Source organism: Phyllobates terribilis, unplaced genomic scaffold (genome assembly GCF_046119375.1).
Source record: "Phyllobates terribilis strain yellow unplaced genomic scaffold, ASM4611937v1 Scaffold_260__1_contigs__length_2691941, whole genome shotgun sequence".
NCBI lineage: Eukaryota > Metazoa > Chordata > Amphibia > Anura > Dendrobatidae > Phyllobates > Phyllobates terribilis.
In genome coordinates this window covers 1335082-1623439 of record NW_027363020.1, presented here as the reverse complement: position 1 = coordinate 1623439, position 288358 = coordinate 1335082, and the positions used below count along the sequence as shown (strand labels likewise).

The following is a 288358-nucleotide window of genomic DNA, read 5'->3' as shown; positions in this document are numbered from 1 at the left end:
ACTGGGGAAAGTGTGGCGTCATTTATTGTGATAGAAATATCAGGTGGGGAAGATACGCAAGATGGGGGAAAGATGAGTTCAGTTTTGTCCACATTGAGCTTTAGGAAGCAAGAGGAGAAAAGGAGGATATGGCTGATAGACATGCTGGAATTCTGGACAGCAGAGCGGTGACATCTGTGCCAGAGAGGTAGATCTGGGTGTCATCAGCGTACAAATGGTATTGGAAGCAGTGAGATTTTGAGCTGTCCCAGGCCAAGGGTATAGATTGAGAAGCGTAGTGGTCCTAGGACAGAGCCTTGAGAGACTCCCAGAGTGGGGGCGGGATGAGGAGGTAGCGTGGGAGATGCTAAATGTGCGGTTAAAAAGGTATGAGGAGATCCAAGATAGGGCAAGTTTTTGATGCCAAAGGAAGAGAGGATCTGTAGTAGGACTGGCAGTGGTCTACTGTGTCAAAGGCTGAGGACAGGTCAAGAAGGAGAACAGAATTGTCAGCTTTGGCTGTAAGTAATTAGTAATTTTGGTAAGGGCAGTTTCGGTGGAATGGTGTGGGTGGAAGCCAGATTGTTAGTTGTCGAAGAGGGTTAGATGAGAAGTGAGAGGAAAGTTCAGCGTGAACGTGTTGCACAAGGCTTTTGGAGGCAAATGGGAGCAACGATATAGGGCGGTAGCTAGACAAGGCGGTTGGGTCGAGGGATGGCTTTTTGAGGATGGGCATGATTGTGGAATGCATGAAGGCAGCGGGGAAGGTACCAGAAGTTAGTGATTGGCTGAAGAGATGGGTAAGGGATGGGATGAGTGTGGGGAATGAGTGTCGAGGGCGACCGAGTCAATAGCTGATGTGAGAATGGCATTGTAGAAAGCAGTGGCGTTGACGGTGTCGTGGAGTGAGGATATGGATATCAGTGGTAGAATAGAGTCAGAGAGTGTACGAGTGTCTAGATGTGCAAGGTTTCTGCGGGGGTGTGCTAGTTGCTGGGCATGGGTGGCAGGTGAGGAGAACTGGGATGAGAGAGTATATGGTGGTCAGATAAGGGTAAGGGGGAGGTTTTGAGGTTAGATCGGGAGCACAGTCGGATGAAGGTGAGGTCTAGTGTGTGTCCGTCTGTGTGGGTAGCTCAGGAGGACGAAGTCCAAAGGATGAAGTAAGCGACAGGAGTTTAGATGCTGTTGACTGGCGAATGTCAGTGGGGATGTTGAAATCACCCATGTTGATTGTGGGAATGTCAGCAGAGAGTAAGTAAAGAAGCCAAGAGGAGAATTGGTCAATAAAGGCATTGACCGAGCTCTCAGGTCGGTATGACAGCCACTTGGAGGGAGAGTAGATGCGGACAGAGTGGACTTCAAAAGAAGGGAGGGTAGAGGTGGGATAGGGATAAAGGTGTAGTTGGTAGAAAGGAAAAGACCTACTCCTCCACCATGTCTGTTACCAGGGCGAGGAGTGTGGGTGAAGTGGAGCCCACTATAACACAGCGCAGCAGGGGAGACAGTGTTGGCGTGTGTCAACCATGTCTCTGTGATGCCCAGGAAGGAGAGATGGGCCTCTCTGAGAGGTAAAGAGGTCGTGGACAAAATAGAGCTTGTTGCAGACAGAGTGGGCGTTCCAAAGTGCTCCAGAGAGAGGGAGCAGGGGGGTGGGCGTTAGGGGCACGGGTTTTATTTGGGAGAGGTTGCGGTAGTTTGCAGTTGGTTGGAAGCGATAGGAGGAGGAATTGGTGGGAGTTGTGAATTATGGGGCTCCAGGATTGGGAGAAGGAGAGTGTCCGGCTTGTTTTATGTTTATAGATAGATCTGAGGTTGAGGAGCAGGTGTGCAGATGAGGTCAGGTGAGGGGGTAAGCGGGAAGGAGAGATTATTATTTGGTTAGAGAGTGCTGGGGTTTGGGGGATAGCGAAGGAGAGTAAGGATTAGTGGTGCAAAGACAGCAAGGGCGTATGTAAGCATAATGAAGGTTTAAGTGTGAATGAGAGAGAGAAACTAAGCACAATTAGTAAATAGTTACTCCTACCTTCTGGCCTATTTCCGGCTTATTTCAGATTAAGACCCTTAAGCACGACCCTTCAGAGCCAGACCCATCTTTATCTAGAAGTTTCATCTCTACCCAATGTGGGTTTGCGTTTTTTTTTTTATTTATTGGGATTCGCCCTTTTATGATTCAGAATAAGATGTTTAGATTTTTTCCAACCGCTTCAATTAAGTGCTTATGACCTGCTATTAAAGGGAATCTGACATCTGATACTTGCTGCCCAATCTGAGGGTGGCATGATTCAGGCAGTGGCTGAGATCAGTTAGTGGATTGGGCATGAAGTGTCAGATGTCAGGTTCACTGTAAAGCGCTTGCACGTACTGTGTGTGTTCGGCTACTGCTGCTAGACTGCATTTGTGGCCGGTTCCTTTGGCAATAAGCTGTAAACAATAAAAAAAGAAAATTTTTAAGTAACCTGTCGCCATGAAAATGCAGTCCTATCTGCAGGCATCATGTTATTGAGGAGGAGGAGGAGGAACAGATTAGATTGATATATAGTTTTGTGGAAAAAAAAAAATTCAGTATAAGCTGTTTTCATCACCTAAATCTGTTCTTTCTGAGACTTTCAGTCCAGTGGGCAGTCCTGTCAATGATTGACATCTATCACTGTAAGTACACTTGTACAGAGAAAGTTGTCAATCACTGATAGGACCGCCAACTGGACAGAAAATCTCAAAAGGCAGAGGTTTGTGATGAAAATACGGGTTAAACGGACCTTTTTTTCAGTAAACTATAGATCAATCTAATTTGATTTTCCTTCTCAATAACATGATGCCTGCAGATAGGACTGCATTTTCATGGTGACAGGTTCCCTTTAATATCAGGAGAACAGATGCAAATTTTAATGAAAAGTAACTGCAACAGTGATTATGTATTTTATCAAATGCAACATATGTAATATTTTATGTAAGATTCACTTCTACGTCATTAAAAACACATGCAATAGAACATCTAAATAAGTTTTGTGATACTAACACACAAGGTTTCCAATCCAGTTAAAATGTATTACTTTTATACTGCAGTTAAAAGGATTGTTCACCACTCGGGGAAACCCCCTCCTCAATCCCTATGTTTTCCCCTTGTAAAATAATACATATACTCACCTCTGTTGCCGGTGCTGTTCCCGAGGTGTCGACTCGGGGTCTCCCAGGGCTCGCATAACATTGTCATACGATCCTTGCGGCCAATCAGCGCTTGCTTCACTCTGCCCTATGGGTGTTATTTTACTGGGCCAAACAAGGATTGAGATGGGGTTGTCCAAGTAGTGGACAACCCATTTAAAGACGGTGTCTGTCTGAAAATGCAGTACTTTATATGCATGTACTTTGTGGAGTTTTAAAATCTTCTAATAAAAATTGTGACCTGCAGGTTAAAACTTATTTCAAGATTTGTCAATGAAATGGAAAGCCCTCTAGGGTATTATTATAGACTGCAAATAATGTTTTTGTACATATTTCTAGCAATATGATTTCTTTTCAGTTACATCGCCTGATACCAGCGTGTCAATATTTAGCTGGCAAGTTAATACGTATGGACAAAATAAGCCTTCAATTTACATGGGAGTGTTTGATATAAATCGTTGGTCTCAAGCACAGATGCCGGATTCGTTAAGGTAAGATTTTTTTTTTGTGGGAGAGGAGAGTAATGGCATTCCTTTCATTGTATACTCCAATTATTTTCTTTCTCTCACAGGCCTGGTCAGTTTCTTAGAAACTGTTCATATGTTGCATTTTGGTCTCTTGAAGCCTTGACAAACATGACTGATGACACCATCTTTGATGTTCTTGTACATGAACGTAGTTTGAGTAGAGGTGTTCCGCCTGCATATCCACCACCAGAACAGTTCTACTTTCCAAGCACCTATAATTTTGGTAATGATTATTTTTAATTATTATTGATGGCCTTGAATAGTAAATTAATTTATATATATTTTTTCCTATATAAATTAGACCTATTTTAATATAATAATGTTTATGTACCCCTCCTGCTACAGTTTGACCCTGTGATAGTACTTGCTCTGGCATTATTACGGCACCCTGATTTTGTGCCATTATTAGTCATTGTTCGCTTCTGGGATTTGAACTGAAAGCTGTCTAGAAGCCAGTGCAGTAGCCATTGAGCTATACACTGAATAAATCTAGGCGTTCTATTTGGTTATATGATTTTCAGTGCAAACCAGTCTGCAACTCATTGGGACTTTCACACATACCTCCTCCAAGCCAAATATAAATGATGTGTGACTTTGATATGTGATTCTGATATCTGACTTTCTTCAAACATCAGAATCACAGTGACTTTTAGACACCTCGGGTATTTTCATGGTTGATCTTATAAGCCAAGAAAAACTTCTTTCATCAATTGAGTGAATAGCTCAATGGTAAGTGCACTGGCTTCTGGACAAAGTTTTGGGTTCAAGTCCCAGCGAATAGTGACTTTTTTTTTATCACATGTCAGTCAGTTCTCAGACAAGGTATTTAGCCTCAAACTGGCATAATTCTGATGTTTGACTTTGATGTCTGATCATGTCCTAAAATGGACACTGTAAGTTGATTCCCTGTCATAAACAGGTACAGTGTTCCACCTCACCCATCTCCTCCTCACCCTTTCAGCAGCAATAATGTGCCATCTGTCCATTCCACATCTCATCCCTATAGATCACCAAGAAAAAATGCCACTTCTCCATCCCACCTGTCATCAGGAATGATGCACCCCTTGTCTGTCCCTCTCCCATCCTCACCTGTGATCAGTAGGAATGATGTGCCATCTCTCCATCCCACGCCTTATTAGCAGGACACACAGTGCATTGTGAAAGTATTTGGCCCCCTTGAACTTTTCTACCTTTTGCCACATTTCTGGCTTCAAACATGAAGATATAAAATTCTAATTTTTTGGGGAAGAACCAACAACCAGTGGAACACAATCATGAAGTGGAACGAAATTTCTTGGATATTTTAAACTTTTTAAAAAAATTAAAAACTAATTTAGGTTTAATGAGTTTTCTGACTATATTTTTTTTGTTTTCTGTCATATTGAAGATGCTACTTGCTTGTTGAATTCCGGAGTTATCCACATCACATGCACTGGCTTTCATAAAGAGGTAAAAGAACAATGAAATCTTTCCTATCTAAAATTGACAAATTTGCTTGAGATTTTTATTTATTGAAAATTATAATTTTTTTCTTTAAAAGGAATCTGTCAGCATGTTTTTGCTATGTAAATTAAGGACAGCATGACGGGGATAAAGCACTAAACTCAATGGTGTCATATGTCCACGCTGTGTGGTGGTGTTACACTTTAATCACCTTGATTAACATTGCTGTGAGGATCCGGCAGGCCGGCAATCGTCCAACTCAGCCCCCTTCTGTGATAAGCACCTCACTGTCTGTAGAGAGCCTGGTGTGGGCAGGGGCAGCTTTCTCATCTCTGCTGCATTGCTAAACCTAAAAATTGTGTCCCTACTACTGCGCCCAGTAATCAAAGTGGTACATCGTTGGATTCAGGGTCTCTTTGCCTACATCAGGCTGCTTAGAGGAGGTAGCAATAATCTGCTGAGAGATTCCCTTTGATCATTAAATCTTCTTAGAACAGTTTATATACAGTAGATGCACTTTGTTTTTGCAACACTTTTCACCTACTCAAATGAATGGGAAAAATAACGTTTTACATACATACATACATACATACACCATACATACGTACATACATGCATACATACATACAACAAAATGCACGTTTGTACGCAGTGTTTTTTTTTCCAACGCTTTGTTTTGGGGCAGAAGCATTTGCAGCAAAAATGCAATGTCTGAACATTTATGTTTCTGCTTGTCAATGGAAATCATTAAAGTGAACCTGTCACAAGGTTTGTCCCATATAAGATATGGCCACCACCGTTCAGCCCTGATATACAGCATTCTATAATGCAGGGTATATGCCCCCAAGCCGGCCTGCAAGACAATAAAAAGATGTTTTATTATACTTCCCTGCGTGGCGGTCGAGTCTGGTCCGAGGGGTGTCGCCCGTCCTTGTCCAGTGTCGTTGTCCTCCTTGCTTTGTGTGGATGACTCGTCCTGTACGTCATCCACAGATTCTCCCGGCATCGTGCTCCTACACAGGCATACTTCTCTGTCCTGATGAGGGCAGAGTACAGTAGTGCAGTGCGCATGCGCCTGGGCTCTTTGACCTGTTCTGGCACATGCACTGCAGTACTTTGCTCTGCCCTCGACAGGGCAGAGAAGTAGGCGTGCACAGGAGCGCAATGGCAGGGGACTGTATAGATGACATACGGGACGCGTCATCCACGCAAAGCAAGGAGGAGGATGACATCGCAAGAAGGGAGGCACCGAACCAAGACGAGCGACACCCCTCCACAAATTTTCCAGTGATCAGGACCTCCTGATGTCAGGCTCGAGAGGATCGGGATTCTTCGCATTCCTCTTTCCTTTTGCCGTGGTCCGGAGGCCGACATCTTGCTGATCAAGGGGTCCCTCAGCCTGTCCGGTTGAGCCAATGCTCCCGAGGAAAACTGCTTCCCCCTCGGGGGGCTCTCAGTTCACGCTGCTCAAGCCCTGCGTGCAACTCCTATGCGTCCTGAAGATTGAATTTGCAGCACTTCCGGTTATAAAGGTAGCGACATGCAGACCTCTAGTGCCCGGTGAGCGTTCCACCGTGGAACGCACTGCTTCTTTTTTTTTTTTTTTTTTTTAAATGGTGCCAAATCCTAAATTTAAGGTGAAATGCCTTTTTGATGATTCTGATGGAAAACGGGTGTGATAATACTATTTAAGTATTGTTAGAGGGGAGCTGAGGTTACCAGTGCATCCAGAATGACCGCTATGGAAGGACAAACCACTGGTCGCTCTGATACACCTGCTGAACCACCAGTACAAGTCAGTTATCTGGGGATTACTCCCTTTCTGTTTCACTTACTGATTCCATCTGTCTTCTTTAGTATTTTTATTCTATGATCCCTTGTTCTTATAGGACAAGGTGATCCCTGAAAGATCTGTGATGCCTTTGGCCACTAAGAAAAGAGGGAAATGATTTTCCATCTGTAACACAAAGCTACCGGATACATATGGGAAACAATTATGCACTGACTGTATTGCCAAGGTGGTTAAGGAGGAACATTCCTCTTTTATGACTGATATAAGCACCATAATGTGGGAAGAATCTAGTTCTGAGGAGGAAGAATTGTCAGGTTACTCTGATCCTGAACAAGAGGAAAGAGAAGGATCTATCTCCGTTTCCCCAAAGGATAAAAATAAATCTTTTTTCCTGGGAAGATACTGATGTACTTCTATCAGCCGTGAGAAACACCATGAAAGTCGAGGACACTCACCAGCCCTCCCCGGTACAGGATAAAACGATCGAGGTTTGAGAAGCCGTATGAACAGAGTATTCCCCGTTAATAATCATATTAAAGCCATGATACTAGAGGAGTGGAAAGACATGAAAAATACACTAATTTATTCCCAGAAGTTTCAAATCACGTCTACCGTTTGAACCAGAGGCAATTAAAATTATGGAAACAAATCACTAAAATTGATATCCCGATAGCCAGAGTAGAGAAGAAAGCATCCACCCTATTTGAGAACTCCTCATGTTTGAAAGACCCTATGGACAGGAAAGCAGACTGTCTTCTCAAAAAGACCTGGGAGACCTCTGCTACAATAATAAAAGCTTAAATAGCAGCTACCTCGGTAGCAAGGTACATGAATATATAGTTAAAGCAATCAGAAGGTCATCTGAGGAAGAAGACTTCCAGAGATGAGGTCCTAGAATCCATTTCATTACTAAAAATGGCAATGGGATTTATGGCTGACTCCTCAGCCGAGTCAATTAGATTTGCCGCAAGGAATGGGGCACTTTCCACCATGGCTAGGCGAGCAATATGGCTAAAAACTTGGTCAGGTGATAGCCACTCCAAGAACAAACTGTGTTCCATCCCCTTTTCTGGCCTTTGAGTATTCGGTCCAGTTCTGGGCGATATGGTATAAAAAGCCTCAGAGGAAAAAAAGGGGTTTCCAGAAGAAAAACCTAAAGTATCATCCTTTCTGAGGCCTCGTTCCTATCAAAGACCAGAATATACTGGGAAGATGGAGCTACCCGAAGGGAGGTAATAGAAGGAATATCTTTGCCAGTGCAGGAAATGGCACGTGTAGACAATGATGCGAAGAGAGTAGTTGGGAGACTCCAATACTTAAAGCATGGACAGAAGTATCCAACAATCCATGGATACTCCAATCAATTGCAGAGGGATGCAGAAGAGCTTTCGTAGGGAAGATTCCACCTATCTACGCAGTCCCCACAGGTCTCCAGAAAGCTAATGACGGATGTGGAAAAATTGGTGGATTCAGAGTAGTAATACCAGTGCCAGAAGCAGAATGGCTTGTGGAATACTATTCAAACCTATTTTCAATAAAAAAAAAAAAACGGGGGGGGCGATTTATAAATATAAATTCTCTAAACATGTCAGTGGCATACAATAAATTCAAGATGGAGTCGATAAGATCATCTATTCCACTAATAAAACATGATAATGTGTACGATAGATCTATTATCATGTACCCATTCACCCTCACAGTCAAAAATATCTAAGATTTGCACTGAAAAAGGGGGAGAACATTCTGCATTATCAGTTCAGATGCCTCCTATTTGGTCTATCCTCAGCCCCACGTATCTTCACCAAACTAGTGGCAGAAGTTATGGCTTTCCTGAGAGAGCAGGGAGTATTAATTGTCCAGTATTTGGACGATTTCCTATTAATTGCAGAGTCACCCCAGCGACTAAAAGCCAGTATAAGGGTATGTGCACACGATGCAGAAATGCTCAGGATTTTTTCCTGAGCGTTTCTGCATCTCTCTGGCAGGAAAAAACGCATGCGGATTGTACATGCGGTTTCCTGCCAGGGACATGCGGAAATGAAGCGGTCTTCACTTTCATTTCCGCATGCGGGTTGACAAGCGCTTCCCAAGCGATTTTAGCATCACTTGGAAAGTGCTTGTCAACTTTCCACTATATAAATCCATGCAACCGGCATGGATTTATATAGTGTGTGAATGTCAAAAAATAAAAAATAAATCTATACTTTACCCTCTGATGGCCCCCGGTGTCCTGCTTCATCGGTCCCGGCTGCCGGCAGTGAAGACTTTAGGACCTTCCGACGTCAGCGTCACGTGACCCGTCACATGACGCTGACGTCAGCGAAGGTCCTTCATTCAACCGCGAAGTGCCCGGGAAGCCAGCAGGACGCAGCGCGGGCCGTCAGAAGGTGAGAATATATGTATTTTTTATTTTATTCTTTTTTTTTTTTTAATGGTACCTGGGTCTGGATGAGAGTCCTCTCATCCACACCCGGGTACCATCCGCACATTAGACCGCATGAAAAGCGCATCAACATATACAGTGATGCGGATTCCATGCGGTCTAATGCAAGTCAATGGCAGCAAAAGAGCAGCGTTTCCGCAAAATTAATTGACATGCTGCGGATTTTTGACCGCAGCGTTTACGCTGCGGAAAAATCCGCATCATGGGCACAGCACATGCGGATTTCCATTGGGGAACATTGCTGCCCTTCTACCATGCGTTTTTCATGCGTTTCCGCAACTGCAAAAACGCCGCGGAAACGCATGAAAAACGCATCGTGTGAACTCAGCCTAACTTCAACCGTCTTGATTATAAAAAAAAAATCTGGGATGGATTGTAAACTGGAAGAAATCAGATCTTATACCAGGAAGAAGAAGAAACATCTTCCTAGGAATCCTCCTAGACTCAAAACTAAAAATATCCCTTTTACCAGTCATAAAAACAAACTTAGAGACAGAGTCCTCGCTTTCGGAAGGAAATCACAAATCTCCATCTGGGAAAGCATGAAAATTTTAGGATTAATGACAGCTTCTATACCCAGAGTTCAGTGGAGCCAATTCCACTCGAGACAACTACCGTATATTCCGGCGTATAAGACGACCTGGTGTATAAGACGACCCCCCTACTTTCCTGTTAAAATATAGAGTTTAGGATATATTCACCGTATAAGACTACCCCTTTTCCAACGCATACCAAACACCGGTAAAAATTTAAAAAAAAACAGATTTTAATTTAACATGGTCCTTTTTTAATTTAAATTCTTATGACATGCAGGTATATAGCAGGAAAACTGTCACTCATAAACATATTAAAATAGGGGGGACCCCACGTCATTTTTTGGGGGGGTCCCCCATTCTAATAGCTAGTAAAGGCTAGGTATTCAGCTGGGGGCTGATATTAGTAGCCTGGGAAGCTCCGTGGGTATTACCCCCTTCCCAGACTTCAAACATCTGCCCCAGCCGTCTGCTTAACCTCCGCTAGAGACTATAATGATGGTGGATCCCACGCCAATTTTCTTTTTAAAAAATCCTTTATTTTAACACTAAATGACAATTGAGGGGTTAATAAAGATGCAGTCCCTAAATTATTATTAATTTTGTAATTAATTTTTCCCAAAAATGTTGACGTGGGCTTCGCCATATTTTTGTGTCCAGCCAGGTACAGCAGGCAGGAACGGGCTGCCCCCAACCACCAGCTGCCTATTTGTACCTGGCCGGACACAACAATATAGGGAAGCCCTTTTTTTTTTTAATTATTTCATGAAATAATTAAAAAAAAAAGACGTGGGGCTTCGCCCTATTTTTGTGTCCAGCCAGGTACAACTAGGTAGCTGGGGGCTGGAATCTGCAGCGCAGGGAGACCCAAGCTTTCTGGGCCCCCCCCGCTGCAAATTGCAGTCCGCAGCCACCCCGGAAAATGGCGCGTTCATAGAAGCGCCATCTTCTGGCGCTGTACCCAACTCATCCAGGGCCCTGGTGCGGTGGCTCACTGGGTAATAAAGGGGTTAGGGCCAGCTTGGCATTATCAGCTGGCCCTAAGCCCGAAATTCATGGGGTCACGCCAATATTAGACATGACCACCATGAATTTCTAGTAAAGTAATTAAAAAAAACACAACACCCAGAATAAAGTCCTTTAATTGAAATAAAGACACAATTTTTTAATGTTCTAAATTAAACCATACTTACCGTCACGCCCATTCCAGCTGAAGCCAACGATCTCCTGCAATAAAAGTAAAATAATAAAGCAACCTCATCCTTACCTTTCCATGGTTCCCAGGACCGGTCCAGCTCTGCTACATTCACATGACAGGCTGCACCGCAGCAGAACGCTGCCGTTCAGCTTGCCATGCGGCAGACACTGAGAAGCGTAGGCATGCTTGTGCTCCTCAGTGTCTGACTGTGACGGCATCCAGATGAGCCGAGATCATGTCCAATGAACTCGGCTCACCTCATGCACGTCACTGACAGCGTGGGAAAATTCTCCTGCTCCCCGCATGCGCAGTAGAAGTTTCCCACGCTGTCAGTGACGGACGTCCAGGAGGTGAGCTGAGTTCATTGTCGGCTCATCTGGATGCCGTCACAGCCAGACACTGCAGAGCGCAAGCATGCCTGCGCTTCTCAGTGTCTGCGGGATGACAGGCTGGATGGCGGCGTTCTGCTGCGGTCCAGCCTGTCATCTCGATGTAGCAGAGCTGAAGCTGTCGTGGGAACCATGGAAAGGTAAGGATGAGGTTGCTTTATTATTTTTCTTTTATTGCAGGAGATCGTTGGCTTCAGCTGGAATGGGCGTGATGGTAAGTATGGTTTAATTTAGAACAATAAAGAATTGTGTCTTTATTTCAATTAAAGGACTTTATTCTGGGTATTTGTGTTTTTTTTAACTTTTACTATGGGGTTAGTAATGGGGGTGTCTTATAGACGCCTCTCCATTACTAACCTGGGCTTGATGTCAGCTGGCATTATAAGCTGACATCAACCCCAACCCTATTACCCCCTGCCACCGCACCAGGGCAGCGTGGAAGAGCGAGGCTAAGTGCCAGAATTGGCGCATCCTTTGGATGCGCCATTTCTGGGGCGGCCGACGGCTGGTGTTTCTAGCCTGGGAGGGGGCCAATATTCATGGCTCCCTTCCTGGGCTATTAATATCAGCCCCCAGCTGTCTGCCTAGCCTTTGCTAGCTATTAAATTAGGGGGGACCCCACGTCATTTTTTTTGGGGGGTCCCCCATTTTAATAGCTAGTAAAGGCTAGGTATTCAGCTGGGGGCTGATATTAGTAGCCTGGGAAGCTCCGTGGGTATTACCCCCTTCCCAGGCTTCAAACATCTGCCCCAGCTGTCTGCTTAACCTCCGCTAGAGCCTAAAATTAAGGGGAACCCCACGCCAATTTTTTTTTAAATAAATCCTTTATTTTAACACTAGATGACAAGTACAGTAACCAACACTATCACTGTACTTCATATATATGTGACTGACATGTTTCTATCTATCTAATCTATGTGTGAAGCTCTATTCTGTCTGTTATAAATTGTCGGGTACCGCCGCTGCTGAATTGCCGGCCGGCTTTTTTAAAGAGACGGTGCATGAAAACACTATTATTTGTTTTAATAAATCCTTTACACTAAATGACAAGTACAGTAAGCAATACTGTCACTGTACTTCATATATATGTGACTGACATGTTTCTATCTATCTAATCTATGTGTGAAGCTCTATTCTTTCTATTCTAAATTGTCGGGTGCCGGCTTATGCCGCTGCTGAATTGCCGGCTTTTCATATATTGTCACAGAAGCGATGCGAACTTCCCTGCTCCGGACACAGCGCAGCGCTTCTGTGACAAGTGAAAGCTGTCGGCACAGAAGCCCTGCGCTGTGTCCGGAGCTGGGAATACGCAGCGATGTGTCAGTTTCAGCACAGAAGCGCTGACTGTCTGGACCTACCGCCGCCGTATTTTAACTCCCTCCACCTTATATTAACTCCGACATGGCAGGGATACGGCCACGGCAGCTTATTAACACCCCCAGAGTATCCCCGCATGTCAATTTCTGAAAGTTCAAAAGCATTACCGGCGTATAAGACGACCCCAGACTAGACAGAAGATTTTTCAGTCTTCAAAAGTCGTCTTATACGCCGGAATATACGGTACATCAGATTCTAACAACCTGAAACAGGAAGATGGACGGTCTAGACAAGAAAATAAGCTTGTCTGTGATAACCAGGAAGTCATTAACATGGTGGACTTCCAGGGCCAACCTACAGAAGGGGATTATGTGGAAGTTGTCTCCATTTGTAACAGTCACCACCGACGCAAGCAACAGTGGCTGGTGGGGTCCATATAAACGATCAGTACCTACAAGGTACCTGGTAGGGGCGAAACCTTCCCAGATCATCAAACCTCAACTCCAGGCAGTCTGGGAAACATTAAAAAGATGTCGGGCAGACCTAAAGAACCAATACATCAGAATCCTGTCAGACAATATCACAACAGTGGCCTTCCTCAGACATTAAGGGGGATCAAGACATCACCATCTGCAAGATTTAGCAGGAAAGATTTTTTAGTGGGTAGAAGAAACAGTACTATCAGTAAGTGCAATACACCTGAAGGGGTCTCAGAACTCCGTGACAGATTTCCTCAGTCGGGAAACAGTGCAACAGTCAGAATGGGAACTAAAGTGGGAAGAATTCCATCGCATAATACATCGATGGGATACTCAGTGGTATCTGTTCATCACAAGGAAAAACGCACAAACAGCCAAATTCTTCTTCCTCGATCCAAAAGACAGGCCAACAGGGGTAGATGCTTTGTCCCAGAAATGGGACATGGACTTGGCATATGCCTTTCCTCACTTGCTCTTAATTCCAGCAGTGCTAAGGAAGATACTGGAAGACCAAGCCAAGGTAATAGTAATATTACCCTTTTTGGCCCAGGAGAAGCTGGTTTCCTTTACTGAAAAAATGTCCCTAAAAGATCCAATCGTTCTTCCAGAGAGACTGGATCTGCTGATCCAGGGGCTGATATACCATCCCAACGTAAAGTTCCTCCAACCTGCATCCTGAGAGGCAGATCTTGAGATCTAAAGATCGTTCAGATTCCGTCAAATCAACTATGCAAAATAGTAGAAAGCCAGTAACATCAGCAATATACACGAAAATCTGTGGAAAAAATTGTGCACAGTATCAAGAAACTGACAGATTTCTAGTCCTAACATTCTAAATATACTAGAGATTCTACAGACTGGATTTCATAAAGGCCTAAGAGCTAGCACCCTAAAAGTGCAAATTGCAGCCTGTGGAGACACTGGGTCTTTCATGGGCATAATACTACTCAGACAACACAGGGTGAGAGTAAAACAGTGTGGCAATACTTTATTAAACCACCAATAACACCAAGGCGGATGGGAGAAATACAAGCATCGTCAACGATCCATACCTAAGGCTCTAGACGACTGCATTACTGTCAGGCTAGATCCAGCTTTTTTTTACCAAAAGTAGTAACTTTTCATATGAGCAAGGAAATAGTCTTACCCTCTTTTTGCCAAGGCCATAAAAATAATCAAGAACTGACTTCACTCCCTGGATGTCAGGAGAGTAGTCCTCCATTACTTGGAGACCACAAAGGACTGGCGAGTAGACCCTAACCTGTTCGTACAGTTTGCAGGCAAAAACCAGGGGAAAAAGACCTCAAAAACAGTGCTGGCAAGGTGGGTTAGGTCAGTGAGAAGTCTGACCTGTTCGTCTGAAGGAAGATCCTCTCCGGATAACATCAGGGCCCATTTGGCTAAAGCAGTAGCCACATCACGGGCAGAACGAGCAGGGGCCTCGGTGGACCAGATTTGCAGAGCTGCAACATGGACAAGCCTGAACATCTTTTGCAGACACTATAAACTGGACATTCTATCAGGCCAAAAAATGGCCTTCAGAAGAAAGTCCTCAAAGTAGTTGTCCCACCCTGAATGTATACTCTGGTATTCTCCTGATGGTGATGTCAGGAGGGACATTCTGGAAAGTAGGCATTAGTCCACCGGTAATAGGTTTTCCAGGAGTCCATCATGACAGCACCTATTACATTCCCTCCCTAACATTCCAGTCTGCGTCTGTGAAGGTAACATAGATAGAAGGAAACTAAATAAAATAGAGTGCGTCCGTCATGGTGTGGTACTTGGAAAATTACTGGGGTTTGGGTGGAGGGAGAGCCTTTTATCCTCTTGTGTGTTCCTGTCCCTATCAAGGATACGAAGGACGACCTCCTGATAGGTTTTCCAGGAGTCCATCATGACAACACTATTACCGGTAGGACTAATGCCTACTTGTCTTGCAGGCTGAGTTAGGGGCATGTATACAGCATTGTTATACTGCTGTATATCAGGGCTGGAAGGTGGTGGTCTTACCTCATATGGTAAAAACCTGTTGACAGGTTCCCTATAATGAGTAACTAAACCTTCACTCTAAGTCTGGTGTAAAAAGCTTTGAAAAGTCGCAACATTTTTGTACAACACGAGGCTGCTCAAAAATTTAGCAACTTTTGTCATTTTCACACCCAAATCTACCAGCTACAAAAGGTTGGAGAGACGGAGTTTGGCAACCCCCCCCCCCTGTTTGTAAAATTTATGATGAGCTTATGGTGTTCCATCAAGACAAGCGTGAAAAACGCCAGTCTTGATGAATTAGTGCTTTTAATGCTTCATGTAGATTCATTTCCAATATAAAGTGATGGTGAACTCTAGGTATATACTTAGTTACAATGTTGGTTGTCCTAGCGGTGAAGATATCATACTGCATTATTTGTTTTAAGACTCTGCACTACTTAAAGAATATTGGATCATCTTTGAATGAAGAGATTGCAGATGGTTATACCAGATGCTTAGTAGCTGGTCTCCTGTCTCCAAGCCTTGCTGATGTTCAGCCTTCCAGCCTGACTCGGGTAAGCTCCCCTTACTGCCATGTTGTATTTCACTTCCTATAAAATTCAGCCTTTACAGCTTTTATCTGATATCTAGGAAGAACAGCTACAAGCTGTGTTATCAGCTGCCATTGAAACTAGCTCCATCAGTCTTATAACTCGTTGTATCAAGCAATGGATTGTAGAAGGTAAGTGTAAACAGCAAAAAATGTATTCACATTTCTATTTGTGCAAAATACACTATTTTGACTTTTCTCACCTGGTTCTGACTTGTGTAATTCACTTTGAAGAGAAACCCAGGTCAGCTCCAAACCTTCGCTTTGTGCTTGAATGGACGTGGGATAAAGTGGTCCTTACGAAAACCAATTTTGACAGAATTGGTAAGTTTTTGTATTGTTTTTTTGTAAGTATATACTGTACATGAGGTAATGGCTCTTATATATATGTCAATGGTAGTGTCCCTGCCTTTAATGTGAGATCGCATGCTGAGCTCTCATCTTTCCCTGCACTTGATGGCTGATTTAATCAGCCATCAAGTGCCTCCGCAGATGCAGCGGTTCTCCACCCACGGCTGTTAACCTGTTAAGTCCCGCCGACAATCGCTGATAGTGGGATTTAACACTTGCCCACCACAAGCATGTCATGTGATCGCGAGGTGCCAATGGGTTGCCATGACAGCCGGGGGTCTGCTGACCCACGTGCCTGACAGTGTGAATATCCTGTGACCATTGTCTCGTGGCCATCACTCATAGGAGAATCATCATTTCCGCAATACATGCTGGAGCACTGCAAAAATATGCAATAAGAGGCAATCAAAGCATCGCGTCTAACCCAAAATGGTATCAATGAAAACATCAGCCCAGAGCGCAAAAATAAGCCAACACCCAGCCCCAGATCCCGAAAAATGAAGAAAACATTACAAGTCTCTGAAAATGGCGACAAGTGATATTATTTTTGTTTTTTTTTTTAAAAAATTTCCAGTTTAGGAAAAAAAAAAACCTGCATGTTTGGTAGCTGCGTACTTGTATTGATCTGGGGAATCATATTGCTAGGTCAGTTTTACAATATATAGGGAACATGGTAAATAAAAAAAACAATTGTGGAATTGTACTTTTTTTTTGCAGTTTCTCCGTATTTGCAATTTTTGACTAGTTTTCCAGTACACTATGTGGTAGAATGGTGTCATTAAAAAGTACAAGGATGCATGATGGGATTAGATACACCAGTCTGGGGCGTATTGCGCATGATTGAATTGGATACACAGGTCTGGGGTGTACTGTGCATGATAGGATTAGATACACCGGAGTGGGATGTATTGTGCATGATGGGATTGGATGCATCACTGTGGGGCGTATTGCGCGTGATGGGATTGGATACACCGGTCTGGGGTGTATTGTGCATGATTAGATTAGATACACCGGTCTGGAGCGTATCTCACATTTTGTTGCTCACTGTCAGTGATACTGACAAGTAGACTGTCACCGAGGATGGCCGGCAGCTCCGATTCTGTTAGTTGGTGCTGCTCGCTGTATCATAAGCTGGAGATAGATATGTGACCCTTTTGCCATAGAAGTGGACGGAGCGGGGTCACGCTTGCCACCACTGCTGCCATAGAAGTGGACGGAGCGGGGTCTTGTATTACACCACTGCTCCCTTAGAAATGTGTGAACCTGCTCCATCCACTTCTATATGAGCAATGGTGTAATGTGTGACCCTGCTCTATTTACTTGTATGGGAGCAGTAATATAGTGAATGGAGCAGGGTCACACATTAAACCACTGCTCCTATAGAAGCGGACGGAGCACGGTCACACATTACACCTCTACTCCCGTAGAAATGTGTACCCCTGCTCTGTCCACATCTATGGGAGCAGTGGTGTAATAGAATGGATAAATGTCCTGTAAATATATAATTTCACAAGCTCTCTACATATAATAAACTTACACCCTTTAGTGCCTTTCGTTTGGCACTAAAGGGTGTTTACCCTAATAAATGAAGAAAACGACGTGGGGTTCCTCTTATTATTGGTAACCAGCCAAGGTAAAGCAGGCAGCTGCGTGCTGATATTATCAGCCTGGGAAGGTTCCTGGTTATTGGGCCCTTCCCAGCCTAAAAATACCAGCCCACAGCCGCCCTAAAAGTGTTGCATCACATTAGATGCGCCAATTATAGTGGTTTGCCCAGCTCTTCCCGACTGCCCTGGTGCGGTGGCAATCAGGGTTATGGTAGTTGAGTTTGACAGCTGTGATTTGTCAAAAATCACATCTGGCATCAAGCCCTGGTGTTAGTAATGGAGACGTGTCTATCAGACACCCCCACTACTAACCCAGAAAGACAAAAACACAGACAGAGAAGTACATTTAAATTGAAAAAAACATTCCCCGGCACTTTCTCTGGTTCACCAATCTATTTTGGGGTGGTGGGGGGGGACTCCATGCTGGTCCGCTGTAGTCCAGGGAATCCTCCGTAGTCCACAAATGGAAACCTGAAGAAAATAAAGAGAGAAATAGATAAGACATTGGCCCTCGTTCACCAATTTATTTAAAAAAAAAAGTTCCCATGCAGGTCCGACGTAGTCCATGGCAACGCTCCATAGGCTGTAGCAGCAGCCACTCCAGGTCCCCATGTGCTCCACGAGACCCGGCGGCTGTGATGAGCGGTGATGTAACTACACCGCTCATCAGTCACATAGTGCTCCATACAGTATAATGGCCCCATATAATAATAATAAGCTTTATATAGCGCCAACATATTCCGCAGCGCTTTACAATTCAGAGGGACATATACAACAGTCATAAGTAACATGGTTAAAGATAATACAATAATTAAAGCAAAAATAATGACGACCCTGCTCGTAAGAGCTTACAATCTACAATGAGGTGTGGGTAACACAAAGTACAGGGGCTTATTTACAATAATGGTCCATTTAGTGCTCCATACAGTATAATGGCCCCACATAGTGCCCCTCCCTACGGGGTGATGTCCCCACATAGTGCCCCTCCATCCTGGTGTAAATGGCCCCCATCTATACAATGCATATAGAAAAAAAACACTTGTGTTTCCCTTCCCTGTGCGCCCATGCAGCACGGCTTCCTGTTCTGTGTGTTTTGATCAGAGCACAACAGCTTGATGATCTCCCTGCTGTGCTCTGAGCAGGTTGATGGGGAGCACAGCATGTGTATGTGTGTATGTACACACATACACACACACTCTCACTCTCACACACACACGCGCACACACACACACACACACACACACACACACTTCTCAAAAAAATAAAGGGAACACTTAAAGAACAGAATATAACGCCAAGTAAATCAAACTTCTGTGAAATCAAACTGTCCACTTATGAAGCCACACTGATTGACAATCAATTTCACATGCTGTTGTGCAAATGGAATAGACAATAGATGGAAATTATTGCCAATTATCAAGACACACTCAATAAAGGAGTGGTTCTGCAGGTGGGGACCACAGACCACATCTCAGTACCAATGCTTTCTGGCTGATGTTTTGGTCACTTTTGAATGTTGGTTGTGCTTTCACACTCATTGTAGCATGAGACGTACTCTATAACCCACAGAAGTTGCTCAGGTAGTGCAGCTCATCCAGGATGGCACATCAATACGAGCTGTGGCAAGAAGGTTTGCTGTGTCTGTCAGCGTAGTGGCCAGAGGCTGGAGGCGCTACCAGGAGACAGGCCAGTACACCAGGAGACGTGGAGGGAGCCGTAGGAGGGCAACAACCCAGCAGCAAGACCGCTACCTCCGCCTTTGTGCAAGAAGGAACAGGAGGAGCACTGCCAGAGCCCTGCAAAATGACCTCCAGCAGGCCACAAATGTGCATGTGTCTGCACAAACGGTCAGAAACCAACTCCATGAGGGTGGTATGAGGGCCCGACATGCACAGATGGGGGTTGTGCTCACAGCCCAACACCGTGCAGGACGCTTGGCATTTGCCACAGAACACCAGGATTAGCAAAGTGGCCACTGGCGCCCTGTGCTCTTCACAGATGAAAGCAGGTTCACACTGAGCACATATGACAAAGCTGTGATATTTCTATTGTATCAAACTAAGCCCGTGTGTGATCGTAGTGCAGAACTGGAATAAGCCTTCTATGGTAAACATTCATAAGGCCGATCATCAGCTAACGTGTTCTCTCTCCCGCAGGTGCACAGCTTTTTGATGGTTCATGCCATTTCATTGATTCTCAGACACTCCAGTCTCTACACCACTGTCAGCTCCGCCTCAGTAACCTTACAATTGTCTTGAACTGTTTTAGGAAAGAGGCCAAAGAGCTTACAAAACAAGGTACACAAAGGTCTACCTAACGCATCTGTGTTTTGTTTTTCTTTGTTTTTTCATAACAACTCTAATTATAATAATATAAACAAGCTAGAATTTTAAGTTTGCCTATCATTACGAAATCTAAAACTTATAAAAACTATCGACGGATGAAACAAATGGGAATTTGTTCAGTTTTGAGAGCAGTGACCACTCAGCAGTGAGTGTCTGTTGCTGGATTTGCAAGTGGAGTCAGAGGCCGGGCAGTCACAGCTGAAGTGCTACAAGTGCTGAGCTGCCACCATCCTTTCAGATCCAAACTTCTTACATGTCAGCAGGTTTCTCAATCAGTATCAACATTTGAATTAGTTTGTGATTAGGACAAAATGCTAAGAACCCTACAAAAACGTAACTTTTTCTACATAGACCCTTTCCCTCACCATGGGGTGCATTTCATTGAGTTTTTCTAGTACCCAGAAGTTAAGGAAATCAAGTTGACAATTATTCTTCTTGGCTTCTACCCAGTCTAATGCAGTTTTCATTTGTCAGCGGATTTTTGCCCTAGGCAGTATCATCAAATAAGTAATGTGTATCAAATACAGCAAAATATTTTAACGTATTTCCTACATTATTTGACTTGAACATTTCCTATTTTCCTTCATTAGGATTAGTTAACTTAACCAATAAGCTTTCAGTGACCAAGCTCTTAAGTCACTATGCCTCTGTAGTCCTTTGGTTTTGTCGTTGTGGTCTTCTGCCAGATAACCCAGGTAAGGGCTTGCTCCCACTTGCTGTTCAATTCAATAAAAAAATCAGATTGCACTCACCCCAATGTTACCCTATGGTGTAGCTCACATCTGCGATTATTTTCTCATGCGAAAACGATTGTACCCGAGAATTGGATTGTACGCGCCCATATAAGTCTATGGGTGCGTGTGAAACATCACACTGCACTTGGATATCACCCGAGTGCAGTGCGATTCCCGCCGGCAACAGGAGATGGAGAAATGACTTTCTCCGTCCCCTCTCCAGCTGTGCTGCGATCCCCTCATGCGAGAGAATCCGGGCACTGACACTCAGCTAACGCTCCCAGCAGAGCAGGAGCCCACACTCATTAGCATTTCTGATGCCATAAGCTAGTGGGACCCCGGCATAAACCTTCAGGGCAGAAAACATCTCCAATGCACAGCCTTTTTGGGTCCGAGAACAACATGGTCTGATCGAACCAACTCCATGGCCTGCAATAGTACTAAAGACTTACCTTCTGAGACATTTACTTTATATTGAAAGTATGTGCCATAAATAACAACTAGTTGCTGGTTCAATTTATAGAGCTCCCACTCGTGAGGAAAATAGAGGTACCATTCTAATTGGTTTGCTGACCAGAAAGTAAGAGACCATGCATTCAGCTCTATACATTGTAGTATACAGTACAGACCAAAAGTTTGGACACACCTTCTCATTTAAAGATTTTTCTGTATTTTCAGGACTATGAAAATTGTACATTCACACTGAAGGCATCAAAACTATGAATTAACACATGTGGAATTATATACTTAACAAAAAAGTGTGAAACAACTGAAAATATGTCTTATATTCTAGGTTCTTCAAAGTAGCCACCTTTTGCTTTGATGACTGCTTTGCACACTCTTGACATTCTCTTGATGAGCTTCAAGAGGTAGTCACCGGAAATGGTCTTCCAACAATCTTGAAGGAGTTCCCAGAGATGCTTAGCACTTGTTGGTCCTTTTGCCTTCACTCTGCAGTCCAGCTCACCCCAAACCATCTCGATTGGGTTCAGGTCTGGTGAATGTGGAGGCCAGGTCATCTGGCGTAGCACCCCATCACTCTCCTTCTTGGTCAAATAGCCCTTACACAGCCTGGAGATGTGTTTGGGGTCATTGTCCTGTTGATGCCTTCAGTGTGAATGGACAATTTTCATAGTCATGAAAATACAGAAAAATCTTTCAATGAGAAGGTGTGTCCAAACTTTTTGTCTGTACTGTGTGTAGGACACTGAAACAGTCGAGTGTTTCCCTTCTCCCATCATCTACAATGCATATAAGGGCCATTCACGCATGTGACATTTCTTCATCTGATCTACTCCTTTCTGTGCTACAGGAATCAGGATTCGCACATTCTGCCACAATACGGCTCCCCCAGAAATGACCCCACAGCACACCATAATTACCTTCCCTTTCAGTGCTATGCCTCGCTGGTCTTCTCCATGACATATAAAATACATATGACCAAGCACATGGTTGAGGGCACACTGAAGGGTATCCTGGGCCACAGATTATGCACTTTTGATCTAGAGCAAGAATTTTTTTTTTTAATTAGCCAATGGCCTTGTTGGATAGGTCATCAAATTTGTTGTGACCGAACAACCCCCTTAACTAATAAATGTTTTGCTGCAATTGTCACGATTTTCTTGACCAAAACAAAATGAATGTACTTTTTGTTTTTCATTTTGCTATATACTTGTGTTTATTCTCCCTTTTTTTTCCTTGTTCATTCGGTCAGATGGAGCCGTGCAGTTGACCAGGCCATACTACAATTATCAACTGGTTCAGCACTACTATGCTGAGCGTCGGAAAAAGCTGGAGCATTTGTCTAGGTAGTGAAAATGTTGCTCTGTTTTCTGTAATACGGACTTCAGTTCCCTACCACTTTTTCTAGTCAGTTTGTCAGAAATCCCTATTGGAGCTCATTCAGACGTCCATAAAAACTGTCTGAGATGGAACTGCAATGCACATTCTGGCCAATGCTCTCCAGACTCGAGAGTGACCGGCTCATAGAAATACATGAAGCTGTCACGCTTGGGTCTGGAGACCCGCAGCCAGTCTGTGCATTAGCGTCTGTGCTTAGACGTCTGAATAAGCCCTTTGCTGATGGTGGTTTTTTTTTTTTTTCCCTTGACACAAAATTGAAAAATCTAAAGGAAAGAGTCTTGCTCCTTTTATTGGATTTATTCCCCAAAAATTGCATGCTAGGTAACACATTCATCCTTCTCCATCACCCCATTTCTGCCGCATGAAAGTGCACACGTTTTAGTTGGAGCAGAGAGCTTTTGGTGTAAATGCCATCATTGGGACCGGATTGGATTAGGTTCTTCTGTATAGATCAGAGGCTGTTAATTGCTGTCCGACCTACATGTTACTTTGTGCTGCTGGAAAGCCACAATTACAAGGTTCTAGAAGCGCTGGAGTGTCCAGGTCTGACCGTATATAAATGACTCTGGGCTGAATACTTATTGACAACATCCAAATCTGAGACTGTTAAGGGGGAGAAAAAAAGTAACATTTAATTAAATATAAGAAAACATTTTAAATTTGTAAATGTATATGGCCATGATAACAGATGAATAAAACTTCTCAGACATTTTCGGAAGGCAAAGATTACAAAATTAAAAAATTGTTCTGAAGGCCAAACGTGACCCTTGCCTTTAAGGAGTTATACAAACTGATTAATAATATTGCGCAACATTTTTTTTATTGCTTTTAGGGGTATAAAGGTAACACTTTTTATGTTTCCTATGTTACAGAGGTAAATGGAATTCTACCTTGATGATCGATAACCTGATTTCTCGGCTTGGAGAAAGAGTTGAGCATTTATGGAAGAGAGACGGTGGCTCAGGCAAATATCCACCTGCTACCTTGCATGTAAGAAAAACCAATAAGGCATTCTTATGTTTATGCCATAACTGTTTAGTACTGTTCCAATCACTTCAAACCCATTTAACTATACATCACAGGCCAAGTTCTTTCTCTTCCAAAGTGTTAATGCTAATTGGGTGCTGAAGTGGAACTTACAACTGAACCTCATTGAAATGCATGTTCAGTGTAAAACAGCATGGAAAGTATCTGATCTGTTTCTGCTGTGGACTCTTCATTATGATCAGTAAAGGTTCTGGTGTGTGGTCCTCTTTAAGCGTTTGAAAACATTTTCATACCATCTTTTTATCGATTACTTCAATAAATTCTTGGATGTTAGAAGCTGGAACATTTTTCCCTCCTTTTTTCCATTGCAGTTTTAGACCTTTATACTTTATCCGGTAGCTTTAACAAAAGTTATTGGATATATCGCTACTATTTCAAATGTCTGCCTCTGAAGTTGATGTAAAGTTCCTAATGCTTAGCGGGCAACAGAAGGTTGTCCAGCAACTCAATGAAATAACTTTTATTCCTCATCCATCTCCGCCGGTCATCGATCCACCAAGGCTGATGCTGCAGTGGAGTGCTATTGAGCCCCTAATCCGTAGAGGTTCCTGAAGGGTTTAGCCTGTGGACTTCCAAAAAAAATTGGAAGGATGAGTATTATAACCCACCCTCCCCCAAATCGCACTGTTGCCTACTGAATTGCTCCTCCAAACCTCTGCCTTAGGGGCTTCCTCCTGGGTTTGTTTGGGGATTGTCTCCTTTTTATTTCCTAATTTTCAAAATGTAATTTGTAGTGCTATATCATAAAACTATTTTATCTCGCTCTCCCTGCTCGGGATAATCTGAGGCTTGACTTTTTGTTGTCAATGGGCACTTTTCACGCTGTTTGTGGGACGGTCACTTTTTTTTTTTACTGGCTTTCAGTCCTGGGCTTCTCCTTTGCCTCCATCTGATCTTCCTGTTCGTCTACACCTCCTTTCTACAGCTCCAGCCACCTTTCTGCTGCCAACATAATTTTGGGACGCAGTTCTGTGATTTTACAGCTCTTGAACCTTTCCCTGGTACTTTTAGGCGTCGTCCTGGTCCTATTTAATTTTTTTCTATGTGCCATGTCCTTTTCCAAGGGAGAACTTATTTTAGGAAGCTTTCCCCCTGTTGCACTGGTCACCTATTTTGTTTGTTTGCTCTGTGACAAATGTTTATCATGTGGTCAGTGAGGCTGCCTTAACGCTTCGCCTACTCACAACCCCTTAGATTCCCCTAAAGAACTGAGCAGCATGTGCCAGGTCTTTGACTTTGGCTCAAAGTAACCTGGCCACCCTCTCCCAGTCCACAGTTGATTTCTCTAGATCGCTTGCTAGCCCAACTTGCGTGTCAATGTTTTCTTTCCTAAGTCGAGTAATTCTGCCCTGTCTCACATAGAAATTGAGGCGCATACTTCCCTATGCACAGATGCTTTCACAAGACATAGGATTTCTTCCCACACATCCTCTGGCATTCCTCGGACAGTGCCACCGCGGATGAGATTGCGTCTGCCCCTGCCCAGTCTGATTCTCCAGGGGTTACCTCTGAGTGATTCTGAGTCTGAGCAGAATACTAAGCTAGCCTCTGCATTGCATGACCTTTGCTGGGCAATGAGGGCCACCCTCGAAGGCAAGTAAGTAGTGTCCTCCTCTCCTTCCCAAAAAGTAGTTTCCTTCCGTCAAGTCCGGCAACCATTCTCTTTTCCAACCATGAAGACTTGGTGATGCTCTTACCAAAGAATGGCAGTACGGACTAACTCGTGCCTTCCTCTAGGAGGTTTGAGGTAATTTTCTCCTTGCAGAGTAATTAGTTGTCAAATTTTCTATACCTCCCTCTGTTGAAGCCCAGGTAGCTAGTGTCTAGAGCCACTACCTTGCTCTTCTCTCATTCAGTATCCCTCAGATAAAAGTTCAGGACTCTAAAAAGTGGCAGCAAGTTGATGTCATGCTTCTGTGGCGTGTCTCGTATTTCTTTACAAAAGGTGTGATTTCTTGTGGCAATAACCTCCATTGATAGCGTGCCTGAGCACACTTCCCTTTCCTGCGGGGCTCTCTTATTTTGTTCCCTATCAGGACAAGCTGTTCTTGTTCTCTGTGCTACATTGTTTTCCAAAAGTTGATCAAGTCATTCCCCATTAATGATAACATTGTTCTCCCCTCCTTGTGCCTATCCTCCTGCTGGTCCCTGTGAGTGTTTTCTCTCTGTCTAGGTATGGTCAGAGCCATTAGGGCCTATCTTTCTTATGGAAATCTTCCAGAGATCCAATTCTCTTTTTGTGATCCCTGATGGGTCACACTAGGCTGGTCAACCTCCAAGACAACCATTCCCATATTGATCAGTTTCACTATTATGCAAGCTAACAAGACCAAGGGTAAATCTCCACTGTTCAAGATTACTGCTGATTCCACAAGGTTGGTCGGAGCCTCCTGGGCAGTCTGGTTGGCTGCTATCTGGCCTCTGTCCACACTTTTTGTAAAATTTTACAAGATTTACACTATGGCTTCTGCCAACTTGTGATATATGGTGCTGCAGTCTGGTATGCGGTTTGTTATTTGTTGTTTTTCCCCAACCATTGGGCGTTCTCTGGGATGCTCACGGTCCTGTAACTCGCAATTATAGAATTGTGAAAATTGCATTTTTCTTACTGTAAAATCCCTTTCTCATTGAATATACTGGGTCACATTGCTGTTGTCTTCCCATTTTTCAGTACTTTATATGGTATGTTGAACATCTTTTTTGATTTTTTTTCTTATTCTTTCAATATAGTAGTATGAAAAATTTAAAAAAAAAGTAAAGCTGAAACTTACAAATGTTCAATTTCTTCATAATAGTCCTATGCTACTTTTTATCTCCCTAAAGCATCTCTCTCAACTAGTTTTAACCGGACAGCCCCTTTATCACTTATTTGCAGTATGGGTGATGACTTGCTAATCGGTTGGTGTTTGGGTGTTGGGACCCACACCAACGTGGAACTTTCATTCCCAAAGAGGAACATTTATCCCCGATTAGAAATGGAGCATCATATCGGATGGCTGCCCCTATAATCATGCACAGAAAATATGATAGTCATACAACTTAACTCGGAAGAAGAATGATATACGATATGGTATTATTTACCCCTTCACAACATCTGCCATATATGTACGGCACTTAGGGTAGTGCATTCCCGCAAACTGCTGTTCATGTACACCGCTGCGAGGTCCTGTCACTGCGCTGAATCACGATGGCTGCTGTCTCTTACAGCTGACCATCCCTGCACCTTGTCAGTTGTCATTCCAGTAACTTGGGTATCTATGGTTATGATAAATCATATAGTGAGTTAGTTGCTAGTGGTATTATCCATGGATGCACATGAGGTAAGCGACATAGTGAATCTGAAGAACTATACTTAATTTTTAATTGGAGGTATTTGCTAATATTATAACTACTGCTTGATCTTTGAGATGGGAATACCCCTTTTTAACTTTTTTCGTTCTTGCTAACTGATCTTTAACACTGTGTGTTGCAGGCACTTCTAGACGTGTATCTACTAGAAGATACAGATGAAATAAACAAACACACAATTGTATCCTTTTTCCGTTTACCAGATGACCTAAAACAAAAAGGTCTCATGATTTCCACCATATTTGTGATTTATGCCAGACAAAGGCGTATGGTTTAGTGGGAAAAGGCCTGGCTTAAAGTGCAACTCTGTGGGCCAAAAGTTCACCAATTTCACAAATTAAGCTAGAGTTCTCTTGTCTAAACCAAAACATATAGTTTTGTGCAAAATATAATTATTTACAAGACTATGTATTGCAAATAACCTTAACCACTTGTATACCAGATGGTCTATTTTTTGTTGGATGTCATGTACTCGTTCTCAGATAAGCCGGATTCTTCCATAGAATCATTTCCCGCAGCTTTTTCCATCCCTTGTGGTCTAATAAAACTTACTCAAGGCTTTTGGCTTCTGGATCACAATGATTATCAGGTATTGTTTTTACTGTTTACTTGTATTTTTAATTATTATAGTACCCTTAAGGTTGTGTAGATATCTGGGCTGGTAATATCATCCTGGTAATTCTACTGAACTCAACCGGTTCAGTAAAAATACCTTTTCACTTTGCTTTATAAAGAAGAAACCCCTTCAGAAATGCTGACATGTAGCTGATCTGGCTCTAATAGAAAACGGGGAATTTAGAGTTTTGTCCTTCCACACAATCCATACCATTTTACTTCAGATACACACTTCATTTACAGGGGTTGTCCACTACCGACAAACCCTTAACTCCATTCCCCCTAGAAATGAAAAGTAATGTATATTAGTCTTCCGCAACGGTTGGCAGTCAAGCGAGATAGGCGCTGCTATTCCTGGCAGGTGACATTGTTGTTTCACATGACTGCCGCAGCAAATCCGCAGCGTATTGACTGCAGCCTTTACTATTTTGTCAGAGCAGACGTCTGCGATTCTTGTCTTGTGTCCACATCAACCTGTCACCCGCTGGGAACTACAGCATCGTCATTGCTCAAGGTGCTGCGGCAATTGAATATACAGTGTGTGTCTATGTATATATAGTCTATAATTGATGTTATGTATGTTAAAGGGTTTGGGACTTTAATATTGATTCACAATCTTTAGGATAGGTCACCAGTTTCCAATCATTGGGGGTGAGACTCTCCACACCCCCACTTATCAGCTCTTCCAGTTGCCAGTGGCAGCCAGACGTACTCAGTTGTGAAGCGGAATTACACAGTCCGACAACTGCACAGTAGTCTCTTCCGTGTACTGTACAGGCGGCAAATGTGTAGTACCAGGTTGTGGCCACTTTACAGTTGATGGCGCTGTGCAGCTCCACAGCTGACACTTAAAGCATCTGATTGGTGGGGGGGAGTTAAATGTCACACCCCCAGCATTCAGATATTGATGACCTATCGTAACGATAATCCGTCACTAGCAAAGTCCCAGACAACTGCTTTTAAGGATTTTATTACTCATTTCTCTGAGCTGCCGGCTTCTGCACATCTTTAAGGTAACCTGTCACCTCCAAAAAAATATGCTATTTATCTGCATATATAGTGGTAATCTGCAGGTAAGTGGCTATGGAATCATGTCTGGAAAGCTTACTGGAGAAAGGGATGAAAAAAAAGTTAATTTTCCAGAATTGGGACATGAATTCACATCCTAGGAAGGGGTCCGCATGTGTGGAGGGGACTTAGGAGCTGAGCGTCTTCCACACTTGGCTAATGCTGGCTGTAAGACATAGCTGACATCAGTCTCTAACAGCCGCTGCCGGAGCGAAGTTTCCGTTGCGATGGTTACCAATTTAAACACTGCTGCCAATCTGGTGGGGACCAATTAGTTACTATGACAGCCGGTGGTATGCTGAAGATTCTGTCATTGTCCTCTTAATACCACGATCTCAACTACAGTGGGGAAAAAAAGTATTTAGTCAGCCACCAATTGTGCAAGTTCTCCCACTTAAAAAGATGCGAGAGGCCTGTAATTGTCATCATAGGTAGACCTCAACTATGAGAGACAAAATGAGAAAACAAATCCTGAAAATCACATTCTGATTTGGAAAGAATTTTTTTTAAAATATTGGTGGAAAATAAATATTTGGTCAATAACAAAAGTTCATCTCAATACTTTGTTATATATCCTTTGTTGGCAATGACAGAGGTCAAACGTTTTCTGTAAGTCTTCACAAGGTTGGCACACACTGTTGCTGGTATCTTGGCCCATTCCTCCATGCAGATCTCCTCTAGAGCAGTGATGTTTTGGGGATGTCGCTGGGCAACACGGACATTCAACTCCCTCCAAAGCTTTTCTATAGGGTTTAGATCTGGAGACTGGCTAGGCCACTCCAGGACCTTGAAATGCTTCTTACGAAGAAACTTCTTCGTTGCCCTGGCGGTGTGCTTAGTATCATTGTCATGCTGAAAGACCCAGCCACGTTTCATCTTCAATGCCTTTGCTGATGGAAAAGGTTTGCACTCAAAATCTCATGATACTTGGCCCCATTCATTCTTTCATGTACACGGAACAGTCGTCCTGGTCCCTTGGCAGAGAAACAGCCCCAAAGCATGACTTTGCCACCCCCATGCTTCACAGTAGGTATGGTGTTCTTTGGATGCAACTCCACATTCTTTTTCCTCCAAACACGCTGAGTTGTGCTTCTACCAAACAGTTCTACTTTGGTTTCATATGACCATATGACATTCTCCCAATACTCTTCTGGATCATCCAAATGCTCTCTAGCAAACTTCAGACGGGCCCGGACATGTAATGGCTTATGCAGGGGGACACGTCTGGCACTTCAGGATCTGAGTCCCTGGTGGCGTAGTGTGTTACTGATGGTAGCCTGTAAAGTTGGTCCCAGCTATCTGCAGGTCATTCACTAGGTCCCCCCGTGTGGTTCTGGGATTTTTGCTCACCATTCTGGAGATAATTTTAACCCCACGGGGTGAGATCTTGTGTGGAGCCCCAGATGGAGGGAGAATATCCGTGGTCTTTGTATGTGTTCCATTTTCTGATTATTGCTCCCACAGTTGATTTCTTCACACCAAGCTGCTTGCCTATTGCAGATTCAGTCTTCCCAGCCTGATGCAGGGCTACAATTTTGTTTCTGGTGTCCTTCGCCAGCTCTTTCGTCTTCACCGTAGTGAAGTTTGGAGTGTGACTGTTTGAGGTTGTGGACAGGTGTCTTTTATAATGATAACAAGTTCAAACAGGAGCCAGTACTACAGGTAATGAGTGGAGGACAGAGGAGCCTCTTAAAGAAGAAGTTACAGGTCTGTGAGAGCCAGAAATCTTGCTTGTTTGTAATTGACAAATACTTATTTTCCACCAAAATTTTTTAAAAAACTTCTTTCCGAATCAGACAATGTGATTTTCAGGATTTGTTTTGTCATGTTGTCTCTCATAGTTGAGGTCGACCTATGATGTCAGTTACAGGCCTCTCATCTTATTAAGTGGGAGAACTTGCACAATTGGTGACTAAATACTTTTTCCCCACTGTATATACTGCATTACTGTATGTGCTATAAACGATCACCGGTTTCACAAAAATGTGAATAAAAAGTTTTTAGAAGTTGAATAAATTAAAATCGCCCCCTTTTCCTCAGTTTAAAAATAAAGGAACAAAAACATTTGTTGTTGCTGCATTCATAAAAGTACAGTCCATTAAAATACGTAACGAATTAACCCATTAGTGAACTCCATAAAAAAAAAAAAAGCTAGAATTTCATTTTTTTGGGTCACCTCACCAACCTGGAAAAAAGTAATTAATAATAAGCAAACCGTGCATTATATGTACACAAAATTGGTTTCAATAAAAATGTCAGGATAGCACACAAGAGTCTAGGAAAATGGCAACACAAAATAATGTTTTGCTTTCTAAGACCACTTAGAGGACCGGTCACCAAATTTTCCATGTTCAACTGGATATAATAATGGTTGCAGAGCAGTATAAAATGTTTGTTTTGTGTTTTTTTCCTCTTTTTTTTTTTTTCTTAAATTTTACCCCTAATGAGTTATCACAGAGATGTCACTGGTGATGTATGGTTCTTACACCTGTATGATGCTGACCAATCCATAAGCCGGCAGCAACATGGCAAACACGCCCCACCATAGCGTAGAGCAGGTTTGTCAGTGAGTAGGATGTAATCCCGTTTATGTCTGCAGTGCGATCAGTGATTAGAAAAGAGCTGACAGAAGGGTTTATGGGACACATTTAAAGGGAACCGGTCACCCCCCCCCGGTGATATCAGACCTCTACTATGGGCATGCAGGTGATAGAAAAGTAACTCTATACTACCTGTATGGCCCATAGTAGAGGTCTGATGGGAATCTGTCCCCCCCTGGGAGATATCTGACCTCTACTATGGGCATGCAGGGTATAGAAAAGTAACTCTATACTACCTGTATGGCCCATAGTAGAGGTCTGATGGGAATCTGTCCCCCCTGGGAGATATCAGACCTCTACTATGGGCATGCAGGTTATAGAAAAGTAACTCTATACTACCTGTATGGCCCATAGTAGAGGTCTGATGGGAATCTGTCACCCCCGCGGTGATATCAGACCTCTACTATGGGCATGCAGGTGATAGAAAAGTAACTCTATACTACCTGTATGGCCCATAGTAGAGGTCTGATGGGAATCTGTCACCCCCGCGGTGATATCAGACCTCTACTATGGGCATGCAGGGTATAGAAAAGTAACTCTATACTACCTGTATGGCCCATAGTAGAGGTCTGATGGGAATCTGTCCCCCCTGTGAGATATCAGACCTCTACTATGGGCATGCAGGTTATAGAAAAGTAACTCTATACTACCTGTATGGCCCATAGTAGAGGTCTGATGGGAATCTGTCACCCCCGCGGTGATATCAGACCTCTACTATGGGCATGCAGGTTATAGAAAAGTAACTCCATACTACCTGTATGGCCCATAGTAGAGGTCTGATGGGAATCTGTCACCCCCCCGGTGATATCAGACCTCTACTATGGGCATGCAGGTTATAGAAAAGTAACTCTATACTACCTGTATGGCCCATAGTAGAGGTCTGATTGCAGAGATATGTGTTTTTATAAAAGCACGTTTTCTATCCCCTGTATGGCCATATTAGAGGTCTGCTATCTCCCAGGGGGTGGCAGATTCCCTTTAAACTCCGCTGTTCTGCTCCTCCCTGCACACTGCCACTCATGCAGGAGGTTAGGCTAGAAGAGGTACATCGCACACTGAGAAACCTGCTCTCAGCTATGGTGGGGGGTGTTCTTTATATGCTTTGTTGCTGCCTGCTTATGATTGGAGGAAAAGTGCACAACCCCCTGTGGAAACAAGAACACCCCCTTGCACTTAACAATTGTTAACTTGTTAGGTGCAAAATACATTGCTAATATCATCGCAACAGAGCCAAAATGAGAAAAAAACCATATTTATTCCTCACTGCAACCATTGTGTCCAGTTACACATGAAACATGTTCTCAAAGTCTCTAGTTAAATATAGAGAAATTGCTGCATGTTTGGTATCACTGTAATCGGACTGCCGTCAACCGCCAAATGAACACCCTAAAAAAAAATAAAATCCAATAATGGAGGATTGGGATGCATTTTTTTTCCTCCATTTGAACCCACTTGAAGCTTGTTTTACCATTATTCAGTATATTGTGTGGTAAAATGATTGGCACTATTCAAAATTAAAATTTGTCCTGTAAAAAATAAGCCCTCATACATTTTTTGATGGCGAAATGTAAAAAAAATGACTGCAAAAATAAAAAAATCACCATGTCCTGAAAGGGTTAAGTTTTATTCTAGCTTTTTTTCCTTTGCTCTCTTCCATAGGATGGTGCAGTGAGCTGCTAGTCCATACAGTGAGCGTGACTGGAATCACTGTCCCTGCAGTTGACGCTCTGCAGAGCAGCCAGTCAGTCTGCAGAGGGCCATTATTACCACTCATTTTGCAGAGAAATAGGTTTTTTGGAGGTGATAGGTTCCCTTTAAGAAAGAATAACAGATCTTTTTTCCACTTCTAGAATTCAGTGGACTGTCTGCTCCATCCTGCCACAAGTAAGGTAATGCCATGGCAGCACAATCTGATTATAGAGACCTTAATGTGCCATGGAGACCACAGACTGGCCCTACGCTATATTCTAGCTATGAAGCCTCCAATATTCAACAGTGCAGAGGTCAAACGTCACATGACTGTATTTTTAGAAAACAGGTAAGTTTTGTTGCCTTTGTCACATGTTAATTTCTAGTTGTCTTTAGACAATTAAAGAATCATGATGAATTGGGGCACAGCGATAGGTTTATGGTATCCACTGGCTGTATATTTAATGACCTATCACAATTTGTAGGCACATTTTTGAGGCCTGGAATCTGCAAAAGCTCCACTCCAGCCGATTGAATGTTGAAGAGCTGCTGAAACATATGTATGAAACATGTCAAGAAATGGGGCTTGTGGAAGATTTGCTGAAGCTTGCCTTCACAGATTCTGAACAAGTAAGAGGCCATAAAGCCAGCATAACCATGACTGTAGAAAGTTTCTTTACTCTGTCTGTCTCGTTCTCGCTATCGCAGCTTTTAGAAGCCCTCTCCCACCCAATCAGCACCCCTGCGACACAAACACGGGCTCCTGATGGCAGTCATGGCAATCTGAGGTCAAATAATGACCTCCGTCTGCCAGCTACAGTGGCCTGTTAGACCATGCAAGAAGGATGGCCTAAAAGTCTTTTGTTTGTGTAACACTGACAGGTGTAATGCATTATCCCAGTGATCAGAGTAATAAAAGGTAAAATCCCATAAAGGAATGAAGTAAAGTAAAAAAAAAAAAAAAAAAATTGAAAAAATATTTTAAATAAGAACAAAAAATTAAAAATAATTCAATAAATATGTATATGTCTGTAAAGAGAAACGAAAAAGTGCTCATTTTGTATTACCACATCCAAAACGACCCGAACTATAAAACTCACTATTTAACCCCTTCAGTGAACACCATAAAATGGCAAACTATGCTTTTTCATCATACCATTGAAAAAAGTGGAACAAAATGCAATAAAAAAGACGTATTTAAATAGCTGGTAACGTCGTCATCTTCTCCCTCAAAAAAAAGACGCCATACAGCTTCATCAGTGGAGAAATAAAAAAAAAAAAAAGCTATAGTCCTCACATGACTGTCAGCAGAAATATACAAACATTATAGTTCTCAAAATATGGGGATGCAAAAACTGTTGTGTTTTTTTTAATAAAAGGGGGGGGGTTTAGGGCGCAAAAGTGGCCAAACACAAAAAAAGTAATAAACCTGGTGTCTCTGTAATCATGCTGACCCACAGTGAAGGCGTTAAAAATAAAACCAATTCTGTTGATTTGTTCACTTTGCCTCCTAAAGATTTAAGTAAGGCTCAGCTCACATTTATCCTGCTCTCTATGATGAGAGACCAGACCGAGTACAGAGGAACTCTGTTGCATCATCATAGAGGAGAATGGATCCCTCAGGGGTTTCATCTGAATCACATCATTCGGAGATTTAGATGGAAACCCCAATGTAAGTGCTCAACGTAGAGCACAGTATAGATGTGATCCCAAATGTTATGTAAAATGTTCCCAATAAAAGCTTTGATTTAATTCACAAAAAAACAAGTCCCCACTCAGGTCCGTCACCTGTCAGTGGAAATATAGAGGGTTTCCACCTTACTGGTTGCACAAAGGCTCTGGAAAAGTGAAATTGCTCACCGCAAAAGAAATCCAGCAAATTCTGCACTCCCAGATCCAAATGCCCCCCTCCGTCTAAGCTGCACAATGTGCCTAAACCACGTTTAGCGTCCACAAATTTGGCACTTCTGTAGCGTTGAGGGCCCGCTTAAATTACGGGGTACATGTTTCCGGAAGCACAGGTTGGGCATAATGTATGGGCACTACAATGGCAGGTTTGCATTTTTAACTCTGCATCATCCATTAAAATTGTCACTACACCTGTAAATAAATTCCCAATTGGGTGTAATTTCCAAAATAGGGTTACTCGAGGGGGAGGTTCTGCCCTTCTGGTACGTTGGGCTCTGTATGTGGAGTCCACAAACTATTCTACAATAATTTATTCTCAAAGAGTCCTAGCGCTTCCTCCCCCCGAGTCTCACCATGTGGGTAAGCAGTACTGTATAGCCACATATGAGGTATTGCTTGGTCAGCAGAAATTGTGTGATAAACTTTGGTACCATTTCTACCCATTTTCCCTCGTAAAACAACATTTTTGTGGTATGAATACAGGATAAAAAATATCTTTTTACTGTGTTAGACAGTAGATAGAAAAATATTCAAATTTAAGAGTCCTCAGTGGTTGATGCCTTTTAATTGCTAACTGAAAAGATGGTAACAAATAGCAATCTTTTGAGACTGCTCGGGTGTCTTCGTCAGGTATTATTCTGTGACACATTCTACTATAACTTGTTCACAGAGAGACAAATAATGCTCCTTCCATCCTGAGTCTCGCTGTATGGCTAAGCAGTGCTGTATTGCCACATTCAGAAGAAATTGTGTGGCAAATTTTGGTACCATTTTTACCCATTTTCCTGTGTGAAAATGGAAAATTAAATTATTTTTCTTCACTGCTCAATGGTATAAAATTCTGTGACACACCCGTGGTGTAGGGTGAATTCACTGAAGTGTAGTTTGTAAAATGTGGGTCACTATTGGTAAGGTTCTGCTGTTCTGGCACCTCAGGGGCTCTTCCAGTGGGTCATGGCACCCGTAAATCATAACAGTAAAATCTGTACTACAATATGGTGCTCTTTCCCTTCTGAGCTTTCCACTGTGCCTGAAATGTAGTTCCTGCTACATGTTGGGTATTGGTGCTCTGGGGGAAAAATGGACCTCACAGGTAGTTGTGCAATTTTTCCTATTAATTCTTATAAAAATGGAAAATTTAAGGCTAAAACAACATTATAGTGTTAAAAATGTGATAATTGTTTCTTCACCACCCAATGGTATAAAATGCTGTGAGACACATGTGATGTCCACATGTTAACTGCACCCTTGCATGAATTTATTGAGGGGTGTAGTTTGTAATGTGTGGAAATTTATTGGTGGTGTCTGTTTAACTGGCAATGTAAGGGACACTGCCAATGAAACATGGCACCCTCAAACCATTCCAGCAAATCTGCACTCCTATGGTGCTCCTTCCCTTCTGAGCCTTGCACTCTGCCTTAAAACTAGCTTTCAACCACATATGGGGTATTGGCAAACTCGAAAAATTTATCCAATTTGTTAATCAATTTCTTCAATTTACTCAGTCCAATATTATACAATTCTGTGAGTCACCTGAGGGTTAAAAATGCTCATTTCACCCCTAGATGAATTTCTCAAGTGGTGTAGTTTCCAAAATGGGGTCACTTGTGGGGGGTTTCTCCAATAAATTCCAGTCAAAATGGCACACCAAAATTCAAATATGTCTCCTTTACTTCCGAGCACTGCCTGTAGTTTTCCCCTAAATATGGGTTATCGACGTACTCGGGAGAAATTGCACAACAAATTTTGTTGCCCAATTACTCCTGCTTCTCTTGTGAAAATGAAAAGTTTGGGGCAAAACCAACATATTTGATGGAAAAATGTGATCTTTCATTTTCACGGGTTAGCGTTATAAAATTCTGTGAAGCACTTCTGGGTTCAAGGTGCTCACCAAACCTCTAGAAATATTCATTGAGGTGTGTAATTTCCAAACTTGGGTCACTTGTCAGGGGGATTCCACTGTTTAGGCACATAGGGGCTCTGCAAACACGACATGGAGTTAACTATCTATTGAAGGCAATTTTGTAGTCAAATGGTGCTCTATCCCTTCCAAGCCCTGCCGTGCGCCCAAATAGTAGTTTTCCTCCACATATGGAGTATCTGTGTACTTGGGAGAAATTGCAACAAATTTTGGGGTACATTCTTTCCTTTTTCTCGATTTAAATGAAACATTTGGGACCACAGCAACATTTTTGTGGGAAAAATGTAAAATTGTATTTATTCTTTCTTCCATATTGCTTTAATTCCGGCGAAGCACCTAAAGAGTTAATAAACTTCTTGAATGTGGCTTTGAAGACTTTGAGGGGTGCAGTTTTTAAAAGGTGTTACTTTTGGGTATTTTCTGTCACATAGGCACCTCAAAGTCACTTAATTTACAAAACCAACATTTTTTATTTTGTTGGAAAAATGAAAAATTGCTGATAAACTTTTAACAATTGTAACGTAACAAAAAAATTGTTTTAAAAAAAAGTTGCTTATGTAAAGTAGACATGTGGCAAATATTAGTTTATTTATTTTTAGTGGTATGACCATCTTTTTTTAAAGGCATAAAAATGAAAAGTTTGACTTTTTTTTTAATTTGTCAAATTTCCAATCTTTTCATAAACACAAAGCATATTGACCTAAATTTACCACTAATATGTGTCATAATTACTGAGATATGATGTCGCATTCCAGAATTATTGCCACACATCGGTCAGAATTGAAAAATGTTGCCTGGTCAGGAAGGGGACACCATGACTTTTTGAGGGTTTCCAATATAAATGCCCCTCAGTCACTTCAAAAATAGATTTAGTAAATGTCTATAAAAAATTGCTGCTTAACTTTTAAGCCTTCTAACAGCCAAGCAAAATAAAGAAATGTTGGAAAAATTATGTTAACGTCTTAAGTGCGTAACTATTTTTTTGTGACCTAGCTATCTGGCTCCATGGCAGTAAATTCTGAGTTTCAAAATTTCTAATTTTCCAAATTCTAAATCGTGCTGCTCTCAGATTACATAGCAAAAATTTGGTGACAGATTCTTTAACCCCCCGAGGGTGGTCGGCTCATTAATGACCAGGCCAGTTTTTACAATTCTGGCCACTGGCACTTTTATGAGGTAATAACTCTGGAACGCTTCAACGGATCCCCCTGATTCTGAGAATGTTTTTTCATGACATATTGTACTTCATGATTGTGGTAAAAATTTCTTCACTATGACTTGCATTTATTTGTAAAAAAAAAAAAGACATTTTCAAACTTTGAATTTTCATGCCCTTAAATCAGAGAGATATGTAGCACAATATAGTTAATAAATAACATTTCCCACGTTTCTACTTTTACATTTCCCACGTGTCTACTTTTACATTTCCCACGTGTCTACTTTTACATTTCCCACGTGTCTACTTTTACATTTCCCACGTTTCTACTTTTACATCAGCACAATTTTAGAACAAATTTTTTTTTTTTGTTAGGAAGTTATAAGGGTTAAAAGTTGACCAGCGATTTCTCGTTTTTCCAACAAAAATTACAGAACCATTTTTTTAGGGACCACATCACATTGAAGTGACTTTGAGGGGCCCTTATGACCGAAAATACCCCAAAGGGAACCATTCTAAAAACTGCACCCCTCAACGTGCTCAAAACCACATTCAAGAAGTTTATTAACCCTTCAGGTGCTTCACACGAATTTTTGGAATGTGGAAGAAAAAAATGAACATTTTAATTTTTTTTCACAAAAATTTTACTTTAGACCACAATTTTTATTTTCACAAGGGTAACAGGAAAAAATAAACCCCAAAATTTGTTGTGCAATTTTCTCCTCAGCACGCCGATACCCAATATGTGGGGGGAAAATCACTGTTTGGGCGCACGGCAGGATTCAGAAAGAAAGGAGCGCCATTTGAGTTTTTGAATGTAAAATTTGCTTGAATAATTAGCAGACGCCATGTCGTGTTTGGAGAGCCCCTGATGTGCCTAAACAGTGGAAACTTCCCACAAGTGACACAATTTTGGAAACTAGACCCCTCAGGGAACTTATCTAGATGTGTGGTGAGCACCCTGAACCCCAAGGTGCTTCACAGTAGTTTAGAACATGGAGCCGTAAAAATAAAAAAATCTAACTTTTTCCACAAAAATTATCTTTTAGCCCCAAATTTTTCATTTTCACAAAGGTAAGAGGTGAAAATTGACCCCAGAAAGTGTTGTGCAATTTCTCCTGAGTGCACCGATACCCCATATGTGGGGAAAATAGACTGTTTTGGCGCACGGCATGGTTCAGAAAGGAAGGAACACAAAATTGGCTGGAATTGAGAGTGGAAGCCATGTCGCGTTTGGAGAGCCCCTGATGTGCCTAAATAGTGGAAACCCCCCACAAGTGACCCCATTTTAAAAACTAGACCCCTCAAGGATTTTATCAAGGGGTATAGTGAACATTTTGAACTTAGAGGTACGACACAGAATTTGATAACATTAGGTCATCAAATTGTCATTAGTCTTGAGTGCAAGTGCTCGCTACTTGAGTACTCGGGTATGCACCATGTATCGCGGGTGCTCGAGTGACATGTTCGAGTCTCCACTCGCATGTTTCATGGTTGTTAGACACCCAAAAAAAAAAAAACATGCTTGGACCACTCGTGCATGGCAGGCAATCCACGCAACTTTTTTTTTTTGGCAACGAATCATATGGGGCGGAGACTTGAGCATGTCACTCGAGCATCCGCGATACTCAGCGCATACCTGAGCACCCGATGCAGACTCAAGTATTGAGCACTAGCGCTCAACACTAGTCACCATATCATCTTTTTTTTTTTTTTTCACTTTTAAAAAAATCCCAACCCTAACCCTAGCGTTTATTTTTTACACCGTTCCTCGTGCGGTATAAGTGATTAGACGACCTTATTCTTCGGGTCGGTGCGATTTCAGCGATACCAGATCCATATCAGATTTTTATGATTGACAGCTGTCACACACGAAAAGGTGCTTTTTTTTTTTTTGCATAGACTAGTTTTAGCATCGCCATATTTTGAGAGCTATTATTTTTCCATATTTTGGCCGACAGTCATGTGATGGCTTGTTTTTTATGGGACAAGTGAATGTTTTTATTGGTACCATTTTTGGGCACGTGACATTTTGTGATCGCTTTTTTCTTCCGATTTTTAGGAGGCAGAATAAACAAAAACCAACAATTCAGGAATTGGTTTTTTTTGTTGTTGTTTGTTTGTTTTTTTTAATGCATTTCCGCATGTGGTAAAATTGATAAGGCAGCGTTATTCTTTGGGTCAGTACGTTTACATCAGTGCCACATTTATATATTTTTTTTATGTTTTGGCGCTTTTACACAATAAAGAGTGTTTTATTGAAAAAAAAATTTTGTATCGCTTTTTTCTGTGACCTATAACTTTTTTTATTTTTTGGCTGATGGAGTCTTCTACATCTCCCTTCTCCACTGGTAGAATCTCCTAGCTGGTTATCCAGTATGCATTCAATCAGACAACGCCACAGCCGTGGCATACATACACCGACAGGGCTTAACAAGCCGCAAATCCGTTATCACGGCGGTCTCATGGATTCTGGTCTGGGCCGAGTGACACGTGCCAGCAATATCGTCAGTACACATTCTGGGGGTGGACAATTGGGCCGCCGACTTCCTTAGTCATCAGACTCTCCTCGGGCGAGTGGACACTCAACCCCATCGTGTTCGATAAGATCTGTCACAGATGGGGCACCACCGACGTCGATCTAATGGTGCCTCACTTCGTAGCCAGGTCTCGCTACCCCTCTGGCAGTCGGTTATGACACCCTCCTCATTCCATGATTTCATTTTCATCTTCCTTACCTCTTTCCGCCTCTGCCACTGATCCCGAGAGTCATCAAGAAGACCAAGGCAGAGGGAGTCCCAGTAATCATGGTGGCTGTAGACTGGCCCAGAAGGGACCTACTCTCTCTCTCTCTCAGGGTCCCCTCTTCCACCAGAATTCTCTGTCTCTGAATTTAATGGCATTGGTTTTGAGAGAAGCATGTTTTTCATCCCAGGTCATACAGACCATGGTCAGAGCAAGAAAGCCCGCGTCCTCACGCATTTAACATCGGACTTGGAAGGCCTTTTTTTTTTCTTTTTTTTTTTTTGATGGTGTGAAAACAACCTTTTCTGCTCACATGTCTTTTTCTCTTCCATCCATCTTGGCTTTTCTCCAGTTGGGACTCGACTCCGGGCTTTCTATCAGTACTCTCAAGGTTCAGATCTCTGCACTCTCAATTCTTTTTAAACGGAATTTGGCTTCTCGTCCCAAGCTCAAGACCTTCCTTCATGGAGTTGCTCGCCTGGCTTTGCCATATTCCCCTCCTGTAGGCCTTTGGGACCTAAAATAAGCAAGCCCCCTTCGAACCTATCCATGACATCTTGTCGTCATTCCTTTCCTGGAAGGTTGCCTTTTTGGTAGCCATCACGTCCTTCAGAAGAGTTTGAGCTGGCAGCTCTCTAGTCGCTCTCCTTTTCTCATTCTCCATCAGGACAAGGTAGTTTTCAGACCAGTTCCTCCTTTCTTAAAGTAGTCTCCTCATTCCACATCAACGAGGACATTGTTCTGCCTTCTTTCTGGTCATCTCTGGTTCATCCCCTTGAAAGATCCCTTCACAAGCTGGACCTGAGCAGAGCTCTGTGTCTACCTATCAAGGACCGCTTCATTCAGATGTTCTGACACCTTGTTTGTCATCTGAGGGTCATCGCAAGGATCTCCCTGCTACAAAATCTAACCATCGCTGAATTCGCTCGGCTATACTGGAGGCATATCGCGCTACACACAGGCTACCCCTTCCGGGAGTAAGAGCGCTCTCCACCCAAGCGTTGGGGGCTTCTTGGACTGTTTGCCAACAGGCCTCTGCAACCCAGATTTGCAAAGCTGATACCTGGTCATCTCGTTACACTTTCACAAGGTTCTACAGAGTAGATATCTACGCCTCGGTCTATGCTGGCCTAGGTATGAAGATTCTGCAAGCGGTGGTTGCCTGCCGTCCAAGCTGATTTGGCAGTTATTCTATTCCCTCCTTGGGACTGATTTAGGACATCCCATGGTTACCTGTGTCCCCCAATGAAGCAATAACGAAAGAAGGATTTTTTGTACTCACTGTAAAATCTTTCTTAGAGCCTTCACTGGGGGACACAGCATCCTCCCTGGTTTATGCCTATGTTGGGCCTATGTGCCTCTGTTGGGCCTGTATATAGTTCGGTTGTTTGTTGCTTCTCTTACTGCTTGTTCACTAACTGACGAGCTTTGTGCCAGTCGATGGGTGTATACTGCTGAGGAGGAGCTAATTCTTTTTTTGCCTAGCGGCCTCCCAGCGACAGATGCATACACTCATGGCTACCTGTGTCCACCAATAAAGGCTCAAAGAAAGAGCTTTTACGGTGAGTACCAAAAATCCCTCTTTTGCGGGACGAGTTACAGATTTTTTTATTGCCATTTTGGGGCACATAATGTTTTATGATTGCTTTTTATTCAGATATTCAGACACAATGAACAAAAAACAGTAATTTAGTTATTTATGTTTTTTATTTTTTGCGCCGTTCACTGTGTGGTAAGTGATAAGACTGATTTGTCCATTGGGTCGGTATGATTACAGAGATACCAGATTTATATTGTTTTTTTTATGCTTTGCTATTTTTACACACTAAAAACAATGTTTTACAAAAATGAATTAGTTTTTACATTGCCATATTCTGAGAACTGTAACTTTTTTTTTTTTGCTGAATGAGCCATATTGCAGTTTTTGTTTTGCGGGACGGTTTGGCGATTTTAATTTATACCATTCTTTTTTTCTTCATATGACTTTTTGAAAGCTTTTTATTAAAAATTTTTGTGAGTCAGTCTGATGAAAAAGTGACATTTTTGGTGTTTTTTTTATTTTCTTAACGCCGTTAGCCGTAAGGAATAAATAACGGACCAGTTTTATAAAGTGGGTCGTTCTGGATACGGTGTTAACAATTGTGGGGGTTTTTGGGTTGTTTTTTTTCACAAACACTGCTTTTTGAGTGGCAAAATGACTTTTTGTGATTTGGGTGTGCTTTTTTGGGTGTGTTTTACATATTTTATTTTACTTTTTCACTTTTCTTTGTACTTCGTCCCACTGTGGGACATTTTTCGTGTACTGCAGTGCATGAGACGGTCAGTGAGTCACGGAGTGTGCTTGTGAGACCAGGCTTATAGCTAGATCTTACGGACCATCGTACCCTGGGGTCATCAGATGACCTCTAGGTACCATGATAACCATCGGTACCCGCAGTTTTCATTTTGTGGGTCCCATGGTTACAAAGGGGATCTTGCAACCCCCTTACAACCAGTTAAATAGCTCTGTTGCGATTGACAGCAGTATTTGAGGGGTTAATTTGCCCGATCAGTTACAAAAGCGGCCAGGGCCGATTATAGCAGGGTGTCAGCTGTCGCATACAGCCGACGGGCAGCGCTACAATCTTATTCCCAATTGCCGTTTTAAAACAAATCAGGAATAAGGCCCCTTTACAACTGCCGTTCTAATACGTATCGGCAGTCGTTAAGGGGTTAAAGTTTCAGCTGTTTTCAAGACATATCCACCTAAATTTACCCCTGAAATAAAGCACAGTGTCACGAAAAACCCTTTATATGGCCTATTCAGAAATGCTAAAACTGGCAGTGACAGGAAAAGGTTAACTGCCACAAATTGTAGAACATTTTCCTGTGCGATTATACGACGTTTCTTTTAGAATTGTCACTTTTGTTCCGGTAGGAACAGTGATTCAGACAGAACGTGAAGGTTTCCTTTTGCCTTATGCTTTAATAAATCTTTATTTTTATTATAGGATTACTTGCATACATATTTGCGCACAAACGGAGGTATTCAAAATCAAGAGATCTTGTTGGTACATCATTTACAGAGAGCAAATTACATACCAGCTTTGCGGCTAAACCAGTCACTGAACAATTATCACCTAGTAAGTCCTCTGTTTCATTTTAAAGAGTATCATGAATATATATGTAAGTAATAACAATAAGTGAAAGTGATTCCATAGTTCTGTCTTTTAAGGACTGGAAGGGCTATCTCTCCTTTTCAAAAATAGTTTCTCTGACTGTTCTGTCTGAACACTGAGATGGTGAGGTGCCAGCGCCGAATACATGCCTTATAATGCCCCTTTTAAATACAGTATATAGATGCTTGCAGCTTCACCCCCAGTTGGAGGTGTCTGTTTTCAGGAAACATAGGAAAGGGTTCTTTACAGTCAGAGCAGTCAGACTGTGGAATGCCCGACCACAAGAGGTAGTAATGGCAGACACTATAACAGCTTTTATACAAGGCTGGATGATTTCCTTGATACACGTAACTTTGTGGGTTATAGTTAATTTAGTGACAAAATGTACAATTGGTGGAAGAAGGTTGATGGACCTAGGTCTTTTTTGCAACCTATGTAATTATGTAAAATATCTTTTTATTTTGTGTTTCACACATTTTTTTAACATCATTAAAAAAAATTTTCTTTTTTTAATTGTTGGCTTGGCATATTATCCCCCATTACAGAGCAAATCTATCGCATCAATGCATTGTAAAGCTCATCTCGATCTGGTCTGGCTCCTTCCTGACACTAATTGGTCATATAATCGCTGGGATCAAAGTGTAATGGGATATTACGGCTTCCTAAATGGCATACATCCCTGACTTGAGTAAGAAATCAGTCCAATGTTGAAACATGTAGCCTTGTATTCCTTTAATAATTTCTGTTGATGACTTTACCTGCCTGTCATACTCTGCAACGCTCGTATCACCCCTTTTTTTCATTTAATTTATAAACTTTTTGTTTGATCTGTATACATTGCTTTTTTCAGCAATGTATACAGCGATCGTGTAATTTCTGCCTTCTTTACGGGCAGTTCTCCATTCCTGCTGCTGCACATCTCCATGCAGCTGCTGATTCTGCAAGGATGTTCCAAAACTAAATTGCAGAGTCATATGCAGACCTCACAGACAATTTTGGCAATCAGCAGGTTATTAATTATGTAATAATTGTTGGCTAAAGCAATCCCCCATAGTCATTTTGCTATGTAAAGATTACGTTGCATTTGGTGAGGAGAGTATCTGAAAAATGTGTTCAGCTATGGATGTATTTTTATACTTTTTCTTTTCTGTGCAGAATGATTTTGACAGATGCCAGCTGGAAAGAGGAGCTGCCAGAAACTCTATAGTGGATCACTATGTCAAAATACTCCCAAGTGTGCAGCAAACTCTGGCCAGATCCTATCCTTCTATTGTTTGGAAGAAAGGTAACTGAAAGTTGTAGCTTTCGGCTGTATGTAATATCTTATTAACTTCACCTTCATTAATTTTGAGGGGACAGATATTGGAATTGCTTTGGCATTTGCTGGAAATTCATAGTTTTCAAGTCAGATGAACTTGAGGTTACTTTGCTTACTTTCTATTACAGCTGTTTAAAAAACATTTAAAGGGATACTGTCACGTTTAATAATGGTACAAACCTGGCAATATAGCGTTAATCTGCAAGTTAGGCTGGGCAGGACTTAAAGGAGTTGCCCACTGCTTTAACATTGATGCCCTATCCATAGGATAGGGCATGAATGTATGATCGGCCAGGGTCCCGCCCGCGGCATCCCCACCGACCAGCTGTTATCGGTGCAGCGGCCGCCGGCCGGAAGTCCTTGCCTGCGGTGCTTGGCTGTCTGTCTGTAGTGGCCGCCGCTTGTAACTGCACATCCTCCTCCCATTCATCGGGAGGCCGATGTTCAGTTACAAGCGGCGGGCACTGCAGGTAGAGACTTCCGGCTGGCGACACCTGACACCGATAACAGCCGATCGGCAGGGGTGCCGCGTGCGGGACCCCAGCCAATCATACATTGATGCTCTATCCTACGGATAGGGCATCAATGTAAAGTAGTGGATAACCCCTTTAAAGCTACTTTGTTCTGAAAGTGCAGCTTCTTAGAGAAAATGAACTATATTACTCCAGGGAGTCGCTGACTTTAAGCCATACAGACAGGTGTGCCCGGCCAGTCACCGCTCACAGCACTTTGACTGACATCTGGCTCTGCACTGATGCACATAAGTAATATAAAGCCTCAAATGTTCCACCCCTCGCTCCAGGTCTGATCTGAGCTCTGTAAGAAATGACCGATCAATACACCACATGGGTCTGTTAGGGGCACCGACGTGTGACGTACAAATAAAAACAATATGCATGTGTCAGAGATGACTAATGGAAGTACCAAATGTAAATGTATAATGTACAGGTAAGAGCAATGCGTATTCAGTGAAAAGAAAGCGATATATAGTGGGACTGCGCATATGACCTTGATCTCCAGCTTGATAAATAGTGTTCAATTCTTATGTGCAAAAGTTCTGCCCATAGACCAATGTGTAAATGCCAAGACAGGAACATTATGGATTGTCGTCTGCCTATTAATACTAAAATGAATGCATAAAATAAACAGAAATGTAGTATCAACATATACTAGCGCCAAAGGAGATGGTAAGGAAGAAATACTAGGCTGCAGCCAGAAGCACGGGTCCTGTGTGACGGCCCGTAAATAGTCATAAATAGATGGTACTGTCGCACTGATTGGAGGTAGCAGAGAATAGAAAAGAGGAGCACGCAAAACAGAAAGTAATATCTAGAATTTATATTAAACAAATTTCACAATGGAAATTAACTTGGACAATAAAATAATATTCCTAAGGAGACCAGCTATATATGATATTTAGGCAAAGCGTTAATAAATATAATGTTTCTCTGTTTAACGTCCATTTGCATGGTAAGAAATGCTGCTGCTATTGGAAACGTGCCTGCTATGCCGCTAAATAGCTCATAGTCTGTAAGAATGAATACACGGTGCTTAGTAAAAGCATACAGTTAGTGGGGCTGGTCCCTTGATTAGAGGCGTGAATTCCTGGTGAGTAAAGAGTGCGGGGTGTCTACTCCCCTGTACGTACTCCGAAGCCCACAGTTACCTGCTGTCAGGTCCTGGGCCATACAGTAAAGCAGGGAGCTGTAATCTCCTAAGTGGTATGTAGAGCCAGGGCACTCCGTCCGGTAGCATCCCTGGTAACCACACGGGCGGAAGGAGCTGGTGACGTCATAGCTGCTGACTATGGTGTCCTATGAAGGCCAGAAAAGAGGCTTCATTATTCATCATTCTTCAGATGATTTGTCAGTGTAGATGAAATAGTATTAAAGGAGTTTTCCAGGCTAAAAAGAATTCTGCAGTCTGTGACTGCACACTGCCGAATTGTGATAAGTTTACAATGCGCACACTGCCACAATTTCCCTTTCAATTGGGTATTTATACAATTTGCATAGTTGCAGCCAGTTTGACTCTCTCGGCCACTACTCTCAATGAAGTTGGCACATGACCACCCACTCTTGTTTAGAATATAGGAGAATTGTTAATTTGTGCTGATTGCACTCAGTCATGATTCGGCAGTCTTCAGTTACATGGTGACGGCAGACAGTTCTAGCGGGCAGCAGAGTTGTCACCGGATAACGGCCTGTAATGTCTGTAGGTTTGACTACTCTACCATTGTTAAAATACAAATACATATCCAAAATATTCAACACTAAGCAACAGTTTCTTGTTTATTCTAGTGACAAGACCCAAACCTTTATCTACTGTTGCAAAACCGGCTCCCTCAGGGAGTGTGATTACCGAAGCTGACTTTATCCGTAACGTGCTGCTGAAAATAAAGGAAGTGTCTGCAGCTAGTGAGAGTAGAGACTTCTCTCCTTATAAAAGGTAAGAAATGTGCCTGGGCTTTCATCTGAGAATCCATTTATGGTACTCCCATTCCTACACAGTACTTAAGCTCTTCTATGTTTGAACCAATGTATCTTTTGTGGCACAGTGACATTAAAATGCTTTTGGTAGGAGACCATTTCTGTAGAGTTCTGTAGCTGTAGTCAAGAGACTTGTCTTGTTCTGCTTAGTCATGTAAAACTCAAATGGTATAAATTAATAGAATAGTGAGACATTAAAGGGTTGTCTGATATAGAAATATCATTTAAGTATGTTTCTCTTATGAAGTGCTCTTGGTCCCCTGACTGCAGCAGTCAGCCTGGACTGGACATGTAATGTGCTGGAAAGTGAGTATGCCTTTTTTTTTTAAATACATATTTTAAGTGCATACATGCATTGCAAATATATATTTTTCCAATACCGGACAACCCCTTTAACTGACTTGTTTAAAACAAAAGTTTTTTTTTGTTTTTTTTTTTAAAGTGGTTGCCCATTAAAAGACTCCTTTATTGCTGGCCCCATAAATTAAAAAATTCTCTACTTCCTGGATCTGCATGGCTCATAGATTGTGTACTCCGCCAGTGTCTTGATGAACAATGTCTCATGACTCATGTAAGCCACTGATTGACTACAATCTTCATAATTACATCTTTGCAAAAAGTTTATTCGCCTCAGGATAGAAATGTGAAGGCTGCTGTCAGTCTGCAGCCACCGATTGACTGCCGCAGTCATGTGACCTCAGGAGACATGAAGATGAGTGTCCGTCCTGCTTCGTGTGTGCTCAAGTAGGATTCTACCCTAAATATTTATATAGCAACATTGATTCCATGGTGCTGTACATGAGAAGGGGTTACATGCAAAATACATATCACTTACAGTAAAGAAGCTAACAATGATAGACTGATACAGGAGGAAGAGGGCCCTGCCGTTGCGGCTTACATTCTACAGGATGATGGGGAAGGAGACAGTAGGTTGAGGGGTTGCAGTAGCTCTGGTGTTGGTGAGGTGGCAGCAAGGTCATGGCAGCCTGTAAGCTTTCTTGAAAAGATGGGTTTTCAGGTTCTGTCTGAAGGATCCGAATGTGATGGCTAATCAAACGTGTTGGGGCCAGATTTCCAGAGGATGGGGAATATTGGGGACAAGTCTTTTAGGCGATTGGGTGAAAAACTAATGAGTGTGGAGGAGAGAAGGTGGTCTTGGGAGGACTGGAGTTTACGTGAGGGAAGATATCGGGATATTAGTTTGGAGATGTACGGAGGAGAAAGGTTATGGATGCCTTTGTAGGTCAGTGTTAGTAGAAGTTTGAACTGGATATGCTGGGGAATTGGGAGCCAGTAAAGGGACTTGCAAAGAGGGGAAGCAGAAGAGTAGCGAGGAGAGAGATAAACTAGTCAGGCAGCAGAGTTAAGGATGGACTGGAGAGGTACAAGAGTGTTAGCAGGTAGGCCACAGAGGAGGATGTTGCAGTAGTTGAGACGGGCGATGATGGGGTATGCACAAGCATGTAGTAGATTGAGGGTTTAGGAAAGGACGGATTCTGGAAATATTTTTAAGCTGGAGGCGACAGGAGGTGGCGAGAGCTTGGATGTGCTGTTTGAAGGATAGGGCAGATTCAAGGGTTACTCTCAGGCAGCGGATTTCCGGTACGGGGGGAAGCTTGATGTAGTTTATTACTACAGATAGATCAGGTGGGGAAGATATGTGAGATGGAGGAAAGATAATGAGTTCAGATTTATCCACATTAAGCTTGAAGCGAGAGGAGGAGGATATGGCAAATAGATACTCAGGGATTCTGGACAGCAGAGGTGGATCTGAGTGTCGTCAGCATGCAGATGCTACTGGAAGCCATGGGAATTTGAGTGGTCTCCAGCCAAGGGTATAGATGGAGAAGAGTAGGGGTCCTAGGACAGAGCCTTGAGGGACTTCAACAGAGTGAGGGCCGGATGAGGAGGTAGAGTGGGAGATTCTAAATGTGTGGTTGGAAAGGTATGAGGTGAGGGCAAGGTCTTTGATGCCAAAGGAAGAGAGGATTTGTAGTAGATGGCAGTGGTCAACTGTGTCGAAGGCAGATGACAAATCAAGGAGGAGTATTGATAATTGTCTGTTAGCTTTGGCTATAAGTAAGTTAGTGATTTTGGTCAGGGCCGTTTCAGTAGAAAGGTGAGGACAGAAGCCAGATTGTAGGTCGTCGAAGAGAGTTAGATGAGAGGAAAGTTCAGCGTGAACTGCTGTTCAAGGAGTTTGGAGGCGAATGGGAGCAGCAATATGGAGCGATAGCTGGACTTAGCAGTTGGGTCGAGCAATGTTTATTTGAGGATAGACGTGATTGTGGCATGTTTGAAAGCAGAGGGGAAGGTAGCAGATGTTAGTGATAGGTTGAAGAGATGGGTTAGGGATGGAATAAGTGTGGTGGTGAGGTTGGGGAGGAGGTGGAATGCGATGGGGTAAAGTGCACAAGTAGTGAGGTGTGATTTGGAGAGGAGATGAGGAAGTTCACCTTCATTGATGATCGAGAGGGTGGTTATGGCATAAGGGCATTAGTCTGGTATGCAAAGGAGTTTGTGGTGGTCGAACAATAAAGACTTGCCTTGTTTGGTCAATCTTATTTTTGCAGTGTGTGGCAAAGTCCTCAGCAGCGATTAGGGAGGTCGGAGGGGACAGTGCTGGACGGAGGAGGGGAGTTAAGTGTTGAATAACTGTTTGGGTTTGTAGAATAAGGAAGATACAAGGGATGTAAAGTGGGCCTGTTTAGCAGAGGTGAGGGCTGATTTGAGTGCGAGTGTTGCGTGTTTGAATGCAGTGAAGTCCTCTTTCGAATGTGTTTTCCTCCAACACCGCTCCGCAACCCTGGACACTTGCCGAATCTTTTTAGTGAGGTTATTGTGTCAGGGTTTTCTTTTGATTTGTCGCACTCTGCCATGCACGAGTAGGGCGACCGCGACAATAGCTGATGTGAGAGTGGCATTGTAGAAAGCAGTGGCGCTGACTGTGTCGTGGAGTGAAGATATGGATGCTAGTGGTAGAATAGAGTCAGAGTGTGTGTGTCTAGATGTGCGAGGTTTTTGCGGGGGTGTTATGGTTGCTGGACATGGCTGACAGGTGAAGAGGACAGGGATGAGAACGTGAGTAGATGGTGGCCAGATAAGGGGAGAGGGGAGGTTGTGAGGTTAGATAGGGAGCAGAGTCGAGTGAAGATGAGGTCTAGTGTGTGTCCGTCTGTGTGGGTGGCTCAGGAGGACCAAGTCCAAAAGATGAAGTAAGCGACAGGAGTTTGGAGACTGCTGACTGGCGGGTGTCGGTGGGGATGTTGAAGTTACCCATGATGATGGTGGGAATGTCAGCAGAGAAAAAGTGAAGAAGCCAGGTGGAGAATTGTTCAATAAAGGCAGTGGCAGGGCCGGGAGGTCGGTATATGACGGCCACTTGGAGGTTGGAAAGAGAGTAGATGCGGACAGTGTGGACTTTAAAAGAAGGGAGGTTTAGGGACTGTAGAGGTGATATTGGGTTGAAGGTCCAGTTGGTAGAAAGAAGACCCACTCCTCAACCATGCCTGTTACCAGGGTGAGGAGTATGGGTGAAGTGGAGGCTGCTGTAGCACAGCGCAGCAGGGGAGGCAGTGTCGGAGGGTGTCAGCCCAGGAAGGATAGATTGCGAGAGTTAAAGAGGTCATGAATCACATGGAGCTTATTGTAGACAGAGCAGGCATTCCAGAGTGCTCCAGAGAGGGGGAGCAGGGGGGTGGACGTCGAGACATGTTTAATGTAGGAGAGATTGCGGAAGTTCATATTAGGTAGGCAGCGATATGAGGGGGCATAAGAGGGAGGTAGCAGCTGTGTGGGGGTCCAGGATTGGGAGATATGTCGCCAGCAGTGAGGACAAGCAGAGTGCAAGAAAGCAGGTGAAAGGAAAGAGGCCGGCTTGTTTTATGTTTTAGTAGGCGAGATCTGAGGTTGAGGAGCAGGTCTGCAGATGAGGTCAGGTGGGAGGTAAGAGGGATTGAGAGATTATTATTTGGATAGAGGATGCTGGGGTTTGGGGATAGCAAAGGAGTGAGGATTAGTGGAACAAAAACTGTAAGGGTATATACAAGCATGGTGGTAGAGTAAGTGTGGGGGAAAAAGAAAAGCGAAGTACATTTAGTGAACAGTGTTACAAAGAACTTGGCACTCCAGGGTAAATGCTGATGGAACAATACTTTTTATTTAGAAAAGCTATCCACTGTAAAAAAAAATAAAATTGACACTTCAGTCTAAAATTAGACATTTATCAATACTGAAAGATACAAAAGAAAACAAAATAATCAAAAATTTAACAATTTAGGCATAACAAGTATAAGTATAAACCTGGTATGCATGAGATACAAAGGAATGTAAGAACATAATTCCCAATTGGCTTTGGGATGCGGTAGAATAATAATTAAAAAGTACATTACTATTACATACTATCGCCCAGTGGTAGCTCAGTAGACTATTAAATAGGGAGGCAGAGTATTTTAATAGCATGGTAGGGTATAAATCCCATAAATTATAGTGTATCATGTACAGTGGGTACGGAAAGTATTCAGACCCCTTTAAATTTTTCACTTTGTTTCATTGCAGCCATTTGGTAAATTCTAAAAAGTAAATTTTTTTTCTCATTAAAGTACTCTGCACAACATCTTGACTGAAAAAAATAGAAATGTAGAATTTTTTGCAAATTTATTAAAGAAAAATTGAAATATCACATGGTGATAAGTATTCAGACCCTTTGCTCATTTAAGTCGCATGCTGTCCATTTCCTTGTGATCCTCCTTGAGATGGTTCTACTCCTTAATTGGAGTCCAGCTGTGTTTAATTAAACTGATAGGACTTGATTTGGAAAGGCACACGCCTGTCTATATAAGACCTCACAGCTCACAGTGCATGTCAGACCAAATGAGAATCATGAGCTCAAAGGAACTACCCAAGGAGCTCAAAAACAGAATTGTGGCAAGTCACAGATCTGGCCAAGGTTACAAAAGAATTTCTGCATTACTCAAGGTTCCTTAGAGTACAGTGGTTTCCATAATCCTTAAGTGGAAGAAGTTTGGGACCACCAGAAGTCTTCCTAGACCTGGCCGTCCAGCCATACTGAGCAATCATGGGAGAAGAGCCATGGTGAGAGAGGTAAAGAATAACCCCAAGATCACTGTGGCTGAGCTCCAGAGATGCAGTAGGAAGATGGGAGAAAGTTCCACAAAGTCAACTATCACTGCAGCCCTCCACCAGTCGGACCTTTATGGCAGAGTGGCCCGACGGAAGCCTCTCCTCAGTGCAAGACATAGGAAAGCCTGCATAGAGTTTGCTCGAAAACCCATGAAAGACTCCCAGGCTATGAGAAATAAGATTCTCTGGTCTGATGAGATGAAGATAGCACTTTTTGGTGATAATTCTAAGCGGTACGTGTGGAGAAAACCAGACATTGCTCATCACCTGCCCAATACAATCCCAACAGTGAAACATGGTGGTGGCAGCATCATGCTTTGGGGGTGTTTTTCAGCTGCAGGGACAGGACGACTGGTTGCAATTAAAGGAAACATGAATGCGGCCAAGTACAGAGAGATCCTGGATGAAAACCTCTTCCATAGTGCTCTGGACCTCAGACTTGGCCGAAGGTTCACCTTCCAACAAGACAATGACCGTAAGAACACAGCTAAAATAACAAAGGAGTGGCTTCAGAACAACTCTGTGACCATTCTTGACTGGCCCAGCCAGAGCCCTGACCTAAACCCAATTGAGCATCTCTGGGGAGACCTGAAAATGGTTGTCCACCAACGTTCACCATCCAAGCTGACGGAACTGGAGAGGATCTGCAAGGAAGATGGGGTGCAGAGAGTACTTTTAACCCCTTAATAACATCTGACGTACTAATACGCGTCTGTGCCCTGGGACTTAAGAGCCAGACCCGTATTAGTACGTCATGGCGATCGCGCGCGCACACAGGTTGTGCGGGCGCGATCGCCGCCGGGTGTCAGCTGATTGTCACAGCTGACACCCGATACTATGTGCAGGGAGCGGTCCTGCACCGCTCCCAGCACATTAACCCCCGCGATGCTGCGATCGAAGTCGATCGCGGCATTGCGGGGGCAAGGGGAGGTGATCGGCGATACTCACCTCCTCTTCCGGCTTCCAGCGCAGTCTGCAAAGGCTTCCCGGGTGTTGCCATGACGACCCAATGTCGTCATGACAACATCCGGGTTACCAGAGAGCAGGAAGATTGCTTGGGCATGCGCAGTGCATCTCCAAGCAATCTTCACACTGTGCACTTCTGACAGCCTTCATGGCATAGGGATGGTGCTTCATTCCTGTGCCATGCAGGCGATCAGAAAAAAAAAAGTGAAAGTCCCAGAGTGGGACAAAGTAATAAAGTGTATAAACTGTGTGAAAGTGGAAAAAAAAAAAAAAAAAAAAATGTGCAAAAATATTATAAAAAAAATAATACACCAAAAATAAAAATATAATGTACCCATCAATAAATATTATTATGAAAAATAAAAAAAAAAAAAATAAATAAAAGTACACATATTTGGTATCGCCACGTCCGGAACAACCTGACCTATAAAACTGTCCCACTAGTTAACCCCTTCAGTGAACACGGTAAAAAAAAAAAACGAAGCAAAAAACAATGCTTTATCACCATACCGCCAAACAAAAAGTGGAATAACACGCGATCAAAAAGACGCATATAAATAAAAATGATACCGCTGAAAACGTCATCTCGTCCCGCAAAAAACAAGCCGCCATACAGCTCCATCAGCCAAAAAATAAAAAAGTTATAGCTCTCAGAATAAAGCTATGCTAAAAAATATTTTTTTCTCTAAAATAGCTTTTATTGTGTATAAGCGCCAAAACATAGAAAAATGATACAAATGTGGTACCGCTGTAAACGTACTGACCCGAAGAATAAAGCTACCTCATCAATTTTACCACACGCGGAACAGAATAAAAAAAAAAAAAAAACAATTCCTGAATTGTTGGTTTTTGTTTATTCTGCCTCCCAAAAATCGGAATAGAAAGCGATCAAAAAATGTCACGTGCCTGAAAATGGCACCAGTAACAACGTCAAGTCATCCCGCAAAAAACGAGCCGTCACATGACTGTCTGCCAAAATCTGGAAAAATTATAGCTCTCAAAATATGGCGATGCAAAAACTAGATTTTACAAAAAATGCGTCTTTTAGTGTGTGACAGCTGTCAGTCATAAAAACCCCATATGATTCTGGCATTGCTGTAATCACACCGACCCGAAGAATAAAGTCGTCTAATCACTTATACCGCACAAGGAACGGCGTCAAAAATAAACTCTTGGGTTAGGATTGGGCTAGGGTTGTGCTGGGGCTAGGGTTGTGCTGGGGCTAGGGTTGTGCTGGGGCTAGGGTTGTGCTGGGGCTAGGGTTGTGCTGGGGCTAGGGTTGTGCTGGGGCTGGGATTTTTTTCAAAAGTAAGAAAAAAAGATGACGATATGGCGACTAGTGTGGAGAGCAAGTGCTCGCTACTTGAGTTTGCATCGGGTGCTCTGGTATGCATTGAGTATCGTGGGTATTTGAGTGACATGCTCGAGTCTCTGCCCCATATGCTTCGCTGCCAAAAAACTTTACGGGGATTGCCTGCCATGCACGAGCGATCCCCGCATGTTTTTTTTGGGTGTCTAATAACCGTGAAACATGCGGAGCAGGGACTCGAGCATGTCACTCGAGCACACGCTGTACATGGTGCATACCTGAGTACCCGATGCAAACTCAAGTAGCGAGCACTTGCGCTCAAGAATAATGATAACTTATTCGATATGATGACCTAATGTAAACAAATTCTGTGCCGTACCTCTGGGTTCAAAATGTTCACTATACACCTTAATAAAATCCTTGAGGGGTATAGTTTCCAAAATGGGGACACTTGTGGGGGAGCTCCAAAGTTTGGGCACACAGGGGCTCTCCAAACACAATATGGCGTCCGCTAATTATTCAAGCAAATTTTACAATCAAAAAGTCAAATGGCGCTCCTTCCCTTCCGAGCCCTGCCGTGCGCCCAAACAGTGTTTTTTCCCCAAATATTGGGTATCTGCGTGCCCAGGGGAAATTGCACAACAAATTTTGGGGTCCATTTTTTCTTGTTACCCCTGTGAAAATAAAAAAAATTGGGTCTAAAGTAACATTTTTGTGAAAAAAGTTAAATGTTCATTTTTTTCTTCCACATTCAAAAAATTCCTGTGAAGCACCTGAAGGGTTAATAAAGTTCTTGAATGTGGTTTTGAGCACCTTGAGGGGTGCAGTTTTTAGAATGGTGTCACTTTTGGGTATTTTCTGTCATAAAGACCTCTCCAAGTGACTTCAAATGTGATGTGGTCCCTAAAAAAATGGTTTTGTAAATTTTGTTGGAAAAATGAGAAATCGCTGGTCAACTTTTAACCCTTATAGCCCCCTAACAAAAAAAAATTTTGGTTCCAAAATTGTGCTGATGTAAAGTAGACATGTGGGAAATGTTATTTATTAACTCTTTTGTGTGACATATCGCTCTGATTTCAGGGCTTAAAAATTCAAATTTTGAAAATTGCAAAATTTTCAAAATTTTCGCCAAATTTCTGTTTTTTTCACAAATAAACGCAAGTGATGTCGAAGAAATTTTTCCACAATCATGAAGTACAATATGTCACAAAAAAACAATCTCAGAATCAGGGGGATCCGTTGAAGCGTTCCAGAGTAATTACCTCATAAAGTGACAGTGGTCAGAATTGTAAAAATTGGCCCGGTCATTAACGTGCAAACCACCCGCGGGGCTTAAGGGGTTAATGAGAGAAAATTTTTTTTACTTTTTAGAATTTACCAAATGGCTGCAATGAAACAGAGTGAAAAATGTAAAGGGGTCTGAATACTTTCCGTACCCACTGTAGATTAATGTTTTTGTAGCTTGCTATGAGCTATGCCAGTCACATCATCCAGAAACAGAGCATATATAGAACAACCAGAATTGCCAGAAACACATGAATCAAAGAATAAGTTGGAATCGCATCTGAATATCATCCTCTGAGAAACAAAACAACGGAAACTCCCTTGATCTGGTCTTTGTACGGCTTTGTTCAATCCCCTACCTAGATAACTCCCCTCTTCCCCTCTCTGATCATAACAGTCTCTCCTTCACGCTCACAAATCCTTGCCCACCCCAGCACACTCCTACCTATCACACATTCAGAAATTTACAAGCCATTAACCCTCATAGACTCCCTTCACTCATCACTGTCCCCAATCTCCTCTTTTTCCTGTCCTTATCTGGCTGTAAATCACTACAATGACACTCTCAGAAGCACCCTGGACCAACAAGCGCCCCTCACCCTCAGAACCTCTAAACACAAAGTAAAACAGCCCTGGCTGACACCGCAAACCCGATTTCTCCAGCGATGCTCTAGGAATGCTGAACGCCTATGGAGGAAAACTCGCACACTAGAAAACTTTATCCACTATGAATTTGTTAAAAACCTATAACTCTTCATGTTGCCAAACAGACATACTTCACCACCCTGATCTCTTCACTATCCAACAACCCAAAAAAAATCTTCGACACCTATCACTCCCTCCTCAGTCCTAAAGTGCTGGCCCCTATCACAGACATTTGTGCTGACGACCTGGCCTCCTACTTCGCAGAGAACATTTATCAGGAAATCCGCTCCCAGCCACCATGTTCCGTGACTCCCATCCCTCCCCACATCTCCTCTGGATCACTCTCCACATTTGACCCAGTCACAGAAGAAGTAGTCTCCAGGCTCCTCTCTTCTTCTCATGCCAGTCCATGCACCCTATTCTCTCTCGCCTACTCCAGTCTCTCTCTTCAGTCATCACTACTCGCCTAACTAAAATCTTCAACCTCTCCCTCTCATCTGGTAACTTCCCCTTCTCCTTCAAACATGTCATCATTACTCCATTATTAAAAGAGCCCTCTCTTGACCCTTCCTGCACAAACTACTACAGACCAGTCTCCAATCTCCCCTTTATCTCTAAACTCTTGGAGCGCCTGGTCTACTCCCGCCTTACCCTTTACCTCTCCATTCACTCTCTTCTAGACCCATCACAGACCGGCTTCTGCCCTCTACATTCTACAGAAACTGCACTCCTCAAAGTAACCAATGAACCTTCTGACAGCAAAACGTAACGGTGACTACTCTCTGCTCATTCTTCTTGACTTTTCTGCAGCTTTCGACACCGTTGACCACCACCTCCTCTCTATGCTCCACTGAATTGGCTTAAAAAAACACTGCTTTCTCCTGGTTCTCCTCTTATCTATCTGACCGCTCTTTGTGTATCATTCGCTGGCTCCACTTCTTCCCCCCCTTCCTCTTGCTTTTTGGGTTCCTCAGGGTTCAGTCCTTGGCCCACTTCTCTTCTCTCTCTACACTGCCCCAATTGGAAAGACCTTCAGCAAATTTGGCTTTCAGTAACATCTTTATCCTGATGACACACAACTATACACCTCATCCTGTCTGTCCACAGTTTCCAACATCATGTTCGCTCTTTATCTGAAACTCAACCTTTCTAAAACTGAACAACTTCTGCTCCCACTTTTTACTCACCTCCCTAAATCTGACATATCCCTCTCCGTGTGTGGCACCACAATGACGCTGAGCCAGCAGACGCGCTGTCTGGGCGTTGTGTTTGACACCAATCTTTCCTTCACCTTCCATATACAATTTCTTGCCCGGTCTTGTCGCTTGCACCTGAAGAACATCTTTAGAATCCGCCCCTTTCTCTCCTTGGAAACCACAAAAACCCTCACTTTTGCCCTGATCCACTCCCGCCTTGACTTCTGTAATTCTCTATTAATTGGCCCCCCCCTCACTCAACTTTCCCCTCTCCAGTCCATCCTTAATGCTGCAGCCAGGGTCATCTATCTGGCTAATCGTTACTCAGATTCTTCCGCTCTATGCCAGTCATTGCACTGGCTGCCTATACATTATAGGATCCAATTTAAATTGCTTATTCTCACCCGCAAAGCTCTACACAGTGCAGCACCCCCCTACATCTCCTCCCTCATTTCTGTTTATCAGCTTACTCGTTCTCTACGCTCCGCAAGCGACCATCGACTAACATCCGCACTAATCCATACGTCCCACTCCCGGCTCCAAGACTTCTCCCAAGCTGCACCTATTCTTTGGAATGCTCTACCCCAAGAAATTAGGACGAGCCACAACTTACACGGTTTTAGGTGCTTCCTAAAAACACACCTGTTTAGGGTGGCCTATCTCGTTCCCTTATCGAAGTGTTTTTATATTTTTATAGCCCATTCATTATTTCTCCAAACATAAGTCTCCACCGAACCCAAAAGCTCTACAGATTCTGGCTGGTGATGAGCTCAAGCAGCCTTTATCTATCGCTCATCCCCTCAAGATGGCTGGACGATTATTGTGAATAGGCCCCTGCACTTTGTGTCACCCCCCACCTCATTGTAGATTGTAAGCTCTTACGAGCAGGGTCATTATTATTTTTGCTTTAATTATTGTATTATGTTTAGCTATGTTACTTATGACTGTTGTGTGTGAACCTCTGAATTGTAAAGCGCTGCAGAATAGGTTGGCGCTATATAAGTAAAGATTATTATTATTTACTAGATTGCAGGACTGAGAGAAAAGACATAGCACAAGGTCTGTGGCAACAGCGCTGAGGAATGGCATAACTTTCAGTGCGTAGAGCGCAAAGTGTTATCTGCTGCTTTATCTAGAAAGCTGATAATGTGGGCCGCGCCATGTTTAAGGCGTGTGACCTCTAATGACATGTGACGTTGCTCCAGCACAACACGTGTCGCCTTAATGGAGCATTAGGTGGAGATCATGTGACCAGAGGTGACATATCACTATGTCTCAAGTGGTCACTTAAGAAGATGCCCCCTGCAGTGAGATCCTCCCACAGGAGAGAATGGAGAATATTTTCCTGGCATGTGTATGTGGATATGGATATGTGGAATGAGTTGTGTAGGGGAAGCAATGAAAAGATAGAATGCCAAGGTAAAATAAAGCCGAGAAAATACCAGAAGGTAAAAGAAAGGGAGTAGAAAAATAAGCGGAAATAATAATAAAATAGAAATAGAAAAAAAAGATTTTTTCCTTTTGTGCAGCACCATTCTGGGACCATTTAATAGTGGGTTGTCCATTCATGAAAAAACTCTTTAATTACTTTTCCATTCCATAACCCTATTAGAGATGGAAATAGCTGAATGTGATTTTTCTGCTCTTCAGTTTGACAGATGAAAGCCCAAGTCCAGTTTCTCAAGATGCCAAAATGGAAATATCTGATGCTTTTGTTGGTAAACCAATATTGAAAACTAGAAGAGACTCCAGGTTAGTGGTACATTTTTTTTCCATGCTGCTGCCTACTGTGCTTTTGGATTAGTTTGTACACACAGAAGGGCTCCCCGTCCGTAATCAGTTATGTCCTGTGTGGACCAACCTTGTTAATTGTTATAGCATTTTTTTTATCATGTGTAATTGTGATGCCTTTTATAAACCTAGTTGTTTGTATGTTACAGGCTGTTGGACTCTCCCGTCCACCGTGTCCTGGCAGAACCCTCCTTTGGCACAGATTTTGCAAATGTCCGTTACAAAACACCTTGCAGATCTTTCCTGCTGACTTCCAGCCCTGTCCAATCAAGTCTTCTCAAATCTACACCGATAAAAAACCTTTCCAAAGCATCGGAGTTTAGCTTGCTGCAGACACCTCTGGTGGTAAAGGTAAGGGTTCAGCATCATACATTTTTACTTTGTTTAGCAAAGGATTGAGATGCATCGCACAATAGCTTTATGCTCTACTCCATTAATTACTCGGGCTTTGAGTCCTAACATTTGTTCTACGGTCTGTTCATTTGTTGATGCTGCTCATCAAATCTTATTGTAGTAACGTTTTTTTTGTGCGTTTCTCTCTAGAAGGCAAAAGCCTTGATGGCAAGCACAAGGGCTTCTGACTATATTGCACGCACTCGCCAATCTGTTCTGAGGTCCAGTACACACACAACTCCTTTGGCCTCTCCTTCAGTTTCCCCTGGAAGATCAATTGCACCTCCTTTACGGTCCAGACAACTAAAAATCTCTTTTATGGAGCAAATTAGCAAGAAATTTAGTAAAGGGGTAAGTCTCGCATTATGCATAGTGGTCTGATTTGATGTGGGCATGCTTAACGTAAGTATATTACACTGTTTTTAACATTTATGAATTGAGCACCTTTTTATGTCATGTTAAAAAAAAAATTGTGTTCGTTAACACCTTAAATAGTTTTCCTCTAGTTCTTTTTTTGTCGCATCATTTTTTTTTAATACTAAGCAATATTTTACTAACAGATTTTGTCAACTGAGCAAGAAGAGCCCAGAATTTCTCCTGTTCTGAAGTCTGGTCGAGACACTATGTGGGCAGAAAGAGTGGCTATGCTTACCGAAAATGATGCCAATACAGACAATGATGAAATGGATGAATCTTCATCTGGAATTCAAGATGGAAGCCCAAGCAAAATGGAGGCTAGCAAAGACGCAAGCCATGTGTCTGCAAGGTCTAACCAGACAACACTAGAGTATCATGATGCTCCAACACCTGAGGACAAGGTGGTTTCAACAACTGTGAATTCTTCAGGTAGTGAACAGCAGCCACATGCTGAGCTGGACCGTGTGCTAGTAACTGGAGATGTCCACCACCCAATTGTGGAAGCCCTGGAGACACCAGAGAAAGGTATGTCACATCCATGATGTCCTGTGTGTGCTCATGTTTGATTGCAGGTAGAGCAGCGCATAAAATACTCACACACCATTGTATAGAGGCGGCAGAGATTGACATGTGGCTTTGGAGGAAATCTTTACCATAATTAGCAATGTAATTATATCTCCTCTGCTACATTTATGCCTATGAGGTTGTTCATATCAAGGTGTGAGACCCGCAGATAACTTGTGCATTATGGTCTGCGCTCAGACCAAGTTTCAAGAACCTCTGCATGAGCATTAAATAAGACTAAGAATTAATTTAGAGTCCCCCTCTTTTTTTTTTGTGCACAAAAAAAGCCAGACTACATCAGTTTGTTTCAATTCTCATCCATTTAGAGCACATGGATCCGAGGGTTCGCTTTTATTTTGTATGGATCCATTTAGGGGACGAATTTGATGTACAAATTAGATCAGAAGCAGACATGTTTCTATTCGTATATTTGTCTTCAATTTTTTTTTGCAGGCAATCGGTCCACAAAAAAATTGATGTCAGCATGCTCATCGACTACAATGGGTGTTATGCTTACTCACGGTCAGAGCGGCTGCATCACTAGATGAGGCGCGGCCTCGCTGCATACAAGTGTATGAAGCAAGGCTGCGCCCACTGGACAGCTGCGTCACTAGACGAGGCGCGGCTTCGCTCCATACAAGTGTATGAAGCAAGGCTGCACCCACTGGACAGCTGCGTCACTAGACGAGGAGCGGCTTCGCTCCATACAAGTGTATGAAGCAAGGCTGCACCCACTGGAAGACTGCGTCACTAGACGAGGCGCGGCTTCGCTCCATACAAGTGTATGAAGCAAGGCTGCGCCCACTGGACAGCTGCGTCACTAGACGAGGAGCGGCTTCGCTCCATACAAGTGTATGAAACAAGGCTGCGCCCACTGGACAGCTGCGTCACTAGACGAGGCACAGCCTCACTCCATATAAGTGTATGAAACAAGGCTGCGCCCACTGGACGGCTGCGTCACTACACGAGGCGCAGCTTCGCTCCATACAAGTGTATGAAGCAAGGCTGCGTCCACTGGACAGCTGCGTCACTAGATGAGGCGCGGCCTCGCTGCATACAAGTGTATGAAGCAAGGCTGCGCCCACTGGACTGCTGCGTCACGAGATGAGGCGCGGCCTCGCTCCATACAAGTGTATGAAGCAAGGCTGCGCCCACTGGACGGCTGCGTCACTACACGAGGCGCGGCCTCGCTCCATACAAGTGTATGAAGCAAGGCTGCGTCCACTGGACAGCTGCGTCACTAGATGAGGCGCGGCCTCGCTGCATACAAGTGTATGAAGCAAGGCTGCGCCCACTGGACGGCTGCGTCACTACACGAGGCGCGGCCTCGCTCCATACAAGTGTATGAAGCAAGGCTGCGCCCACTGGACGGCTGCGTCACTACACGAGGCGCGGCCTCGCTCCATACAAGTGTATGAAGCAAGGCTGCGCCCACTGGACAGCTGCGTCACTACACGAGGCGCAGCTTCGCTCCATACAAGTGTATGAAGCAAGGCTGCGCTCACTGGACGGCTGCGTCACTAGATGTATGGAGCTGAATAAATATGGAGTATGGAGTAAGTATGGAGCTGAAGAATAAAGCTGCCTTATCAATTTTACCACACCCGGAGTAGAATAAAAAAAAATTAAAAAAAAAACAATTCCTGAATTGTTGGTTTTTGTTTATTCTGCCTCCCAAAAGCTGGAATAGAAAGCGATCAAAAAATGGCACGTGCCTGAAAATGGTACCAATAAAAAACGTCAACTCATCCCGCAAAAAGCAAGCAGTCACATGACTGCCGACCAAAATATGGAAAAATTATAGCTCTCAAAATATGGCGATGCAAAAACTAGATTTTACAAAATGTGTCTTTTAGTGTGTGACAGCTGTCAATCATAAAAACCCGATATGATTCTGGTATCTCTGTAGTCGCACCGACCCAAAGAATAAAGTCGTCTAATCACTTATACCGCACTAGGAACGGCGTGAAAAATAAACGCTGGGGTTGGGGTTGAGGTTAGGGTTGTGCTAATGTTAGGGTTGTTTTTTTTTTTTTCAAAAGAAAAAAAAAATGACGATATGGCAACTAGTGTTGAACGCAAGTGGTCGCTACTTGAGTTTGCATTGGGTGCTCGGGTATGCATTGAGTATCGCGGGTGCTCGAGTCTCCGCCCCACATACTTCGTGGCCAAAAAAACCTTGTGGGGATTGCCTGCCATGCACGAGCGATCCCAGCATGTTTTTTTGGGGGTGTCTAATAACCGTGAAACATGCGGGCAGGGACTCGAGCATTTCACTTGAGCACCCGTGATACATGGTGCATACCCGAGTACCCGATGCAAACTCAAGCAGCGAGCCCTTGCGCTCAAGACTAATGACAACTTATTCAATATGATGACCTAATGTCATCAAATTCTGTCTCGTACCTCTGGGTTCAAAATGTTCACTATACCCCTTGATAAAATCCTTGAGGAGTGTAGTTTCCCAAATGGTGTCACTTGTGGGGGTTTCCACTATTTAGGCACATCAGGGGCTCTCCAAACGCGACATGGGGTCCGCTCTCGATTCCAGCCGATTTTGCGTTCAAAAAGTCACACAGTGCTCCTTCCCTTCTGAACTCTGCCGTGCGCCCAAACACTGTATTTTCCCCACATATGGGGTATTGATGTACTCAGGAGAAATTGCACAAAAGTTTTTGGGGTCCATTTTCTCCTCCTACCCTTGTGAAAATAAAAAAATTGGGGCTAAAACATCCTTTTTGTGGAAAAAGTTTGATTTTTTTATTTTCATGGCTCCATGTTATAAACTTCTGTAAAGGACTTGGGGATTCAAGGTGCTCACCACACATCTAGATAAGTTCCCTGAGGGGTCTAGTTTCCAAAATGGTGTCACTTGTGGGGGGTTTCCACTATTTAGGCACATCAGGGGCACATCCGCTAATTATTCAAGCTAATTTTACAATCAAAAAGTCAAATGGCGCTCCTTCCCTTCCGAACCCTGCCGCGCGCCCAAACGGTGGTTTTCCCCCACATATGGGGTATCTGCTAACTCAGGAGAAATTGCACAACAAACTGCATAGTGCAATTTCTTCTGTTACCCTTATGAAAATGCAAAAATTGGGGCTGAAAAACATTTTTGTGGGAAAAATGTGAAAATTTTATTTTTACGGCTCAATGTTATAAACTTCTGTGAAGCACCTGGGGGTTCAAGGTGCTCACCACACATCTAGATAAGTTCCCTGAGGGGTCTAGTTTCCAAAATGGTGTCACTTGTGGGGGGTTTCCACTGTTTAGGCACATCAGGGGCTCTCCAAGTGCAACATGGCATCCACTAATTATTCAAGCAAATTTTACATTCAAAAAGTCAAATGGCGCTCCTTCCCTTCCGAACCCTGCCGTGCGCCCAAACAGTGGTTTTCCCCCACATATGGGGTATCTGCTTACTCAGGAGAAACTGCACAACAAATTTTGGGGTCCATTTTTTCCTGTTACCCCTGCGAAAATAAAAAAAAAATTGGGTCTAAAGTAACATTTTTGTGAAAAAAGTTAAATGTTAATTTTTTTTCAACCACATTCCAAAAATTCCTGTGAAGCACCTGAAGGGTTAATAAAGTTCTTGAATGTGGTTTTGAGCACCTTGAGGGGTGCAGTTTTTAGAATGGTGTCACTTTTGGGTATTTTCTGTCATAAAGACCCCTCAAAGTGACTTTAAATATGATGTGGTCCCTAAAAAAATGATTTTGTTGGAAAAATGAGAAATCGCTGGTCAACTTTTAACCCTTATAGCTCCCCAATAAAAAAAATTTTGGTTCCAAAATTGTGCTGATGTAAAGTAGACATGTGGGAAATGTTATTTATTAACTATTTTGTGTGACATATCGCTCTGATTTAAGGGCATAAAAATTCAAATTTTGAAAACTGCTAAATTTTCAAAATTTTTGCCAAATTTCCATTTTTTTCACAAATAAACGCAAGTGATATCGAAGAATTTTTACCACTATCATGAAGTACAATATGTCACGAAAAAACAATCTCAGAATCAGTGGGATCCGTTGAAGCGTTCCAGAGTAATTACCTCATAAAGTGACAGTGGTCAGAATTGTAAAAATTGGCCTCGTGATTAATGTGCAAACCACCTTGGGTTGTAAAGGGGTTAAAGCCCTATTCACACTTTGCAGAGGAATGGTGTTGATTTGAGGACAGTCTTTGAGTAATGAAATGCACAGCATGTCCATTTTGTTGCCGATACTAAGCAGATATGCTGGGTCCTCTGTAAAATCAGCCTGTCAATACAATGTGCAAAGTGTGGCTGTGCATGATAAGACCATGTCATTTCCCCTTACACTTGCCATTTCTTGAATGCATGTGATCATATGCGAGCTGACCCTCAAAGAACACTAAAGCAAACCATTAGGGATATCCTGAATGGCTCGTCTGTCATGGTTGCACTGTAAAGATGGTCGTTTTAGAAGATTGATCAGCAATTTGTATTTATAAAATATGATGCGGTCTCTGCTGTTATCTGTGGCCTAGTGTCAGCATAAATTTATGCGATGCAGATCTGCCATCGAAACACTATTCAACTACAGCCAGCACCCAACAACATCCCCTCAAAAAATCCAAAACTTACTTGCATTTTTCTTAAGATATCTGCATTCAATCTTCAGCTGTCATAAAAAGGCATCAAAATGGAGTTTAATCTTAATGGGCTTTTCCAGCCATCTAGAACCTGAAGCGTATGGCCTATTTTATCTACAACTATCTATGCAGTGCAAACTCGATTCAGGGTTTATGTTCTACAACAGTCTTCCCCAAACTGAAGTGCTCAAGGCCCACCAACAGGTCACGTTTTCAGGATTTCATTAGTATTGCTCAGGTGATAATTACATTACCTGCACAGGCAGTAATTCCATCACCTGTGTAAGGGTATTTGCGCACGATGCGGATTTGAAGCTGAAATTTCCTGAGCGTTTTTGTCTCTCCTTGGCAGATAAATCGCATGCGGATTTTACATGCAGATTTTACATGCGTTTTTTCCCCTCACCCATGACAGCACACCTTGAGAGGGATCCGCCCCACCAAGGACAGGAAACTGTCTGAAATAAAAGGGCGGTACCTCTCCATCGCTTCAGTTGGTCTCCTGTCCTTGAAGGGAACCTGTCTGTGGAAGAAAAGAATGCTGTACCTGGGTCTGTTCCAGTGTGAAAGAGCGGGCACCGGCCTGTGCATCGGGTTCCAGGCTCCAGAAGCGCCGTCCATGGTTCCCTGGGGCCGTGTCCGAGCGTGCGCAGGCGGTGAGCAGGGCTCCGGTTCCCCGCAGACCACTGCGCCTTGGACGGCGCTTCTGAAGCCTGGAACCCGGTGCACAGGCCGGTGCCCACTCTTTTACACCGGAACAGATCCAGGTACAGCATTCTTTTCTTCCACAGACTGGTTCCCATCAAGAACAGGAAACCAACTGAAGCGAGAGAGAGGTACCTCCCTTTTATTTCAGACAGTTTCCTGTCCTTGGTGGGGCGGAACCCTCTCAAGGTGTGCTGTCATGGGTTCAGGAAAAACCGGCTACCGATAAGTAACCTTGGTGTTTTACATGCGTTTTTTACAACGTTTTTGTACTTCAAAAGCTAGTCACATTCACCCAGTCTTAATTAGCATTTCTATTCATGTAAATTATGCGGCTGCTGTGAGCTGGTATTTTTAGCCTGGGAAGGTGCCTAGTCCCTGGCCATTAAATAACAGCTCACTGCTGGTTCATTAGCCGCTACGTCCCTCCGATCAGCACTCAGCAGCACTTTGAATGCAGCATATTTTTGTTGCGTCCAAAACGCTGTGTTCTAATACCGCATTTTTGTTGTCTGTACATGTGAAACCACCGCATATAATGACACTACAATCGGTCAAAATAATAGTAAGGAAATCCTGAAAACATGATCTGCTGGTGGGCCTTAAGGACTGGAGTTGGGGAACCCTGTTCTACCAGATTGGAAATGAAAATGGTAAAATGGACAGGGGTATCTGCACTTCTCAGTATTAACAGCTTGTATGTATTTGAATGGCGGCCCTTTTTTTGAAAAAAAAAAATAAAAATTATATATATTTCTTTTCTTCAGCTGTGATTAGTATTCATGATAGTGAAGAAATTGAGAGTACCCATTCTGAAAATCTTGGTCAAGAAAAGAAAGCGCATGAATCTGAGCTGCAAATTATGGAGGAGAATGTTCTAATTGTTAAGGAAATTCCTTCTATCGCACCCCTATTTTCTCACTTTGCGGAGATTCAGGTAATGATAATGGTTACCACAGTTTGCTTCTAAGCTTACTGTAGAAGTGTGAGAAAAAGTTAGGCTTCGATGCATTGTCTATCTTTTTTGTTGTTGTTTTTTTTTTATGTAAAATTTGTTTCTAACAGGGTTTTTTTGTTCTTTTTTTATTAAACAAAACCATTTTACCTAGAGCTTTCCGTTTGTATTACAGCCAGGTATGTCATTCTTTTAAACACAATGGTGTTTGAGAGAACAATTAGTTTGAAGAGCCAGTCAGGGACCATAAGGAGAGACCTGACTAGTACGACGCCATGCCCCAGCCGACTTCTCCTTGCGCTGCTCTCGTCGATTGAACTTTCCCATCTGTGTGCCTTTCAATCAACTAAACCAGTAGGAGGAGAAGCCGGCTCTGAAATGTCAGAGCAGTTACTGGAAGAACATACCTGACTGCAATCATAGAGCCCGATTCACTGGTGACCGCTTCCCTTTAAACACTATAATATTTAAATAAAATCAAACCTTACCGCTGTGGTTTAACCTACAACGACCTTGTATTCATATAATGCTAGCTTTCTGGTGTGCAGTGCTGGTTGTCATAAGTGTATCTACAAGAGTTTCCATTATTATAGTGTTCTTATGTTGTATTGTGTTACTGATATTAGCTGCTATTTTCTGTTACCTAGCACCACACCTTTATTCCTTTACTCTGATTGCAGACCATTATTTTTTCTCTTGCTTGCCTCTGTTCTTCTGCTGCAGCCCCATTTGTTTGCAGATCTAATGACATAATTTTGATTGAATTGGCAACAGGACAGTTTTCACCCGTCAGTATGGGGACTGTCCAACTGGCCTCAGTAGTGTCATCCCGTGAAATCGTTATCGTAAGATTATTTTATCTGTACCTGGAGCTTTTGATTCTCCTTGGTGGCATCCAAATCTTCTATGTCTTCTGCTAAATTGCTTTGTTCTGATGTCCTAAGAGGACACAAAATAGTCTAAATGTCAAAATATTACTCTGCTGGCGCTGCTATGATGATTGTCAGCGTCTTTTTCATGCTTCTTTGACACTCTGCACTACATTCATCAGACAAATGAATGAGTAATGTTAACAGAGGTGCAAACAAAAAAATGCTTTGCAATCAGGGGACATAAAGGGATGGTTTTACTTTTTTTGTGGCCAAGACCAATATTCTGTTACGCCTCTGTATTGCATGAATAATTTCATATACTTGTTGACTTTGAATTATATTTCCACTTATAAGGAAGAGCAAGTAGTCATCTAGACCAGGGTTCCCCAACTCCAGTCCTCAAGGCCCACCAACAGGTCATGTTTTCAGGATTTCCTTAGTATTGTACAGGTGATGGAATTATTGCCTATGCAGGTGATGCAATTATCACCTGTGTAATACTAAGGAAATCCTGAAAACATGACCTGTTGGTGGGCCTTGAGGACTGGAGTTGGGGAACCCTGATCTAGACAACCGGATGACACCAAGTTCCTCTCCTGCAGACAGCAAAGCAAAATGACTGCTAACTTGTCTTTTCTTTTACTTCTCAACTGTCACTATGTGTTATAAACACTATAAGTTGTTTTTTTCTCAGGATTTGGATTACACCGTGAATATTAAAGACCCTGAACCAGAGGTGACATATCAACAAATAAGTTCAGCCGTTGAGGACCTTAATGGGGAGAATAATGCTGACCGTTATTATTGCAACAATTATGAATCTGCCTTAAAAACCTTAAAAGCACCGTCAATGGATCCATGTGATCTCAGTGATGAAAAGGTCAATTTGACAGCTACAGTTAGCAGTGATGAAACTTGTGATAATGCCTTGGCTCTTGGCACTGAGGAAGGGACTAAGGTTACTGAAACACTGCCTTTTATGCCTGAACCTATCAATGCAGCCATTGCAGAAAACGTGCTCGATGCTCTTAAAGAAAATAGGGATAAGGATTTTACGGAAGAAGTTAATAGTGATTCAGTTTCTGAAAATGAAACTGAAAGGAAACTCAGAAATGCACACGATATCGCTAGGACACCTGTAAACAAGGTTAAGCAAACAAACTCTAACACAGTTCTAAGGATAACACCCCCTGAAAAAGTAGATGAGCAGAAGCTTAATCTGGATGAATTTCAGACTTCTCCAACTGAAGGCAAATCTACTATACTAATAAAGCCTCCAACCTCTCGCAGAAGTATCAGGAGAACTACTAAGGTATCTGACAATACCAACAATACCCTTCCACTTCCTACAACCCCTAAAAGAGGCAGTAGAAAAACCAAGGATAATCCTGAAAACTTAAGTACAACATTATCAATCCAACAAGAGGACCAACCATCCATTACTACCACAAGAATTTCTAGAAGAACTAAAAATTCTGCTTCTGATCAAACTCAGTCCACAGAAAGGGAAACCACTGTTACAGAAGAAATTGTAACAAAGATGCCAGCCTCTCCTGCTAGAACCCGCAGAGGAAAAGCTGCAGCATTGGATAGCCACATAAATACAGGAGATATTGTGGATGTAAAAACTGTAATGCCGACAACACCTACTAGAATTACTAGATCGTCCAAAGTACTACAAGAGAGGGAAAGTGAATCAAACATTGAGAATGTTGAGACTGAACCACTTGTTTCTACACGTACAAGGGGACTAAGGAACAAACAAGTTGTGAATGAGTTGGTCAAACACTTTGAGCTTGGTGCCTCACAGGCTTCCAACAAACCTGACTCCAGCCCTCCTCATTCTCCTAAAAGGCTACTCTTAAGATGGTCTAGAGTCAAATCAGAAAATCAGATTGATAAAAAAGATACAGATGACAATATTGTCACAGCACAAGAGGTGATCACAGTCAATTCTAGAAAAACTGCAAAAAAGTCTATTGGTAAAACAGATATAGAGGCTTCTGCTGATGTCGATGAAGAGCAGAAGAGAACAACCCGTTCAACAAGGACTAAAGCTAACATTGTTACAATGCCAGATGCCACTCCTGTTGAATTTGCATTCTCATCACTTACACCAAGACGTGGAAGAAAACCAAAAGGTTTGTTTAGACCTCCGTTTCCTGTTAAAATAATGGTTCCATGCTAAGAAACTTTAATGTTGACGCAACATGTGGATCATGGTACTACTGGGTAAAACTCTGATCCCCATAGAAACATCATGGTTTAGTAGACTCATACTATGTATAGGTGCTGAACCTGTGACATAGTCCCTAACGTGCAGGAGTATTTCAGCCATCTGATATTCTCCATGATATCCGGCTTCTAGACAAATACATTTTTTCTTTAAAATTCTTTTTATTAGGAAATTTTTACAGTATAGCGAACAAGGGGTCTGGAAAGGGATGAAGGGAAAGGAAAGGCAACCAAATAAAGGGAAAGAGAAAATGGGGTAGGGAGGAAGAGTAAAGAAAAAGAGAGGGGGAAAAAAAGGAAATGAGGAAGATCGTCTTAACATAATTGCACCACAGTGTTCACATAGCAAGTGCAAAAACAACATAGAATGAGGTATAGATTAAAAGAATTCTGGCAAAGTAATAAAACATCATATAAAGAGTCTTCTCTTGCTTGGAGGAAAAATTGCGTTCCAAAAGGACCATTTGGAAAATACATTGATTTTTAAAACCACTTATTTGTTTCATGAATCAAAAGTAAAAATGGAGATCAGAAACTTTTTGTAATATATCTTATTAGAGAAAAATGATTCTTTCTCCACTTATCAGCCACTTTGTTTCCCAGCACTGATGTATTCTCAATACTGATCTGTCTGTGGTGAGATAACAAATTACACTTGCTGTTATAAAAGGGCAGGCAAGGGAAACTGTAGGGAAATAAAAGCCGAAAAGCACATGGGAAATTGCTGCATCTTCTAGTTCAGAGGTAAAAACTGCTGAAAATGCCTGTGCAAGTCATAATGGCTAGAAATAGTGTTCCTAATGTACTGTACCCTCATCAGTTTGTTCTGAAAGGTCACCTGAAAATGCAGTGAAACCATTAGTGTTTCACTTCTTTCTTTTGGGTGTCTGAAACATGTATGGTTTACAAAGCATTGGATGTAAAGTTTACTGTTAATTTGTAGGGGAAAGCTTGTCTACTTGTATATATACTAAAGTATGGCCTGTTAAATTGTATCCTTCAGTTGAGGTTTTAAAACTGTGTATTTGCAGCTAATAGCAATTCCTAACTGTTACAGCAGTTCTGTGCATGTGGGAACTACCTGTAGTACAACACATGGGTGCAGAAATCCCACACATATATTGTTTCATAGACACGCTGCATTCATTTAATCATTTAAAGCTTTGCTAGAGGAACATTTGCGATATTGGTGGGCTCCTACTCTTCATCCATGGCTGTAGTTACGAAACGAGACACAAGATGCAACTTGACCACAGAAGATGTATTGCGTTTTAGAGTTGCTAGAGAAGTATAAGGCCTTAAAGGGAACCTGTCACCCCCTGGGCGATATCAGACCTCTACTATGGGCATACAGGTTATAGAAAAGTGAATCTATAAATACCTGTATGGCCCATAGCAGAGGTCTGATTGCAGAGAAAAGCACTTTAATAAATTCTTTTTTCCACAGGCTTGGTGTCCGGGGGACACCAAGCAATCCCCGCCTATCTGCTTATTATTCCCCCAAATCCCCACCTCTCTGCTTAATTATCATATCCCCCCTCCCCTGCACGTCACAGGGCCCTGTGACAGACCCTGTGACGTGCACTGTGCTCCCTGACTTCCGGGCACGCGCAGAGGGCCGCTCACATAGAGCGCGCTTTGCTTCATCCCGGCCCCGTCTACCTGTGCTCTGCGCCGCAGGTTTATATTGCGCAGGTGTCGGAAAGTGACAGTGACCCCCGGCGCCTGCGCAATAGAACCCTGCAGCACAGTGCACGGAGAGTCGAGGCCGGGATGAAGCAAAGCGCGCTCTATGTGAGCGGCCCTCTGCGCGTGCCCGGAAGTCAGGGAGCACAGTGCACCACACAGAGTCCTGTGACATGCAGGGGAGTGGGGGGATATGATAATTAAGCAGAGAGGCGGGGATTTTGGGGAATAATAAGCAGATCGGTGGGGATTGCTTGGCGTTCCCCGGACACCAAGCCTGTACAAAATAGAATTGATTAAAGTGGTTTTCTTTGCAATCAGACCTCTGCTATGGGCCATACAGGTATGCATAGATTTATTTTTCTATACCCTGTATGCCCATAGTTGAGGTCTGATATCGCCCAGGGGGTGACAGGTTCCCATCAGACCTCTACTATGGGCCATACAGGTAGTATAGAGTTACTTTTCTATCACCTGCATGCCCATAGTAGAGGTCTGATATCACCGGGGGGGGGGGGGGGGGTGACAGATTCCCATCAGACCTCTACTATGGCCATACAGGTAGTATAGAGTTACTTTTCTATACCCTGCATGCCCATAGTAGAGGTCTGATATCACCGGGGGGGGTGAGAGGTTCCCATCAGACCTCTACTATGGGCCATACAGGTAGTATAGAATTACTTTTCTATCACCTGCATGCCCATAGTAGAGGTCTGATATCTCCCAGGGGGGACAGATTCCCATCAGACCTCTACTATGGCCATACAGGTATGTATAGAGTTACTTTTCTATCACCTGCATGCCCATAGTAGAGGTCTGATATCACCGGGGGGGGGGTGACAGATTCCCATCAGACCTCTGCTATGGGCCATACAGGTAGTATAGAGTTACTTTTCTATCACCTGCATGCCCATAGTAGAGGTCTGATATCACCGGGGGGGTGACAGATTCCCATCAGACCTCTACTATGGGCCATACAGGTAGTATGGAGTTACTTTTCTATAACCTGCATGCCCATAGTAGAGGTCTGATATCACCGGGGGGGTGACAGATTCCCATCAGACCTCTGCTATGGGCCATACAGGTAGTATAGAGTTACTTTTCTATCACCTGCATGCCCATAGTAGAGGTCTGATATCACCGGGGGGGGGGGGGGTATTTTTCTATACCCGGTATGCCCATAGTTGAGGGCTGATATCGCCCAGGGGGTGACAGGTTCCCTTTAAATGTCTGTTTTATTTCATCAGCATTTTGAATCTGACATTCCTCAGTTTTTGGTCATTATGTCCCTTTTTACAGTCAGTGTTTCAGCAGTAATTTTCTTGTATGCATTAAAAAAATCACAGCCTTTTCTACCTTCCAAATGTTAAAAACTGCATATTGATAGCATTTTCAGATCCATATATTTGTATTGATTGGATTTTATCCGTGATTTTAAACTAAATCAGACACACAAAAACGTGATCCTCACCATAGACTATTAGGCTATGTGCATATGTTGCCATTTTTGCTGCGTTTTTCAGTGCAGATTTGTCACAACCTGAAGGATTTCCTGAAGCCAGCAAAGTGAATGAGAATCCTGAAGTCTCATGCAGACATTGCTTATTTGTGACTTGCAGATTTGGTGCAGCTTTAAATCTGCAGCATGTCAATTATTTCAGTGTAAGGGTACGTGCGCACAATCAGTAATCGCTGCGGATTGGAAGCAGCGCACTAGCGCTGCGTGCAATCCGGAGTGGCCAGATGTTACAGTATAGTGGATGGGATTTCAAGATATCCCATTCCCACTATGCGTCTCTGTGCACCTGCGGATCACCCTCGGACATGCGGTGCGTCTTTCCAGACCACAGCATGTTAATTTCTCTTGCAGAGCAGGCTAGTCTCCGCAACAGAAATTAGATCACTACAATTTATTGATTGCGGTGAATCCGCATGGTTCAATTTACACATGCGGATTCACCTGCGTACAGCGATTTGGACGCAGCATAAAGTATGCTGCTTTCAAAGTGTTGCCAGTCCCAACCGTGTGCACATACCCCTAGGCTGTGTGCACATGTTGCAGATTTAGTGCTTTTTTTTTGTTGCGGGTTTTTTTGTGCGCAAATTTGTGATAAAACCTGGTGCTAGCAAAGTGAATGAGAAACCTGAACTGTCATGCACATGTTGAGTATAGAAAATAATCTGCAGCATGTCAATTCTCTGTGCTTTTTTGCCTGCGTTTTTCAACCATTGAATGCACTGAAAAAACTAGGCAAAATCGCAACATTTTTGATGCTGCGTTTTCCTGCCAAGAGATACAGAATTTTCTGCACCAAATACCCTTAGGCTGTGTGCACACTGTTCGTTTTAGCAACATTTTGTCCGCTAAGAATTGGGCAAAAAACGCTAGTCAGGATTTGCAATGCGTTTAAAACTGCTGCATGTCAACTTTGTGTGGTTTTGCCTAATTCCCTTTGCCCATGTCACTTGTAAACAATAATAAACCACTATATACTCACATATCTGCCATAATCCCGAGTGTCCCACGGCAATCAGATCATCCAGCAGCCAGCGATACACTGACAGGAGTGTGATCGCTCCCGGCAGTGTATAGCGCTGATCTGCCGGGAGAGAGGTCACCAGAGTTCAATCAGCTGATGAGCTCCAGTGACCTCACTTACTGCACCGTTGCTGTGTCAGAAAATTCTCATGCAGCAGTGGTGCCGTGAGGTCACCAGAGCTTATCAGCTGATTGAACTCCGGTGACTTCTCTCCCTGCAGCTCAGTGCTGTGCACTGTCACAGGAGCGATTTTATACTCCTGTGTCCATGTATAGCCTGCTGTGACTGCTCTAGAACTGACCCAATTCTTCGTGGGACACTGGATAATGTCATCACCTCGAACAGATGAGGGATATGGTTGTGGTTTTATTTTATTTTTTTCAGGTGACTGGCTTCAGCGGATTGGACGTTAGGTGAGTTTTTATTTTCTGTTTCTTTTACAGATGACAATGGCTTCAGGGGATTAGGCGTTAGGTAAATATAACTGTTTATTTTTAAATAAATGATTAAAACCGTGTGGACTTTTATTTCAAATAAAGGATTTTTTTCAGTCTGTGTGTTTTTCAAAACCATACTATGTGGTTAGTAATGGGGGTGTCTTATAGACGCCCGGTATTACTAACCTGGGCTTCATGCCAACTGCTAATGCAAGGCTGACATGAACCCCAACATTATTACCCCACTTGCCACCGCCACAGGGCAAGTGGGAAGAGCGGAGACTAAGCACCAGATTTGGCGCATCTTACGGATGCGCAATTTCTAGGGCCGCTGAGGGCTGATACTATTAGCCTCGGAGGGAGCCAGTATCCATGGCCCCTTCCTTGGCTATTAATATCTGCTCACAGCTGTCGGTTTAGCCTTTGCTGGTCAGATTTTATATGGGGACCCTACGTCAATTTTTTTCATTGGTCCCTCTTGTATCTAGCCAGTAAACGCGAAGGTAACAGCTGTGGGCTGTTAATAGGCAGGGAACATTTTTGGCTAATTGCCCCTTCCCTGGCTAGTAATATCAGCCCCCAGGTTTCCCTCTGCTGGATATGAAAATGACGCGGGTGCCCACACCATTTATTTTACTTAATTCATTTTATTTCATAAGAAATCCCATGCCCACTGCTTGTTTTTGACGCTGTGTAAACTCACCCGCAGCATGTCAATTTGCAGATTTTGACCTATTGAAATGTCATTACATGCAGTGGATCCACATGTACTGACAAAACAAGTGCAGCATTAGAATGCAGCATTTTGGGCGTAGTCCAAGCGCGCTGCTGTTTCCTGATCGTGGGGACGTGCCCTAAAGGCTTAACCAAACAGCTGTGAGCTGTTAATAGCCAGGGGACATATTGGCCTAATAGCTCTTTCTAAGCTAAAAAATACCAGCCCTCCGCTGCCCCAGAAATGACACTTCATATTTAATGTTCCAATTCTGGCACTTAGCCCAGATTCTTCCTGATGCATCAGGGTAATGGGATTAGGTGTCGCTGACATAAAGCCCAAGGTTTAGTAATGAAGAGGTGTCAGCCAGACACCCTTATTACTAAACTTGTAAGTAAACAGTGAAATAAACACACACGCCAAGAATAAAACACTTTCTTTAACCCCTTCACGACATGCTCCGTACATGTACAGCGCATGTCGTGTCTCCCCTTTTGGTGCGGGCTCCGGTGCTGAGCCTGCACCTTTCCGGGCAAATGACCGCTGATCTGGACATGCCCCTAACAGCCGCAGGTGGAATCGCGATCTACCCGCAGCTGTTAACATGATAAATGCTGCTGTCAAATTCTGACAAAAGCATTTAACATGATCATGCCGGAAGCGTGTCACATGATCGGGGGTCTCCGATGGGTTGTCATGACAACCCGGAGTCTACAGGCGACCTCTGTGGTTGTCATAGCCAATCTGCTATGAGCGGCGGTCGGCGTTCACAGCCGATGAGCAGTTTTGTTACACATAGCGGGACTAATGCCCTGCTATGTGTAACACAGGTGATCGGAAGATGGAGACTATTGAAGCAAGTAAAAAGTAGAAAAAAAATGTTTTTAAAAGTTTAAATCACTCCCACCCCCACTTTTGCCCTATTCAAAATAAAACCATAAAAAAATCAAATATACACATATTTGGTATCCCGCTTTCAGAAGCGCCCGATCTATCAATATAAAAAAAGTGTTCATCAGATCGGTAAATGGCGTAACGAGAACAAAAATCCAAATGCCACAATGAAATTTTTTTTAGTCGCCGCAACATTGCAATAAAATGCAATAACAGGTTATCAAAAGATCGTATCTACACCAAAGTGGTATCAATAAAAACATCAGCTCGATGCACAAAAAATAAGCCCTCACCCAGTCCACGAAAAATAGTCTCGACTGGTCTCGGAAAATGGCGCCTTTTTTTTTTTTTTTATATAACAAAGTTTGGATTTTTTTTTCCACTCAAATAAGAGAACATATACATATTTGGTATCTACGAACTCGTATTGACCTGTAGAATCATAATGGCAAGTGAGTTTTAGCTTTGAGTGAACATGGTAAAAAAAAAAGGCGGAATTGCACTTTTTTGCAATTTCGCCGCACTTGGAATTTTTTTCCTGTTTTTCAGTACACAATATGGTAAAACCAATGGTGTCGTTCAAAAGTGCAACTCGTCTTGCAAAACACAAGCCCTCACATGGACATGTTGAAAAAAAATAAGTTATGGCTCATGGAATAAGGTGCGCAAAACCAGAGAAGGGTTAAAGCGATGTCCCACGTATCTTTTTTCAAATATCTTTAGCTCCAAAAGGCATTCCTTGCTGTAAAAAAAAGCGCATGCAAAAACCGTGCTTTTTTTCTGCCAAGAGATGCAGAAATATCTGCACCCAAATACTGAACGTGTGCACATACACTTATGGCTGCATGATCTATTTGTGATTATGGAGACCATGTTAAACAGATGTCTGAATGAGACTTTACTGGTTCATCTAAGGCACCAAGTTTTAGGTTTCGCATAGTTTTGTTTAAACATTATCTTACAGTTAGAATGATAAATGTTACATTTGTGTGCTGATTCCCAGTTACTCTGCATCATCACCCAGAGCCGCACTAACGGCTCAGCTAGTTCTGTGCTGTCATTTTTTCACTGAATTTTATGTACATGCATAAGAGACAAAAGGACAGTGAAAAAAGCGCACCAAAAAACAAGCAAAAAAGCAAGAAAATCCTGAACAAACCTCCTGGCAAGAGATCAGGTTTTGCTGCAGAAAAAAAAAACACGCAGCAAAAAACGCAATGTGTGAACATAGCCTCATCTAAATTGTGTGTAAAACTCCATGTTCACACTGGAGAAGCCGCCCCAGGAAGCTTTATGGAGCAGATTTGATGCCTCCGACACCTACTACATATCTGCTGCATGTGAGCAGAACTCTAGCTATATGAGTGCCGCTCATTTATGTAGAATGTAACTCTGGATCAATAATCGGGATAATTAAGTGGCATTTACAAACCAAACTTTTCTTATGTTATCAATAATGGGTGAACCTGCACTTCTGGCTACATTAATTTGTGAAACCTGATGTGGAAGAAACCAGTTTGTTCCAATCTTGTGTCTTCAGGTCCAACAAATAAACTAGAAAAAAAGCCGCTGTGTTGCTGTTTTCATAAATTTCAATCTTTGTGCTCCATGGGCACATTTTTAGCTTTCCAGTACTTTAAAAAACATGGACATACTTGTAACAATAACTGAACAGCTATTTCTCACGTAATGAACTTGTTTGTTCCCTCTGCAGCTCAGCAAACAGCTCTCCTTATTTCTCCCACTAAGACGCCAGCACCAATAGCTTCAGAGTACCTGTTTTCTCCACCATCTCGAAGTACAAGGAGGACAACAAGGACAAAACTCTCTACCAGTGTAATGCTGGAAGAAAAGGTCGGACATCATTGTTTTATGTTGCTGGGCTTTCCTTTCCTTTTACATTGCAGAAAATCTTAAGCCCTAATTATGCGTTTCCCTAATTTTTAGGATGTAACTGTTAAGGAGTCGCATGAAATAGCTCATGTTCCTGACACACCAGAACTAAAGCGACCAAGAGGCAGACCTTCAAAATGCCGAGTAAAGGAAGACGACCAGTAAGTATTTGTTGTAGTGTTTTCCTTCCTTCTTAATTTCGGTAAAATCATCTAACCTGTTACATATATACACACTTTTGGGCCTGATTCATCAATGTGTAACCACCAGAATTCAGCCTTAAAATACCTTAGATGTTGCAGTTTTCACAGCAGTTTTGGCCGCTACACCAAATTACTTGGAACTGGGGCGAGACAGAATATTGTAACACCTGCTTGACAAATTTATTACAAATTGCTCATACCTTACAGCAGAAATGTTACTTCAGTTTGTCTGGATTCGCGATCTAATCCAATTGGAGTCATATTATTAAAATCTAACTATTATTAGTTCTATTAAGAAATAAGGTGATTCTGAATCACAAATATCTAGAAATGTTGTACCAAATGTAGTCTGTGAATGCTGTATTAAATATTAGTCTCAATTATGAAAGTCTTCTCCCATGAGCGACTAACATTAACTCCCTTTTTTAAAAGTTTGTTCCCATTAATAGTTAGTGGGTCCTATATTATTTGATTCTATACGTTATCTAATCAACCAGTCTCAGTTGTGAGACCATCTATTCCCATATCGCACTCTCATCAGTGGATCATTATTGGTTGGCTAGTAAATATGTAGCATTGAGAGTGATCCAGTTATGAACTCCCTGATCACTTCCTATGTAAGAACAGACTAGCACATTCAAACATTGGCACTGGAGATAAAGCCCTACGCTTTTCTTCAATGATTGATTACTGCTTTGAGTATATAAACAGTATAAAATGCACAGTAATCCATGAGAACGTATTGGCATGATTGCTGGCTGGAGTAGCATATTTGGCAAGATGCATGTCCGTGATGAGGTGTACCGAATTCATAAGGGGTTTGCACATTTTAATTCTGCACACCCATCATTAAGACTGGTGTACAAAATTCCAGTTTTAATGAATCTGGCCCTTTATTCTGACAGGGTAAGTATGCTTAACAGCAGATGCTAAAATATATTTGTGCCACCTCCATGGGATGGCTTCAATAAGGCACATTGGTGATTGACAGCAGTCTTGCGTGTTGGTCTACTTTTCCACTCCTCATCTTTTTTTATAGTCAGTGGCTTTAGGAGCAATGTCCATTACCTTATACTGTTGGGCGCCGTCAGTGTTCATGTCTGGCATTTCAAACATCACCCTTCACCAAGTTATATAGAGAAGTCTATAGAAAGCTATAATAAAATTATTAAACTGATTATGGACTTAAAGCAACTAAACCACTGCTAAGAAAAAAGGACTATTAGGATATCACCTAGGGATCTGCTTTACCAGTAGAATCTGGCATTACTGATTGACGTCTATTTAATAGGAGCAAAATATCTAGATGGTCTGACCTGATTGCTGAAAATTTACGGATTATAGAATAAAGGGGAAGAGGGAAAAAATACAAGGAATAGGTTTGCAGAAAATAAATGTTTCAATTTTGACAGTTTTTTATGAACACCTATTTATTAATTCCATTAAAGGGATTGTCTGGTTTAAAATGAAAAGTGTGCAGTCACTCTGTGCGACTGCAGACTTGTGAATCCTCCCAGGGCACGCACTGTGTGTTGTGAGGATTCGTCGTTTCCTGCCCCGGAAACGGCGGTAAGGTACTCTACATGCATTCTCCATGGCAAAACCCATCTAGTGGGCGCGACCTCGCTCAATACAGTTGTATTGAGCGAGGTCGCGCCCACTAGACTGGTTCAGCCTGGAAGCATGCATATTACATACCTGACCGCTGTTCCCGGAGCAGAGAACGGCGAATCTTCGCAGCACACAGTGCGTGCCCTGGGAGGATTCACAAGTCTGCAGTCTCAGTCATACCTGACCACTTCGGCACCCACCATCCGATTCACTTTTCTGCATCGCTGCGTGCTGTTTCTCCGGTCTCTTCACCATAGACCAGTAATTCCATACAAGACCTTATGACATGCAGTGACCTGCGGTCTGGATGTGTCATGAAGTCCTAATCCATAGTGAATAGGCCTTAGAAGCAACGCGCAATGGCAAAAAGAGGAGGATCAGACAATAGCCGGAGAGGTCAGCTTTAATCATGTGTGTTTTTGTTTAACAGGCATACGTAATTAGGGGTCATACGTAAGTTGGATGTTTGGAAGTCGGGGACTTCCTCTATACTACTTAAACTTATTTTGTTGTTCAAAGTCTGGATATAGTATATCATTAATACTGTAATATATTCACTCATGCTTCTTATACAGATTTCTCCATATAATACACTGTATCAAAGTTCCTGAACATTTCAATTTGTAGGAAATAAAGTGCAACATTGTTCTCTATTGGGTGGCACTTCAATAACTGTCTCAATCATATTGCTATCCTTTAAAGGATCAATACACACTAGCTATTGAACCCGTTCTACGCCCTGGTGGCGAGCATTTTTATTGGTATATGGTCTCCCATGCTGGTATGTCCTGCCCCCTCCTGTCCCCACCATCCTATCCTGGTATGCATGGCACTCCTCACCCCCAATCCTGGTATGCATGGCACCCCTCACCCCCCCAATCCTGGTATGCATGGCACCCCTCACTCCTATCCTGGTATGTATGTATGGTACCCCTCACCCCCCCCCCCCCAATCTTTGTATGCATGGCACCCCTCATCCCCCAGTCCTGGTATGCATGGCACCTCTCATCCCCCAGTCCTGGTATGCATGGCACCCCTCATCCCCCAGTCCTGGTATGCATGGCACCCCTCATCCCCCAGTCCTGGTTTGCATGGCACCCCTCATCCCCCAGTCCTGGTATGCATGGCACCCCTCATCCCCCAGTCCTGGTATGCATGGCACCCCTCATCCCCCAGTCCTGGTATGCATGGCACCCCTCATCCCCCAGTCCTGGTATGCATGGCACCCCTCATCCCCCAGTCCTGGTATGCATGACACCCCTCATCCCCCAGTCCTGGTATCCATGACACCCCTCATCCCCCAGTCCTGGTATGCATGGCACCCCTCATCCCCCAGTCCTGGTATGCATGGCACCCCTCATCCCCCAGTCCTGGTATGCATGGCACCCCTCATCCCCCAGTCCTGGTATGCATGGCACCCCTCATCCCCCAGTCCTGGTATGCATGGCACCCCTCATCCCCCAGTCCTGGTATGCATGGCACCCCTCACCCCCCCAATCCTGGTATGCATGGCACCCCTCACTCCTATCCTGGTATGTATGTATGGTACCCCTCACCCCCCCCCCAATCTTTGTATGCATGGCACCCCTCATCCCCCAGTCCTGGTATGCATGGCACCTCTCATCCCCCAGTCCTGGTATGCATGGCACCTCTCATCCCCCAGTCCTGGTATGCATGGCACCCCTCATCCCCCAGTCCTGGTATGCATGGCACCCCTCATCCCCCAGTCCTGGTATGCATGGCACCCCTCATCCCCCAGTCCTGGTATGCATGGCACCCCTCATCCCCCAGTCCTGGTATGCATGGCACCCCTCATCCCCCAGTCCTGGTATGCATGGCACCCCTCATCCCCCAGTCCTGGTATGCATGGCACCCCTCATCCCCCAGTCCTGGTATGCATGGCACCCCTCATCCCCCAGTCCTGGTATGCATGGCACCCCTCATCCCCCAGTCCTGGTATGCATGACACCCCTCATCCCCCAGTCCTGGTATCCATGACACCCCTCATCCCCCAGTCCTGGTATGCATGGCACCCCTCATCCCCCAGTCCTGGTATGCATGGCACCCCTCATCCCCCAGTCCTGGTATGCATGGCACCCCTCATCCCCCAGTCCTGGTATGCATGGCACCCCTCATCCCCCAGTCCTGGTATGCATGGCACCCCTCATCCCCCAGTCCTGGTATGCATGGCACCCCTCATCCCCCAATCCTGGTATGCATGGCACCCCTCATCCCCCAATCCTGGTATATATGTATGGTACCCCTCACCCCCCCAATCCTGGTATGCATGGTCCCCTCGCCCCCAATCCTGGTATGCATGGTCCCCTCGCCCCCCAATCCTGGTATGCATGGTCCCCTCGCCCCCCAATCCTGGTATGCATGGTCCCCTCGCCCCCCAATCCTGGTATGCATGGTCCCCTCGCCCCCCAATCCTGGTATGCATGGTCCCCTCGCCCCCCAATCCTGGTATGCATGGTCCCCTCGCCCCCCAGTCCTGGTATGCATGGCACCCCTCGCCCCCCAGTCCCGTTATGCATGGCACCCCTCACCCCCCCAATCCTGGTATGCATGGTCCCCTCGCCCCCCAATCCTGGTATGCATGGTCCCTTCGCCCCCCAATCCTGGTATGCATGGTCCCCTCGCCCCCCAATCCTGGTATGCATGGTCCCCTCGCCCCCCAATCCTGGTATGCATGGTCCCCTCGCCCCCCAATCCTGGTATGCATGGTCCCCTCACCCCCCCCCCAATCTTTGTATGCATGGTACCCCTCACCCCCCCAATCTTTGTATGCATGGTACCCCTCACCCCCCCCCCCCCCAATCTTTGTATTCGTGTTACCCCTCATCAGTTTCACGCTGTACGCATACAAAAAAATAAACACTTATACTCGCCTTTCTTCCTTGTGCTCCAGCGCTGCTGTGTCCTGTTCTGCCGGAGGCCGGTGGAGGAGTGCGGCGCGTGCCCATACCGCGCTGTCCGGCGCCATTTTGCTGTAGACACACTGTAAATGTGTCTTCAGTAAAATGCCGCCGGATAGCTCTATGCGCATGTGCCGATTCCGATGCCTCACTCCTGCCCCGATCTCTGGGTCAAGAGAGGCGCCGCAGCAGCGCTCCTCCCGGTCAGGTAAATATGGCGCTGAAGATCGTGGTATGTGCTCAGTGTCTACGCATACCGTGATCTCCGGTGCCATACCCTCCTCTTACCTGTAACGGCTGGATGCGTTCTTCTGTCTGGAGCCAGACTGCACAGGCGTGTCGCGCTTGCACAGTCTATCGAGGCTTCAGACAGAGGGACACTTGTAGTGTTATATTATAGATATCAAGTGATGCTTAAAATCGCTTGGAAAAGTGCATGTAAAAACGCTTAAACGCTTCTCCCTGGCAGAAAAACCGCATGTAAAATCTGTATGCCTTTTTCTGCCAGGGAGAGGAAAAAACGCTCAGGAAATTTCTGCTTAAAGTCTGCATCATGGGCACATACCCTTATAGTCCGAAAAATACCGTATTTTAATATTTTATTTAATTAACAAAATAACTTTCATTTTATTCACTTTCTTTACTCCCAGACCCTTTTCTCCCCCTTTTTTTCTCATTTATTCTATATTTATTCTAAGTGGTATATGCTAATGTGAATAGTTTAATAACAAAGGTGGGATTTCTGCTCTGAGACTCTCACGGTATGCATACACTAACATTTTACAGTTTTGGGAACACTTATGTACTAAGTGAACTAACATCTGGATGTAAATTTGGTAGTTTGACGCAGTATTGAGAGATGGTGCTCACCAATATGACAAAGGGGATACGGGATTCGAAAAAAAAAAAGTGCCTAACCACAGACAGGCAGGTAGTTGCGATGTACCTTTCTGTTGTGCCCAAAGCAGTCACAGGCTTCTACTGAGGTCACCGCAGCAGAGCAGCAGTTTCTCCTCCTGTTGACAGGACGGGACCACTGGTGTCATGCTGATTGACAGCTGGCGCTCTGCTGCCTATTTGGGGGAAGCCGGCCGTCAATCAGCATGACACCAGTGGTCCCGTCCTGTCAACAGGAGGAGAAACTGCTGCTCTGCTGACAGGGGGAAGCAGACTCTCCAGCAGGAGCGGTCAATGACCGGCGCCGGGTACAACAGGCAGGTAGTAGCCTGATTCAGCAACTTCATTCCTATTTTTAATGTCCCAGATATCCCCTTTAATGAACTTAATGAAATGGTTTGCTCTCTGTCCTCCACACTACTTTCTCCAAATGTATGAGCTATATGGACCTACTCTGCTGTCTTTACCAGAAACGTCAAAGGGCTCGTTTGATATGATTCTGTATATATTTGCATTTTAGACACCTTGAACATAGTACGTTTTGGCTAATAAGTTTTAGAAGGGGCACAGTAAAGGATATTCAGATGTGACTTTTTTCACATCTGTGGTGCAGTTTCCATAAGTAACTGCAACCACTACCCAGTGTCAGATTATTTATTTGACCTCAATAGCACCCCCCACTGGCCTTGTTGATTTCTAATGGGCACTGTTGTGGTGTTCCTCACTTTTGATAGTGTTGCATGCAGAGTTATTCGTCCTGCGTCTACTATGTGTCTGCTATGGCAATCCGTGATGCAGAGCCATACCTGTATACATAGAAAATGTTAACACATCGTTGTTCACTATAGGCATGTAATGTACTTACTACTCCTGTGCACTTCAACTTGTTACTTCTGGAATATTATAGGGCAGAAGATCACCCTCCTATAAAGATTCAGCTGCTGTCACCCCCAGAAAAGGCAACTGGTGATTCAGAAAGTACAAAGCCTTCATCTTTAAAATCTAAAGCTTCTGATCGAAAGCAGTCCAGGAAAACCAGGAGAAGGAAAATTATATCAAAACCAGTCAATCGCAGGAACATCAGATGATTGATGAACGTTGTTGATTTTAATGTGCTGTGTAAAATAAAATAAACTGTGTAAAATATTAAAATCGGCTCACTGGGAAGAATAATTTATATAAATTATTGTAAATGGTCTTAAAAGCTTGAAGTTTAATATTTCATTAGAATTTTCTTCCCAGACATTTTTTCTATTTTGTATCGTTTTGTAAAAAATGTATCTATAGCTTCTTAATATGTTAAATAAATGAGAGAATTAACAATATTTTACTTTTATTATAAAACTCAGTTTCATTTTCTTAACTTAATCATTGTTTTCCATAATGACTCTCTGAAATTTACTGCATCCTTGACCTTTTTAAGGCAAAGGCCATAAATCCACTTAATGTAAATGTTGCATTTTTTCTGATGTGTTATTTTGTGCACAGAAAGTCTGCTACATTTTAAAGGAACATTCACACGGTTTTTGAAAGTTGGTCCATTAAAAAAAACCTGCAATATCACTTAAATGCTTGAGACTCTTCCTATTCATTTCTATTGTAGAACCTGTTTACTGTTTCTATATGCAGTTTTTTTCCGCTTCAGGTTTTAAAAAATGTTTGGTGGAATAAAAGTGCATGACACTACTTTTGAAGTGGCTTCTGATGACATCCGATCCAAACTACTAGACACTGTGAATCAAATAGCTGCAACAAAGTAAAAGTTTTCAAAACACTTCAATAACTCTTCAAAAATACTTACAAGATTGTCCCATAAACAAAGTGTATTTTAATCAATGTCTATTGGTATAATAATAAGTTCCACAATTTGATTTGTTAAAATGTTCCTGTGCTGAGATAATCTTATAAATGTGCACCTGCTACATGCTATTAAATGGCTGTGTCTGATCATACCACAGCACCTTGCTAGGGAAGGATACAAAAAGTATACGGACAGGACAGCATGGGATTGCAGCGGATTCTTTTTGTGAGGCAAAACATTTCCTTACCTGTTTTATTACAGGAATCAGTTCTTTTGCTGCATCTCTAGCACTCTGCTCATATTGGAAATCAAGTCAGTGACACCTAATGTCAGCTTACTTGATTTATGATGAACTCCACACCCACGCACAAAGACGGCCACACACTGGACCTCATCTTCACCCGCCTTTGTTCCCTATCTAACCTCTCTAGCTCACCTCTCCCTCTTTCTGACCACAACCTACTCACATTCTCTTCTCTCTCCTCTCCAGGGCAACAATCCCCACTCCACAAAGTTGCATACCCTCGCAGACATCTCAAACACCTTGACCTACACTCACTCTCTGAATCCCTCCTCCCTCTTACAGACATTAGTTCCTTACATGATGCAGATGTTGCTGCCACTTTATACAACACCACAACCGCTGCAGCTCTCGATTCGGTCGCCCCCCCTCACACATACCAAGGCTCGCACAATCAACAGACAACCGTGGCACACCAGCCTAACTGAAGAACTGTGACGGGCCTCCAGGGTTGCTGAACGTAGATGGAAAAGGTCCCAGTCCAATGAGCACTTCATCGCATTCAAACAGTCCCTCACTACCTTCAAGTCCACATTCACTGCAGCAAAACAAACATACTTCTCATATCTTCCCTGTCTCACAACCCTAAACAACTATTCAACACCTTCAACTCTCTCCTCCCCCAGTGCCTCCTCCCTCTCCTCTTATTTCAGCCAAAGACTTTGCCTCATTCTTTAAGTAGAAGATTGACACCATCAGACAAAGCTCTTGCCTAAAGCCCCGACAGCCCCTCCCCACACCTACTCAACCCTCTTCCTCCAAAACCACCTTCTCCACCATTTCTGAAGATAAACTTTCCTCTTTACTCTCCAAATCACACCTCACCACCTGTGAACTTGACCCAATCCCATCCCACCTCATCCCAAACCTTACCACTATCTTCATCCCAACCCTAGCCCACCTCTTCAACCTGTCACTAACAACTGGTGTCTTCCCCTCATGCTTCAAACATGCCTCAATCTCACCCATCCTCAAAAAACCCTCCCTTGACCCATCCTCTGTGTCTAGCTATCGCCCCATATCACTTCTCCCCTATGCCTCAAAACTACTGGAACAACATGTCCACTCTGAGCTGTCCTCCCACCTCTCCTCCTGCTCCCTGTTCGACCGCCTACAATCTGGTTTCCGACCGCACCATTCTACTGAAACTGCACTGACTAAAGTCACCAATGACCTACTAACCGCCAAAGCTAAGCGACACTACTCTGTCCTCCTCCTCCTAGACCTGTCATCTGCCTTTGACACAGTGGACCATTCCATATTACTACACTCTCTCATCTCTCGGCATCACAGACTTGGCCCTATCCTGGATCTCCTCATACCTAACAGACAGGACATTCAGTGTCTCCCACTCACACACCACCTCCTTATCTCGCCCCCTATCTGTCGGTGTCCCCCAAGGTTCAGTTCTAGGACCGCTGCTCTTCTCCATCTACACCTTAGGCCTGGGACAGCTCATAGAATCTCATGGCTTTCATTATCACCTCTATGCTGATGACACACAGATCTACCTCTCTGGACCCGATATCACCTCCTTACTAACCAAAATCCCACAATGTCTGTCTGCTATCTCATCCTTCTTCTCTGCCAGATTTCTAAAACTTAACATGGACAAAATGGAATTCATCATCTTTCCGCCATCTCATTCAACCCCCCCAACTGACCTATCTATCAATGTCAATGGCTGCCCACTCTCCCCAGTCCCTCAAGCTCACTGCCTTGGGGTAACCCTGGACTCAACTCTCCTTCAAACCACATATCCAAGCCCTTTCCACTTCCTGCCGATTCCAACTCCAAAATATCTCCCGGATCCGCACATTGATAAACCATGCATCTGCAAAAAAACTAGTGCACGCCCTCCTCATCTCCCGCCTTGACTACTGCAACCTCTTACTCTGTGACCTCCCCTCTAACACTCTCGCACCCCTCCAATCTATCCTAAGCTCTGCTGCCCGACTAATCCACCTGTCGTCTCCCCCCCCACCGCGCTATTCCCCGGCCTTTCCTCTCTGTCAATCTCTCCACTGGCTCCCCATTGCTCAGAGACTCCAGTTCAAAACCATAACCATGACATACAAAGCCATTCACAACCTGTCTCCTCCATATATCTCTGACCTAGTCTCCCGATACATACCCGCACGCAACCTCCGATCCTCACAAGATGTCCTTCTCTACTCCCCTCTGATCTCCTCCTCCCACAACCGTATACAAGATTTCTCCTGTGCATCCCCCCCTACTCTGGAACTCTCTACCCCAACGTATCAGACTCTCGCCTACCGTGGAAACCTTCAAAAGGAACCTGAAGACCCACCTCTTCCGACAAGCCTACAACCTGCAGTAACCACCGCTGCACGACCAGCTCTACCGTCACCTACTGTATACTCGCCCATCCCTTGTAGATTGTGAGCCCTTGCGGGCAGGGTCCTCGCTCCACCATACCGCTGCACGACCAGCTCTACCCTCACCTACTGTATCCTCACCCATCCCTTGTAGATTGTGAGTCCTCGCTCCACCATACCGCTGCACGACCAGCTCTACCCTCACCTACTGTATACTCACCCATCCCTTGTAGATTGTGAGCCCTTGCGGGCAGGGTCCTCGCTTCTCCTGTACCAGTCGCTGTCACATTGTGTTCAAGTTTATTGTAATTGTTCTTGTATTATACTGCTTTTTCACATGTAAAGCGCCATGGAATAAATGGCGCTATAATAATAAATAACTCTGGAGACTAGTGATTTGGGCAAAAACACTCACTTCTATGATAAAACATAGGGGCAATGTTTTACCTCGCAGAAAGCAGCAGCTGCAAACCATAGTTATGTCATCTGTATAATCGCTTATTCTTCCTTCCTTGGCCAGGAATTGTAATATGTGCTGACCATCTTCCTACTTGGTCAGACACATCAAATGCTGCTACGTACTATATAATGGCTGTAAGTTTACGTCATGGTCTGGAAGGGGTTCTTGACTTGAGCTATGCCTGCACGATCGCCGCCGCAAGTTCAGCTTAATGGGGTTGTCCACTACTAGGACAACCCCTTCTTAATGTTCAGCCCCGATAAAATAAACCTTTACTCGCCTCCCATGCTGGCTCTGTTCCAGTGGTATCTGTACTCTGTCCCAGTGCTGTGATGTGGTGGAATGACACGTGATGCCTGGTGTCACTGTCCCCACCTCCTGTCGAAATGAACATGAAGAGGAAGTCCAGGATCAGCTGCAGCCGGACTTCCGCTTCATGTTCAGTTTGTACGAAGGCGGGGACAGAGATACCAGCGCTGATTGGGCGTCACGTGTCATTACACCGCATCATAGCCCTGGGACTGCGAGGTTTGTTTGTTTATCTGGGCCATACATTTAGTTTAAGAAGGGGTTGTCCTAGTAGCGGATAACCCCTTTGAAGAAGTGCTCCCATCAACTTTTATCCTCTTAATATATTGGAATCATATTGTATAGCACTGTGTACTTACAATTGCTCATTTTACCCAGCTAATTATTCTCTTTTCCATTAGTTCTTCGACATCACGTGATTAAAAACTGACTTAGTGAATCGTTAAAAGTAGTGATGAGCACAAGAGCTCATTAATCAAGTTTGGCCAGGGTGCTCGGGTATGCTCCGAGTATCGTGGGTGCTCGATTGACACGTTTGTGTCCCCACGGCCGCATGTTTGGTGATTGTCCAACAGCCGCGAAACATGCAGCTGCGAGGACTCAAACATGTAACTCGAGCACCCGCGATACTCTGTGCATACCCGAACACCCTAGGCAAACTCAAGTAACGCTCAGTGGCGCTCATCGTTGCTTAAAAGGATTTAGTAAGTCAGTTTTTAAGTCCTGTGTGTAATGCTGTGGTTGAAATATAGAAATTTACATGCAGCAAAATGGCCCCGCTGTATACGCAGTAGCATTTCTTGTTTGCCGATAGATGCTACTGCGCAAGCGCGGCCGGCGGAGCCATATTGATACAAGCAAAAAAAAATTTCCTCCAGCAAAATGGCTCCCATGTGTGTGCAGTAGCATCTATCGCTTGCCGGCGCCATTTTGTTGGAGGAAAAAAAAGTTGCAGCATTATGGTGCTGCACTTGCGCAGTAGCATCTATCGGCAAGCGAGATATGCTACTGCACATGCGCGGGCAGCAGGGCCATCTTGCTTCATGTCAATTTATACATTTCAACCACAGAATTACACATGCAGTATTAAAAATAGGAGGCAGGTTACTGAGGGCATAATGACCTGTCAGAAGGCATACAGTGGAATACATAAGCAGAGCACCAGATAAAGCCCCTCCCCAAAGGCTGCCCCAAAGCCCGAGAATATAATTTTACCAGGTCCTCTAGGGACAGGAAACACATGAGAGGTTAAAAGCCCCCCTTCACCTCACCCTCAGTGTTTTTCCAGTCCCTAGCAGGACAGGACGGTAGAAGACCATTGAAAAGGGTACCTGTGAGCTAGGGAGTTTGGGGGGGATCCATTTCTCCCCTTCCCCCTGTCAAGATGCTCCATGCTGATACCCCACTGGGCGGGGGTCTCTCAGCCAAGTTAGTGGAAGCAGGGGGGCTCCCAACTGCGCCTTTCCCTCTCATAGAGGGCTCTCGGCTGTACGCCAGCAGACTTCTAGGTCTTGCCTGATTGTATTCCAGGGGTGGAGCGCATGCCATGCCTGCTGGCAGTCTTCCGGCCTGCGCGTGCGTTCCGGTAAGGAGGTCATGCGATATCCACCAGACGAACTTCTCGATTCCGGCATGCGCTCCGGGGGCGTAACGCGCTTCCGGGACGCACTTTCATGAGTCGTGGGTTCCAGACTGGAACGCACTCTGGATTTACACAAATGTCGCTTGATTCTGGACAGCAGGGCATACATCCCTGCAAGGTATTGTGGGGGATAACGAGTTGGAATGTGCCACAACCACCTTGACCAGGTAATACTCTATAAAAGGGTATTCTTACAAGTGTGCACATTCTGATACGATGGATTCCAATCCTGCACGTTCAGAAACCAGCAGAGTCCCCGGGTAGTGTGAGTATAGGCCCTGTTTATTGTGCCTCAATCTACTGAAACACACAGAACAAATTTTAAATAAAGTTCCCGTGTCTCCTTCTAAAAAAAACAAGATAGAGGAACCCAGAGGTCCGGATCATCCTCACGGAAGAAACCCCGAAAATGCTTATGTGGCTCTAAGCGCCAAGATTGCTACAAAAATCAGCTGTGTAAAGAATGCATTGCCAAGATTCTCAAGGAAGAGAAAGCAAACGTTCCTAACTGACATGCGTCCTATAATTAGAGAGGAGGTCCAGAATACAGTCTCCAGCCCCAGACGCCTCAATTGCCCCAGGCAGTGCAGCCCCTCTCCCGCCACAAGAGACCTAGGTGGGAGACGGAGGAGTCATCTGGGGAAGAAGAATATCCAGATTCGGTCTCAGACCAGGATCTAGAGAGGGGGGCGGAGGAACCTTTTTACCATCAGAAGAAATGATAAAATGTATCTGTTCCCGGCTGAGCATACTGATGATTTGCTTAAATCAGTGAGGCATACTATGAAATTAGAGGACGCTCATATAACCCATTCCATACAGGATGAAATGTTTGAGGACACGGAGAAATAGGGTGTTTCCTGTTAATGAGTACATCAGGGCCATTTTGGAAAATTGGGCAGACACAGAAAAAAGGCTGATTATTCCGAGAGATTTTAAAGCCCGCCTTCCATTCGATCCGGAGGAAATTAAATTATGGGAGGAAATTCCCAAAGTAGACATTCCCATTGCAAAGGTTGCAAAGTAAACGTCCATTCCCTTTGAAGACTCCTGCATTAAAGATGCAATGAACAGGAAAGCCAAGAGTCTGCTAAAAAGGTGCTGGGAATCCTCCACAGCAACCATTAAAAAAAAAACTAAGGCTGCGTGCACACGATGCGTTTTTCATGCGTTTATGCTGCGGAATTTCCGCAGCGGAAACGCATCAAAAACGCATGGTAATCCGCACCCCATGGTCCCCAATGGCATTCCGCAATGTCAATGCACATGCTGCGGATTCTTCCGCAGCGTTTCTGCAGGGCTCATAAATCCGCAGCATGTTCATTAATTTTGCGGAAGCGCCGCCATTGACTTGCATTGAGACGCATAGAATGCGCGTCTGTACATTTGTACAAGCGGATTCTATGCATCTCTATGGTACCCAGTTCTGGAGGAGAGAAGACTCTCATCCAGACCTGGGTACCATTGTACCTGTGAAAAAATGAATAAAATAAAAAATAAAGTTTATATTCACCTGTCCAACGGCTTCTCTCGGCATGCCAGCAGCGCTGAAGGACCTTCGGTGACGTCACAGTCATGTGACCGCAGGCCCTTCACCTCTGTGTCTCGCGATATGCCGGCAGCCGGGAACCAGACAGTAACGAGCGCTGCAGCACACGCCGGGGAATCGGGGGTGAGCATAGCTTTATTTTAAGCATTGTTTTACGGTCACACTATATAAATCCATGCTGGATTTATATAGTGTGACCTAGTTGTCAAGCACTTTCCAAGTGATGCTAATCGCCTGGAAAGCGCTTGTCAATCTGCATGCGGAAACGCATGTGAATCCGCATGTATTCCGCATGTATTCTGCAGGAAAAACGCATGCACAATCTTTTGTAAATCCCATCGTTCCCCTAGGCGAGAGTATACGGGTAAGGGTAAGTTGGTTAGATGGTCTTACCAAAAGGGGGGAAAGGGTAGAGCAGCCCAATTTTCGTCTGGTCCATCAGGCAGACCCTGCTGCCATAAAGATTGAGGTGCTGCTCCGTTTTTTTTCTAGAAAGTTGGCAGTCCATAACGGACAACTGTGACAATACAACTTAAAATCTTAATTAGCCAGACGATTCGATTTGTTAATCCAAGAGAAATACCTTATTGTGTTTGATTAGAGATTGCTGGCTGTGTTTTATTAATGTTCTGCTTGCTCGTCAGTTTATGTACACTAATTTATCTTATAAAGTGTCCAGCATTCCACTAATCTCATTAGTATCTCAGGAGCCTCTAACCATTGTTCAAAAATCATCTAGGCAACTGGTTGAGTTAGTCGGCCCTGGAAGTCTCCAAAGTCGCAGCAGTTCTATCCCAGGCGGGAGGAGAAGGAAGGGTGAGACTGTGTAATGTTGTACCATCTTGGGTGTTTGCTGCGACTCTTCTGTGTGTTTATTGTCTGCTTTGTGGTTCAATAAAGTATTGCCACGCTGTTTTACTCTCACCCTGTGTTGTCTGAGTAGCGTTACGCCCATGGAAGACCCCGGGTCTTCACAACAACCAATGGATTTCATGGACAATAAAGGAAGGGAACAAAATAGACTTTTCCCATCCTCCCCCGCACCATTTTCAGCTTACCCGACAATATTCCGTTCTGGCCTCAGAAAGCCTCTGGCAAGACATAATAAACCTGGAGACACTAGGCGCAGTCAAACCAGTGCATCCCTCAGAACTAGGCCTGGGACACTATTCTTCCCTCTTTTCGTTAATAAAGCCCTCAGGCAAACGCCGTACAGTCATAAACTCAAACCCCTAAATCAATGGGTGGAATACATGAGATTCAAAATGGAGACAATAGGATCCAGCATCCCATTAATAGAGAAGAACTCTGTAATGTGCCCCCTGGACCTAAAAGATGCATATTACCATGTTCCTGTCCATCCAAATCATCAACAATTTCTAAAGTTCACTCTCTAACAGGAAAACAGTGTACCATTTCCAGTTCACCTCTCTACCATTTGCCTATCATCCGCTCCTCCAATTTTTACAAAAGTAATGACAGAGGTAGCAGCCTTTCTAAGGAAACAAGGTACGATCATAATTCCTTACCCGGATGATCAGCTTCTAGTGGCCGAATCAAGGTCTCTTCTAGTCCAACAGCCAAAACAGGTGATCGAGACCTTAAAATCCCTAGAGTGGTGCATCAATTGGGAAAAATTGGACCTCCAGCCATACACCAAAAAGTGTTCCTAGTATTGCTCTTAAATTCTCATCTTCAAAATTCCTCCCTGCCTCTAACAAAAGAGGAGGAGATCAGTCTAAAAATACGGAATTTCCAGGAAAGGAATTCCACCTCAGTCAGGTATTCCATGAGAATCCTAGGCCTAATGACTAGAGCCGGCGTCAGCACCTGGCGTGTCGGGGCCCTGAGCAGGCGGGGGGGGCCCACTCGTGGTCGGGCACCCAGCCGGCCTATGGCCGGAGGAGAGCGGTGCCAGCGCCCGCCATTCTCCCCTGCTTGCTCAGGGCCCCGGCAGCCGGATGCTTACCTCTCCCCGTGCTTCCGCAGGTCCACTGTCTTCCTGCTGTGCGCTCCTTGTGACGTCTCGGGTCAGAGGGTGCGGTGACGTCTTTCCACCATGCCCTCCCCTGAGCCGTCACAGGCAGCATAGAGCAGGATGACGCCGGCGACGATGGAGTCCAGACCTGAGCAGCGGCAGCAGGTGAGGAGGAGTGAGGTGAGTATTTGATTTTTTTTTTTAATGTATGGAGGCATGGGGCATTATATTGGGGGGTGACATCCTGCATGGGGCATTATATGGGGGGTGACATCTTGCATGGGGCATTATAAAGAGGGGGGTGACATCCTGCATGGGGCTTTTAAAGAGAGGGGGGTGATAACCTGCATGGAGCATTATAAAGAGGGGGGGTGACATCCTGCATGGGGCATTATATGGTGGGGGAAAGGGACATCCTGAATGGGGCATTATATGGTGGGGTAAAGGGACATCCTACATGGGGCATTATATGGCAGGGGGAGGTGATATCCTGCATGGGGCATTATATGGGGTGTGACATCCTGCATGGGGCATTATATGGGGGGGAGTGACATCCTGCATGGGGCATTATATGGGGGGCAGTGACATCCTGCATGGGGCATTATATGGTGGGGACAAGTGATATCCTGCATGGGCCATTATATGGGGGGAAAGGGACATCCTGCATAGGGCATTATATGGGAGGGAGAAGTGATATCCTGCATGGGGCATTATATGGGGGGGAGTGACATCCTGCATGGGGCATTATATGGGGGGGAAGAGACATCCTGCATGGGGCATTATATGGGGGGGAGGTGATATCCTGCATGGGGCATAATATGGGGGGTGACATCCTGCATGGGGCACTATAGGGGGGGAAGTGACATCCTGCATGGGGCATTATATGGGGGGGAGTGACATCCTGCCTGGGGCATTATATGGGGGGAAAGGGACATCCTGCATAGGGCATTATATGGGAGGGAGAAGTGATATCCTGCATGGGGCATTATATGGGGGGGAGTGACATCCTGCATGGGGCATTATATGGGGGGAAGAGACATCCTGCATGGGGCATTATATGGGGGGCAGGTGATATCCTGCATGGGGCATAATATGGGGGGTGACATCCTGCATGGGGCACTATATGGGGGGGAAGTGACATCCTGCATATGGGGCATTATATGGGGGGAGTGACATCCTGCATGGGGCATTATATGGGGGGGACAAGTGATATCCTGCATGATCCTGCATGGGCCATTATATGGGGGGAAAGGGACATCCTGCATAGAGCATTATATGGGGGGGAGAAGTGATATCCTGCATGGGGCATTATATGGGGGGGAGTGACATCCTGCATGGGGCATTATATGGGGGGGGAGAGACATCCTGCATGGGGAATTATATGGGGGGAGGGACATCCTGCATAGGGCATTATATGGGGGGAGAAGTGACATCCTGCATGGAGCACTATATGGGGGGAGTGACATCCTGCATGGGGCATTATATGGGGGGTGACATCCTGCATAGGGCATAATATGGGGAGGTGACATCCTGCATGGGGCATTATAAGGGGGGAACAGTCTGCATAGGGCATTATGTGGGGGGAACAGCCTGCATGGAGCATTATATGGGGGCCAGTATCCTGTATGGAGCGTTATAAGGGGACCAGTATCCTGTACAGGGCATTATTTGGGGGCCAGTATCCTGTACAGAGCATTTTATGGGGGCCAGTATTCTGTATGGAGCGTTATATGGGGGCCAGTATTCTGTATGTAGCGTTATATGGGGGCCAGTATTCCGTATGGAGTGTTATATGGGGGCCAGTATTCTGTATGAAGCATTTTATGGGGGCCAGTATACTGTGTGGAGCGATTTGCTGGTTTCTGAGCTATTGTGGAATTTACAATAGATATCGGTCATGTAATGTAAGAAGTGAAATCTTTGCATTGTACTATACCTATATTTCTCTGCGTTATCTGTGCATCATGAATCGTGGTATGTGGGGCCCACTGAGACTCTTTCGCCCGGGGCCCAGAAAAACCTGGAGCCGGCCCTGCTAATGACGTCCTGTATCCCAAGTGTAAGATGGGCCCAGGCTCTCTCAAGGCCCTTGCAAAAGGCAATCCTGTCGACGTCTGGCCTGGACAAAGGGATGAGACTGTCGGCAGAACTAAGATCTTCCCTTTCTTGGTGGACATCCCTGTCGAACCTAAAAAAGGGCGTAGATTGGATCCTTTTACCCTCCAATCGGATCACTACAGATGCCATTCAGAAGGGCTGGGGCGCTGATGTAGAGGGCCGTTATCTTCAGGGCACATGGTCTCCCGTGGTGCAAAGAAGATCATCCAATTTCAGAGAGTTACATGCAGTCTGGGAAACAATCCAGCAATGCCAGGATTTGGTTAAGGGATGTCACATAAAGATCTTCTCAGGCAACAGTATACCGTCTCCTTCCTAAGCCGGCAGGGAGGCCCAAAAGGAAAGTTGTTATTAGCGGAACACATCTTCCGGTGGGCAGAGAAAAATGTTCTTTCAGTGTCAGCGGTCCATCTCAGGGATCCAAAAACAGAATAGCAGATTTTCTCAGCAGAGAGAGAATATGGTCCTCCAAGTGGGAACTGAACCCAGAGATCTTCCAGCAAATAGTCCAGAGATGGGGCATACCCTGCATAGAATTATTCGCAACCAGGAAGAACAGTAAACTTCAGCAATTTTTTTCTATGAACCCAAAGGACAATCCGGAGGGAGTGGACATTCTATCTCAGCCCTGGGTAATAGGCCTTCTGTACGCCTTCCCTCCGATTCCGCTTATCTCAAGAGTATTGACAAAAGTCCGAGAAGAACGGGCGACTTTAATTCTGATAACTCCCTACTGGCCCAAGAAGAACTGGCTCCCGATCTTACACCACATGTCTCTGGATTATCTATTCAGACTTCTGGACAGAGAGGATCTACTGTCTCAGGGAACCCTATTGCATCAGGACGTTCACTTCCTTGAATTGACTGCATGCATCCTAAGTTCCAAAAGCCTCTCAGATCGGGTAATAACAACTCTGCAGGCTAATAGGAAACTGATAACGTCAACAATTTGTACTTTCACAGGACAGTCAGTTCTGGACATTTCTTGTCCGCATCTCCCTAAAATCCTGGAATTCCTCAAGCAAGGATTTGACAAAGGATTGAGACTAAGCACATTAAAGGTACAGATCTCTGCCCTAAGTGCCTTCCTGGACTACTCCCTGGTAGACCACCCGTGGATATCAAGATATACTAGAGCTGTTACTCCCCTAAAGCCTGCCTACAATTAGTAACCATGTCCCATCATGGGATCTAATTCAAGTGCTAGGAGCCCTATGCAAACCTCCTTTTGAGCCCCCCCGAACAGGTGGGTATCGATCTACTCTCCATTAAGTCCGCTTTCTTGGTGGCAGTCACGGCAAAGCGATTGGGTGAGATTCAGGCGCTTTCAGTATTAGACCCTTATCTGAAAGTTTTAGAGGACAGATTAATTTTCAGACTAGATCCCTCCTTTCTTCCCAGAGTGGTATCCAATACGAACCTAAATCAGGAAATAATTTTACCATCTTTTTGCCAGTTTCCAAAAAATGACAAAGACAAATTATTCCATACCCTGGATGTAAAAAGGTCGGTGGTCAGCTATGTGGAAGTAACAGCTCCCTGGAGGCAGGACTCAAATTTGTTCCTACAGTACTCAGGAAGAAACCAAGGAAAAAGGCCCCCAAACCAACTTTGGCGAGATGGATAACTAGAACTACCGCCCTCACATACGAGTCAGAGGGAAAAGAACCACCAATTAGCATTAGAGTCCATTCAACTAGGGCAATTTCCGTATCCTGGGCGGGGAAGGCAGGAGCATCGGTGGACCAGATCTGTCAAGCAGCAATTTGGTCCAATATATCTACATTTAGTAAACACTATAAGTTAAATGTACTGTCCAGCCAACAGCTAGTTTATGGACATAAAGTCCTTCAATCAGTAGTCTCCTGTCGTGCTGTCATGATGGACGGCCTGGTAAAATAGGAATTATTCCTACCGTTAATTACATTTCCAGGAGTCTGTGGCACCCCAGGGGTCTGGTTGCCACAGTAATAGAAATATTATGTCTGAGAGCAAGTGGGAGGTTTCTCTGGTCAGGAGCCCTAAGCATGCAACACTGCCCGCCCAGACCTGGGAGGGGAGGAATCTGCCCTTATAAACTGAGTCTGGGGCAGGATTAGGAGAGTCAGAGCTTGGAGAGGGAAAGATACAGCAGGAGCTCTGTAGGAACAGTAGCTGAAGACCAGGGGCTGGAGCTGAGCAGAGCTCGCCCTGGCTGAGGACACTACAACCGGACACCGGAGTCCGAAGCTGTGGGGACTGATATACACCCAGCAGCAGAAACCAGCCGGCAGGGGATTCCAGGTCCTCTGGCCATAGAAGCCCGGAGGCTCAGTCACAAGAAAGGGACCAGCGCCGCCATCCAGGAGCGGAGGCTAACAGAAGGCCCCAAGTCACCAGCCGTACGGGTGAGCACCACATGGTATACTCAGGGACGTGGGCTACTAGTAACCGCTTACAGCAAGGTAGCCAGGAAAGAGTGCAGATAGACGGGGAGGCCTACAACTCCGCCTGGCCAGGGGAGATCCTGCTTGCTCACAGACTGACCAGGCCTCTACTGCTAACCAGTACTCCCGGGAGGGTCTGCTTTATACCATCAGTAAAGACCCTGAACTGCACCACACGTCTCTGTGTTTCATCGCCGCACCAGCACCATTAGTACTGGGACGCTCACACCATCACTCCCATCATCCACACTAGCTGCCCTGAGGCAATACTTCTCCCGTGGGGAGTTATCCCATTTTTGGCTGCGCATACAACATCAGCCTCAGCGGTCTGCAGCGCAGCGGCGGTCCCCACTGACCGCAATCCACGGGTGGCGTAGTCGGACACTTGTTACAACATTAAGACTGCCACTGGTTTGACCGCCCTGGGCACGGACCGGGTCACTGCCACGGAAGACTACAACCCCCAGCGATCCGGCTCCGGGTACTCCCGCACCGTGCATCCACAACACAGGCCCAGGGGGCGCTTCAAGTCCATCATGACAGCACCGTTATATTCCCTCCCCTGCTCTTAATACTAATGTGAGTGTAACATTGGTGTAAGTTTAAAACCTACTCAATAAATAATGAATAACCATAAAAATCATTTAAAATATGTATTTAATAATTTTTATTCATAAACATGAATAAAAACAACAAAAAAATAAGATACAAGGAAAGGACTCAGGGATACCCAATATACCCAGAATAGTTAAATGTGGGGCATAGCATATAGGAATTAATAAATAATAGAAGGCAAATCCTGACTATATGTTAAAAGTGCATATGTGCAATAAATACGTGTAGCAACAACTAAAAAGTACAAATAAATTAATCACAGTGGATATATTAATAGAAGCGCTAAACTAAATACTTAATATGCCAAAATAAATACATAGACCGGAATAAATACCATATGATTAGGCCCCACAACCTCCAACGCCGTTTCGCCGGATGGCTTTCTCAAGAAGTAGAAGGTAAGTGAAAAAAAGGGTGGTATTATATATATCCCCCTGGCCACTGGTGGAATATAACAAATCCCTTCAAGAAAGAGCCCACTCATAGGTGGATGCTCTGTACTCATTTTGTATTGATCAATTTCATTGGTGGACAGTGGAGTATAATTAAACCCCTATATCTTTAAATAGTATGCTTTCCAGCATGGAGCGCATGCCCAGAACATGCCATCCGGAAATTACATGATCCGGGTGTGCGGTCCATAAAGCATAGAGAGTGCGTTCCACCGCTGGAACGCACAACCAGGGCGCACACCGCCGGAAGAGGAAGTAATGTACATAGAGGTGCGCAGACCACTGAATATGGAATGTGTGCTCCAGCGATGGAACGCAAGTAAAGGCTCCACCCCCAAGGCTAGATGACGGGCCGTCCATCATGACAGCACCATTATATTCCCTCCCCTGCTCTTAATATTAATGTGGGTGTAACACTGGTGTAAGTTTAATAAAATAGAGTTGCATCTATCCTGGTGTGGTGATTGGTACAAACACTGAGGGTGAGGTGAAGGTTGGGTGGGCTTTTAACCTCTCATGTGTTTTCTGTCCCTAGAGGATAAGTAGGACTGCCTCCTGTCGTGCTGTCATGATGGACTCCTGGAAATGTAATTAACGGTAGGAATAATTCCTAACTCATATAATTCATAACTCAGCATGTAATAAACTCTCTTACATCCATGACTTTTTCCTCTCTAATTCCCTTAACCTTCTGGCTCTCACCGAAACCTGGATCCAGCAGTCAGACACCACCGCCGCTGCAGCTCTCTCCTATGGTGGCCTACACTTCTCTCATACCCCAAGACCTGACAACAGATCAGATGGAGGTGTTGATCTGCTTCTTTCAACAAAATGTACTTTTCAGGTTACCACCCCAGTACCCTCCCTTATCTTCCCTTCTTTCGAGGCCCACACAGTCAGACTCTACCGGCCCTTCTCCCTGTGAGTGGCAGTTGTCTATCGCCCTCCAGGTCCCTCCCATCAGTTCCTGGATCACTTTGCTGCCTGGCTTCCAAATTTTCTATCCTGTGACATCCCCACTCTATTCATGGAAGATTTTAATATCCCAATTGGCGATTTTCTTTCCTAATCTGCCGCTCATCTTTTATCTCTAACCTCCTCCTTCATCCTTTCACAGCTTGCTAATTCTCATACACATGAAGACGGGAACACATTGGACCTGATCTTCTCCCGGCTTTGCTCAGTACATGACTTTACTAACTCTCCCCTACCACTCTCTGACCATAATCTTCTTTCATTCTCTGTCAAGAACTGTGAGGCTACTCAAGAAACCCCCACTTTCCACACCTATAGAAATATACGCGCCATTAACACCCAGAAATTTATGAAAAAGTTGCCATCATCATTGGCCCCAATCTCCTCCCTCTCATGTCCCGATTCTGCATTGAAGCATTATAACGAAATATTGCTATGCGCCCTGGATGAAGCCGCACCTCCTACACAGAGAACAATTCGGCATAGACGGCGACAACCCTGGCACACGCCTCAAACATGTCTACTCCAGAGGTGCTCCAGGTGCGCTGAACGGCTGTGGAGAAAATCTAATCTGCTGAAAATTTCCTCCATTATAAATGTATGCTGAAAACATATAACTCAGCCCTTCACCTCTCCAAACAAACCTACTTTAACAATCTCATCATCTTACTTTCCAATAATCCTAAACGCCTCTTTGACACGTTTCATTCTCTCCTCAATCAAACAGCACAGACCCCGACCACCGACCTCAGCGCTGACGATCTGGCCAATTATTTCAAAGAAAAAATTGACCATATCCGACAGGAAATTTTCTCCCAATCCCCAAACATTATGCATGCTCTCCCTTGCTCACTTTCTGACTTCGAACCAGTCACGGAAGATGAAATGATCAGGCTCCTTGCATCTTCTCGCCCTACTACCTGCACCAGTGACCCTATTCCCTCACATCTCCTTCAGTCCCTTTCTCCAGCTGTCACCACTCACCTAACTAAAATTTTCAACCTCTCCCTCTCATCTGGTATATTTTCCTCTTCTTTTAAACACGCCAGCATACATACATTACTTAAAAAAACATCCCTTGACCAGAACTGCACAGCCAACTACAGACCTGTTTCCATTTATCTCTAAACTCCTGGAACACCTGGTCCATTCCCGTCTAATCCGCTAACTCTCAGACAACTCTCTTCTTGACCCTCTACAATCTGGTTTACGCTCTTTACATTCTACTGAAACTGCCCTCACTAAAGTCTCTAATGATCTGCTAACAGCTAAATCTAATGGTCACTACTCCCTGCTGATTCTCCTGGATCTCTCTGCAGCATTCGACACTGTGGATCACCAGCTACTACTCACTATGCTCCGCACTAATGGCCTCAAGGACACTGTTCTCTCCTGGTTCTCCTCCTATCTCTCTGACCGCTCCTCCTCTGTGTCTTTTGCCGGCTCGTCCTTCTCTCTCCTTCCCCTTACTGTCGGGGTTCCTCAAGGATCAGTCCTAGGCCCCCTTCTTTTCTCCTTATACACCCCTCCTATTGGACAAACAATCAACAGATTCGGTTTTCAGTACCATTTCTATGCTGATGACACCCAATTATACACCTCTGCTCCGGACATCACCCCTCCATTACTACAAAAGACCAGTGATTGTCTTTCTGCTGTGTCTAACATTATGTCCTCCCTCTGTCTAAAACTGAGTCTGTCAAAAACTGAACTACTCGTATTTCCTCCCTCCACTAACCTACCTGTGCCCGATATTGCCATTTCCGTTTGTGGCTTAACCATTACTCCCCAGCAACAAGCCCGCTGTCTTGGGGTCATTTTTGATTCAGATCTTTCCTTCACTCCTCACATCAAATCACTCGCTCGTTCATGTCATCTACACCTCAAAAACATCTCAAGAATCAGGACATTTCTCACCTTTGACTCAGCAAAAACTCTTACTGTAGCTGTTATTCATTCTCGTCTCGACTATTGCAACTCTCTACTAATCGGTCTCCCTCTTACTAAACTCTCCCCTCTCCTATCCGTCCTTAACGCAGCAGCAAGGATCATATTCCTCGCCAACCGCTACACCGATGCCTCTTCCCTGTGCCAGTCTTTGCATTGGTTACCCATCCAATATAGAGTTCAATTTAAACTTATCATGCTTACCCACAAAGCACTCCATGCTTCAGTACCCCCCTACATCTCCTCCCTTGTCTCAGTCTACCACCCTACACGTGCCCTCCGTTCTGCCAATGACTTAAAACTAAAATCCTCCATAATCCGAACTTCCCACTCCCGTCTCCAAGATTTCTCGCGTGCACTACCCAGGACATTTTGATTAATTCCCAATACCCACAGTTTCAAGCGGACCCTAAAAACCCATTTCTTTAGACTGGCGTATCGCCTAAACACACTATCTGTCCGTCCCAGTTTTCACCCATATTAAAATCTTCAATTTCAGGTTCATACCATCCATGTACTTAATAGCCTCGGTCAGGACTCTAGTCATACTGGCTGGCGACCAGTCCATGTATTATTATTTATCCTATTTAGTATATCAAGGCTGCATTATACAATATATGTACACTTTACCTTTTGTGTCTCCCCCATTTCCTCATAGACTCTAAGCTTGCAAGCAGGGCCCACACTCCTTTTGATTTGAGAAATGCTTATTCTGTATTGTTTGTATAAGTCCCCCCTAAAATTGTAAAGTGCTGCGGAATATGTTGGCGCTATAAAAATAAAAATTATTATTATTATTCCTATTATCTCAAAACTGAAAATAAAGATTAAAAAAGAACCACAGGATGGATTTCATCAACCCAGGTATCATTTTAAACAGTGTAACGGCGCCAACCTGACAGTGTATGTGGTTTACTGAACACAATCCTGCTAACAGGTGCGCTTTAAAGCAAGACTTAATCATCATCATAGAAAGTAGGACACACAGAAAAGGACCTTAAATTCTGTATTATTGATCATGTCTCTGTACTTAGGAGAGGAGGCGATAGGGAAAAATTACTGAAGAAAAAAGGATTAGAGTGGATTTATAAATTGGATTCCCTAAAACCAAATGGACTCAATGTAGATTTTAAATTACATACTTTGGTTTAATCTCCCTACGTAGAGCTCTCTTCTATTCTGTGCTATAATAAGAATTATTGCTCATTTTTTTCTTAACTTTTTTGCAGATCACATGCACGAGAATTATGACTCAATCCCACCTTTTGATTTGCGCTATAAAAGGAAATGAACTGTTCATACAAATTGTTGCTCCACTGTGTATAATAATGGTTTTGATTGCTGTTTGAGGTTATTTGAATAGGATTGATTAAAAATGTGTACTGTCCCTTTAAAACATAAGCTACATATGTCAGAGCATGAATTGATATATAAATATCTATACATTGCTGTTATCAATCATTTCTAAACATTAATCAATAAAAGACATTGGATTAGGCACATAAATATGGAGTCACATTTGGTTATAATGGTACAAAAACAGATTTGATTGAAAATTGAGCGCATAGATATGCACAGTAAACAGGGCTATGACAAAATGGCCGGACGCGTGCGTACTAAAATGTTAAACGCTACCCCTAAGGTGAAAGCGTTGGTGACACGCGCAGTAGCATTTCTGGGACACCGATATGTGACGGGTATGGTCTTTGTACAATGCGGTGGGCTGAGTCATAATTAAAGATTGATATTTTGCACCTGTGTCGCTTTACACATAATTAAGCATTTTACAATATGGCATTTATTTTATGTACTATTATGAAACATTGATGGCACGTTTGATTCTGTACTATCATGATTATATGAATTGCACTAAAATGCACTTTATTATGAAATTGTATTAAGAAAGTGGATGTATTTATTAATTGGCATTATTATTGATATGATTATATGTCACATGTCACTGCTTGATAAAGTTCCACATTTGGAAAGAAACATCGCCATCTGAATGGGTTAATAAAATCTGCACATTTTTTGGACCATGGAGTGCTGCCTCTTTTCACTTGGACTTTTAAAGGTTTGGTTTTGCCTGGGAGGCTCTGCAACCATTTTCTATTGCTGGTGCTGCACTTTTTTCTTATTTATCCATAAATACGTATATTTACCGTATGTAAAATACACATTTGGTATCGCTGTGTCCGAAATGACCTATAAAACTCTCACATGGCAAAGAACTATGTTTTTTCATCATACCTCCAAAAAAAATGGAATAAAATCTGATCAAAAAGTCGAATGTAAATAAATGTTTTATCGCTGAAGAAATCAATCTTTTCCCACTAAAAAACAAGCCACCATACAGCTCCGTCAGCAGAGAAATAAGTTATATCTCTCAGAACATAGCGATACAAAAACAATTCTTTTTTTTTCTATAAAATAGTTTTTAATGTGTAAAGGCGGCAAAACTTTAAAAAAAAATGCTGGAGTTGGTTATGGGTTTTCAGGGTTTCCATGTAAATCTCTGAAATACGTGATTCAGACTGAACCTCCAGCGGAAGATTCCCTATAATGAGGCAAATGGAGACACTGGCCTGCGATTTAACGGTGTCCGTCTTTTTACGGCTATGTTCACAATTTGCATTTTTGCTGCATTTTTTTATGCAAATTAAAAGCTGCGTTTTACAGTACGAGCAAAAGCTGTAAGATTTCAGAAATCTCATGCACACGCATTGGTTTGTTTTCTTGATTAATTGGAAAGCTGCAGTGTGTCACTTCGTTCAGCTTTTTGCTGTGTTTTTTCACCCATAGAAAACAGTTATCAGGTTTTGGTGCAGAAATCTCAGGAACAACAGGCACTAAACTGTATCAGCATGAAAATGCAGGGCAAAAAAACGCAGCAAAACCAGCTTTTTTAAGCAGGAAAAAAACGCAGCAAAAACACAACGTGTGAACCTAGCCTAAGTGTGCATAAAAGCATGGTTGGCCACAGTTTTGTGCACCTCTTTAAAGGATGCCACTTGAATAGAAGCCAGACTGAGAACAGAATAATTCTGCTGCCTCATTATAGTGATTAGATCCGTCAGGGGTTTCATCTGAATCACGTCATTCGGAGATTTAAATGGAAACCCCGATGTAAGTGCTCAACGTAGAGCACAGGATAAATATGATTCAAAATGTTATGTAAAATGTACCCAATAAAAGCTACAACTTAATCCACAAAAAAAGCAAGTCCGTCATCTGTTAACGGAAATATAGGGGGCTTCCACGTTACTGGTAGTACAAAGGCTCTGGAAAAGCAAAATGGCTCCTTTCCCCTCAAAAGAAATCCAGCAAATTCTGCGCTCCCAAATACAAATGCCTCCTCCCTTCTGAGCCCTACAGTGTGTCTAAACCACATTTAGCGTCCCCATGTTTGACATTTCTGTAGCTATGGGAGTCCGCCTATTTTACGTGCGCATGTCTCCAGAAGCATGAGCTGGGCATAGCGTACTGGGCACTATAACGTACTGGGCACTATAATAGCAGATGTGGAATTTTCACTGAGCAACATTCACTGCTGCTCGTTTCTGGAAAACATCCCTGGAGTCAAAATCATCACTACATCTGTAGATAAATTCCCAGAGGGGTGTAATTTTCAAAATGTGGTCACTTGAGGAGGAATTCTGCTCTTCTGACACTTAGGGGCTCTGTATATGGAGTCTGCAAACTATTCTACGATAATTTGTTCTCAGCCAAATAGCGCTCCTTCCCTCCCGAGTCTTGCCGTGTGACTAAGCAGTACTGTACAGCCACATATTGGGTATTTCTGCATTCAGAAGAAATTGTGGGGCAAATTGTGGTGCCATTTTTACTCATTTTCCCAGGTGAAAATGTAAAATAGGGTGCTTAAACAAAATTTTTGTGGTAAAAATGTTGGTTTATTTTTTCTTCACCTGTCCAGTGGTATAAAATTCCATGACACATATGTGGTGTCAATGTGATCACTGCGCCCCTAGATGAATTCATTGAGAGGTGTAGTTTGTAAAATTGGATCTTTTATGGGGGGTTCTACTATTCTACCACCTCAGGGACTCTCCCAGTGGGTAATGGCACCTGCAATTCTTAACAGTAAAATCTGCCCTATAATATGACGCTCCTTCCCTTCGGAGCTTTTGACTGTACCTCAAAAGTAGTTCCCGATCACATGTAGGGTATTGGCGCACACAGGAAAAAATAGACCTCAGTTTGTTGTGCAGTTTCTCCTATTAGCCCTTATAAATAGAGATGAGCGTTGTTCGACTCGAACTGTTCACCAATCTCAAATTCGAGCTGTTTTGGGCGGTGTTCGAGCCGTTCGGCGAACACGAACGATTTGAAAAAAATTTGGCTGTTCGAGGTTATGTTCGATAACTGTTCATGCACCAAAATCATAACTGGATTTTTTCTCAGTAATGCTGAAAATTAATGTTAATACGCAGTTTGAGTGTACAGCGGGGCGGGGGGAGGGGCAGGGGATGGATCTCTGCAGAAATAATGAAGATCTCCATTTTTTTTTTCTCTTTCCCGCATTTACAGTGGGGAGGTGCAATCTGTCAGCCTATCAGCAGCGCACACACGGAGCGAACTGCTTTTTTTCACACAAGCAAGGGCATGTGTCATTGGCAGTGTATGTCACATGTCCTTGCCCTATAAGACCCAGCCATTTTCCCCGTCGCCACCATTTTCTCACTGCTGCAGCTGCGTGTTAGACGGCACCGCTGTTGCTGTGTGCGCTATACCTTGTTAATTTAAAGCCAATTTTCGCACAAATCTACAGATAGCTTGGGAGTAGGGAATAGTTGTGATTGCAGTCCTTTTAAGGACTAGGTTACAGCATTTCCTACGACTTTTATCAGGCAGGTCTGTGCTCTTAAATAGATAGGTTGGGAGTAAAGACTAATTGTAATTGCAGTCCTTTTCAGGACTAAGTTACATCAGTTCCTATCAGTTTTTGACAGGCAGGTCTGTGCCAGTGCTGTGCAAGTTTTTTTCACAGCATTTGGCTAAATCTAGCAAAGCTAATCCTTTTTGGCCTATTGCAGAGTGTGTTAGTCAGTGGAGTAGCCTATCTGTGTTGCAAGCTACACCACCTGTGTATAGAATACCAATTTTTTTACTGCACCTAGTGAAGTAAAACCTTTTGGACATAGCATCATTCTATTAGTCCATCTATACTGACCTCCATCAGTTTGCAAATTGAATATAATTTTTTTCTGCATCAAGCTCTGAAAAAATATTTGGGCTTCTAGCAGTGTGTGGGACTTGGTCTATTAGTCCATCTATACTGACCTCCATCAGGTTGCAAATTGAATATAATTGTTTTCTGCATCTAGCTCTGAAAAAATATTTGGGCTTCTAGCAGTGTGTGGGACTTGTTCTATTAGTCCATCTATACTGACCTCCATCAGGTTGCAAATTGAATATAATTTTTTTCTGCATCTAGCTCTGAAAAAATATTTGGCCTTCTAGCAGTGTGTGGGACTTGTTCTATTAGTCCATCTATACTGATCTCCATCAGGTTGCAAATTAAAAATATTTTTTTCTGCATCTAGCTCTGAAAAAATATTTGGACTTCTAGCAGTGTGTGGGACTTGTTCTATTAGTCCATCTATACTGACCTCCATCAGGTTGCAAATTAAAAATAATTTTTTGTCTGCGTCTAGCTCTGAAAAAATATTTGCCCTTCTAGCAGTGTGTGGGACTTGTTCTATTAGTCCATCTATACTGACCTCCATCAGGTTGCAAATTAAAAATAATTTTTATCTGCATCTAGCTCTGAAAAAATATTTGCCCTTCTAGCAGTGTGTGGGACTTGGTCTATTAGTCCATCTATACTGACCTCCATTAGGTTGCAAATTAAAAATAATTTTTGTCTGCATCTAGCTCTGAAAAAATATCTGCCCTTCTAGCAGTGTGTGGGACTTGTTCTATTAGTCCATCTATACTGACCTCCATCAGGTTGCAAATTAAAAATAATTGTTATCTTCATCTAGCTCTGAAAAAATATTTGCCCTTCTAGCAGTGTGTGGGACTTCGTCTATTAGTCCATCTATACTGACCTCCATCAGGTTGCAAATTGAATATAATTTTTTTCTGCATCTAGCTCTGAAAAAATATTTGGGCTTCTAGCAGTGTGTGGGACTTGTTCTATTAGTCCATCTATACTGACCTCCATCAGGTTGCAAATTGAATATAATTTTTTTCTGCATCTAGCTCTGAAAAAATATTTGGGCTTCTAGCAGTGTGTGGGACTTAGTCTATTAGTCCATCTATACTGACCTCCATCAGGTTGCAAATTAAAAATAATTTTTTATCTGCATCTAGCTCTGAAAAAATATTTGCCCTTCTAGCAGTGTGTGGGACATGGTCTATTAGTCCATCTATACTGACCTCCATCAGGTTGCAAATTAAATATAATTTTTTTCTGCATCTAGCTCTGAAAAAATATTTGGGCTTCTAGCAGTGTGTGGGACTTGGTCTATTAGTCCATCTACACTGACCTCCATCAGGTTGCAAATTGAATATAATTTTTTTCTGCATCTAGCTCTGAAAAAATATTTGCCCTTCTAGCAGTGTGTGGGACTTGTTCTATTAGTCCATCTATACTGACCTCCATCAGGTAGCAAATTAAAAATAATTTTTATCTTCATCTAGCTCTGAAAAAATATTTGCCCTTCTAGCAGTGTGTGGGACATGGTCTATTAGTCCATCTATACTGACCTCCATCAGGTTGCAAATTGAATATAATTTTTTTCTGCAACTAGTTCTGAAAAAATATTTGGGCTTCTAGCAGTGTGTGGGACTTGGTCTATTAGTCCATCTATACTGACCTCCATCAGGTTGCAAATTGAATATAATTTTTTTCTGCATCTAGCTCTGAAAAAATATTTGGGCTTCTAGCAGTGTGTGGGACTTGTTCTATTAGTCCATCTATACTGACTTCCATCAGGTTGAAAATTAAAAATAATTTTTTTCTGCATCTAGCTCTGAAAAAATATTTGCCCTTCCAGCAGTGTGTGGGACTTGGTCTATTAGTCCATCTATACTGACCTCCATCAGGTTGCAAATTGAATATAATTTTTTTCTGCATCTAGCTCTGAAAAAATATTTGGGCTTCTAGCAGTGTGTGGGACTTGGTCTCTTAATCCATCTATACTGACCTCCATCAGGTTGCAAATTGAATATAATTTTTTTCTGCATCTAGCTCTGAAAAAATATTTGGGCTTCTAGCAGTGTGTGGGACTTGTTCTATTAGTCCATCTATACTGACCTCTATCAGGTTGCAAATTGAATATAATTTTTTTCTGCATCTAACCCAGACAATAGTTTTGGCCTAATACCACAGTTTGGCCACTCAGCTCTGCTCGGTTCCCATCCATTGTTTTTTTGTGCAAACAACTCCAGAGTTGTGAATTAGTTAACCACCAAAATGAGTGGAAAAAGGCCTGCTGCTGGTGGAAAGGGGAATAGGCGTGTTGGGAAGGGGAAAAAAGGTTGTGTCCGTGGGGTAGGTGTTAAAGCAACAGTAACATCTGCAGAAGAAAGACCATCTTCCAGCCAAACTAAAATGTCTACTTCTTTTAGCGGACAATGTGATAAGATCCTTTTCTTACGGCCACGCCAATCACTACAAATTCCAGATGAGGCACAAAAACAGCAGGTGCTTCAACGAATATCAAGTGCTCCTTTAAGTGGGCTCTCCTCCACATCAACTTCAACATCACAAATACTCCAGTCCTCAGAGGTGTCACCCCAATCGCACTTGCTTCCTCACAGCTCCCAAATCTCCAGCTGCCCGTCTGAGTATGAGGTAGAACAGATGGTTGAGTCTGCAGAGCTGTTTACTCATACTATAGCCTGGGAATCAGAGGTCGGCTCCAGCGCTTCTGTGAATCCAGACAAGGAAATGATCTGCACTGATGCCCAGAATCTTTATGAGTCGGATCCAGGACCAGACGCAGAAGGTTCTGAACATAATGTAGACCCTCATTCCCAAACTGCAACTCCTGTTGGTGGAGACAGTAAGGAAGATGATGATGAGACTCAAATACCTGATTGGAGGGACAACTTTAGTTTTTTGTCAGGGCAGGAACAAGTTGGCTCTGAGGACGACGAGTGTGATAACACACAGGGTGATGATGATGAGGTTGGAGATCCCACTTACTGTCAACCCACGAGGTCAGGTTGCGCCTTCCTGGACAGAGACGTAGTACTGGAAGCACGTCAACAACTGCATCCTCAAACTCAACTCTGCCTCTGACCACAAGTCGTGGTGGCTCTTCAGGTCGCATGGGTGCTAAGCCTTGCATAGCCTGGGCATTTTTTCAGATCGATAAAGATGACCCAACTCGTTTTATCTGTAACATTTGTCAACAAAAGCTAAGTAGAGGCCAAAAAATACAGTTTGAGTACTTCATGCATGAACCGGCACATGGACATGAAGCATAAGTTGCAGTGGGAAGCTCACTGTGCTACAATGCGGCGTAGCCGGCCGGGCCAACCACCATCTGCCCCATCTTGTGCATCTGCGGCCTCTTCATCCTCTGTGACTGGGGGGACAGCAGTCACACCTGTTTTGGGACGCAGACCTGCCACCTCTTCACCTGCAACAGCCAGCGTGATTGGCAGGTCATCATTTTCTTTGGAGGTGGTAACACCAGCTGGTGTTGAGCGCTGTCCGACACCGATAGCACCACCTTTGGATCAAGGCAACCTAACATGTCCGCCTGTATCTTCCTCACAGACCGGCACCCTTATCAACCCCGTCTAAGCACAACAGCCAGCCCTCGGTCCCTCAGATGTGGACAAGTAAAAGAACATTTCCTCCTAGCCATGAGAAATCTAAGAGGTTGAATTTCACCATCTGCAAGCTCTTGGCTACAGAAATGCTGCCTTTCCGCCTGGTGGACATAGAGGATTTTCGAGACCTTATGTCCATCGCAGTGCCCCAGTACCAGATGCCCAGTCGGCACTACTTCTCAAAGAAAGGTGTGCCTGCGCTCCACCAGCATGTCGCACACAACATCACCGCTTCTTTGAGAAACTCTGTGTGTGACAGGGTGCATTTCACCACAGACACTTGGACGAGTAGGCATGGACAGGGGCGTTACATGTCGCTGACTGGGCACTGGGTAACTATGGTGACAGCAGGACAAGGGGCTGCTGTCCAAGTCTTGCCGTCCCCACGAGTTGTGCGTCAATCCTCTTTATCTCAAAGTTCCTCCACTGCTTCTGCCTTCTCAACCTCCTCTCGGTCCTCCACCTGGGTGCTGCCCTTCGCCGGGGCAATGTCACACACGTGCCTTGTATGGCTCACGTGTTGAACCTGGTTGTCCAGCAATTTTTAGCCCACTATCCCGGACTAGATGGCCTTCTGCAGAGGGCACGGTCGCTGTGTGCTCACTTCCGCCGTTCGCATCCCGCAGCTCAGCGACTTACATCTCTACAGAAGTCGTTGGGCCTGCCACTTCACCGGCTAAAATGCGATGTGCCTACCCGGTGGAATTCAACTCTGCACATGTTGCAGCGACTGTGGCAGCACCGACAAGCCCTGGTGCAATACGTTCTGACGTATAGCCTGGGCCAACGAGATCCAGAGGTGGGGCAAATCACGCTGGAGGAGTGGTCTCAGATCAGGGACCTATGCACCCTTCTGCACAGTTTTGAAATGGCGACGAAGATGTTTAGTGCTGACGATGCCATTATCAGCATGACTATTCCAGTGATTTACATGCTGGAGCGGTTAGAACTCTCCTGTTAGGTTTTTTCTAGTTTGCTGGTCACATGACCATTTTTGCCTATTTAATCCGGCTCCGCCCTCCTGGCCTTGCTGGACTTCATTGTATTTTCTACTCTTGAGCTAGCTTGGTACTCTGTTACCTTTCTCTGTTAGTTTTGCTAGGTCTTCTGACCTCTATGTTCTATGTTGTGTGTTTGTCTTTTACTGCTACAATTTCTGCTAGGAGGTGTCCAACTTTATCCCAGTCCCTAGTTCTTGTAGGGATCCCTCCCTTGCATCTATAGGTCTTCGTACAGACTAGCCGAGGACTTTAGCGGGTCTGATCGCAGGATCAGGTTCCCCGTTACATCGTAGGGATCCAGTTTAGTTCTATTGTAGGGACAGATCTCCTGTCTTTCCTTAGTGGTTGTAGCAGATCATAACAGTAAGTCAAGCCAAAAAAAATTCTCTTAGGCAAGACCTCCAGTTTCCATCATGGTCTCGGTTCAAGATTTGGCTCAACGCTTGCAGGGACTCTTTCTGGAGGTGGCCAAGCTCCAACAACACGTGAGTAGCTGTTCTGGAGCACATTTTGTGGAGCCAAAGGTACGTCTGCCTGATCTATTTTTTGGTGAACAACAAGATTTTTTTTCTTTTAAAAATGCTTGTTTATTGTATTTTCGTTTAAGACCCGGATCCTCTGGTGATGAATCACAGCACATAGGGTTCATAATGTCACTTTTGCGCAAGGATCCTCAGGGATGGGCTTTTTCTCTCCAACCTAGTGATCCGTGCTTTAGATCAGTGGATAGTTTCTGCTTTGGGTTTTTTGTATGATGATCCTGATAGTGTCTCATCTGCTGAGTCTGAATTGAGACGTTTGAGGCAGGGATCAGGTAATGTGGAAAAATATTGTTCTCACTTACATCGGTGGTCTGCCCAGGTGGGGTGGAACGATTCAGCTTTGAAAAGTTTGTTTCTTGCGGGGCTAGGTGAAAGGGTTAAAGATTTGCTGATTGCTTATCCCACACCTGGAAACTCGCAGGAGGCTATGCAATTAGCTATACGGGTGGACAGGAGACTGCGTGCAAGGGTTAATGAGAGCAAATCCTCTGCTATGTCAGCTCCGAGTCTTGAGATGGTCTGTGCTGACAAAGGAGAGCCGATGGAGATTGGGGCGATGACACCCCGCTCTCAGGAAAAAGACCGCAGGCTTTCTGAAGGTTTGTGCTTCTATTGCGGAATTTCTGGTCATTTTATTAAGAACTGTGTGCTTCGTATGAACAAAGAAAAAAAAATGGTCAGTTATGCACGTATAGCCTGTTTAAATACTAAGGGAGTATTCCTATCTGCTACTACCGCTGCTCAGGAAGAATTAATTGAATTTCGGGTATTTGTGGATTGTGGTTCTACTCTGAATGTGATTGATGGGGGATTCTTGGAAAAACTTACATTAAAACCTAAACCTTTGTCATCCCCTATTGCTGTGGTTTCTGTTGATGGCTCTCCCTTGAAGAGTGTTACTCACAAGGTCTGTGAGTTTCCCCTCACTATTAATGGTGTTCTTCAAGAGAATTTGGATTTGGTAGTATTGAATAATTTGCCTTCTCCAGTAATATTGGGGTTGCCCTGGTTAAAATTGCATAATCCTGTATTGGATTGGTCTACCAATGAAATTATGTCCTGGAGCCCTAAATGTTATGACAAGTGTTGTAACGGACGTATTGCTGCGGTGGAAAAAGGGGAATTACCTGTACCTATTCAGGATTTTTGGAGAGTTTTTTCTGAGGAGGAGTCACAAATTTTGCCTCCCCATAGAGACTATGATTGTACCATTGAATTTGTCCCTGGAGCGACTCTTCCTAAAAGTCGTTTATTTAGTCTTACTATTCCTGAGAGAAAGGCTTTGGAGGAATACATACAGACAAGCTTGGCCGCCGGTCACATTAGGCCTTCCAAGTCTCCTGTGGCTGTTGGATTTTTTTTTGTTAAAAAAAAAGATGGCTGTTTACGTCCTTGTCTGGACATTCGTGAGATTAATAAAATTACTGTACGCAATCCTTACCCACTGCCATTGATTCCTGATTTGTTTAACCAGTTAGTGTGGGCCAAGTGGTTCTCTAAAATTGATCTCCGGGGGGCATACAATTTGTTGCGCATGAAGGAGGGTGATGAATGGAAGACTGCTTTTAACACTCCTGTGGGTCATTTTGAGAATCTGGTTATGCCTTTTGGTCTCACCAATGCTCCAGCATTTTTTCAGAATCTTATTAATGACATCCTTAGACCTTTGATCGGCAAAAATGTGGTTGTGTATTTGGATGACATTCTGATTTATTCGCCTGATCTGGAGTCTCATTGGCGGAGCGTACGTGAGGTATTACAGTTATTAATGGACAATTCGCTTTTTGCTAAGCTAGAGAAATGTGAGTTCGCTGTACAGAGAATTAGTTTTTTGGGCTACATTATCTCCAGTGAAGGTTTTGAGATGGACCCGGTTAAAGTTCAAGCTGTGCAGGAATGGCCTAGGCCTATTGGTTTGAAATCGATACAGAGGTTTTTGGGTTTCGCCAATTATTACAGAAAATTCATAAAAAAAATTTCTATTATTGTCAAACCGCTGACCGATCCCACTAGGAAAGGTGCTAATGCGGTTCAGTGGACTTCTGAGGCCATTGAAGCTTTTGTGTTTCTGAAGGAGAGGTTCACCTCTGCTCCCATCCTTATGCAGCCTGATATGACTAAGCCGTTTTTGGTTGAGGTTGATGCTTCTTCTGTGGGGGTTGGTGCGGTGTTGTCTCAGGAAATCAAGGATGGAGTACATCCCTGTGCCTTTTTTTCAAAAAATTTTTCTGAGGCTGAACTTAATTACGATATTGGTAATCGGGAATTGCTGGCTATTAAACTCGCATTTGAACACTGGCGTCATCTCTTGGAAGGTGCTGAATTTCCCATTCAGGTTTTCACTGATCATAAAAATCTGATCTAACTTGATGCTGCCAAGTGCTTGAATGCCCGTCAGGCTAGGTGGGCACTTTTTTTCTCGCGGTTTAATTTTTCCGTTACTTACATCCCGGGTACCAAGAATGTTAAAGCTGATACTTTGTCTCGCAGCTTTTCTCCCATGGTCGGTGCTGAGGAGGAGGAGAGCATTTTACAAGAAGGTGTTGTGATTGCTGCATTGGACTCCGTTTTGGAAGATGAGATTCTTAAAGCACAGGAGAATGCCCCATCTAACACTCCCCTTGGGAGGTTGTTTGTGCCTAGGACCTTTAGGAGAGATTTGTTTGTTGAGTGTCATGAGTCTCGGTTGGCAGGTCATCCAGGAATTTCTGAGACCAAGAGACTTGTGGGTCGCAGTTTTTGGTGGCCTGGATGGCAGAAGGAAGTCATTAAGTGGGTGCGTCAATGTTCTGTGTGTGCTAGATCTAAGTCTTCGCATGCTCCTGTTGCGGGGTTGCTTTGCCCTCTGGAGGTTCCTAGTGCACCTAGGACACATCTGGCTATGGACTTTATTACTGACCTTCCCCCCTCTGAAGGTTTCACAGTCATCTGGGTGGTCGTGGACCGTTTTAGCAAGATGTGTCACTTGGTTCCCTTCATCAAACTGCCTTGCGCTAAGACACTCGCTAAGGCCTTTGTCAAGGAAATTGTCAGACTACATGGTGTTCCTACTGACATTGTTTCTGATAGGGGACCTCAGTTCATGGCTCGTTTTTGGCGTGCCTTTTGTGACAGGTTGGGAGTTCATTTGTTGTTTTCATCCGGATATCATCCTGAGTCTAATGGCCAGACAGAAAGAAAGAACCAGGATGTTGAGCAGTTCTTGCGTTGCTTTGTGGCAGACAATCAAGAGGGGTGGTCTGAGTTTCTGTCACTTGCTGAATTTGCTCTTAACAACCATACATCCTCTTCTGCTGGGAGTTCGCCGTTTTTTTGTTGTTCTGGGAGACATCCGTCTTTTGGGTCATTCTCCAAATTGGTATTGGCTGTGCCTGAGGAGGAAAGTTTTTCCGGTGATTTGGAGAGAGTTTGGATGGATGTGCGTGATAATCTTCAGGAGGCTAACAAAAAATCTAAGAGGTACTTTGATAGGAAACGGCAAGAGGTTTCGTTTGCTATTGGTGACATGGTTTGGTTGTCCTCTAAGAATCTGCGATTGAGGATTCCTTCGAAAAAATTGGGTCCCAAGTTTGTAGGGCCCTTTAAGGTGCTTCAGATAGTTAACCAATCTGCTGTTAGGTTGGAGGTTCCTACCTACTGGAAGATTAATCCGGTGTTTCATGTTTCTCTGTTGAAAAAAAGCTGATGTGTTGGTTGGTGACGCCTCTGCCACTGTTCCTCCGGTGGTGGAGGACGGGGAATATGAAATTTCCCGCATCCTAAATTCTAGACGGTATAGAGGGAGTTTGCAGTATCTCGTCGCTTGGAAGGGTTTCGGACCCGAGGATAACTCATGGGTGAGGGCGGATGATGTTTCTGCTTCCAGACTTGTCAGAGCGTTTCACAGGAGGTTTCCTGATAAGCCCGGTCCTAGTGGATCCGGAGGATCCTCTTAGAAGAGGGGGTACTGTTAGAACTCTCCTGTTAGGTTTTTTCTAGTTTTCTGGTCACATGACCATTTTTGCCTATTTAATCCGGCTCCGCCCTTCTGGCCTTGCTGGTCTCCATTGTATTTTCTACTCTTGAGCTAGCTTGGTACTCTGTTACCTTTCTCTGTTAGTTTTGCTAGGTCTTCTGACCTCTATGTTCTATGTTGTGTGTTTGTCTTTTACTGCTACAATTTCGGCTAGGAGGTGTCCAACTTTATCCCAGTCCCTAGTTCTTGTAGGGATCCCTCCCTTGCATCTATAGTACTTCGTACAGACTAGCCGAGGACTTTAGCGGGTCTGAGAGCAGGATCAGCTTCCCCGTTACATCATAGGGATCCAGTTTAGTTCTATTGTAGATACAGATCTCCTGTCTTTCCTTAGTGCTTGTAGCAGATCATAACAGGAGCACATGTTAAACAGAATTCGGAGTCAGGTGGTGGCACAAGAGGAGGTGGAGGAAGTAGAGGAGGAGGAGTTGTATGCGGAAGGGCTAACATCTGCAAGGTTCAGACGGTCGGCAGCACCAAGGCGGCAGGCATGTGAGGGTGGGGGAGATGGTTTTACCAGGGCGCATGGTAGCAGCCAAACTAGTGAGGAAGGTGCAGGAGCCCAGGAAGAAGTGGAGGACGAACTGATGGAAGACTCATCAGATGAGGGAGACCTTGATCACATTTCTGTTGTGCGAGGTTGGGGGAAGAGGACAGAGGAAGGAAGCATGATTTTTACCTCGCCACCAACACAACAGGGACTTGGTGCTCCTGGATGCGCAACACACATGAGTGCCTTCTTGCTGCACTACCTGCAACATGACCCTCGAATTGTGAGAATTAGAAATAATCCTGACTACTGGGTTGCCACACTGTTAGATCCCCGGTACAAAAGTAAATTTGCAGAAATTATTCCTGCCATAGAAAGGGATGCACGCATGCAGGAGTATCAGCAGAGACTGTTGCAGAATCTTACATGAGCTTTTCCACAAAACACCAGTGGTGCACGTAGTGAATCTCACAGTTCCAACTTGCCAACCGTGGGACCGTCGAGTGTTCAGCACTCAAACCGTAACAGAAACACAGTATCTGCTGGTAACATCAATTTTGCGGAATCATTTCACCACTTTTTTAGCCCATCCTTTGCAAGGCCACAGGAGACAAGAAGTCTGACACATAGTCAACGCCTAGAGACGATGGTACAGGAGTATCTCCAAGTAAACATTGAAGCCATGACTGTGTCACTGGACCCTTGCTCTTTTTGGGCTTCCAATCTGGATAAATGGCCGGAGCTCGCCACTTACGCCTTGGAGATCTTGTCATGCCCCGCAGCCAGCGTTCTGTCTGAACGTGTGTTCAGCGCTGCTGGTGGTGTGCTGACAGATAAGCGCACGCGATTCTCCACTGATAATGTAGACAGACTCACGTTCATAAAAATGAACAAATCATGGATCCGAAACGACTTTTCTACCCCTGTGTCATCCTGGGGAGAGTAAAAGCTTGATGATTGGTTAAAATCACCTCACCAACCATTTTAAGCTTTCAAATTACTAATCATGTTTATCTGTATCTTGGCTGGAAAATAATTTGGGCTTTGTAGCAGTGTGCAGTACTGATTCTATTAGGCCATCTATACTAAGCTCCACCAGATTTAAAATTAATAATAATTTTTAGCTGCATCTAGCCTGGAAAATAATTTTGGGGCTCCGAGATGCGCAAGACACATAAGTGCCTTCTTGCTGCACTACCTGCAACATGACCCTCAGATTCTCAGAATTCGAAGTAATCCTGACTACTGGGTTGCCACACTCTTAGATTCCCCACACTCTTCGATCAACCTTTTCATTTTAATAAAGACCAAAAAAATGGTCATTTTTGAAATGATAAGCATTAGCAGGTTATTAGAAACTGAAATCAAACAGTTTTCAACTCAAAACTTTATTCTAGGTTATTTTACATTTGCACTTAGGACCCCTTGTTCGAAAGGAGCTTCTGAACTCTCTCATCCATTGTCAGGTTTTGAATGGTTTCTGCTTCAATTGTTTTGCATGAGGACAGAAAACCCTCCCAGAGCTGTTGCTTAGATGTGAACTGCCTCCCGCCATCATAGACACTCCTTTTGATGATGCTCCAGAGGTTCTGAATGGGGTAGAGGTCAGGGGAGCATGGGGGTCACACCATAATTTTGTCCCCTTTTATGCCCATATCAGCCAGAGATGCAGATGTGTTATGTGCAGCATGAGACGGTGCATTATCATGCATGAAAATGATGTTGCTGTGGAATACACGGTTCTTCTTCTTGAACCATGGCAGGAAGTGCTGTTTGAGAAACTCCACATACATTATGGAGTTCATCTTTACCCCTTCAGGGATCCTAAAGGGGCCGACAATCTCTCTCCCCATGATTCCAGCCCAAAACATGACTCCACCTCCTCCTTGTTGGCGCTGTAGCCGTGTTTGCGTGGGGTGTCCATCAACCAGCCATCCTCCACTCCATCCATCTGGACCATCGAGCGTTGCATGGCACTCATCCGTGAACAAAACAGTTTTGAAGTCAGTCTTCATGCATTGTTTGGCCCACTGGAGCCGTTTCTGCTTGTGTGCAGTGGATAGAGGAGGTCGACAGGATGGCGTACGCACAGCTGCAAACCTCTGAAGGACTCTGCATCTTGTTGTTCGGGGGACGTTGGAGGCACCAGCAGCTTCAAAAACTTGTCTGCTGCTATGACAAGGCTTTTTTGCCTCTGCTCTTTTAACCTGACATAATTGCCTGTAGGAAAGAGTTCTCAATTTGCCCTTATCAGCACGCACACGTGTGTACTGTGAATCAGCTACATACTTCTTGATTGCCAAGACACTTCATCCTGATCATCGCACAATGTTGATTGTAGTCATGCCTTGACCTAAACACTCCACAATTTGTTGCTTCTCAGCAGCCGACACATCCTTTTTCTTTCCCATTTTGGCTGAAAATGTAGGCTGCTTAATAATGTGGGACAGCCTTCTTAAGTAGTCTTGCCGTTCATTGGACACACCTGCCAAACTAATTAGCACAGGTGTCTGCAATTGCTTACAGTGATATAAAGAGCCCTGACACACATCACCATCAATGAGTTTAACTGACAAACAAACAAATTCTCCCCTTATCACTCCTAAACACTTTTTGCATAATAATTTGGAACACAGTGTACATGTGCTTTTCCACAAAACACCAGTGGTTCACGTAGTGAATCTTACAGTTCTAACTTGCCAACCGTGGTCTGTATGGAGTTGTTCAATAAAGGGCCCAAAATTAAGATAACATAGACGGGAGAGGTCTCTATGAATAGGAATTCCTAAGAATTTGATACCCTGTGAGGGCCAGGCAAAGGGAAAGTTGGACTGGATGGAATCCTGTATGGATTTGGTGAGGGAGACATCGAGGGCCTCAGACTTCGCTGTATTGATTTTAAAATTTGACCATGTAACAAAGTGATCTATTTCAGCCATAACAGCAGGGATGGATATATGTGATTGAGTGATATATACTAGGACATCATCAGCAAATAGAGAGCACTTGTACTGGGTGCCTCCCACCTCAATCCACCTAATATTGGGGTTATGGCGAATTGATGAGAGCAGGTGCTCCGTCACTAGGATGTATAAGAGAGGGGACAGAGGACATCCCTGCCTTGTCCCATTGGTGATTATGAAAGGTGATGAAAATATTCTGACGCGCCCCCTGGGCCTTGGGACATCCGGAGCCGGACCCTTTTTGGTGGATGCTGGTGGTTGTAGTCTCCGTGGCGGTGACCCCCGTTCCGTGGCTCAGGGCGGTCAAACCAGTGGCGGAACTATTTATGTGGTTTTGATGTTTAAATGTTCAACTATGCCACCCGTGGATTGCTGTCAGAGTGAACCGCCGCTGCAGGGCAGACCGCTGAGGCTGGTGTTGTGGGTGCAGCAGTGCATAGCATAACTCCTCACGGGAGGAGTATAGCCTCAGGGCAGTGTATGCGGAGGATGGGGGTGATGGTGCAGGGCAGCAGCAGTAACGACACGGAGTCAGTGATGCAGTCCAGGGCCTTTATTCACAGTTCTTATTATCCAGACCACTTCTGCAGGTAACAGCTGCCCACGCCGTACTGTGCTCACCAGCTGAGGGGCTCAGACAACTCCCAGATAACTTTGGAGCGCTTCACAGGACCCCCTTTGTGTGTCCTTTGTCTGGCCTATCTTACCAACACTTCTGTCCGGCTGCCTCGGGCCTCCTCTTGGTAAACTTGGCGCCAGTTTCCCTGACCCTATGTGCTGCCCTCCTAGCGGGTGTAGCGAGGGGCTGCGCCACATAAAATGTCACAGCCTCCGGTTTCTAGCTGAGGGTCGTTTCCCGCCTCCACTAGTTTTGGGGACCGGTCTCCCCCTTTGGCCTGACCCCTCCACGCAGGTGGATTCGGGCGTGCGGTGGCGACTCGCCCGTCCACACCCCTGGGATCCCTTCGTTCCTCGTTCCTGGAGCCTTCTCCTCTCCTCTTCCTTCCTTCTCCCTCTTCCAGGCCTGGGCCTCTGTTACTAGGCCCGCCTCCGGAGCAGAGCTCATGCAGAGCCCCTGCTCCCTGTCACTTCTGCTCAGACTTCTCTGCACTGAACTAAGATGGTGCCCACGTTTTATACTCCCTTCTCAATGCACCCAGGAACTGCTTCCTCCCTGCTACTGCACTACAGGGTTCCCCTTCCTCAGTGTTCCCTCCCCCCACTCCAGCCAGGGAAAAGGACTGTCGTGCCCATCTCAGGGGCATATTGGTCGCCCTGCCCCATGGCAATGTGGTGTAATGCATGCAGGTATCGGGTCCTGATCCACACTCCATCCTTAACTGAGAGTGAGATATCACACCTCTGGGTGAGGTGCAATACCTCTGTAGCAACCGAGCCCTCAGGGTGCTACAGTTCCATTTATCTTCAGCCTAGGTGACGTATTGCGATACAGGGCCGTGATTTTGGCTATAAAAGGGTCCCCTAGACCCCTACCCCAAGATTTTTAAGAGAATAATATATGGCGTACCAGTAGACTCTGTGGAATGCTTCTCAGCATCCAACAAGAGTATCTAATTACAATTTTTTAACTGCGTTTAGCCCAGGAAATACTTTGTGCCTAGTAGCAGTGTTTGCTAGTCAGCAGATTATCCCGGCTGTTAAGCAAGCTACACCACCTGTAGTTTGGACACTTAATTTTTTCAAAGGAAATGCTTCGGGACCACGGGATACTCAGTGAAGAGCATCAGGAGGCACCCCAAAGCATAGGGGCTGGGACTGGCGGTAGGACGCCTTGCGGTGAACAGCCGAGCTCGATCCTTATAAAAGCTTTTTAACTGCAGCAGCTTTAGTGGACGCTACTGGAGCTGGAATTACGCGGCTGCTGGCATGAGACTTGCCCTTCAATAGATCCTTGTAAAAGGATTTAAAGTGTATTCATTCAAATTAGAGAGACAATTTAAATTAAAAAGCTTAGAGCTGCCTCCACCACAGGGGGGCTCGCTCGACCCACCAGCGGACAGGCACCAGTATTGGGAGAGGGGGGCTGGCCGTCAGGGTCCACCGCGGCTCTGGCACGGAAGTGGCACGGGCAGGAACGGACTGGCCGTGTCGGATTCTCACTTTTTGGATTTTAGAAGGGCATGACATGCCTATATCTGTGTCTCCCCCTCCTTTTACTCCTCCATCTCTTTTCTTTTCGCATGACTATATGTACTTGTCACTTTTCCATGTGTTAGTTATGTCTTCTGAGCAGTTTGTCAGCTTTTGGACACCTTTGAAGGTGTTTTCTATGTGTTTCTATGTGTTTTTGTTTGCCTGCCATTGGTTTTAACGGTGTTCAAAGGTGTTCGACGAACAGTTCGACGAACAGTTCGGCGAACACAAGGGTGTTCGACGAACCGAACCGAACTCGAACACTACGGGGGTGGCTCAACACTACTTATAAATCTTAAAAACCTGGGGCTAAATCAACACTATAGTGGTAAATATGTAATTATTCTTTGTTCACCGCCCAATAGTATAAAATTCTGTGAGGCACATGTGGTGTCAACATGCTCACTGCAACCCCTAGATGAATTTATTGGGGGGTGTAGTTTGTAAAATGTAAAAAGTAAGGAAAGAGGGAAAATGGATAAGTCAGCTCACCATAGCACATTCAAGCCATATAGCCAGGAATTCCTCAGAAAACTTCGCCCAGAGACTTTCTAGTCTGGAATGTTGTTAGACAATTTGAACGAAATAGAAGAAAAAATATGTAGAAATACAAATCTTTATTAATCCATCATGGAATGATAAAAAAAAACATGCAGATATGTCTACGACATCCCAGAAACACAGACCGACAGGTTTCGGCAGAACGCCTTAATCATGGTCAAATGGAGGATTTTTCTGCTGTTTCATTCAAATAGTTTGTAAAATGGGGTCACTTATAGAGCGTTCTGCTGTTCTGTCACCTCAGGGGCTCTGCAAATGGGACATATTAAAAATTGAAAATTAAAAACTTAGAGCCAAAGCAACAATTTAGTGGAAAAACTGGTAATTTTCCATTTACTCGGCCTAATGTTATACAATTCTGTGAATCACTTGAGGGTTGAAAATGCTCACTACACCCATAGATGAATTCCTCAAGAGGTGTAGTTTCCAAAAAATAGGGTCACTGTTGTTCTGGCATGTCAGGGACTCTTCAAATGTGACATGACGTCCACAATCTATTCCAGCGAAAATTGAGCTCCAGAGTTCAATTGGCGCTCCTTTCGTTCTGAGCCCTCCCGTGTGCCTAAACAGTAGTTTTCCTGTACATATTGAGCATTGGCGAACTCAGGAGAAATTGCACAACAAATTGTACAGTCCATTTTCTCCTGTTACCCTTTTGAAAATGAAAAAATTGAGGCAAACATTATTTTTGTGGGAAAAATTAAAATGTTCATTTTTTCCTTCCACGTTGCTTTAGTTCCTGTGAGGCACCTAAAGGGTTAATAAACTACTTGAATGTGGTTTTGAGCACTTTGAGGGGTGCAGTTTTATAATAGTGTCAATTTTGGGTATTTTTGTCACATAGACCCCTCAAAATCACTTTAAATGTGCCGTGGTCCCTAAAAAAAAGGTTTTGTAAATTTTGTTTAAAAAATTGCTGATAAACTTTTAACCCTTCTAATTTCCAAAAAAAAAAAAAAAAGTTTAAAAAATTATACTGATGTAAAGTAGACATGTGGTAAATGTTAGATCCTCCAAAGATATGGAGTATTAACCCCAAAAATCGAGCAAAAAATGAGGACCGTCCATTGTGGGAATATAAATATAAAATGTTAATTTTTATTCCAGAAAGATAAAAATGCGCCATAATATATATCACTACCATAAGTATGGTTTATCCATACATATAAAGGTCAGTACAATCCAAAACAGGTCCCTGATTTGAAAGAAACACTGATGGTGCTGCTGACATGCACCAGGACACTTTAATCTACAGTATGCGTAAGCTCTTATTAGTCTGAAATATGTGGGGATTTTCCACTACAGTAATCAGCCAGCAAGTTTGGACTTTTGTGACCCTATTGAACACTGGGATAAAATTACTATGTGAACATTACTTTTCACTTCTAATCGTAAGAGAAACTGAAGGCACTACCGATGTGCTGGTGGAATCTCTGAAAAGCACACTTAATCTAGACACAATGCACAAGAAGAAGAAGTGTGCATGAATTGATCAGGATCAACACTACTATATTACAAATAGGTGTGGCTTCTTCAGGGGAAAGAGTAGATGACATCTACCATTTTCCCCTGAAGAAGCCACACCTATTGGTGGCGATACGCGTAGGGTGGTCCCCCTCCTCCAGCTGACTATGTACAGGTTTTGTAGGATGTAGTGTGTTTGTGCTTATGGGTGACATCTTATATCCTTACTGCAGCCTTGATATCTCATGCAAATAGGCTGAGTTATCCAGGTAGCCACTATATGACTATTGACATTCACACCTATACCTATACTGTTGTTCAGGTACTATTTATGCAGAGGGACTTTTTAGCTCCTAGATATACTGTGGACTAGTTTTGACCATGTGCATGCACCTTATCTGATGCATAGAGGGTTTCTTGATGTAATACTGTGTGACCCTGCCACATTCCACCTTAAACACTTCATAGGTTGGTATTTAAACCATATCAAGTTATTTTCTGTCTATTGGAGGAGGACTGCTGATCTCTATCCAGATCAACTTCATGACGTATTAGGCCAGTGCGGTCTTTTTTAATCCTGCCCATACTATGGTCTCTTTATACACCCATGGTTTCGGTGTCATGTGATTTCATGTGGTAAATGTTATGTATGGTCTATTTTGTGTGCGAAAACTATCTGGTTTAAGGGCATAAAAATTCAAAGTTTGAAAATTGTGACAGTTTCACTTTTTTATGTCAAATTTTTGATATTTTCACAAACGCAAATCATATCTCAGAATCACTGGGATATGTAGAAGCGTTCCAGAGTTATTACCACATGAAGTGACACTGGTCAGAATTGTAGCATTTGGCCTGATCAGGAAGGTGAAAACCGGCTCGGGGGTAAAGGGGTTAAGGAAATTAAAAACTCCTCAAAACAGGAGCATTTCCTGAAATGGTTTCCTGTAGAAAAAATGTTTTTTGACTGCTTCAAAAAACTCCATGCGCACAAACCATAAAGAGCAAGATTTGTTGATTTCATTAAACCCTAGAACGCATACCTGGGGCCTCGCAGGCCCGCCCGGTTAATTGTTTTCTATTTTCTGCAAGATTACTTTAGTTAGAATTTTGAAAGTTTAGGTATTCCTCAGGTATATAGTTGTTTGTCATTTTTAGTTGTTCATTTATTTTTATGTTACAGGCATTTTCGATATAACAACTCTTTTTTGAAAATACCCATTTTTATGGTCATGCGTTCTAGGGTTAAACTAACCCCTGTACGTTGAACTCTTTCACTGCCAGGGTTTGTTTTATATTTTGCGCCTCTGGTAGCCAAAACAATTTTCACATTTTTTGACATGTACAAATAAAATCTACATTACAAAATTAAAAATTCGTATTAAACTCCGTTAACAATATATTTTCTAAAAAATAAAAACTTGGTACATAGTGAAAATAGCACTTTATACACACACACTTTCTTGCAATTTTGTGTCAAAATTAAAGATTTTTTGTAAAAAATTCATTTAAACTGTTAGTGGCTAAAAGTATTACCCAAACAGAAAATTATACCACACCTGCTTAGAATAAAACTGAAATATGTGCAGAACTTGGCTTATGTTTCTATTGTATATGACTCGCCCCCTGGGCCGCACGGGGAACCCGGAACCGGGCCTTTTTGTAGGATGCTGGGGGGGTTGTAGTCTCCATGTGGCGGTGACCCGGTCCGTGGCTCAGGGTGGTCAAACCAGTGGCAATCTATTTGTATTGTAATTGTCCGACTACGCCACCCGTGGATTGCGGTCAGTGGGGACCGCCGCTGCGCTGCAGACCACTGAGGCTGATGTTGTATGCGCAGCCAAGAATGGGGTAACTCCCCACGGGAGGAGTATTGCCTCAGGGCAGCTGGTGTGGATGATGGGAGTGATGGTGTGAGCGTCCCAATACTAATGGTGCTGGTGCGGCAATGAAACACAGAGACTTGTAATTGCAGTTTCCAATGCTTTACTCACAGTTGTTATTCGTGTTAATGCTGCAGGCGATGACTGCCCAAGCCGTGCTGCGTCCACCAGGTGAGGGACTCGGTCAACTCCCAGGCAATTCCAGAGTGTGGCACAGGGCTCCCTTCTCTTCCCTTCTCTGACCGTCCCCACCAGTGACCCACCTTTGTCCAGCTTCCTTGGGCCTTCTGTTGGCGAAACCTCTCTCTGGTTTCCCTGACCCTATGTGGTATGCTTTCCTGGTGGATGTAGTGAGGGGTCGCACCAAGATGTGGTCACAACCTCCGGTTTTGGCTGAGGATTAGTCGCCTCCACCAATTTGGGTTCCGGTACCCTGCTCTGCCAACCCTTCACCCGTTATCTCGTGGGTTCTTAGGGTTCCTTCTTCACTCGTGTCTCTGGGCCTTTCTCTGTGTTCCTGTTCCTTGCTTCCTTCCTTACTTTCCTTTCTGTTCCTTCTCCTTTCTCTCTCTCTCAGGCTCCAGCCTCCTGACAAGGCCTGCCTGCGGAGCAGAGCCCTTGCAGGGGCTCTGCTTCCTGTCTTCTCCTCTGACTCTCAACTGAACTGAACCCTGTTCTAAGATGGTGCCCACCTTTTATACCTCCCTCTATGTGTGAGCCCAGGTGACTAGCAACCAATGGGCTCCTACCTATGCCCAGAGACCCACCCCTATCTGCTCCTACACCACTGGGTGTACTTTCCCCTCCCCACTCCAGCCAGGGACAGATGCTGTCGTGCCTGCACTTCTGTCTAGTGGGAGCACCGTTGAGCTGTCCCTCGGAAATGGGGTGTGTGTGGTGCATGCAGCCTACCGAGTCCTGGTCCACACTCCATCCTTACCCGGGAGTGGAATATCACACCTCTGGTTTGAGGTGCAATACCCCTGTAGCAGCCGAGCCCTCGGGGTGCTACATATATATCTTGTATCAAATCATCAGAACTGGAAAGAATAAAAATTGGTTTTACACTGGTAAATTCAAATCTAGCATGTGTCACTTTATGTAACTATCTTTAGAAAGCCTTTTCATATATTTCTGTAATTCTAGATTTTTATTTTTATTTTGACACATTGTACTTTAAGCAGAGTCAAATTTAGGTTTTCCTGCATGCCGAGCAAAAATTAGTTTGGCGCAACCTCCTATATACAGCAAGGGTTTCTCTCAAGTTGTCTCTTGAACAATCAGAACCATGTAATCTCCTTAAGGCAAAAACATGTTTTTTTATGCAGCAGTTTTCCTGCCAAGAGACATGTTTGCCATGCAGAATTGTCTGCTGGCGCAGCAAATACTTAACATGTGCACATACCTTTAGTAAAACTATGAAGCTCAGCATAAGTTCTGCTGTACCACATTCAGGTATCAGTGGGTTGTTCTGAGTCTACATTGCTATCACAGTATTTGCATATAGAGACATCTGTATACATGAACAAGCACACAGCTGTGGGCAGTGAGCATGGTGCTGGGTGCCTGGGATTGTGATTTTACAGGATTGATAAAAGCAAGATTTAAAACAGTAGCTTGGTCAGTAGCTGAAAGGGACGAAGGGGAGCAGCTAACTGCTATATAAAAATCAATGGACTTGTGAGAGCTGACTGGGATGTTAAGAGTTAACTCCTGGAATGTAACTACTGCCCACTCTCAGCTAAGGTCTGGGCAGGCATTAGTGGTCAAGCTCCATGGACACAAGCTGTATACTGTGAAAGATCCCATAGCAGGATGTCAGTAGAAAGAAAAAGCAAGCCACTTGCAATCTTGCTTACTGTCATGCTGTCTTAACTAATTAAAGCAATTGAATAACTTGAGAACACCCCTTTAAGCGGTTACAGTAGTTGTCTTGTGACCGCTCATATGCTATTTGTCTACTTAGTCATGTGCCAATTAGCTTCTCTTCCTCATTCTCTGAATGCTCAATGAAAAACTGCAGCCCCTGCTTCATTAAGAGATGCAGGAAGAGAAAATAATTGGCAAGTGACCGTAAGTATGGAAAACACATATGAATGATCACATGATGACTGTTGAAAATCAGCAAGCAGAGCTGAATCCTGACAGTGAGTATATTACACACTGTTAATGGTACAGTGCTTGCCAAAAAACTTGCTCTGGTCCAAAAAAAACTTTTAACCTGTATGTAGTGGCCTATATGTTGAAAATACGTCACAAACATCATAAGAACAGAGGCTTTTCCAAGATTTTTTGTTTATTTCATAAGCTTCAAAACATAAAGTAAAAATGTCCTTTATAGCCATCCTCTGCAGGTCAATCACTAGCTTTCAATTTTTGTAGACAGGCTGCAATGTTGACTTCTTGACTCTCGGTTCACATGAGCTCTGTACTTAATCACTAGGCTCAGCCTTTATGGACTGAATACCTCGGCATCAGGTTAGAATAGCAGGATTTGCGTGTACTCTGTCTAGGTTGAGGTGCTGATGCAATAGGCAGCTGGTGCCCAGTAACTATAGATAATTACTTCATCGCACACTCCAATGAATGCAGAGTTCATTTATTATAAGCAGAATAAGACAGTCAAATCGAGTTTCGGGGCGACAGTAGACGTTTCGGCCTCTCATACGGCCTTAATCATTACGTCGCTACTGTAAGGGAGAAAATATACAAGATGTCAAGGAAGGTAACAAAGTTCATTATATACAATAGTAGTAATCCAGGGTGAACATAGGGAAAGCATGACTGCAGGAGGAGTAGGGAAAGGGATCTAAAGGGCAAAGGAATAGAGGAAGAGGGTCAGGGGGAGAGGAAAGGAGGGGAAGGGGTCACAGAACAGCGCAAAAAATATATACATATTTCATGTCTAGTTATTTACATAGATATCAGAATACACAAAAGCAGAATGATACCAGGGATTGTCTTGCTTGTTATGCGGTTCGAGGGCATGCTAGAGCTTAATGTATGGATCAAGGAAAAGAAGTTCCAGGTGTACGGCTGTAATATTAAGGCAGTGTGATTAGGTATGCTGTGCATGTTGTAACAGGGTACACTGGTATAACCAGGAGTTTTATATACAGGGTGATTGACGCGCCCCCTGGGACATATTCCTTTTTGAGGGGAATACCCGGCACCGGATCAGATGGGGGGGGTTGTAGTCTCCGAGCGGCTGTGACCCGGTCCCGTGCCCAGGGCGTCAAGCTAAGTGTTATGTGGCAGCTTTACAGATGTTACTAAAGTTCTTTTGTGTCGACTACGCCACCCGTTGTGATGCGGTCACTGTGGCCGCCGCTGCTGCAGGGTCCGCTGAGGCTGATGGTGGGTGCGCAGCTTGGTGAGATAACCCCCAACGGGAGGGGTATAGCCTCAGAGGGGACAGGCGCAGAGGATGGGGGTTGTGGTGGTGCGATGCAGCCGGCAATGAAGACAGACTCGGGTTGTGCAGTTAAGGGTGTTTACTTACTGCAGATGTTGTACTGGTCACTCCAGCTGCTAGTGACCACCCGAGCCGTGCTGCGTCCACCAGGTCCTGGATCCAGCCAACCCCCAAACAAGTCCGGAGCGTGGCCCTGAGCTCTCCCTCTGTCCTTTCTTCAGCCGTCCCCACCAGGGATTCACCTAGGTCCAGCTCCCTCGGGCCTTCTTTTGGGACACCCTTGGCCCTGGGTTCCCTGACCCTTCATGTGGTGTGCCTTCGGGGTGAATGTGGTGGGTGACCGTGACAGACACTGCCCACGGTCTCCGGTCTCTGGCTGGGGAATGTCTTTGCCCCCACCAGCTTGGGTTCCGGTACCCTCTTGCTGACTCCTCACCCGGTGCTCTAATTTGGGTTCTTGGGTCCCTTCAGTCTTCCCCCTCTGGGTCTTTCTCTGCTCCACTCTCTCTCTCCAGGGCTGCTGTTTCCTTCTCTCTCCTCTCCAACTGACTTGTTCTCAGCGTCTGACCCTGATCTAAGTTGGTGCCCTCCTTATATATCCCTCTATGTGTGAGCTCAGGTGACCAGCACCCAATGAGCTCCTATCACTACCCAGACTGCTCCCCCTATCTGCCCCTACACTACATGGGATGTACCACCCCCCTCCCACTCCAGCCAGGAACAGGCTCGGTTGTACCTGCACATTTCTAAGTGGGAGTACCGTCGGCCTGCTCCTCTGGAATGGGATGTATGTAGTGCATGCAGTCTATCTGAGCTCAGTTCCACACTCCATCCTTACCCGGGAGTGGAATATCACACCTCTGGGTTGAGGTGCAATACCCCTGTAGCAGCCGAATCCTCAGGGTGCTACATTCCCCCCTGGTAAATCACAGCACGTCCTCGGGCTGTAAGACATAAAACACCAAAAACATACATAATTTTTATATGAACATATAAAACATATAAACATTATATATATATAAAACTTTTTTATATAAACATTCTCGTAGACTTCTCTTGTCTCTGGTTCCTCCTCCGGACACTGTGCACGTGTGTCCGGGAAAAGTGCGACAGTCTCTTAGAAAAATCTGGTTTTCTATAAAACCGGTAGGGGGCGCTTTAGGAAGCGCAACTATATACAGGGGAAGTTGGCCGCTCTCAGTCCTCGGCCAGGTAGAGGGAAGGGAATGGCTGCTCACAGTCCTCAGCCTGTGGGATTAAGGGGTTAACGGGTAAACAGTTCACTCAGCTGGTCCCAACGGGGACTATATATATATATGTATCAACAGTTTCTTTGGTACCCGGTCGGGTAACTATTTACATCACTTGCTCTGCCGCACTCAACGGCGTCTTCCTCCTGCTCTTTGCTTATAGCTGGTTGTAACTTCAGACCCGTCCGGGTCCTCTTGCTCCTCCTCCCCGCACTGCAACTCCTCCTCCGTCAGGCGGTGTACGTGGAGGGCGTAAGGTCCTTTGGCACACTTGTGCCGGGTAAAGGTGACTTCGTCTCCGACGTAGAGGTCACGGCCTTTGTGACCTTCCGGCAGGTGGGACTCGACGTCTCTGCGAGTCACAAAAACGTCATCGCGGTTGTTACGGTCCCGAATAAAGCCCCACCCATGCTGCGGGTTGAACTTTATCACTGTCCCGATGGTGCGGGGACAATGCGCTGCACGGGGGTTCCTCCTAGTCCGGCTCTTCTGCTCCGCGCTCTGGATTTGGGCCTGTTGTTCTCTGACCCGCCTCTCCTCCCGTTCTCTCTTAAACTCTGCCAGCTGTTGACGGCAACACTCTGTACGTTCAGCTGCGGCTGCCCGAGTTTCTCCGGTGAACCCCATCAAATCTTCTCCCGTGGGGTCCCACGCGAATTGGGCTTCTGCTAGAGGAGGCGAGACCCGAGCCACGGGCTTCGGAGCCGGGATTAGGGGCTCACACAAGGGCCCTAGTCTTTGCTGCCGCTCCAGCTCAGGGTACCCTTCGGGCCAGATGAAGGGCCGCCCGTCCGGCCATGTGAGCTGGCCGAAGAGGTCCTCCCCCAGGTGTGGCACCCTAGGTATTGCGGGCGCGGGCGCGGTGGTGGTGGCGCCCGGGTTGCCCAGGCCTTGCGGCCAGGCCTGGGGCACCTGGAAGGTGAAGGGCACCGTTAGGACGGCGGCGCCCTGGGCTACCTGGCCTTGCGGCCAGGCCGGAGGCTCCGCGGAGGTAGGGGGCGCTGTTGGTGGTGCGGCGCCCGGGGGTACTAGGCCTTGCGACCAGGCTGGTGGTACTTCCTGCTTTGTCACGCTCCGGGTCGGGGCGCGTGACGTCACAGGGGTCGCTGCGGCGGCTTCCGGTCGGGGCCTAGTCCATGGCGGTGACCTGGCGGCTACGGGCACAGCAGGGGGACTTTCGGGCTCTGCGACGGGGAGCTGGGGCAGGTGGGCGGTTTCTCGGCTTGGGGTATAGGCGTCCCCTTTACCTGCCTCCATGCGTTCGGCTCCCTCCTCGGCGCCGTCTCCGGCCTTGGGTCCTCCTGTGCCATCCTCAGAGGCGGTCTGCTTCCTCTTCCAGGGTAGCGTGCTCCGTTGACTGGTCTCTGCTTGCTGGGTCATCTCCCGGCTCCACTCCGCCAGTATCTCGCGCTGTACCCGGGCCATCCTCCTTGCGAGGCCCTCCAGGGCAGTTTGTGCACACTCCCGGTCTCGGGGGAGCTGCGCTAGGATCTCCGCTAGACCTAGCGGGGTTGTGGACTCCAGCAGGCTCCTGACCATCGGGTCGGTGCTGCTCTGCTCTGCTTCCGGCAGGCTCCTGGCCAGCGGGCCGGTGCTGCTCTGCCCTCCTTCCTCGGTCTCTAGCAGACTCCTGGCCAGCGGGCCGGTGCTGTTCTGCTTTCTCTCCATCTCCGGGTGAGCTCCTCCGCTACTCCTTGTTAGACCTCTCGCCTCCGGGTGCGCTCGCTCCAGACTGCTCCAAGCGACACCCATCTTTGTTCTTTTCTTTCGTCTCCTCCCACTTCGAGGGCGGTCCCGGGGCAACTCGGTGACTGTCAGCTCCAGGGGTAGTTCTTTCACGCTGACAGACACCTCCAGCATCACAGTCTCTGTTGGTGGGGGCGGTTTCCACTTTTGGCGCCATTTTCTGTCCCGGCCCACGATGGGAGGTGGCCTCCTGCCCTCCTTTGGCACGCCCATAATGGCGTCCGCTGCTCTTCCAAGGCGGGAAATCTGCGGTTTTGGCGGGAAGCGTCGCCCAGTGGCGGGAAACTCTGCAGATGGCGGGAACAAGCTGGAAATGGCGGACAATCGGCGGGAAACGACTGGTGATGGAGTCCGATGGCGTGGACCCTCCGGAACTGGCGGGAGACTTCTTTCTGAGGTAAACTTGCACTTTTCTTCAGGCACGCAGTACCCGGGTGTTGCGGGCACGTAATCCTGCCGACTACGCCAAAGTTGACGCGCCCCCTGGGACATATTCCTTTTTGAGGGGAATACCCGGCACCGGATCAGATGGGGGGGGTTGTAGTCTCCGAGCGGCTGTGACCCGGTCCCGTGCCCAGGGCGTCAAGCTAAGTGTTATGTGGCAGCTTTACAGATGTTACTAAAGTTCTTTTGTGTCGACTACGCCACCCGTTGTGATGCGGTCACTGTGGCCGCCGCTGCTGCAGGGTCCGCTGAGGCTGATGGTGGGTGCGCAGCTTGGTGAGATAACCCCCAACGGGAGGGGTATAGCCTCAGAGGGGACAGGCGCAGAGGATGGGGGTTGTGGTGGTGCGATGCAGCCGGCAATGAAGACAGACTCGGGTTGTGCAGTTAAGGGTGTTTACTTACTGCAGATGTTGTACTGGTCACTCCAGCTGCTAGTGACCACCCGAGCCGTGCTGCGTCCACCAGGTCCTGGATCCAGCCAACCCCCAAACAAGTCCGGAGCGTGGCCCTGAGCTCTCCCTCTGTCCTTTCTTCAGCCGTCCCCACCAGGGATTCACCTAGGTCCAGCTCCCTCGGGCCTTCTTTTGGGACACCCTTGGCCCTGGGTTCCCTGACCCTTCATGTGGTGTGCCTTCGGGGTGAATGTGGTGGGTGACCGTGACAGACACTGCCCACGGTCTCCGGTCTCTGGCTGGGGAATGTCTTTGCCCCCACCAGCTTGGGTTCCGGTACCCTCTTGCTGACTCCTCACCCGGTGCTCTAATTTGGGTTCTTGGGTCCCTTCAGTCTTCCCCCTCTGGGTCTTTCTCTGCTCCACTCTCTCTCTCCAGGGCTGCTGTTTCCTTCTCTCTCCTCTCCAACTGACTTGTTCTCAGCGTCTGACCCTGATCTAAGTTGGTGCCCTCCTTATATATCCCTCTATGTGTGAGCTCAGGTGACCAGCACCCAATGAGCTCCTATCACTACCCAGACTGCTCCCCCTATCTGCCCCTACACTACATGGGATGTACCACCCCCCTCCCACTCCAGCCAGGAACAGGCTCGGTTGTACCTGCACATTTCTAAGTGGGAGTACCGTCGGCCTGCTCCTCTGGAATGGGATGTATGTAGTGCATGCAGTCTATCTGAGCTCAGTTCCACACTCCATCCTTACCCGGGAGTGGAATATCACACCTCTGGGTTGAGGTGCAATACCCCTGTAGCAGCCGAATCCTCAGGGTGCTACATGATTACCTTCAATAGGTCACAGAAATCTATAAAATATAGTGCAGTTGGTTATGGTTACATATTAAGCTAAGTTTTTAGCATTGGGACGCTGTACTGATAGGACTATACCTTGCATTGGATGCCTGACTTGCTCCTGCGTCAGGTATGGTATCCTTGTGGCGTTCCCTGGTGTAGTGGGCCAAGCGGTGGTGGTATAGGGGGATAACGCGGCGCTCTCGAGCCTTGCTGTAGCCGTCAGTGGTGGCAGTGTGCAGGGGCTGTGTTTTAAATGTACTGTCGGCAGCGCTGACTGGGGATGCAGCCTGCACAGAGGGGTTGCCAGGGAGACTGCAGAAGGCGAATGTGCAGGGGAACAGGACTGTGTCCTTGTGCAAGGTGCATATACAATGTAACTGGCCATAGAAAGTAGGCAAACTTAATGGAAAAGCACTATAGGGGAAAAGGGGGTGGGAGTATGGAACTGTTAGGTGGAATAAAAGTAATAAAAGAGCATAACATGATTAGTAATTTAAATAAATGCAAAGGTGCAGGCACTCACCAGGAGGGTAGACAGAAGTCAGTGTGTCTGCTGTTATGATCTGCAACATGAACTAAGGAAAGATGGGGGAAAGCTGTCCCTACAGTAAGACTAAGCTGAATCCCTACGATGTAGCGGGCTGCCTGTTCCTAGCGAACAGACCCGCCTTAGTCCTCGGCTAATCTGAACGAAGACCTATAGCATAAAGGAAGGGGTCTCTAAAAGAACTAAGGACTGGGAGAAATAGTTGCAGAACACAAAAAGATAAACTGACAAAAAGGTACTAGAGGTCCCAGAAGGACCAAGCGAACAGACAGAAATCCACAGAAGCACCTGGCTAGAGAAACAGTCAAACACTGAAGTCCAGCACAGCGAAAAGGCCGGAGCTGGAATATAAAGGCAGATGGTCACGTGACCGCAAAACACAAGATGGAAAAAACAAACAGAAGGGTTCTAACAGTACCCCCTCTTTTATGAGGATCCTCTGGATCCTCCAGGCCCAGGCTTATCTGGTAACCTCTTGTGGAAAGCTTTAACAAGCCTAGGAGCAGAGACATCATCCGTCTTTACCCAGGAGTTGTCTTCGGGACTGAAACCCTTCCAGGAGACTAGATACTGTAATCTCCCTCTATGCCATCTAGAATTCAAGATACAAGAAATTTCATATTCGCCGTCTTCCTCCACAGGAGGAACTGTGACAGTGGTGTCCCTATCAGATACATCAGCCTTTTTCAACAAAGAAACATGACATACAGGATTAATCTTCCAGGAAGTAGGGACATCCAACTTAACAGCAGACGGGTTAACAACATAATGCACTTTAAATGGACCCACAAACATAGGACCCAGTTTTTTAGAGGGAATCCTCAACCGCAGGTTCTTCGAGGACAACCAAACCATGTCACCCACAGTAAACAAAACCTCCTTACGTTTCCTGTCAAAATACTTCTTGGACTTCTTGTTAGCCTCTTGAAGGTTGCAACGTACATTAGTCCAAACTCTCTCCAAATCACCGGAAAAATTCTCCTCCTCTGGCACAGCTGACCCCAATTTGGAGAACGAACCAAAAGACGGATGTCTCCCAGTACAACAAAAAAAAGGAGAACACCCAGCAGAGGAGGATGCATGATTGTTAAGAGCAAATTCTGCGAGAGGCAGAAACTCAGACCACACCTCTTGATTGTCCACCACAAAACAATGCAAAAACTGTTCAACATCCTGGCTCTTTCTTTCAGTCTGTCCATTAGACTCAGGATGATAACCAGACAAAAATGACAAATGGACTCCCAACCTGTCACAAAAAGCACGCCAAAAGCGAGCCACAAACTGAGGTCCTCTATCAAAAACAATATCCGTGGGAACGCCATGGAGCTTGACAATCTCCTTAACAAATGCCTTAGCGAGTGTCTTGGCGCAGGGCAACTTAATGAATGGAACCAAATGACACATCTTACTAAAACGGTCCACGACCACCCAGATGACAGTAAAACCCTGGGACACAGGAAGATCAGTAATAAAATCCATTGTGAGATGCGTCCAAGGCGCACTAGGAACCTACAGAGGGCAAAGCAACCCCGCAGCAGGAGTATGTGAAGCCTTTGACCTAGCACACACAGTACATTGACGCACCCACTTGATGACTTCCTTCTGCCATCCAGGCCACCAAAAACTGCGACTGATAAGTCTCTTAGTCTCCGAAATTCCTGGATGACCAGCCAACCGAGACTCATGACACTCCACAAACAAATCTCTCCTAAAGGCTCTAGGCACGAACAATTGACGGGCATTCAAGCGCTTGGCAGCATCCAGATAGATCAAATTCTTATGATCTGTGAAAACCTGAATAGGAAATCTAGCGCCTTCCAAAAAATGACGCCAATGTTCAAACGCGAGTTTAATAGCCAGCAACTCCCGATTTCCAACATCATAATTCAGTTCCGTTTCCGAAATTTTTTTCTAAAAGAAGGCACAAGGATGTACTTCACCCTTGTCCTCCTGAGACAAAACTGCTCCGACCCCCACCGATGAAGCATCGACCTCGACCAAAAAAGGCCTGGTCTCATCAGGCTGCATAGGGATAGGGGCAAAACTGAACCTCTCTTTGAGATACTCAAACGCTTCAATGGCCTCAGTAGTCCACTGGGCCGTATTCGCACCTTTCCTGGTGAGATCGATTAGAGGTTTAACAATTACAGAAAAATTCTTAATGAATTTCCTGTAATAATTGGCAAAACCCAAAAATCTCTGTATAGATTTCAAACCAATAGGCCTAGGCCATTCCTGCACAGCCTGAACCTTCACAGGGTCCATCTCAAAGCCCTCGCTGGAGACAATGTAGCCCAAAAAACTAATTTTCTGCACAGCGAACTCACATTTCTCCAGCTTAGCAGAGAGTGAATTATCACTCAATAACTTCAAACCTTCGCGTACACTCTGCCAATGGGACTCTAGATCTGGTGAATAAATCAAAATGTCATCCAAATACACAACCACATTCTTACCAATCGAAGGTCTCAGGATGTCATTAATAAGGTTCTGAAAAAATGTAGGTGCATTGGTAAGACCAAAAGGCATCACCAGATTCTCAAAATGACCTACCGGAGTGTTAAAAGCAGTTTTCCATTCATCACCCTCCTTCACTCGTAACAAATTGTATGCCCCCCGGAGATCAATTTTAGAGAACCACTTGGCCCCCACTAACTGGTTAAACAAGTCAGGAATTAACGGCAATGGGTAGGAATTGCGTACGGTAATCTTATTAATTTCACGAAAATCCAGACATGGACGTAAATCCCCGTCCTTTTTTTTAACAAAGAAAAATCCAACTGCCACAGGCGACTTAGAAGGTCTAATGTGACCAGCAGCCAGGTTAGTCTGTATGTATTTCTCCAAAAATCTTGAATAGGTATAGGTAATTCCCCTTTTTCCACAGCCCCAATGCGACCATTATCATAGCACTTCGGACTCCAAGACTTACTCACATTAGTAGACCAGTCCAGTAAAGGATTGTGCAGTTTTAACCAAGGCAATCCTAGAACAACCGGAGATTGTAAATTATCTAAAACAACCAAGTCCAAAATTTCTTGGTGAACTCCATTGATAGTGAGGGGAAATGCAGCAACTTTTTGAGTAATACATTTCAAGGGAGTGTTATCAATTGCAATCACAGAAATAGGTGATGACAAAGGTTTGGATTTCAATTTAAGGTTTTCCAAAAACTCTTTATCAATCACATTAAGTGTTAAACCACAATCCACAAATACCTGAAATTCAATCAAATCTCCCTGCAAAGTAGTAAGAAAGAAATACTCCTGCAGAGCGTAAACAAGCTATACGGGCGTAACTGACCTTTTTTTTTTCTTTACTTAAACAAAGCTCACAATACTTAATCAAATGGTCAGCTTTACCACAATAAAGACACAATCCCTCGGCGAACATCCGGTCTCTTTCCTGAGAAGGGAGCGACTTCGCCCCAACCTCCATTGGTTCTTCGCCATCTGAGCAGTTTTTCTGGAGACTAGAAACTGACATTACAGGAGTCTTTACCTCATTCAGCCTGAACCTCAGCCTTCTGTCCACATGAACAGCTAATTGCATGGCATCCTGCAAAGTCTCAGGTGCAGGGAATGCAATTAGCAGATCCTTAACCCTTTCACTCACACCAGCAAGACTTAAACATTTCAACGCAGGATCATTCCATTTAACTTCTGAGGCCCATCTCCTGAAGTGTGTGCAATAATTTTCAACATCACCTGACCCCTGATTTAAACACCTGAGTTCTGCCTCAGCAGATGAGATTCGATCAGGATCGTCATATAATAGCCCCATAGCAGAAAAAAATTCTTCAACAGACCTTAAAAATAGATCATTAGGTTGGAGAGAAAAGGCCCACCCTTGTGGTTCATTGCGCAAAAGTGACATAATAAAACCAATGCGCTGTGATTCATTCCCAGAGGACCTTGGTCTCAAACGAAAATATAACAAACAAGCATTTTTAAAGGAAAAAAAATATTTCTGTTTACCATAAAAAACATCAGGCAGTCCTACCTTGGGTTCGACAAAATGCGCTCCAGAACAGCTACTCACGTGTTGCTGAAGCTCGGCCACCTCCAGAGACAATCCCTGCAGGCGTTGAGCCAAATCCTGGACGGAAACCATACTGATCCCCGAATTTCTTTCCTTTTAGTTTTTGGGCTGGACTTACTGTTATGATCTGCAACATGAACTAAGGAAAGATAGGGGAAAGCTGTCCCTACAGTAAGACTAAGCTGAATCCCTATGATGTAGCGGGCTGCCTGTACCTAGCGAACAGACCTACCTTAGTCCTCGGCTAGTCTGAACAAAAACCTATAGCATAAAGGAAGGGGTCCCTAAAAGAACTAAGGACTGGGACAAAAAATGGGACACCTCCTAAACAGAGAAGTAGTTGCAGAACACAAAAAGACAAACTGACAAAAAGGTACTAGAGGTCCCAGAAGGACCAAGCGAACAGACAGAGAAAGGCACAGAAGCACCTGGCTAGAGAAACAGTCAAACACTGAAGTCCAGCACAGCCAAAAGGGCGGAGCTGGAATATAAAGGCAGACGGTCACGTGACCGCAAAACACAAGATGGAAAAAACAAACAGGAGGGTTCTAACATCTGCAAAAGGAATAAATAGATTAGTGAACCCAGTCTTTTTCTCTGTTTAGACCATTGGGGGACAGGGTCTGCAAGGTATAAATCCAGTACGATTCACGCTGTCCGAGCAGTTTCACGTGATCCCCCCCCCCCTCCTGGGTCTGGGTACATGTTCAATCACCCGAAAGCGGAGCTGTGCCAAAGTATGTTTGGCTTTGGAAAAATGGTCTGGTAGTGGTAACCAATTTTTGCTACATCTAATGGTGGATTTATGACTTGCTATGCGGTCCCTGATGTACTGTATAGTTTCGCCTACATATAGGAGGCCACAAGGACACTTCACTACGTAAATGACAAAGTTCGAATCACATGTAAAAAATCCCTTAATGGGATAGCTCTTGCTAGTCCTAGGGTGCATGATGCTGTCTGATTTAATAATATTAGAACAGGCGGCACAACCCAGGAAGGGGAATGTGCCACGTTTCCGTGCATTGAGTAGACGTTGGGATGGAGTGACACGTGAGCTCCCTAGGTCAGCCCTGATAATTTTGTCCTTGATGTTCGGGGCTCTCCAAGTGCACATTAAAGCCGGGGTTGTGAAGGCTGGTATCTCAGGATATGCCTTAGTCAGGAGGGGCCAGTGTTTCCTTATAGTAGTGTGAATCTTAGACATTAGCGGATGATATGTATGAACAAAGGGCACGCGTTCCACTTTGGGAGTAGTGGGAATAGTCATGGTGGGCTCCAGTGTTTTACGCTCGCGCCCGGACTGACTGTCGTGAGCGTGATTAGTGATCCCACTGTACCATGAACCGAGGAGTGCCTGGAGGGGCGTAACTAAGTATCAACCCGATCCGACCAAGGTCGCACGGCGGCTCAGTCGACTCCGTGAACCATGGAGGAACTGAGCAGAGGGACCAGGTGCCACTCCAGGTCAGACCCCGGTCACAGCTGTTGACCCACACCGGGGAATGCAGGAATAGGCAGGTTAGACTGGCATACAAACAGGTGGGTATTGGCAGGCACGGCTGGTATGCAGACAGGTGGGTAGTGGCAAGCATGGCTGGTATGCAGACAGGTGGGTGCTGGCAAGCACGGCTGGTATGCAGACAGGTGGGTACTGACAAGCACGGCTGGCATGCAGACAGGAGGGCGCTGGCAAGCACAGCTGGTATGCAGACAGGTGGGTACTGACAATCACGGCTGGCATGCAGACAGGTGGACACTGGCAAGCACGGCTGGAGTGCAGACAGGGAGATACTGGCAAGCACGGCTGGAGTGCAGACAGGCAGGTACTAGCAGGTTGGAGCGCAGGCTGGATAGGGTCCAGTACAGACTGGGAGACAGGAACAGAGCCGCAAATGCGGTAGACAAGCAGAGTAAAGCGAAACCGCCGGAGTGGAGGACAAGACAAAGCAGAGCGGAACCGCAGGTGCGGAGGACAAGGCAGAGCAGAGCGAAACCGCTGGAGCGGTGAGCAAGCAGAGCGGAGCGAAACCGCAGGTGCGGTGGACATGGCAGAGCAGAGCGAAACCGCCGGAGCGGTGGACAAGGCCGAGCAGAGAGGAACCACCGAAGTGGTGGACAAGGCAGAGCAGAGAGGAACCGCAGGTGCGGTAGGCAAGGCAGAGCAGAGAGGAACCGCCGGAGTGGTGGACAAGGCAGAGCAGAGAGGAACCACCAGAGCGGTGGACAAGGCAGAGCAGAGAGGAACCGCAGGTGCGGTGGACAAGGCAGAGCAGAGAGGAACCGCTGGAGCGGTGGGCAAGGCAGAGCAGAGAGAAACCGCTGGTGCGGTGAGCAAGCAGAGCAGAACAAAACCGCAGGTGCGGTGGACAAGGGAGAGCAGAGAGGAACCGCCGGAGCAGTGAGCAAGCAGAGCAAAACAGGGCTGACGGTACAGGCAGAGAGGACAGGGCTCTGTTCACATGGAACAGATAGGAAAATACAGGAAGATGGCTAGAACACAGGAGGTAGATACGGAGGAAGGGAAAAGGGACAAGCAGAACCAGATACACACAAGGTACTTACAATGAAGTAGCGAGTGGACACAAAACTCACAAATAAAAGTACAGAGACAACGAGTTGGAGTTAGGTGCAGGTTCAGACACTGCAGGAAAAGGGAGGGTACGGACATAGAGACAAACAGGTAACAGGCTAGGAGACAGTTCAGACAGGAACTGATACTGCAACGAGATACAGGAACGAGCCTGGGTATACAGCCCCCAGGGTGGCGGAAATGGACTAGAAGTCACAGATAACAGGCCTGGGTATACAGCCCCCAGGGTGGCAGAAACAGACTGGAAGTCAGAGATAACAGGCCTGGGTATGCAGCCCCCAGGGTGGCAGAAACAAACAAGATACAGGACAAGACCTGGCAACTCAGAGGCAAGGAGCACACTGATAGATAGTGTTGCTCAGGCACCTCCTTCTGGGTGGAGGGGGTTTAAATATCCAGTGACTCACAGCAATAGGCTGGAGACGCATTAGGGGTGCGCCCACAGCAGCTATAAGAACCAGGAAGTAACCGGGCTGCCTCCCTAAGCAGTCAGACAAGAGACATGCACACAGCATGAACTGGAGCAAAGTTTGCAGGCTGGACTGATGGGTAAGATTGCGGTCTTGCATGGTGGGAGGTGGTGCACTATGCAAGCACGCCGCCAGGGATATTACACAGTGTTCTAGATCTCTCGCTTACAAGGATTTGGCTGGGGTAGTTCCTTTCCCGGAATTTCTGTGACATTTCATCTAGACATCGAGGGATCAGGTTGGGATTTGAGACAATACGTTTGATCCTGTGGAATTGGGAGCGGGGAAGACTATTTTTAGTGGCAGCTTGAGTAGTGTAGTAAACTGCTACAGTCAGTAGGTTTTGAGAAGAGGTCTGTTGTAAGGGTGCCATCATCCTCATGGATAACTAGTGTATCCAAGAAAGGAATTTGTTTTGAGTCATAGTTCAGTGTGAACTGAAGCACTTGTCTAATGGAGTTGAGTGTGGAGACTAGTGTTGAGCCACCCCCGTAGTGTTCGAGTTCGGTTCGGTTCGTCGAACACCCGTATGTTCGCCGAACTGTTCGTCGAACACCTTCGAACACCATTAAAACCAATGGCAAGCAAGCAAAAACTCATAGAAACACATAGAAAACACATAGAAAACACTTCAAAGGTGTCCAAAAGCTGACAAACTGCTCAGAAGACACAACTAACACATGGAAAAGTGACAAGTACATATAGTCATGCGAAAAGAAAAGAGGTGGAGGAGTAAAAGGAGGGGGAGACACAAATATAGGCATGTCATGCCCTTCTAAAACCAAAAAAGTGCGAAGCCGACACGGCCAGTCCGTTCCTGCTCCGTGTCGCCGGGTTTGTGCCAGAGCTGCTTTGGACCCTGACGGTCAGCCCCCCTCTCCCAATACTGGTGCCTGTCCGCTGGTGGGTCGAGCGAGCCCCCCTGCGGTGGAGGCAGGTCTAATCTTTTTAATTTAAATTGTCTCTCTAATTTGAATGAGTACACTTTAAATCCTATTACAAGGATCTATTGGAGGACAAGTCTCATGCCAGCAGCCGCGGTAATTCCAGCTCCAGTAGCGTCCACTAAAGCTGCTGCAGTTAAAAAGCTTTTATAAGGATCGAGCTTGGCGGTCCACTGCAAGGCGTCCTACCGCCAGTCCCAGCCCCTGTGCCTTGGGGTGCCTCCCCGATGTTCTTCACTGAGTGTCCCGGGGGCCCAAACCATTTCCTTTGAAAAAATTAAGTGTCCAAACTACAGGTGGTGTAGCTTGCTTAACAGCTGGGTTAATCCGCTGACTAGCAGACACTGCTACTAGGCCCAAAGTATTGCTTGGGCTAGATGCAGGTAAAAATTTGTAATTAGATACTCTCATTGGATGCTGAGAAAGCATTCCATAGAGTCGCCTGGCACGCCATATATTATTCTCTTAAAAAGCTTGGGGTAGGGGACCCTTTTATAGCCAAAATCATGGCCCAGTATCGCAATCCGTCAGCTAGGCTGAAGATAAATGGAACATTATCATCACCTTTCATAATCACCAATGGGACAAGGCAGGGATGTCCTCTGTCCCCTCTCTTATACATCCTAGTGATGGAGCACCTGCTCTCATCAATTCACGATAACCCCAATATCAGGTGGATTGAGGTGGGAGTCACCGAGTACAAGTGCTCTGCATTTGCTGATGATGTCCTAGTATATATCACTCAACCACATATATCCATCACTGCTGTTATGGCTGAAATAGATCACTTTGGTACATGGTCAAATTTTAAAATCAATGCAGCGAAGTCTGAGGCCCTCGATGTCTCCCTCCCCAAATCCATACAGGATTCCATCCAGTCCAACTTTCCCTTTGCCTGGCCCTCGCAGGGTATCAAATACTTATGAATTCGTATTCATAGAAACCACTCCCGTCTATTTTATCTTAATTTTGGGCCCTTTATTGAACAACTCCATAGAGATCTTACTTCTTGGACGGTGAAGGATCTTTCCTGGTTCGGCAGAATAAATATACTAAAAATGAGCGTCCTACCTAAACTCTTATACCTCTTCCAAACCATTCCCGTGCTAATTCCCTCAAATTTTTGGAAAAGACTACGCAGTAGCTTTTGCAGATTTATCTGGGCAAGTGGGCGTCCACGCATTCGGGGGGACGTTCTGATCAGACACAAACAAAAGGGGGGCCTTAGCCTTCTGGATTGTAGAAGGTATTACATGGCAGCAGTACACGCTAGAATTCTGGACTTCTTCCATCATTCGGAGGGGAAATTATGGGTCAAAATAGCTCAATACATTTGTCCTAAAGCTCTTACAACTCTCCCATGGTGCGCCCATTTAATTGTCCCCTCTCTTGGCCTCATGTCATATAGTACCTATGCCACTGCTTTGGCTTTGAGATCCCCAAAAATAAAAGCTTATCCTCAATCGACCCCCAGAGCCCCTTGCTCCCGATTTCATATAATCCAGATTTCCCACCAGGACTGTCTGCAAATAGATTTCTCGGTTCAAATAAATCCCATCCGATATTATTTTCTCATGTCATCTCCAATACTTCGCTGTTCCCCCTCAATGACTTGTTACAGGAAAGAGCCACTTCCCCGAAGGCTAATTTTGAATATAGCCAGTTACAATACTTCTATTCAACTGTGAAGAAGCGCACACATCTTCATAGAGATCTCACAAACTTTGAAAAATTGAGCCTATCATTGTCACCCCCTACACACTCCATCTCCTTACTGTATAATCTCTTCGTTGCCCAGGTAACTGACAATAGGCCAGGATTCTGCGGTGCATGGGAAAGGGAACTGGGGAAGTCCTTCTCTGACTCACAATGGGATAAATGTTTCTTCCTAACACATAAAACCTCAATAGGGTCCAAAGCTCAGGAAAACTCCTTCAAAATTATCTCTAGATGGTACAGGGTACCAGCAGTCCTTCATAGATGGTATCCAGTGGTCTCAGATAGATGTTGGAGATGTGGGGAGGGGGAAGGGACAATGTCACACATATGGTGGGCATGCCCTATAATAAATGCATTTTGGGCAAAGGTGGTTCCCATGATTGAGAAAATAACTGGTTTGACTATCCCTAATACGCCAGAAGCCCTCCTTTTATCAATGTTACCAATAAGTAAACGTAGTTATAAAAGGTCATCAATAGGCTACCTAATACAGGCGGCTAAGAATGTCATTCCACGACACTGGAAAAGCAGAGACCCACCCACTGTGGAGGAATGGTTTGCGGAGATCTCCCTCCTTAATAGGATGGAGCATCTGATTGCCATCTCACCGGCTGATGTTGATAGATACTGTGTGATTTGGAGGGATTGGATTGATTTGCAAAACTCTGACGCCTATCATCTAGCCCCCAACTAAAGTTATCCGTGATGGGGGGCGTGGCTTGGCTGGACATGTTAGCAGTCGCAGGACAGATCAGCTCCAGGAGCAATAGCCTGTAAAAGTCTCCACTGGGCCCTAAATAGTAATAAAACCAGAGATAACATCTCCCTCTGAGCTCCTGTAACCATCACACAGCAGAGGAGTTTTTTTATGGCTGGGAAAGCAGGCAGAAGGCTCCGTGAGGTGACTGCAGGAGCAGACAGACAATCCCAAGATGGCGCTGAGAAACTGAAGCTTTCCACATCCCCTGATGCACAAGGCAAGTCTACTTCCATGAACGCTGCAGTTAAACTAGCCAGTTATGCTAGGACAAACAGAGCAGCCCCCTTGAGTAAAAAAGTGCAGATGACGCACCCCCTGGGCCATGTGCAAGGGATACCCGGAGCCGGATCTGGATAGGGGTAGTAGTCCTTGTGGCGGTGACCCGGTCCGTGCCCAGGGTGTCAAACTAAGTGGCAGTCTATGGCAGTAGATGTTAACTTGATTGTCGACTACGCCACCCGTTGAGTGCGGCTTTGACGCCGCCGCTGCAGAGCAGTCCGCTGAGGCCGGTGGTATATGTGCAGCAGTGATGGTATAACCCCCAACGGGAGGGGTATGGCCTCAGGGCAGCAGGTGTAGATGATGGGGGTTGTGATGATGCAGAAAGAAGATTCAGAGTCAGGAGATGCAGTTCAGGGTTTTTACTTACTGGTGTTCTCTTGGTCACTCTGGCCTTGAGTGACCACCCGAGCCGTGCTGCGTCCACCAGGTCCTGGACTCGGCCAACCCCCAGGCAATTCCGGAGCGTGGTCCTGAGCTCCTTTCTGACTCTCCCTTCCTCTGGCCGTTCCCACCAGGGATCCACTTTTGGCCGGCTCCCTCGGGTCTCTTGGTGGTCAAGCCTCCTTTGGGCTCCCTGACCCTATACTCGGTGTGCCTTTCTAGTGGATTTGGTGAGGGTCGTGGCAGATCCTGACCACGACCTCCGGTTCCTGGCTAAGGTTGGTTTTGGCCTCTGCCAGCTTGGGATCCGGTACCCTTGTCTGCCAACCCTTCACCCTTTTGTCTTTATTCTGGGATCTTGGGGCTCCCTTCTTGTCTCCTCTCTGGGTCCTTCTTTTCTCCACTCTCCCTCTGCAGGCTCTGCTCTGGAGCTGGGCCCAGCCGGAGCCACAGCTCCCTGTCAGCCCTCCTGGCTGAGCTCCTCTGCTCTGCTCCTCAGGCTAAACTCTGACCCTGTTCTAAGATGGTGCCCACCTTATATACTCCCTCTATGTGTGAGCTCAGGTGACCAGCACCCAATGAGCTCCTATCTTTACCCAGACTACTCCCCCTATCTGCCCCTACACTACTGGGATGTTCCACCCCCCTCCCACTCCAGCCAGGGACAGACGCTGTCGTACCTGCACATAAACTGGTGGGAGTACCGTCGTTCTGTCCCCCGGAAATGGGATGTATGTAGTGCATGCAGCCTACTAGCTCAGTTCCACACTCCATCCTTACCCGGGAGTGGAATACCACACCTCTGGCTTGAGGTGTAATACCCCTGTAGCAGCCGAATCCTCAGGGTGCTACATTCCCCCCTGGTAAACCACAGCACGTCCTCGGGCTGTAAAAGAATAAACATCCAAAAACATACAATTTTTTCAAAACATCATAAACATATAAAACATTATAAACATTATCCTTCAATCATCCCTTTATGGGAGGTACTTCTTACTTATAATGTTACCAGCATCAAATGTTACGGACACATCATATAATAATATTAACTCTTTCAGCATAATAAAACTTTTCCTATAAAACATTTTTGACCTCTGGCCACTTGTGCAAATTGCGACCAGGGAAGTGCCACAGTCTCTTCAAGAAAAACACAGCTTTCCTATAAAACCAGTAGGGGGCGCCTTAGAAAGCGCAACTATATACAAGGGGAGGTATGGCCGCTCTCAGTCCTCGGCCAGTGGGGAAAAGGGATGGCTGCTCACAGTCCTCAGCCTGTGGGGAGATGGGACACACTGGAACAGTTCACACTTGTCCCAACGGGGAACATATTTAAATTAGCAGCATGGCAGATACCCTTACGGGTAACTATTTTACAGTTTCAGTTCACCTCTTAATGGTGACGATGCCCTCCTGCTCCTTCCTGAGGGTAGGCTTCAGACCCGTCCGGGTCCTCTTGACCTTCCTCACACCGCAACTCCTCTTCCGTCAGGCGATGTACATGAAGTGCATAGGGTCCTTTGGCACACTGGTGCCGGGTAAAGGTGACCTCATCACCCAGGTAAAGGTCACGACCTCTGTGTCCCTCCGGTAGGTGGGACTCGACATCTCTTCTGGTCACAAAGACGTCGCCGGGGGTGTGATGATCTCGAATGAAGCCCCAACCGTGCTGCAACTGGAATTTAATTACAGTCCCGGTGGCACGGGGACCGTGGGCTGCACGGGGGTTCCTCCTGGTCCGGCTCTTCTGTTCTGCACTTTTTATTTGCAGCCGCTGCTCGCGGACCCGCCTCTCTCTTCTTTCTCGGTCAAAGGCTTCCAACTGCTGTCGGCAGCACTCTGCACGCTCCGCTGCAGCCGCCCGGGTTTCTTGAGTGAACCCGATGAGGTCTCCTCCTGCGGGGTCCCACTCAAACTGCGCCTCCTCTAACGAGAGCGGGGTCATCTTGACGGGCGCCGGAGCCGGGATCAGGGGCTCATCCAGAGGTCTTTCTTTCCGGAGTCGGGGATGGTGGAACTCCGGTGGCCACACAAAGGGCTGCCCACCCGGGCATGTGTGCTGGGCAAATAGGTCTTCACCCAGGTGTGGCGCTGTGGAAGTTGAGGGCGCGGTGGTGGCAGCGATGCCCGGGATCACTAGGCCTTGCGACCAGGCTTGGGGTACCCTGAAGGTAAAGGGCACCGTGAAGACGGCGGCGCCCGGGGGCACTCGGCCTTGCGACCAGGCCGGTGGCGTCTCCTGCTTGGCCGCGCTCAGGGTTGAGGCGCGTGACGTCACAGGGGGCGTGGTCGCGGCTCCTGCTTGGGGCCTAGTCTGGAGCGGTAGCGGTGCGGCAACGGGCACGATCAGTGGGACTTCGGGCTCTGCGACGGGGAGCGGGGGTAGGCTTACGGTGGCTGGGCTTGGGGTAGTGACGTCCCCTTTACTTGCCTCCGTCTCTTCAGCTCCCTCTGCGGCGTCGTCTCCGGCCTCCGTCCCTTCTGCATCCTCTTCAGGGGCAGGCGTGCTCCTTGTTGCGGGTGGTGTGCTCCGCTGGCGGGTTCCAGCCTGCTGGGCCATCTCCCTGCTCCACTCCATCAGCGTTTCTCGCTGCACCTGGGCCATCCTCCGTGCGAGGCCCTCCAGCGCGGTCTGTGCACGCTCCCGGTCTCGGGGAAGCTGTGCCAGGATCTCCACCAGGTCTTGTGGGGTAGTTGCTTGCATTAGGCTCCTGACCACAGGGTCGGTGCTGCCTGCCTCTCCCTCCATCTCCGGGTACGGCTCCTCCAGACTCCTCCAAGCTGCTCCCATCTTCTCTCTTTTGTTCTGTCTACGCCCATACTGAGGGCGGTCCTGGGGTAACTTGGTGATTGTCAGTTCCAGGGGCAGACCCCCCACGCTGATGGACATCTCAATCATTGCAGTCTCTGCTGGTGGGGGCGGTCTTCGTTTTTGGCGCCATTCTTGGTCCTGGCCCATGATGGGAGGTGGCCTCTTGCCACCCTCTGGCACGCCCATAATGGCGTCCGCTCTGCCAGGGCGGGAAATCTTCTGAAATGGCGGGAACCGCTTCCCAGTGGCGGGAAACTCTGTGGATGGCGGGAAAAGACTGCAGATGGCGGGCAAATGGCAGGAAACGATCCGAGATGGCGTCCGATGGCGGGGACCCTCCGGAATTGGCGGGAGACTTCTTTTTACGGTAAATATGAACTTTTCTTCAGGCACGCAGTACCCGGTGGTTGCGGGCACGTTATCCTGCTGACTACGCCAAAGTTGACGCACCCCCTGGGCCATGTGCAAGGGATACCCGGAGCCGGATCTGGATAGGGGTAGTAGTCCTTGTGGCGGTGACCCGGTCCGTGCCCAGGGTGTCAAACTAAGTGGCAGTCTATGGCAGTAGATGTTAACTTGATTGTCGACTACGCCACCCGTTGAGTGCGGCTTTGACGCCGCCGCTGCAGAGCAGTCCGCTGAGGCCGGTGGTATATGTGCAGCAGTGATGGTATAACCCCCAACGGGAGGGGTATGGCCTCAGGTCAGCAGGTGTAGATGATGGGGGTTGTGATGATGCAGAAAGAAGATTCAGAGTCAGGAGATGCAGTTCAGGGTTTTTACTTACTGGTGTTCTCTTGGTCACTCTGGCCTTGAGTGACCACCCGAGCCGTGCTGCGTCCACCAGGTCCTGGACTCGGCCAACCCCCAGGCAATTCCGGAGCGTGGTCCTGAGCTCCTTTCTGACTCTCCCTTCCTCTGGCCGTTCCCACCAGGGATCCACTTTTGGCCGGCTCCCTCGGGTCTCTTGGTGGTCAAGCCTCCTTTGGGCTCCCTGACCCTATACTCGGTGTGCCTTTCTAGTGGATTTGGTGAGGGTCGTGGCAGATCCTGACCACGACCTCCGGTTCCTGGCTAAGGTTGGTTTTGGCCTCTGCCAGCTTGGGATCCGGTACCCTTGTCTGCCAACCCTTCACCCTTTTGTCTTTATTCTGGGGTCTTGGGGTTCCCTTCTTGTCTCCTCTCTGGGTCCTTCTTTTCTCCTCTCTCCCTCTGCAGGCTCTGCTCTGGAGCTGGGCCCAGCCGGAGCCACAGCTCCCTGTCAGCCCTCCTGGCTGAGCTCCTCTGCTCTGCTCCTCAGGCTAAACTCTGACCCTGTTCTAAGATGGTGCCCACCTTATATACTCCCTCTATGTGTGAGCTCAGGTGACCAGCACCCAATGAGCTCCTATCTTTACCCAGACTACTCCCCCTATCTGCCCCTACACTACTGGGATGTTCCACCCCCCTCCCACTCCAGCCAGGGACAGACGCTGTCGTACCTGCACATAAACTGGTGGGAGTACCGTCGTTCTGTCCCCCGGAAATGGGATGTATGTAGTGCATGCAGCCTACTAGCTCAGTTCCACACTCCATCCTTACCCGGGAGTGGAATACCACACCTCTGGCTTGAGATGTAATACCCCTGTAGCAGCCGAATCCTCAGGGTGCTACACAGACACAGATGAAGGGGATGGCTAATCCCTTCTCTGCTCTCCCAGGAGATTGTGACAATACAGATAATACTAACACCTCAGATAACAGCCTGCAGCTTCGGCCAGAGGTTAACCCCTTCAGCACTCTCTCAACCCAGCAGACAGAAGAGCCTACAATTAAGGATGTTTTCATGGTTGTTACTCAGTATGGATCTGTCCTGTCCTCACTTAGTAATCAAATGGGTGAGATTAAGGAAGAACTTTCCTACATGAGACACGGTCTGCAGAAAGTAACAGATCGCACCACAGCAGCTGAGAGGAGAATTGGTGATTTGAAGGATAAACAGCCTCAAATTATCAGTGATAATCACAGACATGACCAACAGATCCTGGCATTGCTAGCTAAAACTGATGATCTGGAGACTCAGGCGGAATAATATAAGGGTAATTGGCATCCCTGAAAAAAACAAGAGCAATAACCCTACTGAGTATTTTGAGAAATGGCTGCTCTCCCTGTTTGGGGCAGAACACCTGACCCCTCTATTTGCTGTGGAAAGGGCGCACAGAGTTCCTACTCGGCTGTTACCCGGAGCCCTGCCGCAGCCAGTCCTAATGAAGCTGCTCCACTATAAGGACCGTGACGGCATCCTTAGGGCAGCTCGTGATAAAGGGGACATCTCCGTCAACGGCCAAAAGGTGTCCTTTTTCCCTGACCACTCCATTGAAGTGTCAAAACGCAGGGCACAATTTGTGAATGTGAAACGCTGGCTACGCCAGCTACAAATACCATACTCCATGCTTTACCCAGCGAAACTCAGAGTGGCCGCCCTGAGAGGGACCTCCTTTTTTGAAAATCCTAAGGAAGCAGTCCGCTGGCTTGATCTAAATGAACAGCAATTTCGCCAGAACCCACAACGTTGAATGAAGACGTATAACTTAAGTCATGTGCCATCAGAAGATATCTGATTGACTGTTGGAGTCATAATTCTTACCAAGTAACCCACGGCCCAGTGGAAAATGGATATTCTGTCTATTATCCTAAAATGGCAGGCTCCCAAGAAACGTTTATTTTTCTCTTTTTGTAGGCTGCTCGCTTGCTTCATGTGCGGATGCGAGTTGGACTGGTATCCCCATCCATCTGATTTTTCTGGATGGATCGGTATTTTTCTGTTTGTATGTTTTTGTAAGTTGTATGTTTATAGATTGTGCTGCGCAGTTCTGCCACCTGTATGGATTACAGTGATCTTGTATGGAAAAGGGGGTATTATCATGACCTTGTATTTGGGAACCGGAGTTATGTTAACGCTTGTCATACGTATCCTGTCCATCCCCTATGCGTTATATCCTAATGGCTAACCAAGTAAAATTCCTTTCTTGGAACGTGAGAGGGTTGGGAGACCCCTTAAAGAGGACGGCTGTCATTTTATATATACGGGGAAATTCACCAGCAGTGGTATGTCTGCAGGAAACGTATCTAGAAAAAAGTAATATAGCGGCCCTGAAGCGTTCATGGATCAGCCAAAGTTTTCATTCTATCTTTTCAAGTTACTCGAGTGGCGTCAGTATTTTAGTACATAGATCTATCCCTTTTGAATTGATATCCGCTAAGGTGGATGAGAAGGGCAGATTCATTGGGATTCATTGTAGAATATTCACCAAAGAATTATTACTAGTGGCAGTCTACATTCCCCCTCCCTATAATAATAATAGAATGAAGGAAATTGCGTCACTCATAGACAAAGTACGGGGGGTCCCTGTGCTATGCATGGGAGATTTTAACAATATTGTACACCCATACTGGGATAGATTCAGATCAGACACAGCTACAGAGGCTACCCCCATAACTAAGTCTGGTGAGCTCCTATCAGAGTTATCCTTGACTGATATATGGCGTCTTAAATATCCCAAACCACAACAATTCTCCTGCTACTCTAACTCACATAACACCCTCTCCCGCATAGATTTAGTACTGGGAACAGAACACATTCTCCCTTTAGTAGAAAGGGTGGAATATTTACCTAGAGTACTGTCGGACCACTCACCCCTGATGATGAGCCTATGCCTTTTGCTTAGATTGGAAGCTACCCTTACTAGATGGTCCATGAATCCCTTTTGGTGCAAATCATAGACATAAATTTGATTACATCAGCTCTTCAAAACTATTTTATAGAAAATAACGGCTCTGTGATGCAGAACTGACTATGGGACGCTATGAAGGCCTGTCTGAGGGGAGTCCTGATACAAGCTATCAATAAATCCAAGACTAAAACTAACCAATTTGGGGAAATCTTGCAAGACAGGGTTAGACTCACGGAAAATAAATTTGTCCAATCAGGTACAGAGGAGGACCTAATGACCTGGAAAGAGGCGCAGGAGGCATACTCCAGACACATTAGGGAGAAGGCCAAGAATAAGCGACTATTCTCCCAAATACATTTTTATGAAGAAGGGGAAAAGGCAGGGCATTTACTGGCTATGATTGCAAGGGATCAAATAGGGACATCCTTTATAGGCGCTTTAATAAATAAGGAAGGTGCAATGGTTAATCAGCCAGATCAAATATCAAATACTTTCAGAGAATTTTATCAGGACTTATTCAGAACCAAACACGATTTAGCAGAGAACAAATCCTGACTTATTTGGAGGGGATTGATCTTCCAGCTATTTCTGAAGCAGATAAAAAATACTTAAATAGTCCCCTGCAATTAGAGGAGTTACAAATGGCCACAGCTTCAATGGCCAATAATAAATCACCAGGGTTGGACGCGTTCCCTATGGAAATATACAAAAAATTTGGGGATATATTACTACCTCAATTGCTGTGCACCTTCCAGGAGGCAGCCAGGTAAGGCATTCTGCCCCTTTCAATGAGAGAAGCAGTTATCGTAGTGATACCCAAACCGGGTAAGGATCCATTGCTCCCCGAACCCTATAGGCCTATATCCCTGCTACCTACGGACATTAAAATTATAGCAAAAGTTCTGGCCTCCAGGTTAAATAACATAATATCTAATGTTATACATAGTGATCAATCGGGCTTTATGCCAGCTAGGTCTACAGCCGTTAATATCCGTAGACTATTTCTTAATCTTCAGCTGCCAGTGGACAATGCAGGAGACAGGGTTATTTGCTCGCTAGGCGCTGCTAAAGCATTTGACTGGGAATATCTATGGGTAGTTTTGGAGAAATTTGGTATGGACGCTGGATTTATTTCATGGATCAAGCTACTATATCAGAGGCCATTGGCACGATTAAGGGTAAATGGGCGTCTTACTTCAGCCTTTGAATTGGGGAGGGGTACCCGGCAGGGCTGCCCGTTGTCCCCTTTACTGTTCGCACTGGTCATTGAACCACTAGCTGCGGCTATCAGGATGCACCCTGGCATAATGGGATTTCGCAGAGGGAATATAGAGGAGAACATTGCGCTTTATGCTGACGATGCACTACTATTTTTAGCGGAAGCCTCCAAAACATTATCTGTAGCTATGGAGACAATCGAGAAGTTTGGGAAATTTTCCGGTTTGGCGATTAATTGGACTAAGTCAGTATTGCTTCCAATAGATAATGGGAACATTAATGCACCTCACTATACTGACTCGGGCTTACAACTGGTCAATGAATTTAAATATTTGGGTATTAATGTAACATCTAAAGTCACTGACTATGAGAAACTAAACTTCAACCCAATACTGGCCAGATTCAAGTGTAAACTGGACACGTGGTCTAAATTGCCACTGTCAGTGGTGGGCCGCACTAACTTGGTCAAGATGATCTGGATGCCACAATTGCTATATGTATTGCAGAATTCTCCAATATGGATTCCCCAGAGATATTTCCTTAAAGCAAACAGCATATTTAGGGACTTAATCTGGGGAAAACAAGATCCAAGAATTAAACTGGAAACTTTGCAAAGAGATAAAACAATGGGTGGCCTTGCTGTACCAAATCCGTGGGTTTATTATATGGCAGCTCAGCTCCAGCATATTCGAAGGTGGGACGACCCTGGAGGGGGAGGGGGGCTCAACGTCTTCTACTCCAATCACATTTTAAATCACTCAGACTCTATGAAGCATTGGAGGCTCACAAATTTAAGACACCCTCTTGTAGAACCCCAACTACGCTGTTAATACACAAACTTTGGTGGGCAGTGAGGAAATTACAGGGGATACAAGGGATCTCACAATTTACATCACTGTGGGAAACACCATGGCTCCCTAACCTATATAAATTGGAAGGGTTTAAAAATTGGAGTCTAAAAGGACTAGAAAGATTCACTCATGTTTTAGCGGGAGATTCACTCAAGGAGTTTTCACAGATACAAAATGAATATGGACTGCCCAACACCGAATTTTATAAGTTCCTTCAGTTACGACATTCATATCAAGCAGAGAGTCTTGTGCTAAATAATGGAGTTCCTCAAAATGCTATAATACAGAGAATGGCTAGCTCGCATAATTCTGGGGGGCTAATCTCATTGCTTTATAGGGGTCTGCTGGACCTGGTATTAGCAAAACACCCCATAAGATCAAAAGAAAAATGGGAGAGCTTGATAGGCCCTATTGAAGAGGGGCTGTGGTCTGAAATACTGGAAAGAGTTCCCCAGTTATCTGAGTGAGTCCCATAGATTCTCCCACTGCACCAGTCATATAGAACACCCCAATTTCTCCACGATATAGGGCTTCGACCAGACCCCCTATGTGCTAGATGTAAAACATCCCCGGCTAACATGCTTCATATGATGTGGACCTGCCCTGCTCTGGAAAACTTCTGGAGGGATGTAATAGCGATCATTGATAGAACATACTCAGTCAATTCAGATCCCTCACCATTGGTATGTATACTGGGATATATAGAAGATCTGAGCACTGACGAACAAGGCAAAATAGCAGTGGCACGCATGTTATACATGGCCAGGAAACTAATAGCCCAACATTGGTTATCAGAGCAGGCGCCCACGGTGACGGAATTTATAAATAAGATTAATTGGTTATTAAATCTGGAAAAAAGTATATATCTGAAAAGGAAGGCCATCTCTAAATTTGAAAAAATATGGGCTCCATGGATTGACGGCTCCGGCCTAGCATCCAGAGAACTGCATAGATTTCGACTTGGCTTGCTATGATTGATGTATAGATTACTTGACAGGTGCAAAATCCTACATTGGGCTGCTTTAGACATGTATATAACTGCTCCAAAGCAAGAGCTAGATACCCCTTAATACAATTGTGACTATTCATACTGTAAGATTGTTAATTTGCTGTGGACAGAACTGTGGAACATTTAACTCAAAATGTTTTGTTTGAAAGGGCAATGTGTTGTGGGGGGAGGGATAGAATAGGGACTGGGTCCCTTCTTTGGTTGGGTTGTTTTATTTTTTTTACTGTTGTGTTACAAAAAAAGTTTTAACAATAAAAAATATTTAATTTAAAAAAAAGTTATCCGTGATGTCGGCACAACAATGATCATAATCGCACTCTATTGATTGGTGGTCTGCCGTGGTCCGCTCACTTTCTCTCTATCTTTCATATGGAAAAATACATGCTTGATCTGGATATTGATGGAAAACCCTCCCTGTACCCCCCCAGTGTACTGTCGTTATGCATAGATTTATAGTTATACTACCCCTTTTACTATGTATATTGTATTTTCTTGTACTTTTTCAACACAAAAATAAAAAAAAACTTGAATTTGAAAAAAAAAATTGTAATTAGATCCACAGGCGGCAGCTACTCCGCTGACTAGGAGACACTGAAGCTTTTGAGCAGACCTCTGATTCCCAGGCTATAGTATGAGTAAACAGCTCTTCAAACTCAACCATCTGTGTTTCCCCAAGCCATAGTGTATGTAGTTTCTTACAGTTAAAAGGGGGGGGAAGAGACCCGACCCACCTGGAATTGACGATGGCAACGTCATGTAAAACACAGCAAGGGGACTCCAAAAAGAGTCTCCATTTTTTCCCAAAATTGTGGCACAGACACCACTTAAGTGGCATCAATTGTCCCAGAGTTGCTTAACCCCTTAATAACATCTGACGTACCAATACGCGTCTGTGCCCTGGGACTTAAGAGCCAGACCCGTATTAGTACGTCATCGCGATCGCGCGCGCACACAGGCTGTGCGGGCGCGATCGCCGCCGGGTGTCAGCTGATTGTCACAGCTGACACCCGGTACTATGTGCAGGGAGCGGTCCTGCACCGCTCCCAGCACATTAACCCCCGCGATGCTGCGATCGAAGTCGATCGCGGCATTGCGGGGGCAAGGGGAGGTGATCGGCGATACTCACCTCCTCTTCCGGCTTCCAGCGCAGTCTGCAAAGGCTTCCCGGGTGTTGCCATGACGACCCGATGTCGTCATGACAACATCCGGGTCACCAGAGAGCAGGAAGATTGCTTGGACATGCGCAGTGCATCTCCAAGCAATCTTCACACTGTGCACTTCTGACAGCCTTCATGGCATAGGGATGGTGCTCCATTCCTGTGCCATGCAGGCGATCAGAAAAAAAAAAAGTGAAAGTCCCAGAGTGGGACAAAGTAATAAAGTGTATAAACTGTGTGAAAGTGGAAAAAAAAAAATGTGCAAAAATATTATAAAAAAATAAAAAAAATAATACACCAAAAATAAAAATATAATGTACCCATCAATAAATATTATTATAAAAAAAAAAAAAATAAAAAATAAAAGTACACATATTTGGTATCGCCGCGTCCGGAAAAACCTGACCTATAAAACTGTCCCACTAGTTAACCCCTTCAGTGAACACGGTAAAAAAAAAAAAAAAAAAAAACGAAGCAAAAAACAATGCTTTATCACCATACTGCCAAATAAAAAGTGGAATAACACGCGATCAAAAAGACGCATATAAATAAAAATGATACCGCTGAAAACGTCATCTCGTCCCGCAAAAAACAAGCTGCCATACAGCTCCATCAGCCGAAAAATAAAAAAGTTATAGCTTTCAGAATAAAGCGATACTAAAAAATATTTTTTTTCTATAAAATAGCTTTTATTGTGTATAAGCGCCAAAACATAGAAAAATGATACAAATGTGGTACCGCTGTAAACGTACTGACCCGAAGAATAAAGCTACCTCATCAATTTTACCACACGCGGAACAGAATAAAAAAAAAAAAAAAAAAACAATTCCTGAATTGTTGGTTTTTGTTTATTCTGCCTCCCAAAAATCGGAATAGAAAGCGATCAAAAAATGTCACGTGCCTGAAAATGGCACCAATAACAACGTCAAGTCATCCCGCAAAAAACGAGCCGTCACATGACTGTCTGCCAAAATCTGGAAAAATTATAGCTCTCAAAATATGGCGATGCAAAAACTAGATTTTACAAAAAATGCGTCTTTTAGTGTGTGACAGCTGTCAGTCATAAAAACCCCATATGATTCTGGCATTGCTGTAATCACACCGACCCGAAGAATAAAGTCGTCTAATCACTTATACCGCACAAGGAACGGCGTCAAAAATAAACTCTTGGGTTAGGATTGGGCTAGGGTTAGGGCTGGGTTTGGGGCTAGGGTTGTGCTGGGGCTAGGGTTGTGCTGGGGCTAGGGTTGTGCTGGGGCTAGGGTTGTGCTAGGGTTAGGGCTGGGGTTGGGATTTTTTTCAAAAGTAAGAAAAAAAGATGACGATATGGCGACTAGTGTTGAGAGCAAGTGCTCGCTACTTGAGTTTGCATCGGGTGCTCTGGTATGCATTGAGTATCGTGGGTATTTGAGTGACATGCTCGAGTCTCTGCCCCATATGCTTCGCGGCCAAAAAACTTTACGGGGATTGCCTGCCATGCACGAGCGATCCCCGCATGTTTTTTTTTGGGTGTCTAATAACCGTGAAACATGCGGAGCAGGGACTCGAGCATGTCACTCGAGCACACGCTGTACATGGTGCATACCTGAGTACCCGATGCAAACTCAAGTAGCGAGCACTTGCGCTCAAGAATAATGACAACTTATTCAATATGATGACCTAATGTAAACAAATTCTGTGCCGTACCTCTGGGTTCAAAATGTTCACTATACACCTTAATAAAATCCTTGAGGGGTATAGTTTCCAAAATGGGGACACTTGTGGGGGAGCTCCACTGTTTAGGCACATCACGGGCTCTCCAAACGCGACATGGTGTCCGCTAACAAATTGAATGGAAAATCGGCTCAAATTGTTAGCGGACGCCATGTTGCGTTTGGAGAGCCCCTGTGTGCCCAAACATTAGAGCTCCCCCACAAGTGACCCCATTTTGGAAACTAGACCCCCCAAGGCACCTATCTAGATGCATAGTGAGCACTTGGAACCCCTAGGTGCTTCACAAATTGATTCGTAAAAATGAAAATGTGTTTTTTTTTTCACTTTTTCATTATTACGAATCAATTTGTGAAGCACCTGGGGGTTCCAAGTGCTCACTATGCATCTAGAAAGGTGCCTTGGGGGGTCTAGTTTCCAAAATGGGGTCACTTGTGTGGAGCTCCAAAGTTTGGGCACAGAGGGGCTCTCCAAACGCAATGTGGTGTCCGCTAACAATTTGAGCCGATTTTCCATTCAATTTGTTAGCGGATACCATGTTGCATTTAGAGAGTCCCTGTGTGCCCAAACATTGGAGCTCCCCCACAAGTGACCCCATTTTGGAAACTAGACCCCCCAAGGCACCTATCTAGATGCATAGTGAGCAGTTGGAACCCCCAGGTGCTTCACAAATTGATTCGTAAAAATGAAAAAGTGTTTTTTTTTTCACTTTTTCATTTTTACGAATCAATTTGTGAAGCACCTGGGGGTTGCAACTGCTCACTATGCATCTAGATAGGTGCCTTGTGGGGTATAGTTTCCAAAATGGGGTCACTTGTGGGGGAGCTCCAATGTTTGGGCACACAGGGGCTCTCTAAACGCAACATGGTGTCCGCTAATTATTCAAGCAAATTTTACAATCAAAAAGTCAAATGGCGCTCCTTCCCTTCTGAGCCCTACAGTGCGCCCAAACAGTGTTTTTTCCCCAAATATTGGGTATCTGCGTGCCCAGGGGAAATTGCACAACAAATTTTGCGGTCCATTTTTTCTTGTTACCCCTGTGAAAATAAAAAAAATTGGGTCTAAAGTAACATTTTTGTGAAAAAAGTTAAATGTTCATTTTTTTCTTCCACATTCAAAAAATTCCTATGAAGCACCTGAAGGGTTAATAAAGTTCTTGAATGTGGTTTTGAGCACCTTGAGGGGTGCAGTTTTTAGAATGGTGTCACTTTTGGGTATTTTCTGTCATAAAGACCTCTCAAAGTGACTTCAAATGTGATGTGGTCCCTAAAAAAATGGTTTTGTAAATTTTGTTGGAAAAATGAGAAATCGCTGGTCAACTTTTAACCCTTATAGCTCCCTAACAAAAAAAAATTTTGGTTCCAAAATTGTGCTGATGTAAAGTAGACATGTGGGAAATGTTATTTATTAACTCTTTTGTGTGACATATCGCTCTGATTTCAGGGCTTAAAAATTCAAATTTTGAAAATTGCAAAATTTTAAAAATTTTCGCCAAATTTCCGTTTTTTTCACAAATAAACGCAAGTGATATCGAAATTTTTCCACAATCATGAAGTACAATATGTCACGAAAAAACAATCTCAGAATCAGGGGGATCCGTTGAAGCGTTCCAGAGTAATTACCTCATAAAGTGACAGTGGTCAGAATTGTAAAAATTGGCCCGGTCATTAACGTGCAAACCACCCGCGGGGCTTAATGGGTTAAAATGGTTGGTGAGGTGATTTTCCAAAATCCTCAAGCTTTTAGTCTCCCCAGAATGACACAGGTGGGGCAGATGGTGGCTGTCCTGGCCCGCTAGGCCGCATTGTAGCACAGTGAGCTTCGCACTGCAACTTATGCTTTATATCCATGTGCCGGTTCATGCATGAAGTACTCAAACTATGGATTTTTTGGCCTCTACTTAGGTTTTGGTGACAAATGTTACAGATAACACGAGTTGGGTCATCCTTATCGATCTGAAAAAATGCACAGGCTGTGCAAGGTTTAGAGCCCATGCGACTCTGCTACTAGCAATACTATCAAATGATTGGCTGGGTTAGATGCAGAGCGTCTGGGTTTGGTTGGGGGTCCCCACAGTCTGCCTAGGCTAGATGCAGTTAAAAATTATTATTAGATACACAGGCGGTGCAGCTTGCTTCGCAGCTGGGCTAATACGCCCAAAGTATTGGTAGACTCTATACTAAATAAGGAAGGATTCACTGACTGTGGTGGCCCCTCCGTGGGCCGTGGCGATTGGTGGAGATTTGGTGGATGATTATAGGAGAAAGCTCCTTAATAGAGAAAGTTGGTGGATTTATACTTTAAATACACGTGTACCAGCGGGTTTAAACATCAGACATGATTTGATGTATCATTATGAATGATCATTTATAGATTATTATTATATATATGTTCCTTTTTTCTTCTTTTCTTTTGGATTATTTACATTTATATGCATTGTTTCTATGCTATACAATTTTACCATGGTATGTGTGTTTAAATTTCTGATTAACTCAGCCTTGAACAGGTGCATAGCAGGACATGACGTATAAATACCACTTCCTTGCTGTTTTTTTGCTATGCAATGATTAAGAACCTTTAGTTCGAAACGCGTTTGCTGTTCTTTTTCAAGGTGGACTTTTAAAATATTTTTTGTATGGCCCAATAAAAAGTGGATTTTAGACGATTTGTTCAGCTGGATCTTCCTGGTTCCTCATGTTCGTCTGGTAGCACTCCTGGCTCCGTGCTGTTGATCTTCTAGGTGGGTGAACTGATTTTTTCCTTTCTTTTTCTGCCATGTGGCGATTGGTCATCCACTTTCGCTGCCCCTTACTCAACGAATTCACAAACATCTCCCATCGGTTTGGAGTCCCATTATGCCCAACCAAAAACATAGGCCCCACAACTAAAAAAAATCGTTCTTAGGCAGGGCCGGCTCCAGGTTTTTCTGGGCCCCGGGCGAAAGAGTCTCAGTGGGCCCCTTTAATACATACCACGATTCATGATGCACAGATACCGCAGAGTAATATATATATATATATATATATATATATATAGTACAATGCAAAGATTTTACTTCTTACATTACATGAGCGATATCTATTGTAAATTCTACAATAGCTCAGAAACCAGCGAATCGCTCCACACAGAATACTGGCCCCCATAAAATGCTCCATACAGGATACTGGCCCCCATAAAATGCTCCATACAGGATACTGGCCCCCATATGAGGCCCCATATGGGATACTGGCCCCCATATAAGGCCCAATACGGAATACTGGCCCCCATATAAGGCCCCATATGGAATACTGGCCCCCATATAAGGACCCATACGGAATACTGGCCCCCATATAAGGCCCCATACGGAATACTGGCCCCAATATAAGGCCCCATACGGAATACTGGCCCCCATATAAGGCTCCATACGGAATACTTGGCCCCCATATAAGGCTCCATACGGAATACTGGCCTCCATATAAGGCTCCATATGGAATACTGGCCCCCATATAAGGCGCCATACAGAATACTGGCCCCCATATAACGCTCCATACAGGATACTGGTCCCCTTATAAAGCTCCATACAGGATACTGGCCCCCATATAACGCTCCATACAGGATACTGGTCCCCTTATAAAGCTCCATATAGGATACTGGCCCCCATATAACGCTCCATACAGGATACTGGCCCCCATATAATGCTCCATACAGGATACTGGCCCCCATATAATGCTCCATACAGGATATTGGTTCCCTTATAACACTCCATACAGGATACTGGCCCCATATAATGCTGCATGCAGGCTGTTACCCCCTACATAATGCTCCATACAGGCTGTCCCCCCCCTTTTAATGCTCAATGCAGGCTGTTACCCCCCACATAATGCCCCATATAGGCTGCCCCCACCTTATAATGCTCCATGCAGGCTGTTCCCCCCACATAATGCACTATGCAGGCCGTCCCATCCCCCCTTATAATGCCCCATGCAGGCTGTTCCCCACCTTATAATGCCCTATGCAGGCTGTCACCCCTCCTCTTTATAATGCCCCATGCAGGATGTCACCCCCCTCTCTTTATAATGCCCCATGCAGGATGTCACCCCCCCTCTTTATAATGCCCCATGCAGGATGTCAGCCCCTCTCTTTATAATGCCCCATTCAGGATGTCACCCCCCCTCTTTATAATGCCCCATGCAGGATGTTACCCCTTCTCTTTATAATACCCCATGCAGTCTGTCACCCCCCCTCTCTTTATAATGCCCCATGCAAGATGTCACCCCCCATATTATGCCCCATGCCACCACCCCTCTCTTTATAATGCCCCATGCAGGATGTCACCCCCCCTCTCTTTATACTGCCCCATGCAAGATGTCACCCCCCCATATTATGCCCCGTGCCTCCATACATTATAAAAAAAAAAATCAAATACTCACCTCCCTCCTCCTCACCTGCTGCCCGCTGCTCGGGTCCGGACTCCAGGGTTGTCGTCCTGCTCTGCGCTCCTTGTGACGGCTCAGGGGAGCGCGCGGTGGAATGACGTCACCGCGCTCTCTGACCTGAGACGTCACAGGGAGCGCAGAGCAGGAAGACAGCGGATCTGTGGAGGCACGGGGAGAGGTAAGTATCCGGCTGCCGGGGCCCTGAGCAAGCGGCGGAGAAGGGCGGGCCCTGACACCGCTCTCCTCCGCCCATAGCCTGGCGGGGTGCGCGACCGCCAGTGGGCCCCCCTGCCTGCTCAGGGCCCCGGCACTTGCCCGGGTGCGCCGGGTACTGATGCCGGCCCTGTTCTTAGGCATCGAAATTGACACCACAGCAAGGTTGTTCCACCTCCCATGGGAAAAAAATACCAAAACATTACACCTGATCTAGGTTTTTTTGCGCAGTATGGAAAGTAACACTACAGCAGATGCAAGTATTACTAGGTCTCCTCGTGTTTGCGAGCCGGGTGATGCCAGTCGGAAGGGTTTTTTCTCTTCATTTATCGCCAGAAACAAAAGGGGCATCTAAACCGAGTCATACAATCAGAATCAGCAGGCAGCTACGGGCGGACTTAGAGGTGTGGAAAACCTTCTTACAATCATTAAACGGTCACATGTTATTTATGTCAGCAGAACAGTCCAACATTCAACTAAGATTATTCACCGGGGCGGCAGAATCAGGCGGATATGCAGCGATACTAAATAACCAATGGTGCACAAGCTTATGGCCTCCGTATTGGGCAGAACAAGTGCTGACAAAAAAACAGACAGTCCTGGAATTGTTTCCAATAGTGGTAGCAATAGAAATATGGGGCACGCGCCTGGCTAACAAAAATATACTCTTCATAACAAAAAACACCAGCCTAGCGCACTTCATTAATAATATGGCATCATCGTCTCTCCCAGTGCTAGGCCTATTACGACGGCTAGCATTCCTGTGCCTAAAACACAATGCATGGGTCCGCGCTAGCCACGATGTTGAGGGGTCTAACGCTGCTGCTAACGCTTTATTACAATTCAATTGGCAGATTTTCACAGAGCTCCTCCCCAACGCCCACCCATCGGGCAACATTTGCCCAGCCTCCCTATGGGATCTAGTGGAGAATAGTTGATGTCATTAATCAGAGCCTCAGTTGCCCGTCGATGTGGCAAGTAGTGTTGAGCCACCCCCATAGTGTTCGAGTTCGGTTCGGTTCATCGAACACCCGTGTGTTCGCCGAACTGTTCGTCGAACACCTTTGAACACCGTTAAAACCAATGGCAGGCAAACAAAAACACATAGAAAACACCTTCAAAGGTGTCCAAAAGCTGACAAACTGCTCAGAAGACATAACTAACACATGGAAAAGTGACAAGTACATATAGTCATGCGAAAAGAAAAGAGGTGGAGGAGTAAAAGGAGGGGGAGACACAGATATAGGCATGTCATGCCCTTCTAAAATCCAAAAAGTGAGAAGCCTACACGGCCAGTCCGTTCCTGCCCGTGCCACCTCCGTGTCGCCGGGTTTGTGCCAGAGCCGCGGTGGACCCCCCTCTCCCAATACTGGTGCCTGTCCGCTGGTGGTTCGAGTGAGCCCCCCTGTGGTGGAGGCAGCTCTAAGCTTTTTAATTTAAATTGTCTCTCTAATTTGAATGAATACACTTTAAATCCTTTTACAAGGAGCTATTGGAGGGCAAGTCTCATGCCATCAGCCGCGTAATTCCAGCTCCAGTAACGTCCACTAAAGCTGCTACAGTTAAAAAGTTTTTATAAGGATGGAGCTCAGCTGTCCACCGCAAGGCGTCCTACCGCCAGTCCCAGCCCCTATGCCTTGGGGTGCCTCCTGATGCTCTTCACTGAGTATCCCGTGGTCCCGAAGCATTTCCTTTGAAAAAATTAAGTGTCCAAACTACAGGTGGTGTAGCTTGCTTAACAGCCGGGATAATCCGCTGACTAGCAGACACTGGTACTAGGCACAAAGTATTTCCTGGGCTAGATGCAGGTAAAAATTTGTAATTAGATACTCTCATTGGATGCTGAGAAAGCATTCCATAGAGTCTCCTGGCAAGCCATATATTATTCTCTTAAAAAGCTTGGGGTAGAGGTCTAGGGGACCCTTTCATAGCCAAAATCACAGCCCTGTATCGCAATAAGTCACCTAGGCTGAAGATAAATGGAACTGTAGCACCCTGAGGGCTCGGTTGCTACAGAGGTATTGCACCTCACCCAGAGGTGTGATATCTCACTCTCAGGTAAGGATGGAGTGTGGATCAGGACCCGACACCTGCATGCATTACACCACGTTGCCGTGGGGCAGGGCGACCAATATGCCCCTGAGATGGGCATGACAGTCCTTTTCCCTGGCTGGAGTGGGGGGAGGGAACACTGAGGAAGGGGAACCCTGTAGTGCAGGAGCAGGGAGGAAGCAGTTCCTGGGTGCATTGAGAAGGGAGTATAAAAGGTGGGCACCATCTTAGTTCAATGCAGAGAAGTCTGAGCAGAAGTGACAGGGAGCAGGGGCTCTGCATGAGCTCTGCTCCGGAGGCGGGTCTAGTAACAGAGGCCCAGGCCTGGAAGAGGGAGAAGGAAGGCAGAGGAGCGGAGAAGGCTCCAGGAACGAGGAACGAAGGGATCCCAAGAGTGCGGACGGGCGAGTCGCCACCGCACGCCCGAATCCACCTGCGTGGAGGGGTCAGGCCAAAGGGGGAGACCGGTCCCCGAAACTAGTGGAGGCGGGAAACGACCCTCAGCTAGAAACCGGAGGCTGTGACATTTTATGTGGCGCAGCCCCTCGCTACACCCGCTAGGAAGGCACCACATAGGGTCAGGGAAACTGGCGCCAAGTTTACCAAGAGGAGGCCCGAGGCAGCCGGACAGAAGGGTTGGTAAGAAAGGCCAGACAAAGGACACACAAAGGGGGTCCTGTGAAGTGCTCCAAAGTTATCTGGGAGTTGTCTGAGCCCCTCACCTGGTGAGCACAGTACGACGTGGGCAGCCGTTACCTGCAGAAGTGGTCTGGATAATAAGAACTGTGAGTAAAGGCCCTGGACTGCATCACTGACTCCGTGTCGTTACTGCTGCTGCCCTGCACCATCACCCCCATCCTCCGCATACACTGCCCTGAGGCTATACTCCTCCCGTGCGGAGTTATGCTACGCTCTGCTGCACCCACAACACCAGCCTCAGCGGTCTGCCCTGCAGCGGCGGTTCACTCTGACCGCAATCCACGGGTGGCGTAGTCGGACATTTAAACATCAAAACCACATAAATAGTTCCGCCACTGGTTTGACCGCCCTGAGCCACGGAACCGGGTCGCCGCCACGGAGACTACAACCACCAGCATCCACCAAAAAGGGTCCGGCTCCGGGTGTCCCAAGGCCCAGGGGGTGCGTCAGAACATTTTCATCACCTTTCATAATCACCAATGGGACAAGGCAGGGATGTCCTCTGTCCCCTCTCTTATACATCCTAGTGATGGAGAACCTGCTCTCATCAATTCGCCATACCCCAATATTAGGTGGATTGAGGTGGGAGGCACCGAGTACAAGTGCTCTGCATTTGCTGATGATGTCCTAGTATATATCACTCAATCACATATATCCATCCCTGCTGTTATGGCTGAAATAGATCACTTTGTTACATGGTCAAATTTTAAAATCAATGCAGCGAAGTCTGAGGCCCTCGATGTCTCCCTCCCCAAATCCATACAGGATTCCATCCAGTCCAACTTTCCCTTTGCCTGGCCCTCACAGGGTATCAAATACTTAGGAATTCCTATTCATAGAGACCTCTCCCGTCTATGTTATCTTAATTTTGGGCCCTTTATTGAACAACTCCATACAGACCACAGTTGGCAAGTTAGAACTGTAAGATTCACTACGTGAACCACTGGTGTTTTGTGGAAAAGCACATGTACACTGTGTTCCAAATTATTATGCAAAAAGTGTTTAGGAGTGATAAGGGAAGAATTTGTTTGTTTGTTAAACTCATTGATGGTGATGTGTGTCAGGGCTCTTTATATCACTGTAAGCAATTGCAGACACCTGTGCTAATTAGTTTGGCAGGTGTGTCCAATGAAAGACAAGACTACTTAAGAAGGCTGTCCCACATTATTAAGCAGCCTACATTTTCTGCCAAAATGGGAAAGAAAAAGGATGTGTCGGCTGCTGAGAAGCAACAAATTGTGGAGTGTTTAGGTCATGGCATGACTACAATCAACATTGTGCGATGATCAGGATGAAGTGTCTTGGCAATCAAGAAGTATGTAGCTGATTCACAGTACACACGTGTGCGTGCTGATAAGGGCAAATTGAGGACTCTTTCCTACAGGCAATTACGTCAGGTTAAAAGAGCAGCGGCAAAAAAGCCTTGTCATAGCAGCAGACAAGTTTTTGAAGCTGCTGGTGCCTCCAACGTCCCCCGAACAACAAGATGCAGGGTCCTTCAGAGGTTTGCAGCTGTGCGTAAGCCATCCTGTCGACATTCTCTATCCACTGCACACAAGCAGAAACGGCTCCAGTGGGCCAAACAATACATGAAGACTGACTTCAAAACTGTTTTGTTCACGGATGAGTGCCGTGCAACGCTCGATGGTCCAGATGGATGGAGTGGAGGATGGCTAGTTGATGGACACCCCACGCAAACACGGCTAAAGAGCCAACAAGGAGGAGGTGGAGTAATGTTTTGGGCTGGAATCATGGGGAGAGAGATTGTCGGCCCCTTTAGGATCCCTGAAGGGGTAAAGATGAACTTCATAATGTATGTGGAGTTTCTCAAACAGCACTTCCTGCCATGGTTCAAGAAGAAGAACCGTGTATTCCACAGCAAGAACATTTTCATGCATGATAATGCACCGTCTCATGCTGCACATAACACATCTGCATCTCTGGCTGATATGGGCATAAAAGGGGACAAATTTATGGTTTGACTCCCATGCTCCCCTGACCTTAACCCCATTGAGAAGCTCTGGAGCATCATCAAAAGGCCTACGCCTATGATGGCGGGAGGCAGTTCACATCTAAGCAACAGCTCTGGGAGGGTATTCTGTCCTCATGCAAAACAATTGAAGCAGAAACCATCCAAAACCTGACAAATTCAATGGATGAGAGAGTTCAGAAGCTCCTTTCGAACAAGGGGTCCTATGTGCAAATGTAACATCACCTAGAATAAAGTTTTGAGTTGAAAGCTGTTTGATTTCAGTTTCTAATAACCTGCTAATGCTTATAATTTCAAAAATGACCATTTTTTTTGTCTTTATTAAAATGAAAAGGTTGATTGAAGAGTGTGGGGGATCTAAGAGTGTGGCAACCCAGTAGTCAGGATTACTTCGAATTCTGACAATCTGAGGGTCATGTTGCAGGTAGTGCAGCAAGAAGGCACTCATGTGTCTTGCGCATCTAGGAGCCCCAAAATTATTTTCCGGGCTAGATGCAGCTAGAAATTATTATTAATTTTAAATCTGGTGGAGCTTAGTATAGATGGCCTAATAGAATCATTACTGCACACTGCTACAAAGCCCAAATAATTTTCCAGCCAAGATACAGATAAACATGATTAGCAATTTTAAATCTGGTGGAGCTTAGTATAGATGGCCTAATAGAATCATTACTGCACACTGCTACAAAGCCCAAATAATTTTCCAGCCAAGATACAGATAAACATGATTAGTAATTTTAAATCTGGTGGAGCTTAGTATAGATGGCCTAATAGAATCATTACTGCACAATGCTACAAAGCCCAAATAATTTTCCAGCCAAGATACAGATAAACATGATTAGTAATTTTAAATCTGGTGGAGCTTAGTATAGATGGCCTAATAGAATCATTACTGCACACTGCTACAAAGCCCAAATAATTTTCCAGCCAAGATACAGATAAACATGATTAGTAATTTTAAATCTGGTGGAGCTTAGTATAGATGGCCTAACAGAATCATTACTGCACACTGCTACAAAGCCCAAATAATTTTACAGCCAAGATACAGATAAACATGATTAGTAATTTTAAATCTGGTGGAGCTTAGTATAGATGGCCTAATAGAATCATTACTGCACACTGCTACAAAGCCCAAATAATTTTCCAGCCAAGATACAGATAAACATGATTAGTAATTTTAAATCTGGTGGAGCTTAGTATAGATGGCCTAATAGAATCAGTACTGCACACTGCTACAAAGCCCAAATAATTTTCCAGCCAAGATACAGATAAACATGATTAGTAATTTGAAAACTTAAAACGGTTGGTGAGGTGATTTTAACCAATCATCAAGCTTTTACTCTCCCCAGGATGACACAGGGGGAGAAAAGTCGTTTCGGATCCATGATTTGTTCATCTTTATGAACGTGAGTCTGTCTACATTATCAGTGGAGAGCCGCGTGCTCTTATCTGTCAGCACACCACCAGCAGCGCTGAACACACGTTCAGACAGAACGCTGGCTGCGGGGCATGACAAGATCTGCAAGGCGTAAGTGGCGAGCTCCGGCCATTTATCCAGATTGGAAGCCCAAAAAGAGCAAGGGTCCAGTGACAGTCATGGCTTCAATGTTTACTTGGAGATACTCCTGTACCATTGTCTCTAGGCGTTGACTATGTGTCAGACTTCTTGTCTCCTGTGGCCTTGCAAAGGATGGGCTAAAAAAGTGGTGAAATGATTCCGCAAAATTGATGTTACCAGAAGATATTGTGTTTCTGTTACGGTTTGAGTGCTGAACACTCGACGGTCCCACGGTTGGCAAGTTGGAACTGTGAGATTCACTACGTGCACCACTGGTGTTTTGTGGAAAAGCTCATGTAAGATTCTGCAACAGTCTCTGCTGATACTCCTGCATGTGTGCATCCCTTTCTATGGCAGGGATAATTTCTGCAAATTTACTTTTGTACCGGGGATCTAACAGTGTGGCAACCCAGTAGTCAGGATTATTTCTAATTCTCACAATTCGAGGGTCATGTTGCAGGTAGTGCAGCAAGAAGGCACTCATGTGTCTTGCGCATCCAGGAGCACCAAGTCCCTGTTGTGTTGGTGGCGAGGTAACAATCATGCTTCCTTCCTCAGTCCTCTCCCCCCAACCTCGCACAACAGAAATGTGATCAAGGTCTCCCTCATCTGATGAGTCTTCCATCAGTTCGTCCTCCACTTCTTCCTGGGCTCCTGCACCTTCCTCACTAGTTTGGCTGCTACCATGCGCCCTGGTAAAACCATCTCCCCCACCCTCACATGCCTGCCGTCTTGGTGCTGCCGACCGTCTGGACCTTGCAGATGTTAGGCCTTCCGCATACAATTCCTCCTCCTTTACTTCCTCCACCTCCTCTTGTGCCACCACCTGACTCCGAATTCTGTTTAACATGTGCTCCAGCATGTAAATCACCGGAATAGTCATGCTGATAATGGCATCGCCAGCACTAAACATCTTCGTCGCCATTTCAAAACTGTGCAGAAGGGTGCATAGGTCCCTGATCTGAGACCACTCCTCCAGCGTGATTTGCCCCACCTCTGGATCTCGTTGGCCCAGGCTATACATCAGAACGTATTGCACCAGGGCTTGTCGGTGCTGCCACAGTCGCTGCAACATGTGCAGAGTTGAATTTCACCGGGTAGGCACATCGCATTTTAGCCGGTGAAGTGGCAGGCCCAACGACTTCTGTAGAGATGTAAGTCGCTGAGCAGCGGGATGAGAACGGCGGAAGTGAGCACACAACGACCATGCCCTCTGCAGAAGGCCATCTAGTCCGGGATAGTGGGCTAAAAATTGCTGGACAACCAGGTTCAACACGTGAGCCATACAAGGCACGTGTGTGACATTGCCCCGGCGAAGGGCCGCAACCAGGTTTGCAGCATTGTCGCACACGGCCTTCCCTGGTTTCAGGTCCAGTGGAGACAACCATTCATGAAATTGGTTCTCCAGAGCTGACCACAACTCCTCAGCTGTGTGACTCACATTTCCCAGACATTTCAAAGTAAAAACCGCCTGATGAAGTTGAGCCCTACTGCCAGCATAGTAAGGAGGTGTGCAGGATCCCTTCTGCACAGTTAGAAAGCTTGTGGCATGACCAGACAGGCTTTGGGTGCAGGTGGAGGACTGAGAGGAGGTTGAGGAGGCAGAAGCAGTGGAGGAACTTTGAGATAAAGAGGATTGACGCACAACTCGTGGGGGCGGCTAGACTTGGACAGCAGCCCCTTGTCCTGCTGTCACCATAGTTACCCAGTGTCCAGTCAGCGACATGTAACTCCCCTGTCCATGCCTACTCGTCCAAGTGTCTGTGGTGAAATGCACCCTGTCACACACAGAGTTTCTCAAAGAAGCGGTGATGTTGTGTGCGACATGCTGGTGGAGCGCAGGCACAACTTTCTTTGAGAAGTAGTGCCGACTGGGCATCTGGTACTGGGGCACTGCGACGGACATAAGGTCTCGAAAAGCCTCTGTGTCCATCAGGCGGAAAGGCAACATTTCTGTAGCCAAGTGCTTGCAGATGGTGAAATTCAACCTCTTAGCTTTCTCATGGCTAGGAGGAAATGGTCTTTTACTTGTCCACATCTGAGGGACCGAGGGCTGGCTGTTGTGCTTAGACGGGGTTGATAAGGGTGTCCCCGGCAAACTGCCGGTCTGTGAGGAAGATGCAGGCGGACATGTTAGGTTGCCTTGATCCAAAGGTGGTGCTATCGATGTCGGACAGCGCTCAACACCAGCTGGTGTTACCACCTCCAAAGAAAATGATGACTTGCCAATCATGCTGGCTGTTGCGGGTAAAGAGGTGGCAGGTCTGCGTCCCAAAACAGGTGTGACTGCTGTCCCCCCAGTCACAGAGGATGAAGAGGCCGCGGATGCACAAGAGGTGGCAGACAGTGGTCGGCCCGGCCGGCTAGGCCGCATTGTAGCACAGTGAGCTTCCCACTGCAACTTATGCTTCATGTCCATGTGCCGGTTCATGCATGAAGTACTCAAACTATGTATTTTTTGGCCTCTACTTAGCTTTTGTTGACAAATGTTACAGATAACACGAGTTGGATCATCTTTATTGATCTGAAAAAATGCCCAGGCTATGCAAGGCTTAGCACCCATGCGACCTGAAGAGCCACCACGACTTGTGGTCAGAGGCAGAGTTGTGTTTGAGGATGCAGTTGTTCACGTGCTTCCAGTACTACGTCTCTGTCCAGGAAGGCGCAACCTGACCTCGTCGTCACTAGCATCCTCCTCCACCTCCTCTGCTGACCTCACCTCTTGGCTGACTGTGGGTTGACAGTAATTGGGATCTCCAACCTCATCATCATCACCCTGTGTGTAATCACACCCGTCGTCCTCAGAGCCAACCTGTTCCTGCCCTGACAAAAAACTAAAGTTGTCGCTCCAATCAGGTATTACAGTTTGGGAATGAGGGTCTACATTATGGTCAGAACCTTCTGCGTCTGGTCCTGGATCTGACTCATAAAGATTCTGGGCATCAGTGCAGATCATTTCCTCGTCTGGATTCACAGAATCGCTGGAGTCGACCTCTGATTCCCAGGCTATAATATGAGTAAACAGCTCTGCAGACTCAACCATCTGTTCTACCTCATACTCAGATGGGCAGCTGGAGATTTGGGAGCTGTGAGGAAGCAAGTGCGATTGGGGTGACTCCTCTGAGGACTGGAGTATTTGTGATGTTGAAGTTGATGTGGAGGAGAGCCCACTTAAAGGAGCACTTGATATCCGTTGAAGCATCTGCTCTTTTTGTGCCTCATCTGGAATTTGTAGCTATTGGCGTGGCCGTAAGAAAGGGATCTTATCACATTGTCCGCTAAAAGAAGTAGACAATTTAGTTTGGCTGGAAGATGGTCTTTCTTCTGCAGATGTTACTGTTGCTTTAACACCTACCCCACGGACACAACCTTTTTTCCCCTTCCCAACACGCCTATTCCCCTTTCCACCAGCAGCAGGCCTTTTTCCACTCATTTTGGTGGTTAACTAATTCACAACTCTGGAGTTGTTTGCACAAAAAAACAATGGATGGGAACCGAGCAGAGCTGAGTGGCCAAACTGTGGTATTAGGCCAAAACTATTGTCTGGGTTAGATGCAGAAAAAAATTATATTCAATTTGCAACCTGATAGAGGTCAGTATAGATGGACTAATAGAACAAGTCCCACACACTGCTAGAAGCCCAAATATTTTTTCAGAGCTAGATGCAGAAAAAAATTATATTCAATTTGCAACCTGATGGAGTTCAGTATAGATGGACTAATAGAACAAGTCCCACACACTGCTAGAAGCCCAAATATTTTTTAAGAGCTAGATGCAGAAAAAAATTATATTCAATTTGCAACCTGATGGAGGTCAGTATAGATGGACTAATAGAACAAGTCCCACACACTGCTAGAAGCCCAAATATTTTTTCAGAGCTAGATGCAGATAAAAATTATTTTTAATTTGCAACCTGATGGAGTTCTGTATAGATGGACTAATAGACCAAGTCCCACACACTGCTAGAAGCCCAAATATTTTTTCAGAGCTAGATGCAGATAAAAAGTATTTTTAATTTGCAACCTTATGGAGGTCAGTATAGATGGACTAATAGAATGATGCTATGCCCAAAAGGTTTTACTTCACTAGGTGCAGTAAAAAAATTGGTATTCTATACACAGGTGGTGTAGCTTGCAACACAGATAGGCTACTCCACTGACTAACACACTCTGCAATAGGCCAAAAAGGATTAGCTTTGCTAGATTTAGCCAAATGCTGTGAAAAAAACTTGCACAGCACTGGCACAGACCTGCCTGGCAAAAACTGATAGGAACTGATGTAACTTAGTCCTGAAAAGGACTGCAATTACAAGTAGTCTTTACTCCCAACCTATCTATTTAAGAGCACAGACCTGCCTGATAAAAGTCGTAGGAAATGCTGTAACCTGGTCCTTAAAAGGACTGCAATCACAACTATTCCCTACTCCCAAGCTATCTGTAGATTTGTGCGAAAATTGGCTTTAAATTAACAAGGTGTAGCGCATACAGCAACAGCGGTGCCGTCTAACACGCAGCTGCAGCAGTGAGAAAATGGTGGCGACGGGGAAAATGGCTGGGTCTTATAGGGGAAGGACATGTGACATACACTGCCAATGACACATGCCCTTGCTTGTGTGAAAAAAAGCAGTTCGCTCCGTGTGTGCTCTGCTGATAGGCTGACAGATTGCACCTCCCCACTGTAAATACGGGAAAGAGGAAAAAAATGGAGATCTTCATTATTCCTGCAGAGATCCATCCCCTGCCCCTCCCCCCGCCCCACTGTACACTCAAACTGCGTATTAACATTAATTTTCATCATTACTGAGAAAAAATCCAGTTTTGATTTTGGTGCACGAACAGTTATCGAACATAACCTCGAACAGCCGAATTTTTTTCAAATCGTTCGTGTTCGCCGAACGGCTCGAACACCGCCCAATACAGCTCGAATTTGAGATTGGCAAACAGTTCGAGTCGAACAACGCTCATCTCTAGTGGCAAGCATACGGTAAGGCATGGGAACAGTGGAAACGACTAGTAGCAGGCAGACGGGTTGACCAATGTGAACAAGCCAGATTACAAGTCACCATAGAATTTCTCCACCAGCTAATGATGAGGGGCATATCAGGGGCGTCAGCGCAGCGGTGGTTGACCGGAGTAGCATTTCACTTCCAACTACTGAATTGGGGATATGTGACAAAGAGATTCATCATCAGACAATCCATAAAAGGATGGAAAAGGGGTCTGCCAAGTCAGGAGTGTAGACGTCCCGTCCCGTGTCACTAAAACTGATTTCTCACATCATATCCCTAACACCATTAACATGATACTCACAATTCGAAGCAACACTACTGTCTACTGTATTTGCAACCACCTTCTTCGGGGCGCTATGCATAAGCGAATTAGTCCCTCAATCCAAAATTAACACCAGTGGAGGCTTATTACGCCAGGACGTAGTCATAGCCAATAATGCAATACGTCTACGCGTACGCAAATCGAAAATGGTTCCAGCGGGCAGGGGCACTTGGGTACTTCTACAACCCACAAATGGTACGCTGAGTCGGGTAACAATGGTAAAAACATATATAACCATCAGATCACAAAGTAATTTCTTCCTATCACACATTGATGGAACGCCATTATCGAGATACCAGTTCCAAGCTATATTTAATAAATGCATAACATCGGCAGGGAACTACCCCAAAGATTATGGGACACACTCATTCCGCATAGGCAAGGCAACGGAAGCAGCAAGAGCAGGACTGTCACAAACGGAAGTTCAGAGGGTAGGGAGATGGCGAGCCACGTGTTTGGCGAGATACATAAGACCGGACTTGTTATCCTAACGTGGTTTGTTTCTTTTACAGGTGACGCTAAGCCAACAGTGTGGGTGATGTTCCACTCGTATATATATTGGGCAGAAAAAAGGGCGAAAGTCCGCCCAGGCGGGAGGAAATTAGAGTTTAATAACACATATTTGAACTGGAGAGGTATTAGAGGCCTGCAATGGCCACAGGTACTAATGGAGGTAATCAAGGTAGGGAGGGAGGCAAGAGGTCCGGTCATCTTAGTTATACAGGCTGGGGGAAACGACCTAGGTTATCACAAGAGCGCATAACGAATGGCAATAATGAAACTAGACACTGAGCGCTTCAGAGAATTTTTCACAAAAATAGTCAGAGATTGTGCCGAGCGCGGTATGGCAGGGTGCCCGAGACATCACGGCCATCGAACGGACAAGGCGGCTAATAAATATTTGGATGCCAAAATTTATAAAAGACAGAGGCGGACAACTGGAAGGAGATAAAGCAGGCCTCATACGGCCCGACTGTGTTCACTTAATGGATATTGGACTGGACATATTCCTTTCAGGACTCCAGGACGGAGTGGAACAAGCGTTAAGAGTGATGGATGGGGGTCAGAGTCCTGCATACGAGTACGCAGGATCCTCCGTGGCCTGGAAATAGAAAGGACATGTTGGAGAGTTACACTTGTTGGCCAACTTGCCGTTGTGGAGACTGGAGACACAGGGCATGCTGCAACAAGCTGAATTATTTTAGAAATTAAATGCCTTTCTAATGTAATGAGTATAAACAGTTAATAAAGCTGTGACCGATCCTCACCCATCCAGTTGTAAGAGTTACATGATTGTATTGTCAATGAAAGGGGGCCAGTAGGGGGCTGAGCGTCTGGGTTTGGTTGGGGGTCACCACAGTCTGCCTAGGCTAGATGCAGTTAAAAATCAGTATTAGATACACAGGCGGTGCAGCTTGCTTCGTAGCTGGGTTACTACGCTGACTAGCAGACATTGAAGCTTTGGAGCAGACCTCTGAGTAAACAGCTCTTCAGACTCAACCATCTGTGTTACCCCAAGCCATAGTGTATGTAGTTTCTTACGGTTAAAAGGGGGGGGGGGACCCAACCCACCTGTAATTGACAATGCCAACGTCACGTAAAACACACCAAGGGGACTCCAAATAGAGTCTCCATTTTTTCCAAAAATTTGTGGCACAGACACCACTTAAGTGGCATCAATTGCCCCAGAGTTGCTTAAAACGGTTGGTGAGGTGATTTTAACAAATCCTCAAGCTTTTACTCTCCCCAGGATGACACAGGGGTAGAAAAGTCCTTGCGGCTCCATGATTTGTTCATCTTTATGAACGTGAGTCTGTCTACATTGTCAGTGGACAGCCGCGTGTGCTTATCTGTCAGCACACCACCAGCAGCGCTGAACACACGTTCAGAGAGAACAAAAATTATTATTAATTTGAAAGCTGGTGGAGCTTAGTATACATGGTCTAATAGAATGAGTACCACACACTGCTATTATGCCCAAAATTATTTTCCAGACAAGATGCAGCTAAAAATTATTATTAATTTGAAAGCTTGTGGAGCTTAGTATAGATGGCCTAATAGAATGAGTACCACACACTGCTACAGGCCCAAAATTATTTTCCAGGCAAGATGCAGCTAAAAATTATTAGTAATTTGAAAGCTGGTGGAGCTTAGTATAGATGGCCTAATAGAATGAGTACCACACACTGCTACAGGCCCAAAATTATTTTCCGGGCTAGATGCAGCTAAAAATTATTATTAATTTGAAAGCTTAAAACGGTTGGTGAGGTGATTTTAACAAATCCTCAAGCTTTTACTCTCCCCAGGATGACACAGGGGTAGAAAAGTCCTTGCGGATCCATGATTTGTTCATCTTTATGAACGTGAGTCTGTCTACATTGTCAGTGGACAGCCGCGTGTGCTTATCTGTCAGCACACCACCAGCAGCGCTGAACACACGTTCAGAGAGAACGCTGGCTGCGGGGCATGACAAGATCTCCAAGGCGTGAGTGACGAGCTCCGGCCATTTATCCAGATTGGAAGCCCAAAAAGAGCAAGGGTCCAGTGACACAGTCATGGCTTCGATGTTCACTTGGAGATACTCCTGTACCATCGTCTCTAGGCGTTGACTATGTGTCTGACTTCTTGTCTCTTGTGGCCTTGCAAAGGATGGGCTAAAAAAGTGGTGAAAGGATTCCGCAAAATTGCTGTTACCAGCAGATGCTGTGTTTCTGTTATGGTTTAAGTGCTGAAGACTCGACAGTCCCACGGTTGGCAAGTTAGAACTGTGAGATTCACTACGTGCACCACTGGTGTTTTGTGAAAAAGCACATGTAAGATTCTGCAAGAGTCTCTGCTGATACTCCTGCATGCGTGAATCCCTTTCTATGGCAGGAATTATTTCGGCAAATTTACTTTTGTACCGGGGATCTAAGAGTGTGGCAACCCAGTAGTCAGGATTATTTCGAATTCTGACAATTCAAGGGTCATGTTGCAGGTAGTGCAGCAAGAAGGCACTCATGTGTCTTGCGCATCCAGGAGCACCAAGTCCCTGTTGTGTTGGTGGCGAGGTAAGAATCATGCTTCCTTCCTCTGCCCTCTCCCACCAACCTCGCACAACAGAAATGTGATCAAGGTCTCCCTCATCTGATGAGCATTCCATGCCCATCGCCAGTTCGTCCTCCACTCCTTCCTGGGCTCCTGCACCTTCCTCACTAGTTTGGCTGCTACCATGCGCCCTGGTTAATCCCTCTACCCACCCTCCCATGCCTGCCTCCTTGGTGCTGCCGACCGTCTGGACCTTGCAGAAGTTAGCCCTTCCGCATACAACTTCTCCTCCTCTACTTCCTGCACCTCCTCTTGTCCCACCACCTGACTCCGAATTCTGTTTAACATGTGCTACAGCATGTAAATCACTGGAATAGTCATGCTGATAATGGCATCGTCAGCACTAAACATCTTCGTCGCCATTTCAAAACTGTGCAGAAGGGTGTATAGGTCCCTGATCTGAGACCACTCCTCCAGCGTGATTTGCTCCACCTCTGGATCTCGTTGGCTCAGGCTATAAGTCAGAACGTATTGCACCAGGGCTTGTCGGTGCTGCCACAGTCGCTGCAACATGTGCAGAATTGAATTCCACCGTGTTGGCACATCGCATTTTAGCCGGTGAAGTGGCAGGCCCAACGACTTCTGTAGAGATGTAAGTCGCTGAGCTGCGGGATGCGAACGGCGGAAGTGAGCACACAACGACCGTGCCCTCTGCAGAAGGCCATCTAGTCCGGGATAGTGGGCTAAAAATTGCTGGACAACCAGGTTCAACATGTGAGCCATACAAGGCACGTGTGTGACATTGCTCCGGCGAAGGGCCGCACCCAGGTTTGCAGCATTGTCGCACACGGCCTTCCCTGGTTGCAGGTCCAGTGAAGACAACCATTTCTGAAACTGGTTCTCCAGAGCTGACCACAACTCCTCAGCTGTGTGACTCACATTTCCCAGACATTTCAAAGTAAAAACCGCCTGATGACATTGAGCCCTGCTGCCAGCATAGTAAGGAGGTGTGCAGGATCCCTTCTGCGCAGTTAGAAAGCGGGTGGCATGACCATACAGGCTTTGCATGCAGGTGGAGGACCGAGAGGAGGTTGAGGAGGCAGAAGCAGTGGAGGAACTTCGAGATAAAGATGATTGACACACAACTCGTGGGGATGGCAAGACTTGGACAGCAGCCCCTTGTCCTGCTGTCACCATAGTTACCCAGTGCCCAGTCAGCGACATGTAACTGTTATGTTCTGCTACCAGAGCTAAGGAAAGAGAGGAGATCTGTCCCTGCGATAGAACTCAGCTTAATCCCTACGATGTAACAGGGGACCTGATCCTGCGATCAGACCTGCTAAAGTCCTAAGCTAGTCTGTACGGAGACCTATAGATGTGGGGAAGGAATCCCTACAAGTACTAAGGACTGGGAGGAAAATGGGACACCTCCTAACAGAAATAGTAGTAGACAGACGAACAAACAAAATATATAGAACATAGAGGTCCGTAGACCAAGCAAACTAACAGAGTTAGATACTGAGCACAGGCTAGCTACAAAGTAGTTATACAATGAAGTCCAGCAAAGCCAGAAGGGCGGAGCAGGATTAAATAGGCCAACAAGGTCATGTGACCAGCAAAGGAAAAAAACTAAGAACAAGGTTCTAACAGTACCCCCCCTTCTAAGAGGATCCTCCGGATCCCCTAGGACCAGGCTTATCAGGAAATCTCCTGTGAAATGCTCTGATAAGTCTGGACGCGGAAACATCATCCGACCTCACCCAAGAGTTATCCTCGGGTCCGAAACCTTTCCAGGCCACAAGATACTGCAAACTACCTCTATACTGTCTAGAGTTAAGGATGCGAGAAATTTCATATTCCCCGTCCTCCACCACCGGAGGAACAGAGGCAGAGGCGTCATAATCCGATACAACAGCTTTTTTCAACAGAGAGACATGAAATACCGGATTAATTCTCCAGGAGGTAGGAACCTCCAACCTAACAGCAGATTGGTTGACAACCTGAAGCACCTTAAAGGGCCCTACAAACTTGGGACCCAATTTCTTAGAAGGAATCCTCAACCGCAGATTCCTAGAGGACAACCAAACCATGTCACCAACAGCGAACAAAACCTCCTGTCGTTTCCTATCAAAGTAGTCTTTAGATTTTCTGTTGGCCTCCTGAAGATTACCACGCACATCCGTCCAAACTCTCTCCAAATCACCGGAAAAATTCTCCTCCTCAGGCACGGCAGATCCCAACTTGGAGAACGACCCAAACGACGGATGTCTCCCAGAACAACAAAAAAAAGGCGAACAACCAGCAGAAGAAGATGTATGATTGTTCAGAGCAAATTCAGCAAGTGGCAGAAACTCAGACCACCCCTCTTGATTGTCTGCCACAAAACAACGCAAGAACTGCTCAAAATCCTGGTTTTTCCTTTCTGTCTGGCCATTAGATTCAGGATGATATCCGGACGAGAACGACAAATGAACTCCCAACCTGTCACAAAAGGCACGCCAAAAACGAGCCACGAACTGAGGACCTCTATCAGAAACAATGTCAGTAGGAACGCCATGAAGTCTGACAATTTCCTTGACAAAGGCCTTAGCGAGAGTTTTAGCGCAGGGCAGTTTGACGAAGGGAACCAAGTGACACATCTTGCTAAAACGGTCCACGACCACCCAGATGACAGTAAAACCCTCAGAGGGGGGAAGGTCAGTTATAAAGTCCATAGCCAAATGTGTCCAAGTAGCACTGGGAACCTCCAAAGGACAAAGCAACCCCGCAGCAGGAGTATGTGAGGACTTAGATCTAGCACAAATAGTACATTGGCGCACCCACTTAATGACTTCCTTCTGCCATCCAGGCCACCAAAAACTGCGACCCACCAGTCTCTTGGTCTCAGAGATTCCGGGATGACCTGCCAACCGAGATTCGTGACACTCAACAAACAAATCTCTCCTAAAGGTCCCAGGCACAAACAACCTCCCATGAGGAGTGTTAGATGGGGCATTCTCCTGTGCTTTAAGAATCTCATCTTCCAAAACGGAGTCCAAAGCAGCTATCACAACACCTTCTTGTAAAATGTTCTCCTCTTTCTCAGCACCGACTATGGGAGAAAAACTGCGAGACAAGGCATCCGCCTTAACATTCTTAGTACCAGGGATGTAAGTAACGGAGAAATTAAACCGCGAGAAAAACAGTGCCCACCTAGCCTGACGGGCATTCAGGCGCTTGGCAGCATCAAGATATATCAGATTTTTATGATCCGTAAGAACCTGAACGGGAAATTCCGCACCTTCCAAGAAGTGGCGCCAGTGTTCAAATGCGAGTTTAATAGCCAATAATTCCCGATTACCAATATCGTAATTCAGTTCAGTCTCCGAAAATTTTTTTGAAAAAAAGGCACAGGGATGTAATCCATCCCCGTTATCCTGAGACAATACTGCGCCAACCCCCACAGAGGAAGCATCAACCTCAACCAAAAACGGCTTAGTCACATCAGGCTGCATAAGGATGGGAGCAGAGGTGAACCTCTCCTTGAGATACACAAAAGCTTCAATGGCCTCAGAAGACCACTGAACCGCATCAGCACCTTTCCTGGTGAGATCGGTCAGAGGTTTGACAATACTAGAAAAATTTTTTATGAATTTTCTGTAATAATTGGCGAAACCCAAAAACCTCTGTATCGATTTCAAACCAATAGGCCTAGGCCATTCCTGTACAGCTTGAACTTTAACCGGGTCCATCTCAAAACCTTCGCTGGAGATAATGTAGCCCAAAAAACTAATTCTCTGTACAGCGAACTCACATTTCTCCAGCTTAGCAAAAAGCGAATTGTCCATTAACAACTGTAATACCTCACGTACGCTCCGCCAATGAGACTCCAGATCCGGCGAATAAATCAAAATGTCATCCAAATACACAACCACATTTTTGCCGATCAAAGGTCTAAGGATGTCATTAATAAGATTCTGAAAAAATGCAGGAGCATTAGTAAGACCAAAAGGCATAACCACATTCTCAAAATGACCCACAGGAGTGTTAAAAGCAGTCTTCCATTCGTCACCCTCCTTCATGCGCAACAGATTGTATGCCCCCTTAAGGTCAATTTTAGAGAACCACTTGGCCCCCATTAACTGGTTAAACAGATCAGGAATCAATGGCAGTGGGTAAGGATTGCGTACAGTAATTTTGTTAATCTCACGAAAATCCAGACAAGGACGTAAACCGCCGTCCTTTTTTTTTACAAAAAAAAATCCAACCGCCACAGGAGACTTAGAGGGCCTAATGTGACCGGCGGCCAAACTTGTCTGTATGTATTCCTCCAAAGCCTTTCTCTCAGGAATAGTAAGGTTAAATAAACGACTTTTAGGAAGAGTCGCTCCAGGGACAAATTCAATAGAACAATCATAGTCTCTATGGGGAGGCAAAACCTGCAATTCCTTCTCAGAAAAAACTCTCCAAAAATCCTGAATAGGAACAGGCAATTCTCCCCTATCCAAAGCTGCAATACGCCCGTTACAACACTTGTCATAACATTTATGGCTCCAGGATTTAATTTCACTGGTAGACCAATCCAGTACAGGATTGTGAAATTTTAACCAGGGCAATCCCAATATTACTGGAGAAGGCAAGTTATTCAACACTACCAAATCCAATTTCTCATGGTGAACACCATTAATAGTGAGAGGAAATTCACAGACCTTGAGAGTAATATTCTTCAAAGGGGAACCATCCACAGAGACCACAGCAATGGGGGATGACAAAGGTTCGGGTTTTAAATTGAGTCTTTCCAAGAATCCCCCATCAATTACATTCAGAGTAGACCCACAATCAACAAACACCCGAAATTCCATTAATTTTTCCTGAGCAATCGTGGAAGCAGCTAAAAATACACCCTTGGAATTTAAACAGGCAATACGGGCATGACTGACCATTTTTTTTTCTTTCTTGATACGAAGCTCACAGTCTTTAATCAAATGACCAGATTTTCCGCAATAGAAACACAAGCCTTCAGAAAATCTGCGATCTTTTTCTTGAGAGCGAGGTGCCATCGCTCCAATCTCCATCGATTCACCACTGTTAGTACACACATTCTCATAACCAGAAACTGACATAGCAGAGGATTTGCTCTCATTAACCCTTGCACGCAGTCTCCTATCCACCCGTATAGCTAATTGCATAGCCTGTTGCAAATCTTCAGGTGTAGGATAAGCAATTAGCAGGTCTTTAACCCTTTCACTGAGCCCAGCAAGAAATAGACTTTTTAGAGCAGAATCGTTCCACCCTGTTTGAGTAGACCATCGACGGAAATGAGTACAATATTTTTCCACATTACCTGATCCCTGTCTCAAACGTCTTAACTCAGTCTCAGCTGATGCGACAGGGTCAGGATCATCATATAATAGTCCCAAAGCAGAAAAAAAACTATCCACTGATCTGAAGCATGTATCACTAGGTTGCAAAGAAAAGGCCCACTCCTGAGGCTCTTTGCGCAAAAGTAACATTATAAACCCTATGCGCTGGGAATCATCCCCAGAGGACTTGGGTCTCAAACGAAAATACAATAAGCAAGCATTTTTAAATGAAAAAAATTCTCGGTGTTCACCAAAAAATAAATCCGGCAAACGTACCTTAGGCTCCAAGAAATGTGCTCCAGGACAGTTACTCACGTGCTGACGGAGCTCAGTCACCTCCAAAGAGAGTCCCTGCAGGTGTTTAGCCAAATCCAGAACCGACACCATGATGGAACAGAAAAAAAAATCTTTCCTTAGAGCATTTGCTGGGCTGGACTTACTGTTATGTTCTGCTACCAGAGCTAAGGAAAGAGAGGAGATCTGTCCCTACGATAGAACTCAGCTTAATCCCTACGATGTAACAGGGGACCTGATCCTGCGATCAGACCTGCTAAAGTCCTAAGCTAGTCTGTACGGAGACCTATAGATGTGGGGAAGGAATCCCTACAAGTACTAAGGACTGGGAGGAAAATGGGACACCTCCTAACAGAAATAGTAGCAGACAGACGAACAAACAAAATATATAGAACATAGAGGTCCGTAGACCAAGCAAACTAACAGAGTTAGATACTGAGCACAGGCTAGCTAGAAAGTAGTTATACAATGAAGTCCAGCAAAGCCAGAAGGGCGGAGCAGGATTAAATAGGCCAACAAGGTCATGTGACCAGCAAAGGAAAAAAACTAAGAACAAGGTTCTAACAGTAACGCCCCTGTCCATGCCTACTCGTCCAAGTGTCTGTGGTGAAATGCACCCTGCCACACACAGAGTTTCTCAAAGAAGCGATGATGTTGTGTGCGACATGCTGGTGGAGCGTAGGCACACCTTTCTTTGAGAAGTAGTGCCGACTGGGCATCTGGTACTGGGGCACTGCGACAGACATAAGGTCTCAAAAATCCTCTGTGTCCACCAGGCAGAAAGGCAGCATTTCTGTAACCAAGAGCTTGCAGATGGTGAAATTCAACCTCTTAGCTTTCTCATGGCTAGAAGGAAATGGTCTTTTACTTGTCCACATCTGAGGGACCGAGGGCTGGCTGTTGTGCTTAGACGGGGTTGATAAGGGTGTCCCCGGCAAACTGCCGGTCTGTGAGGAAGATGCAGGCGGACATGTTAGGTTGCCTTGATCCAAAGGTGGTGCTATCGATGTCGGAGAGCGCTCAACACCAGCTGGTGTTTCCACTTCCAAATTAAATGATGACCTGCCAATCACGTTGGCTGTTGCGGGTAAAGAGGTGGCAGGTCTGCGTCCCAAAACAGGTGTGACTGCTGTCCCCCCAGTCACAGAGGATGAAGAGGCCGCGGATGAACAAGATGGGGCAGACGGTGGTTGGCCCGGCCCGCTAGGCCGCATTGTAGCACAGTGAGCTTCCCGCTGCAACTTATGCTTCATATCCATGTGACGGTTCATGCATGAAGTACTCAAACTATGGATTTTTTGGCCTCTACTTAGCTTTTGGTGACAAATGTTACAGATAACACGAGTTGGGTCATCCTTATCGATCTGAAAAAATGCCCAGGCTATGCAAGGCTTAGAACCCATGCGACCTGAAGAGCCACCACGACTTGTGGTCAGAGGCATAGTTGTGTTTGAGGATGCAGTTGTTGACGTGCTTCCAGTATTACGTCTCTGTCCAGGAAGGCGCAACCTGACCTCGTCGTCACTAGCATCCTCCTCCACCTTCTCTGCTGACCTCATCGACTGGCTGCCTGTGGGTTGACAGTAAGTGGGATCTGCAACCTCGTCATCATCACCCTGTGTGTTCTCACACCCGTCGTCCTCAGAGCCAACCTCTTCCTGCCCTGACAAAAAACTCAAGTTGTCGCTCCAATCAGGTATTTGAGTCTCATCATCGTCTTCCTCATTGTCTCCACCAACAGGAGTTACAGTTTGGGAACGAGGGTCTACATTATGCTCAGAACCTTCTTCATCTGGTCCTGGATCCGACTCATAAAGATTCTGGGCATCAGTGCAGATTATTTCCTCGTCTGGATTCACAGAAGCTCTGGAGCCGACCTCTGATTCCCAGGCTATTGTATGAGTAAACAGCTCTGCAGACTCAACCATCTGTTCTACCCCATACTCAGATGGGCAGCTGGAGACTTGGGAGCTGTGAGGAAGCAAGTGCGATTGGGGTGACACCTCTGAGGACTGGAGTATTTGTGATGTTGAGGATGAGGTGGAGGAGAGCCCACTTAAAGAAGCACTTGATATCCGTTTAAGCACCTGCTGTTTTTGTGCCTCATCTGGAATTTGTAGCGATGGGCGTGGCCGTAAGAAAGGGATCGTATCACATTGTACACTAAAAGAAGTAGACATCTTAGTTTGGCTGGAAGATGGTCTTTCTTCTGCAGATGTTACTGTTGCTTTAACACGTACCCCACGGACATAAACCTTTTTTTCCCTTCCCAACACTCCTTTTCCCCTTTCCACCAGCAGCAGGCCTTTTGCCACGCATTTTGGTGGTTAATTAATTGACAACTCTGGAGTTGTTTACACAAAAAACGATGGATGGAAACCGAGCAGAGCTGAGTGGCCAAATTGTGGTACTAGCCCAAAAGGATTGGCTGGGTTAGAAGCAGTAAAACTATTTTATTAGATACACAGGTGGTGGAGCTTGGTATAGATGGCCTAATAGAATGAGTACCACACACTGCTACAGGCCCAAAATTATTTTCCAGGCAAGATGCAGCTAAAAATTATTAGTAATTTGAAAGCTGGTGGAGTTTTGTATAGATGGCCTAATAGAATGAGTACCACACACTGCTACTATGCCCAAAATTATTTTCCAGGCAAGATGCAGCTAAAAATTATTAGTAATTTGAAAGCTGGTGGAGCTTAGTATAGATGGCCTAATAGAATGAGTACCACACACTGCTACAGGCCCAAAATTATTTTCCAGGCAAGATGCAGCTAAAAATTATTAGTAATTTGAAAGCTGGTGGAGCTTAGTATAGATGGCCTAATAGAATGAGTACCACACACTGCTACAGGCCCAAAATTATTTTCCAGGGAAGATGCATCTAAAAATTATTATTAATTTGAAAGCTGGTGGAGCTTAGTATAGATGGCTTAATAGAATGAGTACCACACACTGCTACTATGCCCAAAATTATTTTCCAATCAAGATGCAGCTAAAAATTATTATTAATTTGAAATCTGGTGGAGCTTAGTATAGATGGCCTAATAGAATGAGTACCACACACTGCTACAGGCCCAAAATTATTTTCCAGGCAAGATGCAGCTAAAAATTATTAGTAATTTGAAAGCTGGTGGAACTTAGTATAGATGGCCTAATAGAATGAGTACCACACACTGCTACAGGCCCAAAATTATTTTCCAGGGAAGATGCATCTAAAAATTATTATTAATTTGAAAGCTGGTGGAGCTTAGTATAGATGGCTTAATAGAATGAGTACCACACACTGCTACTATGCCCAAAATTATTTTCCAATCAAGATGCAGCTAAAAATTATTATTAATTTGAAATCTGGTGGAGCTTAGTATAGATGGCCTAATAGAATGAGTACCACACACTGCTACAGGCCCAAAATTAATTTCCAGGGAAGATGCATCTAAAAATTATTATTAATTTGAAAGCTGGTGGAGCTTAGTATAGATGGCTTAATAGAATGAGTACCACACACTGCTACTATGCCCAAAATTATTTTCCAATCAAGATGCAGCTAAAAATTATTATTAATTTGAAATCTGGTGGAGCTTAGTATAGATGGCCTAATAGAATGAGTACCACACACTGCTACAGGCCCAAAATTATTTTCCAGGCAAGATGCAGCTATAAATTATTATTAATTTGAAATCTGGTGGAGCTTAGTATAGATGGCCTAATATAATGAGTACCACACACTGCTACTATGTCCAAAATTATTTTCCAGGCAAGATTCAGCTAAAAATTATTAGTAATTTGAAAGCTGGTGGAGCTTAGTATAGATGGCCTAATAGAATGAGTACCACACACTGCTACAGGCCCAAAATTATTTTCCAGGCAAGATGAAGCTAAAAATTATTATTAATTTGAAAGCTGGTGGAGCTTAGTATAGATGGCCAGTAGAATGAGTACCACACTCTGCTACTATGCCCAAAATTATTTTCCAGGCAAGATGCAGCTAAAATTATTAGTAATTTGAAAGCTGGTGGAGCTTAGTATAGATGGCCTAATAGAATGAGTACCACACACTGCTAATATGCCCAAAAGGTTTTACTTGGCTAGGTGCAGTAAAAAATTTGTATTGCATACAGAGGTGGTGTAGCTTGCAACACAGATAGGCTACTCCACTGACTAATACACACTGCTAATATGCCCAAAAGGTTTTACTTGGCTAGGTGCAGTAAAAAATTTGTATTACATACATAGGTGGTGTAGCTTGCAACACAGATAGGCTACTCCACTGACTAACACACACTGCAAATGGCCCAAAAGGATTTGCTTAGCTAGATTTTGCCAAATGCTTTGAAAAACACTTGCACAGCACTAAAACAGACCTGCCTGGCAAAAAGTGATAGGAACTGATGTAACCTAGCCCTCAAAAGGGCTGCAATTACAACTAGTCCCTACTCCCAAGCTATCTGTCTATTTCAGATAAAATTTGCTGGCAATTCACACAGTTATACTGTATAGCGCGCACACAGCAGCAGCTGTGCCGTCTAACACTCAGCTGCAGCAGTGAGAAAATGTTGGCGACGGGGAATATGGCTGGGTCTTATAGGGCAAGGTCATGTGACATACACTGCCAATGACACATGCCCTTGCTTGTGTGAAAAAAAGCACTTCGCTCCGTGTGTGCGCTGCTGATACGCTGACAGACTGCACCTCCCCACTGTAAATGCGGGAAAGAGAAAAAAAAATGGAGATCTTCATTATTTCTGCAGAGATCCATCCCATGCCCCTCCCCCCGCCCCGCTGTACACTCAAACTGTGTATTAACATTGATTATCAGCATTACTGTGAAAAAATCCAGTTACGATTTTGGTGCATGAACAGTTATCGAACATAATCTCGAACTGCCGGATTTTCTTCAAATTGTTCGGGTTCGTCGAATGGCTCGAACACCGCCCAAAACAGCTCGAATTTGAGATTGGCGAACAGTTCGAGTCGAACACCGCTCATGTCTAGTGGAGACAAATGAAGTGAGTGTCTTGCATGGCCCTTGCCAGATGAGAAAAATATCGTCTATATAGTGATGGTAGCTGGTACAGTGATTGATGAAGAGCTCATTAGAGTAGACATAATCCTCTTCAAATTTGTGCATGTAGGCGTTAGCATAAGCTGGCTCTACATTAGAACGGTCCCCTGTTGTTGCACAAAAAAATTCGTCCCTGAACATGAAGAAGTTTTCGTGGAGGACTAGGGATAGTAGTTCGAGACAGAATTGTACTGAATTAGGAGGTAAATTGGATTGTGTGAGAAGGTGAGATGAAGCTTCTAGGCCCTTACTGTGAGTGATAGAGGTATAGAGACTATAGACATCCATTGTGGCCAACAGACTATCTTGTGGGATAGCTGGCAAATTTTTGATAGTATTCAGGAACTCACTAGTGTCCAATATAAAGGCTTGTGTCTTTTTAACCAGCGGGGTCATGATTTTTTCGAGATAAATGGCCAGAGGGGAGAGGATGGAGTCGGTAGAGGCCACAATAGGTCGGCCTGGTGGGTTGTTCAATGATTTACGAATCTTTGGTAAGATGTAAAAAACTAGTGTGATGGGGTGTTGATTGGTCAGGAATGATACAGTCTTGGGATCTATGGTGCAGAGATTTAGGTGTCTAGTCAGTACCTCTTTGATCTTAGCCTGGATAGTAAAAGTGGGGTCATTATTGTTCTGTTGATATGTGGTGGTGTCTGATAGTTGCTGGTCGATTTCACTAATATAGGGGGATTTGTCCATAATTACTGTGGCGCCCCCCTTGTCGGCAGGCTTGTTGACTATGTCTCTATTGTTTTGCAGTGATGTGAGGGCTTGTTTCTCTTCGGTAGAGAGATTTTGGTGGGTCGGGAAGAAACCAAGGCATTGTTGATGTAGTAGGTTCTTAATGTCCCTCTGTTTGAGTGCTATGGTGGTTTCGTCTGCGTGGTTAGTATGTGGTGGAGTGAAGGAGCTAATGTTGCGCAAACCTAGGTTAGTAATGGAGAGCTCCGGGACGTTGCTCCAGTCAGTGGAGGATAAATTGGCGGTATGTTGTGACTCGATTGCGGAAATTTTTTTCACTGTCCTTGATTGCCCTCTGCAAGAAATCAATCGTTAGTACAATAATGTCAAGGGAGCATTTATTAAGAATCTTTTTAAATTTATCGCAGTAGTCCTGGTTATCTGCAAAAAGGATTGGGTGGAGATGACTCCTCAACCCCCTCGGGATTCTTCCTTGTTTATGGTATTCGGCTAGAGTTATTGAATGCAAGTCATAAGAGACGAGTCTTCGTCTATACCTCGGCATCAGGGTTGGCCTGTCCTGGCGGGATACCTGTGAAATATCCGGTGGGTCCCAGGGAAAGAAGAAAATAAGGTTCAGTGAACACATGCGGATTTAACTGCGTGATGACAACACAGCACTTTGGACGTAACGAATATATGCTGCGTCCAAAGCGCAGCTACTTCCTGATCATGGGAATGTAGCCTTAAAGTGGCCCACTGAGACTCTTTTTCCGGTGCCCACAAAAACCTGGAAAAGGCTCTGGTGACAACGCACATCAAGATGAACACAGTCTGCAGCTGTGACAGGGCGATCTGCTCTGTGACAGGCCGCGCGCTGATGTCACATAGCAGGTGCTCCAAAAATTAAGGGATAACAAACTCTATGCCAAACTGATAAAAATGTGTTTTCGCTGTTCACGAGGTGCAGTTTTTGGGGTACTTGTCATCTTCGGGTTTTCGAATTGATCCAGAGAAGATCCGTGCAGTCCTTAATTGGGACCGTCCCGAGAACCTGAAGACTCTACAACGTTTTCAGGGCTTTACTAATTTTTACTGGAAATTCATCCAAAATTACTCTGTAATTATGAAACTCAGTACTGACATGACTAAGAGGGGGTCTGATTTTTCCAAATGGTTGGATGCTTCCCTCCAGGCTTTTTCTTCCTTAAAGAATCATTTTGCCACTGCACCTATGCTCAGTCAACCCGATGTTTCCCAACCCTTTATTGTGGAGGTTGATGCATCGGATGTCGGGGTTGGGGCTGTGCTGCCTCAGGGTCCATCCCCTGGTAAATGGCGTCCATGCGCCTTCTTTTCTAAAAAATTGTCTTCGGCTGAGAGAAATTATGACGTGGGTAATAAGGAACTTTTGTTGATCAAATTGCGTTCGAAGAATGGCTACATTGGTTGGAGGGAGTTTTCCATCCTATTACTGTTATTACTGACTATAAGAATCTGTCATATCTCCAGTCAGCTAAACGTCTCAACCCTAGGCAAGCCAGATGGTCCCTGTTTTTTACTAGGTTCAATTTTGTTGTCACTGTTCATCCAGGGGTCAAAAATGTCAATTCTGATGCTTTGTCCCGGAGCTTCCCTGGTGCTCCAAGAACCATGAGAACCCTGCCCCAATATTACAGAAAGGGGTAGTCATTTCGGCACTGTATCCTGAACTGAAGGGTGAGGTGTTGGAGGCTCAGGGGGACGCCCCTGCCTCCTGCCCTTCAGGAAGGTTATTTGTACCATCTAATCTGCGCTGCAAAGTTATTAAGGAACATCATAACTCTGTGCTTGCTGGGCATCCAGGTGGTAAGACAACCGCGGACCTTCTCTCTCATCATTTTTGGTGGCTGAGGTTGCATCGGGATATGATTGAACACGTATCTGCTTGTAGTTTTTGTGCACATTCTAAAGTTTTGCATACCCGTCCGTCTGGTACTCTTCTTTCGCTACCTATCCCTAGTAGGCCATGGACACACTTGTCCATGGCGTTTATTACTGACCTACCAGTTTCTTCAGGCAAAGCGGTGGTTTTGGTGGTTGTAGATAGGTTCAGTAAAATGGTTCACTTTGTCGCATTACTGGCACTTCCAAATGTCAAGACGCTTGCTCAGGTGTTCATAAATGAGATCATGAAGCTTCATGGGGTTTCCTCCGATGTGGTGTCAGATCGGGGGACCCAGATTGTTTCCAAGTTCTGGAAGGCATTCTGTCCTCGACTGGGGGTGCAGCTGTCCTTTTCCTCTGCCTTCCACCCTCAGTTAAATGGACAGACCGAGCATGTCAATCAAAATTTGGAGACCTACCTCAGGTGTTTCATCTCCGAAAATCAGGAGGATTGGGCATCCTACTTACTGCTGGCAGAATTTGCCATTAATAATCATCATCAAGAATCCACTGACAGGTCACCGTTTTTCGGTGCATACGGTTATCACCCACCGTTTGGTACCTTTAGTGGGGGAGGAGTTCCTGAGGAGGAACAGTTTGCTTCATCGCTCTCCTCGGTATAACAGGGTTTTCTGAGTAATTTAAAGATCATAGCAGACAGGTAAAAACGTATGGCTGACAGAAAACACTTGCCAGATCCGGACTTGAATGTGAATGACTTTGTGTGGTTGTCTACCAGGAATATAAGATTGAAAGTTCCTTCTTGGAACCTGGGACCTAGGTTTATTGGTCCCTATAAAATAACCGCTGTCATTAACCCAACAGCGTTTCGTCTTGAACTTCCTCACGCTTTTAAGGTCCACAATGTGTTCCACAGGTCCTTTCTCAAGAAGTATGTGGGTGGTATGTATGTGGTATGAGCCCTCACCTCTACTACCGCCCCCAGTAATGGTTGATGGTAATCTGGAGTTCCAGATTTCGAGGATTGTAGGTTTTCATTTCCAACGTCGTTCTCTACAATACTTGGTGCACTGGAAGGGTTATGGTCCAGAGGAGAAGATGTGGGTTTCAGCATCAGAGGTGAACGCTCCCAGGTTGGTTCGTTCATTCCATACCTCTTATCTGGAGAAACTCAGTCCTGAGTGTCCGGAGGCCACTCGTAGAAGAGGTGATACTGCCACGGGTGTGTCAGCAGTGACAGACAGTTGTTCTGCAGTTGATTGCAGGAGATCTCTATGTTTGGCATTATAGACACCTTCTTAGAGGCTGTCTCTCTAGGACCCATCGGCTACCTTACTCTGGCTAATTAACACCCTGGCCTGGGTGAATAAATACCTGGGTCTGCTAGAGTGAGGTGCCGGTGATACTCATTACCCTTTGTGATGACTCGGAGCAAGTGCATTACTTCATCCTCTATGGAGCTATGAGGACGGATGTTCATCTCTATGAAGTCGACTAAAAGCTAAGCTATCTTCCCTTGTTTGTTCCCCCTTGTTGTCTTTAGTGGTTAGTGGGGATCGACTAGCACTCATCCCCCTCCCTAGCCAGGGCCAAACACCAGTGAAAGACAGGGCAAGGTTCGTATGCGGCAATTGGTGATATATTCAGCTCTGGCTGGGAATAGCACGCGTGCTGGGTCACGCGTGCAATAGATTTTAAGTGCAATAATTACAAGTGCAGTTAGACATGGCAGTTGGACAGGGCAGGAGACAGGTAAGATGCATAAGATATTCATACAAATATGCTTCTCAGTCACTAATACTGCATTATGCATTAGTCTTATCAATCTGCTTTTTATTTGTTTTCACTTCTGCTTTCTCTCAACCCGCCCGCCCTTTAACACATTCTGTGAACTCACTCTATATCAGCCCCTCCCTTCTCCCCTCTCTCATGTATAACTCTGAGGCTCTACTGACATTCCTCACCCACTGCAAACCATCCTCTACCTCCATACAGCACTCAAAACGTTCATACAAATCATTAGACCACCTGCTCTTTCTCTTTCTCCTTTTACTAGTCGCAGGCGACATCTCCCCCAACCCTGGGCCCCCCGTCCACTAGCATACACCACTCTCCTCCAGCTGCATATAGAAGCCCTGCTAATCTTATTAACGTTCAGTGCATGCCCTCTCCTATCGATTTTCATTGTGCTCTCTGGAACGCACGGTCTATGTGTAACAAACTAACTTACATCCATGATTTTTTCCTCTCTAATTCCCTTAACCTTCTGGCTATCACAAAAACCTGGATTCAGCAGCCAGACACCACCGCTGCTGCTGCTCTCTCGTTTGGTGGGCTGAAATTTTCACATACCGCCAGACCTGGCAACAGACAGGGTGGAGGTGTTGGTCTGCTCCTTTCCTCACAATGTGCTTTCCAGGTGATCCCCCCGTTTCCCTCACTCATGTTTCCTTCCTTTGAAGTCCACACCATCAGACTCTTTAAACCCTTTTCCCTGCGAGTGGCGGCTGTGTATCGCCCTCCAGGTTCCTCCCGCCAGTTCTTGGATCACTTTGCCACCTGGCTTCCTCACTTTCTATCCTGTGACATCCCCACCCTCATCATGGGCGACTTTAACATCCCCATTGATGATCCCCTCTCCCAATCTGCCTCTCATCTACTTTCTCTAACCTCTTCATTCCATCTCTCACAGTTTACTAATTCTCCTACCCATGAAGACAGGAATACTCTGGACCTGTTTTTTTCAAGTCTCTGCTTGCTGGATGACTTTAACAAACTCCCCTCTCCCGCTCTCGAACCACAACCTTCTTTCTTTCTCTGTTAAGAATTGTCTCCTCACCTGGGACACCCCCACTTACCACACTTATAGGAATACACGTACCATTAATACCCAGCAGCTTATGGACAATCTCCACACATCTTTAGGCCCCATCTCCTACTTCTCCTGTCCAGACTTAGCATTGTCACACTACAACAATACACTGAAGAGTGCCCTAGATGAAGCCGCACCTTCTAAACGCAGAAAGACCTGACACAGACAACGGCAGCCCTGGCACACGACGCAAACACGTTTTCTTCAACGTTGCTCAAGGTGTGCTGAGGACTTCATCCACTATAAATTCATGCTCAAAACCTATAACTCTGCCCTTCATCTGGCCAAACAATCCTACTTCACCAACCTCATCACTTCAATGTCCAACAATCCAAAACGACTTTTTGAAACCTTAAACTCCCTTCTGAAACCTAAAGCACAGGCCCCCACCACCAACCTCAGCGGGGAGGATCTGGCCACTTATTTCTTTGAAAAAATCAACCACATCCATCAGGACATCTCAGCCCAATCTCCTCAGTGCCTGGATCCCCTTCCCTGCCGCACTTCAAGCTCACTTGCCATCTTTGAGCCTGTCACAGAAGAAGAAGTTACCCAGCTCCTCGCTTCTTCTCGGCCTACAACCTGCAACAGTGACCCCATTCCTTCACATCTCCTGCAGTCCCTCTCACCGGTGGTCACCACTCACCTGACTAAACTATTTAACCTCTCTCTTTCTTCAGGTATCTTTCCCTCCTCATTTAAACACGCCATCATAACCCCTTTACTTAAAAAGCCATCCCTGGACCAGAACTGCGCTGCTAACTACAGACCTGTCTCTAATCTTTCTTTCATCTCTAAACTCCTGGAACGCTTGGTCCACTCCCGTCTAATCCGCTATCTCACAGATAACTCTCTCCTCGACCCTCTACAATCTGGTTTCCGCTCCTTACACTCCACTGCCCTCACTAAAGTCTCTAATGATCTACTAACAGCCAAATCCAAAGGTCACTGCTCCCTGCTGATTCTCCTGGATCTCTCTGCAGCATTTGAAACTGTGGATCACCAGCTCCTCCTCACTATGCTCCACTCTATAGGCCTCAAGGAAACCGTTCTCTCCTGGTTCTCCTCCTACCTCTCTGACCGCTCCTTCACTGTATCTTTTGCCGGCTCCTCTTCCCCTCCTCATCCCCTTACTATCAGGGTTCCGCAGGGCTCAGTCCTAGGCCCCCCTCCTCTTCTCTCTATACACTGCCCCTATTGGACAAACAATCAGCAGATTTGGGTTCCAGTATCATCTCTATGCTGATGACACCCAATTATACACTTCTTCCCCTGACATCACCCCTACCCTAATACAAAATACCAAGGATTGCTTGTCTGCTGTGTCTAGCATCATGTCCTCCCTCTATCTTAAACTGAATCTCTCCAAAACTGAACTTCTTGTGTTTCCCCCCTCTACTAACCTAACTCTACCTAACATCGAAATTACCTTGGAGGGGTCAACCATAACTCCCAAGCAGCACGCCCGCTGCCTTGGGGTCATATTCGACACTAACCTTTCCTTTACTCCCTATATCCGATCACTCACTCGCTCTTGTCACCTGCATCTTAAAAACATCTCCAGAATCCGATCTTTTCTCACTTTGGAAACTGCTAAAACTCTTACTGTCGCTCTTATTCACTCTCGTCTGGACTACTGCAACTCTCTTCTGATCGGTCTCCCTCTTACCAAAATTTCCCCTCTCCAATCTGTCCTGAATGCAGCAGCCAGGGTCGTATTTCTGTCCAGCCGCTTCACCGATGCCTCCACCTTGTGCCAGTCATTACACTGGTTACCTATTCGCTACAGGGTCCAATATAAACTCATTGCTCTCACCCACAAAGCTCTCCACAGTTCTGCACCACCTTATATCTCATCTCTCATCTCAATCTATCATCCTACACATGCCCTCCGTTCCACAAATGACCTAAGACTAACATCCCCCATAATCCGAACCTCGCACCTCCGTCTCCAAGACTTCTCTCGTGCTGCAGTCAGACATCCCACCTGATGCTCCATTTTAAAATGGGGCTAAAGGTGTCCTGTCAGTGGTAAGAGTCCCCATTCTTCTGATCAGCGTGGTTTCCAATGGTCGGATTCCACATATCAATAAGTTAACACCTACCTAACCTCTGGATCGGTGATAACTTGCTTTCATCAAAGAACTCTTTAATGCATACTACCATAATTGTACATCCCAGTTATAGTGTGCGCACAGTAGATGTTTAGGAGCCGCCTGTGTTTTACAGTCGACGCTCCACTATAACAGGGATAACGACTAACAGGTATTTGCATATAGCTTTAGGGTGGGCCCTTAGGGTCCATTCCCCCTGTGGGCCGCATACACCCCAGTCCGACCCTGCTCGGCATTACCACTCAGCCCAGTAATTGGCTGCAGCAATCATATGAGCTGGTGTAGTTATATTACCGCTACCATCTTTCTTGTTGAATCACAAAACAGGAGGACAAACTACGCAAATTCATTAAATGCTCAAACAATGAGACCTAAGCGCTGCCCTTTCCCCCCAACCTGTGAATGATGACCTTACAAAGATGTAAATATAACCAGGGATGTCTGTAGTCCTGCAAGGAGAATCAAGGAGAATCAGAAAGACTTTACAAGGAGAATGAGAGACATCCTTCAGGACAGTAGATGGATAGCATGGTGGCTCCATTCAAAGAGACACAGATTTGGATTATACATGATTCCTGCCTAAGGGTATGAGGCCCTGACTGGAAAGATATGGATCTGCTCCACTGACCATCAGAGAGCCCATGGATACATTTGGGGAGACCAGGTTCGGACTATGAAGTCACCTGGCCCCATGGATATATTGTTTAGGGTTGCCAGGTGGGACCCTCCGGTTACCAGGAACCCATGGAGATGTGGCACCCCTGAGGGGTCAGTCACCACAGGGGTACTGCACCTCAGCTTGAGGTGTGGTATCTCCTCTTCCAGGTAAGGATGGAGCACTTCTCAGGACCCTACTTCACCATTCAACACTACACCACTCCTGTCCTGAAGGGGGCCTAAATGCACCAGGGCCCGGGATAGAGGAGATGGGGGGGACCAAAGATAGGGGGAACCATGTAGTGGGTGAGGGTGGAGGACACACTTTTAGGGTACACTTACTAATTCATATTTAATCTACGGCCATCTTAGGTTCATGGTCTTTGATTGTGATCTTCATCAGTGATTGTGGTCTCCGTCTCTGATTGTGGTCACCCACCAGAGTTCAGTAATAGGCCTCATCCGATTGAACATACACGATCCTCGTTCTCTGGCCTTGAGGCGAGTAGTGGGTCAGAGTTAACCACTGTCTCTACCCGGTCAAGGTCCCTACCTAAGAAGGCCTGGAGGGGAGCAGAGAAGACAAGCTCCACAGGCAAAAGGATCCCAGGGGGATACGGACGAAGCGGCATACGCCACCTGTACTTCTCACTCTGGCCTAGTCAGAGGGACTCCTGCTGCAAGAGGGGTGACCGACCCCCGATATCTGACTTTGCTACTGCACGTCTCAGTCAGAAAAGCCCGGAGGCTTAGTGGATCCCAGGAGGGATACGGACGGAGCGGCATACACCACCTGTAACTCTCTCTACCTGCGTTTATCCAGTGGGACCCGGCCTTACACCTAGTTCTAACCACACATACAGTCAGGAGAAGACTTAGTGGGAGAACTCACCAAGGAGAGGAACACACACCAGAGGGGTCTCGACAGGTGCTCCTGATCTACCTGGAAAGTGCTGGACCCCCTTCCCGGTGGCCGCAGTACGTCGCGAGGAGCAGAGGGAAGCTTTGCGGCTAAAGTTCATCTGAATGTGAGTAAAAACCCTGGATGACTTCACACCCCGCTTCATCCTGTTATTTCCTGCGCGGCACTGCACCCACTATTCCTCATCACACTGCCCTGAGGCCTGCTCCGCCTGCGGGGAGCAGTCCCATCTAAGCTGCCCCTTAACACCGGCCTCAGTGGACTGAAGCAGCGCTGGTGTCTATCACCGGAAACCGTAGGTAGCGTAGTCGTAAAATACCACTCAACCCTGAAAGCCCATTAAATCTTTTATGTGACCGCGTATGCCGCTCCGTCTGCATCCCCCTTGGGATCCTTTTGCCTGCAGAGCTTGCCTCCTCTGCTCCCCTCCAGGCTTTCTTAGGTAGGGACCTTGACCGGGTAGAGACAGCCGTTAACTCTAACCCGCTCCTCGCCTCAAGGCCAGAGGACGAGGACCGTGAATCCTCAATCAGCGGCAGGTTCACACGGAAAGCCACGTTCAGTGATGAAGATCACAATCAAAGACCATAAGCCCAAGATGGCCGTTTATTAAATATGAAACTTGTGGTGTAACCTCTAAGTGTGTCCTCCACCCTCTCCCACTACATGGTTCCCCCTATCTTTGGTTCCCCCATCTCCTCTTATCCCGGCTGGGGCAGCACCCTGGTGCATATAAGCCCCCCTCAGGTGGGAGAGGTGTAGTGTTGGATGGTGAAGTATGGTCCTGAGAAGTGCTCCATCCTTACCTCAGAGGAGGAGATACCACACCTCGGACTGAGGTGCAGTACCCCTGTTGCGACTGAACCCTCAGGGGCGCCACACATGTACATTTTGGCAAACTGCAGTCTAGCTTTTTTATGTCACTGTGTCAGCAGTGGGGTCCTCCTGGGTCTCCTGCCATAGTGTTTCATTTCATTTAAATGTCCACGGATAGTTTGTGCTGACACTGATTCACCCTGAGTCTGCAGAACAGCTTGAATTTCTTTGAAACTTGATTGGGACTGCCCTTTCACCATCTGGACTATCCTGCATTGCAACCTTTCATCAATTTTTCTCTGCCGTCCACATCCACGGAGATTAGCTATAGTGCCATGAGTTGTAAACTTCTTGATTATGTTGCGCACTGTGGACAAAGGAACATCAAGATCTCTGGAGATGGACGTGTAACCTTGACATTGTTAATATTGTTCAACAATTTTGGTTCTCAAGTCCTCAGACAGTTCTCTTCTCCTCTTTCTGTTCTCCATGCTTAGTGTGGCACACACAAACACATAATGCAAAGATTTAGTCAACGTCTCCCCTTATTATCTGGTTTCATTTTCTGGAATAATTTCAAGGGTGCCAACACTTTCAGCCAGGACGGTACATTTATGTAACGCTGGGGTCCTAGTTTAAAATCCCAAGTACATCATCTGCAAAAAGTATGTGTGTTCTCTCTGTGTTTGCATGGGTTTCCTTCGGGTACTCCGGTTTCTTCCTACACTCTAGAGGCATAATGATAGGGAATTTAGATTGTGAGCTCCAGTGAGGGCAGTGATGATGATGTCTGTAAAGTGCTGTGGAAATAATGGTGCTGTATAGGTGAGTAAAATAAATAAATAAACCTACAACTCCCAGTATATCTTAACTCCCACTATCATCTTACCATTATCAGCCATCATCACACTGTGGACAGGAACCCCAATACTGATGGGACGGTAGTCCATATCACAAACGTTTACATCCAGATATATTATATGTGACCTCTTCTCTGATTTGAGTCATTCTCATCCCTTTTATTTCCATCTGGTCCAGACGCCATGATGATTTTTCACATCTACGGCTCGCCTTTGCATACTTTCATCTAATCCTGCAGCATAACCCAACATTGTGCCCTTAAAATAAGTGACGTTATAATATCCCTGAATAAAAATATCTGCCCTGTGCTGTGCCTCTGAAAAAAATAATTGCCCCACACTGTTCTCCCTGCACAAAATATATACCCCACATTGTCTCTCTTATGACACATGGCCTCCACACTGCCCTCTTTGATAAAATAGTGCCTCCGCACTAATTTCCTTTTGGACTATTACTACCACAAAGTTCTTCTTATGAACTATACAAGATACACTATTCTCCCTTCTGAATTAGAACTTCCACACTGTTTGCCCTTATTAGCTATAACCTTGATACTGTGTCCCCCTTAAGAACTATAACCACCACATTTTCCACCATTATTAGCTATAATCACTAATATGTCCCTAAATTCAGGGTCCCCCCTTATAATCTTCACACTGCATCCTCAAACTGTGTGCCCCCCCCAAAAAAAATGATCCAGTCTGTACTGTGCCCCCTCCTCACACTGCCCCCACTGGATAGTTTCCCATATACTGCCTCCTCTCTATTTTGTGCCTCATACAGCACAGTCTCCATCCTGTACTCTCTCCTCACACTTTTTCCCCCTCTGCATACTGACCCCCCCACACTGTGTCTCCCCACTCTGCCCAGTATATACTGTGTTCCCTTCTAACACTCTCAGTTCCTTCCCTCAATAAAATACCCTTGTTTCTTTGACTCCATTGGATTGGGATCGCTTACCTTCCTGACGTCTTTGCATCCTCTCCTTGACCTCATCACGCTGCTGCACGTTGCCTTGACCCTGGAGTGCCAGAGGTTAGAGCTTCATTTGTATTTGTGTCTGAAACACAAGTACCGATCTCTAAGGTAGAATTAAAGGGGTTGTCCAGGTTTGAGATGAAAATCCTCTTTTGAATACTCACAGCTTGTGCACTACACACTGTCAGGATTGTCCAGTACTTGCATTGAGAATAGGTGTTCACAATACTGCAAGTATGTGATTTGCATATGATGCGCCCCCTGGGGCTGTGGGGTACTCGGTAGCCAGGCCGGTCCTTTTTGGGGTAGTCACGGTGGCAGTGACCCGGTCCATGGCCCAGGGTGGTCGATTATGAAGAGTCAATTGGGGAATAAAGTTTTTGGGGATAAAGTTCGTGACGCCATCCGTGGTATGCAGCTATAGATGGCAGCCGCTGCGGTGCAGATCCACTGGGGCTGATGGTGACGCAGCAGAGATTGTGCAGCTCTCCATGAGCAGAGCTAAGCCCCAGGGCAGTATATAGGACTTGATGAGGTAGATGTTGTTGGCAGGCACAGTGTAGCGCAGGGCCGGTGACGAAGCAATAAATCAAGGACACAGTGGGTTGCAGTCTTCAGGCTTTACTCACAGTTCTTAGGCAGTTCCTGGTTACCGCTGCAGCCGGTTATAACCTTCCACTCGTCCTGTGTTCTCCAAGGAAGGGATCCAGCCAGCTCCCAGGCAGTTCAGGAACACTTAGTCGGGATCCCCTTCTTATGTGCCTCTCTGGCCGTCTCCCTGTCCTTGCTCTCGCCCTCCTGCCCTGTGCCTCACAATCAGTGTCCAAAGCCAGTGGCCTCGGGCCTTGTCGGGTGACTTACTCTCAGTACCCTGGACCCTATGTGGCCACCTTTTCGGCAATGTAATTGTGGTTTTCGGCTGCAACACCTTGAAAATGCAGCGGCCTCCGGTTGGCTAGCTGAGCTTGGTTGTTCTCCACTAGTCTGAGGCCAGTCCCCATTTGCGGCCTGGTCCCTCCACTCGACGGCAGTCGGGTGGATGCAGATCCCACGGAGAGCGTCCGTGCTCCCGTGCCCCTGAGACCCCCTCTGTCTCTTCTTCCTTCTTCTATGCCCCTTACTCTGGGCCCCCCTCCTGTCTGCACCTGTCACAAGCAGGACCTCCCTTCTGGGCTTACAGCCTTAACTCAACCCCTTCTAAAAGGTTCCCCTTCTTCTTATACTCTCCCCTCAGTGCTCCTCTAAACTACTTCCTCCACCCACCTCCTCTACTTAGTTCCATCCTCCTGACAGGGACCAGGCCTGTGCTCTCCCTTAGGAGCTATCTGGACCTTCCCTTATGGAGTGATGTACTGTTGGATGTGAGTGGTTGGGTACCGGGTAGTGTTCCTTCCTTACCTGGGAGTGGGGTACCACACCTCTGGGTGATGTGCAGCACCTCTGTGGCAACTGGACCCGCAGGGGTGCCACACATACTGTACATACAGTCACGTGCTGACTAGATGTGCCGGCCTTTCTCAATTCACTTTTATTGAGTGAAGCCGCACATGTCTAGTTGGAAGTTGGCCGGAAGTATTCAAGTAGAATACTTGCAGTCACATGACCACCTGCTCTCACCACCGATAAAGGAGAATCTTGACAGTGTGCATTGCGAAAACTGTGAGGATTCAAAAGTCTGCAGTAAAAAGGGCTGCTATTTCTCATTTAACTAATCTGCTTTTGGATGGATGAATAATTGTCGCTACAGGCATGAGTACTAAAAGCATCACTCCTTTTGTGGAGGCAATCATCCCTTATTCAAATGCTTCAAAAATACCAGTCTATCTGGTCAACAGCAGCTCAGTCTGAGGGATTACTGTTACAAGAGCACTAAAGCTAATAAAAATGCTCCCCTGGCTTGCAGTGTTCTCAGGGAGAAAGTTAATTTTCTTATAGATGGATTCAGTGATGTTTTTATTCCAAAATTAAAAGGTCTGGGCAACAGTTGATTGTATAACTAGATTTCAGTTGATATGTATATAAGTGTAGTCAGAGAAAAAATAATTAAGACATTAAAGCTTTGTAGATATGCAGTTCCTTTCAATATTACTCAATTTTCTAGATTCAGAATTTTGCCTGTGGGTGTCGTGCTGAAAAGGGAGGCTCTAGTTTGTAGATTAATACAGCTTCTTACTTTTCCGGCAGGAGTATCCTTGAACTATGAAATTGATAAATCACTGGGCTTGGTTGAATATGTGTCTTTTCATGAGGCAGTATCAATCTTGAAGCAATTTGGCATGGGAACCTTAAAGGGTTAAGTTAAATCAACTTTTAAGCTCCTAACTGTTAAACCTTATGGTTTTAATTAATTTGGGATTTCAATTTGAAAACAGTTTTTATTTGATAAATGTCTGCCCATTGATTTTCACTGTCCTGTTATTTTGAAGCCCTTTCCATTTTTTTTTGCACTAAGTTCTGCAATATGAGTTGTCAGGTGGTGGTGTTCATTATTTAGACATTTTTTTATTTGTTATGCTGATTCCAAGATGTATACCCAAAAGAAGGGAAGCGATAGAAACCCAAAATAGTAAAATATGACAGTCTTTAGTTGAAAATGTGTTAAAAACAGTAAGAAGGGAGAAAAAAGGCAAGAAAAATCCCCAGCATTCTAGAGCAAGAAAAAATATATGTCATTGCTTAAATTATATTATCCACAACCTCATAATAAATAGAGCAAATAGTGGATGAGAATAAATACATTCTAATAATAAAATGCACAGTTGAAATTCATGAATATGGAGTGGAAAAGAAAACTAATCTTCAGCCACAAAATGTATGAAAATGTAACATGGAACAATATTAATCTCTGGTCGCCAAAGTGTGAAATAACAGTTTGTACTGTAAGATATGAAACAAAATTTAGTACAGCAGTACAAGTATAAGTACATCAAAAACTCCTTGTGGTCATGTAAGTAGTTACAATTCAGTAAGTAGATGAGGTACAAGGACAGCTGGTATAATATATAATGTATGATGTACGTCAAAGATTGGTCACATGAACAAGTATACAGTATCAAAAACATGAGGCAGTAGTGATTCCAACTAGCTCAAAATACGAAATAAATAATTGCTGATGCAAAAAAGACAAGAATGAGAATAATATGCAAAGTGCATGTGAAATTATAAATAAATTAGAGGTCTAAATTAGGAGCACCAGTGACCCCAGTAGAAGAAGCCAATGCGAAACGCGTATCAGGGTTCCTGTCCTCAGCATCCACAGACCCCTAACAGGAATGTATCTTTACCCTCACCTGTGTATCTCTGCCGCGCAATAGCATTACATACTGGGGTCACTGGTGCTCCTAATTTAGGAGCACAAACATAATTTTTTTCGTTAGGAAGTTAGAAGGCTTAAAAGTTGACCAGCAATTTCTAATTTTTCTAATAAAATTTACAAAATCATTTTTTAAGGACCTCATCACATTTAAAGCGACTTTGGGGAACCTATAGAAAAGAAAATACCCACAAGAGACACCATTCTAAAAACTGCACCGCTCAAAGTCCTCAAAACCACATTCAAGAAGCTATTAACCCTCCAGGTGCTTCACAGGAACTAAAGCAATGTGGAAGGAAAAAATTAACATTTTACTTTTTTTCACAAAAATTGAAATTTAGCCCAAAATGTTTTATTTTCACAAGGGTAACAGGGAAAATTGGACATCAAAATTTGTTGTGCAATTTCTCCTGAGCATGCCGATACCTCATATGTGGGGGAAAACTATTTTTTGGGCGCACAGCAGGGCTTTGAAGGGAAGGAGCACAAAAATGGCTGGAATCGGGAGTTAATGCCATATCGCGTTTGGAGAGCCCCTGATGTGCCTAAACAGTGGAAATCCCTCACAAGTGACCCCATTTTGGAAACTAGACCCCTCAAGCCATGTATCTAGATGTGTGGTGAACACCTTGACCCCCCAGGTGCTTCACAGAAGTTTATAAAGTAGAGCAATGAAAATAAGAAAATCACATTTTTCCAACAAAAATGTACTTTTAGCCCAAAATTTTTATTTTCACAAGGGCAGCAGGAGAAAATGCGCCACAAAATTAGTTTTCCAATATCTCCTGAGTACACTGATACCCCATATGTAGTGGAACATAAGGGGTTATCAACAGGGCTCGCAAGGGAATGAGTGACATTTGACGCAAACATGGCTTGAATCGAGAGAGGACGCCATGTTTCGTTTGAAGAGCCATTGATGTTCCTAAACCAAGGATGTCAAACTCAAACACACACAGGGCCAAAATGAACAATTTGGACAAACTCACGGGCCAACCAGTATGCAGTATAATAGGCTCCACAAAGTCCTCCATACAGATTAATGGCCCCACATAGGGGAGGTGGTTCTGGTGTCACGGGCCAAATAAAACCACCCTGCGGGCAAGATTTGACATGTTTGGCCTAAACAGTGGAAACCCCCCACAAGTGACCCCATTTTGATAATTACATCCCTCATGGATTTTATCCAAGGGTATAGTGAGCATTTTGAACAAAGAGGTACTACACAGAATTTGATAACATTAGGTCATCATATGGAAAATTTTCATTTTTTTCACAAAAATGTTGTTTTAGCCTCAAATTTGCAATTTTCACAATGAATAATAGGTGAAAACAGACCCCATAATGTGTTACGCTATTCCTCCTGAACGCAATGATACCCTATCGGTGGTCAAAAACTTCTGTTTGGACATATGGCTAGGAAAGGAAAGAGCGCTATTTGTCTGGAATAAATTGTGAATGCTATGTCACATTTTGAGAGCCCCTGACATGCGAAAACAGCACCCCCCCCACAAGTGACCCCATTTTGGAAACTAGACCCCTCAAGGAATTCATCTAGCATTTTAACCTATAGGTGATTCACAAAACTTTATAACATTTAGATGTGAGAACAAAAAAATATTTTTTTCCCACTAAAAAACTCTTTAGCACCAAGTTTATAATTTACACAGGGCGACGCTATTCCCTTATTCCCGTTTTAATGCGTATCAGCAGTCGTTAAGGGGTTAAGTTTCAGTATATTGCTGATTTGTTTGGTGTCCCCCTTACATTAGAAAATATGGTTAGCTCTTGTTTAGCGTTTTTAGGAGTAGTTATTGTTCTATTAAGATGGATAAAAATTAGAAGTTTGTTAGTCTATAATGTTAAAGGGGTTGTCCAGGTTTATCACAAAAGCCTGCAGTCAGTCTATGTTACTGCAGACTTGTGAATCCTCGCAGTTCACGCTGAGCGAATTCTCCGGTGCTGGCAGTGTGACCGAGTGGTCATGTGACCGCAAGTATGTGATATGCAAATAGTAATTTTTCCAAAGTTTACTGCTTCATTTTTTGTAATGGCAATTTGCATATACTCCTGAATGTCAAAGAGTGATCAGCTTAACAGCAATTACTGTACTTGCAAAGTCAATATTTGCCCAGAAAATGAACTTTAACCCCCAAAACACATTTCAACATCATTGCAGTCCTGCCTTAAAAGGAGCAGCTAACATCGTTTTAGTGATTGATCCATTAACACAGGTGTGGGTGTTGATGAGGACAGGGCTGGCGATCAATCAGTCATGATTGAGTAAGAATGACATCACTGGACACTTTAAAAGGAGGCTGGTTCTTGGTATCATTGTTTCTCTTCAGTTAACCATGGTTATCTCTAAAGAAACACGTGCAGCCATCATTGCACTGCACAAAAATGGCCTAACAGGGAAGAGTATCGCAGCTACAAAGATTGCACCTCAGTCAACAATCTATCGCATCATCAAGAACTTCAAGGAGAGAGCTTCCATTGTTGTCAAAAAGGCTCCAGGGCACCCAAGAAAGACCAGCAAGCGCCAGGACCGTATCTTAAAACTGTTTCAGCTGCGGGATCGGACTACCAGCAGTGCCGAGCTTGCTCAGGAATGGCAGCAGGCTGGTGTGAGTGCTTCTGCACGCACTGTGAGGTGGAGACTCTTTGAGCAAGGGCTGGTTTCAAGGAGGGCAGCAAAGAAGCCACTTCTCTCCAGAAAAAACATCAGGGACCGACTGATATTCTGCAAAAGGTACAGGGAGTGGACTGCTGAGAACTGGGGCAAAGTCATTTTCTCTGATGAATCCCCTTTTCGATTGTTTGGGACATCTGGAAAACAGCTTATTCGGAGAAGAAGAGGTGAGCGCTACCACCAGTCTTGTCTCATGCCAACTATAAAGCATCCTGAAACCATTCATGTGTGGGGTTGCTTCTCAGCCAAGGGAATCGGCTCACTCACAGTCTTGCCTAAAAACACAGCCATGAATAAAGAATGGTACCAGAATGTCCTCCAAGAGCAACTTCTCCCAACCGTCCAAGAGCAGTTTGGTGCCCAACAATGCCTTTTCCAGCATGATGGAGCACCTTGCCATAAAGCAAAGGTGATAACTAAATGGCTCATGGAACAAAACATAGAGATTTTGGGTCCATGGCCTGGAAACTCCCCAGATCTTAATCCCATTGAGAACTTGTGATCAATCATCAAGAGACGGGTGGACAAACAAAAACCAACAAATTCTGGCAAAATGCAAGCATTGATTATGCAAGAATGGACTGCTATCAGTCAGGATTTGGTCCAAAAGTTGATTGAGAGCATGCCAGGGAGAATTACAGAGGTCTTGAAGAAGAAGGGGCAACACTGCAAATATTGACTTGCTGCATTAACTCATTCTAACTGTCAATATAACCTATTGGTACTCATAATATGATTGCAATTATATTTCTGTATGTGATATAAACATCAGACAAACACTAATAAAAAACAGAGGCCAGCAGATCATGTGAAAATATAATTTTGGTGTCATTCTCAAAACTTTTGGCCATGACTGTATAGTCAGAATTTGGCCGTAAGTATGGCTGCGGTGTTTATTTTTGGTTGGGAGACAGAGGGAGCATAGCTTTTGAGTCATGGCTTGTGGGCACAGTTGACCAGCTAGAGCTGGGTGCATTTGGTCTAATAATATTAAAATTTTGCGGTAATTGTTGATTATTTTAATTTATTGGTTAAAAAATTAGTAATGGGCATTGTACCACCATGTATTTTAAAGCCAGCTATTTTCAGGTAACCCTGCCCTATGGTGGAGTAAGTAGAATTGAGTTCACATGAATAAAGAAAGTTACAGCAGCATGAGATATAAAGTGATACCACTGGTTAAATGAAACCATTGCTAAATAATTCAGTATAAGGTCTGGAAGAGAAAAGTAACAGCGTTCATTACAGTGGTTTCAGCCCTTCTTTACCTCTCACTTATTTTAATCTACTTAATCCAGTTGCAGTTATTGGCAGCTTCTGAAATATGCCAATTTACGATAGTGTGAAAGTGGCTGTGCGGGTGAGGCCTTTCAACAAGGTGAGGAACACCGTGTGATCTTATTTTGACATCATTTTTTTCTTTTGGAATGTATGTGTGGCACAGACGTTGTAATGAAGATTGCTGGGATCCTATTTTAGCAATAGGGATAACTACAAGACCCACGGCTGCATATGGTCTATGACAGCAGATAGCTGTCGGCCAAACTCTCCCAAAACCTTTCCCCCTTTCTTGGCCAAATATGCATCTTTTCTGAATAGGATAGTTAGCTGTCGACAGCTATCTCACCCAACATCTCATACATAGGAATGCAAGGCTCACCCTAGTGCTCTGAGGATCTCTATGAGATAGTTTATGTTTGCAGAAGAAAAATAGGATTGGATGTTGAAATCCAACAAGTCGAATCCTTCTCTCCCCCAACGTCATCTGTCAGGGGGAGAGTGGAGAGTTGAAATTGCCCATACACATTAAGCTGTTGACGGATATCGGTGTATTAAGCAAAAACTAGATCAATATGAATGCTTGCCTTAAAGGGCTTGTGATAAAATCTGCAATCAAGAGTGACTGCAGTCTTCTGAACTTTGTCAGCGTGCGGTGCACACAGTGTCAGGATTCACCACTCCTGATCGCCTGCTCTCGATAGTGTGGCGCCCCTGAGGGTTCGACTGCAACAGGAATGCTGCACTTCTGCAATGGAGTGTGGTGTTCCTCCTGTGAGGTAAGCCCAGTGTGATGGTTGTGACCTAACCTTTTGCATCCAACACCACATCTCCACCAGAGGGAGCTAGTATGCACTAGGTGCTGCTCCCCTGGTTACAGGGAGACTGGGGAACACAAAGTGGTAGGAACCAGTTAGTGGGTGTGGGTGGAGGAACACTAGTTAGTGACACTTCAAATTTCATATTTAATAGAATGCCATCTTTGATCTTGGCCTTTCTGTCCTTTTTGTCTCTGGCAGTCTGTCTGTCAAGTGGTCCGTCCATTGTCTAGACTTTGCTAGTCTGTCGGCTGTCACTGTGCTGTCAAAATACTGTGTGTAATGTGACTTCCTTCTGGGAGCGCAGATCCTGTGTGGGCCTGCACCGGCATGGGACACAGCCCTCGTACCCCGATCTTTGGGACGAGAGGTAGGTTGCAGACAAGGAATGTCTCAACCCGGCCGAGGACCAGGATCGAGAAGGCCCGGGAGCTTTAGAGTGTGGCCCCTAGCAAATGGGTCCCGGGGAGGATGCAGACGGAGCGGAGTACGCCACCTGTCCTCGCCTACCTGATCTATTCAGAGGGATTCCGGCTGCAAGAGGGGTACCGGCCCCCGACACCCGACCTTGTACTCTACGTCCAGGACGGGAAAGCCCGGTTAGGCCCTGAGGATCCCGCCGGGCGTCGGATGGAGAGGAATTGCCACCCGAGCCCTACACCTGAGAGGAGCTCAGAGGGAGACCCGGCCAATCTACACACGCACAGACGGGAAAGGGTGAAGTCTGTAGTGCAGGAACACTCTGGTGTAGGGTCGCTACCGAACACTGGACTTCCTCGGAGGTAGTCGGACCCCTGTCCCTGGTGGCCGCAGGACTCCGCGAGGAGCAGGAAGTCGCCTTCCCGCTAACATCTCTGAGTGAGTAAAGCCTTGGAAGTTCACCCCTATGGCCTCCGGACTGTTCATTACGCGCCCTACCACGCGACACGGTGCCCGTACTCCCCGCGCTACTGCTACCCCCCTTCATCCTGTTTGCCTGCCCTGAGGCCTTGCTCCGCCTGTGGGGAGCAGTAATAACTTTAGCCGCCATGACACCGGGCCTCAGCGGACTGCTAGCGGCGCTGGTGGCCCTTCACCAGACACCACAGGTGGCGTAGTCGTAAACAATCAGCCACTCAACCCGGATTAGCCCACACCATCTCTTTCTAATGTGACGGCCCTGAGCACGGGTCGGGCCCGGGCCACGGCTACACCCCATCTCTTCAACGCAGGGCCCGACACCGAGTCCCCCAACACCCAGGGTAAAACACGGGCTTTCTGAGTAGAGGCGTCACAATAGCAATACCGGTGAACGCACACTGTCAGAATTCAGAAGTCTGCAGTCACGTAAAGTGACTTCAGACTTTTATCAGATGACCAGACAACTCATTTAAGCCTCTGCTAGACATTTATCTCCCATTATCTCTTGGTTTAGTTTTGGGTAAACTAAACTTCAAAGGGGTAGGCATACATATTTTGCAAAGATGAGCTGCATTCTTCTAGCCCCCTCTTAACCAGTGCTGTCTTTTATGGACAAGCGTTCATATGATTTTATTTGTTTATTGCCTGCAAATCGGTATAGGCCATGAGACCCCCCAATGATCACTCAAAAGAGAAGTCATGAGCTCAGGGGTCAGGAACATGCACACAAATAAGAATATGGTTCCAATAGATAGTCAAAGGCTTTCTATTGGATCCATTCTCCGCTTTGTGCACTTGCTCAGGTAGGAGATGTTTGCTTTTGCCTCCTTACCTGCACACTTTTCAGCCATCTTTTGAGAAATCAGTGGGGTCTCAAGACCCAAAACCTCACAGATCTTAAAGTAATTACTGTGCATAAAAAATAGAAAAACCTGTTACATGTTTAGTTACCATTTAAAATAATGTGACAATCCCTTTAACATGAAGTTATTTGTACATTTAATTTTATAAAATTTACTTTATTAAATATTTGCTTCCAGAGAGAGAAGGAAGCAGGAAGTAGATGTGTTATTTCCATGAAAGGCAACTTCACAACCATTCATGACCCACGGAATCCAGGTCATGAAAAAACGTTTCAATTTGATCTGGCCTACTGGTCCCATAATGGATTTTTGAAGAATCAAGATGGCACACTAGTTCCAAATGGTAAAGAAAGCAGTTACGCTGGCCAGGTATTATCATTTTATATATATCTTTTTATTTTAGATAGTAGCATGTTTCATCTCATGTATATTTGACTATTTGATTGTAAAACGACTTGTCTGAAAAGCCACATGATATCCTTAATAGTGACCTTACATTTTGTTGTGTTATATGGGGTTTGTGGGTTTTTTTATTTACAGAGACGTAAATGAAAATTACTTGGCAACAAAGGAAAATTTTAACAAGGCCCCACTCACCATGCCATTTATAATGCTGATGTCTTCTTATGTGGTTGAGGGACTTTTAGAGATGTTCATGCACCAGGGCTTGAAATTGACCTCTACATCTTTATTCACCTATTAGTCTCTGCTCATTTGCATGCTTTAAATGTAATCATTCTGAAATGTGTTCTGTTTGAAAACTGCTAATTCATTCGTTTTAACAGTTTTTTACAAAAAATTAATACTTTTTTACTTCACCAATTGTTGCATCGGCGTCTCTGCCTCCTGCTAAGCAGAGACGCCGTCCCTCTCACCTTCCTGCCCAGCGCGCGGCGTCCTCCAGCGCTCCTTCCCTCGCTGCTGCCGGCGCGCGCTCCCTCCCGGGCACTGTGCTTAGGGCGCGCGCGCTCCCCCTCTCTTAAAGGGACCGTGCGCGCCATCCTAAGGAGTCCCCGGCCAATAGCCGGAGGACTTCCCATATATAAGGCACCTCCTCCAAAATGGAGGTGCCCAAGCAAAGTTGTTACAAAGCATACTCACCTCTGCTTCAGCCCTCAGGTCGCGTTGCCAGCCTGACTTCCAGTCCTGTCTGCCTGCTTGTCTTCCCTTCAGCCCGACAGTCTGTCTCCTGCATCCGCCAGTCTGTCTATGGGCAAGTCCACCTGCGGAACAGGAAGCACCTGCCAGTTACCTGCCTGCTACCTGCCGTACCTGCTAGCCCGCTCACCTGGGAGCGCTCACCTGCTACCCGCCTGCTAGCCTACCTGGAGGCTCCGCCGTCACTTGCCGTGACCACCTGCCTGCCAGCCAAGAGACTCTTACCCGCTCACCTGGGAGCGCTCACCTGCTACCCGCCTGCTAGCCTCCCTGGAGGCTCCACCATCACTTGCCGTGACCACTTGCCTGCCAGCCAAGAGACTCTTACCCGCTCACCTGGGAGCGCTCACCTGCTACCCGCCTGCTAGCCTACCTGGAGGCTCCGCCGTCACTTGCCGTGTCCACCTGCCTGCCAGCCAAGAGACTCTTACCCGCTCACCTGGGAGCGCTCACCTGCTACCCGCCTGCTAGCCTACCTGGAGGCTCCGACGTCACTTGCCGTGACCACCTGCCTGCCAGCCGAGAGACTCTTACCTGCTCTTCCGTCACTTCCCGTGACCACCCGCCTGCTCACCCAGAGACTGCTACCTACCTGTTGTGTCCACCCGCTACTCCGGTCAGTCCCAGCTATTTGACCCGTGGGAGCCACCTGCTCTAATACAAGGTTGTCTTCAGTATAACACCTGCCCCTCAGGGTCCCTTCTTGTTCCAGGGCACAGAGGTTCCACCACCCGGCCCTGTTACAGTTTGCTCGGGCCATGGAATCCTGTGGCGCCCAAGCTCCCTCGTTCTCTGACCTGTTCTACGAAGTCTTCCGTCAGAGATCCCAACAGGAATACATCCTGAACCACCTGCATAATGTCAACTCCCACCTGGACACACTGACTGCTTCACCTGGACCTGCCTCCAGTCGTACGACTCACGCCCCGGCAGCGCCGCTACCCATCAATGCCATGGTACCCGGTCCGGGTCCCCGGCTCTCTGCACCGCCTCGTTTTGGTGGAGATCCCGTCTTGGCTCGAGGTTTCATTAACCAGTGCACCCTGCATTTTGAACTCTTGGCACACCACTTTACCACCGACCGGGCCAAAGTGGCTTTCATCATGTCCCATCTCACTGGGGAAGCACTGGCTTGGCTAAATCCCCTGTGGGAGAGAGGGGATCCCCTGGTATCCAACTTGTCAGCTTTCCTCACTGCTTTCCGGAAAGTCTTCGATGAACCGGGACGAAAGACCTCGTCAGCCTCCTCTCTGCTATGTCTCCGCCAAGGGAGTCTCACCGTAGGCTAATATGCCTTACGGTTCCGTACCTTCGCTTCTGAGCTTGCCTGGGATAACGAGGCCCTGCTGTCCGTCTTCTGGGAGGGTCTTTCCGGTCGGATTAAAGATGAACTTGCCAGTCGGGACATTCCTACCACCCTAGACGACCTGGTGTCACTTGCTACCTGGATTGACATCCGGTTCCAGGAACGTACCAAGGAGACCACCCGTGAGAGAAGGTTTCCCCGCCTTGCTCCTAACTTCCAGAGACCTGTCTCTTCTTCAATCACTCCCCGGGCGCACACACCCGAGCCCATGCAGGTCGACCAGACCAAGTTGGTCAAATCCCGCCAGGAGTCACGCCGGGCCGAGGGGAGCTGTTTCTATTGTGGCAGCAAGGAGCACCTGATCCGTTCCTGCCCGGAGAGGCCGTGAAACGCCGGTGTCTAGGATCGCTCGGAGAGGTCGTCCTAGACAAAAGTAAGTCCTCTCCCTTCCTGACTTTGTCTGTCTCTCTCTCATGGTGAGAGGATCGGCACTTTGAAATCGCCCACCTGGACTCTGGAGCTGCTGGGAACCTCATCTCCCAGTCCTTAGTAGAGAGATACCATATTCCCACAAAGCCTCTCACTGAACCTTTGTCAGTTGCCTCCGTGGATGGTAAACTCCTTCCAGTGCCCATCCTGCTTGTCACTGAACCCTTAACTCTGCAGGTCGGAATGCTGCACTCTGAGAAGATCTCCTTCCATGTGCTATCCGGACTCTCTCACTCCCTGTTGCTAGGTCTACCTTGGCTCCAGGCACATGAACCCGTATTGAACTGGCGATCCGGTGAAGTACTCCGGTGGGGTCCAGACTGCCTTAAAACCTGCCTGGTTCCGGTCCATCCAGCTCGCCCTCCGCCTACTCCAGCTAATCTACCCGGTCTCCCGGCTCCATACTGGCCCTATGCGGACGTCTTCGGTAAAAAGGAAGCTGAGACGTTGCCACCCCATAGGCCATATGACTGCCCGATCGACCTGGTACCTGGCGCCACTCCTCCGCGTGGGCGTATCTACCCGTTGTCTGTGGCCGAAACCCGGGCCATGTCAGAATACATTGAAGAAAATCTGGCTAGGGGATTTATCCGAAAATCTACCTCCCCGGCTGGAGCCGGATTCTTCTTTGTCAAAAAGAAAGACGGCTCGCTACATCCCTGTATAGACTACAGAGGACTCAATCTAATCACTGTAAAAAACAAATACCCCCTGCCGCTTATCTCCGAATTGTTTGACCATCTCAAGGGCGCCAAGATCTTCTCCAAGCTGGATTTACGAGGAGCATATAACCTGGTCCGTATCCGTCAAGGAGACGAGTGGAAGACAGCATTCAATACCCGGGACAGTCACTATGAATACCTTGTGATGCCCTTTGGTCTCTGTAATGCCCCCGCTGTCTTTCAAGAGCTGGTCAACGACATCTTCCGTGACCTCCTGTACTCCTGCGTAGTGGTATACCTGGACGATATCTTGGTCTTCTATCCGGATCTCCCCACACACCGGAGGGATGTTCGTCAGGTCCTGCTTAGGCTTCGGCAGAACCGCCTCTATGCCAAATATGAGAAGTGCCTCTTCGACCAGACCTCCCTTCCATTCTTGGGCTACGTTATCTCCCAGACAGGTCTGCAAATGGATCTCGAGAAGCTCTCTTCTGTTCTTAAATGGCCCCGTCCAGAAGGTTTGAAGGCGATACAGCGATTCCTGGGCTTCGCCAATTACTATCATCTTTTCATCCCACACTTCTCGTCCCGGACTGCTCCCATATCTGCGCTTACCCGTAAGGGGGCAAATCCCAAGGTATGGTCGCCTGAAGCCGAGGAGGCCTTCCTTTCCTTAAAGAGAGCCTTCGCCTCTGCCCCCGTCCTGCACCGTCCGGACTGTAATAAGCAATTCTACCTGGAGGTTGATGCCTCCTCCTCCGGAGCAAGAGCGGTACTCACCCAAAAATCTTCTACCGGGAGAATGGTAACCTGCGGCTTCTTCTCCAAACTCTTCTCCTCGTCTGAGCGCAACTACTCCATAGGAGACCGTGAATTGCTAGCCGTCAAATTGGCATTGGGGGAGTGGCGCTATCTGCTTGAAGGGGCTCTTTACCCGGTAATTATCTACATGGATCACAAAAACCTGGCATATCTCCAAAATGCCCAGAGACTCAATCCTCGCCAGGCCCGGTGGTCGTTGTTTTTTGCCCGCTTCGACTTCATTCTTCATTTCCACCCGGCGGACAAGAACGTCAAAGCTGATGCCTTGTCCCGGTCCTTCCTGTCCTCCGATCAAGAGGAGGAGCCTACGCACATCATTGACTCTTCCAAGGTGATGAATGTGGCCCCCTTGGATCTGACTCGTCTTCCACCCGGTAAGACGTTTGTAGCAGTACCAGATCGGGAGAGGGTTCTTTGCTGGGGACATTCTTCTAAACTAGCTGGCCATGCTGGCCAAAAGAAGACCTTCCAGCTCATTACCCGGCATTACTGGTGGCCTACCCTGCGTAAGGACATTGTAGAGTTCGTCGCTGCCTGTTCATCCTGTGCCCATAACAAAGTTCCCAGACATCTACCAGCTGGCCATCTCCTTCCCCTGCCCGTACCTGCTGCTCCATGGCAGCACATTGCTATGGACTTTATCACCGATCTTCCTGTTTCTGCCGGTTGTACAGTCATTTGGGTGGTCGTTGACCGCTTTTCTAAAATGGCCCACTTCATTCCCCTGCCTGGTCTCCCATCTGCACCCGAACTGGCTAAAGACTTTATCCGCCACATCTTCCGTCTCCATGGCCTACCCCTCCACATCGTGTCGGATCGTGGGGTTCAGTTCACCTCACGCTTCTGGAGAGCCACATGTAAACTGCTAGACGGCACCCTGGATTTCTCCTCCGCTTACCACCCACAGTCCAATGGTCAAGTGGAGCGGATCAATCAGATCCTGACCAGCTACCTCTGGCACTTCGTTAATGCCCACCATTCGGATTGGGTGGATCTCTTACCATGGGCCGAGTTCTCTTATAATAACCATGAGAGCGAATCCTCTTCCAAATCCCCGTTCTTTATAGTCGGTGGCCAACATCCCCGGATTCCAGTTCCTGTCTCCGCTTCTGTGGACAACCCTGCCGCAGAGTCTCTTGTCAGCGAATTTTCTACTATTTGAGAGAGTACCAGGTCCACTCTTCTTCTGTCCTCCGAGCGGATGAAGAGATATGCTGATAAGAGACGTCTGGATCCACCTCAATTCTGTCCAGGAGACAAGGTTTGGCTCTCTTACAAACATGTGCGGCTCAAAGTACCCTCCTACAAGTTGGGCCCTCGGTTCATCGGACCCTTCGAAGTCCTCAGGCAAATTAACCCAGTGGCCTACAAATTAAAACTCCCGGCCACCCTACGCATTCCCAACTCCTTCCACTTATCCCTCCTCAAACCCGTTGTCCTTAACACTTTTTCCGACAATCCAGGTACTCCTCCTACTCCGGTTTCTGCTGAGGATGTCTTTGAAGTGGAGAGTATCCTGGCCACCCAGAGGGTAAGAGGGAGAACCTTTTTTCTGGTGGATTGGAAGGGGTTTGGTCCTGAGGAAAGAACTTGGGAACCCAGGTAGAACATCAACGCTCCGCTTCTCCTTGAGAAATTTCTCGCTGGCCTAAAAAAGGTGGGGCCTAAAGGGGGGGGTACTGTTGCATCGGCGTCTCTGCCTCCTGCTAAGCAGAGACGCCGTCCCTCTCACCTTCCTGCCCAGCGCGCGGCGTCCTCCTGCGCTCCTTCCCTCGCTGCTGCCGGCGCGCGCTCCCTCCCGGGCACTGTGCTTAGGGCGTGCGCGCGTCCGCTCCCCCTCTCTTGAAAGGACCGCGCGCACCATCCTAAGGAGTCCCCGGCCAATAGCCGGAGGACTTCCCATATATAAGGCACCTCCTCCAAAATGGAGGTGCCCGAGCAAAGTTGTTGCAAATTTTACTCACCTCTGCTTCAGCCCTTAGGTCCCGTTGCCAGCCTGACTTTGTAGTGCCGGCGTCCCTGCCCTCTGCTAGGCAGGGACGCTGTTCCCCTCACCGCTCTGCTCCGTGCCCGGCGTCCCTCTCCCGCTCTGCTGGCAGCGCGCGCTCCTTCCCGGCCACTGTGCTTAGGGCGCACGCGCGCGCCCTCCCTCCCTCTTAAAGGGGCCGCGCGCGCCGTCCTAAGGAGTCCCCGGCCAATGGCCGGAGGACTTTACCATATATAAGGCACCTCCTCCAAAATGGAGGTGCCCGAGCAATGTTGTTGCACCGTTCTACTCTGCTTCAGCCCTCAGGTCCCGTTGCCAGTTACCTGCCAGTTACCTGCCAGATTCCTGCCAGCTTGCTGTCCTAATCCTGCCTGATTTCCTGTTACCTGCCTGCCTGCCTGAGGTCCGACGGTCTGCCTTACAACTCCGGTCAGTCTGTCTAAGGACCAACTTGCCCGCTCACCTGGGAGCGCACATCAGCTACCTGCCTGCTTGCCTGAGGTCCGACGGTCTGCCTTACAACTCCGGTCAGTCTGTCTATGGACCAGCTTGCCCGCTCACCTGGGAGCGCTTCTCCGCTACCTGCCTGCTTGCCTGCCCGGAGGCTCCGCTATCACGTGCTGTGACCACCAGCTATTCCAGACTCTTGCCCGCTCACCTGGGAACGCTTCTCCGCTACCTGCCTGCTTGCCTACCTGGAGGCTCCGCCGTCACGTGCTGTGACCACCTGCTATTCCAGAGACTCTCGCTTGCTCACCTGGGAGCACACATCCTCCATCTGCCTTGCTAGCCTACCTGGAGGTTCAGCCATCACAGGTCGTACCTACCCCTTACCTAGAGACTGCCCCGGTCACTTGCCGTGACCTCCAGCCCGTTCTTCCAGAGACTGCCCCGGTCACTTGCCGTGACCTCCAGCCCGTTCTTCCAGAGACTGCCCTGATCACTTGCCGTGACCTCCTGCCCGTACACCCAGAGACTGTCCCGGTCACCTGCTGTGACTGCCTGCCTGGTCGCCACCCGCTCCCTTACAAGGACCGCTCCCTTGTATAGTAGCCCAGAGGTTCCGCCTCCCAGACCCGTTACAGTTTGCTCGGGCCATGGAACCCGGTGGCACCCAAGCTCCCTCGCTCTCGGACCTGTGTCATGAACTGTCCCGTCAAAGGTCCCAACAGGAGTCCATCCTGGGTCACCTGCGGAATGTCAATACTCGCCTGGACACTCTGACTGTTCCACCAACAACCTCCGCCAGTGCCATGTCTCGCAATCCGGCAGCTCCGCTGTCCACTAACACCATGATATCCTACCCCGGACCTCGGCTTTCTGCACCTCCTCGCTTCGGAGGCGACTCAGCCCAGGCTCGGGGCTTCATAAATCAGTGCACCCTGCACTTTGAACTATTGTCCCACCAGTTTAACTCCGACCGAGCCAAAATTGCATTCATCATGTCCCATCTCACCGGGGAGGCCCTGGCCTAGCTAAATCCTCTATGGGAGAGAGGAGACCCCCTGGTGTCCAACTTGCCTGCTTTTCTCACGGCTTTCCGGAAAGTCTTCGACGAACCCGGACGGAAGACCTCATCCGCATCATCGTTGCTACGCCTCTGTCAGGAAAGTCTCACCGTGGGCCAATATGCCATACGGTTCCGTACCCTTGCCTCGGAGCTGGCCTGGGATAACGACGCTCTGGTTTCCGTCTTCTGGGAGGGTCTGTCCGGCCGTATTAAAGATGAACTTGCCGGTCGGGACATTCCTACCACTCTCGATGACTTAATAACTCTTGCCACCCGGATTGACCTACGGTTCCAGGAGCGTGCCAGAGAGGTCACCCGTGAGAGGAGGTTACCACGTCTAGCTCCTACTTTTCAGAAACCCGTCACTCCTTCTGTCTCTAACCAGGTACACCCTCCTGAGCCTATGCAGGTCGACCAGACCAAGATGGTCAAGACCCGTCAGGACTTACGCCGTGCCGAGGGGACCTGCTTCTACTGTGGCAGTAAGGAGCACCGGATCCGTGCCTGCCCGGAGAGGTCGGGAAACGCCTGTGTCTAGGTTCGCTCAGAGAGGTCCACCTAGACAAGAATAAATCCTCTCCATCCCTGCTGTTGTCAGTTTCAATCGTCTACGGGGAGAACCGTTATTTCGAACTAGCCCAACTGGACTCTGGAGCAGCCGGGAATCTTATTTCACAGTCCGTGGTAGAGAAATACCGCATCCCCACCAAACCTCTGGCTGTACCCTTGTCTGTTGCTGCCGTGGATGGGGGGCTCTTACCACGCCCCATCCAACTCATCACCGAATCCATTACTCTGCAGGTGGGAATGCTGCATTCTGAAAGTATCTCCTTCCATGTTCTGCCTGGACTCTCTCACGCCCTCTTGCTAGGCCTACCTTGGCTCCAGAAACATGCACCCGTTCTTGACTGGCAGACCGGAGAAGTCCTTCGCTGGGGACAGGGCTGCCATAAGACCTGTCTGGTTCCCGTTCATCCCGTCCGTCCTTCTCCTACCCCAGCTAATCTACCTGGACTTCCGATTCCTTATTGGTCTTATGCTGATGTCTTTAATAAAAAGGAGGCAGAGACACTACCCCCTCATAGACCATACGACTGCCCTATCGACCTGTTACCTGGTACTTCTCCTCCCCGTGGGCGTATTTATCCATTATCCGCTGCTGAGACCCGGTCGATGTCCGAATATATTGAGGAGAATCTGGCCAGGGGATTCATCCGGAAATCTACCTCCCCGGCGGGAGCAGGCTTCTTTTTCGTCAAAAAGAAGGACGGCTCTCTCCGTCCCTGTATAGACTATAGAGGCCTTAACCAGATCACGGTGAAGAATAAGTACCCCCTTCCGCTCATTCCGGAGTTATTTGATCGTCTGAGGGGGGCTAGAATCTTCACCAAACTGGACCTCCGTGGGGCGTACAACCTGGTTCGTATCCGTCAGGGGGATGAATGGAAGACGGCATTCAACACCCGGGACGGCCACTATGAATATCTGGTAATGCCCTTTGGCCTCTGTAACGCTCCTGCCGTCTTTCAAGAGTTGGTCAATGACATCTTCCGGGACCTTCTCTACTCCTGCGTAGTGGTGTACCTGGACGACATCTTGGTCTTCTCTCCTGATCTCCAGACTCACCGGAGGGATGTTCGTCAGGTCCTGCTCAGGCTCAGGCAGAACCATCTCTACGCTAAATATGAGAAGTGCCTCTTTGAGCAGACCTCGCTTCCGTTTCTGGGCTACATTATCTCTCAGACCGGCCTACAAATGGATCCTGAGAAACTGTCTGCCATCGAGAAATGGCCCCGACCAGAGGGGTTGAAGGCTATTCAACGGTTCATGGGCTTCGCCAACTATTACCGCCTCTTCATCCCGCACTTCGCTTCCCGGCCTGCCCCAATTTCCGCGCTCACCCGTAAGGGTACTAATCCCAAAGAGTGGCCGCCCGAAGCAGAGGAGGCCTTTCTTTCCCTAAAACAGGCCTTCTCTTCCGCCCCGGGGCTGCATCGCCCGGACGGCAACAAGCAGTTCTTCCTGGAAGTTGACGCCTCCTCCTCTGGAGCCGGAGCGGTACTTACTCAAAAATCATCTTCCGGGAGAATGGTAACTTGTGGCTTCTTCTCCAAACTCTTCTCCTCTTCTGAGCGCAACTATTCCATAGGAGACCGAGAGTTATTGGCCATCAAGCTGGCGTTGGAGGAGTGGCGTTACCTACTCGAGGGGGCTCTTCATCCGGTAATAATTTACACTGACCACAAGAACTTGGCTTACCTCCAGCATGCCCAGAGACTTAACCCGCGCCAAGCCCGGTGGTCCTTGTTTTTTGCTCGCTTTGATTTTGATCTTCATTTTCGCCCGGCTGACAAAAACGTCAAAGCAGACGCCTTGTCCCGATCCTTTCTGGTGTCCGATCTCGAGGAAGAACCTAAACATATCATCGATCCCGCCAGAGTAATGTAGGTGGCTCCCGTGAGTCTAAATCGTCTCCCTCCCGGTAAGACGTTTGTTTCAGTACCTGTTCGGGAGAAGATCCTACACTGGGGCCATTCGTCTAAACTAGCTGGCCACGCCGGTCAGAAAAAGACCCTCCAGCTTATTGCCCGGCACTATTGGTGGCCTACCCTGCACAAGGACATAATAGACTTTGTTTCTGCCTGTGTGTCCTGCGCCCGCAACAAAGTCCCGAGACATCTGCCAGCCGGACGCCTCCTTCCGCTTCCTGTACCTGCTGCCCCCTGGCAGCATATAGCAATGGACTTTATAACTGATCTCCCCGTCTCTGCCGGTTGTACGGTCATTTGGGTGGTCGCTGACCGCTTTTCCAAGATGGCTCACTTTATTCCCCTGCCAGGCCTTCCGTCTGCACCCGAGCTGGCTAAAGACTTTATCCGCCACATCTTCCGTCTTCATGGCCTGCCCCTCCACATCGTGTCGGATCGTGGGGTACAGTTCACCTCACGTTTCTGGAGAGCCACTTGTAAACTACTAGACGTCACCCTGGACTTCTCTTCCGCTTACCACCCACAGTCCAATGGTCAAGTGGAGCGGATCAATCAGAACCTGACCAGTTACCTCCGGCACTTCGTTAATGCCCACCATTCTGACTGGGTGGATCTCCTACCATGGGCCGAGTTCTCTTATAATAATCACGAGAGCGAATCCTCCTCCAAATCCCCGTTTTTTGTAGTCTTTGGTCAGCATCCTCGGATTCCTTTTCCTGTCTCCACCTCTGTGGACAACCCGGCTGCGGAATCTCTCGTTAGCAAATTTTCCTCCATATGGGAGAGTACCCGGTCCGCACTCCTTCTGTCATCCGAGCGTATGAAAAGACACGCTGACAAAAAACGCCTGGATCCTCCACAATTTCGTCCAGGAGATAAAGTCTGGCTCTCATCTAAATATGTTCGACTCAAGATACCTTCTTACAAGTTAGGGCCTCGGTTCATCGGTCCTCTGGAGGTCATCAGTCAGATCAACCCGGTGGCCTATAAATTGAAACTCCCGGCCAACTTACGGATCCCTAACTCCTTCCATGTATCTCTCCTCAAACCCGTGGTGCTTAACTCTTTTTCCAAGTCTACAGGTACGCCTCCTGCTCCGGTTTCTGCTGAGGACGAGTTTGAGGTAGAGAACATTCTTGCCACCAAAAGGGTAAGAGGAAAGACCTTTTTTCTGGTAGATTGGAAGGGGTTTGGTCCTGAGGAGAGAACGTGGGAGCCCCGGGAGAACATCCATGCCCCTCTCATCCTAGCTAAATTTCTATCTGGCCTAAAAAAGGGGGGGCCTAAAGGGGGGGGTACTGTAGTGCCGGCGTCCCTGCCCTCTGCTAGGCAGGGACGCTGTTCCCCTCACCGCTCTGCTCCGTGCCCGGCGTCCCTCTCCCGCTCTGCTGGCAGCGCGCGCTCCTTCCCGGCCACTGTGCTTAGGGCGCGCGCGCGCACACTCCCTCCCTCTTAAAGGGGCCGCGCGCGCCGTCCTAAGGAGTCCCCGGCCAATGGCCGGAGGACTTTACCATATATAAGGCACCTCCTCCAAAATGGAGGTGCCCGAGCAATGTTGTTGCACCGTTCTACTCTGCTTCAGCCCTCAGGTCCCGTTGCCAGTTACCTGCCAGTTACCTGCCAGATTCCTGCCAGCTTGCTGTCCTAATCCTGCCTGATTTCCTGTTACCTGCCTGCCTGCCTGAGGTCCGACGGTCTGCCTTACAACTCCGGTCAGTCTGTCTAAGGACCAACTTGCCCGCTCACCTGGGAGCGCACATCAGCTACCTGCCTGCTTGCCTGAGGTCCGACGGTCTGCCTTACAACTCCGGTCAGTCTGTCTATGGACCAGCTTGCCCGCTCACCTGGGAGCGCTTCTCCGCTACCTGCCTGCTTGCCTGCCCGGAGGCTCCGCTGTCACGTGCTGTGACCACCAGCTATTCCAGACTCTTGCCCGCTCACCTGGGAACGCTTCTCCGCTACCTGCCTGCTTGCCTACCTGGATGCTCCGCCGTCACGTGCTGTGACCACCTGCTATTCCAGAGACTCTCGCTTGCTCACCTGGGAGCACACATCCTCCATCTGCCTTGCTAGCCTACCTGGAGGTTCAGCCATCACAGGTCGTACCTACCCCTTACCTAGAGACTGCCCCGGTCACTTGCCGTGACCTCCAGCCCGTTCTTCCAGAGACTGCCCCGGTCACTTGCCGTAACCTCCAGCCCGTTCTTCCAGAGACTGCCCTGATCACTTGCCGTGACCTCCTGCCCGTACACCCAGAGACTGTCCCGGTCACCTGCTGTGACTGCCTGCCTGGTCGCCACCCGCTCCCTTACAAGGACCGCTCCCTTGTATAGTAGCCCAGAGGTTCCGCCTCCCAGACCCGTTACAGACTTCCAGTCCTGTCTGCCTGCTTGTCTTCCCTTCAGCCCGACAGTCTGTCTCCTGCATCCGCCAGTCTGTCTATGGGCAAGTCCACCTGCCAGTACCTGCCTGCTACCTGCCGTACCTGCTAGCCAGCTCACCTGGGAGCGCTCACCTGCTACCCGCCTGCTAGCCTCCCTGGAGGCTCCGCCATCACTTGCCGTAACCACCTGCCTGCCAGCCAAGAGACTCTTACCTGTTCACCTGGGAGCGCTCACGTGCTACCCGCCTGCTAGCCTACCTGGAGGCTCCGCCGTCACTTGCCGTGACCACCTGCCTGCCAGCCAAGAGACTCTTACCCGCTCATCTGGGAGCGCTCACCTGCCACCCGCCTGCTAGTCTACCTGGAGGCTCCGACGTCACATGCCGTGACCACCTGCCTGCCAGCCGAGAGACTCTTACCTGCTCTTCCGTCACTTCCCGTGACCACCCGCCTGCTCACCCAGAGACTGCTACCTACCTGTTGTGTCCACCCGCTACTCCGGTCAGTCCCAGCTATCTGACCCGTGGGAGCCACCTGCTCTAATACAAGGTTGTCTTCAGTATAACACCTGCCCCTCGGGGTCCATCCTTGTTCCAGGGCACAGAGGTTCCACCACCCGGCCCCGTTACACCAATATATATTTTATGCACCTGTCTCGACTCTAGTATCAGGCCCTTCTCTCCTTTCCTATGGCCATCTCCCTTTGTTGTTCTCCACACCAAATTGCACAAGTTGCTTGACGTATCTCACTGACATCATCATCCAAAGCCTTCTAAGGTCCACATAGACACACATATGGTGTCTGAGTATTCAGTCTGTGTGGTCAGTTGCCATTTCTCTTGGAGTTTGCCATCATCATTTCCCTACAACATCTCTTCAAACTCCGGTGATTTTTAAAACTTGCATATATTACTTCTCAAACTTGCTGGTTAACCAATATTTGCTTTCAGCATTTTGAACTGTTATTTAAAGATTATTCACATAATGCTGAAATTATCTCTACAGTCACCAGTGGTTTCTACAGCTAGCATCTATTGCTCTTCACACCTGCTCGTTAATTCATTGTTTGCTATTTAGAGACTATTCACTGTTACGGGTCCGGGTGGTGGAACCTCTGTACTTCGGTGCAAGGAGGGACCAGAGGGGCGTAACTAAGTGCCTACTCGGACCGACCCAGGTCACATGGCAGCTTAATTGACTCCGTGAACCAGGGAGGGACCGGGCAGGTGAACCAGATGCCACTCTGGGACCGACCTTGTGTGAGAGCGGGTGACTCCCACGGGTCAGATGGCTGGGACTGACCGGTACAGCGGATGAGCATGGCAGGAAGGCTGTCAGGTGATCTGGGTAGAAAAGCAGGCAGGCGTGGCTGATAGCCAGACAGGTGCTCCGGGTAGGCAAGCAGGCGGGTACAACGGATAGTCAGACAGGTGCTCCTGGTAGGCAAGCAGGCGGGCAAGGCAGGTAATTGGCTGGTGCTCCGGGTAGGCAGGCTGGCGGCACGGCAGGTAACTGGCAGGTGCTCCAGGTAGGCAGACTAGTGGGCATGGCAGGTAACTGGCAGGTGCTTTGGGTAGGCAGGCTGGCGGGCACGGCAGGTAACTGGCAGGTGCTCCAGGCAGACTGGCTTGCACGGCAGGTAACTGGCAGGTGCTCTGGGTAGGAAGGCTGTTAGACAGACTGGCAGGCAGGACTGTTAGACAGACTGGCGAACAGGACTGTTAGACAGACTGGCGGGCAAAACCTACAAAAGACAAAAAATATATCTCATACCCTACCATCATTATATATAAATGTAAAGCAAAGTTGCATATGAAATATGACTCACCCCCTGGGCCGTGGGGCACTCGGAACCGGACTTCAGGGCAATGCTGGGAGTAGTAGTGGTGACCCGGTCCCGTGGCTCAGGGTGGTCAGACCAAATGCTGTGGCAGTGTATTTGTAGGTTTTGAAAGTCCGACTAAGCCACCCGTGGATTGCGGTCAGAGAGGACCGCCGCTGCAAGGCAGACCGCTGAGGCTGATGTAGATATGCAGCGCAGGGATAGGATAACTCCCCACGGGAAGAGTGTAGCCTCAGGGCTGTGTTATAGGATGCTGGGGGTGATTATGCAGGCGCAGCAGAAATCACACAGAGTCCAATAATGCAGTTCATGGTCTTTTACTGCAGATATTATCACTGACCCACCAGGAGTACAGGGTAGGAATGGACCTGGGTGTCTGAGGGCATTCGGGCAAGTTCCACTGGTCAGGGTGAGTGGGTAGGCCTACCGTTCTCTCTCTGCCCTTGCTGACTATATCCCCCTTTAGTGGTATGATAGCCCACGTCCCTGAGCTGGCCGTGTACTACGCCTGTATGGCTTGCGACTCGGGCCTTAGGTACCTGTTGCTTCTCTGTGCTGTACCGGTCCCTCTGTGTGGCGGAGCCTCCAGGCTTCTTAGGCCAAGGGACCTGAAATCCCTTGCTGGTTGGTTATCTGCTGCCGGGCTTGCAACCCTGACAGCCTCGGACCCCAGTGTCCGGTTGTGTAGTTCTCTCTCTGCCAGGACCGGCTCTCGTCGCCTCTGTCCCTGGCTTGCTGTTCCTCCTTGCCTCCTGGACTCCTCAGCTGCGGCTGACCTGTCCCTCTCTTCTGGGAACCCTTCTGAATGCTTCAGAAGTGGGTCCTGGTCTCTCTAACCCTGCCCTCAGTTCCAGCTTTTATAGGGGCAGCCTGCTCCCGCTACTGGCCTGGGACAGGAAGTGCTGCATGCTAATGGTCCCTGACCAGAGAACCTCCCTCCTGCTCTCAGACACAGCCTTACAAGTTTGTGGCATCCAGGCCTGGGGTGACACATTCCCCCCTAGTAAAGCTTAGTACTCCGGGACTAAACAAGAAACACGAATACAGGGTATAAATTATAACATAAAAACAGGGAAAGAAATAACAAACAACACCACATATTGAGTTCTTTAGGTCACAGTGTGGTCTGTGACCGGGTGTCCATTTCACCCAATAAGGCGAAGTCTTAAACGGTGCGGGGACCTGTCCAAAGCAAACCCCAAGCATTGGCCCTAGGCGTGGCTGCAAGGTGAAGCTATCCACTTTAGACCACACGGGGCCACGCCAGACAGGTTTTTCTTCCATGGCCGTCTTCGCAAGAGGCACCAAGTGCAACTATTTACAATGTAGTTCTGGTTATCCAAAGTTCATAACCTGTCAGTCCATATATCTAGAAAAACTGGAGAAAACACTATTAGTTACAGGTAACAAACATGTTAAATATATACATGGTACATTTAGAGCTTGTACTTATATCCTCCAGCGAGCTGGTGTTTGTCCCCTAGTGCTCCTGGTTGACCTCCGTAACCCACTGTCTGGTGGTGGACCAACCTGGCTTTCCCCACTATCATTGAGGGTACCGCTACTAGCGAGGTTCATAGGCAGGGCAGGCAGCTGTGCGCAGGTTCTTTGGCTTGCCGCAGGCATGGCAGGCTCACTGTCAGCAGAGGTTTGACTCTCCTGGGCTGCTGGCATGGGTTCTTCTGCCTCTGGGGCTGCTTGCTCTTCTTGTTCTTCCTGCCCTCCTGTAGGCTCCTGCTGGGTAGGCTGAAGGAAGTGTAGGACGGGTACCACTATTGCGCCATTTATCTGAGTCCAGGTCCGGGGGAACTCTCCGAGAACCGTGCTGATCATCTCTTCCTTGTCCTCTGCGGGTTCAAGGTCATCTTGATCTTCACTTGGACTCTGTAGTTGCTCGGGGCACCGTTTTAGGTGGTCTCTGGAGACGGTGCTAGTGGTTTCTCCTCCATCCTTGGTAATCACACATACCTTCGGGTTGTTGTGGTCGGACTGCAGTACTGTGTATGGGTTTCTCTCCCACTGGTCATCCAGCTTGTGAAGCCTTCTCTTCCGCTTCAGGACCTGCTCACCAGGTTCCAGGGGACCAGCAGGGGCGTGTTGGTTGAAGAGCCTCTCTTGCTTTTCTCTCGCTTGAGCCATACTCCTCTCCACACTCTCCTGTACCTTCTTGTACTGTAGCTGCCGTTCCGTATCCCAGTCTGCGTCTGGGGAGGTGTCCTCGGGTGTCAGGACTCCCATCTCCAGGTCTATCGGTGGCTTACCTGGTCTTGCTTGCATCAGGTAAGCCGGGGTGCAATTTGTAGCATTCACCGGGATATGGTTGTACAAGTCAATCAGGTCTGGCAGCTTCTCCGGCCACAGGCCGCGTTCTTCCAGGGGTAACGCTTGAGGAGATCGATGACGATATTGTTCATTTTCTCACACAGCCCGTTGGTTTGCGGGTGGTAAGGTGTGGTCCGAATCTTCCTACAGCCGTAGAGGTTGCAGAACTCCTGGAATACTTCAGCCTCAAACGCTGGACCTTGATCTGTCAAGACTTGTTCCGGATACCCATGTGGACGGCAGAAGTGTTGCTGGAAGGCTCTGGCCGCTGTTTGGGCTGTCAGGTCTTTAACAGGAACCACTACCAGGAACTGGGAGTAATGGTCCACAATTGTCAGGGCATAGACGTAGCCAGACCAGCTTGGAGCCAATTTCACATGGTCCAGAGCTACCAGCTCAAGAGGCTGCCTGGTGACGATGGGCCTCAAGGGTGTCTGCTGGCTGGAATGGTCCTTCCTTCTGAGGTGACATGGGCCACAGTCCCTGCTCCACTTCTCGATGGCCCTTCTCATGCCAACCCAGTAGAACCGCTCTCTCAGTAGGAACTCCAGTTTCTTCCACCCGAAGTGTCCCGCTCTGTCATGGTAGGCCTCCAGGACCATTGCTGCATCTCGTCTTGGGACCACTATCTGCCAGGTCAGCTCATGCGTCCGGTGATTGACAAGCCTTTTGCACAGCTTACCCTCGTAGAGGAATAGCCTGCTTTTCTCCTTCCATATCTGCTTGGCTTCCTCTGGAGCGTCCGGGCCAGGGCTAGCGTCTTCCTGGGTTAACATGTCTTTCACCAGGCATATTGCAGGGTCGCTATCTTGCGTTTCCGCCCAGCCGTGGTGGGGTAAGGGGTTGAACATGACGGTAGTTAAGTCTTTGTCTCTTACCCCGTGAGAATACTGAGTGGCCCCATACCGGTGGAACGCAGGGAGCTCTATTTCCTCCAGCTCTTCCGAGTCGTCTTCTCCTTCAGGTAGGTGGGGCATTCTTGATAGGGCATCAGCGTTGGTTCTGCCTGCCCGGTATTTGATTGTGAAGTCATAATTGGATAGCCGGGCCATCCACCGCTGTTCTAGGGCACCTAGTCTTGCATTGTCCAGATGTGTCAACGGGTTGTTGTCCGTGTACACGGTGAACTTTGCGGAGGCCAGGTAATGCTTAAACCGTTCTGTGACGGCCCACACCACTGCCAAGAATTCTAGCTTGAAGGAGCTGTAATTCTCCGGGTTTCTTTCAGTGGGCCTCAGCTTCCGGCTGGCATACGCGATCATCCTTTCTCTGCCCTGTTGGTTCTGTGACAGTACGGCTCCCTGCCCCACATTACTGGCGTCTGTGTGGAGGATAAAAGGCTGGCCATAATCGGGGTAGGCCAGGATCTCATCCCCCGTGAGGGCCATCTTCAACTGGCGGAAGGACTCCTCTTCTGGCTTGTCCCACTTGAAGGGTGGCTTGTGACTTCTGGATTTAGATTGCCCTATCAGGAGGTCCTGCATAGGGGCTGCCATCTTAGTGAACCCGGGGATGAACCTTCGGTAGTAGGCTACCAACCCGAGGAATTGCCTCACTTCTTTGATGTTAGAGGGGCTTGGCCAGCTCTTGATGGCTGTAACTTTGTCGGGGTCGGGGGCTACTCCTTCTGCACTCACCACGAGTCCGAGGTATTGGACCTTCGGTTTTAACAGGTGGCACTTTGAAGGCTTCACTTTCAGGCCATAGCCTGCCAGGGCTTCGAACACCTTGGCCAGGTGCTTTAGATGGTCCTTGTAAGTCTTCGAATAGACGATCACGTCGTCCAGGTAAAGGAGGACCGTCTCGAAGTTTCGGTGCCCTAGACAGCATTCCATCAGCCTCTGGAAGGTCCCTGGTGCGTTGCAGAGCCCGAAGGGCATACAGTTGAACTCGCTCAATCCCATCGGGGTGGTGAAGGCGGTCTTCTCCTTGTCAGCCTCTGCCACAGGAACCTGCCAGTACCCGCTAGTAAGGTCCAAAGTAGAGAAGAAATTAGCTGGTTTTAGAGCTGCTAAAGACTCCTCTATCCTAGGTAACGGGTACGCATCTTTATGGGTGATACGATTGATTTGTCTATAGTCCACGCACATTCTCATGATACCATCTTTTTTTTACCAAAACTAAGGGAGCTGCCCAGGGGCTACAGCTATCTCTAATGACCCCAGCTTCTTTCATTTCTCTCAGCATACCCTTGGCATTCTGATAATGTGCAGTGGGTACAGGCCTGTGTCTCTCTTTTATTGGTGGGTGGCTCCCCGTGGGAATATGGTGTTCTATCCCTCTTACTCTGCCGAAGTCTAGCGGGTGTTTACTAAAGATTCTCTCGTACTCCTGAACCACCCGGTAGACTCCTTGTTTTTGGTGCAGGGGAGTGGAGTCAGCACCCACATGGAGTTTCTGGCACCAGTCCTCCTTTTGTTTCTGGGAGCCATTACCCTCCGCCTGTGGAGATGGAGGCAACGGCTCCACGGCCCTGATAGCTTTGTGCTCAACAGCACACAGTTTGGCAAGTGTAGCGCACCTGGGTAAGTGTACCTCCCTCTCCCCAATGTTGAGAATGCGAACGGGCACCCTCCCATGACGGACATCAACCACCCCCTGGGCTGTCAAAATGGTGGGCCTGCTGTCTGAGTACATGGGTTCTACCATGGCTTGGTAGTCTCTCCCTCTTAACCCGATTGCAGTCCGACACCAGATCATCATTTCACTTTTGGGAGGCATGGCAATGGGGAACAGGTCGCTCATCCTCACGCTACCAATCTCACCACCAGACAGTTCTACCTGTTGCCGCCTCATCAGGGCTCTAATTTCTTTCTGGAGGACCCTCTGTTGGCTGGAGCTCACATTCATCGCCACCTGCTGCAAAATCATAATTACTTCTGAAAGACAGTTTTCAATCACCTTAGTACCCACAGTTATTTTAGGGTGACTCTCACGGCGATCAATGTCCACAATGATCACTCCCTGTGCCGGCAATTCAACCATATCAATCTTAATGGTCATCTCTCTGAACCCCACTTGCGGCACAGGTTGGTCATTGCTGGCGATGAGGCTTAAGTCATCATTTGGATAGCGGGCCATGTCAGCGTCACTCCAGTACCGCTTGAAAAGTACGTAGGGGATGGCAGTCACTTGAGACCCGGTGTCCAGCAGTGCACTCATGGGGATACCGTCCAGCACTACGGGTAAGACCGGGCGTCCCCCCACGTACTTATCACGCCAATTAGACGGGCCTGATGACCTTATGCCTGAGGGTTGGCCCTCTGCCCCAGGTCGGACCCATTTAAAGTACAGTACCTTGCTATGTGTCCTGGCTGACTGCAACGGCGGCAAATCGGCTGTCCATCCTCAGTGTAGCGGTCGGTGGGCCTCCCTCTGAACAGCGGAATCCTCCTCTGTCGACGCCACGGGACATCCTCCGGACTGGAAGCCAGCTTGATTGGTCTTGACGGTTCCACCTGCAACGACTATACGGTCCTGGTCAATGCAGCCACACTCTTTGTTAGCTCCTGGACCTGATGGTGCAGGGCTGCAGGCTGGGATGGATTTAGGGCCTGTGCATCAGCCCCCACAAGGTCTGCGGGGTAGGGCGCTACTCCCTGGTGGTAAGTGATGGCAGGGCACCGGGAAGCTACAGCGCCACCTGGTGCGGGTTCTCTGAGCACCCGGATGGCCCTTTCCTTGAACTGCGCAAAAGTCAAATCGGGGTTCTGTAGTACCATGAGGCGCAGCTGAGTCCTGTGGGCGCTGGACAGCAGACCTTCTATGAACTGGTCAGTCAACAGTTTATCAGTGTCCTGCACGCTACCAGGGTCAGCTTGTTTGATAGCTCTCAGGGCTTCTTGCAGGTTCAAGGCATAGTCTCTGATACTATCCTGGGCCCGCTGCTTACAGCCATAGAACCGCATTTTGATTTCTGCTGAGGTACGAGTATCAAAGGTACTCCACAGCCGGGTCAGAATATCCTTTACAGTCCTTTTCTCCTCATCTGACCATGATTTCACTTCCCGCTGGGCTGCACCGGTTAGCTGCCCCGTCAGAATGCTCAGTTTCTGTTCTTCTGTCAGGGGATAAACTTTTAATAAACTGTGCAGTCTTTCCCTAAAGTCAGTTAAGGTATGGGATTCCCCTGAGTATTGGGGCAGCCAGGCTGCTCCGGGGATGTAGGGCATAGAGAACGGCATCACCGCTGCTGCAGCCACGCTGGTTGTAGAAGGCCCCTCCGCGTCCGTCATCTTCCTCCCCCCTAGTTAAGCGTGGCCTACCTTCCGACAATCCTCTTCTGTAGGCCGCGGCTCCGCTGGTGCTGCTCCGGACGAGGACCTTGCGTCGCGTCCTGGTGACGTCAGCGTCGCCCTCTCTCCCTTCCAGGACCTTGCGCAGCGTCGGTACGTAGGGCGGGACCTCAAGTCTCGCGCGGCTTGGACGTCCACGCCCCTCTTCTTCCCGCGTGGCGTCCTGAAGATGGCGTCCGATGGCGGGAAAAAGGCTGAAGATGGCGGGAAATGACTGAAGATGGCGGGATACGACCGAAGATGGCGGGAGACGGATCCGGATGGCGGGAAACGGCTCCGGAAGGCGGGAAACCTCTTTTTAAGGTACGTGTACAGTCTTTATCAGGCGCGCAATACCTGTTTGTGGCGGGTTGGTCACAATCCTGCCGACTACGCCAAAGCTGACTCACCCCCTGGGCCGTGGGGCACTCGGAACCGGACTTCAGGGTAATGCTGGGAGTAGTAGTGGCGACCCGGTCCCGTGGCTCAGGATGGTCAGACCAAATGCTGTGGCAGTGTATTTGTAGGTTTTGAAAGTCAGACTACGCCACCCGCGGATTGCGGTCAGAGAGGACCGCCACTGCAAGGCAGACCGCTGGGGCTGATGTAGATATGCAGCGCAGGGATAGGATAACTGCCCACGGGAAGAGTGTAGCCTCAGGGCAGTGTTATAGGATGCTGGGGGTGATTAAGCAGGCGCAGCAGAAATCACACAGAGTCCAATAATGCAGTCCATGGTCTTTTACTGCAGATATTATCACTGACCCACCAGGAGGGACCGGGCAGGTGAACCAGATGCCACTCTGGGACCGACCTTGTGTGAGAAAGGGTGACTCCCACGGGTCAGATGGCTGGGACTGACCGGTACAGCGGATGAGCATGGCAGGAAGGCTGTCAGGTGATCTGCGTAGAAAAGCAGGCAGGCGTGGCTGATAGCCAGACAGGTGCTCCGGGTAGGCAAGCAGGCGGGTACAACGGATAGCCAGACAGGTGCTCCTGGTAGGCAAGCAGGCGGGCAAGGCAGGTAACTGGCTGGTGCTCCGGGTAGGCAGGCTGGCGGCACGGCAGGTAACTGGCAGGTGCTCCAGGTAGGCAGACTAGTGGGCATGGCAGGTAACTGGCAGGTGCTTTGGGTAGGCAGGCTGGCGGGCACAGCAGGTAACTGGCAGGTGCTCCAGGCAGACTGGCTTGCACGGCAGGTAACTGGCAGGTGCTCTGGGTAGGAAGGCTGTTAGACAGACTGGCGGGCAGGACTGTTAGACAGACTGGCGAACAGGACTGTTAGACAGACTGGCGGGCAAAACCTACAAAAGACAAAAAATATATCTCATACCCTACCATCATTATATATAAATGAAAAGCAAAGTTGCATATGAAATATGACTCACCCCCTGGGCCGTGGGGCACTCGGAACCGGACTTCAGGGCAATGCTGGGAGTAGTAGTGGTGACCCGGTCCCGTGGCTCAGGGTGGTCAGACCAAATGCTGTGGCAGTGTATTTGTAGGTTTTGAAAGTCCGACTAAGCCACCCGTGGATTGCGGTCAGAGAGGACCGCCGCTGCAAGGCAGACCGCTGAGGCTGATGTAGATATGCAGCGCAGGGATAGGATAACTCCCCACGGGAAGAGTGTAGCCTCAGGGCAGTGTTATAGGATGCTGGGGGTGATTATGCAGGCGCAGCAGAAATCACACAGAGTCCAATAATGCAGTCCAGGGTCTTTTACTGCAGATATTATCACTGACCCACCAGGGGTACAGGGTAGGAATGGACCTGGGTTTCTGAGGGCATTCGGGCAAGCTCCACTGGTCAGGGTGAGTGGGTAGGCCTACCGTTCTCTCTCTCTGCCCTTGCTGACTATTTCCCCCTTTAGTGGTATGATAGCCCACATCCCTGAGCTGGCCGTGTACTATGCCTGTATGGCTTGCGACTCGGGCCTTAGGTACCTGTTGCTTCTCTGTGCTGTACCGGTCCCTCTGTGTGGCGGAGCCCCCAGGCTTCTTAGTCCAAGGGACCTGAAATCCCTTGCTGGTTGGTTATCTGCTGCCGGGCTTGCAACCCTGACAGCCTCGGACCCCAGTGTCCGGTTGTGTAGTTCTCTCTCTGCCAGGACCGGCTCTCGTCACCTCTGTCCCTGGCTTGCTGTTCCTCCTTGCCTCCTGGACTCCTCAGCTGCGGCTGACCTGTCCCTCTCTTCTGGGAACCCTTCTGGATGCTTCAGAAGCGGGTCCTGGTCTCTCTAACTCTGCCATCAGTTCCAGCTTTTATAGGGGCAGCCTGCTCCCTCTACTGGCCTGGGACAGGAGGTGCTGCATGCTAATGGTCCCTGACCAGAGAACCTCCCTCCTGCTCTCAGACACAGCCTTACAAGTTTGTGGCATCCAGGCCTGGGGTAACACAAATATAGGGTACTTAGTGAACTATTTTTGATCAAAAAAAGTATACAAGCCGTCCCACCAGCGACAAGGTGACCCTAAATTGGGACGGTCCTACACTGTCTATATTAAAAACCTTACTGTATATCAAAGTTGAAGTAATGCATATAAAAGGGTAGACAAATAGAACCGGGTCCCAATATCAGACCACCTAAGCCCGTGGTAAGCTACATATATACTAACCAGCTCAACAAGGGGCATGCCACACCCCTAATTTGCACAGAATGCAAACAAGACAAAAAAACAAGCAATGTGAACTGAGGTCTAAGATGGTACACATGCAAGAAATAGGAGCATGTTCACACTAGCAAAAAGATGCAAAACCTACAAGAGACAAAAAATATATCTCATACCCTACCATCATTATATATAAATGTAAAGCAAAGTTGCATATGAAATATAGGGTACTTAGTGAACTATTTCTGATCAAAAAAAGTATACAAGCCGTCCCACCAGCGACAAGGTGACCCTAAATTGGGACGGTCCTACACTGTCTATATTAAAAACCTTACTGTATATCAAAGTTGAAGTAATGCATATAAAAGGGTAGACAAATAGAACCGGGTCCCAATATCAGACCACCTAAGCCCGTGGTAAGCTACATAGGCTGGCGGGCACGGCAGGTTACTGGCAGGTGCTCCAGGCAGACTGGCGGGCACGGCAGGTAACTGGCAGGTGCTCTGGGTAGGAAGGCTGTTAGACAGACTGACGGGCAGCACTGTTAGACTGACTGGCGAACAGGACTGTTAGACAGACTGGCGGGCAAGGCTGACAGGCAGCGGGACCTGAGGGATGAAGAAAGTGTTAGCACACAAAACAACAATCTTGCACAGGCACCTCCATTTTGGAAGAGGTGCCTTATAAAGGGGAAGTCCTCTGGCCATTGGCTGGGGACTCTTCAGGACGGCGCGCGGCCCCTTTAAGAGGGAGAGAGTGCGCCCTAAGCACAGTGCCCGGGAAGCTGCGCGCGGTGCGCGCCAGAGCAGCAGCAGGAGGGGAGCAGGAAGACGCTGGACCGGGATTGCGGCGGTGAGGGGAACGGGGTCTCTGCCCGGCAGGAGGCAGAGACGCCGATGCTACATTCACATTTAGCTGCAATCATCTCTGCATTCTCCTGTGACTTCTAGTCTGTCCTACTCTGCTTGCTTGCTTGTCGTCCAGCATAGCCTGTTGTCCTGGTCCTTGCCGCTGGGCCATCATCCTCGATACCTACACAAGTATTAAGAATAAGGGAGCATGACCTTAATTAAAAAATAAACGAATAAAACAAAATAAATTAAACACAATTCCAAAATGATGGTCTACATAAATGAAGTGACACCTTAACAAATACGATAATAAGCGCATGCATAATATAAAAAGACATAATAGAATGTTCTCATAATGAACAAGGCAAAAAATACAAATATCATATCATGTTACCCGTTATAGTATGCGCACGCATGACAACAAGCTTCAAAGCTTATGTCTACACCTTTTCTGTATATATGGAATAAATGAATCTATTTAACACAAATTGAAAGATATGTAAATTCATGGATGGATTGCGAACTTGCGGATTTTGGCCAAAATATTGACCAATACCTCATATGTTATGAATATGTATCTTCTGCACTTTTTTATTACAGGGTGCAGCCAGGCCCATCAGTGTTGGCATTGCAAACTGGGGTGTCTGTTCTCATGGGCTGCACTAAGATAGTACTGGGCAGCCCGCTTAATCGAATAGTATGGGCATCACTAATAGGCTATAAGCCAGATGCTGTGCACTACCCATGTGTGAACAGCGCCCTATACAAGCCATTTTTGTGTGCAATTTTAACGCTAAGCAATCACCCCCTCCATGAACTGGGTAGGTTGTGAGTGATGTCAGTATTTTGCACCTGTGTTTCCGGCATCTTTGTTGTATGGGCTTGCTGCATCCTGAGTGCATTAGTTCTTAGATCTGGGCAGGTAAACACTGTTGCCCCTTTTTTAGGTGTGTTTTTTTGTATATATGGAATAAATGAATTTTTTTATTTATTTAACACAAATTGAAGGATATGTAATTTCATGGATGGAGCAAATGCATACCGTAAGAATATATGGTATAATTTTATTGCACAAACACAACATCAATGTAATTCCATCCAAACTCACATGATGTAATATCCAAAGAGATATGAAAGGGAAGTTTAATAAATAAATGTACTAAAGTGATGTAAATCTATTAGATAAGAGAGAGAATTTTATAAACTAGAACCACAGTAATTATGTGATATAGTGTATAAAAAAAAATATAAAAAGGGAAGAAATTAAAGGGGTTGTCCACTACTATGGATAATGCCCCCAATGTATTTTTTATAGTGGAAATAAGATTATTTCTAATTACTTTGTCCTGTCCTTCTTTCCTGTGAGCAGCGCTATCGCCGGCCGCTCACAGGCATCATGTGACCCCCGGCTGCAGCCGGCTCTGACATCCGCTGATGTCACGTCAATTTCTGGCTGCAGCCGGTCATGACTCAGTGCTGCGCTCCCCGTGATGGATGCTGGGCTGTGGGTGGGGTTACCCCGCGCGTCACAGCTCATCATACACCGCGCACTTTCCAAATGAATGCAGGAGAGGGAAAACGCACGCTGGATGCTAACCCCACCCACAGCCCAGAATCCACCGAGGGAAGCGTGTCACTGATGTCATGCCTCACTTGACGTGACATCAGCGGAAGCAAAAGGCGGCTGCAGCCAGGGGTCACGTGATGCCTGTGAGCGGCCAGCGATAGCACAGCTCACAGGCAAGAAGGACAGCAGAAGGTAATTAGAAATAATCTTATTTCCACCATAAAAATGGGCATTTTAAATATTACCAAATAGTAGTTGGCAACTTCTTTAATGACACACACGGAAGAAGCATGGCAGTATAACCCATATAGGTTATTCAATATGTGTGATACAAGTGCAAATGTATGTCACACCATGTGTGTTACATGAATGAAAATGTATATAAAGAAGGGGCAAAGGAGTGAACAATACCCATAGATGGAATATGGACATACAGTTGTGCTCAAAAGTTTACATATCCCGGCAGAATTTTTCCTTTCTTGGCCTTGTTTCAGAGAATATGAATGATAACAAAAAAACTTTTTCTCCACTCATGGTTATTGGTTGTGTGAAGCCATTTATTGTCAAACTACTGTGTTTTCTCTTTTTAAATCTTAATGACAACCAAAAACATCCAAATGACCCCGATACAGGGGCAAAGGTGTGAATAATATACGTGGACAGAACATGGCAGCATAACAAACCAAATACAACCTATCTATATGTTACACGCACGCCGCCTAAGTTTAGATAGGGGCGAGATCGGTTACATGAATTCGTTGGAATCCTGGGGGAACCATTACTCAGGGCGACCATAGGCTGCAGTTTCTCTCAGGCACACGATAGATTCATTTGCTGACCAGACACATGTGACAAGAGTCTTCATAAACGGTAGAACAGTAACATTTAATGAGGCATGGCCAGTGCAATGCTAATGTTTCTTTGAGCAACAGGCTCCAGTAATAACAGTACAGTCTCCTTTGCAGCACAGCAGTACACAGTCTATTATCCGGTAGCACAGTACAGCACAGTTTTAATGCATACACAACCACAGGCTTTTCCTTCACAAGGACTCAATAGTACACAGCATTCTTTATCCTGCATGGAGATGGAGGGGGGGAAGGGTGTGATGAGGGAGATGATCTCTGTGACAATCTTCCTTCCAGTCCTTATCTTCCTGGCCAATAATACTCCACACTGTTAGCTCAGGGAGTCTAACTGACCTTTGTTTAGCTTCCCTCCTTACCTGAACTCTGTTCCTTGACTTCTGTGAGATACAGATCATAAGCCACCTTTCTTTTTAGCTGTGGCCAGACAGTAAACAACTTCCCCACAATCCCCCTGGGCATCTGCTAAAACCCTCCTCTTCTCCTGTGACTGTGTTAACCCCTCTAGTTGCTGGATGCTTCTGGAACACAACACTCCCTGTCTCCTGTGCTTGTGTTAGTTATAATAGTTGCTGAATGCAATTAAAGCAACAGCACTACTTCTGCATGTCACACATATGGCACTGATAAGTAATTAATAGAGAAAACTCCTACTGGTAATTTGTTGAGGCAGCACGATGGCTCAGTGGTTAGCACTATAGTCTTCCTAGTGCTGGGGTCCTGGGGTCAAATCCCACCAAGGCCAACATCTACAATGAGTTTGTATATTCTCTCCATGTTTGCGTGAGCTTCCTTGCACACTCCATAGACATACTGATAGGGAATGTTGCTTGTGAGCCCCAATTCTACTCTATGAAATCAGTTCATATTAGATGATGGCAAAAAAAGTTGATGAGAAGCTTCAATAAAGGAAATTGAAAATGCGACATGCTAAGGTTGCTAATTTATAAAAGAAAACCGTGATTATACCAGTTAGTGTATTACAATCTGCAAAAAACACATACATAGTAAAAATCACAAGTAGTCATACAGTACAGACCAAAAGTTTGGACACACCTTCTCATTTAAAGATTTTCTGTATTTTCATGACTATGAAAATTGTACATTCACGCTGAAGGCATCAAAACTATGAATTAAAACATGTGGAATTATATACTTAATAAAAAAGTGTGAAACAACTGAAAATATGTCTTATATTCTAGGATCTTCAAAGTAGCCACCTTTTGCTTTGATGACTGCTTTGCACACTCTTGGCATTCTCTTGATGAGCTTCAAGAGGTAGTCACCGGAAATGGTCTTCCAACAATCTTGAAGGAGTTCCCAGAGATGCTTAGCACTTGTTGGCCCTTTTGCCTTCACTCTGCGGTCCAGCTCACCCCAAACCGTTTCGATTGGGTTCAGGTCTGGTGACTGTGGAAGCCAGGTCATCTGGCGTAGCACCCCATCACTCTCTCTCTTGGTCAAATAGCCCTTACACAGCCTGGAGCTGTGTTTGAGGTCATTTTTCTGTTGAATAATAAATGATGGTTCAACTAAACGCAAACCGGATGGAATAGCATGCCGCTGCAAGATGCTGTGGTAGCCATGCTGGTTCAGTATGCCTTCAATTTTGAATAAATCCCCAACAGTGTCACCAGCACAGCACCCCCATACCATCACACCTCCTCCTCCATGCTTCACGGTGGGAACAAGGCATGTAAAGTCCATCCGTTCACCTTTTCTGCATCGCACAAAGACACGGTGGTTGGAACCAAAGATCTCAAATTTGACTCATGAGACCAAAGCACAGATTTCCACTGGTCTAATGTCCATTCCTTGTGTTCTTTAGCCCAAACAAGTCTCTCTGCTTGTTGCCTGTCCTTAGCAGTGATTTCCTAGCAGCTATTTTACTATGAAGGCCTGCTGCACAAAGTCTCCTCTTAACAGTTGTTGTAGAGATGTGTCTGCTGCTAGAACTCTGTGTGGCATTGACCTGGTCTCTAATCTGAGCTGCTGTTAACCTGCGATTTCTGAGGCTGGTGTGTATCCACCAGACTTCTGCACAACACAACTGATGGTCCCAACCACATTTATAAGGCAAGAAATCCCACTTATTAAACCTGACAGGGCACACCTGTGAAGTGAAAACCATTTCCGGTGACTACCTCTTGAAGCTCATCAAGAGAATGCCAAGAGTGTGCAAAGCAGTCATCAAAGCAAAAGGTGGCTACTTTGAAGAACCTAGAATATAAGACATATTTTCAGTTGTTTCACACTTTTTTGTTAAGTATATAATTCCACATGTGTTAATTCATAATTTTGATGCCTTCAGTGTGAATGTACAATTTTCATAGTCATGAAAATACAGAAAAATCTTTAAATGAAAAGGTGTGTCCAAACTTTTGGTCTGTACTGTATATGACAAGACAACCGAAGACTGTAATAATGTTGTAGGGTAGCAATAAGTAGCATAACCAAATGTATATCTGTTAGCAGAGGATTAATCCGCGTGACATCCAGAGTTTAGAACACAGAATGTAGGTTTATTCATATCCAGCATAGGCACAGCATGGAGTCTGGTGTTACTGCAGCATGAGGAAATCAAAACATATAACAACAATACAGGAAGAGAAGGAGGGGGCATCCTGTCTGTGTGAGTTTTTTTTTTTTAAACTAAACTTTGTTAACAACCTCACAATATGCACAACATATGAAACAGCACAGTAGTTGTTGCAATACACATACAGATTAATATGTATTATTCCAACACCCTCACTCAACAACTACTTATCCTCTTAGTCCCATTGTGGTTCTCAATTCTTGGAACCTAGCTCGTGGCAATTGCTTTGTCATAATGTCAGCTACCATCTTATCAGTTTCACAATAGACAAACTGAATTATGCCACGATCTATCAAATCACGTAGATGATGATGTCTGACGTCAATGTGCTTGGTTCTAGCACTGATCTTTCCACTGCATGCAAGTTTAATGCATCCTTGGTTGTTCTCATAAATCACCGTCGGCTGAGTTGTCGGTTTGCCAAGATCGTCCATCAATTGTCTTAGCCAAACAACCTCCTGGCTTGCATAGGCTGCGGACACATACTCCGCTTCTGTAGATGACAAGGCAACAGACACTTGTTTCCTACTAGACCAGGAGATTGAACTTTCTCCAACTTTAAACAAGTATCCACTTGTGGATTTACGATCACGCGAATCACCAGCCCAATCCGCATCTACATAGCCGATAAGTTCTAGATCTCCTGCTGCAGATAGTTTTAAATTTACATCTTGCGTTTCTTTCAAATATCGGAAAAGTCTCTTAACAGCATTCCAGTCTCTTTGGCGCGGTTTTTCCACATATCTGCAAAGGATTCCAACTGTTGTTGTGATATCCGGTCGAGTCATAGTTGATATGTATAGAAGTGCCCCCACTGCCTGACGATATTTCTCATTGTTAGGCAACAGGTCATCTTCTCCTTCCAGCTTCAGGTAGGATGGTTCCATTGGGGTTGATATACCTTTGGCCTCTGACATTTTAAACTGATTCAGAATCAAATTAATTTTTGCACTTTGGTTTAGAAGAAAACTTCCATCTTCCTCTCTCTGGATTTGGATTCCTAGATAATATGTCACACTTCCAAGGTCTTTTGTTTCAAAGTGCTGATTCAGAATTTCAGTCATTTTTCCAATTTCTGCGTCGTCTTGATGAACAACAATCACGTCATCCACATATAAGAGAATATACATCCACTTCCCATCTGTATATTTCGTATATAAGCACGGATCTGATTGACCTCTTTTAAATCCTTCTTCCAACAAGACTTTATTCATCTTGGTGTTCCATGCTCTTGCTGATTGCTTAAGACCATAGAGAGATTTTTGTAGTTTGCAAACAAGATTCTCTTCACCTCTTTTTACATAACCTTCAGGTTGAGTCATGTATAAGTCCTCCTCAATGTCACCATTTAGAAAGGCAGTTTTTATATCCAAATGCCTGACATACATCTTTTGTACAGCAGCTACAGCTAACAAAGCTCTGAACGTGGTCTGTTTAGCGACTGGAGCAAATGTAGCATCGTAATCTTCGCCATACTTTTGAGAATATCCTTTTGCGACCAACCTTGCTTTGAATCTGTGGACTTTACCTTCAGAGTCATATTTGGTTTTGAAGACCCACTTGCACTTGATTGCCTTTTTGCCCTTTGGTAGCTTGGTGAGTTTCCAAGTTTGGAGTTGATGAAGCGATTTGATTTCCTCATTAGCGGCATCGATCCACTTTGTTCTTTCATGGACAGGTAGTGCTTGCATTTCATCCCATGACTGCGGCTCTGACTCAGGTAGTGTCTTGACAATGTAGGATAGACGTTTAGCTGGTATACCTTTGTTTGATCTTGACGATCTCCTGATTTCAGATTCACCTGATTTTTCTGTTGTTCCTTCATTAGTTGAAGAATCCAGCCAGACCTCTACATCCTCCTTGTTGCTGTCTAGTAATTGTGACTTCAGCTGGACTACTGGCGTGAAGTCACAAAACTTGGGTGATACAAAGTTCTCATCAATCACTACATCTCTACTTATTGTGATCTTGTTTGTTTCTGGGTGTAGAATCCTATAACCTTTCTGGGTTTCGCTGTAGCCTACCAGGATACCTTCCTTAGCGTGAGATTCCCACTTAGTTCGCTTTTCTTTGGGAACATGTACAAATGCTTTACTTCCGAATATTCTTATGTGATGTAGTTTTGGCTTTCTGCTATTCCATTGCTCAAATGGAGTTTTCTCTCTAGCTTTACCTGGTAGTCTGTTCTGAAGATAGCAAGCTGTCATGATTGCTTCTCCCCAATATGCTGTGGGCAGATTTGCATCAAATAACATGCTTCTTCCACTTTCACATAGTGTTCGGTTCCTTCTTTCCACGACACCATTTTGCTCTGGGTTGTATGGTACAGTGGTCTGAAATAGGATTACATTTTTCTTTAAAATGCTCTGTGTCTCATTACTTGTATATTCAGTCCCATTATCTGCACGTAGAATCTTTGGCATTCTTCCAAATTTATTATATACTTCAGCTAGGTATATTTCAAGTTTCTCTGGAACTTCCTTCTTGCTGTGAAGCAGGTGGACAACTGTATATCTTGAATGATCATCAATAAATGTGAGAAAATATTTCTTCTTCCCTGGAGTCAGAGTGCTCATTGGACCACAGACATCTGTGTGTATTAAATCTAGTGGCTGTGCTGTTATTGTACTAATTCTCTTAGGAAAAGCTTTCCTAGACATTTTCCCTTTGATGCAGCTAGTACACTTCATTGTCTGGTTACATAGATCAATTGTAATATCCTCAGCTAGTTGCTTTTGGACTAACTTTCTTATTGCTTCTGGGTCTCTGTGTGCCAGACGCCTATGCCACACATGAATACAGTTTTTATGCTCTTCTTGTTGCGCTGTATACACACACTCTTTGCATTTCAGCTGATAAAGTTCATCTGTGATGTTTCCCTCTGCTAGTGTGTGACCTTCCTTTGAGATGATGCAGCTATCATGCTTAAATGTAACTTCATTTCCTTGTTTTGTGAGTTTCTTCACAGATAGTAGATTACTTTCAAGACTAGGCACATACAGCACATCCTTTACTGGGATCTTCCTGCTTTGTTTTGGTGAGATTTGACAATCAATATAACCATCTCCTATGCCTTCTGAAGTCATGTACTGACCATTAGCCATAATCACTTTCTCTGATTTACTTTGGTCAAGCTTAGAAAAGAAGTCTCTGTTATTAGTTATGTGACTAGTTGCTCGAGAGTCTATACACCATGCATGCTTTGATGTATTTGCACTGACAGTAAATGCAGTTTCAGTATTCACAGAATCATTTTCTCCAGATACAGCACTTTTAACCCTTTGATGACTGCTTTGCTTTTTCAGCTGATTCATTCTAGCTTTCCAGACTCTGCAGTCAGCTTTCAAATGTCCTGATTTCTTGCAAACAAAACATTCATGTGTTTCTTTTATGTGCTTCCTGTTATCAGTTAGGTTTTGTGTCTGTAAAGCAGATTCTGTGTTGCATTTCCTACTGTTTACACCTTCTGCCTTTCGCTTATATTCATCTATGAGCTTCCCCCTGACATACTCCAGTGTAAGCTCATCATCTGGACGCGCATCTAGTGCGGTTACAAGCGTATCATAGCTCTCTGGAAGGCCACTAAGCAGTAATGCGGCCACATGAAAGTCCTTTAGATCTTCCCCAATGCCTCTCAGGTGTTCTACAACTTCCAGAACACTTCTTATGTAATCCTGCATATCCTGACCTTTCTGTAGCTTAGACTGGTACAGGTTTCTCATGAGATAGAGCTTATTGCTTAAATTTATCCTCTCATGTACCTTTTGCAACTGCTCCCACATTTCCTTTGCAGTATTACATTTACACACATGCACAATCTGGTCATCATCTATACTGAGTGATATGGTACTTTGTGCTTTCTGATCCATCTCTGTCCACTCCTGTGGCACTGGGTCAGGTTTAGGCTCCTGTGTGTTTTTCCACGTACCTTCTCTTATCAGCAGCATTTTCACTTTGAATTTCCAGGATTGATAATTCTGGTTAGTGAGACTTGGCACTGTAAATTTCATGGAGCTGCTGGTGGTGGCCATCTTTGCTTCTTCTCAGTTTGCTGTCTTTCTTTCTTTTCTTTCCTCTGTGTTCTGGGGATCTGGGACTCTGGGACTCTGGTACATCTGGGCCCATAACCTGTTAGCAGAGGATTAATCCGCGTGACATCCAGAGTTTAGAACACAGAATGTAGGTTTATTTATATCCAGCATAGGCACAGCATGGAGTCTGGTGTTACTGCAGCATGAGGAAATCAAAACATATAACAACAATACAGGAAGAGAAGGAGGGGGCATCCTGTCTGTGTGAGTTTTTTTTTTTTTTAACTAAACTTTGTTAACAACCTCACAATATGCACAACATATGAAACAGCACAGTAGTTGTTGCAATACACATACAGATTAATATGTATTATTCCAACAATATCCCAAGAAGAATATATTGCATAGTAGTCGGTTATAAGACTGCCAAATGGGTAAACTTATGTGGCAAGTATATTGCAAAAGTAATTATAAGTACTTAATCTTATAGAGAAGACAAATTAAAGTGAGCTCTTCAGATCATTTCTGTACCTAATTTTGTGTCCATTGTGAAAAGCTAACCTGTCCAGATGTGCCAATGTTTCAACACCTATTGAAATCTAATACACAACAAATTACTGCAGCTCTGAATATTAAAGGAGGTCCAACATAATAATTATTGAAGGATGTCTTTGCTAAAACATATTTTACATATAGTACATAGTAGCTCAGGGCCCATGGGCTTTAAGAGGGTTGGCCGTTTTATGTTTAATATAACAAATGTGTTGGTGTCAAGATTTTGTGGCACTTGCTAATGTATAAGTATTACAGATTCTCCTCCTGTTAGTGTAGCTTTCTTCACATACTGCACAGCTATGCCATCCACAAAATGATGGAGGACCGTGTCACCACATCAGTTTATCAACCTCCTGCAATTGTAAAATGTCTTTGCCATGTGCAGTATTTTTCAATTGGATGAGGCTGATGGACTAGTTTGGCCACATGCTTCTCCTCCAGCAGCTATTTTGTGAACACGGGAGATGTGTACAGGAGAACATGTAATACTTACATGTTACTAAATGCCACAAAATCAAGTGTGTAACACAAATGATAAAATAAAATGGCCAACCCCCTATAAATTATACCTCTACTCTGAGTAGGGGTAAGACTTTATGTAAGAATTTCATTTCTGAACTTAGAAAGGAATAAGTCCAGCACTATAAGTCCATATAAAATCCATTCTTCATTTACTTCATAACTTCAAATGGTATAAAATCCATTAAATCACAGTGTAGACATTAAAAACATATGCGTTTCGACGCAAAGCAGTGCGTCTTAATCATTGATTGAGGTCAATGATTAAGACGCACTGCTTTGCGTCGAAACGCGTATGTTTTTAATGTCTGGACTGTGACTTAATGGATTTTATGCCATTTGAAGCCATGAAATAAATGAAGAATGGATTTTATTTGGACTTATAGCGCTGGACTTATTACTTTCTAAGTTCTGAAAACTTGCCGCACAGCAGGATCCATGCGCTCCAGGAGGTGGTGAGCAGACATTAACTTTTTTGTATGTTTTTCAACTTTCATTTCTGCTCTCCTTATTTAACCATGTTAATTTTTTTTTACCTTCTTTAGAAAGCAGTATTTTGCGACCTTGGCCTTGGGGTGCTCGATAACGCTTGGCAAGGCTACAATGCTACCTTACTCGCTTATGGCCAGACAGGTTCGGGAAAGAGTTATTCTATGATTGGATATGGAGCAAATCGTGGCATAATTCCAGTTGTCTGTGAAGAGTTGTTCCAAGTTATTGAAAATAAAAATGATGATGCCAAAAGTTTTCAGGTCAGTATAGGTTACATAGGCTCAGGATGCAAAGAAAGTTGTCAACTTTATACCTGAATAAACTTACATTTTTGGTTATCTGAAAAACAATTACGGTACATTAGCTATCTTGTTCATGGTCAAGGCACGCCAAAACCCCAGTAAGCCACTAGTATTGAAAATTATTTAACTTTGTATGATTCCCCATGTTAATAGTAAACTTAAGTAGCCAAAACTGTGGATCTCATTTTTATAAATTAGCTTTTAGAATGGTTTATGTGGGGTTACCCAACAACATAACAAGTTAAAAATGTAAATATTTAAAACCTACCAATATACAGGACCTTATAGAATCTGGACTAATATCCTGATTTCAGACCCCTCCAGAAACACTCCCTTTCTCTGAGTTGATGATGTGCTTAAAAAGGACTAGATGTCTGGTTCAGTTTAGTAGCTAAAAGAGACCCCTTTTGTGGTTTTCTGCAACAACTGTGAGATAAGGGGTTGGCTTAGTTAATGAACTGAGAGAGTCAACCAGTCTCTATCATATTGCCAACAAATGGAGGGGTAGAAAACATTGGTGGATTTTAAGAGAAGGGTCTTAAATTAGCATATTAAGGTAGATCTGTTACATACTTCTTATGGTAGGGCATTCCACACTCTGACTACTGTAAGCGTAGAAAAAAACCTTTTCATATTTAGATGTGTAAATTTACTAATGAATGTCCCCTCGTTCTTTGCAATATCCTTGGAGGAAATAATAAATCACATGATAGTTCTTTGTATTGACAAGACATGTATTAAAAAAAAAAAAAAAAACAGGCCTGATATTTTTTAACCATCTCTATATGTATTAAATAGTAGTGTAAGAGTAGGGGCGCTGGTAAGTATACCACTCAGAACTGCAGCGGATAAGGCAGCTACCACGGGCTGCGGCAAATAGGTGCTGAATAGTGATGAGCGAGTATGTTCTGTTAACCCTTTCGCCGAGTATGCTCGGGCCGAGCTCCGAGTATTTACAGCTGCTCAGTGATCAGGTTGAATCGCTCCCGTGTGTATGATTTACGACTGTTTGACAGCTTTATTACATGTGAGGAATGTGTAAGAAATAGACATTCCTCACATGTAATAAAACTGTCAAACAGTCGCAAATCATGCACACGGGAGCGATTCAACCATATCACCGAGCAGCTGTAAATACTCGGAGCTCGGCCCGAGCATACTTGCCGAAAGGGTTAATAGAACATACTCGCTCAACACTAGTGCTGAAATAAAATAAAGTATCTGGGCTGTACTGAGTGGGCTCAAAGGAAATCAAAACAAATCTATTTGTTTAGATTTCCTTTGAACCCACTCAGTACAGCGCAGATACTTTATTTTATCTCTATATGTAAATACAGTGATAATATAGTGAAATGCAGTGTACATTCCAGAACAAACCACTATCATCTGAATGTTATAGCAGAACTTATGCTGATCGTTATAATTCTACTAATAGTACAGTTCTACTACTTACCTGAACTGTTACTCAAGGAGGAGAGCCCACCCTGCCAGACACTAGGAAGTATGAACCCTGTAAGGAAATTGCATAGCTCTGAGCTGCTCAAGAGACAACTTGAGAATACCTCTTTAATAAGAATACCCTAGTTTTTATCCTGCTCTATTATCATTCATGAGCATTATTCATTTTATACAATTAAATAAATGTATACAATACAACTAATATGCCCAGTTTTTCAATTTACCACCATTTTGAAATGATGTGTTTGCTCTCAGTGAATAAGAACACTTGCTTAAATTCAGAGGTAGCGAATTCATACATGTGTGATGCCCAGCTGTGCTTGGTATCACAGATCCTAGAAGGGTGTATTGAACGATTCCTCCACAAGAGGCCCCCATAACCATACACACATCTCCAACTCAATCCACCAGAGGGAGCCCGTTAGGGAGATATATAAGGGAAGGTGGAGCCAGGCAGCAGTTAGTCTAGACGGAGTTGACAGAATGCAAACCTGTTGAGAGAGTTCCTGCAGTGTAAAAGCCTGAGAGAGGTCAGTCTGCAGTGGAGCACGTTCTAGACTCAGTTGTAGCTCAGAGAAGTGAGCTTAGGTGTGCTGGCGCCATAACATCTGTGAAGTGCGGCACGCTGCCGTTAGTGTGAGTAGCCTATTGAGGGTCCGAGTAGGCCGAAGGCAAAAGAGTAGAGAGTTAGCTCATAGGGGGCAGAGGAGCTTAATTAGCTCACCCCGAAGAAGAAGTAGTCACCGGACACCGGGTCCGAAGCTTGCCGGGATCTCCACGACCCAGTAAGATAAACCGGAATCCCTGGAGAACTATAGGTCCCAGGATCGCTAAAGTGCTGATACGTACCAGAGCCAGGAGACACATAGGCCCTGTAGTCCGGGAGCGTGTAATCCAAGAAGAGGCCCTACCACAAGGTCAGCCAGCGCAGGACAGAGACAAAGTTAGGCCTAGCTCCAGGCAGGTCAGAAACTTACTATGCAGAAGCCAGAACCAGGAGGCCCAAAACCTGCTCATTGGGGAGGATCCGGACATACACCCTTCACCCTACAGTGCTCCGGGGAGTGCCTGAAATTTCACCAGTAAAAAGTATTGAAGTAACTATCGTGTCCGTCCCTGTTCTTGCTCTGGCCCGGCGGAGTCTCTTTGTCTGGCATCCCCGTTCCTATACTGCCCTGAGGCCCAGCTCCACCTGTGGGGAGCTATACCATCCAGCTGCCTTATCACCAGCCTCAGTGGACTGCGCAGCGCTGGTGATTCTCACCAGAAGCCACAGGTGGCGTCACAAACTCTTTCTTTTATAAACTTTACAAATCGCCAACCCCTTTTAAAGGAGCGGCCCAGGGTACGGGCCCGGGAGCCGACCACCGCGACATCCCTAAAGGCCAGGCTAACGGCCCGGGTACCGAGTCATCCCCATCCCCCTGGGCTAGTCAGCTCTTTCCTGGTGTCACAAACAGGATTACGTGCCTGCTGCAACGACGAAGTGTTATGCCCGTTTCCACCGGGTACTGTGTGCCTTTATTTTGAACTGTGTACGTAAAGTTGTGGTGAAGATAGCCGCCATTGTTGGGCTGTTGAGTGAGAAGAAGGGCGTAACCGCGGGAAAATAAGAGGCGTACCTGCAAAAGAGCACGAAGTCCCGGACACGCCCCACGCCTCGACATCAAATCAGGAAGCGCCAGGTCCTGAAAGGAGCATCGCTGAATGCTCTGACGTAGGACGCAAGCGATGCAAGGTCCTGAAGACAACCGTCACCTGCGGGGCTGCGGCCTACCGGAAGAAAAACCAGAAGGTAGGCCACGGTTAACTAGAGGGGCGCTAAGATGTCCGTCGAGCAGCAGAACGCCAACCTACCGGTCCGCGTCCCTGAAGTTCAGCCCGCGCCCGATAATGGGCAGGCCGAAGCCGCCGCTCCACCAGCAGCGCCTGTAACACCTGTCATTCCTATGACTTTACCGTACATCCCTGGAGCAAAGTGGCTCCCTCAGTACAACGGCAAACCAGATACCCTGTCTGGATTCAAATGGAAGATATGTGGTATCTTAGACATGTACTCTATGACCGGCAAACAAAGAGCCGCCATTGTATTAGGACAACTGATCGGTGCTGCGGAACGGGAAGTGGAAACAGTGTCCGCAATATTCCAAAAACTACAAACTGTATTTGAGGACCTTACTGAGGCGGACCTCTGGATGAGGTTCTACAGCTGCTCCCAACAACCAGAGGACAATGTTTGGGACTATGCCTGGCGTCTGCAGGGAGCCCTGTGGGCTCTGAACCAGGTTAGTCCAACCAGCTTTGAGAATGAGAACAAAATGCTGAAGGGACAGTTTGTCCGGGGACTGAAGTCTCCAGAGGAGAGCAGGACTGTGCGTTGGTGGTCCCTGGATCATCCAGATGCCACCTTTGACAATCTCAAGGACATGGCTATAAAAGGACTGCAGCCCCTGGAAACAAATGCCATCCAACGTTACCAGGGTGGGGCTACTCCAGTGCCTGCTACACCCACCTTTTCCCCAGTGACTGCTGAAGCTAAAGTCCCAGCAACGTCTCCTAAAGAACTGGACAGTCTGCGCTCTGAGGTGCGTCAGTTGAGCAAAACCCTGACCACCATGCTGAGTGCCCTGCAGCTGCGGACGGAGCCCGAGGAAGGAGGGAAGATCCTGTTAGCCGATAGCGCTGAGGATGTCCCCAGGATGCGAAGGAGGAGGAGGCCAACACCGCCCTCGCCGAGGACCAGTGACCCAGTGACCAGCGCCGTCCACTGAGGGAACCTACCTGCTACCGCTGCTGCAAGACCGGACACCTCGCCCAGAAGTGTCCTTTAAACGAGAAAACCCTGGGTCCGAGGGCCGACACCCAGGAGTAGACTCACCAGGCCCATCAGACTGGTACAACAGGTTCGTCGGAGGAAGACCTTTCCTGTCTATTGTACTGGACGGGATCCCGACGCATGCCCTGCTGGACACAGGATCTCAGGTAACCATTATGCCTGAAGTCCTCTACAAGAGGTTCTGGTCCATGGACGAGCTGAAGGACCAGGGACTAATTGTAGTGGAGACTAACCCTTATGACAGCAACCCATATATGGTACTAGGCACTAATGTTGTTGGTAACTGTTTGGGAGAGGTTGTGTTCTTGCTCCAACAGATCGCTGACACTGCCAGACCGAGACAGAGGAGGGTGCTGCAGAGAGAGATCCGCGTCCTGATGTATCAACAGCAAGTAAAGTTAACAGATGGTGAAATCGGTAACGTGAGGGTAACAGACCTAATACCCATTGTCGTTCCCCCAATGAGAGAAATGCTCATCTGGTGTAGACCTGCCATAGGTCTTAGAGGACAGAGCTACCAGGCGGTAGTAGAACCCCTTTGTTCCGAGCACAGACCCACGCTCTTAACCGCCAGAGGAGTGGTAGACGTACGTAATGGGAGGGTGCCCGTCCGTCTTATCAATTTAGGGGAAGATGAGGTTAAACTGCCACGTTATGCCACTGTTGCCAAGTTACATGCTGTCAACAACAACTGTATCCATGAGGCGGAGTCCTTAACATCACCAGATGAAGTAGAGGATAATGACCCTGCAACCCAGGTGGAGGATTGGTGTCAACAGCTTCATGTTGGGACAGACACCACTCCTGCCCATCAAAAACAGGGTGTACACCGGGTGGTTCAAGAATACTTGCAGGTGTTCAGTAAACATCCACTTGACTTCGGGAGGGTTAAGGGGGTTCAACATCATATCCCCACAGGCAACCATTCCCCAATCAAAGAACGTTATAGGCCTATACCCCCAGCTCACTACCAGAAGGCAAAAGAAATGCTGCATGACATGAGACCCCATGGCTACCCTGAGCAGGTGCTGACGGACCAGTGCCCGGCCTTTGAGGCTGAATTGTTCAAAGAGTTCTGCCATCTGTACGGGTGTAAAAAGATCAGGACTACACCTTACCACCCACAAACTAACGGTCTCTGTGAAAAGATGAACAACATCATCATCGACCTACTGAAGACCATACCACTTGAAGAGAGAAATCAGTGGCCAGACCTACTACCTGACCTAGTGGATCTGTATAATCACATACCAGTAAGTTCCACCAATGACACTCCGGCATATCTCATGCGGGCAAGGCCAGGAAAGCTGCCCATGGACCTGGAGCTTGGTGTTGTTGAACCTGAAGCTGATATGACCACTGAGGACTGGGACAAGACCAGACAAGAGCAGTACAGAAGGGTACAAGCTTGTGTCAAGGACAGTCTTACTCGGGTGAGAGAAAAACAGGAAATTCAATACAACAAAAACGCACCCGCAGAACCTTTCACACCTGGTGAAACAGTACTAAAAAGGAAAAGACGCAATCACAAACTCGACGACCAGTGGGAAAAAGACCCCTACACTGTGTTACCATCAAGGTTTGACAACAAAAAGACCTGGGTAATTAGTCGTGATGGAGGAAGAACATCTGCTACAGTGTCCAGGGACCATCTAAAATTGTGTCCACATCTACTAAAGACTCAGGAAGAAGTGCCTCTCACAACCCAGGAAGAACCTAAAGAAACAGTGATCCACACTGACCTAGGAGACTTCCCAGCGGACTGGCCTCAAATAAGAGGTGCAGTAATCATTCCAGTACTCCAATTCTATGAACAGCCAGAAAACCCTCCACAGCAAGTTGAACCTGTAAGGACTGTAGAAGAGCCAGCTCAAGAAGTATCCCCGGATGAAGGATCCCCGGCAGGAGCGGAGCAAGAGGGCCCAGCCAATGGTAGACTTGCCAGTCCAAGAGAGAGGTTAAGGCAGTTTTACAACATGGTTACACGTAGAACTGATAGAGTAACTGAGGATATAGACACTGACACCTCACCACCTATTGCACTACGCAGATCAGTACGCAGCACAAGAGGTAAACCTCCTGTTAGGTACGCTCAGTAAATAGTCAAAGTTTCTGAAAATATATATATAGTTACCCCTGGGGTATTGAGTATTAATTGGTAATGTTGAATTACTGTGTGTCTTCATGCATATGTTTATTAATTTGTGATTTTTCCTATTAATTCTTTACATAAAGAACTGCGTGGCTGAGAACTTTGTGCAGCCCAAAAACTCTTGATGTATATAATTGTTCTCCCTGGAGTGCCCCTTTCAAGTGACCTCAGAAGAAAAACCTGTCTGGAGTGGCTCTCTTGGAGGTCCAACTCGGGATCTTCATGCCCTGCAGCCACCCCAGTGCCTACGTAGAGGGTTTAGGACAGGTACCTCAAAACCACCAAAGTACTCTACCTTGTGAGATGGACATCCTTCTTGGGAACCTCACCATAGGAGACTCGAATTCTGAGGACACTCTGCTTTGTTATTGTTATGCAACGTTTAAGATTCGTGCCTCCCATAAAGGGAAGATTGTTCTTATTGTTTATGCATTGTTCATATTGCTATTGTTTTATGAAAATGTACTTCAGCCCGGGAGTGCTGAGCTTAACTAGGGGGGAATGTGACGCCCAGCTGTGCTTGGTATCACAGATCCTAGAAGGGTGTATTGAAGGATTCCTCCACAAGAGGCCCCCATAACCATTCACAGATCTTCACCTTCCACCTCAATCCACCAGAGGGAGCCCGTTAGGGAGATATATAAGGGAAGGTGGAGCCAGGCAGCAGTTAGTCTAGACGGGAGTTGACAGAAAGCAAACCTGTTGAGAGAGTTCCTGCAGTGTAAAAGCCTGAGAGAGGTCAGTCTGCAGTGGAGCACGTTCTAGACTCAGTTGTAGCTCAGAGAAGTGAGCTTAGGTGTGCCGGCGCCATAAGATCGGTGAAGTGCGGCACGCTGCCGTTAGTGTGAGTAGCCTATTGAGGGTCCGAGTAGGCCGAAGGCAAAAGAGTAGAGAGGTAGCTCATAGGGGCAGAGGAGCTTAATTAGCTCACCCCGAAGAAGAAGTAGTCACCGGACACCGGGTCCGAAGCTTGCTGGGATCTCCACGACCCAGTAAGATAAACCGGAATCCCTGGAGAACTATAGGTCCCAGAATCGCTAAAGTGCTGATACGTACCAGAGCCAGGAGACACATAGGCCCCGTAGTCCGGGAGCGTGTAATCCAAGAGGAGGCCCTACCACAAGGTCAGCCAGCGCAGGAGAGAGACAAAGTTAGGCCTAGCTCCAGGCAGGTCAGAAACTTACTACGCAGAAGCCAGAACCAGGAGGCCCAAAACCTGCTCATTGGGGAGGATCCGGACATACACCCTTCACCCTACAGTGCTCCGGGGAGTGCCTGAAATTCCACCAGTAAAAGGTATTGAAGTAACTATCGTGTCCGTCCCTGTTCTTGCTCTGGCCCAGCGGAGTCTCTTTGTCTGGCATCCCCGTTCCTATACTGCCCTGAGGCCCAGCTCCACCTGTGGGGAGCTATACCATCCAGCTGCCTTATCACCAGCCTCAGTGGACTGCGCAGCGCTGGTGATTCTCACCAGAAGCCACAGGTGGCATCACAAACTCTTTCTTTTATAAACTTTACAAATCGCCAACCCTTTTTAAAGGAGCGGCCCAGGGTACGGGCCCGGAAGCCGACCACCGCGACATCCCTAAAGGCCAGGCTAAAGGCCCGGGTACCGAGTCATCCCCATCCCCCTGGGCTAGTCACATGCACTGTCCTCCTCTCAGTTGCCCACAGCAATTTTTATAAACAAATGCATACTCATCTTCCAGTACTCCTGCGGACTCAGCACTGACTGCTCTGGAGGTCTCCACCAGATTCAGAAGAGGTGTCTGCCCCTTTAGAAGACTTAACACTAGAAGAATGTGTCATCAGGGAAACATTCAATGTACCCTTCCAGTCACCTGACCACTGCAGCCAATTACAGGCTGCAGCAGTGGTGTGACTTCCTAATGGAGTAGACACCACTTAAAAGGATTTTTGCTACCTCATCTGAGAGCAGCTTGATGTAGGCAAAGAGAAGCTGAATCCAATGATCTATCACTTACATCCACCATTGACATTGATTCCTGGGGCCCACCTTAGCCGTACATGATAACAATGCCCTAGAAGTGGAACGCAAAGTACATATTGCTTTAAGCTTCCACTTCTGTTCATACATATTGTTGCGGGGCAGGAAATAGAAGAGCCATTCGTGGCCAAGAGCTCCCTCCATGTTGGGAAGATAAATACATTTTACATATGGACTTTAGCTTCTCTTGCAGCCCTACACTCATCATGCAGATCAGTGTCAGGCAGAAGAGAATTGTGCAAATATGAACATTTGGAAAGTACGCTAAATGATCAGGCAGAACGCTTCATGAGCTCTGCCCAAGAAATGAACAAGGAGGTTGGCAATGCTGTGCCCCCCTGATCAGGAACCATAAGATCCAGATGTGAAGACCTGGGGTCTTCCGTGGGCGTAACGCTACTCAGACAATACAGGGTGAGGGTAAAACAGCATGGCAATAATTACTTGAATCACAAAGCGGATAATAAACACATAGAAGAGTCGCAGCATAATACCCAAGATGGTACAACATTACACAGTCTCACCCTTCTTTCTCCGCCCGCCTGGGAAAGAACAGCTGCGACTTTGGAGACTTCTAGGGCCAACTACCTCAACCAGTGGCCCCCCTGCTTCTGGCGGACCCTCACTGGGAGAAGATAGCGCAAGCTTAGGAAGCTAGCGGCAAGCTTAGGAAGCTAGCAGTCCATCGAGGTACCAGGGCTGTGGAGTCGGAATTGGAGTCTGTGTCCATTTTGGTGGAGTCGGAGTCAGAATCGGAGTCGGTATAAAATGGACAGACTCCAACTCCTAAAATATATAATAAATTTGGTACAGCAGTTCAATGCAGCTTGTTTGGAATATTTTTTTCATAAGAATTTGGGAAAGTTATGAAATGTCCTATAAAGGTCTGTCCTATTCCTGATCTAAGGGTCTAGACTTTTAGCTGAGATGAATCTGTGCTACAGTAAATTTATCACTTAAACATGAGCCATGTATGAGGGAGTCGGAGTCGGTGTCATGGAAATTGAGGAGTCGGAGGTTTGGTTTACCAACTCCACCGCCCTGCGAGGTACAAGACCAGGAGACTCAAGTGTCTCACACTAGCCTCTCTGAGAGTTTGCATGGAGCCAGATGACCAGTGGGTCCCAATCTGGCTTCTTCGAATGTCTCTATGAGTTCCAGGCGACCGGTGGGTCCCTCCTGGCAACTCCAAACAACATATCCATGGCCAGGTGACTTCTTCGTCCCAACCTGGTCTCCCCAAAATGTATCCATGTCTCTCTGATGGTCAATGGAGCAGATCCGAATTGTTCCAGTCAGGGCCGTACCCTAAGGCTAGAATCATATATAATTCAAATCAGTGTCTTTTTGGGTAATGCCATGCAATCCATCTGCTGTCCTGAAGGATGTCTTTCATTCTCCTTGTAAAGGCTTTCTGACTCTCCTTGATTCTCGTTTGATTCTATCTTCAGCACTACAGACATCCCTCTTTATATTTACATCTGTGTAAGGTCATCAGTCACATGTAAGAGGTAAAGGTGCAGGGTTCAGCTATCATTGTTTGAGCTAATCTATTTACATAGTTGGTATCACAGGGGCTATTGTAAATAAACATCTAGCTGACATTTAGTACAATTTTCCATTAGCATAGTAAACATGATTGTTTCCAAAGGAATATAATTAAACAATATTATTATGATTTATTATTATAGCGCCATTTATTACATGGCGCTTTACATGTTAAAAAGGGGTATAATACAAGAACAATTACAATAATCTTGAACACAATTTGACAGCGAATGGTACAGGAGGAGCGAGGACCCTGCCCGCGAGGACTCACAATCTACAAGTGATGGGTGAGGATACAGTAGGCGAGGGTAGAGCTGATCATGCAGCAGTATGGTGGAGCGGTGGTTACTGAAGGTTGTAGGCTTGTCGGAAGAGGTGGGTCTTCAGGTTCCTTTTGAAGGTTTCCACGGTAGGTGAGAGTTTGATACGTTGGGGTAGAGAGTTCCAGAGTAGGGGGGAAGCACGGGAGAAATCTTGTATGCGATTGTGGGAGGAGGAGATAAGAGGGGAGTAGAGAAGGAGATCTTGTGAGGATCGGAGGTTGCGTGCGGGTATGTAACGGGAGACTAGGTCAGAGATATATGGAGGAGACAGGTTGTGAATGCCTTTGTATGTCATGGTTAGGGTTTTTAACTGGAGTCTCTGAGCGATGGGGAGCCAGTGAAGAGATTGACAGAGTGGAGAGGCCGGGGAATAGCGGGGGGACAGGTTGATTAGTCGAGCAGCAGAGTTTAGGATAGATTGGAGGGGTGCGAGAGTGTTAGAGGGGAGGCCACAGAGCAGGAGGTTGCAGTAGTCAAGGCTGGAGATGATGAGGGCGTGCACTAGTGTTTTTGCAGATTCATGGTTGAGGAATGTGCGGATCCGGGAGATATTTTTGAGTTGTAGTCGGCAGGAAGTGGAAAGGGCTTGGATATGTGGTTTGAAGGAGAGTTCAGAGTCCAGGGTTACCCCAAGGCAGCGAGCTTGAGGGACTGGGGAGAGTGGGCAGCCATTGACGTTGATAGATAGTTCAGTTGGGGGGGTTGAATGAGATGGCGGAAAGATGATGAATTCTGTTTTGTTCATGTTAAGTTTTAGAAATCTGGCAGAGAAGAAGGATGAAATAGCAGACAGACATTGTGAGATTTTGGCTAGTAAGGAGGTGATATTGGGTCCAGAGAGGTAGATCTGTGTGTCATCAGCATAGAGGTGATAATGAAAGCCGTGAGACTCTATTAGCTGTCCCAGGCCAAGGGTGTAGATGGAGAAGAGCAGCTGTCCTAGAACTGAACCTTGGGGGACACCGACAGATAGGGGGCGAGATGAGGAAGTAGTGTGTGAGTGGGAGACACTGAATGTCCTGTCTGTTAGGTATGAGGAGATCCAGAATAGGGCCAAGTCTGTGATGCCGATAGATGAGAGAGTCTGTAGTAAGAGGGAATGGTCCACTGTGTCAAAGGCAGATGACAGGTCTTGGAGGAGGAGGACAGAGTAGTGTCGCTTAGATTTGGCGGTTAGTAGGTCGTTGGTGACTTTAGTCAGTGCAGTTTCAGTAGAATTGTGCGGTTGGAAACCAGATTGTAGGCGGTCAAAGAGGGAGCAGGAGGAGAGGTGGGAGGACAGTTCAGAATGGACATGTTGTTCCAGTAGTTTTGAGGCATAGGGGAGAAGTGATATGGGGCGATAGCTAGACACAGAGGATGGGTCAAGGGAGGGCTTTTTGAGGATGGGTGTGATTGAGGCATGTTTGAAGCATGAGGGGAAGACACCAGTTGTTAGTGACAGGTTGAAGAGGTGGGCTAGGGCTGGGATGAAGATAGTGGTAAGGTTTGGGATGAGGTGGGACCGGATTGGGTCAAGTTTACAGGTGGTGAGGTGTGATTTGGAGAGAAAGGAGGAAAGTTGATCTTCAGAAATGGTGGAGAAGGTGGTTTTGGAGGAAGAGGGTTGAGTAGGTGTGGGGAGGGGCTGTGGGGGCTTTAGGCAAAAGCTTTCAGGGTTATACAAATACTGGTGTGTTCTTATTGACCAGACACAAATATAATAGGGTATTTCTCTTGGATTAACAAATCTAAACGTCTGGCTTATTAAGATTTCAAGCTGTATCGTCACACCAGACTTTTAAACAAGATATTTTTTCTTGCTAAAAAGTGTGTCCTATAGTTCTAAAAGTTTATTATATAGAAAAAAACTTTAATGGAGTTGTCCTAAATACATAAAATGATGCACACAGGTAGCAATATATATTCACCCTTGTAGCTGGAGGCAGCTCCAGTGCCATGTCTCCGATGCTTCTATTCACATGGGCTGCAGATGACTGCATTTTTTGCAGCTTGTCAGTGGCATTCAGCTCGAGACCATGAGACCAGTGATCTGCAGTCATTGTAAACAGAAGTATCAGGGAATGCCACTCTAGAGATGCCAGAAGCTAGAAAGATGAGCATTTATAAGTTTATTTACATGGTTGTCCGGACAAAAGGTGCTAATTACCTGGAGGCCAGATTCTGTAAAAATAACAAAATAAATCATATTCCCCTGTTATCCCCTTCCCGGATCCATCGCAGTCTGCCTCGTGGTTTGCATTAGCATCAATGATGCCACTGACTCGCCCCCTGGGCCGTGGGGTACCCGGAACCGGGCCTTCTGGTGTACGGTGCTGATGGGGGTAGTAGTGGCAATCCGATCCCGTGGCTCAGGGTGGTCAGACCAAATTGTGGCAGTCTATTTATCAGTGTTTTGAATGTCCGACTACGCCACCCGTGGATTGCGGTCAGGGATAACCGCCGCTGCAAGGCAGGCCGCTGAGGTTGGTGTTGGTGTGCAGCACAGGGGTAGGATAACTCCCCACGGGAAGAGTGTAGCCTCAGGACAGGGTAGGTGAATGCTGGGGGTGATAGTGCAGGCCGCAATAGTAAGAGTTCAGAGTCCGCTTCAAACAGTCCAGGGTCTTTATTGTAGGGATTATTAATGACCCAACAGTAGTACCGGTTAGGAATGGGCCTGGGTGTCTGAGAGCATTCGGGTGAGCCCCACTGGTCAGGGTGAGTGTGTAGGCCTACCGTTCTCTCTATGCTCTTTCTGACTATCCCCCTCTTCGTGGTGTAATAGACCACGTCCCTGAGCTGGCCGTGTACTTCTCGCCTGTATGGCTTGCGACTCGGGCCTTGGGTACCTTTTGCTTTCTCCTCGCTGTACTGGTCCCTCTGTGTGGCGGAGCCTCCAGGCTTCTTAGGCCAAGGGGCCTGCAATCCCTTGCGGGTTGGTTCTCTGCTGCTGGGCTTACAACCCTGACAGCCTCGGACCCCAATGTCCGGTTGTGTGATTCTCTCAGCCAGGACCGGCTCTCGTCACCTCTGTCCCTGGCTTGCAGTTTCTCCTCTGCCTCACGGACTCCTCAGCTACAGCTGAACTGTCCCTCCTTCTCTGGGACTAGTCTCAGTCCTGAGCTAGGTCGTCCAGTTCTCTCTAACCCTGCCCCCAGTTCCAGCTTTTATAGGGGCAGCCAGCTCCCACTACTGGCCTGGGACAGGAGGTGCTGTATGCTAATTGTCCCTAACCAGGGAACCTCCCTCCTGCTCTCAGACACAGCCTTTAATATTTGTGGCATCCAGGCCTGGGGTGACACATTCCCCCCTAGTAAAATTTAGTACTCTGGACTAAATAGGAAACACAAATACAGGGTATAAATGACAACATAACATATTTACAAGTACATTTTGTCCTTAAGGTCACGGCGCTTCCGTGACCGGGTGTCCGTATCACCCAATAAGGTGCAGTTTCGAACGGTGCGGGGACCTGTCTCCATAAACCCCAAGTTCCTGGCCTTGGGCGTGGCGACAAGGCTGAGCTACCTACTTTGGGCCACAAGGGAGCCACGCCGGACAGGTTTTTCTTCTGTGGCCATCTTCGCAAGAGGGCGCCAAGTGCAACTATCTACAAGACAGTTCCGGCCATTCAGTGTCCATGACCTGTCAGTCCATTGTACTAGGAAAAACTGGAAAAACAGTATTAATAACCAGGTAACAAATATAAAACATTAACTATATACTGGTTAATATATACTTTGCATTTAGATCTTCCAGCGAGCTGGTATTTAACCCCTAGTGCTCCAGGTTGACCTGCGTAACCCACTGTCTGGTGGTGGTCTAACCTGGCTTTCCACACTAGCATTTAGGGTACAGCTACTAGCTGGGTTTACAGGCAGGGCAGGCAGCTGTCTGCGGGTCCTTTGGCTTACCGCAGGCATGGCATGCTCATTGTCAGCGGAGGGTTGACTCTCCTGGGCTGCTGGCATGGGTTCTTCTGTCTCCAGGGCTGCTTGTTCCTCTTGTTCTTCCTGCTCTCCTGTAGGTTCCTGCTGGGTTGGCTGAAGGAAGTGTAGGACGGGTACCACTATGGCGTCGTTTATCCGATTCCAGGACCGGGGGAACTCTCCGAGAACGGTGCTGACCATTTCTTCCTTGTCCACTGCGGGCTCAAGGTCAACTTGATCTTCTCCTGCACTCTGTAGTTGCTCGGGGCACCGTTTTAGGTGGTCTCTGGAGACAGTGCTAGTGGTTTCTCCTCCATACTTGGTAATTACACATACCTTCGAGTTGTCGTGGTTGGACGGCAGTACTGTGTACGGGTCTCTCTCCCACTGGTCATCCAGCTTGTGAAGCTTTCTCTTCCGCTTCAGGACCTGCTTGCCAGGTTCCAGGGGACCAGCAGGGTCGTGTTGGTTGAAGAGCCTCTCTTGCTTTTCTCTCGCTTGAGCCAGACTCCTCCCCACACTCTCCTGTACCTTCTTGTACTGTAGCCGCCGTTCCGTATCCCAGTCCGCGTCTGGGGAGGTGTCCTCGGGTGTCAGGACTCCCACCTCCAGGTCTATCGGCAGCTTACCTGGTCTTGCTCGCATCAGGTAAGCCGGGGTGCAATTGGTAGCATTCACCGGGATATGGTTGTACAAGTCTATCAGGTCTGGCAGCTTCTCCGGCCACAGGTTGCGTTCTTCCAGGGGCAACGTCTTGAGGAGATCAATGACGATATTATTCATTTTCTCACACAGCCCGTTGGTTTGCTGGTGGTAAGGCGTTGTCCGAATCTTCTTACAGCCGTAGATGTTGCAGAACTCCTGGAAGATTTCTGCCTCGAACGCTGGACCTTGATCTGTCAAGACCTGTTCCGGATACCCATGTGGACGGCAGAAGTGTTGTTGGAAGGCTCTGGCCGCTGTTTGGGCTGTCAGGTCTTTAGCGGGAACCACCACCAGGAACCGGGAGTAGTGGTCCACTATTGTCAGGGCATAGACGTAGCCCAACTGGCTTGGAGCCAATTTCACATGGTCCAAAGCTACCAGCTCAAGAGGCTGCCTGGTGAAAATGGGCCTCAAGGATGTCTTCTGGCTGGTACTGTTATGATCTGCTACAAAAACTAAGGAAAGAAAGGAGATCTGTCCCTACAATAGAACTAAGCTAGATCCCTACGGTGTAACGGGGAACCTGATCCTGCGATCAGACCCGCTAAAGTCCTCGGCTAGTCTGTACGAAGACCTATAGATGCAAGGGAGGGATCCCTACAAGAACTAGGGACTGGGATAAAGTTGGACACCTCCTAGCAGAAATTGTAGCAGTAAAAGACAAACACACAACATAGAACATAAACGTCCGAAGACCTAACTAAACTGACTGAGAAAGGTACTTAGCACCAAGCTAGCTAAAGAGTAGAAATTACAATGAAGTCCAGCAAGGCCAGGAGGGCGGAGCAGGACTAAATAGGCAAAAAAGGTCATGTGACCAGCAAGATAGAAAAAACCTAACAGGAGAGTTCTAACAGTACCCCCTCTACTAAGAGGATCCTCTGGATCCCCTAGGCCCAGGCTTATCAGGAAACCTCTTGTGAAATGCTCTGATAAGTCTGGAAGCAGAAACATCATCCGCCCTCACCCATGAGTTATCCTTGGGTCCGAAACCCTTCCAAGCGACGAGATGCTGCAAACTCCCTCTATACCATCTAGAATTTAGGATGCGGGAAATTTCGTATTCCCCGTCCTCCACCACCGGAGGAACAGTGGCAGAGGCGTCTCCATCCGACACATAAGCTCTTTTCAACAGAGAAACATGAAACACCGGATTAATCTTCCAGGAAGTAGGAACCTCCAACCTAACAGCAGATTGGTTAACTACCTGAAGCACCTTAAAGGGCCCTACAAACTTGGGACCCAATTTTTTAGAAGGAATCCTCAACCGCAGATTCTTAGAGGACAACCAAACCATGTCACCAATAGCAAACAAAACCTCTTGCCGTTTCCTATCAAAGTACCTCTTAGATTTTTTGTTAGCCTCCTGAAGATTACCACGCACATCCGTCCAAACTCTCTCCAAATCACCAGAAAAACTCTCCTCCTCAGGCACTGCCGATACCAATTTGGAGAATGACCCAAAAGACGGATGTCTCCCAGAACAACAAAAAAAAGGCGAACAACCAGCAGAAGAGGATGTATGGTTGTTAAGAGCAAACTCAGCAAGTGGCAGAAACTCAGACCACCCCTCCTGATTGTCTGCCACAAAACAACGCAAGAACTGCTCAACATCCTGGTTCTTCCCTTCTTTCTGGCCATTAGACTCAGGATGATATCCGGATGAAAACGACAAATGAACTCCCAACCTGTCACAAAAAGCACGCCAAAAACGAGCCACGAACTGAGGTCCCCTATCCGAAACAATGTCAGTAGGAACGCCATGTAGTCTGACAATTTCCTTGACAAAGGCCTTAGCGAGTGTCTTAGCGCAGGGCAGTTTGATGAAAGGAACCAAGTGACACATCTTGCTAAAATGGTCCACGACCACCCAGATGACCGTGAAACCCTCAGAGGGGGGAAGGTCAGTAATAAAGTCCATAGCCAGATGTGTCCAAAGTGCACTAGGAACCTCCAGAGGGCAAAGCAAGCCCGCTGCAGGAGTATGTGAAGACTTAGATCTAGCACACACCGTACATTGACGCACCCACTTAATGACTTCCTTCTGCCATCCAGGCCACCAAAAACTGCGACCCACAAGTCTCTTGGTCTCAGAAATTCCTGGATGACCTGCCAACCGAGACTCATGACACTCAACAAACAAATCTCTCCTAAAGGTCCTAGGTTCAAACAACCTCCCATGGGGAGTGTAAGATGGGGCATTCTCTTGTGCTTTAAGAATCTCATCTTCCAAAACGGAGTCCAAAGCAGCAATCACAACACCTTCTTGTAAAATGCTCTCCTCCTCCTCAGCACCAACCATGGGAGAAAAGCTGCGAGACAAAGCATCAGCTTTAACATTCTTGGTACCCGGGATGTAAGTAACGGAAAAATTAAACCGCGAGAAAAAAAGTGCCCACCTAGCCTGACGGGCATTCAAGCGCTTGGCAGCATCAAGATAGATCAGATTTTTATGATCAGTGAAAACCTGAATGGGAAATTCAGCACCTTCCAAGAGATGACGCCAGTGTTCAAATGCGAGTTTAATAGCCAGCAATTCCCGATTACCAATATCGTAATTAAGTTCAGTCTCAGAAAAATTTTTTGAAAAAAAAGCACAGGGATGTACTCCATCCTTGTTTTTCTGAGACAACACCACACTGACCCCCACCGAAGAAGCATCAACCTCAACCAAAAACGGCTTAGTCACATCAGGCTGCATAAGGATAGGAGCAGAGCTGAACCTCTCCTTTAGAAACACAAAAGCTTCAATGGCCTCAGTAGTCCACTGAACCGCATTAGCACCTTTCCTGGTGAGATCGGTCAGTGGTTTGACAATAATAGAAAAATTTTTAATGAATTTTCTGTAATAATTGGCGAAACCCAAAAACCTCTGTATCGATTTCAAACCAATAGGCCTAGGCCATTCCTGCACAGCTTGAACTTTCACCGGGTCCATCTCAAAGCCCTCGCTGGAGATAATGTAGCCCAAAAAACAAATTCTCTGTACAGCGAACTCACATTTCTCCAGCTTAGCAAAAAGCGAATTGTCAATTAATAACTGTAATACCTCACGTACGCTCCGCCAATGAGACTCCAGATCAGGCGAATAAATCAAAATGTCATCCAAATACACAACCAGATTTTTGCCGATCAAAGGTCTAAGGATGTCATTAATAAGATTCTGAAAAAATGCTGGAGCATTGGTAAGACCAAAAGGCATAACCAGATTCTCAAAATGACCCACAGGAGTTTTTGAAAGCTGTCTTCCATTCATCACCCTCCTTCATGCGCAACAAATTGTATGCCCCCCGGAGATCAATTTTAGAGAACCACTTGGCCCCCAGTAACTGGTTAAACAAATCAGGAATCAATGGCAGTGGATAAGGATTGCGTACAGTAATTTTATTAATCTCATGAAAATCCAGACAAGGACGTAAACCGCCGTCCTTTTTTTAACAAAAAAAAATCCAACAGCCACAGGAGACTTGGAAGGCCTAATGTGACCGGCGGCCAAGCTTGTCTGTATGTATTCCTCCAAAGCCTTTCTCTCAGGAATAGTAAGATTAAATAAACGACTTTTAGGAAGAGTCGCTCCAGGGACAAATTCAATGGTACAATCATAGTCTCTATGGGGAGGCAAAATTTGTGACTCCTCCCCAGAAAAAACTCTCTAAAAATCCTGAATAGGTACAGGTAATTCCCCTTTTTCCACCGCAGCAATACGTCCGTTACAACACTTGTCATAACACTTAGGGCTCCAGGACTTAATTTCATTGGTAGACCAATCCAGTACAGGATTGTGCAATTTTAACCATGGCAACCCCAAAACTACTGGAGAAGGCAAATTATTTAATACTACCAAATCCAAATTCTCTTGGTGAGCACCATTAATAGTGAGGGGAAATTCACAGACCTTGTGAGTAACACTCTTCAAGGGGGAGAAACCACAGCAATAGGGGATGACAAAGGTTTGGGTTTTAATTTAAGTTTTTCCAAGAATCCCCCATCAATCACATTCAGAGTAGAACTACAATCCACAAATACCCAAAATTCAATTAATTCTTCTTGAGCAGCGGTAGTAGCAGATAGGAATACCCCCTTAGTATTTAAACAGGCTATACGGGCGTAACTGACCTTTTTTTTTTTCTTTGTTCATACGAAGCACACAGTTCTTAATGATATGATCAGATTTTCCGCAATAAAAGCACAAACCTTCAGAAAATCTGCGGTCTTTTTCCTGAGAGCGGGGTGCCATTGCCCCAATCTCCATCGGCTCTCCAATGTCAGTACAGACCCTCTCAAGACTCGGAGCTGACATGGCAGAGGATTTACTCTCATTAACCCTTGCACGCAGTCTCCTGTCCACCCGTATAGCTAATTGCATTGCCTCCTGCAAGTTTCCAGGTGTGGGATAAGCAATTAGCAAATCCTTAACCCTTTCCCCTAGCCCCGCAAGAAACTAACTTTTCAAAGCTGAATCGTTCCACCCCACCTGGGCAGACCACCGACGGAAGTGAGAACAATATTTTTCCACATTACCTGATCCCTGCCTCAAACGTCTCAATTCAGTCTCAGCTGATGAGACACGGTCAGGATCATCATACAACAAACCCAAAGCAGAAAAAAAACTATCCACTGATCTAAAGCATGGATCACTAGGTTGGAGAGAAAAGGCCCATCCCTGAGGTTCTTTGCGCAAAAGTGACATTATGAACCCTATGCGCTGTGATTCATCACCAGAGGATCTGGGTATCAAACGAAAATACAACAAACAAGCATTTTTGTTGATCACCAAAAAATAAATCAGGCAAACGTATCTTTGGCTCCACAAAATGTGCTCCAGAACAGCTACTCACGTGTTGTTGGAGCTCGGCTACCTCCAGAGAGAGTCCCTGCAGGCGTTGAGCCAAATCCTGAACCGACACCATGATGGAAACGGGAAGTCTTTCCTTAGAGATATTTTTGGGCTGGACTTACTGTTATGATCTGCTACAAACACTAAGGAAAGAAAGGAGATCTGTCCCTACAGTAGAACTAAGCTAGATCCCTACGGTGTAACGGGGAACCTGATCCTGCGATCAGACCCGCTAAAGTCCTCGGCTAGTCTGTACGAAGACCTATAGATGCAAGGGAGGGATCCCTACAAGAACTAGGGACTGGGATAAAGTTGGACACCTCCTAGCAGAAATTGTAGCAGTAAAAGACAAACACACAACATAGAACATAAAGGTCCGAAGACCTAGCTAAACTGACTGAGAAAGGTACTTAGCACCAAGCTAGCTTAAGAGTAGAAATTACAATGAAGTCCAGCAAGGCCAGGAGGGCGGAGCAGGACTAAATAGGCAAAAAAGGTCATGTGACCAGCAAGATAGAAAAAACCTAACAGGAGAGTTCTAACAGGTACAGTCCTTCTTTCTGAGGTTACATGGGCCGCAGTCCCTGCACCACTTCTCTATGGCCCCTCTCATACCGACCCAGTAGAACCGCTCTCTCAGTAGGAACTCCAGTTTCTTCCACCCGAAGTGTCCCGCTCTGTCATGGTAGGCCTCCAGGACCATTGCTGCATCTCGTCTTGGGACCACTACCTGCCAGGTCAGCTCGTGCGTCCGGTGGTTGACAAGCCTTCTGCACAGCTTACCTTCCTAAAGGAATAGCCTGCTTTTCTCCTTCCATAACTGCTTGGCTTCCTCTGGAGCGTCCGGGCCAGGGCTAGTGTCTGCCTGGGTTAACAGGTCTTTCACCAGGCGAATTGAAGGATCACTATTTTGCGTTTCAGCCCAGCCGTGGTGGGGTAAGGGGTTGAACATGACGGTGGTTAGGTCTCTGTCTCTTACCCGGTGAGAATACTGAGTGGCCCCATACCGGTGGAACGCAGGGCGCTCTACTTCCTCCAGCTCTTCCGAGTCTTCATCCCCTTCGGGTAGGTGGGGCATTCTCTATAGGGCATCTGCATTGGCGTTGGTTCTGCTTGTCCGGTATTTGACTGTGAAGTCATAGTTCGATAGCCGCGCCATCCACCCCTGTTCCAGGGCACCAAGTCTTGCATTGATTGCTCCTAAGGCTTCCTGTAAATTTAGGGCATAATCTCTGATGCTATCTTGAGCTCGCTGCTTACATCCATAGAACCGCATTTTGATTTCTGCTGAGGTACGGGTATCAAAGGTGTCCCGTAGACGGATCAGAACCCCTCTTACAGTCCTTTTCTCCTCAGCTGTCCAAGACCTTACCTCCCGCTGGGCCGCACCAGTTAACTGCCCTATCAGTATGCTTACTTTCTGTTCTTCTGTCAGGGGATAAACTTTGAACAGGCTATACAGCCTTTCTTTAAAGTTGCCCAAGGTATGTGACTCGCCGGCATACTGTGGCAGCCAGGCCGCTCCGGGGATATAGGGCATGGAAAACGGCATCACAGCTGCAGCGGCTACGCTGGTGGTAGAGGGTACCTCCGTTTCCGACATCTTCCTCCCCCCTAGTTAACCGTGGCCTACCTTCCGGCGATCCTCTTCTGTAGGCCGCGGCTCCCCTCGCGATGCTCTGGGCGAGGACCTTGCGTCACGGGGTGATGACGTCGGCGTCCGCAGGATCTCTTTCCGGGACCTTGCGCAGCGTCTCAACGCAGGGCGGGGCTTCAGGTCTTGCGCGGTTTTGATGTCCACGCCCCTCTTCTTCCCGCGCGGCGTCCCGAAGATGGCGCCCGATAGCAGGAAACGGCTCCGATTGGCGGGAAATGGCCCCAAATGGCGGGAAACTTCACTCAGGTAAGTATAAAGTCTTTTTCAGGCACGCAATACCCGTTTGTGGTGGGTTGGTCACAATCCTGCCTACTACGCCAAAAAGCTGACTCGCCCCCTGGGCCGTGGGGTACCCGGAACCGGGCCATCTGGTGTACGGTGCTGATGGGGGTAGTAGTGGCAACCCAATCCCGTGGCTCAGGGTGGTCAGACCAAATTGTGGCAGTCTATTTATCAGTGTTTTGAATGTCCGACTACGCCACCCGTGGATTGCGGTCAGGGATAACCGCCGCTGCAAGGCAGACCACTGAGGCTGGTGTTGGTGTGCAGCACAGGGGTAGGATAACTCCCCACGGGAAGAGTGTAGCCTCAGGGCAGGGTAGGTGAATGCTGGGGGTGATAGTGCAGGCCGCAATAGTAAGAGTTCAGAGTCCGCTTCAAACAGTCCAGGGTCTTTATTGTAGGGATTATTAATGACCCAACAGTAGTACTGGTTAGGAATGGGCCTGGGTGTCTGAGAGCATTCGGGCGAGCCCCACTGGTCAGGGTGAGTGTGTAGGCCTACCGTTCTCTCTATGCTCTTTCTGACTATCCCCCTCTTCGTGGTGTAATAGCCCACGTCCCTGAGCTGGCCGTGTACTTCTTGCCTGTATGGCTTGCGACTCGGGCCTTGGGTACCTTTTGCTTTCTCCTCGCTGTACTGGTCCCTCTGTGTGGCGGAGCCTCCAGGCTTCTTAGGCCAAGGGACCTGCAATCCCTTGCGGGTTGGTTCTCTGCTGCTGGGCTTACAACCCTGACAGCCTCGGACCCCAATGTCCGGTTGAGTGATTCTCTCAGCCAGGAGCGGCTCTCGTCGCCTCTGTCCCTGGCTTGCAGTTTCTCCTCTGCCTCACGGACTCCTCAGCTACAGCTGAACTGTCCCTCCTTCTCTGGGACTAGTCTCAGTCCTGAGCTAGGTCGTCCAGTTCTCTCTAACACTGCCCCCAGTTCCAGCTTTTATAGGGGCAGCCAGCTCCCCCTACTGGCCTGGGACAGGAGGTGCTGTATGCTAATTGTCCGTAACCAGGGAACCTCCCTCCTGCTCTCAGACACAGCCTTTAATATTTGTGGCATCCAGGCCTAGGGTGACACACCACCATTCTACCACACACAGGACTGGTGCAGCTTGTGATGCATACAGTTCAAGTCACCTGACCGCTGCCGCCTATCACACAATGCAGTGCTCCTGTGTCTGGTAGAATGGTGGCATCATTGATGCTGGCGAAGACCACAGATCAATCTGCGCTGGATCCAGAAGAGTGACAGCAGGCGAGTATGATTTATTTTGTTATTTGTACAGAATCTAAACGCATTAGAACCTTTTGCTCAGACAATCTAACATACATGTATTACTTCTGGTGTGCAGCGCTTTCATTATTTCGAAACCCCTTTACCACCTTGGGTTTTTCCGTTTTTGAGTTTTCGTTCTTTGCTCCAATTCTTCCCAGAGTTGTACTTCTGAACGACACCATTGGTTTTTCCATATCGTGTACTGGAAAAAGGAAAAAAATTCCAAGTGCGGTAAAATTGCAAAAAAAGTTCATTTCCACAATTGTTTTTTTGGGTTTTCTTTTACCATGTTCACTAAATGCTAAAACTGACCAGGCATTATGATTCCCCAGGTCATTACAAGTTCATAGATACTAAACATATATAGGTTCTTTTTTATTGAAGTGGTGAAAAAAACAACAAAGTTTGTAATAAAAAAAAAAAAGGGGCCATTTTCCAAGATCCGTAGCGTCTCCATTTTTCGGGATCTGGGGTCTTGTGAGGGCTTATTTTTTGCATTCTGGGCGGACGTTTTTATTGGTACCATTTTGGGGTGGATATCATGTTTTGATAGCCCGTTATTGCATATTATTGCAATGTTGCGGCAACCAAAAAACTGTAATTCTGGCATTTTGATTTCTTTTACTCGTTACGCCGTTTACCAATCGGATTAATTCTTTTTTTATATTGATAGATCAGGTGATTCTGAAAGCGGCGATACCAAACGTATATATATATATATATATATATATACACACTATATATTTTTTAATGGCTTTATTTTGAATGGGTTGAAAGGGGGTGATTTAAACTTTTTATATATATATTGGAGACTAGAAGCTGCGATCATCTGATCGCCAGTGTTACACATAGCAGGGCTTCCTCCTGGCAATGACAGCCGCAGGGATCTCCTGTAGACCCTCACCAACCCATCAGCAACCAGCGGTCATGTGACACGGGCGGGTCTTTTGACGTGCTCCGAGCGCAATCGTGTTAAATGCTGCTGTCAGAGTTTGACAGCGGCATTTTACATGTTAACAGCTGCGGGTGTACTTATACATCCAAGGTTGTAAAGGGGTTAACAACTGATACCTACGATCCACGGGCTGCATGTATCAGGCACCAGCTGTATGACCAAATATTGAACATGTGAACATGGCCATAGGCAGAGACCTGTCAATCAATGACAGCGGGTGGGAGGGAAGCCGCCAGGGACCCACCTGTCTGACTAGTCTACAGCACAGCTTGGTCTCCGGCTGCTAATAAAGCCTGTTTTTCTCTGAAATGCCGCAGTTTTGGAGTCAGAAATTCCTGGCTGGGATCATACAGCCGGTGCTTGATAAATGGAGCCCACAGTTTGGGCAGCATGTGTCAGGTTCACTTTAGGCCTCTTTTACATGTCCGTGTTTCCAGTACGTGTGGTGATAGTTTCCACACGTACTGGAGACACTGACACACGCAGACCCATTCAAATCTATAGTTCTGCGCACGGACAGTGTGTCCGTGGGCAAAACACGCTGACATGTTCATTTTTTTTTCACGCTGCACAGGCCACAAAACGTCCCACAGTGACTTATACTCACCTGTCCGAAGAGTTGGAGAGAATGACTGGCTCCAGCAAACGGGCCGCGGAGCTACGCTGAGCTCACTGAGTGGTGACCTGACACTCACTGAGCTCAGCCCTCAGGGGCAGGTCAGGGGCCGGTGCACTGGAGCGATTCATTCTCCCCGGCGTGAGCGGTCAGATTACAGTAGGGGACACCTTCGGACAGGTGAGTATAAAGATTTTTTTTATTTTATTCTTATTCTTATTTTTACCCCAGGACACAGTGGGTGCAGAATACTACTCTCATCATTGTCTCTTGCCGCGCTGATCACTGCGCCGACACTGGACAAAGATGAAGGCAGCGCTCAGCACCCAACACTTGGGAACATCGCTAACTGATTCCCGGCACCGGTACATGTGTTCCTGATGTGGCAGATGGGCGGCACACGGTTGCCACACAGGTGGAGTCGGAAACGGATATCTCTGGTACTGGCTTTTGCGGTACTGGAAAAATCAGGATGTGTGAAACGAGCCTTAAATATATTTATTCACCTGTATGTACACATGTGGCACTTCAGCCCCACCACAAGGGCCTTTCTTAAAACTTGTAATGGAGCTGAAATGCCGCATATGACCATATGTGAATACATGGATGTACTAAGTACATGTGCATTACATACACATATGTACACAGATACAGAGACATGATGTAAGGTGCCCCAGCGAGGTAGTCATGGGCAAGCTGTGGCCCCCGCTCACTCTAGCACCCTACAGACAATGCGTGTCCTCCCTCTGATTTGCTGCAGTGTATGTGGTGCTCTCCACTTACGTCGGACCATCGGGTCGCGGCTGTCTCCAGGCATTTCTCTTCTGGAACCAGGGCAGCAATAAATTCAGAGGACACAAGGTTGTTAACCATAACTGGGACTTTACTTGGGGAAGAGGAATATGTACAATATTTACAGGCAGATATAATGGATAAGGCCCAACGGGTTGTCATCTCTCTGGCAGGTACTGGAAATAACTTCAACCTTGGTTCCCTCTTTAAGTGAAGCATCTCGTTGGCTCTATTCTCTAACCCTAGATAATCTTTCTCACCATTGGCAGTATATCCGGATCCTATTGCTCCCCACGTCCTAGCCTTGAGTCCTAGCTTCTTCTGCAGCCTGTAGACAGAATGTGCCCCCAGGTCCTCAATACCTGTTGAGTTTCTCCAGCTGACTAAGGGGATTCTTGCATAGGGAGTCTTCGCTCTGGTGATTCTACTGTCTGGAGTATGGGGATCCCATTTGCCCTAGCAGCCACTATACTCATGCCGCCCGTACAGTTCTCTGTCCAAACTCTCTCTGAGTTCTTTCTGGAAACTCACCATAGGTTTCCTAAAGTGCACACCCTCTATGGCCTGTCCTCACACACATTTAACTCTTCACTGTCATACATGTCTGTAATCCTGCTAGCAGACTTGCACTATCAACTGTGCCTGGGACAGTGGCATCTTTTGGCTGGTTACCAATACTACAGCCCACAAGGAATTATATCAGGAACAAGCGTTATACACAATTTATGCTTGATCATGGCACTAAGTTCCCCCTCTACTCTACTGGCTGGATCATCACAGCTAACTCCTTAACTGGACCTAACAGCAGCTCAGAGAGATCTAACTATGGAAACATTCTCTTTTAACTCTTTAGTGCCAAAGGAAGGCTACGTCCTTCCCCACTACTACAATGACACACATAGAAACATATTAGAAAGACACACACATATATGAACACAAATTACACATGCACTTACCCTCTCTGCAGATGATGCATGCTGCCCTGGAAAGCAATGGGACACTCACTTGCCAGCTTCTTCTTCCTGACTTCCTGTATCCTGTACTTCTGTCTTCTCTGTGGTGCAGCTTCCCCTCCTTCTGGGTCCCGACCGCAGAGCTCTCCTGCTGTAATTGCGGGGCAGAAGGCAGGAGGGGGAGAGCGGAGTATTATTATACAGAGCTGGGAGGGGCAGGGAGAGCAGTGGTCATACTGTAAGCAGCCTCTCTCTGTTCTGCTGGAACCAGAGCTGGCGGGCTGAGCCTCCTCTCCTGCTCTAACAGAGCAGTGAGGCGTCCTCTGGGAGCCTCTTTCTCCCAACTCTGGGCCCATCGAATCCTCTGCTGATTCTGACCAAGCCTGAGTGTTTTAAACTGTATCTTCATCCTAATGATGCAGATACTGTTGAAATTCTGATGAGGGGATAGAGAGGTCCGGTGCTGTTACACACTGGGCCACTCTGTCTCACGGGCCCTATAGCAGCTGCGTGGGCTGCCACTATGGACGGTATACCCCTGCCTGCCTGTCTATCAGCCGCACCTGCCTGATTGTATACCAAATGTGCCCGCCTGCCTGTCTGTCTATCAGCCGTTTCCACCTGAACCAGCCTACTTATACTCCAATTTTGACCGTATGTACCGTATGTACCTGCCTGGCCATTTGTCAGGCATGCCAGTCATCATACCAGTGGTGTCGGCCTATCTACCATCCCTGGCCGTACCTGCCTCCTGTCCCCTGGGGGTCAGCTGTCATCTGCTGAGGTCATTCCAGTAGCACCTGGTCCCGCCTCCCTAGTCTCTCCTAGGATCATGGTATCTTCAAGCTGCTGTACATCCGAGGTCTGACTTGGTGAGGTCCCTTGTCACGCCCCTCCAGGCTCTCCTCGGATCACAGCATAGTGGTTCCACCACCCAGCCTGTTACAAGCAGTTACTTTATTTTGTAATACTCTTGGACAACACCTAAGATGTTTGATTGGCTACAACTAGGAACCTCTCTATCTGACATATTTTTCTATGTTTTCTTTGGGTTCATCATTATAGAGAGGCAAATGTCTTTTGTATACATTGTGTGGACAGCATCATATTTTTGCTTTGTTAGGTTTGTAATGCAAAGTGTATGCAATTGTTTCTCAAGCTTATACAGGTTACAATGTAACACTGTCTCTAAATAATTATGGCCCCGATTCCTCAAGACTGGCGTTATTCATGCGCTTGTCAATCAGGCACATCTGACAAATAGCATGCGCCTCCTGGCGGCTTGCCATAAATTTTACTCCAATCACTGGAGAAAGATTTCTGGTGTAAAGTAAACCCTATCGTGTCCCCTTTCCCTTCCCTCACCAGAAGGGCAGAGAGAAACTGGCGTGAAAACAGCAAAAGATTTTTCAAGCCTTTTTACCCCAGTGTTCTGGCATTAAAGCTTTGATGAATGGGGGCCTTAGTGTTCTGGACAAAGCTACTATTTTCTAAATTTAATAGTGGAATGATGCAATATAGATATATTAATATAATCATTGACTCTTTGCAGGTAACATTCAGTACGCTGGAAATTTATAACGAACAGGTAACTATAATTATATCTATAGTATGTCTGCTTGGAATAGTTTATGTTATACTCAACAACACAAGACTTAATGATAGACTTAGAACAGCTCAAAGTGCTCAGCGAGTACAATATAGGACAAGTGCATGATACTCACTGAGCATAACACCAACATAAAGCACGTGGTTGTGCCTGCTGTCAAATTGGGCAGGAGATCACACCTGCCCGGACACTTAAAGTTTGTTGCCCAAAAAAAATTAACCAACTACATGTTGAGTGGCCAGTTTTCACCATAGGCCATGTTGAGTGGAGAGCTTTCTGCTGTCTTCTTAAACCAGTGTTTCTCAACTCCAGTCCTCAGGAACCCCCAACAGATCATGTTTTCAAGATCTCCTTAGTATTGAACAGGTGAGAGAAGCTGTGGCATTTTTGATGCCTTGATAATAATTCCTTCACCTGTGCAATACTAAAGAGATCCTGAAAACCTGATCTGTTGTGTGTTATATACAGTACAGACTAAAAGTTTGGACACACCTTCTCATTTAAAGATTTTTCTGTATTTTCATGACTATGAAAATTGTACATTCACACTGAAGGCATCAAAACTATGAATTAACACATGTGGAATTATATACTTAACAAAAAAAGTATGAAACAACTGAAAATATGTCTTATATTCTAGGTTCTTCAAAGTAGCCACCTTTTGCTTTGATGACTGCTTTGCACACTCTTGGCGAGTTTCAAGAGGTAGTCACCGGAAAGGGTTTTCACTTCACAGGTGTGCCCTGTCAGGTTTAATAAGTGGGATTTCTTGCCTTATAAATGGGGATAGGACCATCAGTTGTGCTGTGCAGAAGTCTGGTAGATACACAGCTGATAGTCCTACTGAATAGACTGTTAGAATTTGTATTATGGCAAGAAAAAAGCAGCTAAGTAAAGAAAAATGAGTGGCCATCATTACTTTAAGAAATGAAGGTCAGTCAGTGCGAAAAATTGGGAAAACTTTGAAAGTGTCCCCAAGTGCAGTTGCAAAAACCATCAAGCGCTACAAACAAACTGGCTCACATGAGGACCGTCCCAGGAAAGGAAGACCAAGAGTCACCTGTGCTTCTGAGGATAAGTTTATCCGAGTCACCAGCCTCAGAAATCGCAGGTTAACAGCAGCTCAGATTAGAGACCAGGTCAATGCCACACAGAGTTCTAGCAGCAGATACATCTCTTCAACAACTGTTAAGAGGAGACTTTGTGCAGCAGGCCTTCATGGTAAAATAGCTGCTAGGAAACCACTGCTAAGGACAGGCAACAAGCAGAAGAGACTTGTTTGGGCTAAAGAACACAAGGAATGGACATTAGACCAGTTAAAATCTGTGTTTTGGTCTGATGAGTCCAAATTTGACATCTTTGGTTCAAACCACCGTGTCTTTGTGCGACGCAGAAAAGGTGAACAGATGGACTTTACATGCCTGGTTCCCACTGTGAAGCATGGAGGAGGAGGTGTGATCGTGTGGGGGTGCTTTGCTGGTGACACTGTTGGGGATTTATTCAAAATTGAAGGTATACTGAACCAGCATGGCTACCACAGCATCTTGCAGCGGCATGCTATTCCATCCGGTTTGCGTTTAGTTGGACCATCATTTATTTTTCAACAGGACAATGACCGCAAACACACCTCCAGGCTGTGTAAGGGCTACAACTTTAATACATGTGAGGAATGTGTAAGAAATAGACATTCCTTACATGTACTAAAGCTGTCAAACAGTCGCAAATCATGCACATGGGAGTGATTCAAACATAACACCGAGCAGCTCTAACTACTCGGTGCTCGGCCCGAGCATACTCGCCGAAAGGGTTAACAGAACATACTCGCTCATCACTACTAGCTACATATCTATCTATCTATCTAGCTAGCTATTTATCTTCATCAGGAGCTTTGCTAGGGTCCTAAAAGATCAGGGGTCCTAACCCCAAAGTGCATGTCTCCTCATATAACCCTCCTACAGCCATTTAAAAGAGGATATATACATTTAAAAGGCCAAAACAATATGGCTACACAATGCCCACTAACACTACACAGCGAATACATAATATTATAATATCACCATAACCACTACATAACAAAACAATCTATACAAACACCAATGATACCATCATACACCTTCTACTACATAATGACTGAAATACATTAAGTTGTTACTAGATTAAAAAAAAAAAAAAAATTACTAAAATGAGCAATATCACCACCTTACAGTAACCATATAGTGGTAGATACCAGTCCTTCAGAACATGTAAGAGATTACAGTATAGTTACGGATAGTGAATCACTGCTGACGTTGTCTCTCATTGGAGTCGTTCACTTTTCCCATCTTTTCTAACTGGTTCAGACCTCCATGACAACTTCTGCCAGCCACTACTCGTCTGCAGATATTACAACGAAAACACATCTGACATCTCACTTTTCCAGCCCCATCCTCATCTATTCCCAACCTGCACAAACACCTCAATCTGTGTGCACCTGCGGCATGGAATCGTGACCCCAAAATTTAAAAAATTGTGGTAAACTATGATTACACCCCCAAAAAATTAAATAGTGTCCCATAGAAAGTATTAATGCCCCTACTGTGCTACATAGAAAGGTCCTGTATGCTCCTTTGAAGAGTATATTATCCCAAGTGGCCCTTCGAACAACAAATAACCTTGAGTGTCCACTTAAAGTTAACAATTCTCCCCCCCCAAAAAATAGAAATGGAACCTGAGTGCCCCTATCAAAACTAATAATGTCCCATTTATAACAAATAATGTCCTCTGAGTGCCCACACAGCTCTGTATATACAGTATGGTCGTACTACAGCCCCTAATACACAATGTGAAAGTTCCCATAGCCCTTTATTATACATTGAGGACCCCAGAGCTCCCTATTTATAGTAAAATGGCTACATAGCCCCCTATATAGAATATGATGTCCCCACTGCCCCTTATATATAGTATGAGGCTCTACATGTTCCTATTTATACTCTAATGGTGCCCACAGCTCCGCACAAATAGTATGTCATCTCAACAATCCCCTTTATATACTATGATGGTCCCGACAGCTCTCTATTGATGATATTATGTCCCCCACAGCCATGGGCATACATAGAAATTATGGGGCCCCATAGCAAAATTCCTAATGAGGCCCCCCACCAGAAAAAAAATATTTGTTGAAGCAGGTTTGGACACAGTGCATAAGCTTCGACGTAGAAGGGCATACCTCCCATGTCTTGTGGCACTTACAAAGTAATTTTGCCCCTATTGAAGCGTCTTAATAACACAGGCTAAATGCAAGGGCCCATAGTGGCCTTGTGGATTGCCACCATTAGTGGTAAGCTACTGTTTCATAGAATGATTTTTGCTGGCTTTGATTTGCTGCTATTTGTATTTCTGATGTCTAGTAGTGATGATCGAGCATGTTCGCTACCTCTAGGTGCTCGCCCGAGTATCTCACTGCTCAAGATGCTCGGCGCTCGCCAAGTATTTCCGGGGTTGCTCGACGAGAGCTCGTGTCCCCTCCCTGCATGTTTGGCGCTCTTTACAGAGCCAATGAACATGCAGGGATTGTCTGCCACTCACTGTAATGCCGCAGCCATGTTGGTTGTGGCATTACATTGATTGGATGGCCGCACAGCGTCATCAGGTCTATATCAGACCTGGCGCCGCCATGCTCGTCACAGTCACTCCGGAATCAGACAGTGTAAGGAGAGGTGCTGCTGAGCTAGGGAGAGATTTGCTTGTTTCTAGTTAGTGTAGGTATACCAAACTATATTAGAGACACATATCCATCTCAACAAACAGTCCTTCTCAGGACTAATCCATCTGCAGAGATATCAGGCAGGCAGTGTATATAGGCAGGCAGGCAGTGTATATAGCAGACTGCAGTGCATATAGCACAAGAGGATCCATTCTAGTTTTGTCTGCTGCTACTGCTGTTAGATATTTCTAGAAATAGTCCCAGGTCTCAGGGGCCAGGAATAATTTTCTTTAGGATCTTAATCAGGCCCGGCTCCAGGTTTTTGTGGGCCCTGGGCGAAAGAGTCTCAGTGGGCCCATTTAACACATACCACGATTCATGATGCACAGATACTGCAGAGAAATATATACAGTACAGGGCAAAAGTTTGGACACACCTTCTCATTTAAAGATTTTTCTGTATTTTCATGACTTTGAAAATTGTACATTCACACTGAAGGCATCAAAACTATGAATTAACACATGTGGAATTATATACTTAACAAAAAAGTGTGAAACAACTGAAAATATGTGTTATATTCTAGGTTCTTCAAAGTAGCCACCTTTTGCTTTGATGACTGCTTTGCACACTCTTGGCATTCTCTTGATGAGCTTCAAGAGGTAGTCACCGGAAATGGTTTTCACTTCACAGGTGTGCCCTGTCAGGTTTAATAAGTGGGATTTCTTGCCTTATTAATGGAGTTGGGACTAGTGTTGAGCCACCCCCGTAGTGTTCGAGTTCGGTTCGGTTCGTCGAACACCCTTGTGTTCGCCGAACTGTTCGTCGAACTGTTCGTCGAACACCTTCGAACACCGTTAAAACCAATGGCAGGCAAACAAAAACACATAGAAACACATAGAAAACACCTTCAAAGGTGTCCAAAAGCTGACAAACTGCTCAGAAGACACAACTAACACATGGAAAAGTGACAAGTACATATAGCCATGCGAAAAGAAAAGAGGTGGAGGAGTAAAAGGAGGGGGAGACACAGATATAGGCATGTCATGCCCTTCTAAAATCCAAAAAGTGAGAAGCCGACACGGCCAGTCCGCTCCTGCCCGTGCCACGTCCGTGTCGCCGGGTTTGTGCCAGAGCCGCGGTGGACCCTGACGGCCAGCCCCCCTCTCCCAATACTGGTGCCTGTCCGCTGGTGGGTCGAGCGAGCCCCCCTGTGCTGGAGGCAGCTCTAAGCTTTTTAATTTAAATTGTCTCTCTAATTTGAATGAATACACTTTAAATCCTTTCACAAGGATCTATTGGAGGGCAAGTCTCATGCCAGCAGCTGCGTAATTCCAGCTCCAGTAGCGTCCACTAAAGCTGCTGCAGTTAAAAAGCTTTTATAAGGATCGAGCTGGGATAATCCGCTGACGAGCAGACACTGCTACTAGGCACAAAGTATTTCCTGGGCTAGATGCAGTTAAAAATTTGTAATTAGGTACTCTCGTTGGATGCTGAGACAGCATTCCATAGAGTCTCCTGGCACGCCATATATTATTCTCTTAAAAAGCTTGGGGTAGGGGTCTAGGGGACCCTTTTATAGCCAAAATCACGGCCCTGTATCGCAATACGTCACCTAGGCTGAAGATAAATGGAACTGTAGCACCCTGAGGGCTCGGTTGCTACAGAGGTATTGCACCTCACCCAGAGGTGTGATATCTCACTCTCAGGTAAGGATGGAGTGTGGATCAGGACCCCGACACCTGCATGCATTACACCACATTGCCGTGGGGCAAGGTGACCAATATGCCCCTGAGATGGGCACGACAGTCCCTGTCCCTGGCTGGAGTGGGGGGAGGGAACACCGAGGAAGGGGAACCCTGTAGTGCAGGAGCAGGGAGGAAGCAGTTCCTGGGTGCATTGAGACGGGAGTATAAAAGGTGGGCACCATCTTAGTTCAGTGCAGAGAAGTCTGAGCAGAAGTGACAGGGAGCAGGGGCTCTGCATGAGCTCTGCTCCGGAGGCGGGCTTAGTAACAGAGGCCCAGGCCTGGAAGAGGGAGAAGGAAGGAAGAGGAGCGGAGAAGGCTCCAGGAATGAGGAACGAAGGGATCCCAGGGGTGCAGACAGGCGAGTCGCCACCGCACGCCCGAATCCACCTGCGTGGAGGGGTCAGGCCAAAGGGGGAGACCGGTCCCCGAAACTAGTGGAGGCGGGAAACGACCCTCAGCTAGAAACCGGAGGCTGTGACATTTTATGTGGCGCAGCCCCTCGCTACACCCGCTAGGAAGGCACCACATAGGGTGAGGGAAACTGGCGCCAAGTTTACCAAGAGGAGGCCCGAGGCAGCCGGACAGAAGGGTTGGTAAGAAAGGCCAGACAAAGGACACACAAAGGGGGTCATGTGAAGCGCTCCAAAGTTATCTGGGAGTTGTCTGAGCCCCTCACCTGGTGAGCACAGTACGACGTGGACAGCCGTTACCTGCAGAAGTGGTCTGGATAATAAGAACTGTGAGTAAAGGCCCTGGACTGCATAACTGACTCCGTGTCGTTACTGCTGCTGCCCTGCACCATCACCCCCATCCTCCACATACACTGCCCTGAGACTATACTCCTCCCAGCCTCAGCGGTCTGCCCTGCAGCGGCGGTTCACTCTGACCGCAATCTACGGGTGGCGTAGTCGGACATTTAAACATCAAAACCACATAAATAGTTCCGCCACTGGTTTGACCACCCTGAGCCACGGAACCGGGTCGCCGCCACGGAGACTACAACCACCAGCATCCACCAAAAAGGGTCCGGCTCCGGGTGTCCCAAGGCCCAGGGGGCACGTCAGAACATTTTCATCACCTTTAATAATCACCAATGGGACAAGGCAGGGATGTCCTCTGTCCCCTCTCTTATACATCCTAGTGACGGAGCACCTGCTCTCATCAATTCGCCATCACCCCAATATTAGGTGGATTGAGGTGGGAGGCACCGAGTACAAGTGCTCTGCATTTGCTGATGATGTCCTAGTATATATCACTCAATCACATATATCCATCCCTGCTGTTATGGCTGAAATAGATCACTTTGTTACATGGTCAAATTTTAAAATCAATGCAGCGAAGTCTGAGGCCCTCGATGTCTCCCTCCCCAAATCCATACAGGATTCCATCCAGTCCAACTTTCCCTTTGCCTGGCCCTCACAGGGTATCAAATACTTAGGAATTCCTATTCATAGAGACCTCTCCCGTCTATGTTTTCTTAATTTTGGGCCCTTTATTGAACAACTCCATACAGACCACGGTTGGCAAGTGAGAACTGTAAGATTCACTACGTGAACCACTGGTGTTTTGTGGAAAAGCACATGTACACTGTGTTCCAAATTATTATGCAAAAAGTGTTTCGGAGTGATAAGGGAAGAATTTGTTTGTTTGTCAGTTAAACTCATTGATGGTGATGTGTGTCAGGGCTCTTTATATCACTGTAAGCAATTGCAGACACCTGTGCTAATTAGTTTGGCAGGTGTGTCCAATGAAAGACAAGACTACTTAAGAAGGCTGTCCCTCATTATTAAGCAGCCTAGATTTTCTGCCAAAATGGGAAAGAAAAAGGATGTGTCGGCTGCTGAGAAGCAACAAATTGTGGAGTGTTTAGGTCAAGGCATGACTACAATCAACATTGTGCGATGATCAGGATGAAGTGTCTTGGCAATCAAGAAGTATGTAGCTGATTCACAGTACACACGTGTGCGTGCTGATAAGGGAAATTGAGGACTCTTTCCTACAGGTAATTACGTCAGGTTAAAAGAGCAGCGGCAAAAAAGCCTTGTCATAGCAGCAGACAAGCTTTTGAAGCTGCTGGTGCCTCCAACGTCCCCCGAACAAAAAGATGCAGGGTCCTTCAGAGGTTTGCAGCTGTGCGTAAGCCATCCTGTCGACCTCCTCTATCCACTGCACACAAGCAGAAACGGCTCCAGTGGGCCAAACAATACATGAAGACTGACTTCAAAACTGTTTTGTTCACGGATGAGTGCCGTGCAACACTCGATGGTCCAGATGGATGGAGTGGAGGATGGCTGGTTGATGGACACCCCACGCAAACACGGCTACAGCGCCAACAAGGAGGAGGTGGAGTAATGTTTTGGGCTGGAATCATGGGGAGAGAGATTGTCGGCCCCTTTAGGATCCCTGAAGGGGTAAAGATGAACTCCATAATGTATGTGGAGTTTCTCAAACAGCACTTCCTGCCATGGTTCAAGAAGAAGAACCGTGTATTCCACAGCAAGATCATTTTCATGCATGATAATGCACCGTCTCATGCTGCACATAACACATCTGCATCTCTGGCTGATATGGGCATAAAAGGGGACAAACTTATGGTGTGACCCCCATGCTCCCCTGACCTCAACCCCATTCAGAACCTCTGGAGCATCATCAAAAGGAGTGTCTATGATGGCGGGAGGCAGTTCACATCTAAGCAACAGCTCTGGGAGGGTATTCTGTCCTCATGCAAAACAATTGAAGCAGAAACCATCCAAAACCTGACAAATTCAATGGACGACAGAGTTCAGAAGCTCCTTTCGAACAAGGGGTCCTATGTGCAAATGTAACATCACCTAGATTAAAGTTTTGAGTTGAAAACTGTTTGATTTCAGTTTCTAATAACCTGCTAATGCTTATAATTTCAAAAATGACCATTTTTTTGTTCTTTATTAAAATGAAAAGGTTGATCGAAGAGTGTGGGGGATCAAAGAGTGTGGCAACCCAGTAGTCAGGATTACTTCGAATTCTGACAATCTGAGGGTCATGTTGCAGGTAGTGCAGCAAGAAGGCACTCATGTGTCTTGCGCATCTAGGAGCCCCAAAATTATTTTCCGGGCTAGATGCAGCTAAAAATTATTATTAATTTTAAATCTGGTGGAGCTTAGTATAGATGGCCTAATAGAATCATTACTGCACACTGCTACAAAGCCCAAATTATTTTCCAGCCAAGGTACAGATAAACATGATTAGTAATTTTAAATCTGGTGGAGCTTAGTATAGATGGCCTAATAGAATCATTACTGCACACTGCTATAAAGCCCAAATTATTTTCCAGCCAAGATACAGATAAACATGATTAGTAATTTTAAATCTAGTGGAGCTTAGTATTGATGGCCTAATAGAATCAGTACTGCACACTGCTACAAAGCCCAAATAATTTTCCAGCCAAGATACAGATAAACATGATTAGTAATTTGAAAGCTTAAAACGGTTGGTGAGGTGATTTTAACCAATCATCAAGCTTTTACTCTCCCCAGGATGACACAGGGGTAGAAAAGTCATTTCGGATCCATGATTTGTTCATCTTTATGAACGTGAGTCTGTCTACATTATCAGTGGAGAACCGCGTGCGCTTATCTGTCAGCAAACCACCAGCAGCGCTGAACACACGTTCAGACAGAACGCTGGCTGCGGGGCATGACAAGATCTCCAAGGCGTAAGTGGCGAGCTCTGGCCATTTATCCCGATTGGAAGCCCAAAAAGAGCAAGTGTCCAGTGACACAGTCATGGCTTCAATGTTTACTTGGAGATACTCCTGTACCATCGTCTCTAGGCGTTGACTATGTGTCAGACTTCTTGTCTCCTGTGGCCTTGCAAAGGATGGGCTAAAAAAGTGGTGAAATGATTCTGCAAAATTGATGTTACCAGCAGATACTGTGTTTCTGTTACGGTTTGAGTGCTGAACATTTGACGGTCCCACGGTTGGCAAGTTGGAACTGTGAGATTCACTACGTGCTCCACTGGTGTTTTGTGGAAAAGCACATGTAAGATTCTGCAACAGTCTCTGCTGATACTCCTGCATGCGTGCATCCCTTTCTATGGCAGGAATAATTCCTGCAAATTTACTTTTGTACCGGGGATCTAACAGTGTGGCAACCCAGTAGTCAGGATTATTTCTAATTCTCACAATTCGAGGGTCATGTTGCAGGTAGTGCAGCAAGAAGGCACTCATGTGTCTTGCGCATCCAGGAGCACCAAGTCCCTGTTGTGTTGGTGGCGAGGTAACAATCATGCTTTCTTCCTCTGCCCTCTCCCCCCAACCTCGCACAACAGAAATGTGATCAAGGTCTCCCTCATCTGATGAGTCTTCCATCAGTTCGTCCTCCACTTCTTCCTGGGCTCCTGCACCTTCCTCACTAGTTTGGCTGCTACCATGCGCCCTGGTAAAACCATCTCCCCCACCCTCACATGCCTGCCGCCTTGGTGCTGCCGACCGTCTGGACCTTGCAGATGTTAGCCCTTCCGCATACAACTCCTCCTCCTCTACTTCCTCCACCTCCTCTTTTGCCACCACCTGACTCAGAATTCTGTTTAACATGTGCTCCAGCATGTAAATCACCGGAATAGTCATGCTGATAATGGCATCGTCAGCACTAAACATCTTCGTCGCCATTTCAAAACTGTGCAGAAGGGTGCATAGGTCCCTGATCTGAGACCACTCCTCCACCGTGATTTTCCCCACCTCTGGATCTCGTTGGCCCAGGCTATATGTCAGAACATATTGCACCAGGGTTTGTCGGTGCTGCCACAGTCGCTGCAACATGTGCAGAGTTGAATTCCACCGGGTAGGCACATCGCATTTTAGCCGGTGAAGTGGCAGGCCCAACGACTTCTGTAGAGATGTAAGTCGCTGAGTTGCGGGATGCGAACGGCGGAAGTGAGCACACAGCGACCGTGCCCTCTGAAAAAGGCCAATTAGTCCGGGATAGTGGGCTAAAAATTGCGGGACAACCAGGTTCAACACGTGAGCCATACAAGGCACGTGTGTGACATTGCCCCGGCGAAGGGCCGCACCCAGGTTTGCAGCATTGTCGCACACGGCCTTCCCTGGTTTCAGGTCCAGTGGAGACAACCATTCATGAAATTGGTTCTCCAGAGCTGACCACAACTCCTCAGCTGTGTGACTCACATTTCCCAGACATTTCAAAGTAAAAGCAGCCTGATGACGTTGAGCCCTACTGCCAGCATAGTAAGGAGGTGTGCAGGATCCCTTCTGCGCAGTTAGAAAGCTTGTGGCATGACCAGACAGGCTTTGGGTGCAGGTGGAGGACCGAGAGGAGGTTGAGGAGGCAGAAGCAGTGGAGAAACTTTGAGATAAAGAGGATTGACGCACAACTCGTGGGGACGGCAAGACTTGGACAGCAGCCCCTTGTCCTGCTGTCACCATAGTTACCTAGTGTCCAGTCAGCGACATGTAACGCCCCTGTCCATGCCTTCTCGTCCAAGCGTCTGTGGTGAAATGCACCCTGTCACACACAGAGTTTCTCAAAGAAGCGGTGATGTTGTGTGCGACATGCTGGTGGAGCGCAGGCACACCTTTCTATGAGAAGTAGTGCCGACTGGGCATCTGGTACTGGGGCACTGCGACAGACATAAGGTCTCGAAAATCCTCTGTGTCCACCAGGCGGAAAGGCAGCATTTCTGTAGCCAAGAGCTTGCAGATGGTGAAATTCAACCTCTTAGCTTTCTCATGACTAGGAGGAAATGGTCTTTTACTTGTCCTCATCTGAGGGACTGAGGGCTGGCTATTGTGCTTAGACGGGGTTGATAAGGGTGTCCCCGGCAAACTGCCGGTCTGTGAGGAAGATGCAGGCGGACCTGTTAGGTTGCCTTGATCCAAAGGTTGTGCTATCGATGTCAGACAGCGCTCAACACCAGCTTGTGTTACCACCTCCAAAGAAAATGATGACCTGCCAATCACGCTGGCTGTTGCGAGTAAAGAGGTGGCAGGTCTGCGTCCCAAAACAGGTGTGACTGCTGTCCCCCCAGTCACAGAGGATGAAGAGGCCGCGGATGCACAAGATGTGGCAGACAGTGGTTGGCTCGGCCGGCTAGGCCGCATTGTAGCACAGTGAGCTTCCCACTGCAACTTATGCTTCATGTCCATGTGCCGGTTCATGCATGAAGTACTCAAACTATGTATTTTTTGGCCTCTACTTAGCATTTGCTGACAAATGTTACAGATAACACTAGTTGGGTCATCTTTATCGATCTGAAAAAATGCCCAGGCTATGCAAGTGTGTCACCCTGGCCTGGATGCCACAAGTGTAATTAAAGCTGTGTCTGAGAGCAAGGGGGAGGTTCTCTAGTCAGGGGAACATTAGCATGCAATGCCTCCTGTCTCAGGCCAGTAGGGGGAGCTGGCTGCCCCTATAAAAGCTGGTACTGGGGGCAGGGTTAGAGAGAACTGGATGGCCTGTCTCAGCATTGAGACTTGTTCCAGAGCAGAACAGGGACAGACAGTTGCACTGCACCTAAGAGGAAGTGTGGCAGGAGGAGAGCCACAAGCCAGAGACAAGAGGCGAAGAGAGCCTGTCTTGGCAGAAAGAGGACTTAATTTACCAGACTTTGGTGTCTGAGGCTGAGAGGATTCTACATCCTCCAGCAGATAACCAGTCCGCAAGGGACTGTATATTCCTTGGCCTAAGAAGCCTGGAGGCCCTGCCACAACCGAAGGGACCAGTAAAGCCGTACCAGGCTGGGAGCAGAAAGGAACCCACGTCGCAGGCCATACAGGCGAGAATACATGGAAAGCTCGGAAACGTGGGCTGTTACCCTATAACGAGGAGATAGCCAGAAGGAGCGCAGAAAGCACGGTAGGCCTACACCCTCACCCTGACCAGGGCCAATTTCCCCGTTGCTCTCAGACATCCAGGTCCCCTCCTAGCTGGGACTGTTTATGGGTCAGTTTACCTGTTTCAGTAAAGACCCTGGACTGCAACCTATTGTCTGTGTGCTCCTTCGCGCCTCCAGCACTACCGGTACTGGGACTCTCACCACCATCACTCCCACCATCCACTACACTGCTCTGGGGCCGCACTCTTCCCGTGGGGAGTCACACCATCCCAGCTGCACATATCATCAGCCCCAGCGGTCTGCCTTGCAGCGGCGGTTCCTAATGACCGCAAATCCACGGGTGGCGTAGTCGGACATAATCAACAACACGTAACGGACTACCACTGGCCTGACCACTCTGAGCCATGGAACCGGGTTGCCACTACTACTCCCATCGTTCCCCCTATTGCCCGGATCGGAGTGCCCCACGGCCCAGGGGGCGAGTCAGCTTTGGCGTAGTCGGCAGGATTTCGTGCCCGCAACCACCGGGTACTGCGTGCCTGAAAAAGACTTTTGTAACTTACCTGTGGCGAAGTTTCCCGCCGTCCGGAGCCGTTTCCCGCCATCGGACGCCATCTTGGACCGTTTCCCGCCGTCTTCTGCCATCTTCCCGCCATCCGCGGCTGCTTCCCGCCATCGGACGCCATCTTCAGGACGCCGCGCGGGAAGAAGAGGGGCGTGGACGTCAAAACCGCGCGAGATGCGAAGCTCCGCCCCACGCACCAACGCTGCGCAAGGTCCTGGAAGGGAGAGACAGCGACGCTGACGTCATCAGGACGCGACGCCAGGTCCTCGTCCATAGCAGCAGCAGCCGAGCCGCGGCCTACAGAAGAGGATCGTCGGAAGGTAGGCCACGCTTAACTAGGGGGGAGGAAGATGTCGGACACAGAGGCGCCCACTACCACCAACGCAGCTGCAGCAGCGGTGATGCCCTTTTCCCTGCCCTACATCCCTGGAGCGGCCTGGCTGCCCAAATACTCAGGGGAGCCCCATGCCCTAACTGACTTCAGTTTGTTCCACGTTTACCCCCTGACAGAGGAACAGAAGGTCAGCATATTGACAGGGCAGTTAACTGGCGCAGCCC

The 288358-nt window shown here is 46.2% G+C and overlaps 2 protein-coding genes across 2 annotated transcripts in view; both read left to right on the top strand.

Moving 5' to 3' along the window:
* LOC141219302 (protein ELYS-like) overlaps window positions 1-86015 on the top strand; it is a 111485-nt gene extending 25470 nt beyond the window's left edge. Inside the window, exons 8-33 of the mRNA XM_073666071.1 lie at window positions 3503-3635; window positions 3716-3894; window positions 5059-5120; window positions 15680-15808; window positions 15885-15975; window positions 16078-16167; window positions 19958-20098; window positions 20737-20841; window positions 22595-22688; window positions 23616-23733; window positions 27263-27319; window positions 27581-27727; window positions 33272-33459; window positions 33596-33740; window positions 43831-43962; window positions 45154-45283; window positions 47617-47764; window positions 59998-60099; window positions 60288-60489; window positions 60682-60882; window positions 61092-61473; window positions 67602-67771; window positions 69356-70802; window positions 78883-79022; window positions 79116-79222; window positions 85598-86015. Coding sequence (XP_073522172.1) covers window positions 3503-3635; window positions 3716-3894; window positions 5059-5120; window positions 15680-15808; window positions 15885-15975; window positions 16078-16167; window positions 19958-20098; window positions 20737-20841; window positions 22595-22688; window positions 23616-23733; window positions 27263-27319; window positions 27581-27727; window positions 33272-33459; window positions 33596-33740; window positions 43831-43962; window positions 45154-45283; window positions 47617-47764; window positions 59998-60099; window positions 60288-60489; window positions 60682-60882; window positions 61092-61473; window positions 67602-67771; window positions 69356-70802; window positions 78883-79022; window positions 79116-79222; window positions 85598-85778 — 5021 coding nt within the window. The 3' untranslated portion in view covers window positions 85779-86015. The remainder of the gene's footprint in view (window positions 1-3502; window positions 3636-3715; window positions 3895-5058; window positions 5121-15679; window positions 15809-15884; window positions 15976-16077; window positions 16168-19957; window positions 20099-20736; window positions 20842-22594; window positions 22689-23615; window positions 23734-27262; window positions 27320-27580; window positions 27728-33271; window positions 33460-33595; window positions 33741-43830; window positions 43963-45153; window positions 45284-47616; window positions 47765-59997; window positions 60100-60287; window positions 60490-60681; window positions 60883-61091; window positions 61474-67601; window positions 67772-69355; window positions 70803-78882; window positions 79023-79115; window positions 79223-85597) is intronic.
* A 69233-nt stretch (window positions 86016-155248) lies between these two features.
* Window positions 155249-274944, top strand: LOC141219304 (uncharacterized). The gene is made up of 5 exons (XM_073666075.1): window positions 155249-155754; window positions 193260-193285; window positions 214736-215503; window positions 220362-221264; window positions 274916-274944. The coding sequence occupies exons 1-5, from the start codon at window positions 155249-155251 to the stop codon at window positions 274942-274944; spliced, it is 2232 nt and encodes a 743-aa protein (XP_073522176.1).
* The last annotated feature ends 13414 nt before the right edge of the window (window positions 274945-288358 follow it).

Coding starts and splice junctions, on each gene's coding strand:
- LOC141219304 (XM_073666075.1), top strand. CDS start 155,249: ATGGAGACAATCGAGAAGTTTGGGAAATTTTCCGGTTTGGCGATTAAT. Junction 155,755..193,259: donor CAGCTCCAGCATATTCGAAG/GTGGGACGACCC, acceptor TGTGTTCCACAG/GTCCTTTCTCAAGAAGTATG. Junction 215,504..220,361: donor CTACGTTATCTCCCAGACAG/GTCTGCAAATGG, acceptor CTCCTACCCCAG/CTAATCTACCTGGACTTCCG.